Source organism: Bos grunniens, chromosome 16 (assembly GCF_055505025.1).
Source record: "Bos grunniens cultivar Pamir isolate PY7600 chromosome 16, Bosgru_T2T1.0, whole genome shotgun sequence".
Taxonomy (NCBI): domain Eukaryota; kingdom Metazoa; phylum Chordata; class Mammalia; order Artiodactyla; family Bovidae; genus Bos; species Bos grunniens.
Window position 1 is genome coordinate 1,522,940 of NC_141180.1, and position 283,376 is coordinate 1,806,315.

Here is a 283,376-nt window from a genome sequence, read left to right on the forward strand (position 1 = left end):
TGTTTTGTACGCTGGCCAATGACTGTACATAGTGTATGAAAGTTATTTAAGCTCATGCTGTACATTTCTGTTCCCAGACAGGATGTGAGTGTTCGAAGAAGCTGTCGTGAATAAAACTCGAATGGTCGTTGTCCGTGGTGTGACGCTGAGGGCCACGGACATTGAGCGGGTGGTCATTCCCCAGGTTGGGGCGGGGGCCTGGCCTCTGGGCCGGGCCCAGCATGAGGGTTGCCGCACGTGTGGTGGGCTGGGGGCCCACCGAGGGAGCTACCACCCCCCCAAGCCTCCCTGGACCCCCTCCTGGGACAGGCATGGAGCTGGAGCGGGGCCGTGTGCTTCAGAACGGTGCCCGCTCCATTCCCGACACTGTTCCCGGCGTTGTCCATCGGACGGTCATGACCTGTGTGACGGGCACTGTTGGCGCTTTCTGAAGTGAGAAGAGTCTCAGAGAGGAGGTGGCTTGCCGGCGTCTGGCTCTGAGGAGCAGGCAGGGCTGGCCCTCATCCTGTGCCTGGGGTGGAAGGTGACCCCACACCCAGATGGAATGAGGATGAGACAGAGACAAACGATCAGGTTCGAGAACGGCTCCCTGGGGCCTGATGTTGGCCTCCAGATCAGGGCTTCTCAGTCTCATCTTCCCTTTTCTCCCCCCAACTACCTTAAAGCTCCTCTGTGCTCTGCCTCTGTGTAGCTGCACTTATGCTCGGCCGTGTCTGACTCTGCAACCCCATGGACTGCAGCCCGCCAGGCTCCTCTGTCCATGGGGATTGTCCAGGCAAGAACACTGGAATGGGTTGCCATTTCCTTCTCCAGGGAATCTTCTGACCCATTGATCGAATCCAAGTATCTTGCCTCTCCCGCATTGGCAAGCAGATTCTTAACCACCAAGACACCGGGTTCTGCCTCTAAGTCCCATTCAGTTAGTTCAGTCGCTCAGTCATGTCTGACTCTGCGACCCCATGGACTGCAGCATGCCAGGCCTTCCTGTCCATCACCAACTCCCAGAGTTTACTCAGACTCATGCCCATTGAGTCGGTGATGCCATCCAACCATCTCATCCTCTGTCCCTTTCTCCTGCCTTCAGTCTTTCCCAGCATCAAGGTCTTTTCAAATGAGTCAGTTCTTTGCATCAGATGGCCAAAGTACTGGAGTTGCAGCTTCAGCATCAGTCCTTCCAATGAATATTCAGGACTGATTTCCTTTAGGATGGACTGGTTGGATCTCCATGAGGTCCAAGGGACTCTCAAGAGTCTTCTCTAACACCACAGTTCGAAAGCATCAATTCTTCAGCACTCAGCTTTCTTTAGAGTCCAACTCTCACATCCATACATGAACACTGGAAAAACCATAGCTTTGACTAGACAACCTTTGTTGGCAAAGTGATGTCTCTGCTTTTTAATATGCTGTCTAGGTTGGTCATAGCTTTTCTTCCAAGGAGCAAACATCTTTTAAAAATAGGAAGTCAAGAGTTACCAAGCCCCATTATTTTGAACTGAAAGCCCTATTTTTAACGTAAAAACGTCTATGAGATGCCCAACAACCCTGTAACATGCTCGTCACCCTGGAAGGCATAGTTGTTCCTGTAAAACGGAGGTGCCCCCGAGCCTGGAGCTCACCAGGTCCTGTCTGTCACCAGGGTTCCCCAGGCATCAGTGATGCTCGTGTAGCCCAGGACGCTGTGTACTCCCGAGTCCATGCCCGCCCCTCACCCCCCACCGCTGCCCTGCCCCCGCTCTGGGTACGGTTCTCTACTTTGTCAGGCTCAGCTCTAATGAAAACATTTCAATAATAGTTTTATTGAGATGTAATTCCCAGACCACAAAATTTACCCTCTTTGGGGGGAAGGGTACTGACTTCAGTTGGTTTCTGTCTGTATTCCCTCTTGGTGGCTTGCAGCCACAGATGCTGAGCAAACATTTAAAGAGTGAGCATGGGAACAAATGAAGAAAGAAAGAAATAATAGCCATCTTGGAGGGTGGCATGATGAGATGGAACAAACCATCTAAACCTACCTTTCCCTTTTGAAAACCACACATCACCACACCAACCCCCACCACCCCAGGCACGCGGGCAGGGAGGCTGGGGCCCGTCTGCAGCTTCTGCACTCCCGCGCTATCTCAAAGCTTTCCTTTCTGATGTTTGTATTAAGACAAGGGTGTCTCTTTGCTTTGTTTTGCAAATACAAATCCAAGCTGTGCTGTCAGCCTGCACAGGCCCTGCCGCTGATCCAGACCCACAGCTGGTGATGGGCTGGTGGCGGGGCCGTGTGTCTGCAGGAGGCAAAGATGCTGTGGTCAGAAAGAGGTCACCCCTGGGAGGCTTCTGGTCCTCAGGCAGAAGGGGCCTGGCAAGCGGGGGGGAACCCTGAGCCACTGATAGAGACGTATGCCCCCAGCCCTGGGGTGAGGGCGGGTGGGGAGCCTCCCCACCCTGGGGGGTAGCGCTGGCTCCTAGCTGGTTGATGGAGTCGCACCCAGGCCACCTCCCACCCAGTCTCACCCCATTCTTGGTCCCCACAGACCGTCTTTCACATAGGATCTGTCCTTGGGGACAGAGCCACTGACACGCAGGAGGCGGTGACTAGGTGTCGCCAGCTTCGGGCCAGCCAAGCAGGGTGTGGGCGAAACCAGAAGAGGTGGCCCCGGCGCTGCTGAACTTGTCAGAGGCCTGGAGCCAATTGCAGCCAGACGCTGGCCACAAAAGATGGTTTTTCCAAACTCAAGTCTTCAAGATGCCAAGGCACTTAGGGGTGGGAGGCAGGAACAGCCAACCAAGTGACGGCCCTTTTTATTCCTTTCATGTGGGATTCTTCTCTCCAGATTGTAAGAGTAATAACTGCTTGTTATAGAAAACTTGGGAAATAAGCGAGTCTCAAGAAGAGAAATTCTGTGTGGGATGTAAGTTACCAGGTGGCTTTCCCAAACAAGCGTCACCTCTCAAAATCTGATACAAGCCCAGGTAAAAAGAACCCATCTGTCAATGCAGGAGACGCGAGTTCAATCCCTGGGTCGAGAAGATCCCCTGGAGGAGGAAATGGCAACCCACTCCATAGTATTCTTACCTGGAGAATCCCATAGGCAGAATCTGCAGCCTATGGCTCACGGGGTCACAAAGAGTTAGACATGACTTAGCAACTAAGCACGAACACATTCATTGCCAGGGCTAAGTGGCATCTTAAAAATCATTTTTTCCAACCCTCTCAATTTACAAATGAAGGGAAGTGAGGCCCAGAAGCCAACAGACTTGGTCTAGACCATCCCGGGACAAGAGGGCCTTAGAGTCTGTTTCCTGCCCCGCTGGTCTCTGCCCACAGGGCCCCTTCACTTGGCGTGCCCAAGGCTAGGGGACTGGTGGTCCCTGAAGCAGGTCCTATACCAGTGCGCGCGACCTGCTGGTGGGTTTGAATAAGATCCACCCTCCGACTCTGCTTGTCGCAAAGCAGTGACCTCAGAGGCGCTTTGGGACGGCGCATGCTCCCCGAGTCTTGTGGGGTTCCCCTCACACCTCCACCTGCAAGGAGTGCGACCGGTGAGGCCCCCAGTGCCAGCTGGTGACAAAGGCCGTGGGCAGAAGAGGCTTCTGGCCGGTGCCACAGTTAGTGCGGGCTTTAGCTCTGCCTCTGAGGTCATCATGTCAGAGACTCCAGCCGCTGCCCAGGCTCAGACAAGGTGGGGGAGCACTGTCACCGCTGAGAGGGAAGTGTGGGTGCTCCGTGTGTCCCTGGGGGTTCAGGTACAGGTCACAGAGGCCATGGGGCGCTTAGAGCTCTGTCCAGGGCCAGCTGATTGAGCTTGGGGGTAACAGGAGCACCTCTGCTTCCTTGGCAAGAGCAGGCAGAGATGGTGGGAACAGCCAGGGACCCCGTGTGGACACAGAGCTGTTCTAGGGACAGTGGGATGGTCCCTGTCAGGGCCGGTTCCAGCAGGAGCAGCGGGAGACGGCGGGTGCTCACCCGGCTGACCTCTCGGGTGGCAGGAGGAACAGGCTTTCAGGATCCAGACCTGAGTGCTGTCACCAGGCTGGTCTGGCTGGGTCAAGGACAGCAGGGTGGCATTCTGTGGAGTCGCCCTGGGTCCGGAGCACAGTGTCCAGCTCTCTGGCCTCCCGGGATGTTTCAGGAGCTGACTCACACCCTCCCATAAGCTGTCCTCCTGCTTAAATCAACCAGGGAGGCTGCCGTTGCCTATAGCCAGGAGCCCTGCCCACACCCCCTGAATCCCATCATCGCTTTCCTCCAGCTTTCCCATCAGTAGTTCAAGCTGATGCTCACAGAGCCCCCTCGCCCTGGCAGCCAGGCCCTGGGCGCTGCGGGCAGGGCGGGGAGAGCCGCCTAGACCCGCAGGACGGGGAGTGGGTGGGAGTGGGCTCCAGAGAAGACAAAGCAACGCCCCAGCTGGAAGTCTCCGCTTTCTCCTTTTATTACAGAAGCTCTGCAGGGACACCCCTCGTCTAGAGCAGGGCTCAGAAGCCAGGCCATGGTCTCCACTGCCGCAGTCTCGTCTGATGAGCCGCAGGCTCAGAAGTAGGCCTTCCGCAGCCTCCTGGGGCAGAAGCAGGAGGTGGAGCTGGTGACCCACGTCTTTTCCTTGGCCTCCAGGATGTAGGAGGTCTGCGTGGCGAGGCAGCTGACCGTGGGGTCCAGGTCTGCCCGCATGTGCCTCAGGGCTGTGACAGACACACGGGCTGAGCAAGAGGGCCTGGGGGTGCGGGGCTCATGGGGGCGGGTGGGCGCTGTGCAGGAAGGGGAGGGCGGTGGGCCGGGGGCCAGCAGCTTGTGGAGGGGGAGCCAGCGTATTTCCGGGCCTGGGACCGCGCACTGCGGGGCTCCGAGAGGCGTGGCTGGGGCTCGTCCAGTCCAGGACCAGCCCAGGGGGGTCCTACCCACTTCCCCCGGCTTGGCTCCGCCCTCCTCTCCCCAGGGCGCCGGGGGAGCCTAGGCCTCCGGCTGCGGCTGCAGCGGGGACTCGCTGGCACCATGGAAGCCCGCCAGGCAGGGTTGCAGGCTTGGGAGAGGGAAGGGGAGGTGGAGGGGTGGGGGATACGGGGCAGCCGCCCAGGCAGAAAGAAGGCGCCAGGAGTCCCCGTGTGCCCCCAAATGACAAGCCTCCCCGTCAACGCCCCCCGATGGTGACTGCTGTGAGCCCACTTGCCCTAATTTCTGAGCCCCCGCAACCACGTCTGAGGGACAGGCAGCAGGCGCAGGCTTGCACTGACCTGCGTGGACCTCGTCCATCTCCCTGGCCTCCTCAGCGCCCAGGGTCTGGATGATCTGGCCTGCAGGGGGCACGGAGCGCCTCACTGGCCCACAGAGGACCAGGGGACCCCGCTGCACCTGCTCTGAGCCTCTTCCCCAAACAGTCCCCATGCCCGCTCTCTGTCTGTCCCTCCCACACCCGACCTCGGGTCCTGACTTTCTCCTTGAAACCAGGATGACTTCCCCGCTTCTCTGAAGGGTCTCGAACAAACGGGGCGTCGCCTGTGCTGGGCGGTGCTTTCCTTGGGGACGTTGATGGAGCCGGCCACTCCAGTCTCTGAGCTGCCCTCCCAGGACGCGGCTTGTTTCGCGGGATAAGGCCGCCCAGCTCAGACAGGGGCTCCCAGCGGGGTGGGGTAGGGGGCAGGTGCGGACAGCGCTCCGCCCTGCTCGGTCACTACCCCAGGCTGTCTGCCCGCTGTCCTGGCTCCCTGGGCTGTGTTAAGGTCCCCAGCACGGGGACACGGCGCCCCGGGCAGAGGGGAGGCCCGCCGTACCTGCGAACCACACGGCAGCCCGACGGATGGGGACCTGCGGGCTCCTGAAGAGTTGTACGCTCTGCTTCAGGAACCAGAGGGCTCGGCCCACCTCCTGCTGCAGCTGCGGGAGAGGCGCCGCTGCTCCTGCAGCCCCAAACCCGCCCGGCCTGGCCCACCCCGCCCCGCCCCACCCACGCCCCGCTGACTCCCCTGCCCGGCTCCGCCTACGCCACGCCATGCCCCCGGCCCGGCCCCGCCCCTCCATGCCCCTGTCCCGCTACGCCACGCCCCCGACCCGGCCCCGCCACGCCCCACGGACCTGCCCAGCCCCGCCCACGCCTTGGCCCCGCCCATGGCCTGCCCCGGCACCACCACCCGGTCCACGCCCAACTCGACCCACGCCACGCCCCTGCCCCGCCTCACACCCCACCTGGCTCCGCCCGGCCCCGCCCTCGGCCCACGCCCCGCCCCGGCCCGCAAAGTCAGCCCCCAGGGAAGTCCCCACATCCGCACCCCGCCCGCAGCTCCTGTTCCACAAAGGCCCCCCAGACTGCCCGGGCTCTGGGGCCCACTTTCCCTGGGCTCGCTATTGTACCGCTGTGGCCGCGGGGAGAGGAACCCGACATCTGGGTGCCCCAGCCACCCCCACAAAAGCAGGCGGCGAGCCGCGACCCACCAGGGCACTGAGGATGGTCCATATGTCTTTCTCAGCGAAAGTCGCCCTGAGCTTTGACCAGCCCAGCAAGGTGGCCAGGTGGCAGAGTGTGGGCCTGGCGATCTGGAGAGACAGGGAAGCCCAGCCGGAGGAGTCAGGGTGCAGGCCGGGCCAAGACCCCGAGGGCATGCGGGCGGAGACAGGTGACAGTGAGATCAGCCCTACGGGGACAGGACTCAGTGAACCCAGGGGACCCCCCGACAGGAGGAAGGCCAGACCGTTCTTTGGCTGTTCCTGTACCCTTCCTCCCACTGATGGGAAGCTGAAAAATCATGATGGTGATTTTTCCAGTTGCTATGTTACCGCAGCGAGATCTACCTCCTCACCTACCCCACCAGCCCACAGCCCCCAAGCCCCCAAAACAGCCTCTCAGAGATTTCCCGGAGGTCTGGATCCTCCGGCTGGGGGTCACTCCTCTCATCAAGGTTGGCTCCTCCAGAAAGGTGGCCGCCCAGCTGACTGGGACAGACCCACCCACAAAGGGGACGTCCCAGCTCCCCAGCTGGTCCTGGGTGTCCTGATCTGTGCCCGTGAGAGCCTCACTGGGCGAAGGAGCCTGGTGTGAGCAGGCCGGCCACCGCGCTTCTCAGCAGCTAGGCTCAGAGCCCAGCCTGCCCACTCCAGAACCTGGGCCAGCCGTCTCTGTCCCCAGTGGGTGCCTCCCCGTCCCAGGACCCCGTTTCCGGTCAGCCCCTTCAGCCCCTCGCCAAGTGCTCACTGACATCCTGCTAGCGCCGCCCACCCCTCCGCCCCGTGGGCTCTCACCTGAGCTATTCTGCCGTTCGCATCCTCCAGGTGGAGTACGAGCAGGATGAGCAGGTTGAGGACCTGGTGCCTCAAGGGGAAGACAAAGACCCTCCTGCTAACCTTGGCCAGGAGAGCCCCGTAGATCTCAAAGGCTGTCAGGCGCAGATGCTCGGACTCCTGGGGGAGAACACACACGTGCACCCACGTGAGGGGCAGGCAGTGGAGCCCCGCCTTCCAGACGGTGGCCCTGAGCCCCCCACCGTCCGCAGGGCCCCCGTCATCACGACCCCACTGCGACTGCCCTCTGCCCTCTGGACCATCCCCAGGCCGGGGGCCATGGCTGTCAGCCCCTTCGCAGGCCTCGCCGTCTAGCCGGAGGGCCTCGGAGACAGTTCTGGCCACCCCGTTACTGGACAGACGATGCCCCAGTAGGGAGACAGACCTTGGGGGACGCACCTCCTCCAGGAAGGGTGCGAGGGTGAACGCAAGCTGGATGAGGAAGGCGGCCGAGTGCTGCCAGGGCAGCTGGTCCACCAGGTCCCTGAGCACCTGGAAGGTCTCCGCTACGATGCTGCCGTCCACAGAGTAGCAGCAGCTGAGCACGTAGGGCTGCAGGGCACGGAGCTGCTTCCCCTGTGGATGGGCGCCGGGACAGTCCCACCCGCTAGGGAGCTGCCCCCACCCCCACCACACACAGGCTGGGGGGGCACACCCCTCATGTCCCTGGACCCGGGTGCCAGCAGGGGCTGTGCCGGCAGAGAGGGGGTGCTGGCAAAGAGGGGTTCAGGAAAAGAGAGGTGCTGGCAAACGGGGGGTGGTGGCAGGGGTGCCAGCAAAGGGCGTGCCGGTGGGGATGTGCCGGCAGAGGGGAAGCCTCCCCGGGGGGTGTTGCACACGGGGAGGGAGGAGACACCACTCACTGCCCAACCCACAGCACCCTCCCCTCCGCCTCCTCATCCCTGGTGAGGATGCCTGGCTCCAGGAGACCCAGCAGGTTGGCGACCCGGGGCCCTTGTGGGAAACCTCCCCTTCTTTCCCAGGACGGTGAGAGCAGCAGGGGCTCTTTCCCTAGCCCTGTCCTCAGTGGGCTGGCTTCGTGGGGACTCCCTCGGTCCAACCCTGCGAGGGGCGTCCACCCCATCCGCCCCTGGGCCCTCTAGGCCTGCAGATCCGGGAGCCCGGGTGCGGCCAGCTCACCGTGCTCTCGTGCCTCGAGAGGATCCCCACTGCCCGCAGCAGCAGCTTCACGACTGCCGGCTCCTCTCGCTGGAACCAGTTGGCCAGGGTCCTGACCATCTCGTCGTCGGCAGCAGCCGCCACGTCTGGGCACTGCAGCAGCTGCGTGAGGACACGGAGAGAGTTGGAGGAGGCGGGCCCAAAGGAGGCGTCCTCGACGACCCAGAGTCCAGGCTCCTGTTCGAGAATGAGGAAACGCTCTTCAGGATTTGGAAGAACTGCTACAGGGGCCAACGGTCAGCTGGAGTGTCACATTCACAGGCTGTCATTCCGGAATTTGTCCCTCCAGCCTGCAAGTCTCCCTGGGGGGCCTTTGACAAGGGGAACCCCAGGGGATCAAGGTAAGAGACACTGGCGAGTACACACAGAAGGAGGTGTGTTTGGCTGCTCGCATATGAGAAGCATGGGTGCAGGGCTGTGAGGTTGGAGGGAGATGGGGAAATGGGAAAGAAAAAAAGGCGACAGTTAAAATAGCACATGATCTAGAAGAGAGAATATAATTAAAAGAAACAAATTTAGAATTCGGAAAATAGAATACAATTAAATTTAGAAAATAGATTCTAGTTTCAATAGAATGTACATTCAATTTAGAAAACAAGATACAATGAAAAGAAAATAGCAAACATGATTTTATTTGTATATGTAAATTATACGTGTATTTATATCCTTTAAAATAAAAGCGAACGAGACAAAAGCTAATCCGATGCATTTAACCAACAGGAGCTCGTTTTGTGTGCGTGCACGTGTGATGTATGCGCGTCTGTCTCCCCACGTGTGGTCCTGATGCTGGGGGTGTTCTTGTGGACAGCTACTGTCTCTGACCAGCAGGCAGGTAGACCCACCCCTTGGACTCTCTAGCTGAGCAATTTTCTTAGATTCTTTGAACCTCAGTTTTATCCTCTGCAAAACAGAGGTAATAACACTTTTTTTTCACAGAGTTACAGCAAGAGTTAAAATTACTGAGCTCCCTGAGAATCCTGGACAAAAGCTGACGGCCCTGATGGTTTTGCATGTTTCTACTATGATCCTGCCCAGGAAACAGATGAGGATAACCAAACAAAAGTCAAGGCGCTCAGTCGTGTCCGACTCTTTGGGACCCCATGGGCTGTAGCCTCCTAGGCTCCTCTGTCCATGGGATTTTCCAGGCAAGAGTACTGGAGTGGGTTGCCATTTCCTTCTCCAGGGGATCTTCCCAACCCAGGGATCAAACCCAGGTCTCCCACACTGCAGACAGATGCTTTACTGTCTGAGCCACCAGGGAAGCCAAACAATAAACAGGGCGGGTGAAAAACACGTGGATTATTCGGAGTTTTCATAGCTGTTCTCTCCGCTTAACAGACCTCGATCCACTTCTTCAGCTGGTACCTAAAGCCCCACTGGTTTCCACCTTAAAACTGACTGGACCACCCTTCAATGGCCAGTGGTGAAGTTCACCCAGCCCCCACCCTGTGGGGGTCCAGCCTTGTCCCCAGCTGCTGACTCCTCCCTCCCCGCTTCCCAGCCCAGAAGTCCAAGAAGGGTGGGAGATACGAAGGCCCATCTCCACTGTTTTCAGCAGACATTATGCATTTGGGGTAACTTCTAGAGAGGTTCTCTGTCCTAGCTGTATTTCTAGAAGACAGCTCTAAGCTTCGGGTCTTCTCAAGTAAACGCCCACCGGGACCCCACCCCAGACCACCGGCAGAGAGGACGCATAGGCAGGATGGCGGAGGGGTGGCATAGTGGTCAGCCCTTGTTGTGTTTAGAAGCTGCCCGGAGGGTTCCCAGGCACAGCCTGAGTCCAGGACCCCTCCATGCGAGGGCCCCCCTGCCACCCTGGCATGTGCCTTCTGCTGCTTCCCGAAGCCGGGTCCCAGGACCACCCGGAGAACAATCACCACTGAAGTAGATCCAGAAAATGAAGCCCTCCCCCGGGCCCTCGGAGTCCAGGCCTCTGCCGACGGGGCCCAGCAGTCTGGCGTGGGCAAGCTCCCGAGAGATCAGGGGCACTCACGCTGGCCAGTCACTTTGCACAGATTCCGTTTCTGGTCAGGGGCCCGGGTGTGCCTGTGCACACCTGCTGTCCTCAGCAGGGGTTCTGACAACCCGACAGGTGTCCCTGTCTGCCTGGTCAGCGCCCCACCCCCGTGCACAAATCAACACAGGTTCACGGGTGTGGGGAGGGGGCTCCACAGACAAGACACTGATGCCCGCAACCTGCACAAAAGCCAGCAGGACCCAGCAGGTCCTACCCGTCCAGGTTCTAGGACTAGCGCTTGTCATCTTCTCCCTCTGTTATTTCAGAAGAAATCCACTCCTACTGCAAAACTCAGTGACTTCAAATTACAAAAGGAGCGTATTTAAAGCTGTGGTGAGTCAGAACTCCTGAACCCCCTTTAAACACCGCTGGTGGGAGTATAAATCGGTACAACTTTACTGGGGGACATTAGTCTAGACAAATCAGACTAACTTGGCATCAGTCTCAAGAATCATAGAAGACATTCAAAAAAAAAAAGAATCATAGAAGACATTCATATTTTTTGAACCAAGTCTTCCACTTATTATGTTTCGTAGTTAAGCAAATAATCTGGAATATGGACAAAGCTTTCACAAAGAGATGTTCACTATAGTGTTATTATAATAGTGTAAAATTAGAAACTGAATGTCAGATCAATCATAATATATCTGTGATGAAATATTACATCCCCATTACAATTTATGTATGCTGCTGCTGCTAAGTCGCCTCAGTCGTGTCCGACTCTGTGCGACCCCATAGACGGCAGCCCACCAGGCTCCCCCGTCCCTGGGATTCTCCAGGCAAGAACACTGGAGTGGGTTGCCATTTCCTTCTCCAGTGCATGAAAGTGAAAAGTGAAAGTGAAGTCGCTCAGTCGTGTCCGACTCTTAGCGACCCCATGGACTGCAGCCTACTAAGCTCCTCCGTCCATGAGATTTTCCAGGCAAGAGTACTGGAGTGGGGTGCCATCACCTTCTCCGAAAATTTATGTATAGCCCCCCCCCCAAAAAAACCACATAATGATGCAGAATATGCTCTAAGACAGCAGAATACAGAACATGAACGGACAGGGATCTCAAAAATGACCAACACACCCATGGTGGTGGCTCAGACGCTCAGTCGTGTCCGACTCTGTGCGACTCTATGGACTGCAGCCTGCCAGGCTCCTCTGTCCCTGGGAATCTCCGGGAAAGCGTACTGGAGTGGGTTGCCATTTCCTCCCCCAGGAAAACACCCCCCCACACACATTCAGACCAAAATCTAGAAGTGGTTTCTTCTGAGCATCACCATTATTCATGATGTTGTTGCTTTTAAGACTCTTTTCCATAACTGCCAAATCTCTATACCTTTCTTCTGCCAGGGGACCAGAGTACATTGAGCCAACCAGAGAGCTGAGCAGAGTGATACCTTTCTTCTGCCAGGTGACCAGAGTACATTGAGCCAACCAGAGAGCTGAGCAGAGTTATACCTTTCTTCTGCCAGGTGACCAGAATACATTGAGCCAACCAGAGAGCTGAGCAGAGTGACTCTAAGGCAGGGTGGCTGCGGGGGCGCCGTGTTCTTCTATGAAATCAGAGCCGAGATTCAGTCGCACCAGGTAAACTCAAGGCCTGAGACTCCAGGTGACCAACCAGGTGTCCTGAGCAATGTCTCCCAGCCTGATGTGAGTCAGGCCACAGCCCCCTGGAGTAACTGCTCCAGGAAGGGCAGGCCCCCACCCGCCCCCCAGTCCTGGCCACTCGCCTCGGTGAAGAACACAAGAGCCGTCATGTGGTTCTCGAGGTCCGGGTCCTGGAGGACGCGGACGGTGAGGCGGAACACAGGGCGGGTGTGCCAGCAGCTGCGGACGACCATGGCCCTGTGGACGGCGGGGCGGGCGCCCAGGGTCAGGCCTGTGTGCAGGGGACCCTGGGGCGGGGCGGGGGCAGGGCGGCCGGCTCCCCAGCAGGTGCGGCCCAGGCTCACCTGCCCAGCAGGGCCACCCCCTCATGGTGTCTCTCCAGACTGGTGAGCAGCTCCCAGCCCTGCAGCTTCTGAATGTAGGACACGTGGTCGCTGTACCCTGCGCTCCTCATCAAGGTCTTCAGCGCCTCCACGGAGCAGCTGGGGGGGCGCGGGGGTGGGGGGCAGACAGCAGAGGAAAGGTCGTCCTCTCCTCACCTGGGAACCTCCTGTCCACCCAGCCTCCCGCACGGCCGCCACCTGCTGGGGGTGGGACAGCCCTCAGGGACCCTGGCAACGTTCCACGAAGGAGGCACCTGAAGCCAAGACAGCTGGGGCACCGGGGTGGGGGCGGGGGTCTGCAGACTCAGATGCGTGGTGTCACAGAGGGACAGCATCCCTGCATCCGCCCAGAAAGCCAGACACACAGAGAGTCTTTCTAAGAAGCCCTGCAAGGGACTCCCCTGGCGGTCCAGTGGTTAAGACTCCGAGCTCCCAGGGCAGGAGGCCCAGGTTCCATCCCTGGTTGGGGAACTAAGATTCCGCATACCGCATGACGTGGCCAAAAATAAGTAAGAAAAAAATCATCAATAAAAAGCCTAGGCAAGAGCTGTTGGAGGGCACGTGGGGAGCCCAGGCCCGGTGGAGGTGAAAAACGGCAGGCGAGGCCCTTGAGCGACAGCCGGAGAGGGGGTACCTGACGGGGTCCATCCCCTGGCTCACAGGGGGCTGGGCGGCCCCCACCCCCAGGAGGGAGGAGATGCGGAACAGCAGGGCCAGGAACAGGTGCGGGAAGAAGGCCTGCACCTCCATCCTCCGGCTGGGCTCCAGCAGCAGCTCGTGGAGGGCCCTGGTGGCCTGCGGGGCAGGGGGATTGTCAGCCGCAGCCCTGGGCTGACACGACCCACAGCCAGCCCCCGGGTCCCCCGCTGCCGAGCCCGGGAAGAGCAGGGCGGTGTCTGGGCTGCTGTCCGTTTAAAGCCCTCTGGGGGCTCTGCTGGGGGCTCGCTACTCTCACCATCCTTGAGGGGTCAGGGGACTGGGGTGCTGGTCTCACTCTGTCCCGCCCAGGCGAACGAGGAGCCGGTTCTCAGGCACGGCAGACTCCCCGGGGCCCCACACGAGAGGAGGCCATGAGGGTGTTCAACCTCCTCTGTCCACAGCAGCCGCTTGAGAGCTCCGGACAGCCTGGACGGACCCCGGGGCACCCTACCCGCTGCGGGCCCGCGTACGATCAATGGAGAGATCTGCGCTCTGCAGCCGGGCTCCTGGGGCCGAGACCTCTGCTGGGGGGTCAGCCTCTGCAGGAGGTGCTCCATGATCACTTCGTAGCCTTTGGGGAAGGACGCCAGGATCTCCCAGGGCTTGCGAGCCCCCCTGCAGGGAGAAAGCCCATCTGTAAGGTCAGCCTCCCGGGAGGGGCTCTGCTGCTCTGCTCAGGGCCCAGCTCCTTCTTCCTACCCTTCCCTCTCCCTTCTCCCCTCTCCTTTCCTCCAACTCCTTCCATCTTTCCATCACCTCCACGCCTCCTGTTCTCTGCCACCTCACATGCAGGTGACTCTGAAAGTGCTCACACGGCCTGTGAACCTGACGGGAGGAAACAGCTGAGTCCCATGGGTCAGAAACCTCCCCTGTGGCTGTGTCCCGGCCGGTGCTCCAGCCGTTGGCCCGGACCCAGCAGGCCACCCTCCAGGCCCCGGCGGTCACCTCTCCGCGCAGGCCCTTCCAGCCTTGCCTGAATGCATTTCACTTATGTTTTTCCTTTGCCTGGGATACCTTCCCTGCTCCTCCCAACCTGCAAATTCACACTCAGAGGAAGAGGAGAGATCTGAAAATTATTTCTCCAAATAACAGGGTACAATTTCAGGAAAGTCTGCTCGCTGTACCCAAGAAGCCACGACCTTTGCGAGACAGGAGAGGGTCGTGAAAAATCAAGGAGAGACTGAAGACGAGGATGAAGACAGTCTCCCTACTGGTGGTGTGGCATCACGGGGCTCTCGGGACAAAGACGAAGGAAGACTCCAAGCAGAAAACATGCGCGCTTGAGCAGTGCTTCGAGGGTTAATCAGTGGAAGAGACAGGCCAGCAGAGCCCTGGCCAGGGAACTGCGTAATTTCTCAATTGAGAAATTAAGATTGCTTATTAATTTCTGATAAATGTTCTTCATCATGGTAGGGAAGTTTTTTCCCATAATAGGGGAATTTTTTTTTTCAGTTAGTAATAGACTTTGAATTCTTTTGCCAAATGCTTTATAGCTTCCCATGATAAGTTTAAAAATATGTATGACTATTAAAGCAAAAATTAAACCTTTTTTTGGTGGTGTTTCTTCATGTGTATAGATATAATACGTATGGCAACCATACCATAAGTAAGGAAGTAAGTTCCTTACTTACTTCCATAAGTAGGGAAGCCAAGGAAGCTACATGTTGAAAGCTTTCATGTTTTCTTGAGGCTGTAAAATATTAATTCTAAATGGACTATGAACGTTTAGGGATGTCAGTACACTATGGCAATTGAGGTTTGGAAATGCCTAAGACTCCACTAAAAATTGATGGAGTCAAAATACAATGGATAAATTAAGAAGGAATACCTTTAAAAAAAAGCACAAACTATCCAAAATAATTCAGGAAAGTGGAAACGTAGGAGCAAAAACTGGAGGAGGCAAACAGAAAACAATCGTGAAATGATAGACTGGGGACCTCGCCTGGTGGCCCAGAGGTTAAGCGTCCTTCTGCCCGGACGCGGGACGCGGGCTCCATCCCCGGGTGAGGCACTAGGTCCGGCATGCCACAGCCAAGACCCGGCACAGCCAAATAAATGAAAACAAAGGACATAAATATTAAACAATACTTTAAAATAGTGAAAAATGCTTATAAAAAAGGGAAGAAACGGGTAGAAGATTTGGACATTTGGCCAAAGCAGGTATGTGGAGGTAAATGAACACAAGAAATCATGGTCAACATCAGTTGCAATTAAGAGTCAAACACAAATAGAAACAAGATGCCCCTGCGCACTTATTGGAATGACTAGGTCTTTCTTAATGACGATACCAAGTGTGGACAAGGGTGGAAGCAACCCGAAAGCCCTTTGGTAAGCCGCTGGCGGAAAGGCAAACGCCACAACCACGGCTGGAAAAGTTTGGCGGCTTCTTTAAAGCTGTTAAACGGACAGCTCCCGTATTACCCAGAAATGCAACCCCTAGGAACTTAGCCAAGAGAGATGGAAGCTAATATTTACACAAAAGCCTACGCGCACATATTTACAGCGGCACACTTGTAATGGCCCAGAACTGAGAAAACCAGGTGACTGCTGAGCACAGCGCGGCCTGCGCACACAGTGGGGTGCTGCTCAGCAAGGAACGGGGTGAATTTCTGACACACACGATGCCCTGGGTGAATCCCAAACACGCACGTAAGCGAGAGAAGCCAGGACCAGACGCACGAGTCTGCTCTGTGCGGTGTGACCGTCCTGCGTGGTCCTACTTCTAGGACGGCCTGGGGAAGGCCCAACGACAGGGCTGGAGAACAGATGGGGGCAAGGCTCGTGGGGCTGCTCCCAGCGGCACGGGATCTGGAGGGCAGTGGAAGGCCCTGCGTCTTAATGTGGTGGTGATGGCTGTGACTATACGTTTGAGAAAACTTGTGGAACTGTGTGGTCAAAGGGCGAATTTTACTACATGGAGAAATTTTAATGTCTTATAGCTTAGTACACCCATACTATATAATATCAGATGGCTTTTAAAATCGTTTACAAAGGAGTTTTAATTTTGAGAGAATGCTATGAAAAAAATGTGGAGATCGGTATATATGAGGGACTGTACTTTCTGTGTGTGTGTGTGTGTGTTTTGTGTGTTTTTTTGTGTGTGTACGTTCCTTAAAACCCTTTTTGTGTGTGTTCGTTTGTTGTGTTTGTAAAAATGGAACAAAATCATTCTTAAGAGGTAGACACACTATAAATTATACCTAAGTAACAGCAGGGGTTGCCTTGGGGTGAGATTTAATTTCTTTTTTCTTTTTCAAAAATGTACACGCTTTCAAAATTTTCTGCAATAAGCTAATGTTAACGGTACAATCACTTTGCCCCAAGTAAGGAGCTTCCTTGTCTAAAAGTTGGACATATTTTAAGAATAAGCAGATCGGCACAGCCTGGGGCTTGTCTGCCGCCCCGGGGACCCCACCCACCTCTGGGACTGCTCGTCCATCTCGAAGAGCGTCAGGACCACCTCATCCGTGTAGGTCTGGGCCAGCACGTGGAGCACCTTCCGGATGGTCTCCTGGGCCGTGGCGTCCGTGGCGCTGGGCATGTGGTGGTAAACGTGCTTGATGATTTCAGGCACCTGCAGGGGGTGGGGGGGTGCGGAATGCCTGCTTCCTGGGTGCTCGACACCCGCTCGGCAAGAGCCTCGGACCCAGGCGCCCACGCGGGGCTGGGGGCTGTCCCCCTGCCATGGCTGAAAAGGCACAGAGTAGACAGCAGCAGGGAAGAGGCTGTGGAGTCGGGTCCGGAAACCAGGTCACAAATATCAGAGGAGGGAACTGGGACACAGAGACTGTTGCGGGGGGAGGGCAGGCCCATCGCTGGCTGTGTGGACGGGAGGCTGTACAGGCCTGGAGTCACTCTGCCTGGATTCGAACCTGCCTCCCCGCTGACCAGCTGTGTGACCTTGGCACAGGATCAGCCCTCTCCGTGCTCTACTTCTTCATCGGACAACGAGAACCAGTTCAGCCTCCTCGTGGGCCTGAGTTAACACGTCTAGTGCATGTTACACGTGTGCTCAATAAAGTCCAGTTATCCGGGCCATACCCCCCGTGAGCTTCTCCCCAACTCCAGTTACTTCCCTGCAGACTTGTTGTAAGAAATAACACAGCACGTGACTGCGGCCAGCCCAGGGCAAGGTGCCCGGCGTTGGTAAACCTGAACAGTAACTGAAGTCAGCCTAACGTGGGAAGCTGACCTTGGCCTGGGAGCCACGGGGGTGCAAGCTCCAGTTCACCACAGGGAGAAGGTTCCAATGACGAAAGTGGTGCCGGAGGAGACCTGAGCTCTGCGTGGGGTGGGGAGCAGAGTCCGGCTGCCCAGGAGCTGGGCAGGGACTCCACATGGGCGCTGGGGGGCTGCCCTCCAGGGTGCCCTTCGGCTCAGGAGCGTTCAGATGGCACCCCGGGCCAGAGAGAAGAGGAGAGCCCAGGAACAGCTCATGGAGCTGGCACTGGCATCAGGGGGAGGTGGGGGCACGGGAGGCCATTGAAAGCAGAGCGACTGTCTGTCCACAGGAGCTTTGAAGATGGTCTAAGAAAAAGGACTGATAAAGAGACCCTGTGCTGGCTTAATTTCTCTGTGAACAAGTCCCACCTCCGACAAAGGGCCGTGCTCCAGCTCTAGCTCGTGTCAGTGCGCCTTAGGTTTACACGTAGATACAAATATACAGATACACGGGTGTAGATGTAGGTGTAGAGGACACGGATATACACGTAGATACAGATATACAGATACACGGGTGTAGATACAGGTGTAGAGGACACGGATATACACGTAGATACAGATATACAGATACACGGGTGTAGATACAGGTGTAGAGGACACGGATATACATGTAGATACAGATACATGGGTAGAGGATAGACAGACACAACGATATGGAGACAGGCATCTCCTAATCTTGCTGGGAATTCTCCCGCCAGCCTGACAAAGTGCTCAGAGGCCTCATCCCCTGTCTGCATGCGGGAGGGAGGTCTGAGGTGTCTCCTGGCCCCGGGAGCCCACACGGGGCTCCTGCTGTCGCTCTGATGCTAGCCTTCCCTTCCCAGTGGAGACGGAGGCCAGGTGGTCACCCCTCCCCATGGAAGGGCCTTCCACACAACTGCAAACCACGCTACGCCTCGTTTAACTTTTTATCCTCTGGATTCAAGGATCACGACTGTTTAACCCCAACCAGTAGGAAGTGAAACAGCAAGATCCGACACGGAATGGAAAGGAAGAAGGCCCAAAGCGCCCTCGGGCCCTGGAGTCCCTGGAGCGGCTACCTTCCCGATGTCAGGGACGGAGGACTTCAGGATTGTCCGCAGCACCCTGGAGGCCGCCCGGGCGTCGTGCCTGCTGGGCTTGGTCAGGGCCTCCAACGACACCAGCATCACGTCTGCTCGCTCCTCGGGAGTCAGGTACTTCCTGAAGAACTGGGAAGAGGGAGCCGGGCTGAGCCCCTCTGAGTCCGCCCGTGGCCTCCGCGCCCTGGAGAGGCCGGCCGGCCTGGGTCCAGTGCAGGCGGCCCCGGCCAGCACCCGGCTCCCTGCGGGGTGAGGCCGAGGCGGGGTGTGGCCAACGGTCCCCACAGCAGCGCACGGAGAAGTGAAAGTGAGTGAAGTGAGAGTCACTCAGTCGCGTCCGACTCTCTGTGACCCCACGGACCTCCAGGCCAGAATACTGGAGTGGGGAGCCGTTCCCTTCTCCAGGGGATCTTCCCAACCCAGGGACCGAAACCAGTTCTCCCACATTGTAGACAGACTCTTTACCAGCTGAGCCACCAGGGAAGCCCAAGAATACTGGAGTGGGTAGCCTATCCCTTCTCCAGCCGATCTTCCCAGAGGGACATGCTAAAGGCGTCTGGGTTTGCATTTGGAACACAAGCAGGGGACTGCATCTGGGGTGAGCTCTGATGTCTAGCGGGGTGACCGCACCGCAAAGCAGGCATCGGCTTCCAGGTCTGCTTCCAGGCCTTGGAGGGGCCACCTGCAAAAGGGGAAGGAGCCGGGGGCAGCCACAGTGAGAGGCAGGAGGTGGGTGACAGCCATGGCAGGACCAGAGCAGAGCAGGTGGACGAGCAAGGGATTCAGGAGGCAGAGTGGATGGGCGTGGGGTTGAGCTGGGCGTGGAGAGGAAGGGAGAGTGAAGGGTGGTATCTGGGTTTCTGGAGGGAGTGGCGGGAGCTGGCGGAGCCTGGGGCACAGTGCCCAGGGCCAGAAGTCCGCCTCTGCTGAGAGACCAGAAGGGAAGCCAGGCCTAAGACAGGTGCGTGGGGAGGAGAGCGGACCACACCTCACTGCACAGTCCCGCTCAGTGACTTAAACTTCAGTCCACCCCAGGGCAGCTAGGGGAACCGGCCTTCCCCTCCAGCACGCTGTCCACGAGACCTGGGATTTCAGGGACCCTTCCTCGTAGTGGGGATCACCCCTTGGGCCTGGCCCTCTTCCTGCCCAAGCTTCCCATCCAGGCATCCCGCGTTGGGTGGGGTGTGCGCGCTACCATCGTGAGGTCCTGTATGCTGGCCAGCCACTCCCCCCGGAAGTGCTTCTGCAGCTCCTTCAAGATGTTCTCTGTCTTCTGTTTCACACCTGTGATCCAAAACCATCGGCAGGGGAGAAAGGAACACGCCCTGTGCTCTTCCCCAGCAAACCTCAGAGTGGACCAAGAGGGTTCAAGGGTGAAGTGTTGCTGGCCCATCACAGCGTGCGAGGGTTCTCGGGCCCTGGTGCCAGGCCGGCAGGTGGACGTCAGTGAGGCCGCTGCTCCCACACACCGCTCACCCGGCCCCCGCTAAGTAACTGGGAAACGGACCCAGTTTAATCACAAAAGCCAAGTCTCTGAAGCTCCCTTTGGGGGAGATGTGCAAATTCCTCTGGCACCTCTGTGTGTGTGTACATCCAAATCTCTGACTTTCTTGGGGCAGGGGAAGCCCAGATCAGGAGTCCCCAGGTTGTCCCGTGAGGAGGGAGCCTCATTTCCCAGCCTGGGTCCTCGAAGCAGTGGTGGGACAGCTGGGAACACTGAGGGGCCAAGTGGACCTCACAGGTGGCTGCAAGCCCGGCTCCCCGTCCTCCCGAGAGTCCCCAGGAATGTCTCCTAAGAGGGCGTGGTGTCAGCACTGGGCTGGGGCTCATTCTGGTAAGGCGTATTTAGGGCCTTGCCCTGAGGAGGGAGGCCAGCCCTCCGGCGCCCCCGACACCACGCAGGGCTCCCAGTAGGGCCTGTCACTCTGCGAGCCAGCACCCCCACCTCCCGCAGCCCCTAGTCCATTAGGCCGGGATGCTCACTTCTCTGCAGCGCGAGGACTTTGAACAGGTAGTGCAGCGCTTCCGAGGCCGCCATGCCGACCTCCAGGTTGGGGCTCATGCAGAGGAGGCCCAGCGTGCCCATCAGCTTCCCAGTCATGGAGAACTCCGCCGTGTGCTGCGGGAGGGGGCCCGGCTGCACCCCGAGGGCCACATGGGCGCTGCCCCAGCCCCGCCTGCCAGGGGGCCCCCATTCCCTTCGACTTCCCCTCCCCTCCACACAGCTTGGTATCTGCTGTGGGTGGCCCCACCTCACCAGCTCCACACAGTGCTGGCAAAGGGACCTTCCAAGTCAGCACCCAGGGGACTGGGGCGGCCAGACCCCCAGGCACACTGGCCAGTGGGAGCTATGGGCTCCCACCCCTGGCTCCCCGGGCCAGGCCCTCCACCCGGGCTGGGATATATCTGCCTGCTCAGAGCTCACAGGAGCAGCGGGACCAAGGTGCTGTGGCCGCCCAGGGACCCCTGCAGAGCCTCGCGTGTCCCAGGCACTCACCGCCAGCTCGGGGAAATTGCAGATAAACCTCAGGATCCGGGAAATGGCGCCCAAGATCCGGGTCTGCTCGTGCACTTTATCCGACTGCACCAAGCAAGGCAGGACGACCTGCAGAGGGAGCAGGGACACCCTGCCACACCTTCCGTGGGGTCCCACCCTCCCTGCTCAGTCCATCCCCGACATGGCCTCGGAGACAAGCGGACACCCCTGACACACGCAGCATCCCGGCCACAAAGACAATAGGAGGGTGGCTGCGGCTGGCCCGAGTTTATCTAGTTTTTATAGTTATCTAGTTTTCTGTGATGAACATGCGTTGCTTGTAAAATTACCAAGAAAACAATGAATATCATTAAAAATGAAAAAAAAAAAAAAGAAATGATACATCCCTCAAAATAATGTCCTAACACGAATGCATTTCCTCTCTACATACAGCCCTTATCGTCGGTGTTGTTCGGTCACTAAGTCGTGTCCAACCCTTTGCGACTCCCTGGACTGCAGCACGCCAGGCTTCCCTGTCCTTCATTGTCTTCCAGAGCTTGCTCAAACTCATGTCCTTGAGTCAGTGATGCCATCCAACCATCTCATCCTCTGTCACCCCCTTCTCCTCTTGCCCTCAATCCTTCCAGCAACAGGGTCTTTTCCAGTGAGTTAGCTCTTCGCATCAGGTAACTAAAGTACTGAAGCTTCAGTGAAAGCTTAAAATAAGATAGCTGGGCAATCTTGTCTCCTTATCTTTAGTCACATCTAGTATTTTATCCAAAATTAAATCAACTTTGTTAATTACCATCTTGTCATGAAAGTTCATTTCAAGTGACTCCTGGCTATTTCTCGAATTCAAACTCACCCCTCAGGGTGACAATGTATTGTGACCGAGAACGTCTGGGGACTCCGTGAAGAGGGGAGAGATGCAGGACTCTGTCTCCAGGGAACAGACATGCCTGCTGAGGTCTGAGGACCGAAGGATGGCCTTCAGCCGCAGCCGAGCCCCAGGCATCTTAGTTTCCTTTCCTCCCCCCACACCCAGGGCTTCAATCTCCCTTCCTCACCTCCAGGAAGCTCTGCAGGAAGACCATGCTCGGCTCCAGATCCTCCATCATGAGAGCCTGTAACATGTCGTCCAAGGCCTGGATTGTCTGGCAGGCGGGGGGCGCGGGGTGTCAGATGACAGACCGCTCCCCGGGGCGCCCCCACTCCCATGGGCCAGCTCTGCCGCCGCCCTCCCATCTTCGAGCGCCAGCCCCGCTTGACCTCACTGAGCCCTGGACCAGCTCCAACTGTAGGCCAGACAGTACGAGTGGGCACCCGGCTGCTCTCTCCAAAAAATGCAGCCCCCGAGGGCCCCTCGCCACCAGAGGCTCATTCTCTGACATCTTCGATAAAGGAAACCTCTATCTTTCAAGCTGAAAATTCCCGGGAAGGTTTGACCAAGTCTATTGGCCAGTAATTCCCTAGAACCTGTGGGCTTATCCTCAGACTGTCTCCTCCTGAAACTGAGGCTCTCGTGAAACTAGAGAAACAGAGCGCTTGGGAGAGAAGGATGTGGGTGGTGTGGGAGCAGGAGCCAGCCCGAGGAGGCACGAGGGGACCGCGGATGGGCAGTGTGGGAGCAGGAGCCAGCCCCGAGGAGGCGCGAGGGGCCTGCGGATGGGCAGTGGCAGCACCTGGAGGTAGAGGCTGGCGCTTTCCTTGCGGTCCAGGCTGGGCATGATGAGCGGCAGAGGGATGATGCTGGAGATGCCGGCGGTGGCCAGGTCCAGCTTCTGGGACAGGTGGAGCGGCGGGTTCACCTGGCTGTGGGGGAGGGGGGGAGGGGCCACGGGGGGCTCTGGAGTACAGGTTAGTGTCCAGGGCCAGCGGGGGGGCACTCTGCTCTGCCCTCTTGCTGGGCCTTCACACACTTCCCTGCAGGGAAGGAGGTCCTGGCGTCTCTGGGAGCCTTCCCCACACTGATGCCCCAACAGCTTTCTAACAGTGAGAGTTGGGGGTACCCTACCACAGGAGGCTGGGAGGCGGGGTGGCTGTCATGGGCCCTGCCCCCGCAGCCCAGAACTCACGTCCCCAAGCCTTGCCATGCTCCCCAACCCCAACACCCCGGCCTTGGGGACCCAGGCACCTCAGGGCCACGACGCAGAGCATGGCTTGCTGCCGCACAGTGCTGACCAGGGCCTCTGTGGACTCTTCGAGAATTAATTTCTAGAAGGGAGGAAGAAAGGAGAATTCCCCTCAGAGAGGGACCCCCACCCCGCGGCTGGGTTTGTCATTCTTGTCCCTGGAGGACAGATGCCCAGAAAGAGAGGGCCTTGCTCACCGTGATTTTCTCGGCCAAGACAGTTTTCGGAAAGAAATCGTCCATGTTGCCATTTGCCTGGGCGTGGACAGCACCACTCAAGGTGTCCACTGCACTCAGGAACTTCAGCTTGTCCATCTCGAGCTAGGACGGAGGGACACACAAGCCCTGCCCACAGCACGGCCTCTGCCTGCAGCCCACCCACCTCCCTCTGCAGAGCCCCCGCGTCCCCTGCCCAGACCCTGCCCCTCGCAGGGCCCAGAACTCTGACCACAGAAGCATTTCCTACACATGCCCCGCGCCCAGCACTGGCCACCAGTGTCCTGACGCCTCTGTAGCTCTCCAGGGACCAAGCTGGCGGGGGGTGGGGCTTGGGGGCCCCAAAGGCGGGGTTTTTTTCACTTCTGTGGCTGGCCTGGCCACCTAACAGGCCAGGTCAGGCAGCTTCTAAGCCAGGGCTGGCATTCAGACTGAAAGAAGCCTGCATGTGTGTGCTCAGTCATGTCTGACTCTTTACGACCCTGTGGACTGTATGCAGCCTGCCAGGCGCCTCTGTCCATGGGGATTCCCCAGGCAAGAATACTGGAGCGGGTAGCCATTTCCTTCTCCGGGGGATCTTCCCAACCCAAGGAATTGACCCCGGGCTCCTGGGTCTCCTGCATTGGCAGGTGGGTTCTTTACCACTGGTGCCACCTGGGAAGCCCGAGCCCTCGTTTTTACCTACTTTTCTCCTCAGTTCTCAGAAAGCTCCAGGGAACTGCCTTACCAGCTGCCCTTGTTCTAGAAATTCCTGGATGCACTCATAGGCTTCTCTTTCTGACTGGCGCAGTCCTGCAGGGGATGTAATTGGGAGGAATCTGGCTGATTCTCTGTGTGGAACAGGAAAGCAGAACCCCCCACCCTCCACCCTCTTTCAAGAGGGCTCAGAAGCTGTAGGGGTCCCAGGTGACTGCCCCAGCTCCAAGAAGCAGCTTCTCCAGGCCTGGGGCCAAAGGTAGGCCACAGAAGCCTCTGTGGAAAGGGAACTGTGTGGGGGACTGTCAAGAGACTTTCTGCATCAAGCACGGCCAGGAGAGGCAGGAGATGGAGAGTCCTCTAAGTCACCCCGGGAGCCCCAGGTGCTGGCGCTGTTCTGGGTAGGCTCTGAGACCCTTGAATGGGAGTGAACTTGAAACCCCAAATGGGCCTATGCATCTCCCTGGACCACTGAGCTGGTGCAGCCCTGTGGAGCTGGCACCCAGGTGTAGACAGAGGCTGGGGGTGAGGCTAAGAATAGCGCCTGTCCACCCAGGGTGTCGGGAGCAGGTGAAGCAAGAGGATGAAGGGGTGGCATCCCTGGTCACCAGGCCTGAGGTCTGGCCCTTCCTCACTGCCCTACGTGGATTGCCCTGGGGGCGGGGCGGGGTCAGAGCTGGAGCACTGCAGCTGAAGTTCAAATGCCCGAGTTCCAGGCCAGCTCTTCCGCTTAGTGAGCCCCACGACCTTTCCAAGTTAAAGTCTCTCAGCTCTGGTTTCCTTGTCTATACAATAGGGAGGATGACTGTCCCTATTATTATTGTGAGAATTAAATGAATGAATGCATGATAATGATAAATAACAAATGATGATAGTAATAAATAATTAATGCTTGATAATAATGCAAGAAGAAGACTCTTGAGAGTCCTTTGGACAGCAAGGAGAGCAAACCAGTCCATCCTAAAGGAAATCAACACTGAGTGTTCATTGGAAGGACTGATACTGAAGTGAGAACTCCAATACTTTGGCCACCTGATGCAAAGAGCTGATCCACTGGAAAAGACCCTGATGCTGAGAAAAACTGAAGGCAAGAGGAGAAGGGGACGACGGAGGATGAGCTGGTTGGATGGCATCACCGACTCAATGGACATGAGTTTGAACAAGTTCTGGGAGATGGTGAGGGACAGGGAGGCCTGGCGTGCTGCAGTCCATGGGGCCGCAAAGAGGTGGATAGGACTGAGCGGCTGAACAACAACAACGATACATGAAGGCATATCTTGAGCAAATTAAATTCTCCTTCAACATGGGACCGGTAATCACAGGGTCTATCACCGTTATGAGGTTTAAATTAATTCATTCATGTAAAAAATGTGGAATGACCCCTGGCCCAGGGCAGGAAATTAGTAAGTCCCTTCTTCTGCCCACGTATACTGAGCACTTTCTATGGGAAAGGTGCATTATAGGCAGAGCTGACAGACAGAGCACACAAACAAACAGGTCTCTGCACGGGACACTGCCACGTGTAGCTCTAATGGAATCATCTCTGTGTCTGCTTGTACAGATGTGTGTATGTATATACATATATATATACACACACACACACACGTGTATATATACATTCTCAGGAGGTCAGAGAAAGCCTGAGTGGCCTTCACGACCATGGGGAACTAGCCCGACAGATACCTGGGGAAAGACCTTTCTAGGCCAAAAGAGCAGTGGATGCAAAGGCGCTGGGGCAGGACCACGCCTGGCGTGCAGCTGGGACCGCCCAGGGGCCCAGAGCCTGGACTGGGACTGCAGGGGGAGTGGCTAGTAGGAAGGCAGAGCGGTCAGGAGCCAGGTCAGGAGGGCCTTCTGAAGCTGCTGAAAGGACAGTTGTGTGGATTCTGGCTTTTGTTCTGCGTAGGACAGCCCTAGGTAGGTTTCAGTTAAGATAGAATTACTCTGGTTGTTGGGTTGAGACTAGAGAGATGCAGGGTGGTGGTAGGGGCGGGTAGAGGTGGCCAGGTCACATGGTAATAATCCAGGGTAGAGGAGACGGGGGCTGGACCCGGGATGGTAGGAGTGAGTGGTCAGATTCTGTATCTGTGTTGAAGGCAGGCCCCGGAGGGAGAGTGGTACTCTGGGTGTGAGTGAGACAAAGGCAAGTGCAGACAGACTTGGGGCCTGAGGACCTGTGCAAGCGAGGTGGGGCAGGTCTGGGGCTGGCAGCGCAGCTGGGATGTGCTGGATCTGAGATGCGTGTGTGTGTGTGTGTGTTAGTTGCTCAATTGTGTCCGACTCTTTGTGACCCCATGGACTGTAGCTCACCAGGCTCCTCCATCCACGGGATTCTCCGGGCAGGAATAGTGAACTGGGTTGCCATTCCATTCTCAAGAGGATCTTCCCAACCCAGGGATCAAACTCCAGTCTCCTGCATTGCAGGCAGATTCTTTACTGTCTGAGCCACCAGGGAGACCCTTGAGATGCTGACTAGGCACCAAACAGGGGATGTTGCTGTGGCTGGATTGAAGAGTCTGGAGGTCAGGGCTGGGGTCGGGGACTTGCTGACACACAGGTGGTCTAGAGGTCTGCCTTGGCTCTCCCGAACAGTGGAAAGCCCCAGGCGACATCCTGGTCCCCATCCAGCTCTAGGCCCCTCGGGGAGGTAGGTCTGAAAAGGGACCGGCGTGCAGAGACCAGAGCTCTGACCGACCAGGCAGCCAGGAGTGGGCAGACTCAAGTCCATCCATGAGTGCCCAGCGAGGGCTGGGCCATCCAGTACCATCCCATCTGAGGCATCAGGAGCCAAGACTCGGCCGGGTCCCAGAGTAACTCACCCGCCAAGTGAGGGCTCCCAGAGACGCGGTCAGGCAGTCCCGAAAAAGTGATTTTGTTTAATTTTTGACGATGGTCGGGATGACGGTCAGGAGGGGAGTCCATTGGCACGCCTAGGCAGCAGCCAAGTCAGGCTTCCAGAAAGGACAGGCAACTGGCTGAGCGGTGCCAGCTTGGGTCCACCGCGGCCTCCTTCACCCGGCCCTGGGAAGATGGGGACCGTCTGAAGGGCCCTGCCTCCCATCCCCTGCCCCAGAGCTGCTTACAAGTCTTCATTCAGGACTCTCCCTGAGTGGGGACATTTCATTTGGAGGCGGCCTCCGGGCCCTCTGCCTCCGGGAGGCCGCACTGCTGAAATCCCCGAAGCCCCCGACCCCTGGCCCGATTCACAGTCCGTGTCTGCCCTGAGGCTGGGGGGCTGAGTGCCCCCAGAGGTCTGTCCAGGTCTTGCCCGTGGATCAGGAGGAAACCGCCGCCTGCCCTAGAGGCTCGGTCCCCCAGCCGGGGCGCCCCCTGCCTCCGTCCCAGGGGAGACCCGGAGGCCCATGTCCTCCCGCGTCCTGTCCTACCCGCTGTACTCTGGCGCTCCCTCTGCCGGGGCGCACCGACCTCGGCCCGCATGCTGGGGTTCCGGACACCGGTCACGGTTTCCCCGGGCCTCCCTCTTCACAGCACCCACAGCGTGTGACTCAGCCCGGCGGAAGGGGGCCAGGTCTGAGGTCGGGGGTCCAGAGAGCCGGCCGCGTCCCCTCGGAGCCTGCCCCTGCGTGGGGCGCCTCAGGCCCTGAAGCCCAGCCCCTCGGGCCCGGGGCACCTGCCTGGCCTGCCCCGGGGGTGCTGTGAGGGCGGCGGAGGGAGCCCTCACCTAACGCAGCGCCTCAGCTCTGGGCCCACCCGGTCCTGGGACTGTGCCTCCAGAGGGCGCCGCGCCGGCTCCAGAGCGGCCACTGCAGGGCGGGTGTGGACCTGGCTCCCTTCGCCCCGCGGGTCTCGGACCCGGGACCGCCCACTTCCGGCTTTGGAGACGAGGCGCTGGGGCTGTTACGCACAAGAGCCTCAACTCGGGGCGGTGGAGGAGCCCATCGCTGAGCCACGCCCACTGCGGGGCCCCGCCCACCAGCGAGCACCGCCCATCGCCGAGCCACGCCCACTACTGAGCACCACCCACCATCGAACCACCCCATCGCCGAGCCACGCCTATCGCTGAGCACCGCCCATCACTGAATCCCACCCATTACCAAGCCACGCCTACCACTGAGCACCGCCCACCACCGAGCCACGCCCATCGTTGAGCACAGCCACCACTGAGCAGCGCCCATCACTGAACCACGCCCACGGCCGGACCACGCCCATCACCGCCTTGGGACTCCCAGGGGCTGCTGCGGCCCCATCCTTCCCATGAAGCACCCTCAGAGCCCAGTTCCTTGGGCCCTGGTGGGGCGGCGGGGTGGGGGACGACCCAGGAGCTTTGACTCCTCCTCCCATCCTGCCCAGGACACTTCCCACCAACCTGCTCCCTAGGGCCCTGGCCAGACCACCCTGGGCAGACCATCAGCTGGAAACTCGGTGCATAAGAACCTTCCTCACCAGCTCGGCCTCACAAACCACAGAGTTTATTGGAGTATTTGGCACAGAAACCCCACATCTCCAGCCACACAGCCGAGAACACAGCCGCTTCTCAGGTGCACCGGGCGTCACACAGGAGCAATAAGTTAACATGCGGGGCGCACACGTATGTGGGGTGCTAACCCAAGGAGCGCTGTGCTCCACGAGGACCGGGGGATGGGTGGCTGTGCCCAGGTGGCCCCAGACTGGGAAGCTGCAGGCCAGGAAGGGCAGGGATGCGGGCTTCCCCACAGGCCCCCTAACTCCTCCTGACCCCTCAGCCAGGTGGCCCAGGCAGTGGGAGAAGTGGGTCTCATCCGGGTCAGGATGTTCCCGGGTCCTCAAGCAGTCTCCCCAGCTTCCACCCTGCAGACGGAGAACGCCACGTGGGCAAAGTCAGCCTAGTGTGCCCTGCCCCTCCCAGCCTTGACTCAGCGTCTCTCTCCTGCGAGCAGGGTGCTCCATTTGGGGGTCTGACCAGGCAGAAGAGGCCCTACTAGGACAAGAGCCCGGGACCACAGATCAGCTTGGCACGGCCAGCCCTCAAGTCTCAGTGCTAGGACAATTCAGTAACACCTGCAGGGCGAGTGTCCCATGTCTGTAAAGCAAGGACTTGCCCTCCTTCAAGGAGATCTGGTCTCAGGACAGAGGTACACGGGTGGGGAGAAGCAGTGACACTCCCACCCCCCGGGTAACGCCACAAGGGGCATTTTTCTAAAACCACGTGTGCATTGTTGGTTCTTGGGACAACGACAAAAAGATGTCAGCAGGTGGGGGCCTGCCACTCCTCATGGGGCCCAGAGGTGGTCAGCCCCTACCTGGGCCTCCTGACGCTCCGAACCAGAGAGGCCTCCTCGGACCCGAGGCTCCTGGGCCTGGTTCGGTGCTGGGGGCTGCAGGACGCAGGTGTACAGTGACCAGGGCCCCGCAGGGTCAGGAAAAGAGCAGGGCCCACGAAGACAAGACTCCACCGGGACACACTGACCTTTAACCCAGCCCTTGGTGTGTGCATCACAGAGCACAATAGGGAGGGCAGGACGCGCCCAGCCTGGCACCATTACGAGGATGCGCCCAGCCCGGTACGATTATGCCCGGGCGCTGGGAATGGGGACAGGGAGACCACCCCCAGCGGTAGTGGGGGAGGAGGCCCCAGGGTCGTTCTCCAGAGCGCTGGGGGAACTTGCCGTGGCCCTCTCTGCTCCAGGCATCCCCTGCCACCCATCTGGCACATGGAGAGATGCCACCAGTCAGAGGCAAGGCCTCGCATCCAGTAGGCCAGTCTCTGGGAAATAAAGCATCCTATCACAGGGATCGTGCGGACAAACCACAAACATAAATCCTTAGGCCAGGGCTTTTGAACAAAAACTGATTAAAAAAAAAGTCTCAGCTCCAGGTCATCGACCTGCGATGGGGGAAGGGAGCTGAAGAGGGCGTTGAGAGGGGGCGGCTGCAGCCCCAGCCCTGCTGGGAACCAGTTCCTTCCAGCAGCCGGCCGGGGTGTCTGCAGCCCGGGGTTACACCTGGCTCATGATCTCGCCATTCTCAGGTACAAAAACTTGCACGGGGGCCCCCTCAGGCGATCTCTGGAGCACGCACACCGTGGGCACCTGCCAGGCCAGGAGGAAAGGAAAGGCGTGTGAGCTAACCAGGTAGAGGTGTCGGGACAGCACACCCAGCCACCCCACCCTTGTCCCTGAAGGCTGCTGACCGGCGGCAGCACCGGCCCAGCCACCCAGCCCCTGCCTCCCCAGAGGCTCTCTGGGCCCAGAGATGGCCCTATGCATTTCCGCCCCAGTTCTTTTCGGGGTGTGACGGGCACCTCGACCTTTGCTCTGCCCGCCTCTCCTGGGCTCAGTTCTCATCACCCTCCCATCTGGCACATCGGGCTGGGCTGGGCCTGAGCCAAGGACAGGTCCCAGCTCGCGGGAAGGGGAAGGCGCTTCGGTGGAGGGTGCGGCTGGGACGGGAGCCAGGGTGCTGCCAGGCCCGGGAGGCCAGCTGCAGCCCAGAGAGCTGGGGGCGGGGAGGGAGGAGCGGTGGGGCCTGCCAGAGCCTCGGGTCTCAGGAAGCGGCCTGTTGGGACTTCAGGAGCATGGCCGTTGCAGAGCCCTGGGTACCGGGGCAAGAGCAAAGGCAGGCTCCTGCCTGGTGCCCTTGTTCTGTAGGAAGAAATTGGGCACAGAAACCAGGGCGGCCACCCTGTCTCATGTTGGGGTGCTCTACCTACAAGCTGCCCACCAACCCGGTCCCTGGTCCCGGCTGACAGGAACCCCTCTCAGCCCGGGCTTACCATACAGGGCTCTGTCATTTCACGCGCAGCACTGCCCCTAGCGGACGGGTCCTTTACTGCTCCCGCTTTACAGAAGGGGTGACATGATGGGAGTGCGACTCACCAGCCCCAACCCGACTGCTAAGGGGCGAGGCTGACCTGTACCAGGGCCTGGGCACTTAACCGCAGGTCAGCCTGCTTCTCAGCTGGGTGATGGAAGGGGAGTGGGGGTGGGGAGGAGCTGACCGGTGGCCACAGGTTCGCCTCCTGCAAACCCTTTCCAGACTCTTTGTCCTGGGACCTCAAGTCAGGAAATCTGAGGGCGACGGGATTGGATTTCGGATTACGAATAGAGGCCTGTCTGGGAGATCCTCGGTGGAGCCATTAGGGGGAGATGTTTTAGGTGTCCGGGGGGGTAACCTCCACCGGCGTACGTGGGCACGCGCTCTTGAGCAGGCAAACTTTGGAGGCCCCCATGGGAGCCTTCCCAAGGGCTTCCCAGAGCCGTAAGGAAACGTCCGGGGGCTGTTCTTCCTAGCCGAGGGCTGCCAGGCCCCCGGACTGCCGGCTCTGGGCTTTGCGCTGGGCCAGCAGGGACCCAGGACGCGGAGAGCCGGGCCAGGGCGCGTACCTGTCCGCGCGGGGCGGGCGCCCGCACAAAGCTGTCGGCGCCCGGCGGCAGGCTGCGCACGCGGAACGCCCCCTGGCGGTCCAGCGAGTGGGGGCGCGCGCTCCGGAGCCGGGCCCGCTCGTGCCACGACTTGAGCTCCTCGGACACGGCAGCCTTGCTGAGCCCGCGGCCCGCGGGGTGGTCGCGCAGCGAGGGCGTCCGGGCCACGCGGCCGTGGGCGGGCGGCGGGCGCTGCCAGCGCGCGGGGGCCGCGTCCTCGCCGCGGCCCGGGCCCCACTCGGCCCACTGGGCAGGCGGCGGGGGGCCCTCGGCCAGCACCACGTAGCGCGTGGCCCGCAGGCAGGCGGGGGGCGGCCGGGGCCGGGGCGCGGCGGGGCCGCGGGGCGGGCGGGACGGCGCGGGCGGGGAGAGGGGCCGCAGGAAGGAGATGTCGGGGCTGCTGCTGCCGGGCGGCGTGGGGTGCGACAGGCTGGACGCTTCGGAGCCGCTGTCCTCGGAGCATGAGCGGCAGGCGCGCGGCGCGGGTGCGGGGCGGGCACAGCAGGGCTCCGGCGCCGTCACCGTGTAGTAAGTGGGGCGGCGCCGCGGGAGGGCGCTGCGACCCCGGCCGTCGGGGCCCGCGCGGAAGGGGTCGCTCCTGCGGGGAGAAAGAGGGGCACTGAGCCAGCCGTGCCTCAGGGGATCTAGGGACCGAGGCATCGCCCGGCCCACCTAGCGTCCTACACGCCCCTCCTGCACCCTACCCGCTCCTGCTACATTGCAGGGCCAGCCCGGGTTGGGGGCGAGGTAGGCCACAGCTGCCTCCTGGTCTCTGCCATCAGGGGCAAGCGGTCCGGTGGCATTTCGTCCACACAATCTGTCTGGGTGGACACTGGCAAACATCCGAGATGAAGGCCTGAAACTGGCCTGTGGCACTGAGGGACAAGCTCGTCAAGGGCAGAGAGCCCAGGGCTGAGGCCAAGGGAGAAACCACTGCGGGACACCTGGGGCCTGGACTTCAGCCCCCAGACTGGGAGACAGTGGCTTCTGTCCCGGCGAAGGGCTCTGTATGGCGGCCCCAGACAGCTGGGACAGCCGCCCTCTCCAGGACACTAGCCCAGGAGAGCCAGCCGGTCAGGAATCCACTCTCCCCCTGCCAGCCTCTCAGGAGTGAGCAGGCCTGCCCATCCAGAGGGGATGCCTTTCACCGATCTGCACACAGGCCGTGTGTTAAAGGCCCGGGTATGTACACTGGACCATGCACTGCTGGACTTCAGTGCCGCCCATGGGCAGCTAACCTGACACGAGAACCCAGCCAGGTCCCGAGGCTGCCCTGGACCCCTGGGAGGGCGTGGCCAACACTGCCCATCATCCCTGGCTCACTGATCAAGCGGTGGTCACTGAAACCAGCCCCAGAGGGCAGAGGACTCAGAAAGGAAGGCGCAGTGGGTGCTCATCGTTCATGGGCTCTGTATCTGTGAATTCACCTGATGCTCGAATGGATTTCCAACTTCCAAATCAACACTCCCAGACTCTCTGGTCACGTGTGGACACACACAGGGTGGTGAAGATTCTGAGCTGCCCAACAGGCTCTCCAGGCTGAGACCTCAGCTCTTACCCTGCACACAAAGGCCCTTTCCACAGTCTATTTAGTGTCATGCTTTCGTGTTTTTATGCCTCTGTAGGTGATTTCACTGCTTAAGACGGCCCTGAAGCTGGTGCTGCAGGGCTGCCTGGTGTCCGGAGCACAAGGAAGCCAGGGCGTGATTTACGGAGAAAATACGGGTTAGATGAGCTCCGTGCAGGTGTGCATTCTCGGGCTGCTGGCCCTGAGAGTTCAGTGAGTCAGTGGTATATATTAGATAAGGTGTCTTTCAACAGAAACTCCATAAAACAAGTTTACGTGTCGATCCGTTGACAGGCCAGCAGCTGTGACCCTGTGTGTCCCAGGGAGCAGTGGTTTGTGGTGACATCACAGGACATAACTACCCAAGTAGTGAGAGTCAACGGACATCAACTGAAAACGTGAACTGTCCGTTGCCAGGGACAATCCCAAAACAATCGCAGCCCACCGCAGGAGTCCCTACCAAGACACTATCCTCCCCCAACAAGACAGTCTTCTGGATGGGGAGAAAGGTCATGCAAAGAGAGAACACCGGAGCCTCTGGAAGAAAACAAGTTGCTTCATAAGTGACTCGCCCTTAGCTTTGCCTGCTGGGGCGCAGCCTCTGCTGAGAGGTGCTTGAGAAAGAGTCTCCAGGAGAAGCCACTGCACAAGCCCCGTGTCGCCCACAGGTGTCCCACAGCCCTGGGAGCCGCCGCCCTCTAGATTCTCCCTGGATATCTGGGGGGCCTGGCTCTTACCTCAGGGGCTGCGAATGGCCCCTCCTGCCCTGCATGTCAGGGGTGGCCGGGGCACTGGTACGGCCCTGCCGCTGCCCAGGAACACTGCGGATGGGGACCACGCAGTAGGAGGTGGGCTCCAGCAGCCATAGGCTGGAGGTGCTCGGCCCATCCTGTGGGGTGCTGGCCGGGCTGCTGGAGGTGGAGGGATGGGAGACGGGTCAGCAGCGGGAATGCCTCCACCCAGGAGTGCCAGCCCGCAGCATCACACGGTGGGAAGCCCCCTACACCAGGGCCCAGCCAGGCCCCCTCCCCCAGTTCCCACCCGCCTCCAGCCCTCCTTTCCTCTCGCCTGACCTGGACTCGCTTCCAGCCTCGGAAGACTTCCTGGGCTTCTCATAGGGGTGGTCCAGACTCGTCTCCTTCCAGGGGCTGTTCTGGATGGGGGCCCGCTCCAGGCCCCCCATCTCGGGGCCTGCTGGCTGCAGCCCCTCGAGGCTCTGGGGCGGGAGAGGCCTGGCGGGTGGGTCTGGGGCCTCCAGGGGCGGTTTTGGCACTTGCGGTGCCTCTGCAGGTAAAAGAAACCGGTGAGAGGAGCGGCGGGGGAACCGGCCTGACTAGAACCTCCACAGCCTGCTCCCCGCTCTCCCTCCCGTGGCTGTTTGTCCAGCTATGCCAGGCCAGGGCTCTGGGCCCAGATGCTCCAAAACACTTTCTTCTCCTTTGGGACTCACTCCCTGACGGCTCCACGTTACACCTGCCTCCTCCAGGAAGCCCCCCCCAGATTGACTCTCCTGGCCCGCAGGACTCCACCTCCTATCCTTTGCTCCTGGTGTCATGTCTGCAGCTGACCTCCCGTTTCCCTGTTTTTATTGCCACATTGAGCCCATGTGTGTGTCTTCTTGACTGGCCTGGGCCCTCCCCTGGGCAGGACCGTACCACCCTCTTGGTCCACCCGGACCCCCTCCCCCAGCATCATTAGGGTTTGTAGGCAGGGTGCTCAGCGTATGAACTTGTGGTTATTCCCTCGGTTCTGCCCTGTTTTCACAAAGGGCAGCAGCTGTGGCGGACAGCTGAGGCTGCGAATGGCACGCATTGAAGTAAAGGTTGAGTCTCAGGCCACAGCAGGGGCCCGGCGCCCAAGGCTCTGCGGGACTTACCTTCCTGCCGGGGTGACTGAGCGCCTGCACCAGTGATGAGCCGGCTGTCCTCGAGGCCAGCAGGTGCACGTGGGATTCAGCGACCCCATGGAGCAGACTCTGGGCCCGCCCTGCGCCCCTCACCCCTCAGCTCACTAAGGGAACTCTCCAGTAAACTCACACAGGAGCCCAGCTGACAAGAGTCCTGAAGCCCCTCTCACCTTCCTCCCGGGGCAGCCCGTCCGACAGGGAGCTGTCATCCGAGGCGCTGAGCTCTGGGGAAGCCAAAGGGGAGAGGAGCGGGTGAGGAACGCCCCCTGCACTGCTGGCGACCCGCCTGCCCCTCCTCTCCTGAAAGCACTCCTTATCAGGAAGCACCGACCGGCGCTCAGCACCAGGCTGGGTGCGACTTTATTACTGGGAAGGAGAAAAAAGTCAGAAGATTGGCGTGAGGAAACAGGAAATCTGCTTTTAATGCAGGCCCTGTCACTAGCTGTGCAGCCTCAAAGAATCCTGTCAACGCTCTGGGCCTCCACTTCCCCAGGCCCCGTGCTGGCAGGCTTTCCAGGCTGGGGAGGGCGGAGGCAGAGAGGGTCATTCTAGACTCTGCTGTAGACTTCACTAATTGGCTATAGACTTCTGCTACCACAAATACAATGCAACTCAAGGACCCCAAACCTGAGACCCACAGACGAGCAGTGTGAGTGGGAATTGGGCCTGCGGGGTCCTGGGACAATTCAAGGGCGGTCTGGCTGGCTGAATTGGGGAGGTCCGTCACTGATGACAGGGCAGCCTCCAGAACTCACAGGGGGAGCACTTCAGTATGGGCACAGCCCGGGGACCCGGGAGTCAGAGGACGTGAATTTGCCGCTGCCCCTGGACAAACTTCCCTGGTGGCTCGGATGGTAAGAACCCACCTGCCAAACAGGAAACTTGGGTTCAACCCCTGACGGGAAGATCCCCTGGAGAAGGGCATGGCAACCCACTCCAGGATTCTTGCCTGGAGAATCCCATGGACAGAGGAGCCTCGTGGGCTACAGCGCATGGGACCGCAAAGAGGCAGACACGACTGAGAGACTAACACTTTCAGTCTGAGCAAACTGAAACTTCAGACACTGGGTCTGTACCTAACACGACCCAGACGTAGCTCACAAAGCATTTTCAACCACGTTCGAGAACAAGGATGAGGGCAAATTCGCAACGGCTAATATTTCTCTTGGGCTCTACTTAGTGCTTAGTACCCTGTGAGGTTACATCTCCATCTCCGTGTAACAGCTGAGGCCACAGAGGCATGGATGAGCTGATAAAATAGCTCAGGTCAGTCTGGCATTAGGTGGCTGAGTCAGATTCACACCCAGACAGTCTGACCAGTCTGGCTCATCACCACTTACGGGCTCTGCTGTTAGCTAGCTTCTCGTGCAGAGGTCCTTACTCAGAAAACTTCAGGATTTAGTTTCCAGCCATCTGAAAATTCTAACAAGGATTGGCTGATGGCAGGCCTGTGGGACAAACTCAGGTAATTGGCTATTTTTATAAAGTTTCATTGAAACTCAGCTACGAGTTTCTTTACGTAACGTCTGGCTGCTTTCATGATACGAGGGCAGAGTTGAGTAGTGGTGACCGAGACAGTACAGCCCACGAGCCTAAAAGATCTACTCTTTGGACCGCTACAGAAGTTTGTCAGTCTTTGCTCCTCAGTTTAAATGAAGTAGGGGGACTGGTGGTCCAGTGGTTAAGAATCCACTTTCCAATGCAGGGACACAGGTTTGAGCCCTGTTCAGGAAAGTAAGATTCCAGGCTGTGACTAGGGACAAGTTCATGTGCTGCAATGAAGACCCAAGGCAGCCAAATATATAGTGTTTTTTTTTAAAAAAGAAAAACGGTTACGGACATTATTCCACTAATATTCATTTAAAAAATGGACTGTAGCCCACCAGGCCCCTCTGTCCATGGGATTCTCCAGGCAAGAATACTGGAGTGGGTAGCCGTTCCCTTCTGCAGTGGATCTTCCCGACCCCCAGGGATGGAACCCAGGTCTCCGGCATTGCAGCTGGATTCTTTACCGTCTGAACCCCAAGGGAAGCCCAAATAAATAATAACTATTTTTTTTTTAAAGAAAAAACTGTTGTGGACATTATGTCATCAATATATCATTATTTTAAAAAATGCTTAAAAAGAAATGAATGAGAACCTTCACACAAAGCAGTCTGTAAACCGTGCTGCTGGGCCAGCTCAGCTGACACCATTCTGTGCTTTAGGGTTCACCTGGGGAGACATCCTCTTCCTGAATCCTGCTTCCCAGCCTCTGATATTTTACAGAAACCCGAGGAGTCGAGTCACTTCTGTTTCACCAGTGTCAGCTGAGGACACTGTGGGACTGCTCCTGTCACAGGGGTGAGAGTCGTGTGTTTTGGGTTTGACTACGTGGTCTGGGAAGAAAGCCATCCCCCCGCCGTCAGCCCAAATCCTTGTCATCAGAACCCCATGGACTGAGAGGAGCAGTGCACGGGTGGGGACCCCGAGGCCCCTACCCGCCGCCTGATTACACAGGTGGGGACCCGGAGGCCCCTGCCCGCCGCCGGATCACACGGGTGGGGACACCTGCCCGCTGCTGGATTACACGGGTGGGAACCCGGCGGCCCCTGCCCACCACCGGATTACACGGGTGGGAACCTGGAGGCCCCTGCCCACCGCCTGATTACACGGGTGGGAACCCGGAGGCCCCTGCCCACCACCGGATTACACGGGTGGGAACCTGGAGGCCCCTGCCCGCCGCCTGATTACACGGGTGGGGACCCGGAGGCCTCTGCCCACCACCGGATTACACGGGTGGGGACCCGGAGGCCCTGCTCAAGAAGGCTGGTCGCTGCCGTGGCCACACTGAGCCCCGGGCCCTGCAGCAGCAGCAGGACACCCCGGGAGGAGGGCACTCACCCCACTGAGCACCCTCCAAGCACCACCATCCAACCCACAGCCAACAGCTGCACGTGGCTATTTTAAATAAAGCGGAAATTTAGTCCCTCAGCCACACAGGCACAATCCAAGCGCCCTACAGCCCCACATGGGTCTGGAACGTTTCCGTCATCCGAGAAATTCTACTAGTGTTGCTAAAAGCGGGTGCTGTCCATCCAGAGGCGTCCCGAGCACCTGCTGCGTTAGATCAGCGCTGGGGGCATTTCTCCCAGGCTCCCTGTGGGCAATGAGTCCCTCACGGGACCACTCCCCACCACCTGTGCAGGGCCAGCCAGTTCCTCTCACCTGGAACAGGTACAGTTGCAACTTGAATAATCAAGAGGGTGGGTGGATTTCTGTTAGTTTTTTGGTTAGTCTGTTTGCTTTTTTTTTTTCTCTTTAACTCAAAACACCTTTCAGCTACTAATTATCAACTCCTCTCTACTTCCTTGTTTCAGGGCGAGCCTGGCTGGGCAGAGGAGCCACAGGGCAGGAACTACTTGTCTCCAACCACCCACTCCTGGGCTCCCAAGAGAGGACGCTGGAACCCAGGACCTCGGCCTTGTCGGGACAGGACTGCGTGCAGAGAGCAGGCCTGTTTCTCTGATCAGGAGGGTGAATGCGCTGCTGCACTGGTCCCGTCCCCGTGGCTCTGTCTGCCCTGGACTGCATGCCTGCCTCCGTCTCCCAGGGGCCGGCTGGCCAAAGCCCCAGGCGTGTCCTGGCCTGCTCTGCACTCCCGACAAGAAGCGTCACTGTCACAAAGGTGGCAGCGGAGCAACACCCCCCACCGCCCTCGCCCACACCGCAGGCCTGTGGTCAGGGCCCCGGCATGGAGCAAGCCCGGAAGGCATACAGGAGGTGCGAGACACGGGCTGGGCGCGGCCACTCCCCACCAGCCCAGTGGGCCCTTGGGGCTCAGGTGCCGGTCAGCTGCTGCCTTCCAAGAAGGGGCCGGGGGCCTCTCCCCTCAGCGCCGGTCTGCCGGCTCCCTGTCTCCTGGCTCTACCGGGTCAGCCGGCTCATGGAGGCCCCCCTCCTCGCTTGCCCCTATTCCTGGCTGTTGGGGGACCGGCGAGGTGTCTGGCCCACCCTTTCCCCCCTGAATTAGAGGCGATGTGCGGTGGCAGGGACTCCTGAGACAGTGTGGAGACGACTGTCTGCCTGCCGCACCACCGTGCGGCCGCACAGGGACCAAGACTTCCGCCTCCAAGGGCGCCCCGGCGGGAAGCCCACCCTGAGGGGCGGGGGTGGGGGCTGGGGAGCCCGGTGAGGCCTGGAGTCCAGTTCCATGCAGAGCCACCGGCTCTCAGCAGGCCCGGGGCCCAGGAGAGGCCTGAGGGAGTGGCGCAGGGGATGGAACGGGAGGGAGGCCTCCAAGAACCAACCCGACGAGTGGGGCTCGGGTCAGGAGAAACAGAGAGCCGGGCTGAGGGCCCAGAACCTTCCGCCAGGAGAGGCGCTGGGCTGGACCAGTTGCCGTCCAGGGACCGGCCTGAGGCTCAGTAACTAGAGAGCAGGGGGCCGCTCCCGACCCGGCGGGTCTAGATTCTGCAGGGCTTTGGGGATGGCGGGTGCGCGGGTGGAGCTGGACATCCAGGAGAGCCGCGGGCCCTGAAGCGGTCCCCTGGGCAGACATGCTCAGAACGGGACCTCAGGAGCGCCCACAGAGGACAGCAGAGCCTCACGCCACCCACCCTGTGGGCTGGGGGCAGCAGGGCTGAACACGCCCTGGAGATAAGCGGACAGCCTGCGAGGTCCCTGTCCAGGCGGTGTATTTCAAGCAGGAAGCAGAAGGGAGGAGCCTGCTGTTTTCTAAGTGGGGCGGGGTCTCGGGGAGGGGGGTGGTCCTGGGGAAGGGGGTGGGGCCGGCTGAGGTCCATGGGGGCGGCGGAGGGGCGTGGTGGCCCCCGGGAGGGCGGTACCCCCCGGGGACTGGGGCTCACCTGGGCCCGGCGCCGGGCCGGGTGGGGGGCGCCCCTGCCGCTCCCCCAGGCAGCGCTGCAGCTGCCGCAGCTTCTCCTCCTCCAGGCGCACCGCGTGCTGGCGCTGCCGGCGCACCTGGCGGCCCAGGTTCCCCTCGCGGCACAGGCGCCGCGCTGCCTCAGCGATCTGCAGCTGCAGGGCCAGTTGGCGCTCCAGGCCGCTCAGTGGGTCCTGGGGGAGCACGCGATCAGCGACCCCGGGCAGCCCCCAACACCCGCCCTGGGACCCAACTGGCAGCCTCGGGCTGAGCCCCGCGGGGTGGGGGCCGGGGTGGACACGTTCCCATCCAACCGAAGGGCAGACGAGCCCAGAGGCTCTGCAACCCCTCACAGCACAGGGCGGGGCCGAGGGCCCGATCCACCCCCACGGCCCTCCACCCGAGCTGAGAAAGAGGAAGACAGGCCGAGAGCCGAGCAACCCACCCGTCCAGGCGGCTGCCCTTCGGCCCTTGAGGGGACTGGCCCAGCGTCCTCCCTTGAGGCCCCGGCCCTTCCAGTTTCTGCCCAGGCAGGGCTTCCCCGAGGCCTCTGTGGGTGACGCGTGGGCGGGGCCCCTCCTCCACCGAGAGCCAAGCGCCCCAAGCGGTGGAGTGGTGGCCTGGGGACAGAGCCGTCCGCCTCGGGGACCCAGGACGGCGCCCGGCAGACTCACCTCCCTGTGCAGGGCCCACTCGTCCAGCTTATAAGCGGCTCCGATCCTGCGGCGGACCTTGGGGACCTTCTCCCCGGGTTTGAGGGGGAACTCCGCAGGCAGGATGCCCGTCAGCTCCTGCAGGGGGGAACGAGGTTGCGCCGGGCGGCTCTCACAGGCCGGGCCCTGGGCGGAGCACTGTCCAGCAGGCCTTCGGGCCCATGTCCGCCTGGCCCCAGCGACCCGTGCCACCTCCGCCCACCCCGCGTCCAGGGCTGTCCCTCCTGCTCCCCGGGGCCGGGCCTCCCCCCGGGCGCCTCCGTCCACATGGCCCCCCCAGGGAGAGCTGCGGGGGGGGGGGGGGGGGGGGGGGGCATCCGTCCCCTGGCTCTTAGCCCCACCGAGCAGCCCTGCGGCCCTCACCGCCTCCCGCAGGCAGAGCCTCCTCAGCTCCTCCAGGCAGGCTTCCAGCCGCTCCTCCAGGGCCCGCTGCTGCTTCCGCACGGCGTGGGTCAGCTCCTTCGCGGGGGACACCGGGCTGTCGGGGCCTGCTGGGGACAGGGCCGTGTGCTCAGAACGGCCGGTCCTGGCTGCCTCCCCGCCAGCCCCAGCCCGGCCGGTGATGCACAGGCGGGCTCACAGTCTCACACCTGTCCAGACTGCGGGCCGGCTACCACGGTGCCCTGTTACAGCCGCAAACCGGCTTGTCTCCCACCGCCCGACGGCCCAGGACCGCTCGGAGGACGGGCCGCCCTACCAGCCTTGTGCGGGCAGCGGTGGTCAGGGTTCACCCCTTCCCATCCCACCCTCCACCCACGGCCGCTGACTGCTTTCTCTGCTTCTTCTCCTCTCTCTCTCACACGCACGCACACACACCACCCACACCTCTTCTCTCTGGTCCTCTGTCCAAACCAGTCCCCACTGGGCCTACCAGCTTGCACGGACCAGAGCCTCAGCCCCTCACCCCAACCAGATAAGATTTTCCAGCTTCTGAGGGATGGTGGCGCCAAGGGAGAGCGCTGTAGATACTTGCCCAGACAGGACCCACGCTCCCGGCCAGACCCCCAGCAAGGAAAGCCCTCCAGCCCTCCCGGTGTCTGCCCTGCAACCCTCAGGGCCCAGAGCCCAGGACTCATGGATTCAGGGGATGGAGGAGTCGAGGGCTCAGGGACTTGGGGACTGGGGGGCCTGAACCACTCACCTGACTGCAGGATGATGCCGCTGTCTGTGTCGCTGACCTCATCCTTGCTGTCCATGGTGGGCTTCTGGGAGGAGGGGGCGAGGAGGAGGAGGGGCCGACAACCTTCCCAGCCCAGGCCAGGACACAGAGGTGGCCTGGAGTTTCCCCGGCTTTTAAAAGAACAACAAAAAATGACAGAGGTAAAGCTCCGAGCTTCCAGACAGAGCGGATTAGTCCAATGCATGAGGGCGGGGCTGCGGAGTGGCGACCTGGCCTCTGGGGGAGGGAGTCTGCGGGTGGGGCGGCCTCAGTGCTGGGTCACCCGGCCCTGGGTGGACACTCAGCCCAGCCTAGACAGCCACCGCTGCCCCCCAGAGAAGCCTCGAAGCCCGGGGGGCAACAGAAGGGCTGACCCCGGGGGACCGCGACACCAGGGAGGAAGACCTTAGGAAAGCAAAGGGAGAGGATGAAACGGGGAGGGCAAATCTGGGAGGGGAGTGTCTGTGCCAGGAGGTGCCCCATGCCCACTGCCCCGTGGGGAGGATGCTGGCATGCGGCCAGGCCCGTGTGTGCGCCCACAGCCCAGGGCCCCTGCTCTGTCTGCACCAGGCAGCCCATCCGAAGGCAGGTGCCCAAAGCCTCCCACCAGCCCCGGGCTACCCACGACGCCTGGGAGACCCCTCGGAGGGGAGGAGACCAGGGCATCACGCCCCCAGCCAGGAGAGACATGCTGCGTGCACGTGTGTGTCTGTGTATCTCTGTGTGTGTGTGTCTGTGTATGGGTGTGTGTTCTGTGTGTGTGTGTGTGTGTGTGTGTGTATGTGGATGTCTGTGTGTGTCTATGTGTCTGGGTATGTGAGTGTGTGTGTATATGTGTGTGTGTGTGTGTGTGTGAGCAGAGGGTGACCAGAGCAGAAGCTGCCGAAGCGCAGGCACAGGAAGGTGGTGGCCACCCTGCCTCCCTGGCCCGGGAGCGCACGTGCAGCTCAGGAGTGCTCCCAGGTGAGCGTCCGCCGGCACCAGCGACCACGCCACCCCTGCGGGCGGCCGCTGTCCCCACCACTGTCCCCGCAGAGCCCTAGGCTGCTGGCTGGAGAGGGGGTGGGGAGGCCGGGCGGGGCCCCGGCGGGCGGCCTGGAAGGAGAGCCAGCCACCTCCTCACTGAGTCAGCCATTGAGCAATAGTCCAAAAGTCCTTCCGAGTTTCTGTCTGGAGCTTATCCTGCCTCTCCTCAGGGCACGCCGCCGCGCGTGGGAGGTGGGCTGGTCAGCTGCAGGGAGGAGGTGGCCTCGGAGGCTGCGCCCAAGCAGGGCAGGTGTGGGGAGGGACCCTGCCTGGCAGACCGGGGAGCACACCGCTGCCCGCGCACAGCCGTGCAGACCCACATCAGAGCACGGCCGGCAGAGTACCTTGGGCATCAGCTAAGCCTAGCCCTAAAACAATTTGTGCCTGCAGGTCGGAGTTCCGGTCCTCTAGGGAGGCCTAGAGAATGCACAGCGGGATCATGTGGGCCCTCTGCAGAGATGCCGCGGAGAGGAACCGAGACCAGGGCACGCAGGGTGAGCTACCTCTGCCCGACCCGTCCTTCCCAGATGCTCCTTCCTCCTGGAGCTGGAGCCGGACAGAGGGCAGGCAGCTCCCCTGACCCCCTATCCCCCATGTCCAGCCTGAGCCTCCCCAGAGGCTGGGCTCGGCCCAGCCTGAGCGATGAAGCGAGGCCATCGGGGTGAGCACGCCTGCCTGGTCAGAGGAGGGAAGCCATCAATTAGTCACACTTATTAATTAATTACTAACCACTCAGGAGTCACCCTGGGAAGCAGTGACAACTCGGCCGGCTTCTCAGGCCCCTGTGCTGTTGCGGGGAGCGAGCGGGGATGCTGGGGACCGAGGGCCTGGGCTGGCCGGATACTCCCCTCAGGGCCCCGTCTCTCCGTCCAAGGCCAGGGGCAGGCACTCTGGGGCACCTCGGAGCCCAGGATTCAAGCCTGGGTCCTGCCGCTGCCGCTGGGATCTAGGGAGCTCTCCTCACCTCACCCGCCGGGGCCCCCGTCCTCACCAGTGAACACTGGACAGCACCCCAGCTGCTGGTCACTCCCTGCCCTGAATGTGAACCTCTGGGCCAGCACCAGGCTGAGACGGAAGCCTCAGCCGTGCAGCAGCCCCTCCGGAGGGGCCCCCCGGCTGCAGGGACCCTGCGTCGGGGCCTCATCTCAGCCCATGAGCACCCCTGCCCCCTGCGCCCCAGACACGAGCAGGGTCCACGGCCGGGCTCCTGGGCCGGCTGGCTCCTTGCCCCAAAGACCCATGCCAGCTACCTCGCCTCACCTGCGTCCAGGTTTCTGTCCAGGCGTCAGGGAAACGCCCCCTGGTCCTGGTCAGGGGGCTGAGGGGCCCAGCGTGTGGCCTCAGGGTGTGCCAGGCTGCCCCGCGCTCTGATCGGGGTGGCTCCGAGCACTGACGGCCGACTGCGGGCCCTCCCTGGGGCCCGCCTGCGTCCCTCCCAGGCTGCCGGGCCAGGGGAGCCAGGTTACTTGTTCCGACTTGAGTCAGAGGGAGGAGCAGTGAGCAAGCCCTTCCCTGCACAAATCCTGCCGCCCAGGCAGCTCGGGCCTCTGCACTTCCGGGGGCAGCGGGGGATGGGACCTAGGACTCCCCGTAGGAACCCCAGGAGAAGGCAGCGGGCTCAGGCCTTCAGGGCCCTGCCCGCCCCCCAGGTTCCGAACGCGCGCCGCGGCCACACGTGGGGAGCACCAGCGAGAAGCCTGCACGCTGACAAGACAGGTCCCTACTCCCCCCACTGAAGTGGGGCCCAGGCCAAGCCAGGTTAGAAACCCCAGGTCGGTCCAAGCGGGGAGGCTCCGGGGTCCCAAAGGAGGCTAGGCTGTTCCCTCCTCTGACCCCAGACATCTCCCGCCAGGATCATCAAGGCCACACCCGCCCTCTTGTCACTGGCGTCCAGCCGCACAGGGCCTGCCCTGACCCACCGTCCTGCCCCTAATCCACAGGAGGGCCACTGGGATCCTGGGCCCTAAGCCCACTCCCCAAACTCCGGGGGCCAGAGCCCAAAGTAGAACTTCATGAGCCCCCGGGTCCCCACCCCACGGACCCTCAGCAAACCCAGCACTGCTGGAATTCAGCCTGGTTCATCAGGGAAGCAGGGCCAAGGCAGCCAGTGGTCCATCCCCAGCAGGAAGAACGCCTTCCCTGGTGGCTCAGCTGGTAAAGAATCCGCCTGCAAGGCAGGAGACCCTGGTTCCATTCCTAGGTCGGGAAGGTCCCCTGGAGAGATGAATGGCTGCCCACTCCAGTGTTCTGGCCTGGAGAATCCCATGGACTCAAACAGCCTAGCAGCTTACAGTCCACAGGGTCTCAAAGAGCCAGAACGACCGAGTGGCTAAGCACACAAGCACAGCACAGGAGGAAGAAACCAGACAAGTGCTGCCCACGCAAAGACCCCCCAAGGCTGCCCCCACCACCTCCCTCCCTGCCATGGCCCTCGCCCCGGGTTGCCAGCACTACACACATTTCCAGATGGCTCCCCAACACCCAGCCCCCAGCCTACCTCCCCCACCCCAGCCCCAAGACCACCTCCCCAGCCCCCAAACCCAAAGGCCACCTCCCTCCCCCAGCCCCCTGGGAAGGGACAACAGAGACGTCACCCCAAGCATCTCCCACGGAGCCGTGTCACGGACACAGGCATCCCCTACCGCCCTACACACCCCCAACGCCCCTCACGTTCCTGCACACACCCTCTTTCCAAAGTGTGAGCTAGCACCCTCCAGGCTGATCACCCCTGTCTTTCCCAGGCTGAGGCTGAGGGGCTCCAGCAGGGGGCAGCCCCCTGTGCTGGGGGGCCCACCCTGGGTCCCCAAAAGTGCTGGCAGCCCCCCAGCCCTGTCCCTCCCCATCCCCTCCAGCTTTGTCAGTCTTCCCACAACAGAGGAGACCCTGAGGCACACTCAGCCTCCACCTTGCCCATCCCCCAGCAAGGGGAGGTGATGGAAGCTTCTAGAATCAGCTTGTAGCATATTTTTTAATACATTAAGATGAAGAGAATCACTAAGAGAATCAATTATAATGAAATGCAGTTCTAAAAACGAGACAATATAGTAAACTATATATGTTTCTCTGTTAATATTAAACAGGATCCCATAGTCTGGCAATTCCGTACGACCGACAGCACCCCAGGTTCCTAGACAGCTATCACAACGGCTCTGTGACCTGACGCCCTCTGGCATCTTTTAATGGCAAATCACAGCTACTGACAATGGCATCTTGTCTTCATAACTGAAGGCAATGTCAACTTTCAGTAAAGGCTGATGAAAAATAAACCTTTTCCCATCTGAGTACAAGACCCTCAGAATTCATTCTATCCACCGATGCTCCAGTGCCCATTTGTCGCTGTTCAGTGGGTCAGTCGTGTCTGACTCTTTGCGACCCCATGGACTGCAGCACACCAGGCCTCCCTGTCCTTCACCATCTCCCAGAGCTTGCTCAAACTCATGTCCATTGAGTCGGTGATGCTATCCAACCCTCTCATCCTCTGTCGTCCCCTTCTCCTCCTGCCCTCAATCTTTCCAACATCAGGGTCTTTTCCATGCCCGTGGACCCAGTTAAGAAGCCTGTTCTTGGTTAATGCCCCATCTGAGTTCAGGAAGAGAAGGACGAGGATCAGTCCGTGTGCTGACCCTCAGGAAGCCTCAAAGATCCTGTGCTCCCTCAAACTCACCTGCAGCATTTCCCAGCCCAGCAGGCTGTGAGGCTCGGAGTGGGATTGGCAACCCAGCTCTCCCAAGAACCCTGAGATGTGGATCTCCCTGGACTCCATGCCCTTAGATTCACGGTACCCAGGGGGAGGTGGGCATTCCAGAGGCCTGCTGGATGGCAGCGCTCTGCTTCCAGCCAGCACCCTGAGACCTACATGCCTGAGCATCATCACCAGGACCACCAGTCGGTGAGGAAGTGGGGTTTCCTAAAATACTTGGAATCTGATCTTTGAAAGGAGAAGCTGCATCTCTGTTGGCTTTTCCTAAGGAGAAGTCCTCAATCAGAGGACTCTCCCACCTCCTGCATCCATCCACTCTCCATTATGTTTTTAAAGTTCCTCCTGTAAGTTCCGTGTGACACACTAAGTTGGAAGTTAAAGCAAGGGGGTGTGACCACCTCCCATCCCCACCAGCACCCAGCAAACACCAGTCTCAGGGACTCTGAAAATTTCAACAGTCACCGAACTGGTGGTCAGCGGCTGTCTTCCCTTTCCAGCAGTGAAAAGAGAAAGGAGGGAGTCATCCCGGGACCCTCCAGGCCCAGGGGGTGGGAGACGGTTCCTCGAACTGTTTCCTTTCTCCTGTGCTCCCCTCCCGCTGGGAAAGGTGCTTGCCTGCAGCGAGCGACGGGGGAGTGGGGCAGGGACGGCGGACTCCACGACGGCCTGGAATGCGCCCTGGAATCAGACCTCTAGGCTCGCCTCCAAAAGCCCCTTTGTCCGGTCCACCCCGCTCCCCTCCCCCACCGCGCCCTCCGCGTCCCGGCGGCCCGAGGCTCGGCTCCTTTTGTCTGGCTTCCCGGAACCTGCCAGGGGGTCCGCAGGCGTGGGGAAGGTCGGAGGAGAAAGGTCGAGGAGACGGAAACGCGCCTTCACGGTAGGGATTCGGAATTCCCATCCCCCGGCGAATTCGCCCACTGCCCGCCGGGGCCCCCTCCGCCTCCGCGGAGGACCGGGGGGTGGGGGCTCGGCCGCCCCGGCCCCCGCGCCGCGCCCCGGCGCTGCCCTTACCTGTCCCATGGAGGTCCCGCGCCGCCCGCCTGCCCCCGCGCCCCCCGCGCGCGCCTCGCCGCCTGGGGACCTGCTCGTCCAGGCCGGCTCTCCTCCCCCCGCGACTCCTCCCGGCCTCCCCGCCCCGGAGGTATTTCATTTAACTTCGGCATTCGCAGCATCCCAAATGTTAAAGATCCCAAGACATCTGTCCCCTGGGGCGTACCAAGGCCCAGAGGAAGGAGGGGGAAGACGCGCGCCGAGACCCGAGATTTCGCTCCGGGAGCCGGGGCGGGGCCGCGCGGCGGGGCGGGGAGGCGCCCGCGGTGGGGGGGCGTCCCGCGGGGACCCCGGCTCGGGGGGGCCGGCCGCCCCCCCCCGCCTCCGGACGCGCGCGCCGCGCGAGCCCCCCGCGCCGCCAGTTCCCGCGGCCCGGCGGGGGAGGCTCCTCCCGGGCCCGGGGCCGCCTTCCCTCCGCGCGCTCCGGCCGGCCCGGCGGCTTCCGCGCCTGGAGAGTCAGGCTGAGCGAAGGGGGGCGCCGCGCCCACCCCCCGGGCCCTCTCCGCCCTGCCCTCTCCCCCTCGTCGGGCCCCCGCCCCCCGCCCCCGGCGGCCGCGGCCCGGCCCCTCCCGCCGGTGGCGGACCGGCCGGGAGCGGGGGGCGCGCTCGGGGGCTGCGGGGCCTCCTGCGGCTGACGGAGCCGGCGCCCCGCCCGTCATTCATTCGCTCACCCGCCGGTTCGGGCCACGCTGACGGAGCTCCTACTAGTGCCCCGCCGGGCGGGTCAAAGTTCAAGCGCCCCCCCACCCCGCACCACCCCCCGGCATCCCCGAGCTAGAGGCGCGGTCACTCGGCAGCAGGGTCAGAGAAGGAAGGCCCACAGCAGCCAGCGGTGGGACTGGGCGCTGACCCCAGCCGAGGACCGCACTGCCTGCCCGAGGGGGCCGTGCCGGGAACCGAGGGTCGGGGCAGGAGAGGAGCCCAGGGCAGCAGCGACGGGACGCACAGAAGCCCAATGGCAAAGGACCCCGGGAGGGTCTGGGAGTTGAGGGAGCTTGGGGTGTGGGGTGAGGAGGAGGCGAGGGTCTAGGAGACTGGAGCCGCCGGCAGGGGGCCCGGGACGCAGGGCCGCTCCTTACCGTTGTCCAGGTTGTGCTGTGCATCAAACTAGGAGGAAAAGCGCACCCAGGCTCCATCCGCCAAGCCCTGGGCCTCGGCCAGAGCCACGTCTGCCTAGAGGCGGTGGCTTTTTCCAATTTGTACAGAGGCACTAGGTGAGCTGGGCTTCCCTAGTAGCTCAGACAGTAAAGGAGCTGTCTACAATGCCGGAGTGATCCCTGGGTCTGGAAGATTCCCTGGAGAAGGAAATGGCAACCCACTCCAGTATTCTTGCCTGGAGGATCCATGGACAGTGGAGCCTGATGGGCTACAGTCCATGAGGTCACAAAGAGTCGCACATGACTGGGCAACTACCACACACTCGGTGAGCTAAGCTGGCTGTAAAGCCATGTGGGCTAAGGATTTAAGATTTTTATCCTGCATTGAAGAAAAGCTCCAGGGAAACAGAATTAATAGGATTTTCCCGCCCCCCATCTGCGTGTGTGTGTACAGACATACAGAGAGAGAATGTGGTCCATGATACTCCAGAGGCTGACAGGGCCCCAGCCTGCAGGACGGACTGGCAGACTGCAGGCCCAGGACGGGGTCACAGTCCGGCTCCAGAGGCTGGCTGCTTGCAGAACCCCCTATTTATTAGAAGTCAATCTTTTTGCTATTCTGGCCTTCACATGATTGGATGTGGCCCACCACACCATGGCAGGTCATTTGCTTGACCTGCCAGCATCTATTGTTTATTTCAATGTTAATCTCATCTAAAAAATACCTTTACAGAAACACCTGGAATAACATTTGACCAAATGTCTGGGTACCATGGCCTAGCCAAGTTGACACATAAAATTAACCATCACACTAATGAAGACTGCTCTTCCTAGGACAAGCTGGGCAGACTGCTATGCGTGATTGGCATGGGGAGGGTTGCAAAACAAGGGAAGCACAGGAGACAGTATCCAGACAAGGGGTGACGGAACCTGAGTTCACCCTGTGGCTTTGGGTGGGGAGGGGACGGGGGAGTCCAGAGCTATCTGGGAGTGAGACCTGGCCTGACTCGTGAGTGACTTACTAAAGACGTGGCAGGAGGAAGGGGAGGAGCTGGGGTTTCCCTGGTTTCTGGCTTGAGCTCAGGGTCAGGTGTGTTCATTTCAGGCCATGCATGGTGATCAGCAGTCTGGCTGCAGGAAGGGCTTGGGAGCCATGGCATGGCTGCAGCTGCTGTGCCGGGTGAGACCGCCCGGGAAGGGTGTGCAGGATGAGGAAGGACCAGCGGGTAAACTCCAGGAACGCTTAAGGGGTGAACAGGTTGTAAAGTACCTCCAGTGGTAAAAATTATTGTTATTATTTTTTGTGTTACCAGTCTGGGCCCATCATTTTTATTTTTATAATTGTATTATTTTTGCTTCTTTAAACTTTTTACTTTGTACTGGAGTATAACGAGTTAACAATGTTGAGATAGCTTCAGGTGCACAGCGGAGGGAGTCAGCCTGACATTTACGTGTATCCCTTCTCCCCCAAACTCCCCTCCCATCCAGGCTGCCACATAACACTGAGCAGAGTTCCCTGTGCTGTATAGTAGGGCCTTGTTAGCTATCCATTCTAAATAGAGCAGTGTGTACATGTCCACTCCAGACTCCCCAGCTACCCCTCCCCCCAGCCACCTAAGTTTGTTCTCTAAGCCTGTGAGTCTGTTTTGTAAATAAGTTCATTTGCGTCATGTCTTTTCAGATCCCATGTAAGGGATGTCGTACAGTATTTCTCCTTCTCTATCTGACTTGCTTCACTCAGTATGACGATCTTTAGGCCCATCCATATTGCTGCAAATGGCAGAATTTAATTCTTTTTAATGGCTGAGTAATCTTCATGATATATCTGTGCCTCATCTTTATCTATTCCTCTATCAATGCATGTTTAGATTGGTAAGCATTATTATTACTCACGCAACAGAATGGTTTGTTGAGATGTTGCTTTGTAGCCCCACCCCCACCCAGTCACCTTTGTCGTTTCTCTGGGTGGGACGCAGTGGCCTCCTGCAGGCTTCAGCTCTGAGCCCACTGGGACAACACCAGGGGTCCTGAGGAGCAAGGGCAAGGATGTGGCTTTGAGGGGAGATGGACTGTGAGCAGGAGAGAAGATGCCCTGTGCAGCAGGCACCCCGCGCCTCCCCGCGTGGTCCCTGGGAGAGGACGAGGCCCCGCAGGGATGGGGTTGGGCGGTGGGCCCCAGGTTGCTGGCCTCAAAAGATTCTTGCACCGCACCTGTCCAGGGTGCCGGAGCCCCAGTTACCAGAGACGCCTGCGGGCCAGAGCAACTGTGCATTATATGGCAGCCCTCCCCTGCTTCCTGGGCTTCCCTAAGCCTTCAAGGACACTGTATGAGAAAACAGAATTTTGTGCCATCTCTGCAGGCCCAGGACAGAATCAGACTGGTTTAATCAGAATAGGGGAAAAGTGAAAGCAGGGACAGACTTGATTTTCTTGGGCTCCAGAATCACTGCAGATGGTGACTGCAGTCATGAAATTGAAAGACACTTGCTCCTTGGAAGAAAACCTATGACCAACCTAGACAGTGTATTAAAAAGCAGAGACATTACTTTGCTGAAAAAGGTCAAAGGTCCATTTAGTCAAAGCTATGGTTTTTCCAGTAGTCATGTATGGATGTGAGAGTTGGACCATAAAGAAGGTTGAGCGCCAAAGATTTTATGCTTCTGAATTACAGTGCTGGAGAAGACTCTAGAGAGTGCCTTGGACTGCAAGGAGATCAAACCAGTCAATCCTAAAGAAAATCAACCCTGAATATTCATTGGAAGGACTGATGCTGAAGCTGAAGCTCCAATACTTTGGCCACCTGATATGAAAAGCTGACTCACTGGAAAAGATTCTGATGCTGGGAAGATTGAAGGCGGGAGGAGAAGGGGACAACAGAGGATGAGATGGTTGGATGGCATCATCGATTCAAGGGACATGAGTTTGAGCAAACTCAGGGAGACAGTGGAGGACAGGGAAGCCTGGTGTGGTGCAGTTCAAGCGTCGGACACGACTGAGTGACTGATCAACAATAACAAAAGAAATAAAGGGGAGGTCCCTGGGGTTCCGGCGGCGAAGCCTTCACCTTCCAGTGCAGGGGGTGCACATTCAGTCCCGGATCAGGGAGCTAAGACTCCACATGCCTCAGGACCAAGAAACCAAAGCTTGGCAGCAACATCGTAACAGATTCAATAAAGACTTAATTGCACAAAAGAAATAAAGTAATATGTGTGTCTTGAGAACCCAAATTTGTAGGTTGAATTTGTAGCAATACTGTCATCTTCCTTTACAGATAAGGAAACTGAGGCCCAGGAAAGCTGAATAGTTGAGTTAAAGGCACACGCCAGCCAGGGATTGATGTGGGATTGGAAGGTGGACCTTTCTGATGCCAGAGCCCTAACCTGTGGCTGTAAAACTCCAGACGTGTAAGGGACCCGAGACGGAAGGCAGGACGCAGGTCAGGAACAAGAGTTGTGGTCTCCAGCTCACCCACTTGGTGTGCGAGGCAGCGGAGGGGCAGGGCAGAAGCGCCGGTGGAGACTGACAAAGCCCAAAACTCAGGCTCTGTCCCAAGGGGTCCGGCACTGCAAACGTGGTCACAAGAAAAAGACAAAGCTGGAAACGCACATTTCCCATGTGAGATCAAATGGTAGACCTTCGGTTATCTTATTAAAGATCCAGAGGAGGCCTGGACCTGGGGGTAGGAGGTGTTGCTCCCCCCGCCGCCCTAGGAGCCCCGAGCACCCGGAGACGCTGGGCTTGGGAGCAGAAAACGGGTCTCACCCGGGCCTGGCCCGCTCAGCCCGTGGGGGGAGGGGCTGCCGCTTGGGAGAGACCACCGAGCTGACCGTCGGCCTTCGTCCCCGCCCGCTTGGGTGAAGAGGCAGGGCGGGCCTCCATCAGATCAGGGGGCGTCTGGTGGCTGCGCGGGGCCTGTCTGTACCCCGACCCCTCCCAGCGCGCCCAGTGGAGCGGCCGGCCCGGCCCCTGCCCGGCCCCGCTGACTCGGCCCTGCGACCGCAGGCCCTGCGGAGGACGAGGACGGGGCTCGCCTTCCGCCCGCCACGGCGGCCCAGACGGTGCCCTGCGGGCGCCCTCGGCTAATCCGTTTGGAGACGCCAGGATGACTCGGAGCCCAGGCCCCGCGTCGCCCCCCGACCGCGTCCCGCGGCTCACGGCGGGGCAGGTGCGGGGGCACTGCCAGAAGCCGGAACCCTCGCTGGTGAGTGACTCCGCACAGAAACCTCTTGGGGGTCAAGCCCGGGGGCTTCATTCCTCTTATTCTCTAGGGACGGGAACCGACCCGGGGCCGGACGCGAGGCAGAGCCGCTGGGAGTGCGGAGCCGACGGGGCGGGGCCGGGAGGGAGCCCACCGCCCGGGGCACGGCACCCCCGCGCCGGGTCCGGGCGCCGCCCGCCCGCCGGCCCCTCTCCCGGCTCATCTTCCGCGCCGCCTCCCGTCCCCCTTTCCCCTTCCTCTCCCGGCCCTGCGTCCGCACCGCGGGGTCTGAGCACCGCCTCGGCCGCTCTCCGCTCGCCGCGACCACCAGGGGCGAAGGTTCCCGGCCTCCGTGCGCCGCGGGCGGAGCGGGATGGGGCGCCTGCCGGCCCCGGCGCCCTGACCCGGCGCGGGCTCAGCCTCCCTCCCCGCCCCCGGGACCCCGGCCCCCGCCGCCCCTGCACCCGCCCTGGGACCACGTGTTCAGCCTGCCCCGCCGCCCTGGCCGCCCCCTCTCTCCTTTCTGGAGACCCGAGAGAATTGGGAACTCGAAGGAAAGAGTGCGTTGTGTTAAAAGTAAGACAACCGCAGACATGAAGCTAAGTAGCAGCGCAGGGGAGGCAGGCGTCGTGGGGGTCTTTGCACTGGAGACCAGCCTCCAGCCCCGAGGACGCCGGGCCCTGGGGCGGGCCAAGAGGGCGCTCTGCGCAGAGCTCCCACGTGCCTCTCGGTCTGCACCGGAGCGCTGTCTGCCTGTCAGCCGGCAGCTGGTGGACCCTGTCTCTCCCGATTCCTCCCGGATGGGGGTGGGGGGCGTGGGGACCAGGCCCTGGGGGCAGACCCTGGCCACAGGGCCTCCGGGTGCTGCCCCAGGAAAAGGCTGAGGACTGGGCAGCTGGGCGGGGGCAGGGGTTGGGGGAGCCGCTGCTCTCCCCAGGGCTGGATGTCGCCAGCACTCCAGAAACCCATGCCCTTCTCAAAGGTTTGGGCTGGAGGTGCCTCTAAAATAGAATGGACGCCTCCCCCCACCCCCCACCCCGCCCCCCGCCCCCCGCCCCCAGGGCCTGTTCATCACTCGACCGCCTACTGAGCGGCTCAGGTTCGCAATTTAGGAGAGATGTTGAAATACATGTGTTTTGGAGTCAAACAGCCTCAGTTTCTTGCTCTGTAAAACGGGGGTGATGGGATCACTCATGTGGTGGTGATGAGGGTGAAGAAATCATGTGGATAAAACGTGCTCTGCTCACAGTAAGCTCTCAATAGAAGGTGGTGATTTGTTAAAAGATGTTTTCTCAACATTCTTATCTTTAAAAAAAAGTTTTTCTTCTTTCTCACACTCGAGTCTCAGGAAAAAACTAATACTATTTCTGCACGATAATTGCATTTTCATGTTCCAAACCTGTTTACCAGTGGCCAGGTTTCACTTCCTCTGGTTTAGCAGCTCCAGGCTTCAAAAGGCAAACCCCCTCCAATGACCAGGCCACCGGTTTGTGGCCGTGGCACCAGCTAGCTGAAAACAGGCTGGTGCGTCACCCCTTCGGCGTCTCTCAAACTACCCAACGATGAGGAAGGAGGGGAAGGAGGGTTTTTTGAATTGAGGTTAGATGCCATGGAAATTGTCCCTGAAGGTGGCTACATGTGACCTTTGCCCTCCCGCCCCAGAGCTGTGGTCCCAGCGCTCCTGCCCCCACCCTCTATGACTCGGGGAGCAGGTCAACGCATCTCCATCAATTTGTTCATATACACGCTCACCAAAGTGTTCTGGGTGCTCTGATCGCTCTGTGGGGGGCTTGTGGGTTCTGAAGAGTGGCGGAGAGGCCCCAGACAGGCTGCTGGGTGCTGGTGAGATGACATGTGATGAACAGAAGCCCCCAGGCTGAAACCAGAGGGGGAGGTCACCCAGTATGTTCAAGAAACCTCAAATACTTCACTCTCGCCTTGGATGCTGGGAAGTGGGTGATTGCCACATTCTTACCCGCTGTGAGGAGCTGGCTGAGAAGCAGTGCCTGTGGGCAGCAGGGTGGGGTGAGGGGACACAGCGCCTGAGCATTCCCAGGTCCGTGTGAGCTTGGGTTGAGGGCAGCAGAGTGGGGTGAGGGGACACAGCACCTGAGCTCTCCCAGGTCCGCGTGAGCTTGGGTTTTGCGAAAATGTCCTCCTGTGTATGTGCAGTTTCCGAGTAATTAAAATAGTTCAAAACTTAATGTGAAGATTTCCCAATGTTAGTAAAGCAGAGTCAATTAATAATATAATGAACTCCCATTTATCCATCACCTAGACTTAGTGATTATTGACATTAACCTCTGGTTCCACAGTTTATTTTTTCTTTAGTGAAATATTTTAAACAAAATCCCAGGCTTAGTAACTTATCACTTCTAAATGTTTCAGTGTGCATCTCAGAAGAAAAAGCACAAACCTGGCCCGTCTTCTTCTATGGCCGTGTGCCTGTTAGCACCCTAGGCCCTCAGTGCCGCCCAACCACGTGTTTGGAGTCCTCCAGCTGCCCCAACACTGTTCTTTAAAGTCAATCCGCTTGTGTCCAGATCCAGTGAGGCCTGCGCATTGCATTCTGCTCTTTTAAGCTTGTGCGGGTCCCCTCCCCACCCTGAGTTTTTGCTTAATCGTGTCAGTGGCCTTTTGAAACAGGCCCCACATCTGGTGCTTCGACTGCTGCTTCCTTGTGTTGCATTTAACTTGCTCCTGACCCCGCGTTTCCTGCAACGCACAAGTTTAGCCTTGACTAGGATGCTGGCTTCTGTTTTGGGTGAGAACACCTTGGCAGGTGAGCTACAGCCCCGCGGTGCAGCTGACCAGGGAGTTCCGGGTCCTCCACCGTCCCCTGTGTTTCCCCCTCGTCACTGGGAGATAATCTCACTGTGAGGCAGCCTCGGGGCACCCAGCCACCCAACAGCTCCTGTCAGCTTCCACCGCGAGGCTTCAGTATCTGTCCATCTAACAAACACCCACCACTGTGGTCTGAGTCATTTCATTAGCGCCTGCAAAAGGAGATTTTCTATGTCTATTTAAAATAATTTTTTTCTCTTAAAAAGTGATAAACTTCATATGATGTGAGCAATTGCCTTCTTAGTGACCCATTCCCCGTGCAGACTGTGACACAGGAAAACCCCCAGAGGACGTCCACACTGGTTTGTTATGTTTCACAATAACCTCCCTGTTTGCACCACACAGTGGGGCGCCCTTGGCAGGCTCTGCTGACGTGTCTTTCCTGGCACAAGTCTGAGAACATGGGGTGCATGTGATCTCCCGGTGTGGGACCCAGAGAAGCAGCTTCTTGAATGTCAGCATTTGTGAAGCAGCTGAGGCATGAACTTTCCTTGCAGACCCCGCGTAAGTTGTTTGTCTTTCTTTGGGCTCCTGTAAGTGGGCTTGTTCGTAGCAGTGGCTGGTATGGTTGAGTTTGTGTGTATCTGGATAGTTTTGCCTTGACATTAATTTTTAATGGATGGATACATGGTTCTACCCTTTGCTGGGTGCATTTTATAAAAGTTTATATGTTAAAATATTTATAAGTAAATATATATCATACATATAATAAATATATATTTAAATATTTATTTTTTAAGAGCAAAAACTAGGTAAATCTCTGAAGAACATGCTGGGCTCCCATCATGGGATTGTGGGCTCTGTGGGCTGACAGGGAGCAGAGGGGTCCCCTCACCCAACCCCCCCCAGGCCGGGGTCCTGCCCACAGCTGCCCGGCTGTCCAGCAGTGGACGCAGCGCCTCGGCAGAGCGGTGGCCACAGGGAGGCCCTCTGTCTGTCTGTCGCACCACAGGGGCCGCTCTGGCCTCCGCAGGACACTCCAGGTCCCAGGGACCACATGTCCTGGGTCTGCTCACAGGCTTGCCCCGGAGGGTCCCTGTGACTGACTGAGAAATCAGTGATGTACAAAAGTGACTCAATCTGCCTCGTATGATTTTCAGTTTCAAGAAAAAAGAAAAACAGAGCTTTTGCCAAGTTACAGGTCCGCGGGGCTCACGTCCCTCTGTGATGCCGTGAGTTTACAGCTCTGATCTTTCTGTGTGTGGGGTGGAGACTCCAGGGATCAGTTTGTCCTGAGGAGGGGTGGCAGTCTTTAATTTCTGTGGTCCCGTGGTCTTGCACACAGGTCGGCACATGGTAAAAGCGAAATAAAAACGCGTTGAATCAGTGATTTTGAGAAGAGAAATCCCAAACCGTGGTATGACTCAGTTCTATCTAATGAATGTCTTTCTTGGTTTTTTCGCTCCCAATAATTACAGCAAGCGTACAGTGCTTACGTTGGGTCATACTGCCCTTCGCAGATGAACACGTCTAGCTCTCACACTCCCTTGTGATAAAAAGCACTGGAGGTGAAAAGAGATGGATGACAAAGGCGATGAGGAGGAGACTGAGTCTGGAACCCACGGAGCAGCTGGTGTGTTTCACAGTCAGCACCTTGGGTCTCAAATAATAATCATTCAGATTCACAGTCTATTTGATTTTCTGACAATCTACCACCTACATGCCTTAAGAAAAGGAAATTGATTTTCTTGTGCAATAAATGAGACAGGGCAGATTCATCAGCTTCTATGCTCCTACCCTTAATGGATGACTTATTTCTACTCCTGTGATAGTAGAGAGGAGGAGGACCTGCCAGTTAACAGCGTTTTTATGTTTTTTTTTTTTTTTCCTGGCTACAACAGATAAGTTTCCTAAAACAACAAACTGTTTGAAAATAGGAAGTGAAGCAGATGAAGGCATATTAAGTCTCAACTATCTTTTCTTGAACTTTCCTTGGTTAGCAGCTATCTAGCTGTAGTTGTATAAAACTTCTTTTTCAAATTCACGTCCTAGAACACAAAATTATACTTAATTTTGCTCATCATTTTATATGAATAAAATTTGAAATGAGTTTAAATTTTGGAAAACAAATAATAAAACACTGATGACAACTCTGACGGGCGCTTGGTTATGTGGCTGTTGTCCTTTTCAAAGCGCTTTGCTGTTGAAACTGCTGCTGCCGGAGGAGGTGGGGGGGTTTCCCATTAGAAGGAGCAGGAGGGTGAGATGGGTCACCCGTGGCCCGAGGGCGGGAAGCCCCGAGGAGGGCCAGCTGGGGTGGCTTCGGGACCCCCACCCAAACCAGCCCTGAAGTGGGAGGAGGGGATGCCCGCGGGCAGCACACACCGCAGAGCGGGCACGGCCGCGGCCATCTGACTGCGGAGCCTGCTCGTTACACAGGGCAGCCTGGTCCAAACGCCGCGGGGATGTCCACGTGGCAGCTAAGAACAGGGCTCATGACACCTCCTGGAGAAGGGAAGGCAGAGCCCCTCCCAATGGCAGCAGCGTGGCCCGGGACCATAAGGGAGGAGAGCCGGGGTTCAGTGAGACCGTGAACGCAGCGCAATCAGGCTACAGGGACCTGGGATGGCTTTCACCCTGCATGGGCCCTTGTCTCTCTTTAGGGGATCACAGGCCTGGGAAGGTTTGAGGCAACAGCTCCTGTAAAAACCGAAACTTTGAAAACAATTGAGCCTGCCCTCCAGCTGTGACAATCCCGGCCCTGTGAGCCTGTGGGCACAGCACGGGACGTGGGGACAGCCTGGGCGCAAGCAACTTGCTTTAGGGTGTCTGGGCACTGGGAGATCAGAGGAGAGACAGCAGTGTGTACACCCAAAGACAGTCATTCTCAGAGCAGGGTGGCTAGATTAATCACCCCCCCCCACCCCCCACTGTCTGGCACCTCTTCCTGGGGCAAACCACAGCCTCGCAGATTTGCAGCTGCTCTGCAGGCAAAGCCGAGCACCGCCCCAACCTCCCCCCCAGAGCCCAGCAGGAGAGACCCGGGCAGCCAGGGGCGGGGTGGGGGGCTGGGGGGGTGGGCTTTGGCACCTGCCTCTCCCAGGCCTGACCCTGCCCTCAGCACACCTGGGACGAGGCCCACTCCCCCTCAGTCAGCTGCCCAAGCAGTATCTCCTGGCGGGGGGCAGGGAGCAGGTTGTATTGGTTTGCGTTGCTCAGAGAAACAGGATATACACACAGAACGCTTATTATAAGAAACTGGCCACGCGGTCACGGAGGCCGGGAGGCCCTGGGGTCTGCACGAGGCGGCTGGAGGCCGCCTCCCCCATCTGGCTGGAGGCTGCCTCTCCCATCCGGCTGGAAGCAGGAGAGGCCTGGTGTCCCAGCTCTGCCGCCGGTCGAGAGCCCACCTGGTGGAGGGTCGTCCGCGCTCCTCGGTTTTCGATTCAACTCTCACCCGAAACACCCCAACAGCCTGTGACCAGGCGCCTGGTGGCCCAGTCAAGCTGAGGTGGGAAGTTAACCGTCCCACTGACCTTCTGAGAACAGCAGCAGATCCAGCGGGGTGGCCTTCCCCCCGGGGCACCCTCTGCTTCAGCGCTAACGGGTGAGCAGCAGGCAGGCCAAGCTAGCAAGTCAGAGGAGGTGGACGTGGGCGCTGGCTGTGGCCCAGGACGTGGGGCTTTGAAGTCCCACCCTGTGCGTTGCTTTGGCGAGTCAGCAAACCTTGGCCTCTGAGTTCCCATCTGTAAAATGGGAGTAATGATACAAGTCCACAAGGCAAGTTCCCCGAGCTTTCCGAGCCTGTTTTTTCATCTGGTGAACAGGGAGAATGCTACTGCACCCGCCATAAAGTTGCTGGGAGGGTGATTAGGAGACCTAAAGCCCTCAGCACCTCTCCTGTGGTGTGTTCTCAGGAAACAGCCATTATTTTAATACCTACTTCAGAGCAATATTGTAATGATACATTGTATAACAAAGGTCTTTGAAACAATATAATAAGATCGTCATATTGTATATTTTTTTAAACTTGGGAAGACACCAAATTGACAAATACTTTTTTTAGGATAATAATGCCTGTTGTTTGTTAAGGGTGTGGTGAGCAGGCACCCACAAGCCTCCAGAGAGAATGTAATTTTTTTCACAATTTGGCACAATGCACCAAAGTCTCAAATTGTTCATAATATCTGATGAATAATTTCACTTCTAGGAGTTTGTCCTGAAGAAAGAATCAGAAATGAAAATAAAGATTTTTGTACAAGAATGTTCATCACAGAATTACTTAACAGAGTGAAAAATTGAAAAAAACTTTAAGGGCTTGTTGAATAAAGGTGGTTTACATTTCATATAATGATGTAATGTAATGTTAAAAAAGATGTTTAGAATAATATTCAATGAGCTGATAAAATATGGCATGTTGCCGACTGCCGGGCACAAAGTAATATATATACAACATACATTCAACAAGACTTCCCTGGCGGCTAAGACCCAGCGCTCCCAATGCAGGAGGTCCAGGTCAGGGAGCTGAATCCCACAGGCAGCAACTAAGGCCATATAAATAAATAAACATAAATATTTAAAGAAGATGCATTCAACAAAGCATTACTGAATGCCCATTTTGTGCCCATCACTCTTGGGCACACAGTAGACCCAGTGTGGGGTCCCACATAGGTTGATCACAATTTAGCCTGGAAAAAACTTACATGTGTTTTATTGTAATGTAATGTAAGGTGCTCAGTCGTGTCTGACTCTGTGGCCCAGTGGGCTGTAGCCTGCCAGGCTCCTTTGTCTGTGTGTATTATTAAAATACATACAAAAAGAAGGTACATTTTCACGGTGGAATAATGACTGTTTTCTATATTTTTCCTTTATATTTTCTTATGATTTCTTTTTTCAAAAAACAAAGAACCTGCATTACTTCAAAAATCAGGGGGAAGCTTACACTTTTTAAGGGAAAGGCCGGGCCTAGGTGACCAGCGGTGTGAGCTGGGTGTCGCACGGGAGGGGTGGCAGGGCCGGGCAAGCCGGGAGGAGAGAGAGCACACAGGCTTGAGTTGCCCTCTGCTTCTCTGTGACGCTGACCGAGCCGCTTCAAAGCCGGTCCCAACGAGGGTAAAATGAACTGATCACTCCTGCCTGCCCCCAGGTCAGGAGGACCAAGGAAGCCCCCTCTGTGCGCCTTTGACAAACATCTGCTGTGCTGCAGGATGCGGGGTCGCCTTCCTGGGCCTGGGTCTCCCCGTCCCCCTCTCGGAAGGAGCAAGATGGACCTCCTGCCCTGCTGGGCCGTGATGGACGCACACAGGGGTCTCACGCAGCGCCCACTCTTCTCCTGAGATGCGGGGGCGCCTTCAGTGAGCCCTCCGGTGACGGCAGGAGGAAGAGGGTCTCACCTCCTCACCTCCTCCTCGTCCCGCCCACCAGCGCCTCTGCTCTTGGCTCCCGGGGGTCTTTCCATCCTTTGCCCCGTTGGATGGACCTGGGGGTCTTGGTGGGGGCGGTGGGTGGTCAGTAACTTCTTTCAGGTACCCCAGCCGAGGCAGGGCTGGATCTAGACCCTGCGGCTCTGACAAGCGGGATGTCCCCACAAGGTCCAAAGTGGTGCGGGGCTGAGTCATATCACCGAGCGGGGCTTCGCCTGCCCTGCCATTCCCGTGAACTCCCCAGATCACTCACCCTGGGGCCCGGCGACCACACGGTGCCCTGAGAAAGGGCCCAAGAAAGCCCAGAATTAGTCACCAGCTCAAATCAGAATCACACAGGCCAACGTGCCCGGCCTTTGCCCAGAGGTTGACCTTAAAAAAACCCAGAGATGCTCCACCCCATCTCCGCTGCAGGCCACAGCCGGTGGGCAAAGGGCGGGGCAGTGGGCCGGGACCAGCTCACCCCGAGGGCAGGGCGCCTGTGGTCTAACACCGCAGCTTACAAAGCATGTTCAAGGACTCGGCTTCGCCTGACCCGTGAGGAGCCTGAGCAGAGCAGACAGAAGCGTCGTCCTCCATGTGAAGAAGGGGGGTTGGGGGCGTCTGGCCGGAGTGCCCCAGGCAGGCCCTGCTGGGATCATGCCAGCTCAGGCCTGGGTCCGCCTTTAGCCTCAGCCTTGGGGCCCCATGACTGCTTTGTTCACTGCCCTTAAAGAAGGTTCCCAGGGGGCTTCTCCAGGGGTCCAGTGGCTGAGAGTGTGCCTGCTGCTGCAGGGGACATGGATTTGACCCCTGGTCCGGAAGCCCCATGTGCCTCGGGGCAGCGGGGCCCGTGTGTCCTGACGACTGAGCCGGGGGGAATGAGCTCCACCACAGAAGCCCACACCGCACCTGCAGAACGGCCCCTGCCCTCCGCAACTAGAGATAGCCCGCGCAGCAACAAAGACCCAGCTTAGCCAATAAATAATCAATAAAACTGTTTAAAAAGCTTATAGAAAATTTCCAGACAGAGAAGTGGCGGGGCCTTCCTTTGCTGTTGCCCTTTGACAGATCATACAGACAGTGCAACACCCCCCACCCCCGGCCTTCCCCTTCCCACTGTTTCTTACGATTTCACGTTATGATGGGATCGCGACGGTCACTCCCCCCACAGGTGCGTCACGCGTGTCCCCTTCCCCACCAGGCACAGGGGCCACAGCAGGGGACCAGACACCCCGCCTGACTTATGGAGCTCAGGTTCTGATGGGAGAGACAGACAGAAAGCAGACAGAAAGCAGACGGCTTCCCGTTAGCTGAGAAGAGAGACACCATGGCGCCTAACTCGTGCCAGAGAAAGAAAAGAACAAAAGGTGGGTTTTACCCAGAGGACTCTGCGGTTCCTAGTGTTCTGCGCCAACAACACCAATGCTAACATTGATTTTATATCATCCAGGCTTGAAGTGTGTGGGTGTGTATTTAACACGAGCAGTTGTTACCCCCTTTTCTGTTTCGCTTACCAGCATTTTCCAGTGTCCCAGCAGTGGGAGGGAAATGCTGAGTTTTGATAACTTCTGGTGAGGTAGGGGTTTGGAGTTGGAGAAGCTTCCTTTCTGCCTGTCTTTGGGGAGGTTGGTGTACCAGCAAATCGGGAGAAGCAAGTGGCAGGCCTTAAGATGGGGGCTTCGTTGGAACAGGCCAGGAGAGCTCCTCTGCTGTGAGCTGGGACCTCGGCATGTGACTCGGTCATTTCTTGTCTCAGAGAGCTACGGGGAGGGTCCGAAGGGCCATGGTGCACTGACCTCTCCAAGACTGAAGCGTCTGGAATCAGTCCTGCCAGCCCGGTGACGCCACGGGCTGCAAGGCCCGCCTCCCTTGGGGTGTGGTGGGACAGGCCTGGGTGTGTTTCTTCCCAGTGTGACCTCCTCGGGCAGCAGATGAACGGTGTGTCTGCTCTAACCCAACAGCCCCAAAGGCTGCACTCCATGCCTGGAGCGGGCCTGGTGAGACCGGCTCTCCAGGAGAATTTCTGAGTTCTTTCCTGCACTGACTGATGTTTCTTTAGGCCAAATCTGCTTAAAAATATAAAGACTGAATTCCCAGCCCCTCCAGAAACCTCCAAGGCTGTCACAGACTCAGAACACAGATGCCCTTCAGCATTTGTCCTGGATGGACCCAAAGGGAGTGAGGATAAGGTTCCGCCAGCCACAATGCCACACTTCCACTCGGAAGTGACGCCTGGCTGGCAGCTGCGCTTAAATCTTTTTCCCCTCCTCTTTCTCTGAAACCTCCAAAATGGGAAACGTCCTTTAAAATAGGAAGACGAGAAGACAGGCTGCCCTCCCGGGGGCCCACGGCAGGGCTGCTGCTCTTGGCCCGACTTGACACCAAATCTCGAGCGCTTTGAGGTCAGCCTCAACTATTGGATTGAGTTTTGTCTGACCCAGGGATCGAGTCGCCCCCTCACACTCATTTCAGTCCCTTCCACTCAAGTAAAGGCAGACACAGCTGTCGGGTGAGGGCAGCAAGACTGTTTATTGAGAAAGGGGAACTCGCCGCGGGGCCCAGTGTCCCAGCCGGTCAGAGCATCTGAGTGCCGGGGGACAGATGCTGGAACCCTCTGTCTGCAGGGAGGAGCCCGCCCAAGTCCAGGGTGAGTCCTGTGGCTTCTTGGGAGTTGGGGGAAATAAAGGATGGGCCTCCTGGGGTCGCTGGCAGCAGGAAGGGGTTAGCGCGACAGCACCGCGCTTCCCACGCTTTGGTGAGTGTTGAACATGAAGATGCTGACGCGTGATTCAGCACAGCCACCAAGACGGCAGAGCGTAAAGGTCCAGGATTCTTTGGAGAGGGGCCAGAGAGTTTGGCTTGGAGAAGGTATTTCTCAGCAGGCAACGCGATTGTAGGAGCCAAAGGTAACAGAGCCGCCCGAGACAAGAGTGGCCTCTAGGGGGTCTCTCCCAGGGGGCAGAGCAGGGAGGCCACTTCCCTTTCCGAGCCCGGGTCGGTGTCGCAGGTCCATCTCGCCCGGTCCATCTCGCAGGACGTTTACTGCGCTGGAGACAAAGCGCCCAGGTGTCCAATGGGCGGAGCGGGAGGAGAGCGGGTCTCAGGAGCCGGGCTGGGGTTGGGGGAGACGCTGGAAAAGCTGAGATTTTGGGAAAGCTCGTGAGGGAGACCCCGCGGACCCGGCGGAGCAGCCCGCTGCGCTCGGGGAAGTCGGGGAGACGGGTGGCGGTGGGGGACGGCCCGCTTCGCTTCCCTCCGCCGCCCGCAGCCCGCGGGTCGAGCAGCTACGGGCCAGCAGCCGAGGGGGCGCTCGCCGTCTGGGCTCGGCCGCCCGCGCGGGCCGGGCTCCGGAACGGGGAGCCGTCTTCGCCGGAGAGTGATGACGCAGAGCTGCTCCCGCGCGCCGGGCGCTCGGCGCGCCCGCAGGCCCCGCGCTGCCGCAGCTGCGCGCGGAACGAGCGGTCGAGTAGCAGGTAGATGAGTGGGTTGGCGCAGCTGTTGACGAAGGCCAGGCAGGTGGCGACGGTGAGGCCCCAGCGCAGCGCCAGCAGCAAGCGGCAGGGCAGCGGCAGCGCGCCCAGGCTCGCCAGGTGGAAGACGGCGCGCAGGGCGCAGAAGGGCAGCCAGGAGCCCACGAAGGCGCCCTCGACGGCCAAGATGATGCGCAGCGAGCGGCTCCGGGCGCGGCCCAGGTGCGGCGGCCCGCGCAGGCGGCGCGACACGCGGCAGTAGCAGACGACGGTGACGGCCAGGGGCAGCACCAGGGTCAGAAGCAGCAGCAGCAGGCTCAGGCCCTGGAAGGCGTCCGACGGCTCCTCCCCGCACTGGCTGCCGCGGTCCTGGCCGGGCATTGGCCGCAGGCGGCGGAAGGCCAGCGACGGCAGGCCGGCGGCCAGCGCTGCGGCCCACACGCCCGCGCAGGCCGCCAGCGCGCAGCGCCGGGAGCGCGGGGAGCGCGCGGCCAGCGGGCGGCCCACGGCCAGGTAGCGGTCCACGCTGAGGCCGGCCAGCAGCAGGGCGCCCGCGCAGCGCGTGCCGGCCAGCGCGAAGCTGCTGAGCTTGCACAGGCCCTCGCCGAAGGGCCAGCGGCCGCCCCGCGCCGCCGCCGCGGCCCACAGCGGCAGCGTGAGCACGAAGCCCAGGTCGGCGGCCGCCAGGTGCTGCACGAAGGTGTCCACGAGCCGCCGCCGGCCGCGCGCCCCGGACAGCAGCCACAGCACGAAGGCGTTGCCCGGCAGGCCCACGGCGAAGGCCGCCAGGTAGAGCGCGGGGATGTAGGCGTGGCTGTAGGGCAGGTCCCGTGCCGCGCACAGCTCCTCCGGCTCCAGCTCGTCCGGCGCGCCCGACCCCGAGTAGTAGTCCCAGGGCGCCGTCCCCGCGCTGGGGCTCCAGGGCTCCGTGGGGCGCATGGCCGGAGACGCCCGGTGGCGGACGCGGGGCCAAGAGGGAGGGTGGCTCTTCACGGCCCGTGCCCAGCCCAGCACCTCCCTTCCTGCCCACCCAGTCGCCTCGGCCCCGGGCGGCAGGAAGGGGTGGGGGCGGGGGAGGGGCAGGCGCCTGGGCCGAGAAGGGGGCGAGATTCGGGGTGGGGCGGAGGGCGGGGGACGTGGCTTCCTAGCTGGGTCTTTGGAAGAAAAGTGCCCGGGCTGGATCTCCGCCCTGCCTGCCGTGGGAGCCTGGCCTGTCCCTCATCAGTCACTGGTTTGACTGAACTAAGAGCGTCAAAGGTCTCAGGGCCCAGAGGGCCGGTAGAACAGGCGCTCAGAGCCTCAGTCCCTCTCACCCCCTCTTGGCTCCCGGCTACTGTCTGTCTCTCTCTCAGGATTTTCCCCAGGGAGGTGCCAGCTGCCAAGATTCCCCTGGCCTCTTTGCAGAGCCGGCGGGTGGAGGGAGCCTGCCCTTGGGGGCCTCCCTACAATCAGGGACTGAACACCAGACACTCGGATGGTGTTAGCTCCCTGAGCTGCCCGGTCCGGTGTCTTAGCCCAGGGTGGCGTTTCTGACCAGCTCAGGTTCTCAGGGAGCCATGGGGAGGGTTTGAACCTGGAGAGGGAGGGTCAGCCTGTCCAGATGAGGCAGCAGAGCCCGGAATCCAGACCCCAGCCCTTCCCCACCTTCCTTCCTGGGCAGAACCTACCTATGGAGCCTACGGGTGTTAGGCTCGGAGCGCAAGATGGAGTGGGACTCAGTGGCAGAGGCGCTGTCCTCAACCAGGAGTCGGGAGTTTCAGAGGAGGACGGGATCCCTTGTGGACTGAGAGGCAGGAAGGATTCAGAGAGAAGGGTGGGCATGTAGCCTGGCCTTGGAGGAGGCGGTGGGCCAGGGAGAGGATGGGGGCAGGGTTCCCGAGGATGCTGGGCATCCAGTCAGGCCCCAGCTTCTTTTAGCACGTCCTCCCGTGAGCTGCTGCGGTGAGCTGTGACAGTGAGTCCTCCACAGAGCCACGCCTCGTTGTCACCAGGAGTGGATGAGCCGTTGGGTCATCTGGCATTAAAAACTCAAGGCGGGTTATTCTTCCATTTCACTCCGTTTAGCCCTGTTACAGCAAGCGCCTCTGTGTGGCAGGCCCCGTTGCGGGTGTCACAGGAGATGCCGCTTTTGACCTTGGAGGGTCACTAGTCAGGCCCCAGAGACAGGTCCACGCGTCCCGCATGCAGGGGCCGGCGTGCCAGAGGTCACACGTCCCGGTGTGCAGGTTCACGCAGTCCCCCTGGAGCTTGGAGGAGGGGGCGGCCCCTCTGATTGAAGAGTATGTCCCGAGTCTTGCCCGGCACCCGAGGTGGGGACTGAGAGGCCCCTGGACACGCGGAGGGGGCAGAGCCCACCTGGGCCCCCAGGGCAGGGCAGTGCCGACCCGTGGACGGACACGCAGAGGCCGCAGGGAGCCCTGTGGTAGGCTGCTGTCGCGTGTGCAGGGGACGGGGAGTGTCAGGGGACCGGCAGTGGGGACTGAGGGGAGCAGACCCATCCAAGAGGCCAGGGGCGCGGGGCTCTCGTAGCCGAGCAGGCGGGTGGGCCTGGGCAGCTGGCGGGAAACGACTCAGGTGCTGTCCGCCCATCGGTCCACTGAGGCCGGGGCTGTGGAGAGGCGTGTGTGTTCTGTTCTGTGTTGATTGGAGTGGGGTGACGGAATAATTCGCAATCCACCCACACCAGGCCCTTCTGAGGGCAAAAGCAGTGTTATGACCGTTGACCTGGGCCGTCAGGCTGGCCTGTGCCGAGCCAACGGGGACATCAGGTCTCCCTAGCTATGGCCCCTCTGTCTGCGGAGACACCCGGGGGAAGAAAATGCCAAGGGGCAGGTGGGGTGTGTGCACACTGTCCCCAGCAAGGGTTACTGCACAATCGGAAAGGCAGGCGAGGGCCGAGGCCGGGGGCGGGTGGCCTTTGGCCCGCCCTCCCCACCCCTGCCCCCAGGCCTGGGTCTCCCCCGAAGACCCCCACCCACAGTGTGGAGACCGGGTGGGCTGCCTTCTCAGGTTTGGTCAGGCTGCTGGCGAAGGACACTCTCGTCCTGGGAGGCCCTGCAGCCTCCGCTCCGGAAGGCCAGCCCAGGCTGCGCTGCCTCGCGTGAGCAGGGACACGTGGGGGCCGATAGGGGCAGCTGGGGACAGGCCCCATGCCTTCTGGGCGCACGGCAGCCCAGGCCCGGGGCGTGTGTGGTTCTGAAAGCTCGAGATGAACGCCCAGCTGCCGCAGGTGGACGAGAAGAGTAGGCCAGGCACCAAGAGGGCCGTGGAAGCAGGGCTGGAGGGGGGCAGACCTGGGCTGTTTATTAGAAACATCGGGCCTTGCGCTTCCGGGGCCGTGGCCTTGTGGTCCTGAATGCGTGGCGTATTCTCTCTGCTGGGGCCTGGGTGGCAGGAAGCCACAGGGGTCTGGCCTGCCACGTGCCCAGCCTGGCTTCAGTGATCAAGGCCAAATCCATGATGCCAGCCTCTCCTCCCCCTCAGGGCTGGAACCAGTCCCCTCATGGCATCTCTTCCTAGTGAGCTGAGAGTCCAGGCCCCTGCAGACGGGCATGGAGCCTGCAGGGAGAAGGCCTGCCTCTCTCCATTCGCACCCCAGGGCCCTCTCAGGCCCCCAGGGCTCCAGCCTTCCAGAGGGAGAGTGGCTGGGGGAGCCGGGTCAGCCATACACCGACCACAGGCTTGTCAGCTCCTGGGGTGAACAGGGTCCCCGTCACCGTGCTTGGCACAGGCCTGTGTAAGATCAGGGGAGTATAAATACAGAAATATCCAGGGCTTTGAACTGGATGGCCTCTAGGAGGAGGGTTTTTTTTTTTTTTTTTCCAGTCCCTTTATGAGCTGTATATTTAAGCTCTTAACCACTGTCCCCCTTAATTTTTCTGTCCGATCATCTTTAACTCTTTGGGGAAAATTCTGAAAGTTCTCTTGCCTTTTTCATCGTGAAAGCCTTGGTCACATCGCAGAGTGTGGAGTAAGAAAAGGCGTTCTGGCCCCTCTGGCAGCATGACACACCAGTGAACTTTCCGGCCAGCGAAGGGCATTTTCAAAAAGGAATTCGACTGTGAGCCCGTAGCTCTCGGGTTTTCCGTCTTGTCAACACTGCATTTCAGATGTTCCCCACGTACGTATTTCTCACACGCCTGTTTCAGAGACGTGTTTGTAGCCAGAAGGTGCACAGTTTCAGTCTGCTTTTCTCGAGTAATGCAAATCCACATTTTCCTGTGTTGCTGAATCTTCTGACCCCTTTGCTTTGGTCATTTAGGTTGTCTGTAGTGTTTTCTGCAGTATTTGTATTTATACAAATTTGGAATAAATAACAGCACTTACCACTTTTTTCTCCTTTCACACTGTCCTCTGAGTATAAACGCCTTTGTGAAGACAAAGGCTATGAGATTCTTTGTGGCTTGACACACCTGCCTGCAGTGACCACTAATGGGCATCGTAGGCGAGCACAGCTTCAACAATCTTTTAGAGACACTCATTGGTAAAATGTATCTTTCCACTTTAACAGGTAATCAGGTAAAGTGGTAACTCACTTCAATTTACATTTCTTTGAAAAAGTAAGATTGAAAATGTTTCCAGATGTAATTCCTCTCATGTGAACTAACTGTGTCCTTCACACATTTATCTATTACAATCTTTTGTGTGTCTGATAATTTGTATCAACTATTTATTTAGAATAAATCATTATTCCACTTGGTTCAAGTGCCTTTCCAGGCTTTTTTTCTTAGTTATTTACAATTTTTGTTTTACATTTTCATAGTGGAATTCGTTGCTCTAAGCAATTTCAGAGTTTAGAATGTTACTTTCTCTTTGATGATCTAAAAACGTTCACTTTTACTTTTTAAATGTATTCATTGGGCGGCACTGGGTCTTAAGACATGGCACGTGGGACCTAGTTCCCTGACCAGGGGTGGAGCCTGAGTGCCCTGCGTTGCGAGTGCAGAGTCAGCCACTGAACCACCAGGGAGGCCCCTTCAATCTTCTTGTTAAAATTTTGTATCATCTTTTTAAATCCACATAAATTTCTTTTTAGATTTCTAACTTTCCCAACGCCATTACATTAAAACTATTTGTAAGAACCCCGCTGTACTGCAATGTCGAACTGTGTCCACACCCACCACGCTGTCCGTGTCTGCATGTCTAGTGAACAAACAGGTGGGGCTGTTGGTGGGAGAGGCTGGCGTCCACGTCCGCTTTATAACTTGACCGCCGTGTGCAGCTGGGCTCCAGTTCCCGTCTCAGAGCAGGTGGGAGAGGGCCTGTGTGACGGGGCAGGATCCCATGGACAGCGGGGGGGACACCCCCACAGCAGCTCTGCAGTCCAGCCCAGCCCTCCTGGGGAGCTTCGGGCTCGGCCGCCCTGCCCCCTCCCACCCCGGATGTCTGTGCACACAGCGGGTGGAGGGTCACGGTCTGAGATTGCCCTGGACACCTCCTGTGAGGTCATCCCCACCTGGGGGCTTTCAGGCCGGGCCAGCGCAGGTCCCTGGGGCACAGGTGAGGTGGCTTCTGCTGCAGAGCTGAGCGGGCCGAGGCATGGACTGGGGGCAGCGTCGGTCTGCGGCCCGTGGTGGGCAGGGCAGGCGTGTCCCCAGCCTCTGGATGGCGAGGGTGCTAGAAACGGGGGCCCTGCCTTCACTCAGTCCTCCACCGGCTGCGGGGTGCCTCCTCACACACCACGCTCCCGAGCCCTCCGTGTGTATATGCATGCACGTGTGTGTGTGCGGCTGTGCCGGCGTGTGGAGCGGGGAGGGGTGTCAGGGGAAGGCCGGCAGTGGTCCCCCCTACCCCTGCCACCGCGGGCTCCCCAGCCCAGGGCCGGCCCCACCCTGGGCGCCAGGGGTGGAGCGGGGTTTCAGAAACTCTCAGGGACGAGACCAGGCGGCTGGGAAGGGGCAGGAACATCTCAGCGTCCCTGGGGGAAGTGCTTTGGTGACTCAGAGTGAAAGTGTCTCAGGGCCGCAACCTCACTGCTGGCCTGGGGGCGGTGGGTCAGGGGTGAGAGGAAGAGGGCGGCTTTCAAGGAAAGCGAGATTCCATCTCCTGCTTCAGGGCTGCAGACTGAGGTAGCAGGAACCCGAGAGGAGGAGAGCGGCAGGGAAGTCCCCTGGCAGGACAGGGCCCCAAGGGTTTGGAGAGGAAGTTGCAGGTCTGGGTGGTGATTACTCAGCCCACAAGGGTTGCTCGCCAGCACTTCCCAGTGATCTCAGCCCGTCTCTGGTCACCGAAGCAGGACTGGTGGCTGGGAGGGGGCGAGGGGCGCGGGTCAGCCCTTTCGCTGCCGTGAGCCTGCCCTTCCCGCCTGGGCCCTCTGCCCGACCCTGCCCTTCCCACGCCATGCTGCCCGTCCTAACAGGGTGGACGCCCCACCTGTCAGCGAACAAAAGACAAGAAGACAACGACAGGGTGCTCCCTCTCCAGCCGCCCCTGCCGTACTGGGGAGCAAGTTTTAGCGCAGAATGGCCGGGAGGCGGGCAGACCCGGCACCCTGTCTCCAGTGTGGCCAGGTTGGCCTTGAGGCTGTGTCTGGGCACCGCGGTGAACGGGTGACGTCTGGAGTCACCCTCCTAACTTGGCACAAACGTGAGGAGCCAAGGAGCCTGAGAAGGTCCTGACGGTTGGATCTTTCTCACAGTGACTTTGTGACTTATCTCGACATGCCACACTTGCCTGAGTTTCACAGTGTCTACTGGGGATTTCCCTGCCGGCTGCTGTGACCGGGCCAGGCAGGCCCAGGAGGACTTCAGTGACGGCTGGGCTGGTGCAGGGGTGTGGGGGCATCGGGATCCCGGTCCCCCCTGCAGAAGAGACAGCCTGGCGGCGTGGGCAGGGAGCTGGGGTGATGGAGGCTGGGGGGTGCAGTGTGTGCGGACTCCTGGCCCGGGCGCCTCCATGGTGGACTGGAGAAGAGGAAGGGAGGCCCTCAAAGGCTCGGCCTCGGTGGCTGGCAGCTGCTGGGGTCGCGGACCTACCCAGAAGGCCGAGGACTGGTTTCTGAGCTGGGTGAGCTGCGGAAGGCCATGAACTTCTGGGTGAGGGGTGAGACGCACGGGGGTGGCGGGGAGGCCAGGTTGTATGGAGGCGGAGGCTGCAGGCCTGGCAGAAAGCGCAGGGGTGGGCAGGGCCTGGGGCGGAGCCCTGAGACTGCGTGCAGGAGAGCTGGGGACAGACAGGAGGGGAGCAGCCCACCCTCAGACGACAGCAGTTTGCAATTTCAAGCTGCCCCCAGGCCCCAGGGACAGTGTAGGTCAACCGGAGGGTGTCGGACCAGGAAAGCCACTGCAGGGCTCTTATTTTGAGGGCAAAACTATCTTTAGTTGGAAAATAGGGGTGGGCTTCCCTGGTGGCTCAGGTGGTAAAAAATCTGAGATGTGGGTTTTCAATCCATGGAAGACCCCCTGGAGAAGGGAATGGTTCCCCTCTCCAGTATTTTTCCCTGGAGAATCCCATGGACAGAGGAGCCTGGTGGGCTACAGTCCAGAGGTCACAGGGTTGGACACAACTGAGCAGCTAACGCTTTCCCTTCATGCGGTTTTTAGGTTTTTCTTTAACTGCCCTGGTCTGAATGAGGAGAATCCGCAAAATCAAAGTGAAGCTTATGGAATAACTGTCCAGACCTGGCTCCCACTGCTGCCGGAGCTGGGTGAGCTCAGCAGACATTCACTTGTAGAGGCGCAGAGGGTTAATTCTGGCATTTTTAATGATCAATTCACCAAAAAAAAAAAAAAAAGGAAGAAATCAGGCAAAATTAATGCAAGATGAGCACAAACATTCCTGCATCACTGTGTAGACCGTCTGAGCCGCACAGACAGCGACAGGCTTTCAACAGCACCTAAGTCAGGCTTCAAACGCCTTCCAGTACAGTCACCTCTCATGGATACCTTTAAACTGAGGTTAAGAGACAGGAAAACCATGTGATGTGTTTGCCCAGGTTCAAATATTAGCCCCTAGACCCCGTATTTTAATCGAGAAACAGAAAGGGACATTTGGTGCCATGCTTTTATTCAAATGAAAGGGGAAAAACTACACTGTACCAGGAAGTAGCAAATAGGACAGTATTTTACAGCACAGCATCGTAAAAAAAACCTGTAAGCGACGCTCCCGAGTGGACAGGCAGCACACCAGACGCTGTACATCGCCCCAAGTGTCCATGGAACCACAATTAAAAAGCTGGATTTGGCTTTAAAAACAGCCAACTGAACTGTAACAGTCATAACACAACTGAGCAGCTGAGGGGAATGAAAAGCTTTCCAGTGCCTGTCGCACGGCAGAACCTGACAGGCCGCGCGGGGGACCGCGACAAGGGTCTGGCAAACTCAACCAAGTAATTATCCAACAACGTGACCTCCGATGATGAGAAGCACCAATGTGTTTCAATAAGTTGATGACTATCTCCAGACTTTATGAAATAGCATAATTCTCATTTGTATAATTTTAAAAACATAATTTAAAAAAATCCACAGACTTAAATATATCCATATTCCTTCTGCATGAATAAAGTAAACCGTCATACTGAGAGCAAGGAACTTTTGTGGCAATATTCACATTCTACCTTCAGACCTCACAGACACCACTGGGCACAGGCAGGCCTGCCTGAGAACAAAGGGTGGGCCTGTCTGGTCTCACATAGTCACTTCCTCCACTGTCTTGCATTCAGTTTAAAAAAATTTAATGGCCAAGTAGTATCACCAAAAAGATTGCTTTGATAAGGGAAATTTCATTGATTAAAAAGAACAAATTTAGTAATGTTGAAGGCTTGTTAACTCTCCTTTTGACTATTACCACATTTTGATTAGGTTCACTATTTTTTTAAACTAGTCAATCTATTTGACAATCATTTCCTTCTAATTGTGACCGAAATGGTTGTCTGAAAGGTAAAATGTGCAATCCATCAGTTTTAATCTTCATATATTATATACACAATATGTATACACTTAAAATATAAGAGTTACATATATCCTGGTCTTTTACATGCAAACAGCAGATCACAAATAGTTCTGAGCTACACACATATCTTGCACAGGTATTGGAAAAAAATCTGTGAAATTTTCTTTTTTACAGTTTAAACAAATATACATAAATATAAGAACATAAATTACAGTAAAATATTGACAGCATTTGAGAAGATGCTGATAGCCCAGACGCACTGACGCCGAAGGCCTTATAATAAGAGAGAAGCACAGTCCAGGGACACCTCACTCCTACTCTCTTTAAAAAATAAGTGAATACATCATCATATGAGATATTAGTTATTTCTCTGAACAACTCAATTAGAGAAATGTATATATTTTTGTCTCTACTTCCCATGAAAGAAAACAGACTATGCATCTCACATATGCCACAATACTGTCTTCCCTCTAAGGCTACATGTTGTCACAACACTGAAACATAACAGGATCACAGAATCGTTCAAGTCTTTTCCTGAGAATGAAGTTTTTCCCCAACTAACCCTCTGGTATGCACTGTTAAAGGAACAAAGATCACGTAGGGAAGAGTTCAAGTGTGTATTTAATCTAAGGTGTCCCACTTGAGAAGGATGAAAAAGAAAAACTCAGAATCAGTGAAAGAATGTGAAGCTATTTTAAAATTAAAACGTAGCCCTTTGTACATGTTTAAAAACTCTAAATATACCTTTTGTATCAGCTATAAATACAACGGAAAGACCTCTCAAGAGCCTGTGGCAGGAAGTCTTCCATCTTCAGACTACTCTCAAAGTGCCGTTCATTTCTGCCAGCTTATAAAGTGACGTGCTTCAAAAGAGACAGAAAGCCTTTTTGTTAAAAGAACAATCTAAATTATTCTGAGACGGCCAGAAGTGGTGTAAAAACAGCACTGATTTAATCAGCAACTTCTTATAACATTTCTCGGTTAAGCTCACGTGGTTTTAAGTGAACTATAGCAGCTCTTTACAACTCCTCCTCTTGTTTCATAGGAAAATGTTAATACTTGAGTGAGTAATAAACACAGAAGTGTAAATACTTCGCAGGGTAGTTCGGCCAGCGCTCTGACGCCACTAAAGCACAAGGGTTACTGGGGAGCTGACACTAGTTTTCTCTCTGCGTCCTAAGAACCGCGCGAGCTATCTCCGCAGGCCTATTTCCCACTCTCGTGATCTCCACATGAACCCAAATACAAACGTTATCCTGGAACAAACTCCAGGGGAGGAAAATAGCAAAATAAACCATCTGAAGACACTCATATACGTTAAAAAGTTAAAAAAAAAAAAAAAGCAACAAACAAAACACACAGCTGATGATCCTAGCCTTACGTCAACTAGCGTCCGCAAGAACTCAGTGCTTCGCTGTATCGAAAGCCCAGCAGGCACACCTCCCCCAGCGAGCCAGACACCGCCATCACCTGGCCCGGCACCTCGGTGCGTCTCCAGCACTGTGGTCTACATTCCAGTTGTCATGACAACAGGGCTGAACGTCCAGTTTCAATGAATAAAAGTCTGTTGGCAATTAGAAAGGATTTCTATAGGCAGGAGGGATGAAGTGCAAACTTACCATGAACGTTCAGAAGCAGGGATCTCCCAGTTCCTATGCTTTAGTGGGTAACAGTTTTTTGGGCGTCACTGGCCTCTTGGCCTGCCACAAATGGCTGTGAATGGTAATGGCATCAACACTGGCAGATAAAGTTTTAGCAGGGATGTGGCTGAACTGTTTCCTGTCAGAATTGTATTTGTAAAGGCCCTCGATCATCTTTTTAGTGACAGACTTAGGGCCTATCCCAGTCAGCTTACTGATCTCTTCAGTCTCTGGGCAGTAGGCGTACAGAGACCGGAACTGGCAGCCTGAGTCCCGAAATAAGATCAGGAAGTTGTTGGCATCTGACTTCTCCATTTCCTTCAGGATTACAAACAAAAACAAAACAACAATAAAAACCCTTAAACGTTTTGCTGAACACAATTCATATGTTACATTTCTTGACACGTAATTTAAAACAGAAACTCTCCAGCAGCTAAAATGCAGTGCGTGTAATGCATGCCCAGCACGCTGGGCTGAACTGTGTGCAGGCCCCTTACGGCCGAGGCCTGCTGGCTGTGCCCAAATCGAGACCCCGGAGGAACTTCAAGGTCTGCAGGATCTGCTAGATCTCTACCACTGACAACCAGCACTGGCCGCCTCCTTTGCGACACAGCTCCATTTAAAAAAGGCAAAGCACGCAATCTACGCTTATGAAATGTGACCAAGCGACTCTGGGGAAGAAAACATTTTATGATTTTGTATTTTCATCTTAAGTCTATGCCTAGTCTTGAATGAAATGTGCAGTCTTCCAGAATCCCATCTGAGAGTTAAGTCCGTCTAATAATGAAAACATAGTTACAGACCCTTCATATGTGGCTGAAATTCTAGGAGTCCCTAAGGAGTGTTTTTTCTTGAATTGAAAGAGAAGATTCCTACAATTTTAAGACATTGCCCGACCTAACTTTCATGCAAACATGCTTACCTCCAGTATTTTTTTCTTCTGACCTTCATTTACTTTTCCAGCCAAACAGCAATGAGCTAAAGCATTTTGTATTATGTGCTTATTGGATTTTGCACTGGGTTCTTTGAAGAGCTTTGGTCCTATGATAAGAATTTAATAACAATAACAGTAAAATAACTTTCCTAAGTCAGAAATACTACTTATGTTTAAATGACACAATTGTTCCTACACTGATTTAACTCTAACATGAAGGCCCCTGACTGCCCTGTTCCAGTCAGGACCCAGTTTTATCCACAGGGCTACACTCGCGGGTCCCCTATGGCCTCCCGAGGTGGCCTGGAGGGCAGTACTTTCTGCCACTTTCCTGGAACTCCTCCAGGAGGCCTTCAGTTAAGTATGCAGAGAAACCAGTTCTTTGGAAGAGAAAAAAATTAGCCCTGATTTGTCATGTTTATCTATATCTGGAATAAATTACTCCCAGCATGGCTGACTCAGAGCTACCAGTGGTTCTGTAGCCATGTAATTCCTGGAAGGTTCACTGTGTGTCTGACAGCCCTGCAGGTCTGGGCTCCCCCGGGGCCGGCAGACACAGCTGCTGCACTGACCTTACAGGCTGCTGGGCCAGCTGGAGCCACAGGGTAGGGAGGAAACAACTCTGGGGGAGTCAGCAAGCTCTGCCCCCTGGGCCTTCGGGGACCACTTGGGGGTCAGCGGATGCCAGCGGGACACGGGTGGTCCCCGTCACTCTCCCACCTACTCTCCACGGCTGCTCCCACTTTCTCTCCTGCTTCATTGCTTTAGTTCTCACCCACACGTTATTCTGCGTGCTTCTCCTTCAACAACGTCTCCCCCAACAGAGCCAGACCAGGTGCCCTCCTGGCCCTAAGGCCTTCCTTTATCTTTCAGAGCCTCTCGACACTTGCTCTAGGCCCAGACCTTGAAGGCCCAGCATGAGGGAAGGACCTGGCGGAGCTGAGCGGTTCCCCTCACTCCTGACTGATGTAGGGCGGAGGGGCCTCTGGAGACCAAACTGAGACAGCCTCAGACCCAGACTACAACACAGAGACAAGCAGGGTTTTTAAGGGAGAAGCCGGGGGCTGAGGGCTGAGGGATATTGCTATTTTTCTGAAGCTGAATTCATCTGGGACAAGCTGCCACCACTCTGACTGGAACCAAATCACAGACACTGACTTACCTGAAAGTGACCGCCGCCTCAGCCACTGTTTCCAATCTGTCTTCTGCATGCAGCGCACCCTGCATCGCGTCTCAGCCCCTGGCCAAATGCTTCCCAAGGATGGGCAGGCACTCACCTGTGTACTCCGTCCCTGAGGCCACGGACGACGTGGTGGATGCGTTCTCCCAGTCCTTCTCACCGTTCCGGCTGCCACACCGGCTTGGAGATAAGAAGCCTTCTACAGACTCTGACCTGAGTAATACAAGACGTGCACTGTAACGTCCCATACAGAGGAAAAGCATTTGGGGCTCAGGAGGGTGAAGGTGAGTGCCAACCAAACTCAACTCAGAGGTTTAAAAAGAAGAAGACGGTGGTCATTCTGTCTCATTCAGAGCTGCAGAACCGAGACCTCAGTGGGCACCCCCCTGAATACCTGTGGAGGACAGATGGACGTTCCCACAGGACAACTGACAGTACCTTACGACCTTCACTAGGAATCTTCTCTTATATGGGTGCTATGTTATAACATGCTTCGCAAGACCAGGAAATACTGATTTTTAGCTTCTAATACATATACTGGGTTGGTCAAAAAGTTCATTCTGTTTTTTCCCATAAGGTGGTTTGAAACCTCTAACTTTTTGGCCAACCCAACACATCCTTGAGAAAGAGGGAGCGTACAAAGGAGCTTTCCTAAGTCACAAGAGGGGGAGACTAGAGCGGCTGGCGCGCTGCACACAAGGATGTTCCGCTTCAAGCTCGACTGTACCAACAGTCAGCAGTGGCTGGCCAACAGATACAGGCACTATCCTACTGATGTCATTAATCTAAAATCCAAAGGAAAAAACTGAAAGATTTTATATGTGTATTTTTTATAGACACCCAAACTGTCCAAGTCAGCAAAACTTACGACCATCCACGATTATGGTGCATTTACTGAGAACGTTGTTCTCAGGAGACGTCTGCGCTGTGACTCACCTCGGGGTCCTCTTCCCTGACTGCAAGCTTTCGTTATCGCCCGTGTTCAGTGATGCCAGAGAAAGGCTCGAGACTGAAAAGACACGACAGATTTGTGATCCTGAACAAAAATTAGAAATTTAAAAGGGGCAACTAGAGAAGAGTGTTCATTAGGTAATACCAGTGTATGAAAATTTAGCTGGTACAGTTTCTTTTCCGTTTTAGATACATAATATGCTTGCACGCATATACGCACAACTTACTTAAAATGGGCAAGGAGCCTACTTTTGAGAACTAATGCAATAAGTGAGGGAGACTGAGAGGTACACACCTCCAGTTATGAGATGATGAGTCAGGCAGTTGGCGTGTCTGGCGTGGGGAGTGCAGTCAGTCACTAGATAAACTCTTCGTGCGGTGACAGATTAACTAGATCAAGCCTGGTGACCACTGTGAATCACTCTGTTGTATAACAGGAACTAACGCAGTGTTGTAGGTCAACTGTACTTCAACAACACACAAACTCATGCCAGAGTCGGGGGGAGGGCGCCTGGGTGAAGGGGCAACGTCCTCCGGCGCGCAGGCCGCGGGACAGCAGATGCTCGTCTATAACTTCCCTGACACCGCTGTGTGACACTCCACACGAAAGCTGCCGGGAGACGGGCCCTAGGAGTTCTCAGCACAAGGAGAAAACGTGTCTTTCTTTTTCTGAGATGTTTTATCTATTCAAGATGACAGATGCTCAGCAGATTTACTGTGGGCACCACTTCATGATACATGTAGATCAAATCACTAGACTATGCACCTTAAACTCACAAAGTGCTAAACGCCAATCACATCTCAACAAAATCGAGAGAAGAAAAAGGATAAAATTAATTACTCCTAAACAGTGGAGTGGTAATAAGTGAGTGCCTATAAGAAAAAAAACTCAAAAAAAGAAAAAGTAACAAAGAAACTAACAATAATAGTAAAATATATTTTAGGAATATCTAATTCCCAGGTAATGCTGGATTGGATGAAGCACAAGCTGGAATCAAGATTGCCAGGAGAAATATCAATAACCTCAGATATGCAGATGACACAACCCCATGGCAGAAAGTGAAAAAGAACTAAAGAGCCTCTTGATGAAAGTCAAAGAAGACAGTGAAAAAGTTGGCTTAAAACTCAACATTCAGAAAACTAAGATCATGGCATCACTTCATGGCAAATAGGTGGGGAAACAATGGGAACAGTGACAGACTTTATTTTTTTGGGCTTCAAAATCACTGCAAATGGTGACTGCAGCCATGAAAATTATAAGATGCTTGCTCCCTGGAAGAAAAGTTATGACCAACCTAGACAGCATATTAAAAAGCAGAGACATTACTTTGCTGACAAAGGTCCGTCTAGTCAAAGCTATAGTTTTTCCAGTAGTCATGTGTGGATGTGAGAGTTGGACTATAAAGAAAACTGATACTTTTGAACTGTGGTATTGGAGAAGACTCCTGAGAGTCTCTTGGACATCAAGGAGATCCAACCAGTCCATCCTAAAGGAAATCACTCCTAAATATTCACTGGAAGGACTGATGCTGAAAGTCCAATACTTTGGCCACCTGATGCGAAGAACTGACTCACTGGAAAAGACCCTGATGCTGGAAAAGACTGAAGGAGGGAGAAGGGGATGACAGAGGATGAGATGGTTGGATGGCATCACCGGCTCAATGGACATGAGTTTGAGCAAGCTACAGGAGTTGGTAATGGCCAGGGAAGTCCACGGGGTCACAAAGAGTCGGACACAACTGAGCAAGTGAACTGAATTCCCAGGTAGCAAATCAATTTGTTAATTTTGGCCAATACTAGGTATCAAAAATTTTCACTGACTACAAAAGGTGGAGTTCTCTTTACTTTTTAAATTGAAGTATAGTTAATTTACAATGCTGTGTTAGCTTCTGGTATAAGGAAAGTGATTCAGTTACACACACACACACACACCTCTTTTCCATATTCTTTCCCATTATAGTTCCCTGTGTTGTACACTAAGTTCTTGTTATCTGACTCATATATAGTCATGTATATATGTTAACCCCAACATCCTAACACTTACCCCATTACCCTCTGGCATCTGTTTTCTATGTCTATTTTATTTTTTTTAACAGTTCTCTTTAAATAGTCAGTGTTACATTATTTTCCTTCAGTTTCAGAATAACTATAGTGACAACCCAGGGAGATGGTATGTGAGGGCGAGCGCGCACTGGGCTCGTGTTCAGGCTGGATGTGAGCACTCGAGAGTGCTGTTGGCCATATGCACGCACGCGTAACAGGCTCCACTCGAAGGAAGCTTTCCTGCCCAGTTCAGAGCCCCCCGCGCCTCTGTGCCACTGCCGAGCTGGGGTCTGTTCTAAGCCACCTCACCATGCGCCCGTTACCTGGGGGACCTTTCACGGGCGTCTTGGGGGACTCGAGGTGGTCCCTGTGGATGGACTTGGGCCGCTGCTTCTTCTGCCGGGCCACCTGAGGCCGGGGCTTGAGGACGCTGTCCATGTCCTCCATGAGCTTCAGCTGCTTGCGCCGCAGGTACTCCTGCCGGATGAACTCACGGCGCGCCCGCTCGTCCTCCTTCTTCTGCCGCTCCTCCTCCGTCCTGCGCCTGGAGAGGAGCGGGCGGGCCGCTTACTGTGCACGTACGGGGGCGGCCAGGGGCGGCGAGTGCGTGTGAGGTGGGGTGAGCATGCGTGAAGAGAGGTGAGGGGCAGTGAGCGTGCATGGCGGGGGGGGGTGAGAGTGCATGACAGGTGGGGGGGGACAGTGAGCGTGCGCGGGGGGGGGGCAGTGAGCGTGCGTGAGGAGTGGGGAGCGTGCGTGAGGAGTGGGGAGCGTGCGTGAGGAGAGGTGAGGGGCGGTAAGCGTGCATGGGGGGGCTGAGCATGCGTGACAGGTGGTGAGGGGCAGTGAGCGTGGTTGGTGGGGGGTGGTGAGCGTGCGTGGGGGGCGCGAGCGAGTCAACACCTGGAAAACGCTCCATTTAAAGTGTACCTGGGGCAACCGCGGTCATTAACTATATCATTAATAAATAACTACTTTAAAAAATGTGTGTGTGTGAGAAAAACCCAGGAAAATTATTTTAAATTAATGTTTCAAGCTTGGGATAAAAACATGCAACCAATACTTAAATAAATAAACTCCTAAGAAGCACCCAAATCAGCACTGACTCCGCGAAGGCTTCCCGATGCCCACTAAGGAGCCAGCAGGACCCCTCCCGCTCGGCGGCCGCACCTGGTCTCCTCTTTCTTGTGCTCCATCTCGGCTTCCAGCTGCTGCTTCCGAAGCTGTGTCTCCTTCTCCCTTCTTAATCTTTTCTCCAACAAAGCTGCTCGTTTCATGGCCATATCATTTTCTGCCTTTTGATCATCCTAGGGAATGAGTTTCATTGAGGAGGAGGAAACATTTAAGGCACCAATATCTGCATTTTCAATGGCTGAGGCCACAGGTAGTGGTTACTCTTGGAACTGAGAATCCAAATCACCCACTGAATCCTATTCCAACCCCACCACAGATGGACATGTTCCAAAATGATGAAGGAAGAAATGAATTAAAGAGGCAATACTTTTATCAAATAACAAAAGACACAAACTTCTTTGATTACATGTTTTCAAAACTTAGGAAGTTAGCAAAGAACAACATAAAATGGGGGGAAAAAAAAGAAAAAGTTTTCTGGGCCCTAATAAATAATTTACAGAGTGGAGAGTTTCTCCACACATTTTAAAATTCCATTTAAGTTGTATTTAGAATACACGCTTAATGTAGAAAAGTCAAGGAAAAGCACCAAAAAAATAGCTACCCAAAGTTGTATCACATAAACGAAATTCCTGCTGCACAATTTTTTTAAGTGGAGGCTCTGACAGTTTGCTCGCTGGGTTCTGCACTGCACTGCGGGCTCTCCCACGGAAGAGGAGACGGGTGTAATTACACTCCTGACCCCAGGGCTAGCTAGAAGGTGGGCCCTTGGCCTTCTGGGCCTGCCTGGCTCCTAAGCAGACTCTCAGGGCCCAAGTTCTCAGAAGTCAGGAGGAACCAGCTGGAGAAGTGGTTCTGACACACTCCCAGCGCGGTGCTAACCCTAACCCAAAAGACACGAAGAGTGAAAAAGATGGGGCTCCTTAGGCGAAGGAGCTTCTAGACCCCTACCAGCCGGGGGGAGGAAGGGGCACAGCAAGGCACTGGCACAGCAACTCAGCCACAGCTGCGCTCAGAACGGAGAGAATCAGAAGACAGCCAGGTTGAACATACACACGTCCGCGCCACACACGCTGCACACACTCTGCGGATGAGAGGACACAGTGCCTGCAGGACTTCACGGTCTAAGAGAAACTGTGACGGAAGCAAGCCACGAGGTGGCTGGGAAGCCCAGGTCAGCAGCGTCACTATGAGAGCGCTGAGGGCGCAAGAGATGCGAGGAGAAGACACTCCGTCCACCCCCAGAACCACACAAGGCTGCGGCACACAGAGGCGGCCCGAGGCGAGCCCGACAGGACATCCCGATGGGAGCTACGGGGAGAGGGTGGACCCGCGAATCAGCGGATTTGTTTGCAAAAGGCCCCGATCACACACTGAGGGGCTGCACTTTATCCAACAGGCATCTCTAAGAGACCCCGTGGACTTCCGCTCCTGAGAGGCAGTGTGAAGAAGGGACCAGGCAGACGCGGGGAGCCCGTGATGAGCTGCGACCACGGTCTGAGGGCCGAGTACCGGGTGATGAAGACAGAAGTGAGGAAAGGAGCGCACGGGTGGACACCCGAGGACCCCTCTGCTCTCCTCTTGGAGGGAGCAGAAGTAGCAAGGTCTCTACACACCAGTTACAGTCTACAGCAGCAGTCCATTCAACACATTGACAGCAGTCTCACACAGCAGCAGGCCATTCAACACATTGACAGCAGTCTCACACAGTTGGGAAGCAAAAAACACAACTCACATTTAAGTCTCTAAATGTTAAAAAGGGCCGAGAGGGCCATCTGTCTCTGACCAACTTCAAAGTAAGTTACCCATTCCCAATATTTAATGATCCAAAGCAAGTGATTGTAATCACTTCCGAATTCTCCAGAAAATCTGCAAGTACAGACTTTTGCCACTGAAGGCTGTCTCTATTCTAAGCTGCAGAGGATTAGAAACGATATACCTTGGTCTCTTAACTTTTTAAAAACAGAAACAGGAGTAGCACACACGCACGTTTCTGATGATAAAAAACCATTCTTCCCTCTAAGAGTCTGGAAAACACAGAAAAATATAAAGATGAAGAAAAGGATGACAGGAGAAAAACTTTAATACTAGGCCTTCCTTGGTCTAGTACCTATGGTAAGTGTCCAGATGTTACCATCACAAGGTGAAACTGTGCAGGACTTGGGTTAGCTGGCTGCAGTAGCCTATAAACATAGGTTACATCAAACACCAAACTGGAGATTGGGGTCATAAGCTACACTCTCATCAGTGCTTCCAGAGGAGCTAGTCCAATGACAACTGCTCCAACTATATATATATTTTTCAAACTATATTTTTAATGTTTCATCTTGAAGGATTCCGTCTGGTCAGTTTTTAAAATATATATATAAAAAAAGTGTATGGGAAGATGGTCAATACTAAGAACAGAAACAGATTTGCCTGCAATGCCAAGTTATAACCTTTTTTTAACCAACTGGCAACAGAGTATCTTTTCCAAGAGTGAATCACTTGGTTCTCAAAAGGCTTTGCTGAAAGAGAGAGAGAGAGACAAGCAGGGTAGGGGGGGTGGGAGGTGGGGTGGGGGGGGGGGTGAACAGGTCTCCCCAAGTTCAACGACGTGATGAAAGACTGCTTCAGAAACCAGAGTGCCTGCCGAAACCGCAGTCCACAAGAGTCAGGCCAGAACATAGCCCAGGATTAAGGGCAGACACTAACAGAGGTCCTGCTGTTCAGAGCATGCGCGCGCAAGCATCGAGAGGAGAGGCCTACGGCCGAGCTGGCACTTTTACCTTAAAAAAGAATCCACAGCATACTTTCTGGTCCTCATCAACTTGTTCTTTATCACTTTCTCCATCATACTTTTCAACAGATACATCAGCCTTTTCAGGGGGTTTCAAATCTGAGAGGGAGACTTCAATCAGATTAACGCTCTTAGGCGCAGCAGGCGGGACACTGGGTTTGGAAGGCAGCTGTGCGGGCTGACTCGGGGGGTCTTCACTGGGTGCGGGGTGCGCAACCTCGGAGGCCGGGGCGGCCGGGCCCTCGGGGGCCGCAGAGGGTGGGGGCCGGGCCTCCCCATGCTCCGGAGGCCCCGCCGACCCCTCCTCCTCTTCCTTCACTCCGTCCTTGCGCCCAGACTCCTGGGCCCGAGGCTCTCCGTCGTCGCCCAGACACACGAAGGACCGCGTCTGGATGGGAACCTGACTCGGGGAGAACCTCCGGAGCCGCGGGAGGCTGTCCACAGACCGCGGGGGCGTCAGCGTGCGGTGCAGGGGCGTGATCTTGAGTTCGCTGGGCCTGGGAGTCCTTTGATTTTTGACAGAGAAGGACGCGCTCTTCCTGGGCGCGGCCTGCGGGGACGGGTGGGCCGGGCGGGGCGGGTCGCGCGCAGGCCGGTGCGGGGAGGGCGGCGGTGGGGAGATGACCCAGGCCTGCTGCTCGCGCATGTGCATCAGTGCTTCCTGCTGCAGCGCCAGGCGCCGCATCTCCCGCTGCAGCGCGTGCAGGGACGCGTTGAGCCTCTCGATGGAGCGCGTGTGCTCCAGCAGCTCGCCGTCCTGCGGCGGCTCCTCCGCGGGCCCAGCCGGGCTCCACCGCCCCTCGGGGTCCCCGGGCGCGCTAGGGGCCGGCGGCCACCTGCCCGCAGGGCTCTCCGCGCCCTCCTTGGGGTCCGCCGGAGACTTGCTCCTCGGCCCGTTCGCGTTCTGCGGCTCCTTCTCGCGCGGCCGCTCCATGTACACCTTCTCGTCCTCCGCGCCCGCCGCCTCCTCCCGCAGCGGGGAGACCCCGTCGCCTTTCTTCTTCACCACGGTGAGGAAGGCCGTCCTCCCCATCTTCTGCCTCTGCCTGGTGAACGCGGCCTCCATCTTCTTCTTCTGGGCCTCGATGGCCCGCCGCTTCTCCTCCAGCTTCATCCTCAGGTGCACCACCTCGGAGGCCAGCAGCTGCGTGGTGTCCCGGCCGTGCGGGAGGCCCGCGTCCTCAGGGGCCGGGGCCCAGGCCACCACGTGGGGAATGTTGAGCTCCGAGCCCTCGGGCGTGGTCTTCTGAGAGCTGCTGCCGCTGCTCTTTCCGTCCGTGTGGTTCAGCTTCCTGAACTTCTGCTCGGCAAAGCTGGTCATCTTCACCCCGGAGCTGGAGGAGGCGCTGCTCCCGGGCTGGGACTTGGTGCTGACCGTGCTGGGACAGGGGCTCAAGGCCTCTCTGGTGCTGCCGGGCCGCACGTCATAGTCCTGCAGGAATTTGGACGCGTCATCCATGTCGGAGTCCAAGCTCACGGTGTAGTCTCTCAGGGACGAGTCCTCGTCCATGGTTTCCGGAATGTCTTCTGAGGGCACGTGGATGCCCGTGTCCACCTCCGTGGTGTCTGTGACAGGACTCAAGGCCCCTCGCGTGTCCCCCACATTCTCGGGACTGGACTGGCTGCGCGGGACGCCGGCGTTCAGGAAGCTCAGCTCCTGGCTGTGGAGGAAGAAGCCGTTGGCAAGCTGGCCCGGCCTCGGGGTGTGGGCGGGCTTCTCCGTGTCGTGGATTATCTGCAAGGCCTCTTCGATGCTCGGGGTCCCCACCTGGTTGCCGAGCTCGTCGAGAAGCACGCTGTTGTGCAGCGCTCCATTGGGGAACCTGTAGTGCGTGCCCTCGTTGGAGTTCAGCTCGCCTGTGCTCCGGGGCGCGTAGGTGGTCAGGTCACCGTGAGAGCCCACCGTGCGCTCCTCCGTGATGCCCGCCGCGTGCTCCTCCCCGTCCACCGGCTTGAAGGCCAGGTTCTTCCGGCTGTTCCTGGCTGCGCGGTGGTTGCTCAGGGCGAGCCCGTCATTGCTAAGGGAGCGAGTGATTCCTCGGTTGGAGGTGGATCTCTGCACAGCGTTTTCTTTATCAAAAGAAATATCAAATGAGACTCCATGCACTGACGATCTGAAAAAAAAGAGAAGGCTCTTAAATAACCCCAGAAAAGACAGGATCTGGTATCACTGAGAGATGTGATTTCTTCTCTCCCTCATTTCTCACAATCACATCCTCCTGGGGGTGGAGGCGGGGTAAGGCTGTCAGGACACCTGTCACCAAGGTCACTCCATCCTCTGGCTAGCAACAGGGGTGGTGGGGTGGGGAAGGAGTGCCTCTCACTAAGGCGAGTGCCGGAGAGTGAGCCTCCTGTTTACCTTTTCTCCTTGGGCCATGTCCCTATGAAGCCATCGACATAGGACATAGACGAAGACCTTCTTATTCCTCCTTCAAATGCACGAGAAGAAAAGTCACTGGCACTGTGTAAAACAATTTTAACTTACAGCATTTTACAGACTTCACACAAGGTAAGGAGATGCACACGGAGAAATGAAGACCGTCTTACTGAGAAAAGCGAGCACAGAGAAACAGAAAGAGTCTTCGGTGTGTATATGGAACACTTTTTATTTGCGTTTATTCTCAATCGCTTTCCTGTTAACCACTCACACGGCACTCTCGGGCTTTCTGACACATTACCTGAGGCTGAAGGATGAGGCTGGGGCTGTAAGTGCCTGGAAGGCAAATGGGGACGAGAGTGTGTGAACGCAGCTCCTTCCCCACTGCAACAGAAAAGACACGCAAAATGTCACAGCCTAGCTCTTTCAGACGAATCTAACATACGCAGCTGAAGTCACAGACACCATCGCCACCTCTGACTCTCCATCCTAAGTGGAAAAAAATTAAGGAAACACACCGTTTAAACCAAAGAATGGCTGTGATTATATGAACCTTTATGCATTTTATATTTTTTAGCCCAGGAGCTTGAAATACTACTTTCAAGTACAACTCAATGTCCTTGTGAGATAAGATATGGCACATTATTTTCATTTTATAAGTAGAAAAACTAAGAAAGAAGCTAAATGAAAATCATCAGCTTGAAGTACTTTGGTCGAATCTAAATTTCTAAAAGTGCAAGTATGATCACTTCTTATAAAAGAGCCTGACACCTGCTTGCATGCAGACCTGTGTGTATGTCTCTAACATATTTACATTTCTCCTTATTTAATTCCACTCTATTCCAGTCAATGCAGGGGATTAGACAGTCTATTTCTCAGTTTATGATGACATTTGGCCAAAATTTAATCTTTTTCTTCCTATGTTTTCAGTCCGCCATGGCTTACCTTAGTAGGTGAAACTCAGCACGCCCTGAGAAGGGCTGAGAACGAGCCGGGGGCAGGGCACAGTGACCTAGCTCTCTGTGACCACGCTGCCTTTCAGCTAAGGCAAACCGAGAAGATGAGCAAGCACCGAAGGATTCAGAGGCAAACCTCAATGTGCATCCTACTGCTCAGCGAGCGCCTGCTGCACAGAGCTTTCCAGAAGCCTGCAGCAGGCGCACGCCTCTGCTGTCTCATCAGCTCCCTCGCACCCCGCCCCCACCGTGCACATCACGTGTCCCCTCACCCGTGTCCTCGCTCGTGGGGAAGCCGAGGGACACAACCACGCTGCTCCCCATCACGGGTGTGTCTCGTCCCCTCCAGTGGCCTTCCCAAGCCTCTGCTCTTCTTACACTGACTACCAAGTGTGTCCTCAACAGAGGCACGTTCAGTTATTAAATATGTTCACTCTTTTCTTCTTCCCCAAGTGCTGGCTAAACTGTTGTACGTTCCTGTAACTCCCTCACTTCACGTCTGCATGGAGGGTTTTGGTGTGGGGTAACTCCTGGACACGCTAGTGGCCATGTGTGTGCAGTAGCTGCTACAAATGTCTTGCTTGCCGTCTTCGACTCTTTCCTTGTGAGATCACTCTTCAGGCGCGAGAACACTTGTACATGCGGCTGCATCATTCCCAGGAAGAACAGCATTCCTGAATCCCTCCTCAAAAGTTCTACAGTGGGAGAACTCACACGGGCCACACAGAAACTCAGAGACACGAGACGGCTACACAGTGACCCACTGAGGAAAAGAAGTCAGACAGCCAGCTGGTTATAGGAAGCTCTGCTGGGAAAGAGGAGAAAGGTGGCCACTCAGACACCTGAGAGACAGACAGATGAGCCCTCCCGAGGGTAAGACATTTACCAGTGTCGGAAATGTAGAGGACTGTCTGTCCAAGTTTCTAGACATAGTAACTGTGGAATAACCTAGTGTTTAAGTGGAAAGTTTAGAAGGTTTTAAAGATTTAACAGGACAAGAGATATGACCTAGGATATTGAGTGTTTTCTAAATTTCAAGGCAGGGAATGTTACTACATAACCAACCCAGGAAAGCACTGAGGAAGTAGCGTGTAGAAAACAATCTCCCATGGGACGCCATAGAGCAGCTCCTGAACCAGTCGTATTCCAGCTTCACCTCTTCCTTCATGGTAAACCTCAGTGACGAGGTTTACCTGAGTGACGAGGGTACGAAACAGGGAACTTAACGGAAGTAAGAAAATCCATGGGGGTAAATCCGAGGGCAGGGGGAGGAAAGTGCTTTCCTAATTCACAGGGCTCTGAAGCTCACAGTGATGAGAAGCCCTCTGAGCAGTGAGAGGGTGGTGAGGGTTCTGTCCACACTGGTCAGGACACAGTGGAGAGAAACTGCTCAGGTGTGAGGAGTGACAGCTTCGGTACGTGTTCACACTTTCAGGTTAAACCAAGAGTTCATGCAGAAACTATTTTTAATTTCTTACTTATAATTTTAAAAATGTATTTTAAATATATTGGCTTGAATGTCTAAAAAAAAAAAAATCACAAAGTACTTCGGTTTTAAATTAAAAAAATCATATATTAATAAATTAGGGAGTCCAAAGTCAATACACATTTTAGTTTCTAAAAAATATGCATTAAAAGTGCTTACAGGATATGCTAAAAAACACTTTGAAACAAATTAATGTCTCTATCACATACTTGGGTCAGAAGTCAGGATTATCCTGATAGTAAATGTTTACCTGGCTTTGAATTCAATTCCTGATATTAAGAACTAAAGCATTAACTATTCAACGGTACAATCAATATTCCATCGTGACCTCTCCATAGCTGCAGGAACTAGCAAACCAAACAGGGAAAACTGTCTCATAGATTTAAAAATCTCCCCTGAGGCCTAAGAATTACCTATCATTTGAGCCTCATATGATCTCAATTATAAACAAGGTGTGCAGCAAGAGTTTAGTTTTAGGCTGATTATTTGGACCTTAGGATAATATTCTCCCGCTTTTCAGTGTGACTCATAAAAGCCTATTTATGAAACATTCAGTTCATGTAAATTTCAATGACACTGACAGAAAAACAGGCTTTAACAGGGTAAGTTAATTGTAACTTATTCAGTTCAAAGTTCAACTGAAACTGTAAAAACGCTCATGTAATGTAGTAATCAATAATCTTGATCTCCTAAGTGACTGGCATGGCCGTCCGGACTCACCCTGGCGTGAGGTCAGAGCTGTCCAGGGCATCTCGGGGGGCAGCATTCGAGACAGGAAGTGACGGCAGATCCTCCACAGGCTCAGCTACAGGAAAGACGAAAACCTCAGAATTAACATCAGCACGTTTCTGCCACCACTTCAAGGATCCTGAACTGCAAGTAAGTGTTTACTCTCAGCTTTCCTTACTCCTTATAGAGAATCATAGTGCATTTAGTTTTCTCCTTAAATTTTTCAAAAGGACAAATCTTCTTTAAACACTTCTTGGAAGTGTTCTGACCTATAAAATTCACTTGATTAAGGCTAAATAGGGGGGGAAAAGGCTTAATATAAAATAAATACAGATAATTAAAAATAAACGAGTATTCAACTTTGCAAAAGCTTTCACAGAGCTTGTTACACATGGTCACTTTTACGTCTACGATATAGTTGGTGTTTTGGTAATCAATTAAAGAGACAGAATTTTGTTGGTTAATAACTAAAACACAGCTAGCTACAGTTTACGTTTTTGCGAATAACTCTCATTTAGCTTTTTGCTTTTGAGACCTAATATAACAGCTGTCGAAGATTTTGAATAGTGGGCTTCACAGACGAGATCACACAAAGCACCGCACGTGAAAACTGTGCTAACAGGAAGAGGTGTAGCACTCTGGTTGTGATCACCGCAGAAGAGCCTGGCTTTCCCGACCGGCCTTCGCAGGGGCTCGGCGCGTCCACAGGCCTGCCCCGTTACGTGCCGCCTCCGCCCTGGGCAGCTTCGCAGCCGTCCCTGCGTGTGCCACAGCACGCGGCCTGGGCGCAGAGGTCGCGCTGAGGACGCCGCTTCTCCTCACTGGAGTGAGTGCCGAGTTCGCCCCCTACCCCTGCCCGAGTACAGACTTCTTCCTTCTTCTCTTTCCTTTTTCCTTTGATTTTTTTAGGGGGGAAGCGGGTGGGGATGCGGAGAAATAAGGGAAAATACAAAACTGTGGCGGCAAGGGGAGCAGGCCGGTAGCGGGAGGCAGAGCAGTCACGCTGCGCGCGGGGCGGAGCGCCGGCAGCAGAGGGCGCCCCGCCACGCTGAGCGAAGTCCTCCCGGGGTCAGGCTGAAGGTGGACTTGTTCTTTCCCCACAGAAAGAAACCTCTGGTTTTATCATGGAAGCCAGGGGAAAATCTGGTTTGCTTTACAGAAAGTAATAAGTTTTTCCTTTTTTTCTGTTATTTCCAGAGATCTTTATGGTAACTTAGCCCTTTATTTCTTGTTCGCGTCCTTATCATGAGCAATCAATAGACTGTGATACTGTAACAATCACAGAACTTACTTGGTTTAAATATATATAATATACCCAAGCCTTCTCATGGCTTAATGGCAAATTCGGATTACAGATGAGAACCAAGCCATAATTTGAATGGCTTCTGGCCAACAACATTAAAAAACAGGGAACAAAAGCTAAGGATGGGAGTAAAAGATGCAAAGGGAAGAAAGAGGGAAAACAGTTAAAGCTAAAAGTTCCACAACATAAGCCTCCGAATTCAGGGCTATTCTCGCTACCTCCTTTTCCTCCCCTAAGGTATGGCTCACTCAACAGAGAACTGAATGGCTTTAAATATTAAAATATTCAGAATTTATCCAGGCTAACAGCTAGAACATGAAACAGTCACAGGCCTTCCTGTACAAGAACATCAGGTGAGGTTGTTTTAACTCTCCATTCTGTCTGTTAACAGGAACACTGATCACCTCCTTGTGGGTGAGCGACACGGGGCTGGACGAAGGAGGGCTTCACGACCTCGAACCACCAGAAGAGCTCGGCCATGAACACCAGGTAGTTACTCTGAAAAGAGGCAAGAAAGTCAGGAGGAAAATCAGGTAAAGCTTGACCAACAAGCAATGATAAGGAGAATTTTATTCTGTGTTACCTATTGAAATACACCTTTAAATATCAGTCACTCATCGAAATTTGTGATTAAAAAAAGAAAGCAATGAGAACGCTTATAATCTCTATTGGCTGTGTTGTGCGTTACCTTCTCAGCAGCTTTCATCCTCAACTGTATTTCTTTCTCCCATACATTCATTCTCCCCCTAGGCTGAACCCGTCCTGCTGCTGCTGCTGCTGCTGCTAAGTCGCTTCAATCGTGTCCGACCTACTTGGCTTTTAAACAAGCTCAGGGACTTCCCTGCTGGTCCAGTGGTTATGACTCTGTGCTTTCAATGCAGGGGGCTTGGGTTTGATCCCTGGTTGGGGAACTAAAATCCTGCATGCCACGCAGCATGGCCAAAAAACTAAAAACATTTAAAAAATAAGTAAGCCCGCTCGAGTCTCTCCTACTGAGCACAAGGCACAAGCTTCATCCGACTCCCCTCCTCCGGCTGCCCCTCGGCCCGCCCCCGGCCGCACCCTCACCCTCGGCCCCGCCCCCACCCCGCCCCGCCCTCACCTCCGCACAGGCTTCTGTCAGGCGGCCTCCCCCACCCACCCACCCGGTCCCAGCCCTCCACTCCCAGTCCACTCCCGCACTGCACGCAGCCACGGAACTGCATCTGCTCAAGTCACCAACGACTATGTACTAAATCAAACAGATTCTGTAGTCTCCCTTGAACCTGACCTCTCAGTGGCACCAATACTCTCGATCTGTCTCCTCTGTGAAGACTGCCACCCGCCCCTATCAGGTGACTCCGGAACGTGTGACTGTCCTGAGACATGCAGTGGCCTTCGAGCATTTCCTCGTGTGTTTCTCTACCTGCACCAATCATCCTCCCCACAACCCTGATCCAGTTCCAGCCTTATCTCCCTGAATGACAACTGCCATCACAGGGAACAAACCAGAAACCTAGGAGTCGCCCCATGCCCCCTTCTTTCTCCCTTCCCACACCAAGTCATCCTCAGGGCTGCAGAGTCTGCACGCTAAACATCTCAGAGCCCACCCACTTCTCCCCATCTTCACCATAATTACTCTGATGCAAATGTTTTCACCACTTGGTTAGAATACAATCCCCTTTTCTGTGACTTATTAAGTCAAACTTCTCAAAATGCAGCACTCTTTCCCCCACCTTCCCCAGCCTTAGGGAAAGACTGACTACAGGTTACAAGTGGTACCTGATCAGGGCCCTCCGCAATTTCCCCAGCTTCATCAAATACCATATTCTCCAGGCTTCCTCCTCTTACCCAGCCAGCTCTATGGTAAAAGGACAAAGCCATGCTCAGCACTCTGTCTTCAGTGTTCAAGGCAGTGCCTGGTACGTGACAGATGCCCAATAAATATTTACTGAATGAATGTATAAATGAATAAGTAAACACATAATAAAAAAGGCCAGTCATAGGCAAAACATTGATAGGGAGTACCTCTGGGCAGTGAGATGACTGTGATTCACATTTACTCTTCACACTTACCTCACAGTACACTTTCTGAAGCCAAGGTGTAAAATCACATTTTAAGTACTAGTGCTAGATTCCGCTCTGCTAGTGCGATGGACTGAAAGCTGTGTGTATGTTTTGAAAAAACACTTGTTAAGTGCTCCGTAACTGTTATAGGAAATTAATCAATATTTAAGGACCTTGGTGCTCAACAAAACTACTCATCATCAGGAAAATGCAAATCAAAACCACAATGAGATACCACCTGGCACCTGTCAGAATCGCCATCCTCAAAAAGGTAAGCAGTAGCGAGTGCTGATGAGGGTGTGGAGAAAAGGGAAGCCTTGAGCATTACTGGCGGGGATGCAAAATGGTGCAGGCTCTATGGAAGGCAGTATGGGGCAGTACGGAGGCTCCTCAAAAATTAAAACAGAGCTGCCACAGAATCCAGCAGGCCTATCTGGGTACACACCCAAAGGAAACGAAAACAGGATCCTGGACAGAGATCTGCACGTCCATGCTCACTGCAGCTAAGACAAGGAAGCAAGCTGAGTGTCCACGGCGGGTGGGTGGATAAAGATGTGGTATATATACACAATGGAACACTACTTAGCCCTCAGGAGAGAAGGCGATCCTGCCATTTGCAAAAACACAGATGGCTCCTGAGGGCACTGTAGTGAGTGACATAAGTCAGAGACACACAGTGTGTGGTATGCTGCACGTGGAGTCTAAGGAGCCAGCAGAGAGCAGAGTGGGGGATACAGGGACTGGGGTGGGGCACGTGCTGCTCCGCTGTGCCAGCCCCCGCCTATAAAGTGAATAGGTCCTGGGGTCTAATGAGTGTGGCTAATGACACTGCATCACAGATTTGAAAGCTGCTGAAAGTAGATCCTAAATGCTCACATCAGAGAAATGGTGATGACGTGATGTGATGAGGGTGTAGCAATCACTCTGCAGTATGTGCGTATCAGATCCACACACTGAGCACCTTAGACTTCTACAGTCACGCCTTCCCTGGGGGCTCAGTGGTGACGAATCCGCCTGCTGATGCAGGGGACACGGATTTGATCCCTGGGTTGGAAAGATCCGCTCGAGAAGGAAATAGCAATCCACTCCAGTATTTTTGCCTAGGAAATCCCATAGACGCTGTCCATGAGGTCACAAGAGTTGGACGTGACTGAGCGAGTGAACAACAACAACGCGTCAATTACACCTCAGAGAAGCTGGGAGATTTGCTCTAGGCTCCCTGGTCAGACAACCGTCCTAGTAACAGAACTGTACTGTGCTTGGCCACAAGGTGTCAGCACAGGAAGAAATGATTTCCCCAGTAACTGAAGTTTATGAAGAGAATTCCTTTCTGGATCTGCGAAGATTAAACAGCAACAAATCTGTCACCATATTCTAGGAATGATACCAAATTAATTTCATTTAAAAGCTCTTCTTTTAGTTAAGAAGGTCATGCAGCTATAAATTAACATTCTTGAACAATGTAAACAATATCAAAGAATACAAATAAACAGAATAACAAGTGCACAAACTCCTCTTGTCCACATCCTAACACCACAGTCAGAAGAAACCCCTGCTAACAGTTTTGTGTCTCTCTCTGCAGACCTTTTCCTGTGCGTCTATATATATGTGCAGATGTGCATACAGATGGAAACAGCGTTTTAAAAAGAGAGATAAATCACATCACGTTATATATAATGTGTGCGACCGGGTGCTTCTCTTGGTAACTCTTGTGAGCTTTCTGCCTCCTCCTCTTACACAGCTCAACCACGTTCCAGGACACCCCCATCGCGCCCCTTCTAAGACGAGCTGCTCCCCCCTGTCACCCCAGGGACAACACTAGCACAGCCTCCTGTGCACTTTCAATCCGGTCAGATGCCACCAAGTTCAGTTCAGGCGCTCAGTCGTGTCCGACTCTTTGCGACCCCATGAACCGCAGCACGCCAGGCCTCCCTGTCCATCACCAACTCCTGGAGTTCACTCAAACTCACATCCATCGAGTCAGTGATGCCATCCAGCCATCTCATCCTCTGTCGTCCCCTTCTCCTCCTGCCCCCAATCCCTCCCAGCATCAGGGTCTTTTCCAATGAGTCAACTCTTCGCGTGAGGTGGCCAAAGTACTGGAGTTTCAGCTTTAGCATCATTCCTTCCAAAGAAATCCCAGGGCTGATCTCCTTCAGAATGGACTGCCGCCAAAGTGCCCTCTAAAAAGGGCACACCAGTGTATACACCCAGCGTGGGGGAAAGAGGGCTCATCCCCACGCCCCCACAAATACTTGTTGCTCACGTCAACACACGATGGGATGCCCAGCACCATGGACCAAGCAACTTCTCGAGGATGCAGAATCTTAAGATACTCATTTGAAGACAAAATGTGGTTCTAATAATTTAGCAGAGAACCAAAATAGATAAAGTGACAGTGTTCTCTGCAGACAATTATCTATTTTTTGAACGCCTCATTTAAGAAAATATCTTTATATCTGGATTATGCCCAGAGTAAGTTCATCTAAACATCAAGGTTACATTTTATTTATGGGAAGTCCAAAGTATATGACTTAAGCAAATGTACTCTTACAGTTTAATGTACTTAATGAGACGATTTTTTTCCCTGAGATTATAGTAGTGGCATTTAGAATTTTTAACAGGCAATAATCAGAAAAAGCATTAACAAGATAAATATGAAAATATCTCCCATTTTGGTAAAAATGGTGTAACCATTCAAAATCAATCAAGGTCTTTCTTCCGACGTGTCGGACAGTGGGGAGTGGGTGCTGTTCTGATCAGTGGGCAGTGGTTTGTTCTGGGAGCAGCTGCATGGCTGGTCATGGCTGGGCAGTGGGCAGTGGTTGCTCTGGGAGCAGCTGCGTGGCTGGTCATGGCTGGGCAGTGGGCAGTGGTTGCTCTGGGAGCAGCTGCATGGCTGGTCATGGCTGGGCAGTGGGCAGTGGTTGCTCTGGGAGCAGCTGCATGGCTGGCTGGCTGTGTCCCCCGCCTTGTGTGTAAAGAAGGAAGGGGCTCAGGGTAAAGAGGGCAGAGAGCAAGGAGCGCAAGCACACGAGCGGCAGCATGGCTCCAGGAGGCCCATGGCAGCCTTCAGGGAGGTGGGCACCGTGAATACGGCCAGGCGTCAAGCCTGACACAAGGCTGTTCCTCTCTAACGTTACACAGAAGTGGCGAACTTCAGGCAAGGGCACAGGGGGCGGGAAGGAATTCCGCAGCTGCCAGGAACAGAAAGGCATCACTCCTACCACGGAGCTCTGGAACCTGCAGCTCAGAAGCCATCACGCTTGAGACACGTGTCTGTCTTCACTACAAAGTAAGCTCTGAAAGGACATGGATCTCTGATTGTCTGCTGATTCACCCAAAAAGCCCGAAACAGTGCAAGGTGCTCAATAAACAGCTCTTGGAAGAAGCGCACTGAGCAACTGAGCGAAGCTAGGAGGCCCTGTGACATCGTCCTGAAGCAAGGGACTCACGCACGGCTGATAAAAGCAAGTACTTTTATTTACCTACTAAAAATTATATATATATATACTGGCTGCACTGTGCGGCATGCAGGACCCTAGCTCCCTGACCAGGGGTTGAACCCACACCCCCTGCAGTGGGAGTGCAGAATCCTAACCACTGGGCCACCAGGATATTGCCAGGAGTTACTTCTTAAAAGGTTCATTTCTAGACAACCTTGGTATTTCCTTCCCCCTTTCTTTCCCGAGGTTGTGTCTCAAGTTCTGGCACAGAAGGACCCTTTCTTCCTGGAGCCCACTGCCCTGCTGAGGGCCCAGAAGCACTTGCCGGCTCCTTCTCCACTGCACTAACAACTGCAGGACCACAGACTCACTCTTTGTGTCGCAAAAGCCACCTGTAGCTGACAGTGTGCGTTACAACAGAACACAATCAGCAGAAAAATCTAACCAACTATTTTGACTGAAATTACAGTTAACTTTGTACGCTTAACACAGCTAGACTGTCTCTGCACCTGGCTGTGTGCTTTCCCCACAACCTTCAAGCGCAGGGACCAGGGAGTACCTTTATGGAGGAAGCTGCGTAGAGCATGTCTTCCAGGGTGAAATGGCAACACTGGTTCAAATATTCTTGGCAAAATTCTTGGATCAGCTGCAGGTTATAGAGGCTATCAGCCAGAGACATGGTTTCTTTCAAGCAAATGTCTTCAAATAAGAAAAGAACAAGGATTAATTTTGATAATACACACTTTGGACTCACTTTATAATTAGTAACTTAATACCAGCACACAACTACGTAGAATCTGGTCATCTCTCTCTCTCTCACACACACACACACACACACATCTATACACGTAGCAGTCACTACACAGACTTAGAAACCAAGCACTCCTTCACTCAACTAACTGCCCTCCTAGAATGACATATAAATGTTTTTCTTAAAAAAAAAAGCCTTCATTACTTATTAGATATTACCATCTTAAATATCTGTTACATCTATCCACAGTTGAGAAATATTTCAATGGAACACTTACCCTCTAACCTGACAACACCAGGACAGTAAAAATGAATGAGGGCAGCTAACGCACAGCCATCTGAGCCGTCTTTCAACAGATTTTCTACCAACGGAATGCAAGGCAGTTGCTTGAGCAAGGTCTGCTCCTTCCTATAACGAGCCTACAATATAAAAAAGAGATCAAAGTAAGTACTTCAACGTACAGGAAAGACACAGCACCGTAGGCCCCGTGTCAGTAATAACGTGTAAGTCAGCAGAGACAACAGCCACGCAGCCACATCCTTCTCTCCTGAACAGCACTACTAGACCTGTCTTTGCCAACAGCACTACAGTTCTGAAGCTAAGTGCTTAACAGAACGCCACAGGGCTCATTTATGTGAATTCACTTAGCCCAAGAATTTAAATATAAAAGCATCACAGAATGGATTTTCGACATTTGAAATGTCCAAATTATCAGTTCTGTGGCTCTGAAGATGATAAAATTTGCTTTAACATTAGACTTAACTTAGACAGCACGCTCTTGTGTAAAAAGATTAAGACCGGAGCTTAAAGACTGAGGAGTCATCAGCGTCAAGGGACGGCCAGAGGATGTAAAACTGCTCCTAAAGGAGGCCTTGCAATAAGAACTATCACTCTAAGGAGCTGGAATCAGACCACAAAGAAATCCTGGCTTCTCATCTGAATGCTGAGACAATGCAAATAAAGTGTAACCACTATGAAACTGAGAAAACCCTCCTGGATGAGGTTTCTACCCTAACCCAAAGCAGAGCAAGTATAAGGGTTTCCGCTCCCTCTCAGAAAAGAAGAAGCTCTTGTTTTTTAAAGACTGGCTGGTGCGAGTGATACAAATTTGTAAGACAGTTCCCTAAAAATGAGACCTGCTGTAAAACTGAGAGTTTACGAGAAGGAGCTTCTTAAGTCAGACTAAATACCTGGGCTCAGATCCTGCTCCTGCCACTTCTCAGCTCTGGGATCTTGGACGAGTTACCTGAACGCTCATCTCTCGGTTCCTTATCTGTGAACCGGGGCAGTCACAGTGCCTGCTTCACAGGACACGGAGGACTAAGAAAGATGATGACGTCATGCGCGACATACACACGGGCACACAGCGAGTGTCACCAGAGGTCAGCTGTCTTTAGCTACTAGCTCTCCTCAAGCCAAGAAAAATCATGCTGAAGACTTAATGAAAATTGCACACTGAACTATTAGCAAAATTTATAATTACAGCGGTCACTGATATTTAAATACAAGGTGTTTTTTTTTTAAGAAATCAAAATTAATTTTTCTTATATCTAAACTGATCATCTCTATTTCATAATTAAAGTATAATTATGAAATATAATACTCTGGTGAGAATAAAAACAAAAAATTACTTACTGAAAGAGATTTACTATTTGGTGGTGAAGTCAGATTTCCTTTAAATGACTTTCCCCAGAAAAGCACACACATTCAAGGGGAAATATTTATTCCTATATACCCCTCACTGGCTACTCAAGAACAAGATTCATGGAACATTTTCCCTTGTGAAGAATTTCAGAGGAGATTGTTCTTATGAATCAGTAGGGACTATAATCTGTATTTAATGGTAGAGCGCACCTATATTCAGGAAAAATCGCATCAGTGCACTAGAGAAATTCTTCAGTTGATTTTGTGTTTTTACGTAATCGTTAGTAAGCATCCTCAGTGAGCTGCTGGCGGACAGTTTAAAACTCAAGCATGAAAATCAGGACTGAGGGGGAGTGGCAGCCGGGGCCTCGCCAGCCTTCCAATGCCCCTGTGGCTTCCAGTCCCCTCCAGCCCCACTTCCTTGGGCCGGTAAGAAACAGAATACTATCTCTGGAAATGCTCTACAGTGGCTGGCTCCATGCCAGACTTCTAGGACCTCCAGGGCCCACGGCCGGAAGTGGACTGAGCCGAGCGCCCAGGGTCACGGAACAAAGGACTGAGCTGTGTGCTGTGCTCTGCAGCGTTCCACCGAGGGGCATGGCAACACGCGCACACACGCACACAGCTCCCCGAGGCTGCGGCCACGAGGCCTGCGGTCTGGACCAGACAATCCACAGTTTGCAAGTGGCCGGCCGCAACATCTTCCTGAAGATTACATCCTAGAAGGCCTACCAGGGAAACCAACTTTCAATCTTGAAGTCCTGTGGGTCTCCCAGAACTTCTGGAGTGTGCTCGGCGCTTTACAAACACACTGCTCTTTCTACAAACGGAGACATCTGGCATTTAAGAGGGATGTGTTTTCGATCTTTCAACATTGTGGTGGACTTCTAAGTTACATGTCTGTTTCTGAGGGTGAAAAACATTTAAGTGGTTGAACCCCCAGAGTTCACACTGAAAGATCAACCTTGTAGTCAAACCAGAACTGAATCTGTTAATAGTTTAGATTCAGTAATGAGAGGGACACAGAACCTGTCACTTTTTTAAATTACACAAACAGTATCCTCTATAGGTCAGGCCAAAAGGAAATGATTCTTTCAAAAAGATGACTTGATAATACAAATAATTTACATGTGCAATTCATACTCACTTTTACTGACATTATTAAAACCAGTACAAATCTATACCCACACTTTCTTCTTACTAGTTACTTATGGTCTGCCAAGTAATGACAGACTAGTTTACACTTTTAATTATCTTTAAAGCGTCTAATCCAAATTTTGGCTAGATTTTTTTTAGGTCTTTCTATTCTGCACTATGATCAAAGACCTTACAATCCAATCTCCACTCGTGACTAATGGAGTTATATGAAATGACCGTATCAGCACGACATCAACAATACAATGACACTCTGCAATGATGTCTGGAGGGTGAGCTGAAGGAGCTGGGTAAACTTACAGGAACCAGTTTCCAAAACCATTTGGAAGGAGACTTCAGAGGAGGCAGCAGGAGAAAAGGGAAAGTGAAAGGGAAAGTGCATCAGCATTTTTTAAAATTAACAAGTTATAGTAAAGTTTCTGTTAGTGCAGCTCCAAGTTTACAGTTCTCAAAACACTTTTAAACTGTTAATGCTTGAAAAGTTAGCTTAAAATATAGAGTTTCCTCATGATAAAGACCACCACCTTCTCCCCGCAACTCCTCTCCCAACATGGATATGTGTTTTTAGGATACCCTGGACCTGCTGCATACTTTGGCAGCAAAGAATTTTATTTCGCGGCTCTGGAACCACACATCATATTAAAAAATAAAATACATAACATGAGAGGGAATAGAAAGATTCCAGGGCTGGACTTGCAACCACTGAAATTCTTAAGACATTAGGAAGCCAAGTCTTTGTCCCAAAAGGAAAAGAAGGCTGTTCCATAAGTATATGAGTAAGAGCACACAGTAATGCAGAATTGAACATGATGGTAATGTCCCTTAATGATACAGAGAATTTCTTTCAATTAATAGGAAAGAAGAACAGTTGGCAATTCCTATCAATTAATATTTTTATAGAGTCTCTAAAGCAAGTAGCCACTAACACAAAGAGAATATACATGTTATTATTTTTACTATCCAGGGGTGTCTCAAAGAATGTAATTTTATGTCTTCAAGAAGATTAATAAGCTCACAGTCTCAGATCCTGAACCATTCACGATTGTTCATATTTCCTAGCACCGTTGTTTGTTTTCGGGGGCGGGGGGGGGCGGGCAGCCCTAAATAAATGTTTGTTAAAGTGAACCAAACTAAATGGGGTCTGAGTTAAAATTTGTACTAAACTTTTATGTAGAAAGTTTTTCTTACAGAAATTAACAGTAAAAATAAGACTATTTGGAAAAATAACATAAATAACATACATTCAAGAACTTAAAAAACCTGAAAAAGTCATCTCAAGAATCAGAAAACTCAAGAATCAGAAAAATACCAGCTTCCCACAGAGATAACATTTCCAATAAAGTTTTCTTGCCGCATCAGGAAGAGGAACCTTAACAGTTCTGTCACATGTACTGTAACTGCTCATTTAACCAAAGCCTCTGCAGCTGCCTCTGCGGGAGTCCTGAAAGGCACAAGCAGGGCAGGAGGCCCGGGAATGTGTCTGGGTTCCCAGAGACGAACGCAGTGTCAAAACGGGAGTCTTCCTGTTTTTGATACTAGAAGAATCCATTACATAGAAATTACTAGGGATTATTCAAAACAGGTGATGAGCAAAGGAGTTAGTCTGTATTGTAAAATATTCAGTACTTGAATTTTTTACCAACTCAGAAAACTCTGACACAGCTCCCAATGACTGGAGCTGGGAAATCTGAACAAGTTAACACCACAGACTGGTTGTAACCCCAGTGTACACACACACACACACACACACACACACAAACACACACGAGTCCAGACTGCTACAAATAACTGACTGAAGGATGTAAGGAAGTGGACAGGACACAGTCTCCCTTAGAGGAAAATTCCAAATGATACAGGGGCTCGACCCTTCAGGGAGGGAGCTAACTTCTCTCTTGCAGCGTGGGCTGGACTGAGTGACCCACTTACAAAGAAAACAGTGCTGATGGTGGAAATGGAAACTTGACAAGGAGGGACGTGACTTTAATGAACCAAGTGATCACGTGGACACCATCAGTGACGAGCCGTGTTCATGTCCCGCGCTCCCTGATGTGAAGTGATGAGGCGTGAAACCACCTCTGTGACGTTCTTCTCTGAAAGCCCACATACCAAATCTCATCACGAGACACAGGAGACAAACCCCAATTCAGGGATGCTGGATAGAACACCTGGGCAGAACACAAACTGGGAGACTGTAAAGAAAGCCTGTGGTTTAGTCAATATTAATAATCCACCAACGTCACTTTCCTGTTGTTGACAAAAGGGCCATAATTATGACAATAAGATGTTAACACTGGGGGAAACTGGACAAAGTTGTGCTATCTTTGGGATTGCTCTGTAAACTAAGATTATTCCACAATACAGTTTATTTCAAAAATGAATACACACAAAATTAGATGAGGGTACAAACTTCCAGTTAGTCATAAGATAATAAGTAGTAGAGATGAAACATACAACATGGTAATTAACACGGCTGCATGGTACATATGAAAGCTGTCAAGGTAAATCCTAAGAGTTCTCATCGCAAGGGAAAATGCTTCTTCTACTCCCTCAACGCCGCATCTCTATGAGGTGACGGAGGCTCGCTAGGCCTACTGCGATCCTTCCGTGCCGTGTGTAAGCCGGACTGTGATGTTGCGCACCCTAACCTTACTCCATGCTTTGTGTCAGTTAGAGCTCAGTAAAACTGGGAATGAGCAAATGAATAGGTGAATAACTGTGGACAGAAATACATGCATTTAAAATAAGAATCTATCAATTCGTACAGATAATACAGATGACAGACTGATAAACAGATGAGCTCAGATTTGCTTACAGTACCTTAACTAACAAACGTGGAAGAAATTGATGGAGCTAGAGAATTACCATTTTGTAGCCACCATAGTAATAGTAACTAAAGTAGGTGTCATCCATAAATGCTAAATCTAGGATGCAGGGAAACGCTGAAGAGGAACAGGGTATTTACAGTCTCAAAGTGTCTCCTCTCAAATTACTACAAAAGGAAAAATAATAACCACGCAGTCAAAAAAATCAAACAATATCTTAACCAACTGATCAAAATTATTTTCATCTAATAGGGGCAAATGGCTATCATGTGCCTCTGGATACAGTCTTGTAAGAAGTATACACCTTACGTCGTATTTCAGTCTTAAAAAGCATAGCTTAACCTATCTGCAAGGAAATGCCAGTAAAAATATCAAATTGAAGGATATTCTATGAAAATGCCCTGTGTTCTTCAAAAATGTTAAGGTCACAAAAAAGAAAAGCCGAGGGACTGTTCCAGATTCAAAACGAAAAAGATACACAATTAAATCTATTATATGATCTCAGACTAGATCCCAGTTCAGGAAACAGCATAAAGTATCGATACAATTGGGGTGACTGACAAAACTGAACACAGATCCAAGTCCGATCAAGCACAGTGCTGACATTAAGTCGCCTGTCCTGTGTCAGTGGGTAGCTTTGTTCTTAGGAAACGTACACAGCAATATTCAGGGGTGAAGGGCCATGATGTGTGCAGCCTTGTTTCAAATGTTTCAGAAAAATGTATACACATATGTATTTGTGTGTGCAACATGTAACACAAGGGCACACATGCAAGCACATGAAATGTTATAAAATGTTACCACAAGGGCCCAGGGTTCCTGCAGACAATCCTTGCAACTGTTTCTAAGTCTGAAATATTTCAAAATAAATGTCCTTAACTTAGCAAGTTATATTAAGTCCACACCAATCCAAATCTTTGTAGGGTCTTGTGTCCAAATGCACAAGACTGATTTACAAAGCTGTTAAATCTGATTTTTACAGTCCTCTTAGACAAAGATTAAAATCACGGTATTAGGTTATCTAACTCATATATAAGTTACTTCAGACCAAATCATCTTTATAAAATATTCCTTGGAGAAAAAAAATTCATGGTACCATCTCTGAATTTTTAAAATGTTTAAATATACACGTACATGTGGAAGTTTATGAGCGCCAACTACTTACTATTTTCACCAACCTTTCAAGTCCCTTACATTTACTACATGCAAACTGAGCATCGCTTTCGTAACAGAATTTAGGAGCCACTCACCCAAACTTTCAGTTTTGCAGACACAGGAGAGAAGGCCCAGGATAGTGGAGGGCCCGGGAAGGGCAGTGGCAGGACTCTCCTGACCAAGACCAGGCCCACTTCCCACAGCACTCGGGACAAGCTCCTTAAGAGAATGAACACTGGACTTCACGTCGCTGGTCCTAACCCTTAGAGATTGTTGAAATAGGGCTGCCAGATTTTGCAAAGAAAAATACAAGCTGCTCATGCAACTTACACCAAAAATTGCTTATCTAATTCACACTTTAGAATCAAAAGGAGTAGCAGAAGCCAAAAGAGAAACTTGAAAGAAAATAAAGAAAATAACATCAGCAACCTGTTTAATCAAAATATTTTCCTAGGACACTATTTAAAACGCCTCCCTCTTAAAGCACCACCCAGTCCAACCATCAGAAATAGATGGTCAGATGATGGTCTAATAATCTACTGAAATGGCTGTGGAATTAAAATTCTGGTCCAACACTAATAATATACAGTACAAGTATCCCTCAACAGAGCATGTATTTTACCCAGAAGATAGCTATAGAAAGAAGCTTCATAAAATTAACGCTACTGAACATCTGAGCAGAGAATCGCTGGACAGGACAGGAGATCAGACAGTCCCCATCCAGCAGCCCAGGCTCCGTCCATGGGGGGAAGCGACAGATCCCAGGGTTGGGCACCTGGGCTTCTGCCTTGCGAGCACGAGCTGAGGGGGCAAAGGGCACAGCGGCCTCTTACCAACGGTACAGCAAGGAGAAAGAGCAAACCACTCGACCTCTCTTCCCTAAAAGGAGAAAAGGGTGAAGATTTTGCTTTGCAAGAATGAAAATCAAGAATAAAGTGATTCTCTTTCTAGCCATACAGTTCAAATGCTGAAACTCCCACTGCTAGGTTAAGAGAGCAAGACTCCCTAACCATGTCTGTGCTTGGCCATGTGTTTCTTCATGACACCTGTGCAGTAAGACGCGTGAAATGAACAGCTTCCCACACATCTTAACAATGAGAACAAGGGTAAAACTCATTTGAAAATGAAGGTGTTGAACCTAACACACGGCACAAATCAATCTACGAAGCAGAAACAGACTCTCAGACACAGAGAACTGACCTGAGGCTGCCAAGGGGACGGGGGGCGGAGGGGTGGACTAGGGGCCTGGGGTTAGCAGATGCGGACTATCACACGCAGGACGGGGAGGAACGAGGTCCTCCTGCACAGCACAGGGGGCTGAAGATGCAAGACCCTGTGATAAACCATAACAGAAAATAATAGAAAAAGCATGTACATGTGTATGACTGAGTCACTTTGCTGTACAGCAAAATTTAACACAACACTATAAATCAACTATACTTCAGTAAAAAATTAAACATACAAAATAAAAGGGAAGAAAAGGAAATGAAGGCACAAACGCTCTGTTCGTGCTGAATGAAAATGAGCAGTAAGCCAGACGCTTAAGTGAACCGCACTGGTTCATTCGTTCACTTGCTCAACAAATCTGGTTGTGAAGTGTGTATGTGCAATTCCATGGGAAGTCAGAGTGGTGGATCAGCTGTGTATGGATTCCATACAGTTTGCCTTTCTTAAAGGTTAGTGAAGGGCAGGAAAGCTCGGCGTGCTGCAGTTCATGGGGTCACAGAGTCAGACAGGACTTAGCGACCGAACAACTCCATCTACAGCTGACTGGAACACAGACAGCATTTTTTTCCATTGAAACAACGTTTACTGCATCCTCTGTGATCATATAAACCCATGTAGCTCATAACGTGTGTGCAACACTACAGCACCGAGCCATTGTATGTGATAAACAGGTCTCCACGAAGCTCTGTGACTCAGGATGGTGCTGAACCTGATTTCTGATCACAGCCAGAAGCAAAACAGCAGACAGGAGGAGATCTGTCTCCAAGGCAAGGGTTTCTACTCCTGAGGGAAGAAGACATCGAGGAGGGCGGTAAGGGAAAGGGCTGGGGACCCGGTGGGGGCCGGGCTGGGGAAGGCAGCGAGTGGGTCCACCTCCACGGGGGAAAGGTCAGCCACGGGAGCAAGAGCGCGAGAGCGGGCCAGCGTGATCCCAACACCAAATTCAGGCAAAGCTGCTGGTCTTTGGCAGAACCTTCCTAGCAAGGCTGGTTACACACAAACCAGCTCTCCCTTCCCCTCCTGTTACAGAGCATCAGTGGCCAGCAGCCTTTGTCCAAAATGAAGACAAGTGCAGCATAATAATGAAGAGACTCAAAACAACCCACATGGAAAATAAAGTCTCTGAATAACAGAACTTCTTATACCTCAACTGAAATGCTGGACAGTAAGTTTCAAGGGCTCTCCCTGTAACACATTTTAGGAAGTGTAAGATATACTATATTGCAGGAAATACACTTTAGGTTTCAGTACACAACAAACACACAAGTCTTCAGAGAAGAAACCTCTAAGAGCCTGTTTAAGAATTTTTAAAGAATAAATCCACATCAGTGTTTCTTTTTCCTTCACAGAATAACCATGTTACAGCTTACAATTCCCGGAATAATTTTAGAGGCTGGTCTTATTACAAGTCATTATAAGGCTGATACATTGGAAACTGTTTTCTTATTTCATAACTCTACCAAACAAAGGCAGAACCATTATTTTTGCCAAAAGAACCTCAGAAATTGAGCTCTAATCATTAACAATCTTTCCTAAACACCATCATCTGGTTAACCTCCATTCTGCACTTCTACTTACCTGGCATTTACGGCAAGGCTTCCTAGGGTACAGTTAAGATCACCACAAATAGTCTGATGAACATACCTACGAACATTTCCCCAAACAGCACACACCTGTGAACACAGGCTCTCATAAAGGCACTTTTTTCCCCTTAGGAACATGTACGTACCTTTTGACCTCCTAGCGTTTCCACTGCGTGATGGTCTTTCAATTTCTGTTCTTGTTCCATTATATCCTTCAAATGTTCATTTACCTTAAAATATAAAAACATTAATTTTAATTTATAGTCAAATATAATAAAAAAAATAACACGTACCTTAAAATGCCTGTGTTCAGGTCTCTGATGTCAAATACCAGTGCCACTCAAATGAACAGAACCTCATTTTCCCAACCAGAAAAAAGTATTTTACAGTATTCACAGGTGTTTTGTTTGAAATCCTAAAATTCATTCATTACTTTACCAAATACTTGTTGAGCACCTGCTACACGTCAGGGGCCAGCTGGAGTGCTCGGGAAGAAAGGTGCTTGACGACCCCAGTTTTGACGCCGTTGTTTGGTCGCTCGGTCGTGCCTGACTCTCCGAGACCCCACGGAATGCAGCGCACCAGCCTTCCCTGTCCTTCACTAGCTCCTGGGGTTTGCTCAGACTCATGTCCACTGAATTGATGATGCCATCCAACCATCTCATCCTCTGCTGCCCTCTTCTTCTTTTGCTTAGGAAACAAGACAGCTATTTTTCTGTAAAAATGTTCACAGTCTCTCTTAGGACTAATAAGTGAAAACTATTTTCCTTAAAATTAATGTTTTCATTATCAGTAGAAAACACTTTGTTTGGATTGAATTCTTAACCTGTGATTTCCTAGGCATGTCCCTGGATCATGAGTGGGGTTTAGTGTGGTCACAGGTCACAGTTAAAATACATGAAAAGCTTTGTATACAGGAACTTCTCAGGGAGAAGGTCTAACTTATCAGATTGTTCAAACAGCCTATAATTCAAGATGACTAAGAAACAATCTGTTGAGTGCATAAAGTATTTCTTGAGAATAGATAATTTTGGATTTTGAGTTACTCATGTTACGGTCATTCCAACAACAATAAATAAATGCTCAAATTAACTAATAATGGCAATCTAGAAAATATGAATGCCGTTATCAACCATTGTAAACTAAATCAATAATTTTTAAAATTCTATTGCTTGAAAATTCAGTTCTGTGCTTAAAAAAAAGGACTGAATCATTTTAATTTATGGTAACTTGGTCCCATCACTTCATGGGAAATAGAAGGGGAAACAGTGGAAACAGTGTCAGACTTTATTTTTTGGGGCTCCAAAATCACTGCAGATGGTGACTGCAGCCATGAAATTAAAAGACGCTTACTCCTTGGAAGGAAAGTCATGAACAACCTAGATAGTATAATGAAAAGCAGAGATATTACTTTGTCAACAAAGGTCTATCTAGTCAAGGCTATGGTTTTTCCAGTGGTCATGTACGGATGTGAGAGTTGGACTGTGAAGAAAGCTGAGCGCCGAAGAATTGATGCTTTTGAACTGTGGTGTTGGAGAACACTCTTGAGAGTCCCTTGGACTGCAAGGAGATCCAACCAGTCCATCCTAAAGGAGATCAATCCTGGGTGTTCATTGGTAGGACTGATTCTGAAGCTGAAACTCTAGTACTTTGGCCACCTCATGCAAAGAGCTAACTCGTTGGAAAAGACCCTGATGCTGGGACGGATTGGGGGCAGGAGGAGAAGGGGACGACAGGATGAGATGGCTGGATGGCATCACTGACTCAATGGACATGAGTCTGAGTGAACTCTGGGAGTTGGTGATGGACAGGGAGGCCTGGCGTGCTGTGATTCACGGGGTCACAAAGAGTTGGACATGATTGAGCGACTGAACTGAACTGAAACTTAGTTAACAGTTACTAACAGTCTTTTCTACCCGTGACTCTACCCGAGGCATTACAAGGAATTAACAACACACAGACTTGTTTTGGTGTGTGAGGCTGCTGCATGCCAGATCTCAGAGCATCGACTCACTCAGCTGTGTACAATACTCTTCCTGAGAGACAGCAGAAGCAGAAATGAGCTGGCTCTGACTCAGAATCCCCCATTCACAAGCTAGGACCTTAGTAATTTGTTGGTATCTGTGAGTCTTGGTTGCCAGTTTGATGGAAACCTACTCCATGCGTGGTCTGGGGGATGACGGCTCTGAGACGGTCCCCAGCGATCCTGGTGAGTGTGGGCAGGGCTGAAAATTTGCTTCAGACCCACCATGGGCGACGTGCTCGCTTCCACCAAGGGCATGAGCTCACTGTTGTCTGCACAGAGGTCAGGGTCCCAGCTTCCCAGGACCGGCAGAGCCACGGCCTCATCCAACTGCCTCGAGCCCCGGAAGCCAACGAGAGGCCAGCGAGGCCTGCAGGCCGACTCGGGTCTGCAACCTCACAGCTTCCTTTTCCTTCTCTAAGGCTCAGCTTTGTGGCACAAGCCTTTCTAACTACATTATTTATTTATGGTCTTACACATGTCACTCCAGCAAACCTAAAAATCATCTAATTGGCAATATGAAAAACTTATTTCATTCCTGGATGCAAAAAATGTTTACGGAGCACCCACAGAGTATATTCCCTACTCAGGAGTGCTGTGAATTTTGTACTAATCTGATATCAACTAGGTTTATCATAAAATGTAGTGACAGATGTTGCAGAATACATAAAATCGCTTTCCACCATTTTAAACCGTTTTTTTTTTTTTTTAAGTCTAAAGGGAATGGGAACTATTAAGTAAGACTGCATGACTTTAATTTTCACTTTGACTTAAAACAAAAGAATAATGGAGTCTGTCTTAGTCTGATCAGTCTGCTACAACAAGAACACCAGAGGCAGGTGGCCTGTGAGCAACAGAAATGTATTTCTCGGGTTCTGGAGGCTGGGAAGTCCAAAGCGCCAGCAGACTGGGCCTGGCAAGTCTGGCCCCGCTTCCTCAGAAGGGGTGAGGGGCGCTCTTGGGTCTCTCATGAAGAGAGCAACCCTGTTCCCACATGAGGGCCAGCCTTCAGGACCTCCGAACACCAGCACACTGCGGGTCACGATGTCAGCGGACAGCTCTGTGGGAGCACAGACTTTCAGCACAAAGCGGGGAGGCACAGCGTCCACGGTTCTAAGACCGCTGCCACCCAGGGGAGCACCCACCTTGTTGATCCAGTACATGACGGCGTCCTCGATGTCGTAGGGCAGGTCTGTGGCCTGGAAGAAGGCCGAGTACTGCTGCGCGCAGGCGGCCACCTTCTCCACGCTGACCATCTCCACGGTGTAAGCCATCATGAGGGTGTCGATCATGGCCAGGTGAGCACTCTGGAGACAGACCGAGAACGACCTTTAGAATCACACTGAGGGACGGCTGCTTTTACACTGTTAAATGTTACTAACATTGCCCAACAGACAGGAGCGGAACTAAAGGTTAGGAACAATAAGCCTTGCTAAGAGCATAAATGGTGCACACGGGCCAGGGGTGAACTCAGGCAACCCAGCCCCTTTATCACTCAGACGCTCGCTGAGGGTCTCCACTCAAGGTGCTCATCTTCTCCCACTCAGAGGAGGCTCCTTGTCCCGCTTTTCCTGGTTTTGAGAAGGTCACGATCAGTTACTCAACAGAACGACTGCCGACTTCAGCGTCATCTCTGAGCAAGCTCTCTCCTCTCATCCACAGGGAGCCGTGTACAGACTCCACTCCTGAACTGTCCCTCGAGTCTAGCCTCCTTGTCTGCTCACCTCCATTCCAGCTCAGACACCACCACTTCTCACCCCTGAACAAGGCCAATAACCCTCTGCTTTTCCTGGCTGCCGCTTCTTCCCCACCCTCTGCATCCACCATAGGACTGCTAGTCTTTCCTTTACTGCTGTTTCCCATGAGAGGTAGTTTCATACAGAAATGTTACACCATGGCGGGGAGCGCGGTGGGGGTGGGGGTCGGTTCTTAAAATTTCCCAACATTAGGAAGTTCCTAAAGTTGAAAGCACCCTGTTGCCCTCCTGTTCCCCAAGCAGTGTCCATGGTTTGGAACGTATTCTCACCAAACACTGTACTCCCCCCAGCTCCGGGGTAGACACTCGCGCTGCCTTCTGCCCTGTGGCGCTGTAAACACACCACCACCCTGCATTTCTCCAGGGATGACGGTCACTGCGGGGCTGCTGGGCCCAAGGGCAACCGTGTGTGTGATCTGAGAAACAACCACGGATCTGCTTGCTGGAAGGGTGGGGCAGCTTCCTCCCCTCCCCAGAGTGTTGCCAAGGGTGCCTGTTTCCCCACATTTTTGGTCAATATTAGACATCATGCACTTTTTATCATCTGTTATCCAGTCTGGAAGTTAAAAACCTTCCCTTGTTCAGACTGCACATTTCTCTGATTAATGAGGATGGGCATATTTTCATACGTTTAGCAAATATTTGTATTTTTCCCTCAGAAAACTGCCCGCTCATATCTCTGGCTTACATTTCTCTGTGAGATGGTCACCTTTCCTTCTTTATTTCTTGATTCATAAGAGCTCATTATTTATTAGGTGTCATTTCATCATCAAATACCTTTTTCCAGCTTATCTTTGGACTTTCTACTTTATTTGGAATGTAATATTATATTAGGAACCAGAGATCAAATTGCCAACATCCGTTGCATCACAGAAAAAGCAAGAGAATTCCAGAAAAACATCTACTTCTGCTACACTGAGTACGCTAAAGCCTTTGACTGTGTGGATCACAACAAACTGTGGAAAATTCTTCAAGGGATGAGAATACCAGACCACCTTATCTGCTTCCTGAGAAATCTGTATGCACATCCAGAAGCAACAGTTAGAACCAGACATGGAACAACAGACTGGTTTCAAACTGGGAAGAGTTATGTCAAAGATGAGTATTATCACTCTGCTTATTTAACTTCTATGCAGAGTACATCATGAGAAACGCTTGACTGGATGAAGCATAGCTGGAATCAAGATTGCTGGGAGAAATATCAAGAATCTCAGATATTCAGATGACACCACCTTTATGGCAGAGAGCAAAGAGGAACTAAAGGGCCTCTTGAAGAAAGTGAAAGAGGAGAGTGAAGAAGCTGGGTTAAGACTCAACATTCAGAAAACTAAGACCATGGCATCTGGTCCCATCACTTCACGGCAAACAGATGGGGAAACATGGAAGCAGTGCTGGACTTTACTTCCTTGGGCTCAGAATCACCGCAGGTGGCGACTGCAGCCATGAAATTAAAAGGCAATCGCTCCTTGGAAGGAATGCCATGACCAGCCTACACAGCATATTAAAAAGCAGAGACATGACTGTGCTGACAAAGGTCTAGTCTAAGCTATGGTTTTTCCAGTAGTCATGTATGGGTGTGAGAGCTGGACCATAAAGAAAGCAGAGCACCAAAGAATTGATGCTTTTTGAACTGTGGTGTTGGAGAAGACTCTTGAGAGTCTCTTGGACTGCAGGGAAATCAAACCAGTCAATCCTAAAGGAAATCAATCCTGAATATTCATTGGAAAGACTGATCCTGAAGCTCCAATACTTTGACCATCTGATGTGAAGAAGTGACTCACTGGAAAAGACTCTGATGCTGGGAAAGATTGAAGGCAGGAGGAGAAGGGGACGACAGAGGATGAGATGGTTGGATGGCATCACTGACTCAATGGACATGAGTTTGAGCAAGCTCCGGGAGTTGGTAAAGGACAGGGAAGCCTGGCATGCTGCCGTCCATGGAGTCGCAAAGAACTGGACATGACTGAGCAACTAAACTGACTGAATTAAATATTATATTGCAGAGAAGGTCTAAATATTGAATATTTACTTGGTAAAACCTGTTTATCTTAATGTTCTCCTCGATGACTGCAATTTCTCCCATGTTTACAAAAGGCTCCACACCCCCCAAGAATATAAGAATACTATACTTTTTTTAACATTACCTTAAATCCGTGTGGAATGACTTCTGAAGATGTTATAAACTGGGGACTAGTTATGTTTCCAAATCAGAGATGCCATCTCATGCTCCCATAAAGTCGACCTCATCTTCTGCACCGTAAAGTTTAAACTCCTTAAAAAGGGGAGCACGGTTTATTAGCTGGCCCCACCTATCAGTCCAGCTTCATAACCTGCATTTCCTTCCCCCGTCTGCACTCCCTTCAGAGCAGCCGTGGCAGAGGTCCGCTGTCCCCACGCCTGTTGCCCGGCTTCCCGCCCCCCACCACGTGCAGGCACGTCCTGCTCCTGGTCTGAGCGCCACCCTCTCTGACTCCCTTTCCAGCTGGTTCTTCCTACAGAGGGAGGATACCTCCCCGTAGAGTGCCGCTCACACTTGCATGAAATCCTGCTTCTCTTTCAGTTTGACTGAGATGTTACCGACACAGCGCATTGCGTGAGTTTAAGACTGGACACACGACCCTGTGAAACGATGAGCACAACAGATTCAGTGACACGTGCACTGTATCCTGACCTAATACCCGAAGTGGCCACAGGCCACGGCATCTTTACACAGCTCCTTGGACGAGGCTAGTGAGCAGCTGCCTGAGGACCACAGACTGGCTGGCTGCAGGATGGGCACTGGCTCCCTGGTGAGACAGTGAGACCCCGAGGGCAATGGCATCTTCGGAGGTACCTTCGCATCCCCTGCACCAGACACAGCGCCTGGCAACAAACAGGGGCTGAAGGAAGGAAAGGAGCTCGTCTACCGCTCACGTAAAGAGGGAAGCGTGAGCTCGACTCTGGACGTTAGGACGTAGCTTTGACTCAGAGGTGGGGACCAGGGCACTGAAAACTCAGCAGTGTTGACAGGAGGGCAGAGGCCTGTCCAAAGCTGCATGCTTGATAACGGCCATCAGAAAACCAGTGGTGACTCAGAGGCTGTGCTGAGTGCTTTACTAACATATCAGTTCTTCCACTTCAAATCTGTTCTGAAATAAGACTGGAGATAACATACACCTTTTATAAACCTTAAAGCTCAGAAGGAAGCATCACTCATGCTCTTAACGTGAGGAAGCTGAAGCTCCGAAAAGTAAATGGTCTGTCCCAATCCGTGCGCTCCTTCTACTGTGTCACGCAGTTGGCAGAAACTAAGTCAGCTAGTTAGGCAAGAAAAATGTTCTGGAAATGATAAACAGACATCAAATGCAAGAAAGAAACGCAAGCATAACTGTTTGAACTTCAAGTCCTATTTTCACACACTCTGCCTCCCTTTCAGGCTGCTACTGTCCAGGGACCCTGGGTCTTCCCTTAGACTCAGGGGGACTCGGTGTCCACCCCGTGAGCCCTTCATGCAGGGATTTGCGTGTCCTCTCCACTCACCTGAGCCCCAGGGAGCAGGGCCTGTCTTCCCCACCTCTGCTCCCAGCACAAGGGTCAAGAGGAAAGCCTGAGTAGGAGGGTTAACAGCATTCTAAAGCGTAACTCTCCTGACCAAAATCTGGAAAACATCTTGAGAGCTGTAAAACCATTCACGTCCTCTTCACTAAGACTGTTTCTCTTGGCAATTTATTCCACAGATAAGAGTTTAAGAGAGAAAAAAAGAGCTGCATGAATGAAACTGACTGTTAATCAATTATAGGAACAAGAAAGGAAGCAATGGTACAGCCACAATGTAGAATGCACGCTCTCCTAAGCTATTTAACAACAAGAGAAAATGTGCTCAACACAATACTGAGTGGAAGAGCAACACCATACTGTAATGATGTCCACAGGACATGCACGCACACGGGCAGACACACGTGTGTGCATACACATCTTGAATACGCCCGTAATATACATGAGACAGGAAGAGAAAGGAAAAGAATAAAAGTAAAACTTCTTAGAAATGACCTTGTAATAATATGCAGATCATTACATAGAAGGATAATCAGTAATGTATTTTCAGAACAAACTTCATCTCACTGATTACTTCAAACTACTCCTAAATTCAAGAACAAATTAAAAAAATATTCCACTACTTTGTTTACAGATATTTCCATAAGAGGTTCACCCACTTTTAAACTAAGAATCTTCAAATTTGAGCATGATTTTTTTTACCCCTTAACTTTATAATATGTGGAGAATTTAAAAATTATGTGTAACAGAAACTGTATACACGATCAATCTAGAAAAGATCAACAGTGAAAAATAAACGGTAGGCTACAATCAATCAATCCATCTGGACTGATTTATGTCTCTAAATTAAATACACAAATTCCATTTTTTACCCCAAGAATTAAGGTCAAATAGCAACAGCAGCAGCCAGCACTGAGTGGCACTCCAGACAGCGTTTCCTGCGGCGCTGTGAGACGCACTGTCCCCGAACCGGCACAGGTCAGAGTAGGGAACCGCCGGTGCGCGGTGAGAGCGCCAGGGGGCGCCCTGCAGTCTGGCTCAGCGCCCAGGCGCCTGCCCGCAGCCTGCGGACCTCTGGGCGCGGCTGGAGGAGGGGGCCACCAGGTGGCAGCACAGAGCCCGCCCAGGAGCAGCGGCAGAAAGGCTGGTTACGGAAGGAAAAGCAGGCGCTTCCTGCATCTTAGTGAAAGGCGAGGGAGGACAGGAGGCCCGGAGCTCACGGAGCCGCTACCAGCTTCCAGAGCTGGGTTACAGGGTCATGTTACCTCCGACCAGTGGAGTCTGGACAAAAATCACTCACATGCATATATCAGAAATGAAGGTTAAGGCTGCTAAATCAAGAGCACAGAAGTGCTGCTGCTGAGATGGTTATTAATGAGCCTCAAGATTATTGAGACCCAAGTTCTACTACTTCATGGCTTTTGATATTCTTTTATCAGGTACAGATACAGGACTAAGAAGATATTTCCTGAACTGAACTCCCGCCCTGTGGCGCAGTAGCCAGGGCCTGGTGTCCACGTACCCTGCAGGGACAAGGGGGAGGGGGCAGACTTAACAGACTCACAGGCACACGGAGACCTGGAACGATGCCGCTCTCGAGATGGCACACAGCAGCATCCACACACTACACCAGGGTGTCAAAGTTAACTCCCATTCAGAAAATGAAATTTTACACATTTATTTATATAAACAACTTTACCATAATTTTCATTTATCCTTAACTTACAGAGACACAAGGAAAACAGTACTTAAAACCCTACTGAGATACCACTTCCCACCAGGAAGGCTGTAATTAAAAAGTCAGATAATAGCAGCCGCCGGCAAGGACGTGGGGCTGCCAGGACGCCACACGCGCAGCCGCCCTGAGAGTGGCGGGCCAGGAGAGGGCAGCACAGGGCTCTCGCGGGCCCGGCAACCCCGCCCTTAGCAGAACGCCGAAAGGAATGAAGACGCGTCCACGCAAAAGCTCTACACAAAGATCCACATTAGCACTGTTTGTTGGAGAAGGAAATGGCGACCCACTCCAGTGTTCTTGCCTTGAGAATCCCAGGGACGGGGAAGCCTGGTTGGGCTGCTGTCTATGCGGTCGCACAGAGTCGTACACGACTGATGCGACACAGCAGCAGCAGCAGCAGCATTGTTTGTAGTAGCCAATGGCCATCAAGGGATGACTGGGTAAGCAAAAATGATACACCCATGATCTTCTGAATGGAGTGTGCCTTGGTAAAGACCAACAAACATGGGAGCCTGGTAAACAATGCTGAGTGAAATGTGCCAGGTACACGCAGCACGCGTGCACACACACACACATTCTCTTACTCCATTTATATACAATGTCCAGAACGAACCACTACAGAGAGACACAGAGCAGGTCAGGGGTTGCTCAGTGCTGGGGGTGGGGAGACAGTGTTTCTTTCTGATGAACTGTTCTAACAGGGACTGTGGTCATGCCTCCACCACTGAGTACACCAAGCCAGTGCACGTACGCCTGGAACGCATGCACTGCACACACTGCGTTAATCTCAGCTGCTACCCCCTAATCAAATTAACTTCTGATGCTTCCCTGCCTCCTTTCCAATGTAAACACCTCATAAATCACCTCAGCTCTGAGGCAGGCCGTTAGCCACATCCATGTGTTTGCAAACTGTCCTTAAAAGGACTTCAAGGTGAAGTGACACATTTTTCTAGACAGCCTCATATTTTAGACATTGTTAAAAATGGAATTAAACATTTATTACCATGAGTTTGCTTTCTGTATAACTTTAAGTAGGAAATATTTATGTATGAACTGATGATAAAAATAAATATGCTAAATTAATTCTAGTTTCCTCCCACAGACATTTACGTTCACTTTCTTAAGGCACTAGCTAATTGGATAAAAGGTATACACAGTTTACTTGAAAAGATTATCATTTATGATTTTTCTTAGATAACCTTAATTATTTTAATAGCTAGAATGAGAGATAGGTTGCTATAGTTGGTATGAGAATAGAAATTTTCCAGAAAAAATTTATTTCCAATCATAGTGTCTGTCCTCTTGTATGACAAGATCCTAGCACACCAAAAGTTCAGCCTGTCGTGGGAATCCCCAAGCAGCCAGCAGGTAGGGCTCGGCACTGTCACTTCTACGGCCCTGGTTCAATTCCTGGTCGGGGAACTAAGATCTCACAGGTTTAAAATGAAACAAAAAACAACTGGCCTATCCAAACTAGGCTAGTCCTAGGGGCAAAGAGCACTGGCCTTCAAACAATGGCAGGGCACCGCTGGGTGGCCCTCAGACAGAGGGAAAGGTCACCGCCGGGCGGCCCCCGGAGGGAGGGAGAGGACCACCGAGCGGCAAAGGGCTGAGCTCTAACTGCAGCAGGATCCGGGCTGTCCCAGAACAGTGATGCTGCCTCCAACCTCCAACCTGTACAAGACTCGGACGGGGCGGTCGCTCTGCTACACCTCGGGGAACACAGGCTACACCTGGGGCCCTGGCGAGGGAGGCGCCGTCCGAGAGAGCCAAACCCTTCATGGGACATTTGCTTGTGACCACACTGAACTGACACTGCTATTTCACCCAGACCCACCTGGTCAGACATGTGAAGAGTGAGCGAAAGGTACACAGCAGGGTCACCAGCTGGTAACTCAGCACAATGACACCGCTTAGCGGCCATGTCATTCTGCCTCAACTGAACAAACACCCATGACACCCAAGCAGCCGGGGGCTCTCCTGAACCCATGTCTGAAAGGGCACGTGAGCTCCCAGTTCCACTCAGTCATGCCCATGTGGTGACTCTGATCATCACCCAGGGGAGAACTGTTTCCAAGACAATGTTGAACCAAACTGAGATGAAGCTTTACTGCAAAGGGAGGTATGCAAGACGCAGCCCAGCCCAGCTGTCTTCCAAAACCAAGTCCCGGGCCAACGAGAGACACAGTGTTTCCGGAGCGGCTCCAGCACTTCCTCTGGGCCACACTTAACCTCAAGCGGGACCTCCCCGGCAGCCCAGTGGCTCATTCCTTCATCCAATGCAGGGGGAGAGTCTGATCCCTGGTTGAGGAGCAAAGACCCCACATCCTTCATGTGGGAAAACAGAAGCAGTACTGTAACAAGTTCAATGGAGACTTTAAAATGGTCCACATCAAAAAAAAAAAAAAAATCTTAAAAAAACAACATCATTCAAAACAACCAACCAACCTCACACGGCAAGTTACAGATGTTAACTAGGGCTCTCTCAGGTGGACACGGACAGGAACTGCACGCCAGCAGCAAACAAACACGGTAAACAAAGGAAGCAGTCTACAGCTGAGGTTCTCAGTGTGGCCGGTCATTGAAAATCACGCATCTCCTGGTCCCGAACTTCAGAGAGCCCAGGCCAGCCTCCTAGCAGGAATCTCGCCTCCACAGCCCTTCATCACAGCAGACTGACCGTGCCATCACCCCACAAGCAAGGCCAGCGTGGGCTTCCCAGAGCCCACCCCCTTCCTGGGCCTGCACCTCCTCCGGTCCAGCACCGCCAGTGACGGCAATTAGAGCTCCGGAGTTCAACTGCGACTCCACACCACGACGGCATCCCGGACAGGGCCCGCGGCGTCCTTGTGTACAAGTGGCTGAGGGCAACAACGCGAGACGGAGAAACAGTTCTCCCCTGGGTGATGATCAGGAGGCGGGCCCGGGAGCAGCCGCAGTGCGCAGATGGTGGCGGCTCGGGCTTCAGCCCCAGCGCGCAGACTCAGGGTCTGGCCGCCGCCCGGCGCTGAGGGGACACGGAGGCGTGCGAACATGGGCCCGCGGAGGGGGCACTGGGGGTGGTGCGACTGCCCCCCTCGCCGAGAGCTGCGTGCGGCTGGCACTGCCCTCGGACGGGGCCCTGGGCAGGCGCTCGTCGGAAGAATGAAGCCGCGTGTCAGTTCCAGGTGACTGAGGACTCCTGCTTATACGTGGATGTTCTTCCAGCCCTCGGTTCCTCGGTCGTGTCCGACTCTGTGTGAGCCCATGGACTGTAGCCCTCCGAGCTCCTCTGTCCAGTGGATTCTCCAGATGACAGTGGGTTGCCATCTCCTACTCTAGGGCATCTTCCCGACCCAGGGATCAAACCCAGGGCTTGGCAGGCAGAATCCTCACCGCTGAGCCACCTGGGAAGCCCTGTCTCTACAGCAGTGTGTTCGGAGGAGATAGGGTGCGTCCAGGGTGGTACGGCTGTGGACAGCCAGTGTGTTCATACATGATCGGGGTTCAGCAGCCCCCTTGGGATCTTGAAGAAAGGGCCTAGAAGCAAGAACATGATAAATGCACCTGTACCCAGATTCTGGTTTCTAAATAACATCTCCTCATTAAAATAAACCCAAGCCTCTTTAGAAAACGGCTGATTCCAAGTCAGAGACAAGAAAAGCACAAAAGAAGCTTGGAGTATCTAGTTGTGTCAGAAAGAAAAAAGGATTTAAAAACTGTCAAATGGATATAGGAATCGGCCTAAAGGGGGCACCCACTGGCCAAACACATGCTGCTGCTGCTAAGTCGCTTCAGTCGTGTCCGACTCTGCTCGACCCCATGGACAGCAGCCCACCAGGCTCTGCCGTCCCTGGGATTCTCCAGGCAAGAGTACTGGAGTGGGATGCCATTGCCTTCTCCAAACACATGCCTATATGAGTATAAAAAAGATTAATGATAAGAATGAATTACAACACAACACAATCCATTTGTCCAATCACAAATGGACAAGGAATGAGAGAATTCTTAAATCACAATATCACAACCACCAACACAGTCACTGATTCAGGCAGAGACCACCCCAGAGATGCTGGAACCACTAGGGGAGCATCACTGGGGAGCACAACATGTCAGTAAATGTCAAAGCATCAGCCCACATGATGCCTCCGTGCTTCAGAGGAAAAGTGGTCACCCTCACAGTCTCCATAATGGGACACGATGAGACTGATTCAACACTACCCCTGTGTATAACACACACCACCTACCCATGTCATGGAATTCATGTCATATAACACATCACCTATTCATGTCATGGCTTTCATGTATAACACACACACACACACACACACACACACACACACACACACACCCCTATTCACGTTATAGCGTTCATGTCATATAACACACACACACCTATTCATGTCATAGCACTCATGTATATAACACACACACACACACCTATTCATGTCATAGAATTCACGTATATAACACACACACCTATTCATGTATATAACACACATACCTATTCATGTCATGGCATTCACGTATATAACACAGATCACCTACTCATGTCATAGCACTCATGTATGTAACACACACCTACTCATGTCATAGCACTCATGTATGTAATACACACCTACTCATGTCATAGCACTCATGTATGTAACACACACCTACTCATGTCATAGCACTCATGTATGTAACACACACCTACTCATGTCATAGCACTCATGTATGTAACACACACCTACTCATGTCATAGCACTCATGTATGTAATACACACCTACTCATGTCATAGCACTCATGTATGTAATACACACCACCTATTCATGTATGTAACTCACACACCTATTCATGTCATGGCATTCATGTGTCAAGACTGCAATCTGAACCTCATCATGAGGAAACAAATCAGATAAATCAGGATTAGGGTATATTCTAGAAGCCAACTTGCTTGCATTCCTCAAAAATGTTAATGTCATGATTTAATAATAAAATAAGGGGTGGGAGAGGCAACTGTTCTAAACGGAGAAGAGCAAAAATGGCAGGACAACAATAGAAGCATATGATCTCTGACTGGCTTCTGATCTGAAAAGGGTTAGAGAAAAGCTATAAAGAACATTTTGGGCACATAATTGGAGAAATAAGACTACAGATTGTTGAGGTCCTTTAATGGACCGGAACCTGGTGGTCCGGACTCGATGATAAGAAAGTAAAGGAGAGAAAGAGGCTGGTATTCCTCGGTTTATGCAGAAAGCCAATAAAGCCCCTGGCACGGGGCTTGCTCTGTTCACGGAGGCCTCAGGTGCCCTCTCGATGGGGTGAAGGCGTAGAGCACCTTCTCGAGAGGGTCTTAGAAGCCTGGGCAGGAAAGTGAACTCAGAGGGCCTCTGAGCTCCAGGGGATCAGCCTGAAAGAGAGAGAGAGAAAGACACAGGGACCAGAGCTCTGATGGAGCAAAGGTGTTTTAATCAACATAGTGTGGGCATATATACTGTCTTACAAAGTAGTTATTCTCAGTAAAGATAAAGATTAAAATTCCAGACTTACAAAACATAGGCAATCCATATTAAAGAGTGAGATTTGTAAACAATCACTTTTACCATATGGTTCACAAGAAGGAAAAGGGTACTTATCACCATATAGAAACGCTAATGAAGGAAATGCCTGGATTCCTCAGTCCCAGGAGAGGCTTGCCTCTCCTCCTAATTCCTGAATATTCAGGAATTAATAAGGAGCAGAGAATTCCTGACAGATCCAAAACAGCACACAGGAAGCCTCCTGTTAAATGCTTCCTGACAATAGATCACGTATTAAATAATAGTGTAGCAACATTTAAATTCTCAGTGTGACCATGGTATTTTGGTTATGCAGGAAAATGTCCTTCTTTTCATAAGATACTGAAAGGAGTGTGTGTGTGTCTGTTTCTGGGTCTGTGTGGTCTGTGTGTGTGTGTAGACAGAAAGATAGGAAAGGAAGAGGGAGGAGAGAAGCAAATATGGGAAAATCTGAGTGTCAATTATTCTTTAAGTCCAGAAGAATGGAAAGTTGAAGAAAAGGCAGTTTAAAAGCAAACAAAACCATATTCCTTTTCCACAGACCTGAGGAAGTACACTTACACACGCAGCTTTGTACCGGCTACACCTAACTCAACTGAGGTCTAAAGATAAACATACAGATCTTATATTGATATCTTTATCTCACGAAATACTATGTGCAGAGTAAACTTTACGTGATACTCAGCCTAAACTGGAACTGCTTATACACACACAAAATAAGCTGTTCCCGTTTACCTTTTTAACACCTAAGTAATTGTTGTGGCTTTTTTCTCAAACCATACCTCATAAAGAAAGCATTCCAAATATTTGTCTGTCCATTAAGCAAGTCATCAGATGGGAATAGGGGCGTGCACGGCCTTCATGGAGCTCTAATTAAGCAGTGCTTACCAGTCCTATTGCTGCAATTAGATACAGAAATGGAGGTTTCAATAAGCCAAAAAGAAAAAAATAAAATCAAGTGAAAGTGAAAGTCGCTCTGTTGTGTCCGACTCTTTTCGACCTGTAGAGTCCATGGAATCCTCCAGGCCAGAATACTGGAGTGGGTAGCTGTTCTCTTCTCCAGGGGATCGTCCCAACCCAGGGACGGAACCCAGGTCTCCCACATTACAGGAGAATTTTTTATCAGCTAGCTGAGCCACCAGGGAAGCCCATGAATACTGGAGTGGGTAGCCTATCCCTTCTCCAGCGGATCTTCCCAACCCAGGAACTCTTGCATTGGGGTCTCTTGCATTGCAAGCAGATTCTTTACCAGCAGAGCTACCAGGGAAGCCCCCAAAAATCAACATCAAAATCTTAAAGAATGAAATGCCTTCAGCTGAGGTTTCAGAGCAAACACAGCAGCCCTGTAACGATCCACGGGTACACGGAGCACAGGGGCATAAGTGCTCTCCAGTCAGGACGCCGTCCAGAGCAGGCAGGCCTCTCTGCAGCACCCCTCGAAGAAGCAAGTCATGCCGCAGAAATGTTACGATCTGAAGTGACAATAAATTTTATTTTTGTAGTCATTATTCTGCTTTACCACACATTCAATAAACAATTTTAGAACAATACATACTTGAATATATTATTTTGAATTAACTCATACACTAATATTTAGTTTAGGAAAGACTCAGGAAGAGAAACGGGACAACAGAAACTGATCACACTTGCTAAAGTTCACTGACCCCTCACCACAGGTCAGGTGCTGCATGAGATGCTCCCCGGCCGAATCCAGAGAGTCCTCACGGTGTGCAGGGCGGACGGCAGGGTCCTTCCTGACACAGCTGAGAGACTGGAGCCAGAGTCTCAGAAGAAGCCCCAAGTCAGACAGCGGTGTGCTGCCGGCCGAGCCTGTCCTGCTCTGCAGACGCAGGGCTCCACCGCCACGAGGCTGCCTCACAGAGCTTCTCTGCACCTTTCAATCTTAAATACCCATTCATCACAAGCTTTTGTAAATTAAGCTTTTTATTAAGTAATAATTACAAGTTCACATGCAATTCTAAGGAGTAACAGAGATGCCACGACGTCCTCTCCCAACCGTAAAGTCACCCCAAGAGATCGACACTGATGCAGTCAAATCATCACAAGAGCCTCTCACAGCGATGTCTACTTCCCTCCAGCCCCTCTGTCTCCTCAGACCCTGATCTGGTCTCTGTTTTTATAATTTTGTGCTTTCAAGAATGTTACACAGATGTCACTGATAGCTTACGGTGAATGATGTTGGATTCGTGATCTTCGAAGAAGAAAATTTATCTCCGGGACCAGGCTTCATCACTCAGAGCTTTTGTGTGGGGAAAACTGTATTATAGTGAACAAGGACAAAGAAAGCTTCTGACATAGACAGAAGGGGGACGGAGAGTGCCCCCTCGCTAGCCTTATCAAGGCCATATATACTTTTACCAGACCCACTCCCACAACATACATCTTCAACTAACGAGATGAGAACTAACAATATATATAGAAAGGTCTTATCAGACCCACACTCATCTCGCATGCTAGCAAAGTGATGCTCAAAATTATCCTCCAAGCCAGGCTTCAGCAGTACATGAACCATGAACTTCCAGATGTTCAAGGTGGATTTAGAAAAGGCAGAGGAAACAGAGATCAAATTGCCAGCCTCTGCTGGATCACAGAAAAAGCAAGAGAATACCAGAAAAACATCTACTTCTGCTTTATTGACTAGGCCAAAGTCTTTGACTGTGTGGATCACAACAGTGGACAATTCTTCAAGAGATGGGAATACCAGACCACCTTACCTGCCTCCTGAGAAATCTGCATGCACGTCAAGAAGCAACAGTTAGAACCAGACATGGAACAACAGACTGGTTCCAAACTGGGAAAGGAGTACGTCAAGGCTGTATACTGTCTTCCTGCTGATTTATCTTATATGCAGAGTATATCATGAGAAATGCCAGGCTGGATGAAGCCCAAGCTGGAATCAAGATTGTCGGGAGAAATATCAATAACCTCAGATATGCAGATGACACCACCCTTATGGCAGAAAGCAAAGAGGAACTAAAGAGCCTTTGATGAAAGTGAAAGAGAGTGAAAAAGTTGGCTTAAAACTCAACATTCAAAAAACTAAGATCATGGCATCTGGTCCCATCACTCCATGGCAAATAGATGTGGAAACAGTGGAAACAGCGACAGACTTTATTTCCTTGGGCTCCAAAGTCACTGCAGATGGTAACTGCAGCCATGAAATTAAAAGACGATTGCTTTTTGGAAGAAAAGCTATGACCAACCTAGATAGCATATTCAAAAGCAGAGACATTACTTTGCCAACAAAGGTCCGTTTAGTCAAAGCTATGGTTTTCCAGTAGTGATGTATGGAATTGAGAGTTGGAGCATAAAGAAAGCAGAGCACCAAAGAATTGATGCTTTTGAACTGTGGTGTTGGAGAAGACTCTTGAGAGTCCCTTGGACAGCAAGGAGATCAAACCAGTCCATCCTAAAGGAGATCAGTCCTGAGTGTTCATTGGAAGGACTGATACTGAAGCTGAAGCTCCAAAACTTTCACCACCTGATGCAAAGAACTGACTCACTGGAAAAGATCCTGATGCTGGGAAAGATTGAAGATGGGAGGAGAAGGGGATGAGAGAGGATGAGATGGTTGGATGGCATCACCTATTCCAATGGACATAAGTGTGAGCAACCTCCGGGAGTTGGTGATGGACAGGGAGGCCTGGAGTGCCGCAGTCCACGGGGTCACAAAGAGTCGGACATGACTGAGCTGAACTGAACTGAACCAGACCCACTCCCACAACATACCTCTTAAAATAACAAGAGCAGTCGGAAAAGTTCTTGTTAAGAAGGAGAAGCATGTCCTTGAGAAAGATACATTGTTGTTTTATAATCATTCAGTTCAGATATGTTATAGAATCATTAGCATAGAGCTTAAGGAAAAACATACCCTTGAGAAAGATGAGTTGTTTTGTTGTATAATCATTAGCTCTGGGCTTAAAGAAAGCTAGTCTTAAAGACTGTCATAACAACTCAGAGTTTAAGAAAAAACGTCTTATGTGACCAAGACAAAGCAGTGTAGAAAAAATAGTTTGTCCCTTTCTCCTCTGCAAGTCCCTGGACCCCTTCCCTTCCGTGAGAGTTCCGGACTCCTTATCAACCAACCTAAGAATTAACTCTCTCATGATCATACACTACAAAGCTTTGGGGGATTAGCATTTTTTAGTCAGCATCTTCTGTGGAGATTCATCCAAGGGGCTATATTTATCAGTTATTCCTTTTTATTGCTGAGTAGTGTTCCAATAAAGCTCTTAAGATACTGATTACTTGGTATTATGATAATCAATTTTTTAATTTAATTATTTGGCTGCTCCAGGTGTTAGTTGCAGCATGGGGGATCTAGTTCCTTGACCAGGGATCGAATTTGGGCCCTCTGCACTGGGAGTGAGAGTCTTAGCCAGTGGACAACCAGACAAGTCCCATAACTGATACTTTTGTACTGTAAACACCACCTCGCTTAGTCTCCACTATTAGTTTCTCCCTATCCTCTCAAGCCCTGTATCTGAACGCCTTGAACACTCGGTTCCGCTTCTCAATTACTGCCCACGTGCATCTCCTGAAATCGCGTCTCTCTGACTGGCTTCCATGAGGCTCCCCCCGCCCCCTGCCAGTGAGCTCCTGGAACTCCAGCCCTAGGTGGACCCTCCCGGGCTCCACAGCACAGAGGCACCGCGAGCCCTGGTTCAGGAGGAGGCCCTGGGTCAGACTGCCTGGGCACTAAGGCTCCACAGCGATGTGCTGTCACTCACGATAGGGCACTCCAAGCCTCTTCGGCTCAGTTTCCTCATGTATAAAATCAGGGATGAAACACTACAGACCTCAGATGAAGTGCTGAGGACAACACGCGTCAATAACTTCGAGGGCGCAGAGCAGCGCTGGCGCCTGGTGTCCAGACGGGGCCTGCTGGCGGCAAGAGGCGGCTCTCGGCCACGAAGGGCAACTGGCTCAAGACTCGCTCCCTGCCAGAAACAACTGCAAAACTGGAAAAACACACAAAACTACTTTCAGACACTGGCCTACAGATGACATAGGGGTGTGATCCTGAAAGCAGAACAAACACAAGCCCCACAGTCCCTTCACAGCACACACAAAGGCACTTCTGGAACACCAGAGCAGGAGATGGAACCCACCCTGTGTGTGCTCGGCTTGCTGAGCTGAAGACACAAAGACTGGAGTCTGGGAACAGAAAGGCTGAGGCAGCAGACACCTGTGGACCAGAGGACCAAGGAGGGGGAAGCTACTCAGAGCAATCTGCACGGGGCTCCTTTTGGCAGACTACTAACCTGCACGCGAACAAGCTGAGACTTGAAGAGGCTGGACAAAAACCCGCTGCCAGGGAAAGGACAGCTACGAAGGCCCTGTAGGTGGAGTTAATTCCCTCGGTTCACTTAAGCTTGCAAACACTCAACTTCCAGACAGCAAGATGGAGAGACCACACTGAGTGTCCAGGTCACTCCAGACCGGCCCTAACAAAGGCCAAATACAAGCTCACAAGGACCAAGACGATCTGCGAGTAACTTAACTGCCTACCAAAAAAATTCAAAACTTAAAAATTATTTTAAAATAATTACGGGTTCACAAGAAGCTTACCAAAATTCAAAACTTTTTAAAGGTGGGAAAGATTCAGACACTGAAAAATATGACAGTTACAATGTCCAGCATTAAATTAAAAATTACAAGACATAGCAGCAGGAATATGTCTCATAATTAGGAGAAGAACCAGACAGATTTAACAGAGATGATGGAATTATCACACAGACTCTAAAACAAACAATATAAAACATGAACATATTGAGGAAAGAAATATGTTGTTTATTTTTTTTAAAGGAATTTGTAGAGCTTAAAAATGCAGTATTGGATCTGAAAGATTCACTGGATGAGCTTAACAGCAGATGAAGCAGAAAGTGAACCTGAAGACACAGCAAGAGAAAGTAAAGCACAAGAGACGAGCAGCACCGCCACCAACAGCAAACAGCAGACGGAGCCCGTGGCCTGTGGGAAACAGCAGGCAGTTCTGTGAGCGGAGCCCAGACACGGGGTGGCGGGGGGAGGAACAGGAAAAGAAATATGGCCTGAAGAACTTCCTTTATTACTCTGAAAGAAAAAGCTGTCAACCTAGAGTTCTATAACCAACAAAATGTTCTTCAAAAAAACTGGAGATGAAATAAAAATATCTTTAGACAAACAAATATTGAGAGAAGTTGTCACACAAAAAAATGTTGAAAGAAGTTCTTCAGGCTGAAGGAAGGTACTGTCACATGTAAACTCAAGTTGGATCAAAGGAATGAAGGGCACCTAGAAGCATACACATGCGTGACTATGAGGGACTTCGTCTTTTCATTTCTTTTAACTTAAAAAACTGACTTTTAAAACAAAAAAAATTCTCTTAAAATTTGAAACCAATACTAAACAACAAAAAGACAAACCACTCAATTTAAAAATGGGCAAAGAATTCAACAGACATTTTTCTGAAGGAGCCACACAAGTGGCCAACAACCACATGAAAAGATGCACGAGGTCATTAGTGAAATGGAAAACAAAATTACAACGAGATTGCCACTTCACCACCACTTAGGATGGCTACAGTTTTTTTTTTTTTTTGGGCTACAGTTTTTAAAATGAGAAATAACAAGTGTTGGTGAGGATGTGGAGAGTTTCCAGCCCTCAGACACTGCTGGTGCAGTGTAAAACGGTGCAATTCCTATAGAAAACTGTTTGCAGGCTCCTCAGTGAGTTAGACATAGAATCACCACTCTGACCTAGTACTTCTCCAGCTAGGTACATACCCTAAAGAAGTGAAAACAGATACTCGAGTAAAAGCTTGTAGATGAATATTTGTAGCAGCCATTATTCACAGTAAGCAGAAAGTGGAAATGTCTGCCAACTGACAAGTGGATATGTAAAATGTGTCCTAGCCCTGCAACAGAAGGCTTGCTGGCGATAAACAGGAGCACAGTGTGGCCACAGGCCGCAACACAGAAGAACCTTAAAAGTACTATGCAGAGTAAAGGAGCCACAGAGAAACTCTACATTTTAACTGGAGTAGTATTTACATTAGTATCAGTCAGTTCAGTTCCTCAGTCAGGTCTGACAAGACAACTATGTACTTTAAATAGGTACATTTTATTTAAATAATACCTTAACAAAGTTACTTGAAAAGACAAAAACAAAAAACCAAACTCTGACCCGAAAGTCACTCAGACTTCATTGAACGTCCTTTTCTTCATCTATTAAATCTGGATAATACTTACCTTCTCACCCCACAAGACATCAAATGAGATCAGTCAGTCAGTCAGTTCAGTCGCTCAGTTGTGTCCGATTCTTTAGGACCCCATGAATCGCAGCACGCCAGGCCTCCCTGTCCATCACCAACTCCTGGAGTTTATCCAAACTCAGGTCCACTGAGTCGGTGATGCCATCCAACTGTCTCATCCTCTGTCCTCCCCTTCCCCTCCTGCCTTCAATCTTTCCCAGCATCAGGGTCTTTTCAAATGAGTCACTTCTTTGCATCAGGTGGCCAAAGTATTGGAGTTTCAGCTTCAGCATCAGTCCTTCCAATGAATATTCAGGACTGATGTCCTTTAGGATGGACTAGTTGGATCTTCTTGCAGTTCAAGGGACTCTCAAGAGTCTTCTCCAACACTATAGTTCAAAAGTATCAATTCTTTGCCACTCAGCTTTCTTTATAGTCCAACTCTCACATCCACACGTGACTACTGGAAAAATTACAGTTTTGACTAGACGGACCTTGGAGAAGGCAATGGCACCCCACTCCAGTACTTTTGCCTGGAAAATCCTATGGATGAAGAAGCCTGGTAGGCTGCAGTCCATGGGGTCGATAAGAGTCGGATACGACTGAGAGACTTGACTTTCACTTTTCACTTTCATGCATTGGAGAAGGAAATGGCAACCCACTCCAGTGTTCTTGCCTGGAGAATCCCAGGGACGGGGGAGCCTGGTGGGCTGCCGTCTATGGGGTCGCACAGAGTTGGACACGACTGAAGTGACTTAGCAGTAGCAGCAGACGGACCTTTGTTGGCAAAGTAATGTCTCTGCTTTTGAATATGCTGTCTAGGTTGGTCATAACTTTTCTTCCAAGGAGTAAGCGTCTTTTAATTTCATGGCTGCAGTCACCATCTGCAGTGATTTTGGAGCCCCCAAAAATAAAGTCTGACACTGTTTCCACTGTTTCCCCATCTATTTCCCATGAAGTGATGGGACCAGATGCCATGATCTTAGTTTCCTGAATGTTGAGTTTTAAGCCAACTTTTTCACTCTCTTCTTTCACTTTCATCAGGAGGCTCTTTAATTTTTCACTTTCTGCCATAAGGGTGGTGTCATCTGCATATCTGAGGTTATTGATATTTCTCCCGGCAATCTTGATTCCAGCTTGGGCTTCATCCAGCCTGGCGTTTCTCATGATGTACTCTGCACAGAAGTTAAATAAGCAGGGTGACAATATACAGCCTTGACATACTCCTTTCCCAGTTTGGAACCAGTCTGTTGTTCCATGTCTGGTTCTAACTGTTGCTTCCTCACCTGCCTACAGATTTCTCAAGATGCAGGTCAGATGGTCTGGTATTCCCATCTCTCAGAATTTTCCACAGTTTATTGTGATCCACACAGTCAGAGACTTTGGCATAGTCATTATAGCAGAAAAAGATGTTTTTCTTGAACTCTTTTGCTTTTTTGATGATCCAACAGATGTTGGCAATTTGATGTCCGGTTCCTCTGCCTTTTCTAAAACCAGCTTGAACATCTGGAGGTTCATGATTCATGTATTGCTGAAGCCTGGCTTGGAGGATTTTGAGCATTACTTTACTAACGTGTGAGATGAGTACAATTGTGCAGTAGTTTAAGCATTCTTTGGCATTGCCTTTCTTTGGGATTGGAATGAAAACTGACCTTTTCCAGTCCCGTGGCCACTGCTGAGTTTTCCAAATTTGCTGGCATATCGAGCGCAGCACTTTCACAGCATCATCTTTCAGGATTTGAAATAGCTCAACTGGAATTCCATCACCTCCACTAGCTTTGTTCATAGTGATGCTTTCTAAGGCCCACTTGAGTTCACATTCCAGGATGTCTAGCTCTAGGTGAGTGATCACACCATCGTGGTTATCTGCGTCATAAAGATCTTTTTTGTACAGTTCTGTGTATTCTTGCCATGTCTTCTTAATATCTTCTGCTTCTGTTAGGTCCATACCATTTCTGTCCTTTATCGAGCCCATCTTTGCATGAAATATTCCCTTGGTATCTCTAATTTTCTTGAAGAGATCTCTAATCTTTCCCATTCTATTGTTTTCCTCCATTTCTTTGCACTGATCACTGAAGAGGGCTTTGTTATCTCTCCCTGCTATTCTTTGGAACTCTGCATTCAAATGGGTGTATCTTTCCTTTTCTCCTTTGCTTTTCCCTTCTCTTCTTTTCACAGATATTTGTAAGGCCTCCTCAGACAGCCATTTTGCTTTTTTGCATTTCTTTCTCTTGGGAATGTCTTGATCCCTGTCTCCTGTACAGTGTCATGAACCTCCATCCATAGTTCTTCAGGCACTCTGTCTATCAGATCTCATCCCTTGAATCTATTTCTTACTTCCACTGTGTAATTGTATGGGATTTGATTTAGGTCATACCTGAATGGTCAAATGAGATGGAAGTACATCAAAGTGCCCTAAATGTTAAGTGACATAGTGAGTTACAGTGGTTTGTTACTTCAGGCATCAGTCAGCGTATGACTCTGGGATTAGCCTGCAGAGCAGTCTATCATCTGAAGATAATCTTCGAATTTCACTGTAATCACTTATTTTTATGTTTCCCCAAACAAATGCTACATCAATCAACAGTTTAAGGCATTAAATCAGGAGTGTGCCTGGCTGACTAACAGTGGACCTGCAAGGAGCAAGCAGAGACTGTAAGCAGGCAAGACGGCCACCACCACCGGGACCACGAAGCCTGGGCTACTTCATGGAAATTCCCGGAAGCAGGTGATAATATCCAGCTAATCAAGATTTAAGTACGGAACATCTGTGGCTTTCAAATGTCCTAACCGTGGTGACCTGGGCAAGTTTTATTTATAAGACAGTTTATATATGGCAGCTCAGGCTCATCACCAGCACTCAACATAATTGCTGCCACCTCATGCCAGAGACCTAAAAGGACAGCTATGCTCTTTCATTTGCTAACCAGTATGACATTCCTCATATAGTTGAACCAGTCACATATGGTGTACTTCAAAGTGTGTTTGTGTTTCATAGCTTTCCAGATTCTAAAGTCTTCCAGGCATATGGATGCTGAGCCAAAAACTGTGCTTCAAATCTCAAAATCTAAAACGAGTTGCACAAAACACACTGAAATACGCTTTATCATGTAAAAATAACCGTCAGGAAAAGCTCCAGTTAACACTCGAAAAACTGCCTGAAAGGAAGTTTGTCAGCAAATTTCTTCAGCTGGGTATGTATGAAAAATGCGCCTGACAGTACTAGCTTTACCAGAAAAAAAAGGAAAGAAATGGAACCACACAAGGTTATGGCATAATCATAGCTGTTCCAACGCAGTCAGAGTTCGTCTGCCAAGCACTGTCTGTGGGAAAGAGAGAGAGGAAGGTTGCAAGGTCTCCTTGGTGACATGGGAGGTCACCACCCAGGTTTCTGGAAACTACAAAGACGAGTTAAATCTGTATAACAACAGGCAAAATTTCACAAGGTTTGAACACAGCTATGGCAGAAACTCCATCAGCAAAGTTTCTCCCACCTGCCAAGCACCCAGAGGTCATGTTCCTTCCTGGCTGAAGGCCTGTGGGCAAGCAGTGCCAGAAGGAACATGGCACAGTGGCAGAACTCAGAATCCGAAGTTGCTGAGGCCAGTATCAAGGCCTCTTCACACAGATGCCGGCCAGAGGTGAAGAGCTGTAGATCTGCAAGGCAGCTCACCAGCTAACTGGCTGGAAAACGAATACTCACGAGGAAGGAGTCTGAGCTTGTACAGGGGTCCGTGCACGCAGCACGGGCGCTGTCAGCCCCCCAACCCCCCACACAGCCTGGTGACACAGCCCGCAAGAGACGCTCCTACCAACAGTGACACACACATCTCCTCTCTGTCCATTCTAACCAAGCTGAACAAATGTGTGAAGGGATCAAAAGACTATCAAGTTTTTTTTATTAACCTTCTGAGCTGGTAATACCTTAAGGAACACTGATTTTTCAAACAGTTGAGAAGTAATGTCCACATAAAACGCTCCCACTATAATTTTGGTAGACCATAACATATGTAACTCCTTTAAAACACTGATTTTTAATGAATCATTAAATACTGACATTATTCAAATCCAAATTCTAATTTAGATCATGAAAAATACTAAGAAATAATAATTTATCAATAACAATGCTGTATAACAACAAAAAAAAGTTTTTTAAAAACATCAGTTTCCCTTGCATTTTCAGGCCGTCTTCGGTGACACTCTCATTGCCACACGGGAACCAGGAGTGCGGCACAAGCTCTGCAGGAGCGGGAAGGCTGAGTATGAACAGTGGTGCCGCGCAGAGCACTGTGGTCAGTCAGATGCCAAAGTAGCCAAAGCACTTCAGAACCCACGTGCCTTACCATTATTTTAAATGAAACTTTACGAGAAAAAAGAACAAAACTGGAGGTGTCGTGACCTTTGACTTGAGACTTTACTACAAAGCCACAGTCATCAAAACAGCATGGTGCTGGCAAAAAAACACACTCGAAGATCAACTGAACAGAACAGAGCCCAGAAATAACCCCACACACCTACGGCCAATCAACCTACAGCGCAGGAGGCGAGGAGACCAACGGAGGGGAGTCTCTCTGAAGTGGCACTAGGAGCACTAAACGGCCAGACATGAAGAATTAGAGCACGTTCTTAGCCCACGCACAAAAATGACCCTAAAATCGGTCAAAGGCCTAAATGTAAGACCTGAAACCACAAAGCTCCCAGAAGAAAATATAGGCACTGGCTCAGATGGTAGAGAATTGGCCTGTAATGCAGGAGATCTGGGTTCGATCCCTGGGTCAGGAAGACCCCCTGGAGAAGGGAATGGCAACCTATTCCAGTATTTTTGCTGGAGAATTCCATGCACAGAGGAGCCTAGTAGGGGCTACTGTACATGAGGTCGCAAAGAGTCAGACACAACTGAATGATGGCTTCCCTGGTGGCTCAAACGGTAAAAAAAAATCTACCTGCAGTGTGGGAGACCCAAGTTCAATCCCTGGGTTGGGAAGATCCCCTGGAGAAGAGAATGTTCAATCCACTCCAGTATTGTGGCCTAGAGAATCCCATGGACAGAGGAGCCTCGTGGGCTACAGTCCATGGGGTCGCAAAGGGTTGGACACGACTGAGTTACTAACATACAAGGGGCTAATATCCATAAACAAAGAACCCATAGAACTCAAATCAAAAACAAAACAAACTCAACCCCCCAAAAATATATATATATTAAAAAATGGGCAGAGGACCTGAATAGATATTTTTTCCAAAGAAGACACATGGATGGCTAACAGGCAGCAAGGAAAGATGCTGAACATCACTAACCACCTTGCTCACGGCCAATCTGGTGGCTCTTTCCAGTTCCTGAGACACACCTGCAGGCACTATGCCTGCTGTCTCTGCTGCCTGGAATGTTCTTTCCCAGGAGTCCTTCCAGTATTCAGGCCTCAGTTCAGGTGTCAGTCCTCGGGACCAGCCTTCCCTGACGCCACGGGGGAAGACAGCACACTTCACGCCCTCTGCCTCTTTCTTCTTGATGTCTTTTCTTCAGAGAGTTCACGACTATCGAAAACTGTTACAGTCTGTTTAGCTTTCTACTGCTCATCTTTGCTACAGTGTTAGCTGTGTGAAAGCAAGGCTCCCTGTCTTCCCATCACTGTCCTGTCACCAAGGCCCCAGTGGTTCTCAACAAGCACTTACTGAATCAAGTGGCTCACATCTCACAAAGCACAAAGTAACAAATGTAGCCGGAAACCTCAAATTCCAGAACATGTTCCCTCCAGGAAACTCTTGCTGGGAACTGATCATCCAGACGTGAGGCTGACTTACTTGGTGGCCTGTCTCATTCGCTGTCGGGGATGCTGGCCACCCCATCTCGGCCTAAGTGGCCCCTGGTGGAGAGCTCTGCTCACGGCCACCCTCCTGGGCAAGGCTGCCCCAACCCTTCCACCCACGAGGGATGCACACGGTCCCCTCACCTTGCTCCGTCACATCCTCCCGCTTTCATTTTCCTCACTTTCACTCTCTCTCTAAAGTTGCCCTTTTAATGTTTACTGCTGCTGCTGCTGCTAAGTCACTTCAGTCGTGTTCGACTCTGTGCGACCCCACAGACGGCAGCCCACCTGGCTCCCCCGTCCCTGGGATTCTCCAGGCAAGAACACTGGAGTGGGGTGCCATTTCCTCCTCCAATGCATGAAAGTGAAAAGTGCAAGTGAAGTCGCTCAGTCGTGTCCGACTCTTAGGACCCCATGGACTGCAGCACCAGGCTCCCCCATCCATGGGATTCTCCAGGCAAGAACACTGGAGTGGGTTGCCATTTCCTTCTCCAGTGCATGAAAGTGAAAAGTGCAAGTGAAGTCGCTCAGTCGTGTCCGACTCTTAGGACCCCAGGGACTGCAGCCCCCCAGGCTCCTCCGTCCTGGGATTCTCCAGGCACGAGGACTGGAGTGGGTGCCATAGGTGGACTATTTACCGCAAACTAAAGATTTGAGCTTCAGGAAAACTCAGAATCAGCTCAAAACTCATGATCAGCATTCTCAGATCCCTGCAAGCAGAGCAAGAGGACTTCCTGAAAGACAGGCCCCTGGGACAGCTTTGCAGCAGTCACTTCGTGCCACAGCTCATTATAACCCTCTTTTCAACACAGAACAGGGCAAGCTCAGAAGGAGTCTGAGTATTACAAAGATCTTCTTTTCTATCACAGAAGCTCATTGATCCAGGTGTCTAAACACAGGCAAGCATCCAAATGGAACGGTTTGTAGTTTTTAAGTAATCATCTATTCTCCTTAACTCTCATCACTGACATTAATTAAAAACAATTTGCTAAACTATTACAGTCTGCCAAGCTGTAATAAAAACAGCTCGGTATCATGTGGACGGGATGCGGGGTCAGTTTGTTCAACACAGACTGGGGTGTGGATGGCTGCAGACCACCGCGGGCCTGTGCACTGCTCAACAGTGCTGGCCAGAGCTGTGCAGACGGGAAAACCTGATCTCTGCACCAAACCTGCAAAAGCAGCTCAAACTCAGTGCTCCTTTTCATATATGTTTATATACAGTTATGTAAACTAATGCTTGCGAGGAAATGACTCATTGGAAAAGACCCTGATGCTGGGAAAGACTGAAGGCGGGAGGAGAAGGGGACGACAGAGGATGAGACGGTCGGATGGCATCACCGACTTGATGCACATGGGTTTGGGTGAACTCTGGGAGTTGGTGATGGACAGGGAGGCCTGGTGTCGCAGAGTTGGACGCGACTGAGTGACTGAACTGATGCTAATGCTGTATATTATTTAAAGAAAAAGTATCTTCAACAGTACTATGTCTTTAAATTTAGTAATCTACAACGAATACTTACTTTTTTCTCTTTTTAAAAGATGAAAAGTCTTGGTTAATACACATTTACTGCACCTTCAAAAATCATCAAAAATTACTGCTGGCAGGTCTATACTATCAGACAACTCTCTAAATATTTAGCTTTTGCTACTTTGAATATGTTACGAAGGTGAGATTACCAACAGACAATAAAACTTTCACTATTTACAAGTGAAATTTATTTTACAAAGTATGAAGTAACTCATTATATCGTACTTTAGAAGCTAGCTCTGAAAAGTCAAATTTTTTATAAAAGAATATGCATATGAATCTGCAATATATACTAAATTTCAAATCAAATCAAATGACTAACATTTTTTAATTGGAAAGTAAGACAGGTATCAAAGTATTATTTTAGGAAAATTAATCTGCTAGAAGTATGACATTGAAATTAGAGAAAATAAACCTTTTTATTTTTTGGCCATGCTGTGCAACTTGTGGGATCTTAGTTCCCAGACCAGGGATTGAATCTAGACCCACAGCACAGAAAGCGCCAAGTCCTAATCACTGGAAAACCAGGAAAGGCCCTAGATAAATAACCCTTAAGGTGGCAAGCCCACACACAGACTCTAGTCCCACAGTTTCCTTTTTTTTTTTCATTAAAACAGATACAAGTTGGTAACTTATAGACTAAAATACATTTTTAAGAAAAATATAAGTATGGCATTTAGTTTTCAGTACCAACGCTGTCACCTTACCACTCTTCCCTATAAAAACAACTAAACGAGTGACTTTAAATGTGTGTTTATAACCCATTTGTGGGTCAAGCATGAAGTAGGTTCCATCAACCACAGTCGTCATTTTTTGCAAACAGAACAGGAAAAAAGTCAGGTCACAAGGGTAACTGTCACGTGTGTGCAGCAGCTAGAGCAGCTGCGGGTCCTGCAGCACAACGCATCCATGTCAGCCTCGGTCAAGAGGATTCCAGAACTCCAGACCAGACGGCGGCGAAGGCCTCTCTCCACTCCAGACTTCACTGCTACGCTTAAAGCTGTCCGCGGAGTTAACTGGGACGCAGGTAAACTGGGCACAAGGGGGCTGGTCGGCTCGTTCTTCACACAGTGTTTCACTGCGTTTCTTTTAACAGCAGGCAGAGGTCTGTTGAATGAGTTGTGCTAATTTAAACACCTGGGACTTACTGAGGGGACACTGAGGCAGGGCACAGACCCTGGAAGATGGGCCAACTCAGGACAGACAGACGCGCAGCGCCTCCAGGCCTGGCAGGGCGCTCGCGAGCTCAGCCTCCACCTCCATCCCCGTGCTGCCTGCACAAGGCAAGCAGCCTCTGCCAGCAGGCGGCCAAACCCCCAGGTAAACCAGCAGCGGCAGGGCACGGAGCACAGACGTGGCCTCTAGGGATAAGCGCTCCACCGTCCCAATCAATCGGAAACATCTGATTTCTATGGCCAGAAGTCAACATTTCACTTTGTAAGCACTATGTACTGGGCATAATACTTGGTTCAATATGATAAATATACACAATACATGTGCATATTAAAACATTAAATTGTACTGCTTAAATATATGCAGTTTTTATCAGTAAAACTGGGGGAAAATGAGATATATAAAATATGTTTTCAACAGCTAAAGGAGACGGCATTAAGAGCAAGTCTTTTAAAATAATGAACATTACACTGAGCACTGCACTAAACATGACATTTTTCACTTCACATAATGTATTCTTGAAAACGTAGGTTATTAAAAGTCGTTCTTTTCTAAATCAGTGTTGTGAAAATGAATCCTGGTATAAAACACTTTTAAAATTTAAAAATTATTTTGCAAAGTCAAACACTCTGTTTTTAAAAAATCTGTATCTTTTTAAATCAGTTGTCACTAAATGAGACGTCCCTATGCAAGAAGAGTACCTGCTGAGATCTGAATGTTTCAGTTCAGTTCAGTCGCTCAGTTGTGTCCAACTCTTTGCGACCCCATGAACCACAGCACACCAGGCCTCCCTGTCCATCACCAACTCCTGGAGTCCACCCAAACCCATGTCCATCGAGTCGGTGATGCCCTCCAGCCAGCCCTTCCTCTGTTGTTCCCTTCTCCTCCTGCCCTCAGTCTTTCTCAGCATCAGGGTCTTTTCCAATGAGTCAGCTCTTTACATCAGGTGGCCAAAGTATTGGAGTTTCAGCTTCAAAATCAGTCCTACCAATGAACACCCAGGACTGATCTCCTTTAGGATGGACTGGCTGGATCTCCTTGCAGTCCAAGGGACTCTCAAGAGTCTTCTCCAATACCACAGTTCAAAAGCATCAATTCTTTGGCGCTCAGCTTTCTTCACAGTCCAACTCTCACATCCATACATGACCACTGGAAAAACCATAGCCCTAGACAGACATTTGTTAACAAAGTAATGTCTTTGCTTTTTAATACGCTGTCTAGGTTGGTCATAACTTTCCTTCCAAGGAGTAAGCATCTTTTAATTTCATGGCTGAATGTTTGTGTCCTCCTCTACACATGGACATCACCAGATGGTCAACACCAAAATCAGACTGATTATATTCTATGCAGCCAAAGATGGAGAAGCTCTATACAGTCAACAAAAACAAGACCGGGAGCTGACTGTGGCTCAGATCATGAACTCCTTATTGCCAAATTCAGACTGAAATTGAAGAAAGTAGGGAAAACCACTAGACCATTCAGGTATGACCTAAATCAAATCCCTTATGATTATACAGTGGAAGTGAGAAATAGATTTAAGGGCCTAGATCTGATAGATAGAGTGCCTGATGAACCATGGACTGAGGTTCGTGACATTGTACAGGAGACAGGGATCAAGACCATCCCCATGGAAAAGAAATGCAAAAAAGCAAAATGGCTGTCTGGGGAGGCCTTACAAATAGCTGTGAAAAGAAGACAAGAGAAAAGCAAAGGAGAAAAGGAAAGATATCAGCATCTGAATGCAGAGTTCCAAAGAATAGCATGAAGAGATAAGAAAGCCTTCCTCAGCGATCAATGCAAAGAAATAGAGGAAAACAACAGAATGGGAAAGACTAGAGATCTCTTCAAGAAAATTAGAGATACCAAGGGAACATTTCATACAAAGATGGGCTAGATAAAGGACAGAAACGGTATGGACCGAACAGAAGCAGAAGATATTAAGAAGACGTGGCAAGAATACACAGAAGAACTGTACAAAAAAGATCTTCACGACCAAGATAATCATGATGGTGTGATCACTGACCTAGAGCCAGACACCCTGGAATGTGAAGTCAAGCAGGCCTTAGAAAGCATCACTACAAACAAAGCTAGTGGAGGTGATGGAATTCCAGTTGAGCTATTTCAAATCCTGAAAGATGATGCTGTGAAAGTGCTGCACTCGATATGCCAGCAAATTTGGAAAACTCAGCAGTGGCCACGGGACTGGAAAATGTCAGTTTTCATTCCAATCCCAAAGAAAGGCAATGACAAAGAATGTTCATGCTACTGCTACTGCTTCTAAGTCACTTCAGTCGTGTCTGACTCTGTGCAACCCCATAGACGGCAGCCCACCAGGCTCCCCCGTCCCTGGGATTCTCCAGGCAAGAACACTGGAGTGGGTTGCCATTTCCTTCTCCAAAGCACAAAAGTGAAAAGTGAAAGTGAAGTCACTCAGTCGTGTCCGACCCTCAGCGACCCCATGGACTGCAGCCTTCCAGGCTCCTCCATCCATGGGATTTTCCAGGCAGGAGTATTGGAATGGGGTGCCACTGCCTTCTCCAAAGAATGCTCATACTACCGCACAATTGCACTCATCTCACACACTAGTAAAGTAATGCTCAAAATTCTCCAAGCTAGGCTTCAGTAATACGTGAACCGTGAACTTCCAGATGTTCAAGCTGGTTTTAGAAAAGGCAGAGGAACCAGAGATCAAATTGCCAACATCTACTGGATCATCAAAAAAACAAGAGAGTTCCAGAAAAACATCTATTTCTGCTTTATTGACTATGCCAAAGCCTTTGACTGTGTGGATCACAATAAACCGTGGAAAATTCTGAAAGAGATGGGAATACCAGACCACCTGACCTGCCTCTTGAGAAACCTGTATGCAGTTCAGGAAGCAACAGTTAGAACTGGACATGGAACAACAGACTGGTTCCAAATAGGAAAAGGAGCACGTCAAGGCTGTATATTGTCACCCTGCTTATTTAACTTATATGCAGAGTACATCATGAGAAACGCTGGGCTGGAAGAAGCACAAGCTGGAATCAAGATTGCCGGGAGAAATATCAATAACCTCAGATATGCAGATGACACCACTCTTATGGCAGAAAGTGAAGAGGAACTAAAAAGCCTCTTGATAAAAGTGAAAGTGGAGAGTGAAAAAGTTGGCTTAAATCTCAACATTCAGAAAACTAAGATCATGGCATCTGGTCCTATCACTTCATGGGAAAAGATGGAGAAACAGTGGAAACAGTGTCAGACTTTATTTTGGGGGGCTCCAAAATCACTACAGATGGTGACTGCAGCCATGAAATTAAAAGACGCTTACTCCTTGGAAGGAAAGTTATGACCAACCTAGATAGCATATTCAAAAGCAGAGACATTACCTTGCCAACAAAGGTTCGTCTAGTCAAGGCTATGGTTTTTCCTGTGGTCATGTATGGATGGGAGAGTTGGACTGTGAAGAAGGCTGAGCACTGAAGAATTGATGCTTTTGAACTGTGGTGTTGGAGAAGACTCTTGAGAGTCCCTTGGACTGCAAGGAGATCCAACCAGTCCATTCTGAAGGACATCAGCCCTGGGATTTCTTTGGAAGGACTGATGCTAAAGCTGAAACTCCAGTACTTTGGCCACCTCATGCTAAGAGTTGACTCACTGGAAAAGACTCTGATGCTGGGAGGGATTGGGGGAAGGAGGAGAAGGGGATGACAGAGGATGAGATGGCTGGATGGCATCACCGACTCGATGGGCGTGAGTTTGAGTGAACTCCAGGAGTTCGTGATGGACAAGGAGGCCTGGCGTGCTGCAACTCATGGGGTCGAAAAGAGTCAGACACGACTGAGCAACTGAACTGAACTGAGCTGAAAGCTCAAATGTGGCAACTAGAAAGCACCAGTTGATGGTGTGAGGGGGGGCCCCTGGGAGGGGATAGGTAGGGGCCCCAGGAGGCTCCATCCCTTCCCCCAGGAGGTCACAGCAGGAGACTGGCAGCCTACAACCCAGAAGCAGCCTCAGCAACACCCGGCCATGACGACTCCCTGGCCTTGGCCCCCTAGCCTCCAAATCAGGGCCGGGGGATAAGCTCTGGTTGTTTATAAGCAGAGCCTGTGGGACTCTGCTGCAGCCCAGATACCTGGCCCCGTGCAGCCAGCCTCCCCGGCGCTCAGTTTGCCACGTGCTCCTCTCACCACGTTCCTCTTGGCGGCCACACACCCTTCTCATGGAGGGGCACCCTGCTTCATGCTGACAGTTTCTGCCAGGCTCCCCAGAATTGATGCAGAGCAAAATCCACAAGGACGAGAATAGGGGTGGCAGCACAGTGTGTGCAGGAAGAACACGCACCAGGTCAGGGGTCGGGGAGGGTCAGGGCGGCCGCTGCACCGCAAGGAGCTAGTCTCCAGTCTATACCAGCTCACGATGCAGCTCAATCCCGAAGGAACAAGCACCCAGGCAAAAGCGGGCAGACGGCCTACACAGACATTTCTCCAAGGAAGACACACAGATGGCCAAGAGGCAGATGAAAAGATGCTTAACCGCACTAATTATTAGAGAAATGCAAATCAAAACTACAATGAGGTATTACCCCACATGGGTCAGAATGGCCATTATCAAAAAATACACAAACAACAAAGGCTGGAGAGAAGGGAACCCTCCCACCTTGCTGGTGGGAATGTAAACCAGTGCAGCTGCTATGGACGGCACCGTGGAGGCTCCTCCAAAAGCTAAACACAGAACCACCACGTGACCCGGCAGTTCCACTCCCGGGCATAGAAATACCCGGGGAAAAACTTGGCTCGAAAGGATCCATGCACCCCAACATTCACAGGAGCGCTACACACAACCGTTAAGACACAGAAGCAACCTACAGGTCCTCTGACAGACAAATGGATAATGAAGATGTGGGGCGCACGACGACGGAACGTTAGCCACTGAAGAGAACGACGTGATGCCACCGGCCGCAATGTGCATGAACCCGGGGATCATCGTGCCAAGGGGAGTCAGACAGAGAAAGACAAGTATCATCTGACATCACTTGTACGTAGAACCTAAAAAACTGATCCAGATGGACTCACTGACAGAACAGAAACAGACTTAAAGAATGAGTTTACGGTCACCAAGGCGGGAGGGTGCAGGGAGACACACACACAGAGTCGCCTCGACTCCACCTCAGCAACGCTCCTCCGGCACGCCCAGAGCCTCCATGCTCGCTCCCCAGCGCAAGCCCGATGCTGCCCTGCCTGGTGCAGAGCCATCACCTCCAGGATGAAGGACACGCAGAGTCATCGTGCCCATCCTCATCCAGTGCTCCGGCCTCAGTGCTCGTCGTCTCTGGACACGTTCCCGTGCTGAAGCTGCACTCCAACAGCGCGCTCCCACACACCAGCTGCACCTCTGTGCCTGCCCGGAAGCCCCTTCACAGCTGTCAAGACTCAGCCCAAGAGCAGAAGTGAGTCTGGAGCCCCTACACTCCTGAAACACACGTATTGTAAGCTGCTTGTTTCTCTAACCTCCAGGAGAATGCGAGCCCCTGGAGGACAGAAGCTCCTCCCAGTCACAGCATGTGATACAGAGTATGTGGCAGAAGTGCTGCCAGTAAACTGAAAAAAATTAACAGATGGCCTGACTTCAGGGTTATTATAAACAGAGGTTTGTGAGGTCATCTGGTACAATGAACACACATTCAACAAGTTATTTCTAGGAGAGAGGAATCTGGAGTTCTAAACAAAATAAACGCTAAGTCAAATGTAAAAAAATGGTTATATCCAAAGATAACGTGACTTTGAGCCTTGAAATACGAATGGAATCCAAACCAGGTCCACGATCCACGCAGCAGAAATACCAAGCGCTACACGTGAAGAAAATCCTGTTCAACAAATGCCAGGAGAATTTAGCATAATTTTTCACAGATAAGCTCTGCTCATAGTTTGCAAGACATTATTCTACACGGGTGACTAGAAATAAGTCCTTCCTCAACCACTACTGTAATAAATCTTACATTTATATAATCCTCTTTCTCTAAAGGGCAATTTTTAAACTTCTTACATGGGGAAAGGTTTTCCAAACTTCTACATGGGTAAGTGACTGAGTTCCAGCGACGGTGGCGCCATGGGGACCCCAGAACAGCAGTGGGGGGCCAGTGTGCTGGAGGGGGACAGCAGTGAGGAGGATGGGCGGGCGGGGTTTTTGCTCTTTTGTTTGTTTGACGCAGGCAGGATAAAAACAAGTCCATGCACCACTACTGGCACAGCAAACCCCCAGGAAAATAGCACGAAAACTTCTTCCATGATCCTGTAATGCACAAGAGTTAAAAATCCCAACTAGGGCTCATAGCCTCTGCAACTGGCCGATTATCCAGACTCGTCTCACACGCGTCCCCCGTGCAGGGGCGACGTCACTCGTGACGCACAGCATGCCTGCACAGCCCAAACTGCGCTGGGAACTTCTTCAGCCTGTCGCCCCTCACCGATCCCTTCCCACCCACGGAAACCCCGTGAATCACTCAGCCCCGACGCCTTTCCTCACCCGCCGGCAGCAATCACCACACCCGCCTGTATGATCCCAATGCTACGGCTTACACTCCCATGGGGAGCACCCATTTCATGCTAACAAGCATTTTTCCAGTCTTCTTTCTCTCTGGATTCTAAGGTCCACATCATCCAAGTGCAGGCATCCGTGGTCAGGAGAATGTGGATGACAAAACACGATAAAGTAACACTCCTTTACTTGCAGGAATAGCCTTCCTGAGGGTAAACAGATGTTTCCATCATCCCTCTGTTTTAAACACAGCTTCACTGGTCTTACACCACAACAAGGCAGAGTAATGGACAGTGTGAGTGTGTGTGTGTGAGTCGCTCAGTCGTGTTCAACTGTTTGTGACCCCATGGCTGTAGCCCGCCAGGCTCCTCTGTCCATGCGATTCTCCAGACAAGAGTACTGGAGTGGGTTGCCATGCCCTCCTCCAGGGGACCTTCCTGACCCAGGGAACGAACCCTGGTCTACACTGCAGGTGGATGCTTTATCACCTGAGCCACCAGGGAAGCCCTAATGGATAGTACCAGAGATGCACTATAATTTTTTAGCTTATATTGTGTGAATACCCCAAACATCCATTGAAACAATGCTGACAGTTTACCGAGAGAACATTCCGTGCCTTCCTTACCAAATGATCGATCAGCACACTTTAGTTCCCATTAGGCAGACAGAGTACTAAAGCTCTTTCTGGTACTCATTAAAACAAAGCACTTCAAAATAAAATTTTTCTTTATATGACTGCTTCAAAACAAGATCTGATTAATAAAGGTTATTTTATAAATCAAACATGAAAATCAATCTCATTATTTCACATCACACATACTATATACATTTACTTTAATAGAGCTTTATGAATATCAACTCTTTTTCCTATATATGCAAACATGACTGGAAAGCTGATTTATAACCAAGAGTTTGATTCATAACCAGTCTACAGTTTACATAGCATGAAACCAAATATTTAAGTGCTCAAATTTGCTTTGGATTACAGCATTATAAATTAGAAAGTCAAGAGTTTTAGCTCATTCAGATTCTAATTCTAGTCTTGCTACTAAATAACAGCGCTACCCTAGCCAAACTGCTTAACCTCTAAATTCTAAGTATTACATATTTGAAATGACTGGAGTAGATCAAATTTCAAATTTCTCAGATCACATTCTTGATCACAGAAGTCACTCTGAACACTTGTTAAAAATACACGTCCCAGGGACTTCCCAGGTGGTTCAGAGGTTAAGACTCCATGCTCCCACTACAGGGACATGAGTTTGATCCCTGCTTGGGGACCCTGCATGCCTCAAGGTGCCTCCACCCCTCTTCTAAGGCCCCATGCTAGCAGCTCTACATGGAGGGCCAGGAAGTCTGTGTTCAAAGTTGCCCTGGACTGTGTTCCCCAGGCTGGTCGTGACTGGCAAGTTTTCTACTACACACAGGTCAGCTCTGATCTCTAAGGCTCTTTACAGCTATGAAATTCATAGAATTTAAGATTTTATGACACAGATCAAATCCATCAGCCCAATCTGATGATATCAAACACAGTACACATGCAACTTCATTTTGTTGCAGAGGAAAGTTCAAAAGCTACAAGTCCCATCTGGCTCCACTTGCTACAAGTCCCTCAACTTCCAAGTCCTCCTACGTACTAGTACTTGTGCGGACAGATAACCTGAGAGATGACCTGACTCGGGTTAGGACGTGCTGTGGTTCCAGGGCACACAAGTCGCCGACTGGAGCACTGACATCAGGTCTCGGAGCCTGTGCCTCCCGCCCAGCGACTGTGCACGCACTGCATCTGGGCTCTGCTCACGGATGTGGGCCAGGCACGCGCACGCCACGGTTCAGTCCTTCCGCCAACCTTACAGACTACAACGATGCTCGGAATAATGGCTGATACACATCCTAACTACTGAAAAACACACTTCCTGACAATGCTTTCCTCTGACGTAAATATAGAAGAGCGTGTTTACAGGCTGCACTCTCACTGTCTGTCTTTAAGTCCACTCAGATGGAGAGAGATACTCCCCAACCGGTGCTCTCACTTTTGCTTTAAAAAAAAGGCATTTCCTTCAACCCCACCCAGCCCAAGCTGACCACCTCTGTTCAGCAAGCCCGCCTCACACGCACAGTGGCGTTTGTGCCGCCACCACATATTCCCCAAGAGGCTGTGAGGTGGCACGCAGAAATAAGGCTCCGACCAAGACAGTGTAGAGGTGGGAGGCGTGGTGGGGGCCAGTGTAGCAGTGCAATTAAACATACTAGTTTTCACTACACTTCTCAAAATGCAGGACCAGGAAGGATATTGATTCTTATTACTCTAAAACCAAAAAGAATGGTTTCTTAAGAAACGAAGTTTTTACTAGTACTCTTAGGAAAGTTTCTCACACAGGTCTTAGAAAAATAGTAATAGCACAATATCATCAATCAAAACTTCATAGCAACTGGAAAACCTTAAATCAAGTTGTAAGAAAAACTGAAAGTATACAATGAAAACACAGATCAGTCGGTGCAGCACAGCAAGGGGAAGACGATGTGGTCCAGCACGAGCGTCTGAGGCCCCCAAACAGAAGCCAGACCCGGAGAAGCAGCGGCCTTACCCTTTACATCACGCTCCTGAAACCTCAGCTCCTGGAAAGTGAAAGTGAAGCGAAAGTCGCTCAGTCCTGTCCGACTCTTTTTGACCCCATGGACTATACAGTCCATGGCACTCTCCAGGCCAGCATACTGGACTGGGTAGCCTTTCCCTTCTCCAGAGATCGAACCCAGGTCTTCCACATTGCAGGTGGATTCTTTACCAGCTGAGCCACAAGGGAATCCCAAGAATACTGGAGTGGGTAGCCTATCCCTCTCCAGCGGATCTTCCCGACCCAGGAACCAAACTGGGGTCTCCTGCAGTGCAGGCGGATTCTTTACCAACTGAGCTATCAGGGAAGCCCTCAATTCCTGGAGTCAGATTTAACAGCAAGATCAATGCAGAGTGAAAGTAACCTGATGGGAATGCAAGAGCAGTCTACCAAACCTGCACCGCCACACACTCAAGCTGCACTAGGAAAAGTAATGAAGGAAGCGTGGAGAGTCTGCTCCACTCTTATTAGAGAGGACCTAGAACAGACAACCTCCTCTGAGGAGGAGCAGGTCCTGTGACGTGCACCGCCGGCACCTCAGAGAACTGGCACTGGGCAGACCCTGATGCAGACTCGGCACAGGGACACGCTCGTAACCACCCCCTTGGCCTGAGCAGGAAGCAAAAGCAGTCAGAGTAGGAGTGTCCACCCAGTGCAGTGACTCCAGAGAGCGGCCAGTGAGCTACTGCAGGGCCCCCTGAGCAGAGTTCTGCTCAGCCCTGGGGCCTGCAAGCTGCTCACGGGCACCATGCAGGTGTGCAAACCTCGGACGGAACCGTGAGGTGAACCTGCAGCCGTCAACAGAAGGCCACAACCTCCCATCTGACAAGAAACATTCTTAGTTTTCCTCAATGATTCTGCAGTTTAATAAATCTATTACTAAATTCATTAACTAAAGTTTTCTCGAGACATTATTCTCCATTTCTTGAAAGTAATAAAAAGAGGTTGTTTTAAAGAAGGAAAACAGGCAGAAAGCAAAGGTAGGTCAATCAGCTCTTCTAGTGCTATACTTGGTAAACTAACTTTCCCTCATCTTTCTTCAGTCTCATAATTTCATATAGTCTTCTACATATACCTCTCTTCTCTCCTCCAAGGAAGACAACCAGCCTCATACGAGAGCCTGATCTAATCCAACATGCGAATGAGTCACTGTTCCATACCATTCTCGACGCCCAGGATTTTGTAAACGCGAGTTCAAGCAGTACCACAGACTGACGCAGGACACACCGAACTCCAGCACTTGCGTGTCTCCGGAGCTGCGGGGAGGAAGGGCACGCCTGCTCGACCCAGGCCAGCACACAGCCCTGCACTGTGTGTTCTCCACAAGAATGCGTTCTTGGTTGCTAAATAAACTCAAATACTGAGCACACAGAAACCTACCAAGAGGTCATTCACGCATATAAACCAGCACTCACCACTCCCACCTCTTTCCCAAGAAGACAAGGATGCCCTTTACATCTCTTAAAGTCTCTGGGATGGAAAAAAGTAAGCTTTTAAACTGGGGGAAAAAAAAATCACTTTAGTTGGAAATTATGTGATTGTTTCTCCCGAGTATTAGAATGGGACCAAACATTCCAAAATAGTTCATTACACTCTTCCTTCGTCGGATCTCTCTGCTATACTCCTGAAACACAGCACTGTAAATCGACCACACTTCAGTTCTTAAAAAGACAAATCTTCAGTTTGAAAATGAGGTTTATGAGGAAAAAGATAACTATTAGACTCCAGGCAGAGACAGCAGTGCAACTGTAAAGCCTAGGTCCCTCTGCTGTGTGACACACGTCACGCTCAGAAGCACACACGTCAAACACCATCGGCGTGGCCGCGAAGACTCACCATCTGGATGGGCTTCTTGTGCAAGTCTCGCTCTGTCACCAGCTTCTCTTGGTCGGTGACATAGAGGCCCTTCTGAGCTAAGGCCTGGATGACGGCGTCATGGCCCAACAGGGGCTTCGCAGCATCGCTCCTGAGGATGAGGCTCCCGGCGCGGCAGTACAGCTCGGCGGAGAGCAGCAGGCCGACCACGGGCGGCTTGATGTGCTCCTGGTCATACTGGTCCGTGTAGAACGGCTCTCGGAGCTCCTCTGGCACATTCTCTACAAAGATTAAGGGGGAAACGTTCTTACAAGATTTGTATAAAAGAAACACAGTTTATTTAATAGCATCACTTATGTCGTAAAAGATTTCTGCTAGAAACAACAATAACCCTTTAACTGAACAGATGATTTATTTGACCATGGCAGACAGTCTGGAATGAGAAAGAGACAGAACCTTCCTTTACTGAAGATACTGTCCGAGTACATCACGAAAGCCACCGCCAAGCATCAAGGAGAAACGCCTCCTGAGCCCAGCAACTCAGGAGAAAGCGCTCCCACATGTGCACTCGGACACGCAGGACGAGGGCAAGATTCCCAAAAGCCTGTGCCAGTGAATCCCCTCCCATCCAAGCAGCCAACCAGGAAAGGCAGCTAACAGCCGTTTCAGGGACCCCAGGCCTCGACACCCGAGAGTGTAACATCGTCTGCCCACCGTCTGCTGTCCCCTTGCCTCCCACCGCTGGCCTCTCCCGCCCTGCTTGGCCTGTCAGGGGCAGTTAGAGCTGAGGTTCAAGGACAACCACCCTCAAATGTCCCGAACGCCAGAAAACCCTGTTACTACACTACCCCCATGACCACCTCCGTCCGACCCCACTGAAGCCCTCCTGGGTGCCTGACCGATCTGCCCCAGGGAGACAGACGGGCAGCTGAGCAACGGGACCAGTCTCTGAGTGTCTCTCTGGAGGCCAGGCCACTCCCCAGGAAGAAGGCCCGGCGAGAACGAGCGTCGACCCCCGCCCCGAGGAAAGGCGGGCATCTGAGCAGCAGGCTCACGTGCAGCCGCAGTCACAGGACACAGGCAGCCACCAGCCAGGCCTCGTCCGCCTTCTCTGGAGAGTCAGGGTTCACTGCCACCCACTGCCGACTTCAGGAGCTTCCTGAAGAGGCAGCTTTAGTGTAAGCTCAGGAATGTCACAGCATGAACAGAAGTCCAAAGAGCGTATTCACAAGTATTAATATACTCCGTAGCAATTTTACCTTAAAGCTTTTGAAAAGTCCAATCATTTAGAAAACTATTTTCATCAAATAACAGTATTATAATTACTGCACATTTATTTTACATACCAGTATGGGTTCTGGGGAATTCAAGGATTTAGAAATAATCTCTACACCCAAGGACATAATAATCTACAAATAGTCTAGACAGATCAAGTTTGTCAATTCCGAAACTGGAGACAACAGTAAGCAACAAACGACCCAGCACAAAATGAGAGAGACCAAGTGTGCGCTTCAAGTTCAAAGCAGTAAGCACCACGGCAGGCTGAGCCACCTGCATCCAGAAAAACAGGAGGGGAAGAGCAAGCAGAAACTGCAATCACAGGGTAAAGAGGGTCTCTAAACAGGAGGGGGAAGAGGAAGACAGAAGACCGAACAACTCGGCAGAGAAAGGGTTCCAGTAGGAGGACAGAAATGGTACAGACCTAACAGAAGCAGAGGATATTAAGAAGAGGTGGCAAGAATACACAGAAGAACTGTACAAAGAAGATCTTCATGACCAAGATATTCACGATGATGTGATCACTCAACTAGAGCCAGACATCCTGGAATGTGAAGTCAAGTAGGCCTTAGAAAGCATCACTATGAACAAAGCTAGTGGAGGTGATGGAATTCCAGTTGAGCTATTTCAAATCCTGAAAGATGATGCTGTGAAAGTGCTGCACTCAATATGCCAGCAAATTTGGAAAACTCAGCAGTGGCCACAGGACTGGAAAAGGTCAGTTTTCATTCCAATCCCAAAGAAAGGCAATGCTAAAGAACTCAACTACCGCACAATTGCACTCATCTCACACGCTAGTAAAGTAATGCTCAAAATGCTCCAAGCCAGGCTTCAACAGTTATGTGAACCGTGAACTTCCAGATGTTCAAGCTGGTTTTAGAAAAGGCAGAGTAACCAGAGATCAAATTGCCAACATCTACTGGATCATCGAAAAAGCAAGAGGAGTTTCAGAAAAAACATCTTTTTCTGCTTTAATGACTATTGCAAAGCCTCTGTGTGGATCATAACAAACTGAGGAGAATTCTGAAAGAGATGGGAATACCAGACCACCTGACCTGCCTCCTGAGAAATCTGTATGCAGGTCAGGAAGCACCACTTAGAACTGGACATAGAACAACAGACTGGTTCCAAATAGGAAAAGGAGTACGTCAAGGCTGTATATTGTCACCCTGCTTATTTAACTTCTATGCAGAGTACATCATGAGAAACGCTGGGCTGGAAGAAGCACAAGCTGGAATCAAGATTGCCGGAAGAAATATCAATAACCTCAGATATGCAGATGACATCACCCTTATGGCAGAAAGTGAAGAGGAACTAAAAACCCTCTTGATGAAAGTGAAAGAGGAGAGTGAAAAAGTTGGCTTAAAACTCAACATTCAGAAAACTAAGATCGTGGCATCCAGTCCCATCATTTCATGGCAAATAGATGGAGAAACAGTGGAAACAGTGACAGACTTTATTTTTGGGGGCTCCAAAATCAGTACAGATGGTGATTGCAGCCATGAAATTAAAAGATGCTTGCTCCTTAGAAGAAAAGTTATGATCAACCTAGCTGCTGCTGCTGCTAAGTCACTTCAGTCGTGTCCAACCCTGTGAGACCCCATAGACGGCAGCCCACCAGGCTCCCCCATCCCTGGGATTCTCCAGGCAAGAACACTGGAGTGGGTTGCTATTTCCTTCTCCAATGCATATTAAAAAGCACAGACATTACTTTGCCAACACAGGTCCGTCTAGTCAAAGCTATGGTTTTTCCAGTAGTCATATATGGATGTGAGAGTTGGACTATAAAGAAAGCTGAGTGCCAAAGAATTGATGCTTTTGAACTGTGGTGTTGGAGAAGACTCTTGAGAGTCCCTTGGACTGCAAGGAGATCCAACCAGTCCATCCTGAAGGACATTAGCCTTGAATATTCATTGGAAGGACTGATGCTGAAGCTGAAACTCCAATATTTTGGCCACCTGATGTGAAGAGCTGACTCACTGGAAAAGACCCTGATGCTGGGAAAAACTGAAGGCGGGAGGAGAAGGGGACGAGAGAGGATGAGATGGCTGGATGGCATCATTGACTCAATGAACATGAGTTTGGGTAAACTCCGGGAGTTGGTGATGGACAGGGAGGCCTGGTGTGCTGCAGTCTATGGGGTCGCAAAGAGTCAGACACGACTGAGCTACTGAACTGAACAAGGAACTGCAAACAGTTTTATAGAGGAAAGTGACCCATTATGACTGATGTCTGGGGACAGTTAATCTAGTATTCAATACTGATGGTGATAAAAATCAGAGACAGAAGTCTGCAGACACTAGGAAATGACACGGGAAGGAGGCAGGGCAGCAACGCCAACAGGAAGGGAAGGACAGGGACAAAGCCTGAGGGCCCAGGCACAGAGCAGAGAGAAGGGGCCAGACGGCACCCAGAGGTGATCAAGGCAAGAGGCACATCACTAACAGAGGAAGGGAAACCAGAGGTAGCATCTGCTCCAGAAGCAGGACCGTGACCTTAGCTCCAGACATGCTGAGTTTGGAACAACAGCAAAAATACCCAAGTGGAAATATGGGAAAGGCAACTGGGGATACTGGACTGTGGAAAGAGGTCAAGAGTAGCTGGACCAATTTGGGATTTTGGAGACATCTAAAAATATCATCCTCATTTAATAATTGAAAACTCTTCCCTTCCTTCAGAGCCGCATTAACCAGCTGTGAGCCAGCCTTAAACCTGACAGACTCTGCAGGGCGATGGTAAGCTCTGTCATAAACTACAGGATGCAGGGTCAGTGTTCATTTCAATTCCTGTATCCCAGGAACTAAACGGAAGCTACTAGTAGAACAAATTTAAAAGTGAAATCATTTAAGATTATTATAAAATGTATACATGATAGATTTTTTTTCTACAACAATGAAAACTGACCATTACAGGTGACTTGCTACCTAAACACCAGTTGTGCAAACTGACTGCTTGCCATCAGTTTACAAACTTCACCACACTGTACATCCAATTACATTTACATACTGCATTCACATCCTTCCCCACCCATGAGCTTTATTACAACCTGGTGAAACTGTCAAACCAGACAATATACAGATAAATATTAGGACCGTGTTAACAACAAAAGAATGGGAAAGATTAGAGATCTCGTCAAGAAAATTAGAGATACCAAAGGAACATTTCATGCAAAAATGGGCTCGATAAAGGACAGAAATGGTAGGGACCTAACAGAAGCAGAAGATATTAAGAAGAGGTGGCAAGAATACACAGAAGAACTGTACAAAAAAGATCTTCATGACCAAGATATTCACGATGATGTGATCACTCAACTAGAGCCAGACATCCTGGAATGTGAAGTCAAGTGGGCCTTAGAAAGCATCACTATGAACAAAGCTAGTGGAGGTGATGGAATTCCAGTTGAGCTATTTCAAATCCTGAAAGATGATGCTGTGAAAGTGCTGCACTCAATATGCCAGCAAATTTGGAAAACTCAGCAGTGGCCACAGGACTGGAAAAGGTCAGTTTTCATTCCAATCCCAAAGAAAGGCAATGCTAAAGAATGCTCAAACTACCGCACAATTGCACTCATCTCACACGCTAGTAAAGTAATGCTCAAAATTCTCCAAGCCAGGCTTCAGCAGTACGTGAACCGTGAACTTCCTGATGTTCAAGCTGGTTTTAGAAAAGGCAGAGGAACCAGAGATCAAATTGCCAACATCCGCTGGATCATCAAAAAAGCAAGAGAGTTCCAGAGAAACATCTATTTCTGCTTTATTGACTATGCCAAAGCCTTTGACTGTGTGGATCACAATAAACCGTGGAAAATTCTGAAAGAGATGGGAATACCAGACCACCTGACCTGCCTCTTGAGAAACCTATATGCAGGTCAGGAAGCACCAGTTAGAACTGGACATGGAACAACAGACTGGTTCCAAATAGGAAAAGGAGTACGTCAAGGCTGTATATTGTCACCCTGCTTATTTAACTTCTATGCAGAGTACATCATGAGAAACGCTGGGCTGGAAGAAACACAAGCTGGAATCAAGATTGCCGGGAGAAATATCAATAACCTCAGATATGCAGATGACACCACCCTTATGGCAGAAAGTGAAGAGGAACTAAAAAGCCTCTTGATGAAAGTGAAAGAGGAGAGTGAAAAAGTTGGCTTAAATCTCAACATTCAGGAAACTAAGATCATGGCATCTGGTCCCATGACTTCATGGGAAACAGATGGGGAAACAGTGGAAACAGTGTCAGACTTTATTTTGGGGGGCTCCAAAATCACTGCAGATGGTTACTGCAGCCATGAAATTAAAAGACGCTTACTCCTTGAAAGGAAAGTTATGACCAACCTAGATAGCATATTCAAAAGCAGAGACATTACTTTGCCAACAAAGGTCCATGTGGTCAAGGCTATGGTTTTTCCGGTGGTCATGTATGGATGTGAGAGGTGGACTGTGAAGAAAGCTGAGCACCGAAGAATTGATGCTTTTGAACTGTGGTTTTGGAGAAGACTCTTTAGAGTCCCTTGGACTGCAAGGAGATCCAACCAGTCCATTCTGATGGAGATCAGTCCTGGGTGTTCTTTGGAAGGAATGATGCTAAACCTGAAACTCTAGTACTTTGGCCACCTCATGCGAAGAGTTGACTCGCTGGGAGGGAATGGAGGCAGGAGGAGAAGGGGATGACAGAGGATGAGATGGCTGGATGGCATCACTGACTGGATGGACGTGAGTTTGAGTGAACTCTAGGAGTTCGTGATGGACAAGGAGGCCTGGCGTGCTGCAACTCATGGGGTCGAAAAGAGTCAGACACAACTGAGTGACTGAACTGTACTGAACTGAATACTCAATAAGGGCTTTTATATGCAAGCCCTGTCATAAACATGCATTCTGTCTTTCAATACGAACAATCCTCGTCCCTATTTTACACATAAGTAACTCAAGAAAGGCACTGTGCCACAGGCACACAGCTGATAAATGCAGTCTTAACTCTAAACTATGTAGCTACACAGATTCAAAAATAACGACGTCTGCCAGGATCACCAAACTGGAAGGTAGAAGAGGACAGCTTAGGGGTTATTTTCATTGTGCTATGATGTACCCACAAATCTAAGTTATGAAAGTGCAAGTTTCAAAAAACTTCAATGCAAGGAAAAGGGAAAGGAGCAATAGCAAGCCTCAGACTGTTTTAAGAACATGACAAAACCGATCGTTCCATCCCTAAAGGACGTAGAACTGCACACCGAGTACTGTAAAGTAGGTCACTTTCAAGAACAAGACTTCAAGAACTGCATATGCTGAAAAGACAACGTCGAAAATGTCTATCATTTTGCAAACAGTACAAAACTGTCGTTCCTTAAAACAACAGTTTGGAGTTGTATCACATTTTAAAACAAATGAACTGAAACTGCGTATTAGAAAATAAATAGGCAAAATCAAAGATAAGAAGTTTCACCCTCCCCCTCATCTCCAGAGTCCAAGAAGATAAGAAATTAATACTTGAGAAAACTGAAACTCCACTCCCAGAATTGCAAAGGGGAAGAGACAAGTTTTTCTTGAGTACCAGGACTTAAGCGAAAACCTACCACGCTCATGTTACTATAAATAAATTCTGGCTAGAGCAGGGCTTTGAAACTCACCACCACCTGAGAGGCCTGGGCACCGGCAGAGAGCACAGCAAGGGTCTTGCTCAGGGCCCTTCCCCACAGAGCTGAGTCAGCACTAGTAACCGCTGCACCCACACACCAGCAAGCGACTCAGATCTCCTTAAACAGTGGCTGCTTGGGTGGTATGCTGCTGCTGCTGCTGCCGAGTCGCTTCAGTCGTGTCCGACTCTGTGCGACTCTCAGCCCACCAGGCCCCGCCATCCCTGGGATTCTCCAGGCAAGAGGACTGGAGTAGGGTGCCATTGCCTTCTCCCTAGGGGAGTGCATTTCAGAAATGTCACTACTTAGCCAGGGGAATGCTGCCTTAATTTCCAAATCTAAAAACTGTGTCTAAGACAATTACTAAGACAGAATTTGTGAGTATCAAAAACTCCAAGTGAAAGTAAACCCTAGACCCTGAACTCTAAATTAACCAAAAGACAAAAAAATGATCAGTAATATTAAAAAAAAAAATCCCTAGTATCAGTAATCAAAGATTAAGTTACAAAGAGTCCGCCTATCAAAATGACGAATCGTTGCTAAACCCACTATTGCCAAGGAGGGACTCACCCAGGCCCAGGTCTCTTACTCCCACAACTCACACCGCAGCAGCTCAGTGCCGGATGCACCTGGAGCATGCAATGGACGTCTGATGGTTCAAAACGTTACTTTGTAAAATTTTAGTCATTGGCCTTGTTCTAAAGATACGCGCAGATTTCAAATTTCCCCTCAAGCCCCAGATTCTGCACTAGCAATCCCAATTTACTCCTTGCCTCTGCTTTGAAAGCCCTGAGAATTCCCTCTAGGCCACCTGACTTCTGCAGCGGCATTCCCTCTTAAAACCTGAGTCGTTTTCAGTTATCCTAATTCACCAGCAGCAGGAGGCAGAATGGCAGAGTGGGGAAGGCTGGCGCTCTGGAGCCCTGTCTTACTTGACGGGGGCCCCTGAGTGCGGTCATCCCCTCCCCGAGTTGAGGCCGCCTCCCGCTGCCCACATGTGTCAGGTGTCTGCCTCCCCGGCTCTGGACCTCAACCTCTGCCCCTCCGGGCCGGCTGGCGGGCCACAGACACTGAGTCTTTGGGCTTCACGCCACCCAGTTGGCCCTCATCCTCCCACGGGAGCTGTGAGCCATCATCCCCAGACCCCCCTTCCCATCGGTCAACCTGTTCTCATGACTGCTGTCCCATGATATCGGGTCTGCTATTCCCTCCACACCGCAGCCTCTAGGAGAGCAGGCCCTTCCCCATCCTTGGCATCAGCACCCAGAAGGGTGCTTGGAGCACAGCACGGGCAGGGGGCACCCCGTCTCTCCACGCAGCACCCCAGGTGTGAAGTCCCCACCCACCCCTCCCACTGCCCTGAGAGACACAAGGGCCTCTTCCAAGCTGCAGATCCTCACCAGCCTCCAGGACGCAGGGAACCTCAACCCCAAGACCAGAGCCAGGTTCCTGGGCAACAGGGGAAGTAACGCACATGGCGAGGGGAATGTGAGGGCAAGCTCCGTGGAGCTGGCCTCAGATGGGAAGTGTCAGCATGAGCACATGCATGACACGCACCTGTGACGGCGACAGAGCGCCCGAGCCTCAGGTCACGTCTGCCGAACCCCAGAAGCAGCAAGAGCGCGCCTTCATCCTGGTCTCTAAGACCCTCCCACGAAAGCAACCAGGACTCCTCAAGAAATGGCTGCTTCCTCCCGAGCTGGAACAGCAAAGTACACGCTCAGCTAAGAATGCATGCACGCGCATGCCAAGAAGTATCAGAGCCAACAAATGAGGGGACTGTGTCAGCTCGCAGGACTCCGCTGGAAGGAGATTCCAATCAGCCAAACCTAAGACAATCTGAACATCAAATAAATAATGACAACAGACGACTATAACCCACTTGAATAAACAAGAATGTCCATCCTGTTGTAAGCAAATAAATGAGTAAGTGTGTGAAAGAAAAAGAAGGGAAAACTCTTCCTTGTAGCAGAATACCAACTAAAAATGGGATACAGTAAATAGGGTAATAACTGACTCAAGCAAGAATCACTGTGGGTGCTAAGTCAGTGGGCCAAAGTTTGATGAACAGGATGTTTCAAATTATCTCCCCGCAAATTGCTTCTTAATTAAAAATGGAAAACAATAATTTCACAGTGGAGAAAAGTAGCAGATACCACCTGAAGCAAGAGATCAAAGTCTGGAGTTGCCTGGTGGCACAGTGGATAAGAACCCACTTGCCAATGCAGGGGACACGGGTTCGATCCCTGGTCTGGGAAGATTCCACACACTGAGGAGGAATCACTAAGCCCTGCACCACAACTCCTGAAGCCTGCACGCTCCAGGGCCCTCGAGACACAACCACTGAGCCCACGTACTACAGCTACTGAAGCTCGTGCAGCGAGAGCCCGTGCTCCACAACGAGAGAAGCACTGTGACTAGAGTGCCCACATGCTGCAACAAAGACCCAGCGTGATCAAAAAGAAACAATTTTTTTAAAAGAAAGAGATTAAAGTCCACCTCACCAACCGAATGCACACCGTGTGCCTATGACACGACCACTGGAGACACAGCACCCTCCTGTGGGCATCCTGCCCGACCTGCTTAACTTGACTCTATCACGAAGACACGCTGACAGATCCAAATCGAGGGACCTTCTGTAAAATAAGTGGCCTACAGTTTTTCTAAGATAAAAACACATTTTAATAAAGGAAACAAATGGGCACTGCAGGCTCAGACAGTCCGGGGGTGCTGAGAGCTGGGACTTCCCACGTCTACCCCGCCCCCAGCCGTCTTATCCTGGGAGCACAGAGGGTGGGGGACCAGAGTGCGGGGCTGCCCAGCGGTTTCCCTCAGGTGCCTCCTGGGTGTCTTGGCCCAGGACCCCAGGAAGGTAGGGCAGGTGCCAGGCAGGGGGCACCAAAGTGCACCTGCCACCGGAGAGACAGGGAATAGAGAAGGGGCGGTGGAGGGGGTGCAGGGAAGGAGGGAGGGGAAAGAGAGGAGACATCAGAGGACAAGAGGGAAGAAAGCCAAAGACAACGGGCTGGCAGCAGGTGCCGGGAGGGGTGCAGGGAAGCGTCTCAGCTCCCGGGTTTCCATCGCCTCTTGTCCGGGGCAAGGTTCTGTGCACTGGTCCTTCTTACTGCCTGGGGCTCCTGCTGGGACACTGCCAGCGGCCAGACCCCGTCATGGGCGGCAGAGGACCAGGGGGCAGGGGGTGGCCCTGCAGGGACCAGCCTCCTCGTGCAAAGATACAGCACCTGAGGCAGGGACCTGGCGCCCAGCCCCGCACGCAGCAGGGTGTGCAGGCTTCACCACGCCAGCACCGTGAAGACGAGGACAGACAACAAGCCACCCAGGTTACAGAGCTGACGGAGACAAGCCAGTTAAACTCGGCGCATGATCCCGGGCGGCTCTGCGAAGAGAAGAGAGTGGCAACAAAGGACACGAAGACAATGGTAAAGTTGAACTCCGGATTAGATGATGTAACGGCAAGCTAAATTTCCCGATTCTTAAGATTTTCAGATTATCTGAGACTTACTGTTCATCTTAGGAGACAGCCTGAAGCATTTAGGGGTAGAGGATACAGTGTCTCTAATTCATTAGATGCTTACTCCTTGGAAGGAAAGTTATGACCAACCTAGATAGCATATTCAAAAGCAGAGACATTACCTTGCCAACAAAGGTCCGTCTAGTCAAGGCTATGGTTTTTCCCTTGGTCATGTATGGATGTGAGAGTTGGACTGTGAAGAAGGCTGAGTGCCAAAGAATTGATGCTTTTGAACTGTGGTGTTGGAGAAGACTCTTGAGAGTCCCATGGACTGCAAGGAGATCCAACAAGTCCATTCTGAAGGAGATCAGCCCTGGGATTTCTTTGGAAGGAATGATGCAAAAGCTGAAACTCCAGTACTTTGGCCACCTCATGCGAAGAGTTGACTCACTGGAAAAGACTCAGATGCTGGGAGGGATTGGGGGAAGGAGGAGAAGGGGACGACAGAGGATGAGATGGCTGGATGGCATCACTGACTCGATGGACGTGAGTCTCAGTGAACTCCGGGAGTTGGTGATGGACAGGGAGGCCTGGTGTGCTGCGATTCATGGGGTCGAAAAGAGTCGGACATGACTGAGCGACTGATCTGATCTGATGTATATATACATACATACACGTGTACTTGTGTCAGGGAAAGGGAAAGAATCATAGAACAAACGGGACAGAAGGTCAACAACTGATAACTCTGGGTGACGGGTATTGGGGAACTCCTACTATTTTTAGACATTTGACATTATGCTGAGAAAAGTCATGAAACCTCCAAACGCCCCAATCAGTCTTCTCCCAGTGTCCTCACATCACAGACCCACAGCACCTTCCAAGTGCACAAGCCTGGGGCCTGGGCGTCATCACTGCCGCCTCCCAGTCCCTCAAGCCCCAGATCAGACCCATCACCACGCCCAACCCAAAGCCCTCCCTTCTCACAGTCTCAACGCACACCTCCCAGTCCCGCTCTCAGGACTCTGCATCTGAACTACAACACAGTTGTAGTCACAGTTCGAAAGCGTCAATTTTTTGGTACTCAGCATCAGTTCTCTCCGACATTTGTCTCTGCAATGTTCACTCTTGCCCTGCTCCAAGCCATTCTCTACTGTAGCCAGAGTCTGCTTCTTTCCCGTGGGCAAACTTGATCAGGTGACACACCACACCAAGCCTCAGGGCTTTCGATGATGTCCAATTTCTTCAAGGACTCAGTGCCTTCCTCTGACCCCCAGGAAAGTGGCCTAGGCTTGCCTGCATCCCTGGATCACACAGTGCCTCTGCTGGCCACGCAGCCTCGGGACCACGCTCCTGTCCCCTGCACAGCCTCTGACACCCTGGTCACCACAGCTCAAAGTGCTCTTTCTCCCTACTCTTCACTCCCTTCCAGATTCTCAGGGGCCACTGACCCATCACTTTGGTCCAATTTCCCCTCAGTAAGCGGCAAAAACAGAGCAGTTTTCCTGTCTCTCCTTTACCTTAGAAAATGCACTTTTACTTTAAAGACTATTCGGTTCTACTAAAAAAAATGCATAGGTTTGTAAGATAGATGCGAAAACTTTAAAGATATTTGAAGTATAGGTAACTACTAGGAAATAAAAAGTCTGTTAGCCATAGACAGAACTCAAGGAATGTATCGCGTAAAGGCAAGTGGTGAGCAGCATATGCACACAGAAAGGCAATGCTGTTGTTCAGTCGCTCAGTCGTGTCCGATGCTTTCCGACCCTGTGGACTACAGCACACTAGGCTTCCCTGTCCTTCACTGCCTCCCTGAGTTTGCTCAAACTCATGCCCATCGAGTCAGTGATGCCATCCAACCATCTCATCCCTCTGCCGCCCTCTTCTGCCTTCACTTTTTCTCAGCATGAGGGTCTTTTCCAATGAGTCAGGTCTTTGCATCAGGTGGCCAGAGTATTTCATCTTAAGCTTTAGCATCAGTCCTTCCAATGAATATACAGGACTGATTTGCTTTAGGATTGACTGGTTTGATCTCCTTACTGTCGAAGGGACTGTCAAGAGTCTTCTCCAACACCACAGTTCAAAAGCATCAATTGTTCAGTGCTGAGCCTTCTTTATGGTCCAACTCTCACATCCGTACATGACTACTGCAAAAATTATAGCTTTGAAGTATATGTATTTTGGTCAGCAAAGTGATGTCTCTGCTTTTTAATACGCTGTCTAGGTTTGTCATAGCTTCCCTTCCAAGCAGCAAGTGTCTTTTTTAATTTCATAGCTGCAGTCACCATCCACAGTGATTCTGAAGTCCAAGAAAATAAAGTCTGTCACTGTTTCCACTTTTTCCTCTTCTATTTGCCATGAAGTGATGGGACCATATGCCATGATCTTAGTTTTTTAAATGTTGAGTTTTAAGCCAGCTTTCTCACTTTCCTCTTTCACCCTCATCAAGAGGGTATTTAGTTCCTCTTCACTTTTTGCCATTAAGGTAGTATCATCTGTGTATCTGACGTTTTTGATATTTCTCCCAGAAATCTTGATTTCAGCTCATGATTCACCCAGCCTGGCATTTTGCATGATGTATTCTGCATATAAGTTAAATAAGCAGGGTGACAATATACAGCCTTGACGTACTCCTTTCCCAATTTGGAACCAGTCAGTTGTTCCATGTCTGGTTCTATCTGTTGCTTCTTGAGCCACATACAGGTTTCTCAGGAGGCAGGTAAGGTGGTCTGGTATTCCCAACTTTTTAAGAATTTTCAATGAAGCAGATGTTTTTCTGGAACTCCCTTGCTTTCTCTGTGATCCAACGGATGTTGCCAATTTGATTTCTGGTTCCTCTGTCTCTTCTAAACCCAGCTTGTCCATTTCGAAGTTCTTGGCTCAGGCACTGCTGAAGCCTAGTGTGAGGGATTCTGAGTGCTCTAGCATGTGAAATGTGTGCAACCGTACCATCGTGTGAACGCTCTTTGGCCTCGCCCTTCTTCGGGCCTAAAATGAAAAGTGACCTTCTCCAGTCCTGTGGCCACTGATGAGTTTTCCAAATTTGCTGGCATACTCAGTGCAGTACTTTAACAGCATCATCTTTTAGGATTTTAAATAGCTCAGCTGGAATTCCATAAATATTTATGATAATTAAATATGCATGAGACTAAACAAACAACAGGCAGTGAACACTACATATACACGAACACTTCATAGTCTGAATGCTTAAGTGAGCCACCCATTGGTGATACTCACTCTGGCCTATGCATCCTCTGCCCTAGAGGCATGAGACCCACTCCGATTCAGCAGGCTTCCCGACATGCCTGACGCGTGGGGAAGCTGTGGCAGGCATGCTGTCCCTTGCCTCCCTGACGGAGCGAGCGTGTGGCCTGCGTCACTGTGGGCCTCCGTGTTCCAACCTCGGCTCCGACTGGTGTGAGCACACCATCTGTAGGTGAGGCTGCTATAGCAGAAAGTGGTGGACGAAGCTCAGGACGAAGCACAGGGGGTTCACTTTGTCCTACACGTGTCAACCCACCCCACCTCTCCCCTCACTTCTGTCGACTGATTTAACAAACCATGTGACATAAGCACTCTGACCTGGTTTGTGAGCTTTTCTGCTCCATGACCTTTGGGGTGGGTGCCTGGCAGTGCACTTGGAGGCTAGGGTTCATCGAGGACATTTCCCCCAGGGTACCCAGACACTTAATTCAGGGAAGAATATTCCAAGTAACAAATGAAGAAGTCATGGCAGAAAGAGAAATAACGAGACATTAAGTGCCTCCTGGTGGAAGTACAAAATCTATGAAGCATGCCAAAAAAAAAAAAAAAATCAAACATGAATCCATTTAATTCTCTAAATTTAGCTGTCAGTATATAAGAAATACAGGGGGCCAAAAAAAAAAAGGGAAGAGAGAGAGAGACAAAATTGTAAAGATGGCCCTAATTCGATACTGACTGGAGCAAATGAACTGGAAGACAAAGAGTGAAAACATGAGGGCGAGGTAGAGCGGTGTGATGATGGCGGGACTTCAGTCACACTTAAAAAGGGAGCCCCTCGATAACGGGGGACTCGCGCACCCCAATGCTCATGGCTGCACTACTCACAACGGCCAAGACGTGGAAGCAGCCTAGGTGTCCGCTGACAGAGGAACGGATTAAGAAGATGTGGCAAATATATCCCAGGGAGTATGACTCATCCATAGAAAGGAATGAAATTGTGTCTTTGCAGAGACATGGATGGACCTAGAGACCATCACACAGAGTGAAGTAAGTCAGAAAGAGAAAAATATTGTACTGTAACGCACATATATGGAATCCAGAAAAACGGTACAGGTGAACCTATTTGCAAAGAGAAACAGACACACAGACACAGAGACAAAACAAGGGCACTGACGGGAGGGGAGGGGTGGACGAACGGGGAGACTGGGGTGGACACACACACACTGTGGGTACCACGCATGAAACAGGTAACCACTGAGGCCTGCTGTGAGCACGGGGAGCTCTGCTCAGTGCTCTGTGCATAGCAGGAACCAACGCAGCACTGCCAAGCAACTCAACGCCAATAAAAAAAGAAAGGGAGCCCTGACTTCTGGAGACACTCGTACATTTATTGATGAAATGACTGGATGGCAGGGATTTGCTTCAAAAGACGGGCAAGGGGACAGATAAATCAAGGTTGGCCATGAGCTGTTGACTGTGGAGGTTGGGTAAAGAGTACATGGAAGTTTCCTGCTGATGTATATACCTGAGATCTCCTCTCATTGAGCAGCTTTGTCTGTTTAAAGAGAAAGAAGGGTGTAAGAGAAGAGCAGAGCACTTTCTGTGATGCTGGGAAGAGCCCCGGCCTGTGTAGGACATGAGAGGACCCTGGAGTAGGGGCCATTCCTAAGTAAAAAAAAAAGAAAAATCTCTCTTAACACTCCCCACAATATCATCTTTCCTTCCCTGTGTCCAGCTGACTTCCCACTAAATCTGCCTTCTGTACCTCTGGACTCGTGAATCTATGCCTGTCTCACCTCTTCAAAAAATATGAGGTATCAAAAGTAAAATTTCAAGGACTTACAGTCAAGCCCTCTAAAACCCATAAAAGAAAGTGGAGATAGCTTTAAAAAAAAAAAAAAAAAAAAAAGGACAGTTCTGCTATTCAGAACCTGTTAAAATACAAAATTCTACAAAATGCACCAATCAGGGAAAAATGTACAAGTCAGCAATCTCGTAATTTGAATGTCATTTAAAAAAAAAAATGAGAGAGAATGGAAAACAAGAAGTTGAGAGAGAATCTTGAAAGAAGTGGTAAAATGCCAGCAGAAAAAAAGTGAAATCGTCTACTTTGAAGCTTTCCTTTGCTGAGGACAAATGCCATTTCAGATATATTTTATTTCAAGAGCCTAAAGTACTTAAAAATTGTTCGTACTCCCCATTTTAGAGCTAGAAAGTAGTTTGAAGGAGTGAGCTGGGAGTGGGTCTGCTGAACTCCTATGAGGCACAGGCTGCTGCCCACAACAAGGAAGGATCCATCCAGCTGTGCTGCAGCAGGGACCCCTGCCTCACAGTTGTAAATGAAGAAACACAGTATCTACTTAATAGGGTCGTTCTCAGAATTAAAAAAATAATGCGTATAAAATGCTCAGAACTATACCTGACACAAAGTATGTGTTCAATAAACTATAGTGGCTTTCTTAAAAAATCTAACATGCCTAGGATAATTTACTTATCTACTAAATAAATACCAAAGTCCTTAATGTGGCCTCTCGAGCAATCCCACCTTACCTTTCAAGCTGGATCTCCTGCACTCAGCACAGAAGCCCCCTGCAAGCTCAGGTCTCTGTTGCTGCACTGACACCCCCGGCTCTGGGCTCCCTGCCTGCACATGCACGGTGGGCTCCGCCTGCCACGCCTACTCTCCACTTGGCCGGCCCCCCTCCCTGGTCCCCACCATCTCCACTGCCCCGGCTTTCTTCACAGACCGCTGGGAATGCCAGTGCCCTCCACAGCGCCCCCAGCTCCTTCCGTTCTCCAGGGCACTGGCCAGTTACGCAGCTCCAGGATTTCGCCTGAACTCTGCTACGGTTACACACTGACCATACCTCTGTACTAGAGCACAAGCTCTCAGAAGACAGGCCCAGTTTATACACCTGCAGCCTCTGACCCAGCTAAGAAGACCACCACTGGAAAATTTCCCCTTCCAGGGCCTCAGTGTTTTCACACTTTCTTAATTCTCCCCCTAACTTGGATTGCTCTAATTCCGACTTCTCTTCCTCAGCCTCCTCCCCAAACTATTCTCAGTGTTCACTACCCTAGATTCTGTCTCAAATCTTCCCTCCCTCTATGTTTCATCTCCTTCCCAGTTCAATGACACTTCATACACAGAAGATTCCCAAATTGCTATTTTGTAGCCTCGCCTGGTCAACCCTCCTCCATACCCACATTTACAGCTGCCTACCTTATTGGATTTCTCAGATAACATGTTGGCCAACACATTCAGTTCAAGGTTCCCCAGAACAAAGCTGACTTCCCCTTCCCACTGGCCGCTCCCCGCTCAGCCAATGGCACCTGACTCACCCTCTCAGTCTCCGACAGCAAAGCTCAAGTAACCCGGTTCTCCTTACAACCTCAAGTGACCTCGCCCCCTTCCCAGGCATTCCAAATTCAGCCCTTTAGAAACACCAGGGACTAGGTCTCAGCAGTGTTTTTGCTACCTTTGCCTCTTTTCCATTAATCCGACTCCTACCCATACAGGACAGTGGTAGAGAGGGCAGCTGAAAACAGGCACAGAACACACGGTCGTATGCGGGGTGGTGTGGGGCGAGGCCCTGAACCCCTGGGCCTCATTTCCTCATCAGCGACCCTGCACAGCTCCACCTCTCAAGGCTGTTATGAGGACCAAAATGAGATGGAACACAGAAAGAGACTGACACACAGGAAGAACTCAATAAACATTACCGGCGTTTCCATGCTGCCACCTCAGCTCTCACGACCTCATGCCCAGACTCCTGTGAGAACTTCCCAAACCGGCCTCTCTGCTCCAGGCTCCCTTCACCACAGTGCTGGCCACTGAGAGCACAACTTCACACGTGCATGAGAGTCGGGTCTCATGCAGGATTTTGACAAAATGTATTGGGATATACAAAGAAGCATAATAAGGAGTATTTATAGTATCAGATAAAAAAAGCATATTAAATAAAAATAGCAGATAAATAGCATATTAAAAAGCAGAGACATTACTTTGCCAACAAAGGTCCATCTAGTCAATGGACCATCTATGATTTTTCCAGTAGTAACGTATGGATGTGAGATTTGGACCATAAAGAAAGCTGAGCGCAAAAGAATTGATGTGTTTGAACTGTGATGTTGGAGAAGACTCTTGAGAGTCCCTTCGACTGCAAGGAGATCCAACCAGTCAATCCTAAAGGAAATCAGCCCTGAATTTTCACTGGAAGGACTGATGCTGAATCTACAATACTTTGGCCACCTGATGCAAAGAACTGACTCATTAGAAAAGACCCTGATGCTGGGAAAGATTGAAGGCAGGAGGAGAAGGGGACGACAGGATGAGATGGTTGGATGGCATCACCAACTCAATGGACATGAGTTTGGGCAAGCTCCAGGAGTTGGTGAGGCCTGGCGTTGCTGCAGTCCATGGGGTCACAAAGAGTTGGACGTGAATAAGCAACTGAACTAAACTGATAATAGCAGAGGGGCTTCCCAGGTGGCATTAGTGGTAAAGAACCTGGCTGTCAATGAAAGAGACCTAAGAGATGCAGGTTCGACCCCTGGGTCAGGAAGAGGGCATGGCAACCCATTCCGGTATTCTTGCCTGGAGAATCCCATAGACAGAGGAGCCTGGTGGGCTACAGTCCATGGGGTCACAAAGAGTTGGACATGACTGAAGTGACTTAGCACACACACATAAGAGCAGATGATTTTATACTCTGCTATATATATATTCTGTAGTTCATACCACACACTACATGGTACGAAAGGGAGGAAGACAGTTGATGAGGTTGAAACGATAAAGCAACACCAGGAAGTGGGTCTCAAGTGCTAAGTGAAGAACAAATGCTGGCAATTCCCGGGTGGTCCAGTGGTTAGGACTCTAGTGTTAGGGTAAAGAAGAGGCATTTTCACTGCCATTGCCCAGGTTACACGATCAAGAAAAAAGAACTCCAAATGTGAGAACTTTGCGAACTTAAAGCAAAATTATACCATTGCATAAATGGGTGAAGCTATTCAAATACACCAGACACAGCACAGTTCAACTTTCCCTTCTGCAATTTGCTTAAAGTAATTAGAGCATCTTACCTGTTTACTAAAATTCACCTAAACAAACTTGTTCTTCATTTGATCGAAGTTGTATCTGCCTCCTCCCACAAAATAAACTATTAAGATTTGGGTTATTTGGAACATTTTCAGTGTAAAGAAAAAGAGTATGATTTCAATCTCAAATTAAGTAAATACTCCATCTGCTTTCTAGGTATTACAATGCCAGTGCTTTATTTATTTTTAAAGTTCAATAACTTCATTCTATGCCCACAATTGATTTCCAGCTATCATCTTAAATGAGTTTTCTGATATATAGCTCTAAAATTTAATATGTCAAAAGTTAGAAAGTTTCTCACAGAAAAAGACTAAATCAGGACCTGAGAATCCTACATGCTATCATTAAAGAAGGAATGTTCATAAGTCATAACTTAAAAGGGACCTAGTGTTTTGAATGATTCACTGAATACCACTAGGCAATACCTCTGAAATATGCTGTCTACTAACACCTGTCATAAAAGTGTCTGCAGCAAATGCAGAAAATTATATCCAAAGAAATGAAACCTTACCTTTTTTCTACTCACCCCATATAAATTTATACTTTGAAAGACTGTTGAATAAGAATAAACAAAACGTACATACATAACCCTCATAATAATACACTGATTTCTCCTCACTAAGGGACTTTCTCATGGTGTTTTTAAGCTTGTTTTTCATTCCATTTTGAATATGACTTTTATCCATGCCAATCGCTGCCAAGACAAATATAAGTGCCAACGTCATTCATCTAAACCATCTGAGAGTAATATCTGCCGTTATTTAAAGAAAACAAATAAGTAAATAAGACTTTCAACGTGTACTATATGGACATTTTGCACACCTGGCAGATAAGAGGCTTACTCTGCAAAGTGGCGGAAGGAGGAAAGGCTTGCAGGACCTGCCAGATGTTTAATCTTGAGCGAACGGGTCTGAGCTCGTTCCCTCATCTGTGAAACGAGAACACTATCCTTCTAGAGGGATGCTGTGGGACTTACAGAGCAGTGTGTTTGAAGCATCAGACACAGAAGAGGTGTGCCTGCTCGACCCACACCCAACCCTTTAGAGTCAGACACTCAAGTCAAAGCTTATGCCTGCCCTTACTCAAAGTGTGACCATGGGGAAGCTGTTTAACCTCTCTCTCCACTGGGGACCTTGCATTTTTAGATGAGGAGCAGGCTACCTACATCACAGAGCTGCTGTGGGCCCTGAGTGTACAACAGAACGCACAGCATCTCACACACCTCCTGCACACAACACATTCCACGGGTGCTCTGCTTCTTCCTCTTCTCTTCTCCTCCAAGCAGGTTCAACGCCTGCTCCTCAAGAGGTCCAGGATCTAGTAAACCTGCCTGACATGCACCCAGAGAGCAGGCCTTTTTCTGGTCAGGAATCCTCATGAATCCAGGGCAACATGGACAGCTGTTCTACAAGATTCTTCCCAGTTTCAGGAGGAAAGAAAATATTTTTGCTATCCCCTCTGCATTCCATTTTGTACACACCGCTTTTCCACAGCGGTGGAAATATAAATTTCTCTTTCTCCATCTTTTCTAAACACTTAGATAGCTTCCATTTCTCCTCTAAATGGGTATTAGCTTCAGGAAACAAAAATACTCTAACACTTTGTGTTTCCTCCCAGGTGTTACTCTACACATTCAGTTTCAACAAAATCTCTAAGATCTAAATTATTTCAAAGTAAATTTTTTATTATATTTACTCCTGATGCCAGTTTTAAAACCTTTAAAGTCTTTCTACTTCAATACAAAGCATTAGAATTCAAATAAAACAAAAGCTGTCATAAACATCAAATCCCGGTAAGATGAAGTTTCCCTCAAAAGTAATTTAAATAATTTTCTAAACGCTGAGATTCATTCGCTAGTTAACTAAATATGCAGTCCTGCTAGTCGCCTGTGTATGTATTCAGCTGTGTATGTTTGAACAGTTAAGAATGAATTAAACCATTTACCCACATATTTTCATGATCCTAAAACTGGAAATAAGCCATCCTCTTCCCCTCAAAAAAAACAAAAAAACAAAAACCTGTATTTAACATCTGGAGAAAAGTCTGTATATTAAGAAACTTTTCAAAAGATATTTTACATATCCAAAATTTATTAACTAGGGCACAGAAATCTTACAGAATGACTCAAAGCTATCAGACGACACCACCTTCATGGAAAAATCTCCGAGTGAAAAGCTATATCTTTCAGAGCTCCACAACAGGGGCTCCTAAAGCACCAGCCAAGGAATTACACAGGAGGCCCTTTTCCTGTTATTTTGCAAAGACTGGGTTAAGGCGGGAGTGTCTGACTTCCACTGCGCTATACAGTTTGTGTCAACAGCACATGCCCTCAAAAAACTCTATTAAAAAAAAATTCTTTTTAAATCCCACAGTAGGGAGTTGTTGTTTCTTTTAATTTATGAAACCAAAATGTTTGGGAAAAGGAATGTGTCTGAACACGAAATGAAAACAGTACGTGACAGTCAGCAAGCTAAATACTGGGTTTAAATAACTGGTCTAACAGAGCCTGGACCGTGTACGGAGGACACAGGCTTAAAGAAGGACCACAAAAACTAAAAACCTGCACTCGGCCGGGCCCGCCGTACAGCCCACGGAGCCTGACTCGCAGCCATGGTTACAAATGTCAGAATCAATGTAGTCTGTGCGCCAAGCCACCTCCTTCCAATAATAACGAAACCAACTCAGATTTCTCGGCGCTGTAATCACAGCTATGACTGCGGGGGAAATGAATGCAGCACAATGAGGAAAATACCACAAATTAAAACCACCTCGTGTAAAAACGTGACAAAATTGGTCACTGGCGGGGGGGGGGGGGGGCACAACAAACACCCACTTCTGCTATCCAATAAAAGAAATCTGGCGCATCCCACCTGCCCAAACCGGAGGCTCTTGACTGAAGAGCAAGCCCGCGCTACCCCCCCTTTCTCCTCCTCGCATCGCCCATCGCGTCCCCGAGCCTGTGCGCCGAGCCAGGCGGGGAGGGGGGGACCAGAGGACGGAAACAAAACCTGGATGCGCGCAGCTGCGGGGGAGGGAGGCATGGGGCGGCCACCGCCTACCTGTCCCGAAGGCCTTGGCCACCAGCCAGGCCAGATTGCAGGCGATTTTGGCTCTGGAGAAGTCGTAGTGGTCGAAGGGCTTGATGGCCGGAACAATGAACGTCCTCCTCCCGTCCCGGGGGTCCGCGGCATCCCCCATCCTCACGCGCTCCGGGCGCCGGCCCACCCTTCACATGGCGCGGCCGGCCGCGGGGCCGGGGGGTCGGGGTCCCGGCCGAAGTCCCCGGGCCCCTCAGAGCATCGGGCAGGCCCCGCGCCCGGCCCGGGGCGAGGCGACGCCGCGTCCGGCCGCCCCGCGAGCCTCCCGCGAACGCGCGTGCGGGCGCCTCCCCTTTGTCTCGGCGCGGCGGGGCCCGGGCGCGGCGGGGGCGTCCTCAGCGGTCACGTCGCGGGGGCCGTCCAGCCATCGCGCCGCCCTCCGCGCACGGCCCGCCGAGGGGCGCCCCGCCGGTCGGAGCCCCGGGGCCTCGCCGGAGCGACGCGATCGGGGGAGTCGGGCGGCCGCCGCCCGGCGCTGACGGAGCCGAGAACGTCAAAGTCCCTGCGGCGCCGGCAGTCGCCCCTCGTCGCGCTCGCCCTCCGCCGCCGCGCGGACGCCGTCAGCCCGCCGCTCGGGCCCCGCCCGGCCAGCCCCGGCCCGCGCTCCGCCTGCGGCCGCCCGCGCGCTCGCCGCCTCAGCCGCCGCCGCTGCGGTTTTTTCCGGCTGCCGCACTGAGACCGCGCGGCGGCGCCGTCTGCGCATGCGCCCTCGCTCGGCCCGCCCCGCCCGCCGCCCGGCCGGGTCCCGGCGACCCGCGGAGCATGCGCGGTGGGCGCGGCCGCGCGGCGGGCTTCGCCAGTGCGCGTCCAGGCGTCCGGGCCCGGCGCGCGGCGGCCGCTGGCCCTGCTGGCGCGGGAGGGGGGAAGCGGGGATGCGGGCCTGGCTGGGGCTTTCGGGCTTTCGCGAGCCGGTGCTGAGGCACAGAGAGCTGATGTTTATTGAAGTACTTGTTCGGGGACGCACACTTTGCGTCCCGTCTCGTCCTCGAGGTGACCCTGGGGGTGGGTGTCATCGCTGGCGGGCCGCAAAGGTACAGAGCTCAAGTGGGGTGACTGGGCGCTTGACCCGGGTCGAGGCCTCGGGTCTCTCCGCTTCAGCGGCCTCCCTCGGAGGGGCGCAGCCTCGGCGCGTCAGGACCCGGCGTGTCAGTTCCTGCGAGCGCGAGGCTGGCGTCCGCAAACCCTCGTGGCTCCATCTTGTCAGAGAAGAACGGGCTCCTGTCAGAGGTCTGCCTCCCGGCTCTCTGCTCCTTCCGGCGCCTCGGCTCACACCCACACGACCCGCCCGTCTCTCACGGGAATCACCTCCTGCTGGAAGCCCTCCCGGACGGGGCCGTCAGGCGGGCGCTCCCCTGGCTCCCCCGACACACACCCAGCGCCGTGTTCTTGTCGTCTCCGCACCGGCCCCTACACACAGTCGTCTCTTTCCCGCCGGTGACAGCGTCTGTCTCTCCACGCGCGTGGGGCCCAGCCCATAGGAGTTGCTCAAGTAATGTTCACGCTTGTTGGTCTGCTTTAATTCTTCATTTCTCGCAATATCTCCTTTCAGAACGTTATTTAATTTTCAGTTCAATTCAGTTGCTCAGTGGTGGCTGACTCTTTGCGACCCCATGGGCTGCCACACCCCAGGCCTCCCTGTCCATCACCAACTCCCAGAGTTTACTCAAACTCATGTCCATTGAGTCGGTGATGCCATCCTACCATCTCATCCTCTGTCGTCCCCTTCTTCTCCCGCCTTCAATCTTTCCCAGCATCAGGGTCTTCTCTAATGAGTCGGTTCTTTGTCTCAGGCCAAAGTATTGGAGCTTCAGCTTCAGCATCAGTCCGTCCAATGAATACTCAGGACAGATTTCCTTAAGGATGGACTGGTTTGATCTTGCAGTCCAGGGGACTCTCTCAAGAGTCTTCTCCAGCACCACACAGTTCAAAAACATCAATTCTTCCGAGCTTCCGGGCTCAAATTTCTTTATGGTCCGACCCTCACATCCATACATGACTACTGGAAAGACCATAGCTTTGACTAGATAGATCTTTAACAGCAAAGTCAACTCTCTGCTTTTTAATATGCTGTCTAGGTTGGTCATAGCTTTTCTTCCAAGGAGCAAGTGTCTTTTAATTTCATGGCTACAGTCACCATCTGCAGTGATTTTGGAGCCCAAGAAAATAAAGTCTGTCCCTGTTTCCATTGTTTCCCCCTCTATCAGCCATGAAGTGATGGGACTGGATGCCATGGTCTTTGTTTTTTGAATGTTGAGTTTTAAGACGGCTTTTTCACTCTCCTCTTTCACCTTCATCAAGAGGCTCTTTAGTTCCTCTTCACTTTCTGCCATAAGGGTGGTGTCATCTGCATATCAAGATTATTGATACTTCTCCCAGCAATCTTGATTCCAGCTTGGACTTCATCCAGTCCAGCACTTCACATTATATACTCTGTATATGTTAAATAAGCAGGGTGACAATATACAGCCTTGACGTACTCCTTTCCCAATTTTGACCCAGTCCATTGGTCCATGTCCGGTTCTAACTGTTGCTTTTTGACGTGCATACAGATTTCTCAGGAGGCAGGTAAGGTGGTCTGGTATTCCCATCTCTTGAAGAATTTTCCACAATTTGTGGTGATCCACACAGTCAAAGGCTTTAGCGTAGTCAATAAAGCATGCTGCTGCTAAGTCGCTTCAGTCGTGTTCAACTCTGTTCGACCCCATAGACAGCAGCCCACCAGGCTTCCCCGTCCCTGGGATTCTCCAAGCAAGAATACTGGAGTGGGTTGCCATTTCCTTCTCCAATGCATTAAAGAGAAAAGTGAAAGTGAAGTTGCTCAGTCGTGTCTGACTCTTAGCGACCCCGTGGACTCCAGCCTATTAGGCTCCTCCGTCCATGGGATTTTCCAGGCAAAAGTACTGGAGTGGGGTGCCATTGCCTTCTCCGCAATAAAGCATAAGTAGATGTTTTTCTGGAATTCTCTTGCTTTTCCTATGATGTGACAGATGTTGGCAATTTGATCTCTGGTTCCTCTGCCTTTTCTAAATCCAGCTTGAACATCTGGAAATTCTTGGTTCACATACTGTTGAAGCCTAGCTTGGAGAATTTTCAGCATTACTTTGCTAATGTGTGAGATGAGTGCAATTGTGCAGTAGTTTGAACATTCTTTGGCATTGCCTTTGTTTGGGACAGGAATGCTGGCATAATCTAATTTTAGTCATTGTCCAATCCTTGTTATCTTTGTTTCACACACACACAAAATGGAAAGCCAAGAAAAACTTGAAAATTACCCCACGTCACACAACAAGTAAAGATTTGATCCCAGGACTGTCTTACTCCAGGTCCTTTTTTTTTCTTGGCCTTGTGGCATGTAGGATCTTACTTTCCCCATCAAGGCTGGAACCCACACCCCCTGCAGTGGAAGCATGGAGTCTTAACCACTGGACCTCCAGGAAAGTCCTTACAGACAACGTTTTAACTAGCAGGGCTTCTCTGGTACTTTCTGCCCTTTAAGACAGAAGCAGGACATATGAAGTAGGGGGTAGGGAAGAGTGCTTTGGCCCCGACTATCCAAAAGGATAGCTTCACTGGCAAGCAGGCCCCTTTGATCCTGTTTGATTCCTACAAATACTCTCCCCAAACATAGACGGTGTTACAGATAGGCCTAGCTAAGGATGTGGGCTGCAAAAGGAATGTGAACGACAAGAACAATACATCACAGGGTGCTTGGTGTCATTTTTCAATAATTTAATGAATATTAATAAGGTATTTCTCATAGGCAAGGCCTTTTGCTAGATCACTTGGGGGGGATAATAAAATCAGCACATGGGTAATAGTTAACAAAGCACATTCATATAATAAATGCCTTCATTCTCACATCCATGCTGTGACATAGGCATTATTATTATCTTTCAACTCTAGATAGGGACTGAGGGTCAGAGAGATTAACTTGCATGGGCAAGATTTTCCTGGTTGATTCACACCTGAGTCTGGCTTCAAAAACAAGCACAAGCTTTCTGGCTCCACTCCCTGGGCCCCTTTCCTCCCTCCCCAGATTATGGAGGCTGACATGTTCATAAATAAATATAACATGACGTGATAAAAGAGGTAAGTGCGCATAAAGTACAGAAGGAACATGCAGGTAGGGGAATCGGTTTCATAGAGACTTCTGTTTGATTGAATATGCTCAAGTTCACCTTTAGCCAAATCATAAAGTGACAAGTCAAATTAAGAGAAACTTACAGCCCGGAAATCCCATGGACAGAGGGGCTTGGTGGGCTACAATCAGTGCACGGGGTCACAAGAGTTGGACACAACTGAGCGACTAACCTACTACCACCATAGCCTGCAAATGTTGAAGGAATGCCAAAGCGCTTCACCAATCTCCAAAACCATCTGCAAGCCCATGCAAGAGGCTTCAGGCCGGAAACCACGCCCAACCAGCTCGACGCTGCCTGTGTGACTGAGCACGAGGGGGCTCTGTGCAAATGCTCACTGAATTTTATTGATAGTGATGTCAACCTAAATAAACACGACGAGGAAGAGAAGGCAGCACAGACAGTTGCGCTGACTTGTCCTTTGACTCAGTGGTGATGCATTTAGTAGCGGTGGCCCAACTCTGAGCCCAGCTGGGGAGGAGTGTGCATAGGAAAGGGAATAAAATGCCTGCACGAAGAGCAGCTTTTACTTCCAGGGGCTGTGAAACCTGGGGTCATCGGAGGAGGCTGTCATTAACAGAGAAACACTCTGAGTACAAAGAAGAAGGATTCGCTTTCAGGGAGACAGACACGTGATAGGTGCTCTTTGTGATAGCTGTAGAATAACCCCTTTTAACGACTAGAAATTTCTGCAGAGTATCCCGGTCAAAAAGAAATGCTCTCCGCTGCCTTCTTGAGGTATCTGACTTCATTAAAAACAGAAACAAAACCCAGAGATTCTTTGGGCCAGCTTGTCCCGCTGCACAGCTAGCCCTCTATGTCTTCTCTCCAGGCTTGGGATCTATCCATCGAGCAGCAGTGCCACTCTTCCTACGTGTCTCTTCCTCCTCCTCTCTCTTTTAAAAGCTGACCTGCTACCTTGAGGAAACCACGATTCAAAAGAACACACATACCCCAGTGTTCACTGCAGCACCATTTGCAATAGCCAGGAGGACATGGAGACAGCCTAATTGTCCAGAGACAGCTGAATGGATGAGGAAGACGTGGCACATATTTACAACGGGTGTTACTCAACCACTAAACAGAACGAAATAGTCATTTGCAGAGCCGCGGATGAACATGGAGTGAAATAAGTCAGAAAGAGAAAAACAAATATTGTATATTAGCGCATATATGTGGAATCTAAAAAAATGATACAGATAAACCTAGTGCATATATGTGGAATCTAGAAAATTGATACAGATAAACCTATTTGCAGGGCAGGAATAGAGTCGCAGACATAGAGAAGGGACCTGTGGACACGGGGCCTGGGGGAGACCTGGGAGACTGGGATTGACGTGTGTACACTGCCATGTGTAAGATAGATGGTGGAAACTGCTGTAGAGCACAGGGAGCTCCATGCTCCGTGATGACGGGTGTGACTGGTGGGCATGGAGGTGGGAGGGAGGTCCACGGGGGAGGGGATAAATGTATCCTTATAGCTGATTCGCTTCCTTGTACAGCAGAAATCCATACCACATTGTAAAGCAATTACACTTGATCTCCTTTTTCCTGGAAAATCTACAGTGACAGCCAGACTTCCTTCCTTGGCGCCATCCTCCGTTTCTCTGTCTTTGACTAGATGCATAAATGTTTTCATTCATTCATAAGCCAGTATTGACTGAGTACGTGGGTGCTGAGGCTGTAACGTCGAACAGGACAGCCCAGAAAGCAAATTTCGAATGGGAAACTGAGAGATCTCGGAGCCTGGACGGACCAGTTCTCTTCCTGTGGTCGTGACTGTAGCTCTGTAGGCTTGAAGCCTTGTTACTTCATCCCGGAAATCATCAGCGTGTCCCTCGGAAACAAACACGAAACTGTAGAGCACTATGGTAAGAACGCAAGTTATTTCATTAACTGAGCGCCTGTATTCACATACTATCATCCACCTTCAATCAGTTACACTAATATTACTAATGCTTATTGAGTATTTTCTGTGTATCAGACCCTGTTCTGCCTATATTAACTTACTTAATCCTCACCATAGTCCTATTTCCTTCATTCGGCAAACGGAGTAACCAAGGTACAAAGACCTTAAGTGGTAAAGATCTTATTTTGAAACACGAGAGACTAGACTAAGTCCTTTGAATCAACCGAGTTAAGGATGACCAGGGGGTGGTAAGACAGAATGCTTAGCTAACTGATGACAGTAATTGCTGAACTGGCTGAAGCACAGCAGCATCTGATAAACCAAGTTGGGCGGAGGAGTGTGGCTGAGTGGCTGGCACTCCGTCATTTCTAGACACAGTTGTGGCTTTCTTCTGCATAGCTAACAGAGTTTTATAAGGATTACATCAACCTTCACAACGACTCCAGCAAGGCCTGTGTGGTCTGATGCCAAGTGTGGAGCTGGAGCAGCTGAGACTCAGGGAGGCCACAGAACCTCCCAGCGTGTTGCTGTGCGTCAGAGCCTAAACCCAACTGTGAAGCCTGGCCCTTGGCATCTCAGGGATGGCACTCCTGTTTCCCAGATCCCTAAGACATGTGTCCTGTGTTTCCTAGTCAAACCTGAGTCTCCTGAACAGGCAGGGCCTCCATTACTTTTAGAATCACTGAAGGCAGGTAAGGATGCTGGAGGAAACAGAAAGAACATGGTCTGGGAGCCGGGACCCCGGGGTCCAGGACCGTTGGAGGAATACGGGTCACGTCTCTACTCTTGGATTTCCACTTCTGTGAAACAGAGGAGGTGGGGGTAGGCAACCTCTAAGGTACTTCCAGTGCCATCTGTCACAGTGGGAGGGCGACATCTCTGTACTTTACCAGATTGTAACTGAAGGCTTAATCAGTCTGAGCTAGCATTCGGGACTGTAATCTTTAAAGCAGAAGTCACTGTTTTATTTCCAGAAAGCACTCCGATGGGGTTGTGCAGAAAAGCTAGGGGAGGCTGCAGAGCAGGAAATGGGGTCCCAGAATCTGGCCGGAGGCGGATGGACGCAGTTGTTTGTGGTTAAATCCAGTAGTTCTGCCTCTTGAGTCATCAAAGTCGAGAGTTTTAGAACTTTACCAAGTCACTCATGAAGTTTTTGTTCTTTGTATCAGGTTCTTGATAGAAACAACCCACACGTCTACCAGTAGAGGAGAAGGCTGATCAAAAAAATTATGACGTACCTCGGGATCGTATAGAGAGACCTATAAGACATCAGGTGTGTGCTTAGTCAGTCGTGTTCAACTCTCTGTGACCCCATGGACTGTAGCCCACCAGGCTTCTCTATCCATGGGATTCTCCAGGCAAGAATACTGGAGTGGGTTGCCATATCCTTCTCAAAAGGACCTTCCTGACCCAAGGATTGAACCCATGTCTCCCGCATTGCAAGCGGACTCTTTATCACTGAGCCACCTGGGGAGCCACCAGGACATCATATGGCCAAGTAAAAAGAGAGGTGTAGAGATTTCCCTGATGGTCCAGTGGCTAAGACCTCGCCTTCCAGTGCAGGGAATGGGTGTTTGATCCCTGGTGGGGAGCTAAGATCCCACATGCCTCAGGGCCAAAAAACCAAAAGATAAAACAGAGGCAATACTGTAGCAAATGCAATAAAGACTTAAAAAATGGTCCACATCAAAAAATCATTTTTTTAAAAAAGGTACAGAGTAGTAGGTGTCAGGTGGTGTTTAAAAAACATGAAAGTGAAAGTGTTAGCCGCTCAGTCGTGTCCAACTCTTTGTGACCCCGTGGACTATAGCCTGCCAGGCTCCTCTGTCCATGGAATCCTCCAGACAAGAATACTGGACTGGGTTGCCAACATACCTGATGTATTACTATAAATTTATGTTATGAATAATCAAGTATCTATTAAAATGTGTGAAACTATCATAAAGTAATAATAAAACTCTCAGTCTAAAACAAACAAACAAACAAAATACATATTCATTGACTCTGCCTGGATATTCCTGAAAGTTTGACCAAGAGATTGGAGGAGTACGTGAGAGAGCTAGGTTTCTCTTTGTACGCTTTGGTAGCTTCTGATTCATATGCATATTTACTATTCCGAATATAACTTAATCCATTTTCAATATAATTTAAATATAAATGCATTTGTAAATTAATAGTTTAAATATAATGTGATCTATTCTAACCTCACCTCTTCACTTTTTCCTGCAAGGCAGCTTCGGCCCCCCACCCACCCGGAACCACTGGCACTGCGCTCACGAAGTCCTTCGAGCTCCTGCCGAGACCGCCTTGCTCCTGTTTCTCTGGTACCCATGGCACGTGGCACTTGCGACTGCCCCTGTTCCTAAGACAGTCTCGTCTCTCAGGTTCCAGCGGCTCCGGGCTCTGTTTTCCCTGCTGTCCTTCCAAGCCTAGCAGAGGAGATGGTCAAACTCATCCTCGGGCCCCTGCTTGCTCTACACTCCTGCCCTCGGCAACACAAGGATCTCTTTATGGCTTTACCTCTCATCCCTGGACCGGATGGTTCCCAGTCTGGATCTCAGCTTCTGACTCCCAGGTTCTGCTAACCGGTGTCATCGTTCTCAAGCCCCGCATCTGAACAACCCAAATGCCCCTCACTACGGACCCCTCTCATCTACTCCCGTTATTTCTCACTCTGAGCCTGAAGGTGAATGTGAGAATCTACCTAACCTGAATTTTGATGAGTCAGTAGATATCCACAACCAGTGAACTTTCATGATTTCAGACTGTGTGTCAGACTGTCCTAGGCCTTTCACAGATGGCATCTTACTGAATTTAATAGTAGGATAGATGTCATCGAGATATTAATCACATTTTACAGTTGGAAAATGGAGACCCATAAGAGAACTGCTCGAGGTTTTGTGGGGAGAACGGAGCTGACACTCAGAGGTCCGAGCTCCTGGTTTCAAGGTCAGGAATCTGTCCGTCCCCACGCCCGCTTGCTGCCTTTGCCTGGCTTCCTGGATGTGGTCTCAACATTCACCTTGACCCTGAGGATCCCCTGCAATGGCCTTCATGGTTTTGTATTTCTCCACTTCTCTACAGTCCATATCAAGTCAAATTACTTTCAAGACACTGAGCTTATTTAATCCTTTCGCAGGTTTATTGGTCTGGATAATTTTTTTTAACCTCCCACCATAGCACCCTCTACCAGACCAACAGGAGCTATCAAATCCTCTCATCTTTTCATATCTGACTCAAACGCCACCTCCTCCATGAACCCTTCCCTGCCCCACCCTTGGCTTCCCTGATCCATCTGTGTCCTTTTATGGAATGTTTTTTCTTGAATTAAAATTCTTTCTGTATACTGCTTCATAACCACCATCACTGCCTAATATGTAATAGACAACAGGAGGTATTTGTTGTATAGAAGACAGAATCCGTGAATTAACAGTTAACAAAAAAATCCACCTTAACACACACTCCAGGGCCATGAAACACACCCATGTAACTTAACTAGCTTATATGGGAATTAAAAATGGAAAGTTGATCTCTTTAGTACTATACTAAGTCATTTCCACTGGTTCCTAAATACTAACTTATCATGTTTTATTAGGATTTATACTGATAAAATGTAGTGGGGTTTTTTTGGTAAACAAATTTTCTTCCTCTGAAGGACTATTTTTATTGTGAGGTTATTCCCTTCCTGATTTTTTCCTGTTAAAATGTCCTTTCTCTTATTAAATAGTCATGATTACTGGTGGTGGGTGAGCTTTTTGAATCTTCGTTTAGAGAAATGAGAAGTTGATAACCCAGCATCTGCTCCTCTCCAGTTTATTTACTTGTTCATTCATTTGGGAACCATCCCTGCCCTGTGACATCCCAGTGGGAGACCACCGCTCTAATCAACTAAGTGAATTAGTCCTGACTCGCTCCTTAAACGAAACTGGCTCCAAATAGCATTCAGAAAAGCAAAGCATGAATGTGTTATTTTTGTGTATCATATTTGCTATGGGAACAGCTATTACTCTCATTTCAAATATGTTGGTATTTGAACAAGTTTTGGCATATGGGCTAAATTTTCCTTTTTTTTTTTCGGTCACTAAAAATATAAATCAAACCTTCGGTTAAAGTGCTAGTTAGGAGCTATGCTTGGACTTTTGCGGACTTCTCTTAAATGGATGTTGAACTACCGATGAGTGCAGGCAATGGTCATTCTTGATGGCACCCTGCAGACAATCAGACAGTTAGACATTCTTGATGGTGCCCTGCAGACAATCAGACAGTTAGAAAAATGTACTGCACCTCTCTCTGGTGTTTGGTCTTCGGGGTCAGCCTACCGGGAGCCTGCTGAAGATATGATTCTGATTAACTAGAACAAAATATGGTGGCTTCCTTCTCCAGATTTAATTTTCTCATCTGCTCCCCATCTTCCTCCTCACTTTCTAGATCAGAGAAACACAGCTTCCTGTTTACTTTCTTCTGTTTTGATTTAAAGATTCTGGATAAAACTGGAAGAAGGCAATTACAGCTTGAGCATTTGAAAAGGCAAACGCTCGTGACATCCAAAATGATGTTCTTTATGAAACTTGGATAACTCAACATTATTTATCCCACATGAGAAACGCTTTATGATTAGGGTCTTCAAAATGAAACCTGGAGTTGAAAAGGAAGGAAAAGTGAAAAACGGCCCAGGGTGTTAAAAAGGTGCAGAACTTGTCCTCCACGATTCCCACACGAAGGAGGTGTCCTGGAAACAGGAGACTTGGTGCTTTAGCTGCTGCTGCTGCTAAGTCTCGTCAGTCGTATCCAACTCTGTGAGACCCCATAGACCGCAGCCCACCAGGCTCCCCCGTCCCTGGGATTCTCCAGGCAAGAACACTGGAGTGGGTTGCCATTTCCTTCTCCAATGCATGCAAGTGAAAAATGAAAGTGAAGTTGCTCAGTCAAGTCCAACTCTTAGTGATCCCATGGACTGTAGCCCGCTAGGCTCCTCCGTCCATGGGATTTTCCAGGCAAGAGTACTGGAGTGGGTGCCATCACCTTCTCCGGGTGCTTTAGCTAATCCATCCCAATTCTACTTAAACCTAGTTCTTGTTGCATTTTAAAATGTTTTTGTTATGATAGTGAACACAATTCTGAATAATAACAACTGTTTGTAAAGGAAATCAGGAGATTTTTATTTGAAGGTAAATAAGGCTGGAAATGCTCAGAACCACCTGGACTCAAGCAGATGGTAAACCATTTTTTTTGCCACGGATCCTGTGGATCCATGTTAATATTCACATATCGGGGCTTGTTCAAGCAGGTCTGACACCTGTACCTCATTTAAGTTTTTATTTCATTTGAAATGAATGTGGTTTACCTTTCATGGGCCACTTAGCTAGTTTGGTTAACTGTTTGGACTGAGGGTGGGGGTAGGAGCAGGGATATGGGAGTGGGGTCAGGACTAGATGGTGGGAGGTTCAGCCTGTTCCCAGATCTTGGCAGCACTTTGGAAAGTATGTTATTTTTTTCATTAGGAAAAGGGAAAACAGTACAGATAGCTCAAGGAACCCTAGGCTAATACTAGAAACAAATTAGAATACATCCTCATTGCAACTGAGTATACTTTTGGTACTTAAAACTCAATATTTTTTTCATATGGTAAGAGCAATCCATGTTTATTTGTTTAATTTAGAAAATACAGAAAAACAAATGGAGCAATAGACACCTGGAATTTCACCACCCGGAGGTATCCTTTGTCTATCCTTCCACTTATTTTGTGCTGAAGTGAGATTCTACTGTATGTTCCATTTTAACTTGTTTCTTTCACTTGAGTATTATTAATATATATTGATATAAATAAATATTCATCCAAAACATCAATTTAATGCATAGTAGAATTTCGTTGTTTGGATGTATCATTTTTGTTTGTTTTTAACCAAACTCCTGTTATAGGATGTTTTTGTTATTTCGATAATTTTGGCTCTTATGATAATGCTTTAAGCAGTGAGCTTGAACACAAATCTTTGCTTACTTCCCTGATTATTTTTAAATATGGATAAGTTCTTGAATGTGCATTGTCAGTTTAATTTTAAGTCTTTTGATACATATGCTATACTGCTCTTCTGAGAAGTACAAATTTTCGTATATACCAGCAATATGTAGAGTGTACTGATGCTGGGAAAGATTGAGGGCAAGAGGAGAAGGGGCGACAGAGGATGAGATGGCTGGATGGCATCACTGACTCAATGGACATGAGTCTGGGTAAACTCCGGGAGATGGTGAAGGACAGGGAAGCCTGGCGTGCGGCAGTTAATGGGGTCACCAAGAGTCGGACACGAACAACAACACTCATGTTATACATTTCTCCTTAATTTTGTTTGCCTTTTTTTCCTCTTATAAGACTAGTTTCCCATTTATCTATTACGATGTTCATCTTCTTGTATTGCTTTCTGAGAGACATATATTAAATATATTGGCTCTTTGTCTGTCAAACATGGTCATTTTTCCAAGTTTCCCTTTTCCCTTTAACATGAGAGTATTTTTTGATGTATTGTGTTTCTGTAGTCAGCTCTGTCAATCTTTTCCAGTTTCTGCCTTAAATGTTAAACTTTAAAAGGCCCTTCCTCCTCTGCCTCCCCACTGAAGGTTAAATGAATACACACCCATGAATGAACACGTGGATCGTTGCCGGTATGTTGTCTGCAGAGATGCTGAGACTGTACTTCCTGTTTTGATCATTTTTATTAAGAACATTTTTATTCTATGTAGAAACACAAGCATTTTGGTCTGAATTATACCAACAATGTTGATCATGAAGGTACTTTCACAGTGAGTGCCATTAAGCTAATCTACATCTTTGACCAATTTTCCCCACTTTGCAGTTAAACCATTCTCATCTTTTTTCACTTTCATTTTGATCTCACTGAGGTTATTTTTATTGAGATTAGTTCTTTTCCATGTAAATTTACAACCAAGCTTTTGTGTTTTGGTAAGACATTTTTGGCCAAATCAAATTCTAACAGCAGCCTGCAATTTTAAGTTTTCTTTCATGGCCTACATTTTTAACAAGTTCAACTTACCTGAATCATGTTTTAATACTTCTAATTTTGTTTAAAAATGGGATTCTCCAAACAGCTGTTTATTGCAATTTTTACTGTATGTAGTCTGGCTTGTTGTCTTTGAAGCTTTGTGTAGCTTAGTTCTTTTCATGAGTTTCATCATGAGCTGGGTGAAGGGCTGATGGGGGACAACGGGTTTACTTGCAGTGCTTCACCCTATGGCGCACGAGAGAATGCAGTGGGTCCCCTTGGCCAGCCCAGGGGCGGTGAGTGAGGTGGTGGCTTAAAATACGCCCACGACTTCTTCTCCAGGTGATACTCCCTTCAGAACATGCAGCATGACGCCCTTTCCACAGAGCGCGGGCTGGAGCAAGGGACTCAGCTGCAAAGACCAGGAGGAAGCATGGGGGCAGCGCCCGTGGGCCAGCCCGTGGAGACGGCCTGAGAGGCAGGCGGCCTCTGCCCGCTTTCATCTCCCGCTCCTGGGAGCCCTGCTGTCCGGTGGTGGGGACACCCCCGAGGTTTCTGGGGGGCCCGCTCGGTGACAGCCCTGTGGGGGCACCACCTGGGGAGCGGATCCTCGGGTCCCGGGTCCCCTCCTCGGGGGCTGAGCCACAGAGACTCAGCCAAACTGCGCCTGAGTCTTGACCCCCTGAGACTGTGAGATCGCTTTGGGTCGGTTTGTTCTGGAGACGGTGAGCCCAGGGGAGGTGGCCCCGGGGTCCTCGGCTTGCTCTCCCTCAGGGATTCTCTGCTAACTACCCCTCCTCCCCTCGGCGCGCCTCTCTTTCAGCCTCACCACCTACCTTCCGGTCCTGACCTCCCTTCCCCTCCCCTGTCACTGCCCCCCACCCTTTTTTCTTCCCAATTGCACAGCAATGGGAAGGCTTCTGGATGTTCGGGAGGGAGAATGCAGCTTTGGTGATTATGCACTACCCTGCTGAAGGTGTTCACTTCCATGGCACAGGTGCCTGTGGGATGCAGAGGTGCCCTCCATCCTTCCAAGATGGGCAGCACTTTGTGCCCACTGTGGGCAGGCAGCACAGGATTTCAAAGAAACCCTTGGGAAATAGGTGTTTTATTTAAAGTCCAGGGGATGTTTAAAAGTAACCATAATACAAAAGTCGTGACTGGGACTTCCTGGTGGTCCTGTGGTAAAGCTTCTGCACTCTCATTGCAGGGGGCACGGGTTCTATCCCTGGGCAGAGAACTAAGATTCTGTGTGCCATGGGCCAAAAGACAAATCAGTAAATAAGATAAAATACAGTGGTCGCTAGAGATTATGTTAAAAACAAATTAGGGGTCTTAGTCAGTTTAGATACCTGGTTTTTATTGATGAACAGAAGGAAGAGAGTATAGCCAGAAGCCCTAAAATGCCTTTTGCCAAGAAGAAAATTTGCTGATGGAGATGGGGTGAACAGCTGAAACCTCAGAAGTGAAGCCTGTTTGTACCGCCTTTCAGATTGCCTTGGGCCTGGTGAGATGGCTCATGGAACCGTCCGTTCTCTTGGGGCTCGCTCGGCCTGGACCCTTCGCGTGGGGGCTGCCTGTGTGTCCTCCCCTCGAGGCAGCGGGAGTCGCTGGAGCACGTGATCCGAGACAGCGCCGGATGCGTGACAGTCAAAGTGCCAGCGTTTGCTCTCGTCACTCACACGAGTAAACCATTCAATTGCCTCTTCCCCTTGTGGGGGGCTTCCCTGGTGCCTCAGCTGGTGAAGAACCCACCTGCAAGGCGGGAGACCTGGGTGCAGTCCCTGGGTTGGGAAGATCCCCTGGAGAAGGGAATGGCTACCCACTCCCGTATTCTGGCCTGGAGAATTCCATGAGCTGTGTAGTCCATGGGGTCGCAGAGAGTTGGACACAACTGAGCGACTTTCACTTTCACACTTTCCCCTTTTTTAAATAGGTCTCTTGACAAATACTTCCTGGGGTCCATCAGCTACAACATGTGTTGTGTCTTGAGGTAATTTGTTTCTTTCAATCACTTCCAACTAAACATCCACAACGACAGTCGTTTTGAAGAATGATTGTACGTGACGAGGCGATAGAAACTCGAAGTAGCGGTGGGTTTTAGCAGGACCTTGTTGTGGCGTGACGTCACGCACAGCTGTCAGAGACGTAACGGCCAAGTGCAGTGAATGTGTGGGCTGTGCCGGTCTGTAAGTTGCGTACCAGCCCAGCCCCCGCACTTAGAATTTCAACATCAGAGAAACAGGGTCACTGCTTTCATTTTAAAGCCAACAAAGATTCAGTTAGAAAAATCACTCAGCACGGCTTCCGTTGATGAAATGCTGGAATAACGACGGTAATTCCAAGGGTCGTGTTGTGTTGCTCTGGACAGGCCAAGGGGCCCTAGTGAAAGTGCTGAATAAAACGACCCTGGACTTCGGCGACACTTCACGGGCTGCTCAGACACCTTTTAAAAAACTAAAAAAAAAAAAAGCCCAACTTAAAAAAATGAAACCTAAAATTGTTTTATTGTGCTCTCTAAAAAATTCTTGGAAGATGGGTGGCTGTCGGGTTTTGGGTCAGGCCTCGGGTGGCTGGCAGCGGGGTCTGGGGATCCGTGCAACGTCCACAGCCGCAGGCTTTGGCACCAAGGCCCGGCAAAAAAAATAAATAAATAAATAAAAATAAAAATAAAAGATTCTTAATTAAATAATTAAAGTATAAATTAATTATTGTAATTTAGAACAACATTACATGGACTTTATTACAAGGTGTTTTTTACCTGATTCAGTAGAGTCCCAGGTACTTTTTTGCAGAGGAAATTCTCTAAAAGAAAATAAATTAGCACAGTTTTTCCAGACAAATATCCTAGTTCTTTCTAAATTCCAAATGGAACTAAAACGACATTATGTAACAGATGCTTGCCAAGACTGCCATTGGTTTTTGATCAAAGGCCTTATTGAAACACACACTTTCCTAACAGCATCCTTTTCCAAAACATCTTAAAATGAAAAGCAAGAACACAGCTCGTGAAGGGAGAGTCCGGCTGCGCATAACATGTTTGATTTGTTCTCCTGGGTGTGTGTGTTTTCGGAACTTGTTAAAAAAACAAGCAAAAAAAAGCACCATAACAACAATCCTTTGGAGAAAAGTTGAGTGATGAATAAAGTGTTCCAGCCAAGTCATAAATCTCAGCAGAGAGAGGTTTGACTGGCAAGTGCTGGGCAGGACGGACCCTGAGCGCAGCGCCGCCGGAGACCAAACGGGCCTTGAGGAGGCTCCGGGCCGGCCCGCCCGCCCCAGCCGGTCGACCGCTGGACAGGAGGCCGCTGGGGCTCTCAGGGGAGTTTGCCCAGGAAACTCAAGGGCATGGGAAGAAGTTCACTGGGCTTCTGAGAGGCCAAATATTATTTAGGCACACGCCTTTCATTAGCTGATAACGAGCGTTTGCCGTTCAGCAGAGCTAAGACACTTCAAGCTCAGCATATTATGCTCCCAACGTGGTTTTTGTTTGCATTTCCCCTTTAACTTCGCGTTCTGTACAGAAACACTTCCTAACCATCAAAATCAAACAGTCACCAAAAATCATGGTTTACTGTTTAAATTTAATATAATTCACTTTAAAGATAAAAAGGGCCGTCACCGCGCTCACCTTGGAGCTGTGCGGAGACCAGCGTCTCCCTGCAATCTGCGGTCTTCTCTCAGGGCCTAGTTAGACACGATTCCTCGTTGACACTTCACTGGATTTCAGGGAATGAGTTACAGAGCATGTTCTCCTGGGAAGGCAGAAATAAAAATAGCGTTAAGAATGGACTAATGTAACAGTTCTCAACATCTTTTATCCTCAATTGCCCGTTTTTAATTCCCTATATCAGTTGTCATTTAAATAGTACCCAATACAGAAGAAGCATGCCTAATTAGCTTATTAAAAAAAAAGGCTTAATAATACAAGACGAAGACCACACGGGTATAAAGTCTTACTCTGCGCCACTCTGCTGTCATTTGCGGGTCTTTCTCAGCCTGGGTGTACCCCTCGTGCTGCCCTGCCCTGGCAACCCTTGGTGGTGGGTGCGGACCGGGGTGTGTGAGACAGTGCAGAGGCAGAATCACCACATCCAGGGGCCCTGGGCTTCGAGTCCTTCCAGCTCTGCACTTACCTGCAGGGCGACTCACCTCTCTGGGACTCGGTTTCCCCATTTTGAAGTAGGGTGTTGAAGAAGGCGTTAGGAATGGCCTACACTAAATTAAATCACATTTGGCACCTAAGTCTGCCTTCTAACACGGTCTCTATAATTCCATAAAGATTTCCCCAGTCTATATAGACAATGGAATACTACCCAGCTACAAAAAGAGTGAAATAATGCCATTTGCAGCAACATGCATGCAACTAGCGGTTACCATATTAGGTAAACAAATCAGAGAGAGAGACAAATACATGCTGTCACATGTATGTGGAATTTAGAATGAGCCTATTCTGTAAAACAGATCCCTGGACATAGAGAGCAGACTTGTGGGTGCCAAGGGGGAGGCATTGGAAGACAGGTGGGATGGAGATTTGGGGTTAGCAGGCCCAGGATATTACATGTAGAATTAGAACAAGGTCCCGCTGTACAGCCCAGGGAACTGTATTCCATAGCCTGTGATAAAGCAAAATGGAAAAGGATATTTTTAAAAAGAACATGTACAGACACACAACTGAACCACTCAGCTGCCCAGCAGAAATTAACACGACATTGTAAATCAACCATACTTCAATGGCTCACTTTTTTGCTTCATCGTTCCCCCAGTTTTATGAAATACTACTGTGTCTTCAGTCTTTCAACCTAGTGAAGTAATTTCAGAAAACACTGCTTGCTTTTAAATGATTTATTCATGGGCCGTGTTGTTAGCAGAAAATGCTGGTACTAAATCAATGTATCATAAGACACTCCTGCTCAAGTTCAAAATGTTAGAATAACAGGACTTGTCTTCAGCAACCACTGCAAATATTTGCGGGTGTAAATCAGGCAGGACTGGTTTTACTTTGGTTTAAAATATTGCTTGTCTGGTGGCTCAGCACTAAAGAATCTACCTGCAATGCGGGAGATGCTGGTTTGATACCTGGGTCCAAAATATCCCCTGGAGAAGGATAGAGCAACCCACTCCAGTATTCTTGCCTGGAGAATCCCATGGACAGAGGAGCCTGGTGGGCTACAGTCCATGGGGTCACAGAAAGTCAGACATGACTGAGTGACTAAACCACCTAGGAAACTTAGAATATTTCAATAACTTTACAGAACATTACAGAAAATAACATAAGGTACAGACCTCTGATCTTTGTCAAATCTGAATATTTGGCTGTATTTGCTTCAAGTTTTTTAAAATAAAATGTTACAGGTGCAGTTAAAGCCTTCTATCTACTTTCCCCATCTTGTTCCTCACCTCTGCCTCCCACGTATGAATTATTATGCAACGAATGTTTTCTCCTTTGCATATTTTTGTAATTGTAATACATGTGAATATATAACAAATAAAGAACATTACTGACACATACTTGTAAACTTTATGTAGATGATACCAGACCATCTTTCAGTGTTGACCTTTACCCGTGGTAGCCCACTTACGTTCATGCATTCTGATTGTTGTGCAGCATTCTTTTATGTGCGTGTACTTCAGTTTATGTACCTAATGGCAGAAAGTGAAGAGAAACTAAAGAGCCTCTTGATAGAGATGAGAGAGGAGAGTGGAAAAGCTGACTTAAAACTCAACATTGAAAAACTTAAGATCGTGGCATCCAGTCTCATCACCTCATGGCAAATAGATGGGAAAAAAATGGAAACAGTGACAGACTTTATTTTCTTGGACTCCAAAATTACTGTAGATGGTGACTGCAGCCATGAAATTAAAAGATGCTTGTTCCTTGGAAGGAAAGCTAGAACAAACCTAGATCAAACCAGTCCACCCTAAAGGAAATCAACCCTGAATATTCATTGGAAGGACTGATGCTGAAGCTGAAGTTCTAATACTTTGGCCACCTGATGTGAAGAGCCGACTCACTGGAAAAGCCCCTGATCCTGGAAAAGATTAAGGGCAGGAGGAGAAGGGGACGATAGAGGGTGAGATGGTTGGATGGCATCACTGATTCAATGGACATGAGTTTGACCAAACTCCTGGATATAGTGAAAGACAGGGAAGCCTGGGGTGCTGCAATCCATGGGATGGAAAAGAGTCGGACACGACTGAGCTACTGAACAAAAACAATCTCAGTTTATGAATCCATTTTACTATTAGTGGATATTTAAATGGTTTCTAATTGCTTGCCGTTGCAAACAGTGTTATTAACACAATGTTCTCATGCTTATTTACTCGGGCACCTGTGTGAGAGTTGCTGAGATGAAGATGCACCTTTTCAACCTAAATACGTATTTCTCAATGTTCTCCAAAGTGTGGGTTTCTCTGCTTCCCATCCTTACCAGCACTTGACATCATCTGATGTTCACATTTTTTCTGATCCAACTATGTAAATGCTACTTCATTTTCATTATAATTTGTGTTTCTCTGATTGCAAGTGAGTTGGAGTGCTTTTGTTTCATGTTAATTGAATTTCTTCTGTGACCTATTTGTATCCTCTGCCCATTTGGCTTTTGAGTTGTCTTTGCTTAGATTTTTCCTTTGTGCCTTGCATGAGGTAGGTATGTAATTTTTTCCCCACATGATTAATCAGACTTTACACCATCATTTATTGAAGCATTTGTCCCTTCCACCTCCCCACCAAATTTGTAATGTCATATACAGTTTCCATGTAGGAATGGTTTCATTTTGTAAACCTTTGTTTGCTGTTACTGGTCTATTTTCCTATTACTGAACCAATATTGATTGTAATAGCCGCACTTAATTATCATAGCTTATAACAAGCTTTCTTACATGGCAGAGGAAATTCCTTTACCTTGTTCTTTATTCTTTGAAAGCATTTTTTCATGTAAATTTTAGACTTAATTTGCAAAAACTCTGTAGAGATTTTGGTTGGAAATATAGTGAGTTCAGATATTAATTGGGAGAGAATGAGATGTTTTTACAATATTGAATCCTCCAATAAATAAGATATAGCTCTACTTTTATGACTTTTTTATTTATTTTAACTAGTTTCAGATTGTTTTAAAAGGTCCCCAACATGTTTTGTTAGATTTACGACTAAGAATCTTATGGGTTTGGGTACTAGGCCTTCTCAAGTGGCTCAGTGGTAAAGAATCCCCCTGCCAATGCAGGAGATGCAGGAGCCATGGGTTCAGTCCCTGGGTCGGAAAGATCCCCTGGAGAAGGAAATGGCAACTCACTTCAGCAGTCTTGCCTGGGAAATCGAATGGATAGAGGAGCCTGGTGGGCTACAGTCCATGGGGTTGCAAAGAGTCAGATGTGACTGAACATGTTTCATGAAAGAAGAAATAAATTCAGTTTTTAAAAACTCTCTCATTAGCTCCATATTTGTTGATTCTCTGGACTTTCTGTGATGACTGTGGGGAGTTATGCAGTTTGTTTCTTTTTGTTTTTCCATCTTTTCACTTTTCTTTTTTCATCTCTGACTGCTGAGGCTTAAATTTCTAATGCAATAGGATATGAGCAGTGGATGGTCATGGCCTCTGTCGTTCTTGGCCCCTACGTTTCCTCAGTAACAGCATTCATTCTCCATCGTGTGTAGCACGGAGTAGTCTGCTCTGGCTGCCAGAGCAAACACCGTAGACTGGCTGGCTTAAACAACAGAATTGTATTTTCTCCTAGCTCTGGAGGATAAACGTCCATGATCGAGGCTCCAGATGACTTGGTTTCTGGTGAGCATTTACATAGTTACCTGGCCTGCAGACAGATGTTTTCTTGCTGTATCTTCACATGTGCTCTCCCTTGGTGCCCAAACACGTGCATGCACACACATACACACACACACAACACACACGCACAACACACACAACACGCACACAACACACACGCACACACACATAGACAACACACATACACAACACACACACAACACACACGCACACACACACAACACACACGCACACACACAACACACACACAACACACACAACACAAACAACACACAGAACACACGCACACACACAACACACACACAACACACACGCACACACACAACACACACGCACACACAGACAACACACAGAACACATGCATACACACAACACACACGCACACACAGACAACACACAGAACACATACACAACACAAACAACACACAGAACACATACAAAACATGCACACACACACACACACACACACACACAAGCCCCCTGATGTCTCTTCTTAAAAAGAAACTAATTCTATCAGGTCAGGGCCCCACCCTTATGACCTCATTTAACCTTAACTTTTCCCTAAAGACCCCATCTTCAAATAAGCCATAAAAAAGGCTGGAGGAAAAACTGCAATATAAGCAGTGAGAGGTAAGGTAAATGATGCAAGGTTATTAATAAATTTAGAGAATTTATCAGAAACATTTAGTCAAACATCTCCTAATAAATTTGGTATGAAGATCTGATAGTGAGCCAAGACAACCGCTACACACAGCACTGCGAGGGCATGTGTGCCCAGGCGTGTCTGACTGTGCGACCTCAGGGGCTGCGGCCTGCCAGGCTCCCCTGTCCATGGGCTTCTCCGGGCAAGAACACTGGAGTGGGTGGCCACGCCCTCCTCCAGGGGAGCTTCCGCCCCAGGGACTGAACTCGGTTCTCCTGCACTGCAGGCAGATTCTTGACTGTCTGAGCCACCAGGGAAGCCCACACAAAGCCGTATCATTCTGTTATTGCTCTAATGTCAGGCAAGAAGGTTTCCATCTTGTATAACATCTGTAGTATAAAGCAGATGAGGAAATCATCTTAATGCATTCTGTAACTCATTCTTAAAAATTGAATATCAATTATAATTGTTTTGCTAAATTCTAAGTATCTCTTAAAGGAAATGTGAAATTAGAACTCATTCAATATTCAGAGAGGAAAATTTTGATAGACAAATCAATAACATAGTGCTTTAAATATTTTATAAAAAGTGTTTTAAATAAGATAAATGAAATGAGAATCATTCTGTTAATAACCAATTTCCAATACTTGCATTTAGGTGTAACTTTACCTACAAAACATTTACACTAGCAATAAAAACTGTCATAAGTCCTTTAGTGATGCTTGGGTGAAATCAACTTCTAAATGTTCAGCTGCAATGACATGGCAGAATTTCTTAATCAGATGTTTTGGTTTTGAGCAATAGAAATCTACTCAAGCTATCTTGAAAATATGCTGTATAAAGGGTTTATTATATGTAATTAGGTTTATCACAAGGAACCTCAAGAATGCAGCAACATGAAGAATTAGACAACTAAACAAGAAAACTGAAAAATAAGTGTCTACATTCGTACTCGGGGACTCTGCAGCTTCCTGTGTTCATCACATCTCTCTATCCCCAGACCTCTTTCCTTGTGTTCATGGTCAAACATTTGCTGCCAATCCTGCCTTCAGACCGGCAGGTGCATGCAATGCGCCTCATTGCATGCATCTCACAGAGGTTGACCAGCAGCTTAACTTCAAATCTCTAAGGGGGAGACTCTCATTGGCTGTGAAGGTCAGGGCAGTCCCCACAAGTGGACACGCTGACTTCCAGGAATAAAAGGGGGCTTTGGGGTTGGTATCATTTGGAAAAGGCACACTCGCTCAGATTTTGTGTGTAGATCACGCAGTGCTGTTGGGAGTTTCAGAAATGAGACTTGAATGTAGGAAGTCCTCAGTCTGTGGGGCCTAAACAGCTGCCCGTCTCCCTCCAGTGGTTACGTTTCTACATCTCCAGCTTAATTTCAGCGTAAACCTGAACATGCATGTAAGGAAACTCTTTAATTTTGTATTCACATCTAAAAACTAGGCCCAAGGCTCTAGATTAGGTGATTTTTTTTCCAACAATTATCTGAAAAGCTTAGAATCATTTTCACTCACCAAGCTCTTAGGAGAGAAACTATTAATTTTTGAGTTGATTTATTGCTGGAGCTTCATGAGATTAAATGCAAGTCTGAGGGATATGATGGGTTCTTTTTCCAAACCACCATATCTGGAAATATAAGACAGGCTCCAATTTTACAAAGAAATCTTTCACTGGGAAAATTAAATACTTGTCATCATACATGCATTGACCCTGCCTGGCTGTCCATCCCTTCTCCCCAGGACCCCTCATTGGTCCCCAGCCTCTGGCCCCAACTGCTCTTCACCTACATCCCAGGCAGCTATGCCTGCTCGGCACGCCTGGTCCCTCCCGTGTTCCTCGCTGAGGTCAGAACCTGGGCTTTTCACCACTGGAAACAAGGGTCACATGTTGGACCTAAAGTAGCCAGAGAATTAGCATGGCAATCAAAACCCACCAGGATTAAGACCCGCTAGATAATCTCAACACCTTTCATTTGGCAGTTTCTAGAGACAAAGTATGGCTATTTGCTTCTTTGGGGAAGAATGTTGATCTTGTACTTAACCTGCCTGGGCTGGCATAGGGCACAGAAGACTCCTGGTACTACCAGAGAGAGAATTGGAAAACGGAAGTTAGTATACAAGTCTCAGCCTTTAAAGGAAGCGGAGCCTTTGGGTTAAGGTTTCTCTACGTTTATTTAAATCTTTGAAATGAGTCATTACTGATTCATGGCCCAGCTATTTGATTTCTAAAGGACTGACTTCTTGATTTTTTTTATAGGTTTCTTTATTATAAAACTTATCAGGACTATATATATATTTTTTTTTGGTCATACCCAGAGGTATGTGGGATCCTTGTTCCCCAATCAGGGGTTGAACTCGAGCTCCCTGAATTGGAACTGCAGAGTCTTAACCACTGGACTGCTGGGAAAGTTCCCGACATCTTGATTTTTAAATTGACAGCAGTGAAAAGTCAAAGTTTTTCTTTGAAAAACTGATGTTCTTTTAAGTCATTTCTGTCTCTCTCCAGAAATGATGTTTTAAAAAGCTAATGACATTAAGTTACAGAGCAAAGCAGTTCACATTATCCCATTTGGTTCTACTAATAAGCTTAGTGATTATGCGGACAAAAATATGTTATTGTTCCCATTTCAAAAATAGAGAAAGTGGCACAAAGCCCTTTAGAATCCTTGCCCACAGATCGCTGGCCAAACAGGAAGTGAGCCAGTGGCGCTCTGCCCTGCCTCCCATGGTTTGAAGCTCTGCCCTCTTTCCTATTTCCTGGCTCTTCTGTGTTGAAACGCTTCGCGCCTTCAGCCAGGAAATTCCTCCACTGGAAACACAGTTAGCTAGTCTGGCCTTTTGGAAGCAGTTGTGAAATGACCGGTCCTCGTGGTTCGGTTTGTGTTGGTATATCTCAGAGCTGGGCGGTCCAGATGATAACTTCGGGGCAATGAGCACCTTCCCGCTCCTAGGAGGTGGGAAAGCCCTGAATAGCAACATCACCACCACCAACAAACAGTCCCAAGAATCTTCTACAGTCTGGAGACACAAGACCAAAACAAATGAGCAAATGATCACCACATAAACCAGGAGCTTCTGATGAGATGCAGGGCGTGAAATGAAAGAAACTGACAAAGTAAAGCAACAAGACAGCGTGTATGGGAAACACATTTGTCAAATGAAATGCGGGTCGTGTGAACTAAGGGAGTGGAATTTCTTATTCTATTGCTGATCAGCAGCACGGAGCTCAGAGAAAGGAGGGATTCTGAAGCATCTGGGCTGGTTGGTCAGACCTGGTGGAGGAGGTGTGGCTTGGGGGAAGCCTTCAAAGAACACTGGTGTGTAGACAAGCAGGAAGGATGCAAGGAAGGTGTGACGGCAGAACAGGAGATGGCACGGGTGTGGGGCATCCTTGTGATGTACGTTGGAATAGAGGGAATCAGTTATTAAAAAAATCAACTTAAAGAGCATGCAAGGGCCAGGTGGTAGAGGTCCTTGAATGCCAGCTGAGGACAGACGACTTCATGGGCACCAAATGGGCTGAACTTGGGTGGATGCAATTAGGAAGTGATTTTACTCACCAGCACCTCCTGAAAACACAATCCAAATAGGATTTCCCTTCTTCACCCCTTGAGTGACTTTTTGAGCAGCTTTCTGGGCAAACTTAGGGCTTTGACTAAACCTAAATAAACATGCCAGTCCCTCATGAAGTCAGAGCTCGTCTCTTGCCCTCAGCTCGGGCAGACCCGAGGTTTGGGAGCCAGCACTGGGTGGGGGGCTAGTCTGCTCTTGCTCCGGCCCCTCCCCACCGCGGCTTTGGGTTGCTTTAGGGTTGGAGACGAGGGCAGAGACAGGCTTAGAGGGGAGGAGGCATCCACCGCCAGGATGTTTGTAGTTCTCATTTGGCCACCTAACACGTGGCTGGCATCCAAAGGCTGGCATCCAAAGGCTGGCTCCTCCCCACGGCATGGCACGGCAGCCAACGTCCCGCTGGCTGTCCTGACACAGCACTGTTCCTGGCTGGCCGCCCACTGCCTCCCTCTGTTAGGATCCAGGCCGGCAGCTCTCTCGGATGGGATCCTCCAAGGCCGTCCTTCCCAGCTACTCCCCGAGGTACCCAGTGATCCACAGGGAACACTGCACGTCTTTGTTCCAGAAAATGGATGGCTGCTCCCCAGAACAGCAAGCTGCCTTTTTTCCCTGCCCCGACTCCACGGGCACTTAGCTCACCTGCTCACCTTCATCCTGTCTGATCCAGTTTGCGGGGACATTTTCCCCCCAGAGCTATGTTCCGTTGTTGCAGCAAAACCTCCAGCTGGAGTGTGAGATGCAAAGTGCCCCCCTGCAGACAGCGCCAGTCCCTGCAAATAGGTGGACTGACATACCTTTGGTTTGGAGGTGGGCGGGGAAGGAACGCGGCGAGACTTTCTACTCACAGGAGTTCCCCGACTACCAAGAATCTCACTAATGAGCCTCTGTAAAGGCTGGACACAGGGGATGGTATTGATTATTGATGGATCCATTTGGTCACCTCCTAGTTAGTCCTAAAATGATGGATCTAGTCTCTTTCTTAAACGTGAGTGCGTTTATCATCCGTTGTCCCTGCCTTGAGGCTTTGGCTGAAAACTCTCCTTTCACATCCTGTGACACGGGCACTGGGAGTCCGAGGAAGAGGAAGACTTGAGGAATGGGGAACAGACAAGTGTTCTGCACTGCACTTTGCCTGGGAGCCTAGTGGTCTGTCTGTGAGCCTCTGCCCGCTGTCCTAAGTGGCTTGCTGTCCTTTGGCTTGCTGGCTTGTTGGGCTGCGGCTGCCTGAACTCAAGCGGGCACTCACAGGCCCTGAGGACTGCAGTTCCGTCTCCTTGCGTCGTGGGTACCGCGTTTCTGTGTCGGTTGGACTCCATCTCCCTCGCTCCGACTTCGCCCTGGGGATTGTTCTGATGCTTTATCTTCTGGCGGTCGCTGTCTAATATTCTTCCAAGATGAGCTTAAATAAATATTTATCACCTAAAGTTGGGTATTGATTTCTCTCCTAATTTGTGGTCCTCAAAGTAAATCCGTTTTCAGCCACGAGTGCTTGCATCCCATCTCCAAGATGAGTATTTGATGTGTGTTGATGTGTGTTCTCTGTCAAGTTCATGGCAGACATTTGAGGTGTCATGTGGGAAAACTTGGGCTTTGTGTTTTTAATTTTTTTCTAAATGTTTTGAGCATTAGAGCAGTAGCCCATGCTTCTAGCAGATAAAATAATGTGGAGCAAACAAAGCTAGTTATCTCCTCTTTTCCACCTCTGCCCCAGTGCTGTCCATTCACTGATCCTCCCCTGAGATAACTGGTGTCAGTGTTTTGTTAATACACAGTCAAATATATACTCGAGGGGCTATCTCTTATCATACTTCCTGCAGCTCCAGATGTTCACAGGACTAGATGCCACTTGAAGACTCCCAGCCCTTGCGTCCCGACCTACTTTTTTAAAAAACATTTTTGATGTGGATCATTTTTAATGGCTTAGTCAGTAAAAGAATCCACCTGCCAATGTAGGAGGCATGGATTTGATCCCTGGGTTGGGAAGATCCCCTGGAGAAGGAAACGGCAACCCACTCCAGCATTCTTGCCTGGGAAATCCTGTGGACAGAGGAGCCTGGCGGGCTACAGTTCATGGGGTCATAAGAGTCGGACACGACTTAGTGACCGTCACCACCACCACACTGAATTTGTTACAACACTGCTTCTGTTTAATGTTTTTTGATTTTTTGGCCGTGATGCATACGGGATCTTAGCTCCCCAACCAGGTATCGAACGCACACCTCCTGCACTGGCAGATGGAGTCTTAACCATGGGACCGCCAGGGACGTCCCCCAACTTACTTTTTTCATTAGACAGTTTATCATAGATTTTTCTGCAAGTTAGTAGATCTATAATAATGTTAATTTCTTCATACATAATTATTTCTCATATGCATTATTTTACATAGAAGAGAAAAAGTTATACCAGAGTATGTTCCATATAGTCTAGAATATGTTCAGTTTGCTCAGTCTTTCCATCTTATTTATTTACATCCTCTCCTCTTCTCCTCTCCTCTTCCCTGATCCTTCTGCCCACCCGTTTCTCCTCCAGGGAATTTGTGCAAATAAGATGATACATATTTTTCTGGGTTTTTCTCCAGATTCATATAACCATACTAAGATAGGTAGATTGAAAATCATTATTTGCTTTACAAAAATGAGATTGTTGTATACTCTGCTCTCACATCTTAGTTTTCTCATGCAATAATGTCTCATCCAAATTCCTTTATGCTGACTAGCAGAATGTGAATTCATTTTTCTTCATGGCTGCATAATATTCCACAGTGTAGATGAATGTAATATATGTAGCCATCACTCTCTCAGTTGACATGCACTTTGTTTCAAATCTTTTTCACTGTAAATGATGCTGCAATGAACATCATTGTACATATACCCTGGAGACTTTTAAAAACTGAAGTACAGTTGACTTACAATGTTGTGTTAGTTTCCAATGTACAGCACAGAGTGTGTAAATATATATATATATATATATATATATTCTTTTTCAGATTTATGTTGGGGACTTTTGCTTTTAGGAAATAGATTCCCAGAAGGATTGCAGGGTTGAAGATGTGTGTAGTTTCCATTTTAAGAGATATTACCAGATACCTTTCCAAAAGACTTTACATTTCCACCAGAAATAGTTTTCCCCAGTCCCAACCAGAAATAGGTGTTATTATACCTTTTAACATTTGACAGTCTAATGACTAGAACGTGTTAGTTCTTTTAATCAGTATTTCCCTGACCACTAGAAAGCCTGAGTGTCTTTGCACGCGTTTTTGGCTTCTTGTATTTGCTCTTTGACGAGGGAACATAACCTGCCCGCTGAGGGGTTGTGTGTGTGGTGTGGGGTTTCCTCCACAGTTTGTTATAGCTCTTTGCATATTACGGACATTGGCCCTTTCCCTGTCAGAAGCACAGTGAGTGTGTTCTCTGCTCCATTGTTTATTTGTAGATTTGTATGTGGCACAGCCTGCCATTCAAATGTTTCCAATCTTTGTACTGCTGGAAATGTCTTTTTGAAAACCAACATCTGGATTTCCTATCTTAGCTGAGAAGGCCTCTCACTCTAAGTCCACATATTGTAACCTAACTATTCTCATGGAATTTTTGTTGTTTTACAACTTTACACGCCATGGCGTAGAGTATGATGGTATTCTTTCCAGATGGAGAACCAGTCCCGCCGGCATCATATGGCAACAAACACTTCTTTCCCTCCAAGTGGAAATGCCACCTCTGCTCATGTCAAGTGCACCCGTGCCTCGGGCACTGTTCCTGGGCTCAGATGTGTTCTGCTGGCCTGACTGGTCCCAGACCAGAGCCGCAGCAACCGGACTGCAGTGGTCTTCTGGCTGCGTTCTGACGCTGGGGGAGGCAAGCTCTCCATCACTAGCTCTCATCTTTACACGCTTTCCACGTTCTGGAGCTGTATTCTTCCCTGTGAGCTCTAAGATATTTTGATCCTACATCCACCCCCGCTTAAAACAACAACCACAAATCTTGGCGAGAATTCTAACTGGAATTGCACTGAATTTCTGTCTTAATTTTGAGAGATTTGTCGTTTTTAACATGTCTTCCCACTCAAGGGCGTGATAAATTGTTCCGTTTTGTTCAGATGGTGAGCCAAGCCCTTCAATAAGGTTTTACTCTTCTTCATATAGGTCCTTTGCCTTTAAAAATATAGCTCCATGTCGCCAATAACAAATGGCATCTATTTCTCTCATTTTTAGTGGCCTTTGAAATACTGAAAAATATTAGAAGTGATTCTTTTTTATTGAAAATTTAATTGAGATAATGATAGCTTAGCACGAAATCTTAAAGCGATAATACACAGAGATCCCATAGACTTTTACTCAGTTTCCTCAATGGCTGCTGCTGCTGCTGCTGCTAAGTCGCTTCAGTCATGTCCGACTCTGTGCGACCCCATAGATGGCAGCCCACCAGGCTCCCCTGTCCCTGGGATTTTCCAGGCAAGAACACTGGATTACGGAAAACTGTAGCACAGGATCAAAAGCAGGGCATTGACATTGTACGACATAGACGTCCCCAGTTGTCCTTGTATTTGTGTGTTTAGTTCTATACAATGTTATTACATGAGTAAATCCATGTATCCACCATCATGGTCAAGACTGTGGGGGGAGATACTGAATAATTCATCACCACAAGGAACGTTCGTTTTGTTCTTTTGCAACCTTCCCCACCCATCTCTCTCATTCTTAAGCCCTGGCAAGAGCAGAACTACAATTTTGTCATTTCAAAGTGATATATAAATGGAATTATATAGTTTGTAATATTTGGGGATTGATTTTTTTGCCCTCAGCATAATTCCCTGGAGATCAATCCAAGTTGCTTCGCACGTATCAACAGCTGATTCATTTTCGTGGCTGAGTGGTATTCCACAGCACGCACACACCAGTTTGTTCAGTCACTCACCTGTTGAAGGGCATCTGGGCTACTTACAGGTTTTGGCTGTCTGGGATAAGGTTGCTATGGACATTCATACTTAGACTTTTGTGTTTTTGTTTTGCTGGGATCGATGCTCCAGAATGCAATTGCTGGGTTGTATGGTAATTGCATGTTTAATTTTCTAAGACACTGCCAGCCTGTTTTCCAAAGTGGGTGTACCTCTTACATTCCCACCAGCAGTGCAGGAGTGGCCCAGCTTCTCTGCATCCCCATCAGCATCTGCTGTCGTCACCGATACTTACTTTCACAGAGACGTTGGGTGTGCAGTGAAATGTCATCACAGCTTTAATCTGCATTTCCCTGAGGACTAATGACATTGAACACCTTTTCACGAGCTTGTTTGATACAAATATGTCCTCTTTAGTAAAATGCTTGTTCATGTCTGCTCATTTTCTAATTGGTTTGTTTCATTTTTTTTCTAACTGTTGAGTTCAAGAGGATCTTTATACACTCTAGCTGCTAGTCCTTTGTTAGATATGTGGTTTTAAAATAGTTTCCCCTGGCGGATAGTTTATCTTTTCATCCTCTTCACATGGGCTTTGGAGAGTAAAAGTCGTTAAATTTTGTTGCATCCGGTTATTCAGTTTTCCTTTTATGATTTATACCACACTTTAGTTGCAATGGGCTTTGGAGAGTAAAAGTCTTTAAATTTTGTTGCAATCTGGTTATTCAGTTTTCCTTTTATGATTTTACCACATTTTAGTTGTCATACATCCTGCCTAGCCCTAAGTCGCAAGGATTTTTTTTTCTGTTTTCTTCCAAAATGTGTCATAATTTTACACTTTACGTTTATGCCTGATGCCCGCTTGTAGTAATTTTTGTGTAAGATGTGAATTTAGGTCCCATTATTTTTTTTATACTTGTCCACTTGTCCTAGCAGCATTCACTGAAAAGACTATTCTTCCTCCGTGGACCTGCCTTTGCATTTTTGTCAAGCCTACGTGGGCATATGTGTATGGGCCTGTTTCTGGGCTCTCCATTCTAACTCACCCAGCTACGTATATTTCCCTCTACAAGTCCCACAGTCTCTTGGTCACTGTAGCTAGATTACAGGCCTTCCCATCAGGCAGGGTAATTCCTCCCCTTTTATTCTTCTTTGTCAATATTGTTTAGCTATCCTAGAACCTGTTCCATATAAATTTTAGAATAAGCTTGTCTATGTCTACCTGACCTGCCTCTTGAGAAATCTGTATGCAGGTCAGGAAGCAACAGTTAGAACTGGACATGGAACAACAGACTGGTTCCAAATAGGAAAAGGAGTACGTCAAGGCTGTATATTGTCACCCTGCTTATTTAACTTATATGCAGAATACATCATGAGAAACGCTGGGCTGGAAGAAACACAAGCTGGAATCAAGATTGCCGGGAGAAAGATCAATAACCTCAGATATGCAGATGACACCACCCTTATGGCAGAAAGTGAAGAGGAACTAAAAAGCCTCTTGATGAAAGTGAAAGAGGAGAGTGAAAAAGTTGGCTTAAAGCTCAACATTCAGAAAACTAAGATCATGGCAACCAGTCCCATCACTTCATGGGAAATAGATGGGGAGACAGTGGAAACAGTGTCAGACTTTATTTTGGGGGCTCCAAAATCACTGCAGATATGACTGCAGCCATGAAATTAAAAGACGCTTACTCCTTGGAAGGAAAGTTATGCCCAACCTGATAGCATATTCAAAAGCAGAGACATTACTTTGTCAACAAAGGTCTGGCTAGTCAAGGCTATGGTTTTTCCTGTGGTCATGTATGGATGTGAGAGTTGGACTGTGAAGAAGGCTGAGTGCCGAAGAACTGATGCTTTTGAACTGTGGTGTTGGAGAAGACTCTTGAGAGTCCCTTGGACTGCAAGGAGATCTAACCAGTCCATTCTGAAGGAGATCAGCCCTGGGATTTCTTTGGAAGAAATGATGCTAAAGCTGACACTCTAGTACTTTGGCCACCTCATGTGAAGAGTTGACTCATTGGAAAAGACTCTGATGCTGGGAGGGATTGGGGGCAAGAGGAGAAGGGGATGACAGAGGATGAGATGGCTGGATGGCATCATTGACTCAATGGGCGTGAGTCTCAGTGAACTCTGGGAGTTGGTGATGGACAGGGAGGCCTGACGTGCTGCGATTCATGAGGTCTCGAAGAGTCGGACACGACTGAGCGACTGAACTGAACTGAACTGAACTGATGTCTGACAAAATTGCTGGATTTTAACAGGAACTGCATTGAAGCTATAGATGAATTGGGGAGAATTGATGTCTTTACTGTTGGATCCTCCAGCCCATGAACACAGGATGTCACACATTTGTTTAGGTCTTTGATTTATTTCATCAACATTTTATAATTTTCAGTGTAGAGATCATGAACACATTTTGTTAAATATATTCCTAGGTATTCCATTTTCCTTGCGGTGATTGTAAATGGTATTTCACTTTGAATTTCTTTTCCACGTGTTCATTGTTAGTATATAAAGATACCCAGGGTTCCATGTGTTGGTCTTGCTTCTTATGACTCTGCTGAAATTAGTTCTAGGGTTTGTTTGTTGTAGTGTCCTTGGGATTTTCTATGTAGACAATCACATTGTTGCAAGTGGTGTGTGTACTCACTCACGTCTGACTCTTTGCGACCCCATGGACTGTAGCCCACCAGGCTCCCTGTCCTTGGGATTCTCCAGGCAAGAATACTGGAGTGGGTGCCATTTTCTCCTCCAGGGGATCTTCCTGATCCAGGGATCAAATCTGAGGCTCCTGCACTGGCAGGCAGATTCCTCACCACTGAGTCACTGGGGAAGCCCTATCCGCAAACAGGGATAATTTTATTTCTTATTTTCTAGATGGTATGCTTTGATTTTATTCTTGCCATAGAGCAGCGATTAGACTTTCCAGCACTACGTTAAATAATGATATAATAATAAGTGGACATCCTTGTCTGGTTCCCAGTCTTGAGGAAAAAGCATTTGGTCTTTGACCATCGGTATCATTGCAGCGGTAGGCGTTTGCAGAGTCTTTGTGAAGTTGAGGTCATTCCTATCTTGATGAGATTTTTTTTTTTTTTGTCTTTTTGTTTGTTTCTTTGTTTTTTAATCATGAATGGGTGTTGGATGTTGTCAAATGCCTCTTATTTGTTAATTGATAATTATGATTATATGATTTTTCTTCTTTAGTCTGTTGCTGTGCTGATTACATTGTGGATTTTCAAATGCTGAACCAGTCTTGCAGACCCAGAGTAAATCCCACTTGGTCATGGTGGATCATTTTTTAAAATACTATGCTGCAAGCAATTTGCGGATATTTTGTTGGGATTTTTGTATCCAAGTTCATGAGAGATATTTGCGGTTTTCGCTTGTTTTACTGTCTTTGTCTGACTTCATATTAAAGTAATACTGGCTTCATAACACATGAGTTAGGAAGTATTCCTTCTGCTTCTATCTTCTGGAAAAGACCGTGGTATTAATTCCTTTTAAATGTTTGATGAAACTCCCAGAGAAGCTATCTGAGACTGATGATTTCTTTTAGGGGACTTTTAAATCAGAAATTCATTTTTTAACGGCTATAGAATGATTTAGGGGCTTGCAGGTGGCTCTAGTGGTAAAGAGCCGCCTGCCGGTGCAGGAGGCGTGAAAGAAGTAGGTTCAGTCCCTGGGTCAGGAAGATCCCCTGGAGAAGGAAACGACAGCCGACTCCAGTATTCTTGCCTGGAGAATCCCGTGGACAGAGGAGCCCGGTGGGCTACCGTCTATGGGGTCGCACAGAGTTGAACACAACTGAAGCGACTCAGCACATGCACACGTAGAATGACTTAGGTGGTCTGCTTCATCTTGATTGAATTTTGGTAACTGGAGATTTTAAAGAAATGGATCCATTTCTCTTAAGCTGTCAGCCTTATGACCATAAAGCCGCTTCCCGGCCCGGCCCTGCCCCCAGTGAAGAAGGGCTCACGGAGGCCTTCGGTCCCACCCCTCCTGCCGACTGAGGGGCCCTGGCAGGCGGAGTCAGAATTCATCTGGAGCTGGAAGTGGAGGGAATGTGACAGACACTAAGCTGCCACCTTCCCCTTGCATAAATGTGAAACTGATGGTTTTTTTCACATTCATCCAGATATTCTTTCATGCCAGATGGATAGTGTGCAAATAAGGTCTCCATGAGTCATCCACATATAAAAACATACTTGGAACTCAAACCCCAAGGAACGTGCTATCGACTTCGTAGAGAGGCCCAGCCAACCGGACAACTTGTGTTCAGGCTCCCCGAGGCCGAGGTTTCTACGCAGACAGCGATCATGAGAAACGTCGGACCTGGCACAGAATCGGCACAAGCGGCAGAATGTATGGTTTTTAGAACAGAATGGTTATTTGATCTCTGTGCAAACCTCAGCATATTTCTCTCTCTCTCTCTCTCTCTTTTTTTATCCTCTAGAAAGCTATAATTTGACTTTAAGAGCAGTAGTTAGGAGCAAAATGCTAATCAAGTCAGAAACTGGTGCATTACAGCCTCTCACGAGTGAAGCATTGTGTGGAGGGAAAACGGCTCCGTCTTGAAGACTCGAAGCACTCTGTCCATCCCAGGCCTCCTCTTGCTGGCCCGGGGGTCTCCCCAGGTGGCTCCCCTTCTTGGCCATGACCAGTCTGCCTCTTCTTCCAGAAATCTTTTTTTTCCGAGATTACCCTCAAAGGGCCTTACTCCTGCCATTTTTGAAGGCAGACACAAGTCTTTTCATTTTAAAGGTTTCAGTGGTCTGTGTTATTGAGAAACAGGGAACCAAAAGTAAACAAATGTTGGAAAAGTTACAAAACTTTAAGAACTTGCCCAAATTTATCTTAAACACGTGTCCCTAGGCTGCAGTGAAATGCAGCTGAGGCTGGGTGGCCTCTCACAGCGCCTTTCTCTGGCTGTCATGTAGAACGTCATCAGCACTAGCCTTGGGGGCTCCCCCTCCTGCTTCTGTCACCCTAGTCCCCCGGCTACAGCTCCGGGAGACTTCCTTTCCTGCCCCCACCCCAAGCCTCTCCTCTTTGCTATCAGGCTCTGATATCCTGATGATCTTATTGGAGCAGAATTTGGGCCCCCCTAGTAATTCACCCAAATGCCCACATGCATTTGAAGCGGGTCATTTATATCCCCAGAGAAGTTCTGTGTCTGTAACCTTCATGCAGGACCCGTCACTTTAGCTTATTCCCTAACAAGTATCACAGACGGAGGGAATTAGGAAGTGTCCTTAGTTTTCAGTAACAATCAGGCTCACGTGTGAAGTCACAGCTCCAAATCCAACTGGGGCAGTGTCAGTTGGAGAAGAGGCGCAAAGCAAATTCAGAGGATTACTAAAGGTCTGGAAAATAAGAGTATAATAAGAGAGGCAGCAGAGTTCCTCAACATGGGCATTGGTGACCGTGGGGGTGATTCATTGTAGGGGGCTGTGCATGTGCGTGTGCGTGCGCGCACCATCTGTGCGCTGCAACAGCACCCCGGGCCTCTACCCCCTGGATGCTGTTGCATTTGCCCTCCAGCTGTGACAACCAAAAAAAATCTGCAGACTTTGCCAAATGTCCCATCACCCGGTTGAGAATGACTAGATGAGAGGGGTTAAGATAGTCCCCTCGGGGGAAGAGACCAATTAGTCTCTCTGGGATTAACATGTGCATACAGGAGAGATAAACAAGGACCTGGTATATAGCACAAGGAACTATATTCAATACCCTGTGATAATCAATAATGGAGAAGAATCTGAAAAAGATTCGATATATGTGTATATATACAATTGTATATATTGAGTCACTGTGCTGCACACTTGAAGCCAACACAAGCTGTAAATTAACTATATGCTGTGCTCAGTCACTCAGTCGTGCCCAACTCTTTGCGATCTCATGGACTGTAGCCCGCCAGGCTCCTCTGTCCATGGGATTTTCCAGGCAAGACTACTGGAGTAGGTTGCCATGCCCTCCTCCAGAGGATCTTCCCAACCCAGGTCTCCTGCATTGCAGGCCGATCCTTTACCATCTGAGTCACATACTTCCATTTAAAAAATGGATTTAGGGCCTTCCCTGGAGGTCCAGTGGTTAAGACATCGCCTTCCAATTAAGGGGCTGCGGGTCTGATCCCTGGTGGGGGAGCTGAGATCCCCTATGCCTTGTGGCCAAAAAAAAACAAAACATTAAACAGAAGCGATATTGTAACAAATTCAATAAAGACTTTAAAAATAGCTCACATCAAAATATATACAAAAAAAATTTTTTTTAATCATTAAAAAGAGATATTTAGCCCAAAGCAGAGCATTTAATTGTAGGGTCCAAATACATGAAGGACCCTCACACTGATGACTGTCAATAGCTTTCCCTTTCCACTGAGGACAGTGGAATTTCAACCCGAAGGATTTGGATAAAATGTGGTTGATTAATTTCTTGTGAGGTGGGTTATGTACCTCCATGGGTTACTAACGAGGAATAGAGTTCCGCCCCGTCTGTGAGAGGAGGCAAGCCCCGTGTTTCTACAGTAACTCTGTCGTGGTCGTGCATGAGCAGAGAAGCTGGGACAGAGAACTTTCAGCTCCCCTCCGCTGTCGTCCTGACACCCAGCTCAAGTCAGGCGCCAATCAGGGCTCGTGTGCACCCACCAGTACCACCCCGTCGATCAAACGGGACTTTGCCAGGCAGACACTGTGAAGACTGTTCTGTGTTATTTTGATATCACTTAGAAACAACACAGGAATCCAAAAAATTGCCCTTCAGTGTTCTCTTTTGAAGATCTGTCTTCAAGGACTTGGGAGAGGTTTATCAGTTTGAAGTTCCACTGGGTATTATCTTACTCTGAATTATTTATTCACTCTAAGTGGTAAGAAGAACTATTGTTGGTGCTTTTTAAGAACCACAGGATGAGGACAAGGAGTCTGTGTAAAAGGACTCTGACTTCTTAGAAAAGAAGCTGTTAGAAAGAGGAAGGGATGGCGTGATGCCTTTTAAAACTTATTTATATTCCCACCTCATTCCAGAAAGATTTAAGGCTGAATTCTTGATAATGACCTAATTTTTAAGCTCTCAAATCTGCAGTAATACAGATCGTCACACAGCAATGTGTGACAAAGAATTCTTCCAGCCTGTGATCAGACCGGGGCTTCAAATTCTGGCAGTACGGTAGAGAACAATGGTGCCTTGTCTGTTCTGCTATATGATAGTAGCTCATTCATTTAATTATATGAACTAGTCAGATATTTTACTTGGCTTTTAATTATCTTATTTAATTATTTAACTGTTTATTGTGTAATTTTCCATTCAGGAGACTCAGGAATAATTTCAAATGTATTGGTTAGGATTTTTTTCTATTGCACATTACAGAAAACCCACTACGAGCCGGTATAAGGAGAAGAACAAGACAGGGATGGGAAAGAGGATTTGCCAGGTTTCTTGGCTAAGAAGCCCCAGTGTACGGCAGACACCAAATGTGGCTGGATCCTGGGCTAAAGAAATAAATTCTTTTATTGTCATGCTCCACGTGCCAAGATGGCAGGACAATGAAAGGAACCTGCTTTCCCAGCACCCGGGATGAGTCAGGCACCAGTCCTGATCCAGGGCCTGCTGTCCAGGGACGACGGGGCTCTGAGAGGCTCCACGGGTCACGAGTCACCCCTGGAGACCGGAGCCGCCCCGGTCCCCAGCCACACAGAGAGGAAGACTAGATTCAAAAACAAACAAACAGAACTGACTGCAGGTGCCTCGAAGGGCGTCAGGCCGCAGGAACACGCGTCCTCCACACCCGGGGCGTGCATTTGAGTGTTTCAGCGAAACTTGGGGTTGAGGCAGGTTGCGCTGGGGTGTGCACTCTGGTTCCTACACACCTGGTGTGCAGCTCCTCGGATTCAAGCTTTGTTCAGCCGTCAGCATGGAGTCACAGTGACCACCGATGTCAACCACCAGGCTAGTTGTTCTGAAAAGTCCAGTCACGCCTGTGAGGGCCTCTGTGTGCTGAACTAAGAGTATCCCTTCACAGGAGGACTTTGGTTTTTGTTTTGTTTTCATTTTGATTTTTAAATTTTTATTTATTCTTAAAATTTTTATTTTATATTGGATCATATGACATTACAGTGTAAGACAAATATCATATGATATTGCTGATACGTGTGGAATCTAAAAAAAGTGATGCAGAAAAACTGATCTACAAAACAGACTCACAGACTTAAAGAACGAGCTTCAGGACTTGGTTTTGTAACATCACGGAAACCTTCACCGGCACAGAGGAGCTGATGGAGACGTGAGGTCTCGGGGCAGCCCCAGCCCCGCCCCGGGCAGACGCCCGAGTCGGACACCGAGGGCTCACGGCTGGAGGACCCGTGCCCCCGTTGCTGAGTGGTCCAGATGCGGCCTGAGGCCCTGTCTGAGCTCACAAATGTCCTGAGACCATCACCTACCAGGGACCCGGCCGGGGCTGAGATGCCTCCTTCTTGGCACAGACGGGGCCCCTTCTGTTCTCGCTGCTCTGACTGAACTGTGCTGGGCGCTCACCATGGGCACTGAACCCTGGAGTCAGGACTGGCTCCGTCCCGTGTGTCTCCAACCCTGTGCCCTTCCTGGGCCGGGCCGCTGGGCCTGGGGACAATACCAGGACACACTGTCGCTGTGCTATGGGGTCACACAGCTTCCGTTCAGAGCTGTCGCAGCAGAGATGCCCAGGCCCACCCTGCCGCCCCTCATTCCAGAGCAGGGCAGGTTTGACCCCCTGGGTCCCCGGACACTATCTCTCCCAGCCCCCTGCTGGCAGGGGCGGCCACGTGGCAATGTTCCAGCCCATGAAATGTGAGTAGAAGTGATGTGTATAGTTTCACCATATGTGAGCGTGGGTTAGATACTCTTCACTAATAATATACATATATTTTTAAACATCTATACTTATTATTTATTATATTTATATAGATAAGCATGTATTATCATTATTTCCTTTACCCTGAGGAAGACAAAACTTAAGAGAGTGATTTTATTTTTTTTTAAAGCCCTTTTTATTTTGTATTGGGTCATAGCTGATTAACAATGTTGCAATAGCTTCAGCTGAACAGTGAAGGCATTCAGCTGTACGTATACAAGTACCCATTCTCCCCCAGACTCCCCTCCCATCCAGGCTGCCACATAACACTGAGTTCCCTGTGCTGTACACTAGGTCCTTATTGGTTATCCACTTTAAATATGGCAGTGTGTACATGCTCATCCCAAACTCCCTAACTATCCCTTCCCCCCAGCAAGCTTAAGTTCATCCTTAAGAGAGTGGTTTCAGAACCATTTTTAAATATATTAGCATATGCTCTCACTCTCTAACCACTGAAATCACATTTTTGCTCAACAAGGCACCACGGCATCTCGGGAAAAGCCCCAACTACTCGCCTTGCCTGCCCCCAGCTGCTGATATGGTCTGACCGGAGGGCTGTCCCCTCAGCCCCCCCGGACCCCAGGTAGGAGTCAGGTCCTCTGGAGGCTGAGAACACTGTCCTGGGAGACGCCACAGGGAAACTTCATACCCACGTGCCGAGTGTGGGATGCGTCAGAGATTTCCAGCTACTGGACGAGCTCCCACAGAGAGGGAGCGGATGGTCACCTACCGGGGATGCTGGCGAAGGGCCTTTCTCCTTCCTTCCCTCTCCACTTAGACTTCAACTTTCACCTTAATTTGAGAAGTGACCCCAGGGCACAAGGCGCTGGCCACCAGGAGGCTGCCTTCAAACGGCTTCGCTGTTTGGTTTGAAATGTTTGGTCTTTTGAATTTGTGTTCATTCCTATTGAGACAAACAGAAAAAAAAAAAAAAAAATTCTAAGGACAAAACCAAAACCCAGAACCTCAGCATCTTCACCAGGCCGGCTCCATCCCCCTCCCCTATCGAGTCTTCTGCTATCTGCTCTGAAGAGCCTAGAGGGAGAAGACCAGGGAGCTCAGGACACTCCTGAGATCAGTGATACTTGATTTCCGAGTTTTCTCTCTCCTTTTGTTTTGGTATTATTGCCCCCTTTCCAGGGACTTTTAAAAAATCATCTTCAAGCTTTAAATGCCTCACTGATACCCGCCCTTGGGAAACAAGCTCATAATCCCAGCCATCTGAAAATCAGTGATTGATGAGGTTTCAAGGGTGTTAACTCTGGGCAAGAAGGTTTAACTAAAAGGTGCAGCTCTTTAATTACATGATTTATGCAAAAAAAAAAGTCAGAGAGTGGGTGGGGCTTGTGAGCCTGTTTTTGCCTGTAGAAGAGAGTCTTCTTGGCAGTTCTTGAATTTTTTTTTAAGACCAGTTTGTTTAAGTCAAGAGTCAAGAAAGGGTCACACTTTACATTTAACTTATTCGCCTCTTCTAGAGCATGGCTTCCTCCTCTGTTTCTGTCGATCTCACTTTCTTTCCCCCGAAATGTATTTGTCATTTTTTCCCTGTAAGTTTTTCCACAGTCTGAATTTTGGTAATTGTACACCACCGGCTGGGGCTGTTTAAAAGCCTCCTCCTCTGTCTCTTATATCTTCTGGAAATGATACATCCAGAGGCTCAGTCCTTTAGGCTCCTTTATCCGGCACGGACACCGTGTCAGTCAGTGGTCTCCTGTACTTCCGCTGGGAAGCACGGGACAGACGACTCTGCGACCCTGGGATTGTTCAGAGGCTTCAGGCCCTGCCAGGCTGACTCATGTGTGAGGAAGTGCTGTCCGTGTCTTCACCTGATGCCTTTTGCAGCGATTGATGATCTTCGCTCACACCCACGACTTCACTGGAGGCTGCAGCCCTGTGATGCTCTGAGGCTGCAGGGCCCCTTCACTCTCAGCTGGGCTGTCTCTGCAAAGAGAAACCAGCCCTTCAACGAGTGGTTCCCCTCAGGGACAGTTTGTACAGGAAATACAAAGAGTGTTCAATTCTTTCTTTTTATTTATCATTGACAGAATGATGAGTTGGTTCCTAAAAGGAAAGTATGCCTATTTCTCTCTGCTCACAATACTTCTGAGGCCAGATGTATGGGATTTTCTGTCTTATTATGCAATTCTGACCGTAACCGCCCAGAGTTAGTGCAGACTGGTTAGGGGCTCAGTCCCAGAAGACGGTGCCCAATCTGAGATGCTAGCTGCAAATCCCAGCTGCCTGTACATCTGAGGAGCCAGCTATAAATCGGGGACCCTACAACCCTTTCCTCAGCTTGATCATTTGCTCTCAGAACTCGGGACCACTTACTATCACCCCTTTATTATGAGGGGCTTCCCAGGCAGTGCAGTGCTAAAGACTTCACCTAACAATGCAGGAGACTCAGGTTTGATCCCTGGATCAGGACAATCCCCTGGAGAAGGAAATGGCAACCCACTGCAATATTCTTGCCTGGAGAATCCTGTGGACAGAGGAGCTTGGAGAGCTACAGTGAATAGGGTCACAGTTGGACACGACTGAGCGCGCGAGTTGTTTGTCATAAAGGACACAACTTGGGAAAAGCCGACAGGAAGAAGGCGCCCAGGCCAGGCGTGGGGGCGGGGCGGGGCATCCATGCCACCGCACAGAGAGCTCAGACACCCTCAGAAACCTGCTGTGGGGGGCTTTACGGAGGCTTCCTTCCTTGGGCACAACTGATTAAATCACCGCCTGTTGGTGATGAAGTCCAGCTCCAGCCCCTCGCCCCTCCCCTTAAGTCAGTGGCTGGGGCTGAGAGCTCTGACCCTCTCATTCCATCCAAGGCTGGTTTCCCTGACAACCAGCCCATTCAGTCCCACCCTTAGGGTCTTTTCTAAGTCATTGCATTGACATAAACTCAGATGTGGCTGAAAGAGGCTAGTTATAAACAAGCAGAGATACCTTGTTTTACCCTAACACTCCAGAAATTCCAAGTGTTTTAGGAGCTCTGTGCCCAGATGCCGGGGCAGGGACCAAATACCCATTTCTAACTATGTCATAGCATCCTCCGTGGTTGACCCACGAGTCTTTCTTCTTTTCTTTTTTGTCATCATGAGACCTATCTACATAAAAGATAAACACAAGAGAGGCTAAGTAAGATTAGTTATCATACTCAGTTTTCATTTTTTTACATCATAAAAGGGGATCGAGTCTACATCCTAGGCAGGACACATTTCAGCTACTACTGCATCTTAGCCATCTCTGGGTGCTCTAACAAAATCCACAGACTGTTGTTCTGCAAACAGAAATTCAGATCTCATGGTTCTGGAGGCCGGCAAGCCTAAGACCGTCACAGGGCTGCAATCCGGTGTCTGGGGAGGTCGCGTTCCTGGATCACAGATGGTGCCTCCTCACCGTGTCCTCACAGGCTGGAAGGGGTGAGGCAGCTCTGTGGGCTCTCTTCGACGAGGGCTCTAATCCCACCCACGAGGGCCCCCCTCATGACCCCAGCGCCTCCCCAGAGTCTTACCTCCTAGTATTGTCATGTTGAGTGTTAAGACTTCAACAGATGAATTTGGGGAGGACACAAACATTCAGATGCCAGCATATGGTAACTTTTTAAAAGTAATAGAAAGATAAACTAAATACTGATTTTTCACTAACAAGACGAAAACTGTAATTAAAGAGATTATAGACATACAAACTGATACTTGCCTATTTATAAAAAGCAAGTGAGCTAAGATGCATCGGCCATATTCATACTAAAATTTTATTTGACTTAGGAAATGTATTAGTAGCATCTTCACAGTTCTCAAAATTCAATCCTAATCCACAAATATCTGTAATGCTTTTTTGGGGAATAATCCCATAAATCCACATTGATCTAAATCTAGTGCCTTCCAGAGAAACAGGTTGCCCAGACTTGTGCCATCTTTTGTAAGACCCACTCTCGCAAAAAGCACAGACACTGGAGAAGGGAAAGGCAACCTACTCCAGTATTCCTACCTGGGAAATTCCATGGACAGAGGATCCTGGCAGGCTGCAGGCCACCGGGTCGCAAAGAGTCGGACACGACTGAGGGACTGAACAACAGCAACTCTCAGCACAGGGACAAGAGCGTGAAGGCGGAGAATATCAGGGGCCAGGAGCCCCACTTGGTGGTTTTCTTCCCCAGAGAGGATCTGCAAATGGCTCCTGTGAGCAGCTCTCTCTACTGAGGCCCAACGACCACCTGCAACTGGAAAACAGATTCCTATGCTTTAGGCAGTACCTTGGTAGATGATTAAACCCTTGCAAATCATTCAAATGTTTTTGGACTGCAAAGGTACTGGTGACATGAAGGGAAAACTCCAGGGTCTTTGCCCTCAAGGAATCTGAGCAGAACAGGTGAGGCAGACGGGACACAGGCGGGCAATCTTAGCAAAGGGCTCTGATAAAGCCTGTGTCATTTTCTCCTCCGATGTAACTATTACCTAGCAGTCCTGAGTGGAAACGTGTGACATGTGTTGGCTCTGATGGCATCTCCCCCACGCCCTGTCCTCTGGTCCTGGCTTAAGCCAAGTCTCCAGGGCCCACACACGGCCTCAGTCTGGGCTCTCCACACGTGTCTGGGCTGTCCTGTCTCGAACACTTCTGACCCCGGGTTCGAGCCCAGCCGTGGTCTGCCTGCATCGCCATATAAACTGAAGTGAAAGCGAAAGTGAAGTCGCTCAGTCGTGTCCGACTCTTTGCGACCCCGTGGACTGTAGCCCACCAGGCTCCTCCGTCCATGGGATTCTCCAGGCAAGAGTACTGGAGTGGGTTGTCATTTCCTTCGCCATATAAGGGCCTTCCCTTCTCCACCTCAGAATTCAGGGCGGGGGTCGCCACTGACCAATTAATACTGCAAAGATGTAGACGTTTACATAAGTGGCCACTGAAAACCAGCACTGGTTTCTAAGTTTTTTTCCCACTTTTTTTTTAAACTCCTGACCCGGGACTGAAATGAAATTACCCCTTGGTAGAAAATTGAAGGCTGCCACCCACATTCCCCATTTCCAGGAGCCTCTGCAGAACTCCTGCTGTTTTTCACAACATTGACTTCAAGGATACAAATTCAAACATGAGCAAAAACCTCAGACTTGAAGTTTTTTGCAAAATTTCATGCAAATATATCTTTGTGCTTCACATAATAATACCATTTTATAATGCTTTAGTAATTATATTTTATAATGCTTTCAGCTTTTGGAATTACCTTTCAATGAACTGTATCAGATTTTGTGATGTGTGTCCCCCCGCCACCAGTATTAATGTAGTCATTTCTAATTTCATGGTTTCTAAGAAGAAAATCTGATATTATTACTTCTTCATGGATTTTTCTGTTTAAGCAATGTTACCTTTCGACTAAGTATATCTCTTTTAAGCAAGTATGACTCCACAGTTATTTTCCTTAAGCCCAGTGATACTGACTGATTCACCCACCTGCCAAAAAGAATTAATCAACATATTAACTTATGCTACAATAAAGAGAAAATCTCCAATTCTTCAAAATACTTTTATATAATCTTTCAGACTATTTATAATCTATTTTAACACAGTCATTTTAATTCCCACAGTATATTATTATACTGTCAAATTTAAACTTAAGATTTTTTTTTTTTTGGCAAAACACATTCACTGTTGCTTGTATTTATCACTGTGAAGGGACTACCCCAAAGGCTAGCTGGTCATGGAGTGAGGGAAGGATTCACCCCAAAGGCTAGCTGGTCATGGAGTGAGGGAAGGATTCACCCCAAATGCTAACTGGTCATGGAGTGAGGGAAGGATTCACCCCAAATGCTAGCTGGTCATGGAGTGAGGGAAGGATTCACCCCAAAGGCTAGCTGGTCATGGAGTGAGGGAAGGATTCACCCCAAAGGCTAGCTGGTCATAGAGTGAGGGAAGGATTCACCCCAAAGGCTAGCTGGTCATAGAGTGAGGGAAGGATTCACCCCAAAGGCTAGCTGGTCATGGAGTGAGGGAAGGATTCACCCCAAATGCTAACTGGTCATGGAGTGAGGGAAGGATTCACCCCAAATGCTAGCTGGTCATGGAGTGAGGGAAGGATTCACCCCAAAGGCTAGCTGGTCATGGAGTGAGGGAAGGATTCACCCCAAAGGCTAGCTGGTCATAGAGTGAGGGAAGGATTCACCCCAAAGGCTAGCTGGTCATAGAGTAAGGGAAGGATTCACCCCAAAGGCTAGCTGGTCATGGAGTGAGGGAAGGATTCACCCCAAAGGCTAGCTGGTCATGGAGTGAGGGGAGGATGTGCTGAAGTGGATTAAAGTCTTAAACCCAATTTGTGAAAGCACACTGAATGCATTACCATCCACACTAAGATCTTAAAGCTCGAGGTTCTCGGAGCAGCAAACAATGAAAAGTCAAAAATGGAAAGGCGTTCAGCCGGAATGAATCACCACACAACATGAAAAAAGTAAGAACACCCACCAGGTTTCATTATTTGATGGATAAAAAGAAAAACCATCCTCTCCAGTAGAGGACAATGAGATGCGGGAAATGGTCTGGGAGAAAGGAGCAGTTTCCTCTGCAGTTACTGGTCTTAAACCCATGAATTTCTCTCCTTAATTCTAAGAAGTTACCTCGCAGTGACAAGCCATTTAAACAAATAACTTCCCTTTTTCTGACAACTAGAAACACTTGCTCACTGTAGAAGACACAGATGAGCAAAAAGATAAAAAGCAAAAAAGCTCAGCATCCAGGGAGAGCCGCTAGCTCACTTTAAAAACCCTTCTGGAGATTCACATACCGTACGACGCACCCATTTTAAGTGTATAATTTAGTATTTTAAGATATATGCACTCGGCTGTACATCACCATCGCCACAGTCTAATGTTAGAACATTCCATTACCCCAGAAAGAAACCACTAGCAGTCACTTCCCATTTCTTCCCACCACACATCCCCCGCTCCTCGGTCCTGGGCAACCACAGACCGGCTTCCTGTCTCTGAGCATTTGCTTAGTCCAGACCTCTCAGATAAGCGGAGTCATAATCTGGGGACTTCTCTGATTGACGTCTTTCACTTAGCTCAGTGTTTCCCAGGCTCTTCCAAATTGTAGCCCGTATCAGTACTTAGTTTTTTTATTGCTGAATAATATTCCACTGTAAGGATAGGCCACATTTTATTTGTCCATTTATAACGGACACTGGTCTCCGTGTTCTGTTGGAAATACTGCTCCTCTGAATATTTCGGTGCAAGTTTTTGTTTGAACACCTGTTGTGGAGTCTCTTGGTATCCAGGAGTGGGGATTCTGGGTTACACGGTAACTCTGTGCTTAACATTTTGAGGAACCGCCAGATTATTTTCCAGAATGGCGTGCACCACTTTACATTCCCACCGGCAATCTGTGAAGGTTCCAGTTTCTCTATAGTGAAAGTGAAGTCGCTCAGTCGTGTCCGACTCTTTGCGACCCCATGGACTGTAGCCTACCAGGCTCCTCCATCCATGGGATTTTCCAGGCAAGAGTACTGGAGTGGGTTGCCATTTCCTTCGCCAGGGGATCTTCCTGACCCAGGGATCGAACCCGGGTCTCCGCTTTACCGTCTGAGCCACCAGGGAAGCCCAATAAATACTGGAGTGGGTAGCCTTTCCCCTCTCCAGGGGAATCTTCCCAACCCAGGGATCGAACCCAGGTCTCCTGCATCGCAAGCAGATTCTTTACCACCTGAGCAACAAGAACACTTACTATTTTTTAAATACACTTTTGGCCGAATTGTGTGGCACGTGGGATCTTAGGTCCTCCACCAGGGGTCAAACCTGCGATCCCTGCATTGGGAGTGCGGAGCTTTAGCCACAGGCCCCAGGGTCACGTCGATTTAATTCTCAGACCACCCAGAGGACTTAGAAGGGCAGAGAAAAATTTTCTTTATCCGTGACAACAGCTCAGTATCAGTCTGATTCTTCTAACCATCTAGTGGCATCTTCATAAGTTCAAGTTTTAGGATGAAATTTTAGATTTGCAATACAGACCTAGTTTTAAGTAGACACCTCCTCATTTGGTGTCCCAGAAACTTCCCTGCCAAGAATTATGTAGTTCTGTGACTATACTTGTGCCAGGAGTTTGGGCAGAAGAAATAATATAGATCAATGAGACCATCAACTCTATGACGTGTTCAAGATTGGTAGGAAAATGGTTCTAAAATTATTAACAATAAAATATTTATCATGCTGTTGTGCATATTAAATTAATCTCTATAGAAGCTTTAATCTTTCTGCCCTTTTCTGTGGTTAGAATAAAGCAACTTGGGTGTCGACCATGGCTCCTTTCTTCCACCCTCCAAGTCTCATCAACCAAAAAGAGCTAGCAACTCTACTTTCTATGCATTTCTATTTTTTTTGGCCATGCCCTGCAGCATGCAGAATCTTAGTTCCCCAGCCAGGAATTGGCCCCTGTGTTGGGAGCTTGGAGTCTTAACCACTGGGCCACCAGGGCAGCCCCTCTATGCACCGTGATCCCATCCACGGTTCTGTGCCCCCGTGGCCACTGCCTGAGTTCAGGCCACCATCTTCTCCAGTCTGAATTACTGCCTTGCTTCCTCCCTCAGTTTCATCCCTCCCAATCTTCTCTCCACATTACAGCAGGAGTGGGAAATAAACTACTGCTGTATGGTTGTCAAGTGCCACGGAGACTTGGGGTCACTTGTTACTGCAGCATAACTTGGCCTAAGTAGATGACACATAACTTCTTTCAGCTCCTTGGATGTGCCATACTCTGACTTTGGGCCTCTCCCTTCCTTCCCCTGTTTGAGCTGACCCAACTTCTCCTGGCCTTCAGGTCTCAGTTTAGATGTCATTTTCTCTGCAAGGCCTTCTCTTTCTCCCAACTGGTTTGTGTGTCCATCTTACACACTCCTCGGACAGTCTGTACTTCCCCCATCACAGCACAGAATCATCCCCCTCGTCTACTGCGAGACAGACACTACAACTTCCTTGTTCACCATCAGATGCCCAGGCTGGCTATGTGGTAGATGCCATAAATCCGTGTGAGTGAATCAATCTTTAGAACTTGAAAACTTTGTCACACTACATCTCAGGGGAAGTCACTGAAGGCAGAAAGTAGTTCAGTCCAAGCTGTGGTCTGACTCATCACGATGACACAAGCAAAGAAAAATATCCATGGCTGCCAAATGCTTCCCTGTCTTCACCTTGATGTAAGTTCTACGGGTTTTCCAAGCCTCCCACATTAAGAGAGTGAGGAGTAGTTATAAACAATAGGAGTGAGACTGAAGCTCCTTGGCAGGAGAGAATGATAGGCACTCTTACTCTGGTACGTGTCTCGACAGTGCACAAGAATGCCATACGGGTCAGCTCAGAGTCTTGAAGCATTTCCGGTTCTCAGACAAGCTCTGGGCATGGCTGTGCAGGGTGTGCGCATTCCACAACTCCGGTCTAACCGAGTCACCCTGGATATTTTCCTGCCCCTCCCTGCCATAAAGCATAATGCGTAACAGCCCTGCGTGCGTCATGCCCTCTGATTCCCTCGTGAACTACCACAGGTAAGGCTTTCCACAGCCCCACAATGAAAAGACCACCCCAGAGCCATGCTGGTGCCGACTCAGAAAGAGGAGTCTCAGTTTAGGTTGATTAGATTGTGCTCTGGTGACACCAGAGATGAAATCTGAATCTGAGCTCTATCGAAGAGTGTGCGGTGGGGGAGAGCCACATGTGAGACCTGAGTGGTCCTGAGGTTGACTTTTTAACCCTGAGATGAAGAACTTCATGTTGAAATACTGCGCTTCCTCTACCATGCCGACTCACATGCAGAAATGGTTTAACTCACCAGGCTGCACATTAAGAATGAAGCATGTAAAGATTGACTTGTTTTTAGAAAAGAAAAAACAAGACTGACTACTTTTCCAAAAGTCATGGTAAGGACAGGCATGTCTATGGCAAGGGTCCAAGCTTCTGTGAGGAAACTGATGAGAGTTGGGCAGAGCTACGTAACACATATTAGCTTCAACTACTTCTGAGGTTTCCAAGGGACTACAGTGCTGAGAATGCTTGAAATGATGGTTAGAGCCAGGTCCCATGGTTGGAAGTGAAAGGGGCATGGTTTTAGACTCAACATAAAGATCAGGTAGTGCAAATGGTAAAGTACCTGCCTGCCAGTGCAAGAGATGCGGGTTCGATTCCTGGGTCGGGAAGATCCCCTGGAGGAGGGCATGACAACCCACTCCAGTGTTCTTACCTGGAGAATCCCATGGACTGAGGAGCCTGGTGGGCTGTAGTCCACGGGGTCGCAAAGAGTCAGACACAACTGAGAGACAAAACAACAGCTGAGAATTAAACATGATAATGTTTGTAAAGCACTTTGCATAAGGCTGGCTTTAGAGTCTAACCAAATGGCAAGTATAATCAAGCGGAGATTGCCAATGAAGAACTGGACTTTCTTGTGAGGGAAGGAGTTCACTGCCTCTGAAAGTCCTTTAGAGTCAACTGGCCGTGTGCTGTGGAAGAGTTCCTCCTGCCTGGGCATGGGGAGTGGCAGGGGCCAAGACTGGCCTCTGGCGAATGCATCCAGATCTAAGGCTCTAGGACACAGCAATGCTGCAATTGCTTTGCACATACTGATTCTAAAGTAAAATGGCTCCCAAATACACAAAACTAAAACTGCTGGAACTATAGGGAGAAATGGACAAATTCATCATTGACGAGTGACTGATCTACTTTATTATGTGTTAGTGGATGAGAGGCATACTGATAAGGTAAATCTCAACATGAGGTTAGTAAAAATCTAGAACATCTGAACTACCAAGCTTGATTTGCTTGATATACATCAGTGCACCTATCTACCTATTGGTGAGATCAGGACTCTTCTTTGGCTTAGAATAGTTCTAGAAACTGACCATGGACTACCTAATAGAGCACGTCTCAAGGTTCCTTGACTCCATCCATAGTGTAACAAATATATGCATAAAACACATAACTACCTTTTCAATTAAAAAGTCTTTAAATAACTGACAGTTTAAAGAAGAAATAATATTGCATACTAACAAATACCAGAACTGAGTAAAAACACTGTGTATCAAAACTTGTGGGATGCAGAAAAAGTAGTAATTTGAGGAAAACTTATAACCTTAGATGCTTATATTAGAAAAACAGAAAGATTAAAGATGAATATACTAAACTCATTTAACTGAAAAACAGAATAATCTGAAGACAGTAGTAAGAGAGAGAAATTACATATATCAATGAAACAGAAAACAAATTTGCAACATGTATTAACAAGGTCAAAAGTTGATTCTTGAAAAGCATATAATGAAACAAACTTTCTAGTGAGATCTAGTAGGAAAAAAAATGAAAGATATAGTATCAATAAAAAAGAGACATAATATTATATATAAAACATTTTAAAAAGATAAAATGAAAAACTTTTTAAAAGTAAAAATTAAACAGTTGAAAAGAACATTAAAAAAAAAAATATTTTTCTGGAGTTGAGCTGTAGGAGTTGCTTGTACATTTTTGAGATTAGTTGTTTGTCAGTTGCTTCATTTGCTATTATTTTCTCCCATTCTGAAGGCTGCCTTTTCACCTTGCTAATAGTTACCCAATCAAAAAATGGGCCAAAGAACTAAATAGACATTTCTCCAAAGAAGACATACAGATGGCTAACAAACACATGAAAAGATGCTCAACACCACTCATTATCAGAGAAATGCAAATCAAAACCACTATGAGGTACCATTTCACGCCAGTCAGAATGGCTGCGATCCAAAAGTCTACAAGCAATAAATGCTGGAGAGGGTGTGGAGAAAAGGGAACTCTCTTACACTGTTGGTGCGAATACAAACTAGTACAGCCACTATGGAGAACAGTGTGGAGATTCCTTAAAAAACTGGAAATAGAACTGCCTTATGATCCAGCAATCCCACTGCTGGGCATACACACTGAGGAAACCAGAAGGGAAAGAGACACGTGTACCCCAATGTTCATCGCAGCACTGTTTATAATAGCCAGGACATGGAAGCAACCTAGATGCCCATCAGCAGATGAATGGATAAGAAAGCTGTGGTACATATACACAATGGAGTATTACTCAGCCATTAAAAAGAATACATTTGAATCCGTTCTAATGAGATGGATGAAACTGGAACCTATTATAAGAGTCAAGTAAGCCAGAAAGAAAAACACCAATACAGTATACTAACGCATATATATGGAATTTAGAAAGATGGTAACAATAACCCTGTGTACGAGACAGCAAAAGAGACACTGATGTATAGAACAGTCTTATGGACTCTATGGGAGAGGGAGAGGGTGGGGAGATTTGGGAGAATGGCATTGAAACATGTATAATATCATGTATGAAACAAGTCGCCAGTCCAGGTTCGATGCACGATACTGGATGCCTGGGGCTGGTGCACTGGGACGACCCAGAGGGAGGGTATGGGGAGGGAGGAGGGAGGAGGGTTCAGGATGGGGAACACAGGTATACCTGTGGCGGATTCATTTCGATATTTGGCAAAACTAATACAATATTGTAAAGTTTAAAAATAAAATAAAATTTAAAAAAATATATAACAGAAAAACTGACTCAAGAATTCCTAAGAAATGTTGAAAACATCTGTGACTATTAAAAACAATAAACTAAAGGTAAAAATCTTTTACTCATACAAAGAAACTCCACACCAGACAGTTTTATAGGGAGTTTTGCCAAACTTTGCGGAGACAGGTTATCTCAGAACTGTATACATTATTCCAGAGAAAAAAGAAGGGAAAAAAGGAAATATTCCCCAACTTATTCTTTGGTGCCTGTAAAACCAGGGATAGTGTAAGAAAGAAAAATTATAAATCAATCTCACTCATAAACATAAACATCCTAAATAAGATATCAGCTAAAAGATACTATGTGTATTATGGCCAAATTAGGTTTATTACAAAAACCCAAAGGTATTTAACATTGGAAAAACCTATATTCTTAATACTGACAGATAAGGGGGGGCAGTGTTTTTGCTGACTTCAACAGATTAAGAGAGAAAACAAAGCATGTGATAAAATCTAATACTCACTCATGAGTACATTTTTAGCAAATTCAGAATGAAAGAGAACTTTCTTAACTTGGTAAAGGGTATTTGAAAAAGCCTGAAAAATACATGATTCCTAACAGGGCAACATGTAAACTAAGGTATTTTTAAATCAGGAACTGGACAAGAATGTCTGCTATCATCACAAACATTCAACTCTGTACTGGAGACTGTAGCCACCGTGATAAGGTAAGAGAAAGAAAAGCAGATGAAATACAAAGCCGTCGTCACTTAACATGGGACCCTCTACCTCCTGCACAGCACAGGGAGCTCTGCTCAGTGTCACGGGCAGCCTGGACGGGGCGGGGCTTGAGGAGAATGGGTATATGCACACACACACGGCTGCGTCCCTGCGCCTCTGCCTGAAACCGTCAGTGTTGACGTTGTATTGGGCTATACTCCAATACAAAATAAAAGCTTAAAAAACGTGACCCTCTAAACAGAAAACTCTGTTTAACTTATATGCAGAGTACATCATGTGAAATGCAGGGATGAATCACAAGCTGGAATCAAGATTGCCAGAAGAAACACCAACAACCTCAGATACACAGGTAATACCACTTTAATGGTAGAAAGTGAAGAGGAACTAAAGAGCCTCTTGATGAAGGTGAAAGAGGAGAGTGAAAAAGCTGGCTTAAAACTCAACATTCAGAAAAATAAGATCATGGCATCCGGTCCCATCACTTCATGGCAAATAGACGGGGAAAATGCGGAAAACAGTGTCAGACTGCATTTCCTTGGGCTCCAAAATCAATGTGGATGGTGGCTGCAGTCACAAAATTTAAAGACACTTGCTTCTTGGAAGAATAGCTATGACAAACCTAGACAGTATAGTAAAAAGCAGAGACATCAGTTTGCCAACCAAGATCCATCTAGTCAAAGCTATGGTTTTTCCAGTAGTCATGTATGGATGTGAGAATTGGACCATAAGGAAAGCTGAGCACCAAAGAATTGATGCTTTTGAACCGTGGTGTTGGAGAAGACTCTTGAGAGCCCCTTGGACAGTAAGGAGATCAAACCATCTCAGTCCTAAAGGAAATCAACCATGAATGTTCACTGGAAGGACTAATGCTGATGCTGAAGCTGATGCGAAGGGCCAACTCTTTGGGAAAGACCCTGATGCTGGGAAAGACTGAGGGCAGGAGAAGGGGGTGACAGAGGATAAGGTGGTTGGATGGCATCACCAACTCCATGGACATGAGTTTGAGCAAACTCTGGGAGATAGTGAAGGGCAGGAAAGCCTAGCATGCTATACAGTCCATGGGGTCACAAAGAGTCAGACTTAGCTACTGAACAACATGACCATGGGAACACATTACCAATGCTTCCCTTAGGACTATGGAAGAGACCCATGGGAGTGAGGGGCCCTTACACGCAAATTTCATTAGCTTCATGGTCAGTCTGCCTCCAGTAACAAAATAGTGAAGACAAGCGAAGTGTCCACAGAAAAATGCATAAACAGGACATAAACTACTTCACAGGGTCAACATTACAGCAGCGAAAATAAATGATCTGCTTCCTTACACTTAACAACTTGCAAGAATCAGAGAAACGTTCCATGATAAAAGCAAATCCCACAAGGCTACGTGTTATCTTTATTAAGCTCAAAAAGAGAAAAATGAAAACAGAGCGTTTGGGAACGCCTCCAACCATGATAAACCGACTAAGAATGGCGGAGACCAAGTTCAGGGCAGTGGTGGTCGAGCGAAGAAGCAGGGGTAGGATTCGGGAGGTACAGGCTTAAGTACTTAGTACGGATAACCTCACGGAGTAACGGACTTCTGTTTCGTTGGTGTGCTTTCAGACTTAGTGTGATTTCACTGCATCGGGTATCAGCTCGCAAGAGCTCAAATCCTGGAGTTCTGCGCCCTCCTCCCTGACCCCTACCTTTGCCCTTAATTTAATGCCAGCGTCTCGGGGACCAGCTGCAGAGAAGTGCGACCCCCGGGGACCAACCCAGCACCGGACAGCGCGCCTGTCCTCGGCGTCGGGGGCGGAGGCGTGTGTGGAAAGGCCCAGCGTATCCACACGCAGACTAAAGCTGCTCCGTTAATTCCCGTTATTCGCCGGCTGGAATCAGATCGAAGCTCTGGGCCCGCCGGGCGCCGCCCTCCCCGGCACCCTCCCACCCCGCCTCCCAGAGTGCGGGCTCCCCGTCCCCGCCCCACTCCTGGCGCCCGGACTCTTTCCCTCCCGCTCCGCCCACCTGATGACGCTAATTCTTCCACGATGCCCGTGCCTGCCCTTCTCCTCGGAACCTGCCCGTTCCAGAGAGGCTCAGGGACTTACCGCCGGCCGGCAAACTGCCGGCCCCGCCCCTCCCCTGCCGCTCCCAGCCGGGCCCCGCCCCTCCCAGCCGGGCCCCGCCCCCCCGCGTTGGCCCCGCCCCCCGCGCGCCGCGGCGCCTCCCAAAACCCGGAGACGTAGATCCCGCCCTCCACGCCGTCCCCACGCAGCAGGGTGGCCGCACGCTGCGGGCTCGTCGGCCGGAAGCCCGGCCCAGTGCCTCAAGGGGAACCTCCCCGAGCCGGAGCTGACACGGCCGCAGTCCATGCGGGTGAGCGTGGCCCCGGCCCCGCGGCTTCGGCCTGCCTCCCGTCCTACTCCTTTCGTGCGGACCGCGGGCGCCGGGCCGCGGCGGCGGGCTGGGCCTTGCGCGGTCCCTTTCCCCTGCGCCGCCGTCCCTACCCCAACCCCGCGTGCGGCCGGCGCCGTGACGTCACGCGCCTTTGCGTGCGTGGCCGCTGGGGGCCGACGTCGGAGGAGGAGAGCGGCGACGTCGGTGGGGGGAGGAGAGGGGCGCGGACCTGGGCCGCGGTTTAGCGGCCGCGCACGCGCCGCATCGGTTCCGCCTGCAGGACGGCAGTTCCGAGCTCTCCCCGCTCGCGTGAAGCCGCGCCTTCCTCACCCGCCCCCTCGACCTTTTCGGAGACTTGAGGTTGTAACTAGACCGTCACTTGCTTTTCTGTTGGAATTTTTCCGGAAAAATGGAACCTGGCAATGTATCCTAAGAATTTTTTTTTCTCTTGAAAATTGTTTCTCAGCATATTTAACAGCCCCCAAATTAAGTTAAATGCCTGTTCCCAATTTCTGTCATTTTGTAAAACCCAGTTTCTGTTGTAAATAGGAAAAGCTGTGGTTGGGAGCTTGCACGCACCGAGAAGGTGTGCGCTCCGAGTCCCTCGGCCCCCAAGTGCTGAGTCCCCGCTGAGACCTGAGCTTGTAGCACAGGTCACAACAGAAGGACGTGCGTGTGCCCTTGGGGCGACCCTGGGACCTAGTGACCTCTGGGCACGTGTTACTGTTGATGCTTGCACTTTGGTTGTAAAGATTCCAGTTGCGAAGTAGCCCTCTTCTTGTATTTTCTGTGTGGGCGTGTAACAGAAAGGTCTACCCCAGAATTTCTGTGATGTCTGGTTATGTCAGAGTGCAAGGCAGTCCACAGACAGGTCAGTGGTGCGAATCCGTGTGCAGCGTGGAGCCAGGACTGTCTTCACCAGGGGGACTTGGAGGGTGGGAGGGAAGCCTGAGGTCAGCACTGTCTTTTCTGTTCTTTGGAGGCATAGCCCAGGGACGTGATGACTTTAGGGTACTTTATCCGTGACTTTAATGAGGGTAAAATAAATCAGGGTATAATTTCCTCCGCAGAGTATTGAAGGATGTTCGTTCCAAGATCCCTGAAAATCAAGCGGAACGCTAATGATGACAGTGGAAATTGTGTAGCCAAGAAAGTCAAAGCCGAGGCAGAAGACCGGGGGCTGGATGCAGGTGGGGACGGTCTTGCCAATGCCTCGGGTACCGAAGGGGCTGCCGCAGCGGCCCACCAAGGGGCCCAGCCGCACCCTCTCCCCCGGCCTACTGGCCCGGTGTCTGAAGGGACTCTGCCTGACTCCGAGCCAGGGACACAGGCTGGCGATCTCGCCGAAGAGCCGGTGAAGTCCTTCTCCAAAACCCAGCGGCAGGCCGAGCCCGGGGAGCCCATATGCGTGGTGTGCGGGCGGTACGGCGAGTACGTGTGCGACGACACGGATGAAGACGTGTGCAGCCTGGAGTGTAAAGCCAAGCACCTGCTGCAGGTGAGGGGCGTGGAGGCAGCGTCCGAGCCGAGCCGCCCCCAGAAAGCGGGCTCCGAGCCGGCAGCGCCGGGCCCTGCCCCCTACGTCTACACCGAGCATGCTTTCATCTCGCACCTTCGGGAGGACCAGATTGACAACCTCAGGCGGCAGCTGGGGATCACGGTCCGAGGCCGAGGCGTCCCCAGGCCCATCGTTGACTTTGAGCACTGCGGCTTCCCCGAGGCCCTAAACCGCAACCTCAAGGCCTCCGGTTACGAGGTGCCCACCCCCATCCAGATGCAGATGATTCCGGTGGGCCTTCTGGGCAGAGACGTGCTGGCCAGCGCGGACACCGGCTCTGGAAAAACGGCCGCCTTCCTGCTTCCGGTCATCCTGCGAGCTCTGTCTCAGGTGAGTTAGAGCTCACCTGTGTGAGCTCAAACAGGCGAAGGGTTTATCCAGCATCAGCCTCAAGCTTGTTAAAAAACTGGAACTGGAACTGAATACCTAGGTCGTTAGTAACTGGGACTCAACTGTATTATGTTGAACCAATGTCTTCACTGAAGGTCTGAAAAAAAAAATCACTTCCAAAATGGTTTCCTCTTAATGAATTTTCTATTTAAGGAGCTTTCATGCTTTGGCTTTGGGGGGAAAGTCCTGCTGACCAGATGGGCTGTGATTTTGGTGTCAGTCTAGAGTCCTTTGAGTTTGTGTCTTGAAATACCTAATACTAAAGTCACAAGTCTATTGTGGAGTTTCAGCATGTATCCTTAAGGGTGATCTCTGTTTCATCTTAAAAATGATAGCATTTTGCCTTTCTTGCTCATTTATAAGCATTCCCTCACATAATGAGACTAAAAGACATTCTGAGTGATTATTCACCAAGTACTGGTGAGTTTGTGAGGTTTGAAGTATGGCAAGAGGGAAAGGAGTGAGAAATAACAGGTGAAGGAAGAAGAGAGAAAGGGAATTTCAGAAAACTAAACTGTAGTAGAAGATAATGTGAGAAAAAAATAAAAGGAAGGACTAGATGGTCAAGATATAGATGAAAATCAACCCAGAACTTTGGGTTGGCCAAAAAGTTTGAGTTTTTCTGTAATCTTATGGAAAAACACAGATGAATTTTTTGGCCAACCTGATAGAATATTTGTACACTATGAGGTTTTTGGACAGAGACAGAAGTGAATCTACAAGGCACTAAGGGGAAACCGGCGGGCGATGCCGGGCCTGACCTGGCTCTTCATGGAGACCAGCGGGCCTCTTCCTTGGAGGAGGATGGCCCGAGATCACACAGTCCTGCTGACGGGAGCCAAGCGTCCAGGTTGCCGCCTCGGTTTTCGCGGGCGCCTCCCGCTGGTCCCCGTTTTGATGTTTCTTTGTGCACCCGTGTTCGTGGGAGATGGGTGTAGTTTCTGAGGGTTTTGGAGGAGCACTCTGCAGGGAGCAGGAGGCAGTTGGGCTGGTGGGATCTGTTTCCGAGGGGAGGTGCTCCTGGGATTGCCTCGCAGACTGGAGTCCGCAGCAGCGGCAGCTCATCGCGGGTGTGTTTCCATCTTTGCAGAGCAAATCGCCGTCGGGGCTGGTCCTCACGCCCACGAGGGAGCTGGCCATCCAGATCGAGCGGCAGGCCAAGGAGCTGATGAGTGGCCTGCCCTGCCTGAGGACCGCGCTCCTGGTGGGAGGCCTGCCCGCGCCCCCCCAGCGGCACCGCCTGCGCCAGCGCATTCAGGTGGGCCTGCTGGACAGGGCGCCTTTGCAGAGGACCGAAACAGTGCAGGAACCAAGGCTTTTCTCCCCAGGAGGAGCTTTAGAGTGTGGCTTTAGGTAGCCTTGAAACTCCTGTTCCGTGAGCCTTAATTTTCAGGTTGGGCTGTGTGTGACAAAGGACAGGAGCACAGTTGACCGCTGTCCGATGGTCTCACATCCATTTATGTCCTTCAGTCCCTGAACTTGCTCTTGGATGTGGGTGGGCGTATCCCCTCTCTCCCAGTTGCGAAGATGCGTCTCTGAAAGGTGGGCTTCGTCTCACGATCGTGGCTGGTACATATCAGAGAGTGAATCCTACGAACAAGGACATCATGCTTCATAATCACAGTCCGGTGACAGACTCGGGAGATCCCCGCCTCCTGGCTGGAATGCATCGGGCGTGAATGTTGCTGTCAGTGCCTGAACCCCCCCCCCCCGCCCCCCCGCCCCAGGTCTCGGTGGCCGTCCCACCGGCTTCTTTTCATCAGGTTCAGCCGTTTGTTGCCCGTAGCTGTCGTGCCTCTCTCAGCATCTTCAGTTTGGAAACTACCATTCTTTTTTTCTTCTGATCTTGACATTTTTAAGGATTACAAGGCTTTTGAAGAACAGCCCTCAACTGCTGAGATTGGTGTTTTGTGTCTTTGATGGGAACATCACGGGAGAGGTGCTGTGTTCTTCTCATTACATCCTTTTACGTGGCACACAGCTTCAGTTTGTCCTTTTCACCGATGCTTTCGTCTGTCAAGTCACAGTAAAGTGTGTACCTTTCATATTGAGTAAGTGCTTTAGGAGGAGTACTTTCAGTTGGTAAATTTTTTAAGCTTCACCAGACTCCCCGCTTATTTATTTTTTTACGTGGACTGATGGTTCCTTTTTATTTATAGGATTATTACTGGGGTGGCTCATGGAGGCACCTTCAGGTCGGTTTCTGTGTCCTTTGATCATATCCCTGTCGTTGTTTGAGTCCTTTCTTTCTTTTCTGTCTGAAAAGCGTGGTGTGCACTGAGCTCATCCTTTCTTTGCCTCTGCCCCGAACTCCTCATGGAGCCCTGGCTCCTTTGTGTAGAGAGCAGTGTTCGGAAACTGAGACCTGGGCTCCCCTTGGGCTCCTTGCTCTTGAGCCGTCACTGCTCGGGAACCTCGAGACCATGAGTTCCTGTTAATAGTTAGAGTTCTCGTTCGTCACCAGGTTCCTTTTATGCTCTGTGTTTCCATGTTCATCGCTCTGACCATGAGAAACCTGCTGCCCCTATCCATTACGTGTTATCCCTCTGCCTGGCCCCCCTTTATGTCCCCAGCGCCCCCCCTCCCCCGAGCAGGGCCTTCCTCCCTGGGCGCTGCACAGCCTCTCCACTGCCTCCATCCTGCCTCCTCCTCCCGCCCACAGCGTGTCAGGCCTCGTGGACACGCACCCTCTGGAAGGAAAACTGACAACTGTCTGTCTGCTCAGCAAAGCTCTTTCAAGAGGAAGGACGAGGCGAAGACCTACTCAGATAAACAAAACTGGGAGGGTATTGCCAGGGGACCGTCTGCAGGAACTTGCAGAGGAAGCCATCCTGCAGATAAAGAAGATTCCAGAGAGGAAGGTGGGGGCAGAAGGAAGCTGGTGTAGAGGCGGCAGTGGGCGTGTGGGCAAAGTAAATGGACAGGCTGATGATCAGTGACCAGGAGCAAGTGCGGTGTCTGGAAACCAGGGTGGACACTGTCCAGCAGCAGGTGTAGTGCAGGTGAGATGGGGTCGCGGTCAAAGCATCACCCTCCACGCCTCGAGAACAAGCTGAAAGTGTCCATTAACTTTATGTTAAGACGCTTACTCCTTGGAAGAAAAGTTATGACCAACCTAGATAGCATATTCAAAAGCAGAGACATTACTTTGCCAACAAAGGTTCGTCCAGTCAAGGCTATGGTTTTTCCAGTAGTCATGTATGGATGTGAGTGTTGGACTGTGAAGAAGGCTGAGCACTGAAGAATTGATGCTTTTGAACTGTGGTGTTGGAGAAGACTCTTGAGAGTCCCTTGGACTGCAAGGAGATCCAACCAATCCATTCTGAAGGAGATCAGTCCTGGGATTTCTTTGGAAGGAATGATGCTGAAGCTGAAACTCCAGTACTTTGGCCACCTCATGCGAAGAGTTGACTCATTGGAAAAGACTCTGATGCTGGGAGGGATTGGGGACAGGAGGAGAAGGGGACGACAGAGGATGAGATGGCTGGATGGTATTACCAAGTCAATGGACAAGAGTTTGAGTGAACTCCAGGAGTTGGTGATGGACAGGGAGGCCTGGCGTGCTGCGATTCATGGGTGTCGCAAAGAGTCGGACACGACTAAGCGACTGAACTGAAATAAACTGAACTGATAGATGTAGTGGCATTCCAGGGGCAGCACTCAAAAGAGTGAAAAAAAGTTCATAACTTCCAAATCATCAGAGGGGAAGATGGAAGAAAAGGAGTGAAGTCACGTCAGCATAATTAAAACCAGCTTGATGTTTGTGGGTGTGTGAAGGACACACAAGCCAAGCTAAGCCCTGTGCGCTAGGGTTCCAGGCCTTTTATCACGCACAGCAGGGTTAGCACTGGGCGGTGTGGACCGGAAAAGTAGGTGCAGCTGAGTGTGTGGGCTTATTTGCAAGTCCACCAGGGTCACCAGCCCTCCTCGTTTAATCCTTACTGTGGCTGTTCGTGTTTGCGCCTTAGGATGGATGGGAGGACAGACTCAGGCCGTGATTGTGTGCCTGAGCCACCATGCCTGCCCAAGTTTGGCTGAGGAGCCCCTGCTTCCTTTATGTTTATGTGTAGCCTTTGTTTGCGTATTTGGCTGTGCTGGGCATTAGTTGTGACACGTGGCTCTTGAGTCGCAGCACGTGGACCCTTAGTTCACCATGTGGGGTCTGGCTTCCTGACGACAGATTGAACTTGGGTTCCCTGCACTTGGGAGCATGGAGTCTTAGCCACCAGACCATCAGGGAATTCCAGAAAGCCCCTACGTGGACCACAACTTCAGCTAATATAATACTAAACTGCTAAGAGCCTTGATGGAGAAGGCAATGGCACCCCACTCCAGTACTCTTGCCTGGAAAATCCCATGGACGGAGGAGCCCGGCAGGCTGCAGTCCATCGCTAAGAGTTGGACACGACTGAGCGACTTCCCTTTCACTTTTCACTTTCAGGCATTGGAGAAGGAAATGGCAACCCACTCCAGTGTTCTTGCCTGGAGAATCCCAGGGACGGGGGAGCCTGGTGGGCTTCCGTCTGTGGGGTTGCACAGACTGGGACACGACTGAAGCGACTTAGCAGCAGCAGCAGCAAGAGCGTTGAGCGACCTTGAATTCACTATCCACAGCCTGGTAACTTGGAAGTGAAGTGGCAGGCCCAGAGAGGGCAAGGAGGGTGCCCTTGTTCATGGAGCCAGATCAGGGTCAGCGTGTCTGAGGTCGCCCCCAGTCTGGCCCCTGCCACACCTTGGCCTCAGCCACGTGTTCTCCCCTCTGCCGTCACCTCCCTGCCCCCCAGCCTCACCACCACGACGCCCTCCCCTCTCCCTGGTCGTCCCGGCGTGCTCATGCCCGCTACGCCCGTGGGCGTCAGCTTAATGTCTGAGCTGGGGCCGGTACGTCCCTCCGCGTGCAGCCTGTCCTGATCACGTGAGCATGTGTGTGTGCTGTCTCTCCCTTTGTGTTGCGGCTCTGATGAGAGCAGGGGCGAAGTCTGATTCACTCATCGTTGAGTTCTGAGTACTTGCACAGGGTCTGGCATGCCTCAGCCACTCTTAAGTGTAGAATGAAGGAGTAAATGAATGAACGGATGTCAGCCGACTCTCTAATTTGCCTTTTTTCTTTTATTCAGGTTATCATAGCAACTCCTGGGCGACTTCTGGATATAATAAAGCAGAGATCTGTAGAACTCGGCAGTATAAACATTGTAGTAGTGGATGAAGTAAGTGGTGGTGTTTAAAAACATAATTTTATAGAAGTTATGAAAAGCACATTATAGTTATGTAATTGTATTGTGTATTCAACCAATTTCTCCCCCAAAGGAAAACAATTCAGGGATTTTTTTTGTTTTTTTTTTAAATTGGCGGTAGTGGTTCTTAAGCTAGTTCTCGTGTCGGTTCGGTTCAGTCACTCGGTCGTGTCTGACTCTCTTTGACCCCATGGACTGCAGCACGCCAGGCTTCCGTGTCTACCACCAACTCCCGGAGTTCTTGCATAGACTGCAGCTAAGCTGAAATTAAACCACAGCTGTCTTTTCTTAATTGGGCTTGCTCATAAACTGATGAGGTCTACTGTATTCTCAGTGATAAGTTTTTAAAACATGCTGTCTGTCATTTATCTGCAAAAAAAGAATTGGTGCAAGTCACGATTAGCAGGAATTTTGGAAGTAGTTAATGATGTTTAGTAGGAGGAGCTTTTTAAATTTTTTCTACGTGATCAGAAAATGTGGGGTGCTGGGTGCTGACCCGTGACAGCAGCCTGCCTGCCTCCGTGGCCCCAGTAATTAGACCAGCAGACGTGGGTTTGGAGCCCGTGTCCCCGGTCAGCCCCCAGCTCCTCAGCACTGTGGGGCCCTGCGTCACCCGCCTCGGGTTTTACATCTATAAAACAGGGCCTGCCAGTGCCCGTCTCCCTAGAGTGTCCCCTGAGACACGCCTGGCGTCTAGGGAATGCCCAGCACACAGGGACAGTCGGTCACCCTTGGCGACGAATTAAGGCTCACTGAGTGGGTGGGTGAGCGTTTCGCCCGGGCACTCTCAGGAGTGAAGTCAGATTGTCTGGGAGTGAGGGCGTCCATGCGGGTGACGCCAAGGACGGCTCCCAGAAGATGAGGCCAGGTTTGGTCTTGATTCAGGGACGCCGCGTCCACCTCTTCCTCGATCTGCGCCCCCCACTTATCCGGACCCGAGTTCTGTCTCCCCCAGGGAGTGATTGATGACCCAGAGGAGCTGGTGAGGGGGAGGGAAGTGAGCGCTGGACTGGATAGCGGTGGGAGGGGAGGAGGCAAGGAAAGGTGACGGGGCTGGGCAGCCCCTCCAGGGAGCTTAGGGAGGTGAGCGCTGGACTGGACAGCGGTGGGAGGGGAGGAGGCAGAGGAAAGGTGACGGGGCTGGGCAACCCCTCCAGGGAGCTCAGGCCAGAAGAGAAATGGAAGGGGTCTGTTTCTTGTGCTCGTAATTTTTTCTGCACCAGGAGAAGCAAGGCAGATGCTGAGATGCGTGGGGCTCTGCGGGGTCGCTGAGGAGCGGGGGGATGTTTACACACGCCCTGCGGGTGCGTTTTCTCCTCTCACAGTTAATAGAACCGAGAAGGACCATGCTGGTGCTTTACACGGGCTTCCCAGGAGGCGCAGGTAAAGAGTCTGCCTGCCAGTGCAGGAGACGCAAGAGACCTGAGTTCGATCCGTGGGTCGGGAAGATCCCCTGCAGTAGGAAATGGCAGCCCACTCCATATTCTTGCCTGGGAGATCCCATGGACAGAGGAGTCTGCCGGGCTGCAGTCCGTAGGGTCACAAAAGAGTCGGACATGACTGAGTGCACACACACACGCTATATACTTTAACTCATTGATTCTCATCACATTTCTTGGAGGTCGTTACTGCTATAATTTCACCTGTAAGAGGAAAAACTGAAGCTTAAAGCTGTTAATTAACTTGCTTGAGGTCATGCAGAGCCAGGATCAAACCCAGACCATCATGATTACTTAAGATTTTTTAAATGTTACAGAGTGAGAGATATTAAAACAGGTCATCAAACTTCAGTCTAACTGACAGCACATTAGTGGACACCAAAATGATTAAATATCTTATTTTCCAAAGTTACAGACACCAAGGTTATATTTGAAAATCAAGGTAGCTTTAATCTTTTGTTATTTTAAAATTAAAAACCTAAACATTTTTTTCTATTTTTTCAGCAGTACATTCATTGTTATTGAAAAACCAGCAGCAAAAAAAAAAGAAAAACCAGCAATGCAAAGGTTTATACAGAAGTGAAAACCTCCAAATTACATGTTTTAATTTATTTAAAATCATGCTTTATTATAAATACATGTTCGTGGTAAAAAAAAAAAAAAGTCAAACTTTGCAAAAAAAAAAAAAAAAAAAGCCATAAAATGAATTAAATTGTATCCCTAACCCCTGCTTAGGCTTCCCTGATAGCTCAGTTGGTAAAGAATCTACCTGCAATGCAGGAGACCCTGGTTTGATTCTTGGGTCAGGAAGATCCGCTGGAGAAGGGATAGGCTACCCACTCCAGTATTCTTGGGCTTTCCTTGTGGCTCAGCTGGTAAAGAATTTGCCTGCAATGTGGGAGACCTGGGTTCAATCTCCAAGTTGGGAAGATGCCCTGGAGAAGGGAAAGGCCACCCACTGCAGTATTCAAGCCTGGAGAATTCCATAGACTGTATTCCATGGGGTCACAAAGAGTCGGACACGACTGAGTGACTTTCACTTTCACACCCCAACTCATAAATCTTCTCCCCAGAGTTAGCAGTTAAGTTTCCCGAGTATATATACAAATGGGCTCATGGTATACAGTGTTCTGTCTGTATTTTCCTTCTTTCCTTCTAGCAGTGACTCATTATCATTTAATAAAGAGCTCCTGGTCATTTTTCATGGTAGCATAGCATTGTATTGTGTGGATTTACCATAATTTATTTAACAAATCCTCTACCGATGTACATCTGAAGTCTGTGCCTTTTTTGGCCACTGTTAACGACACCGTGATAAAATCTCGCTGGGATTTCTCTGGGAGTCGAGTGGCTGGGAGTCTGCCTCCCACTGTGGGGTCGCAGCTCCCATCCCAGGTCAGGGAGATAAGATCCCACCCGCTGAGGGAGCTGAGCCCTCGTGTCTCAACTAGAGAACCCAAGGGTCACAATTAAAACCTGATGCAGCCAAAAATAAGCAAATTTTGGAAATCTTTGTATATCACTGTAAACAGTTATACAAGCTTGAAATAAACGTGTGTTTTCCCCAGTTAATCCCGTGTCTTTTGACGTCGTGGTGTATTTTTCCGTGTAGAGAGCATTTAACGTTTTAGGTTCTTAACTGTGTCCGTTTACCTCCAGGGTGCTCTGGGTTCCGTGTAAGACTGACTTGCAGTGGTCTCATTCCAGGCTGACACCATGTTGAAGATGGGCTTTCAGCAGCAAGTGCTTGACGTTCTGGAGCAGCTGCCTCACGACTGTCAGACCGTCCTGGCGTCGGCCACGATCCCGGCCAGTGTAGAGCAGCTCGCCTGCCAGCTCCTGCGAGACCCCGTGGCGATCACCGCCGGAGAGAGGAACCTGCCCTGCCCCAGCGTGCGCCAGATCGTCCTGTGGGTGGAAGAGCCAGCCAAAAAGAAAAAACTGTTTGAAATCTTGAACGTGAGTGGGAGAGCGGTCAGCCCCGCGTTGTGCGCGGTGTTGGCACCCTCCACGGCTCTGGAGACGGTGCTCTTTGGACGTGGCTCTGGGGGAACCTGCTCTGGGAATCTCATCATAAACTGCTTTGCTTCCTTCAGAATTCTGTGGGGTTCAGATACATTTTTGTGAAAACATGCAGTGTAGACACAAGGTTGGTTTTCTTTTCTGTTTTATAGAACAGTATTTAAAGATCAAGGTCATTGCAGTGCTTCCCTGGCAGTCCAGGGCTTAGGACTCGTCACTCCTAATGCGGGGGACCTGAGTTCAGGCCCTGCCTGGGGACGTAGGATCCACGTGCCACACTGAGTGGCTAAAAAAAAACAAAGACAAGTGCTTTTTTGGCTGTTCTTGTTCTGTCTTTGAGAAATAGAAATTTTTGACAGTAACTAGCTTAAGGGAGAAGGAAATGGCAGCCCGCTCCAGTGTTCTTGCCTGGAGAATCCCAGGGACAGGGGAACCTGGTGGGCTGCCGTCTGTGGGGTCGCACAGAGTCGGACACAACTGAAGCGACTTAGCAGCAGCACCAGCAGCTTAAGGGAGTGGTGTGTACTAGCCTAGTTACCTAAAGATACAGTGTTAAATATGGTTTGTACTGACTTCTGAACAGTATTGGAAACTTTAAATTGCACTTTAAGTCGTAAAACTATTTTCGTAGTATTAACGCGGTGATGGAGAAATCTGAAGGACATACACTGTTCGGCTTCTGTTTGTGCATATTTTAAAGAAAGCAGTCATTTGAACAGAATGTCCTTTTCCCTCCTTGACAGTGTTGATAAACCAGTGGATAACCAGCTCACACGAGTGCTTTCAGAAAAGCATCCCGTTGTAAATTATAGGAATAACCTTCAATATGTGCTGTTACTATTTTAGGATAAGAAACTCTTTAAGCCTCCAGTGTTAGTTTTTGTGGACTGCAAGCTGGGAGCAGATCTGTTGAGCGAGGCCGTGCAGAAAATCACGGGTCTGAAGAGCACCTCTGTACACTCGGATAAGACTCAGATGGAAAGGAAGAACATACTGAAGGTGACACCCAGCATTCTGCTTTGTTCTCTTGCCCCTAAATCTGCTTTGCCTCATTTTCAAGAGGTACCATAGTATCAGCTGTTTTTTTATTTTTATTTACTTACTAAAATTTTTTTCCAGCTGTTTTTAAAGCTGATCCTTTTTTTTAATGACTCTGAGAATTTCAGGCAAGCAGTGGTGTGATGGTAGTTGTCCCTCTTGCTAAGGCTTCTGTGTTTTGGGAGCAGTAAACCTGTTCGCTTGGAATTGTCCCCTAAACAGATTAATCATTCAGAATCGGCCGTCTGTGAAATCAGGTCACTTTGGACTGGGGCAGAGAGTGGTTCACTTTTGGAAAAGGTTTGCCTGAATCAATTAATAGAAAAGGTTTGGGGTGGGGTCGGAAGGGATGGAGGCTGCCTGTATCACCTTGTGTTCCAAGAGCTTTACACCCTGCACAGGTGGTGCAGCCACAGTACTGAAGAAGGTGTTGCGGAGAGAAAGGGCCTGAATGACAGAAAACCACTCACGATAAGCTCTGCATGACGAGTTTTCCTGCTGTTTTGGAAAGGGGCTGCTCGAAGGAGACTATGATGTTGTGGTGAGCACAGGGGTCCTGGGAAGAGGCCTGGACTTGGTCGGCGTCAAGCTGGTCGTCAATTTCGACATGCCCTCCAGCATGGACGAGTACGTGCATCAGGTAAAAGGTTTACTCAGCACCACCGTTTTGCTCATGAATTTTGTTTTTTAAAAAAGATGTTTATTTTCGGCTGTGCTGGGTCTTCGTTGCTGTTCGGGCTTCTTGCATATTGTGGGGAGCGGGGACCTCTCCCTAGCTGTGGTGAGTTGGGGCTCCTCTCTAGTCGTGGGGAGCGGGGGCTCCTCTCTAGTCGTGGGGAGTGGGGACTGCTCCCTAGTTGCAGCGTGCAGCCTCCTCGTCGCAGTGGCTTGTCTCGTTGCGGAGCCCAGGCTCAGAGCACAGGCTCAGTAGTTGGGGTGCAGGGGCTTAGCTGCTCCGTGGTGCATAGAAGCTTCTCGGAGCAGGGATCGAACCCGTGTCTCCTGCAGTGGCAGCAGATTCTTTACCACCAAATCACCAGGGAAGACCCTACTCATGCATTTTCTTATGCAAGGTATTGTCGATATAGTCGTGAGTTTTTTTTTAAGCAGAACATAAAACTGCATATATTTTTGCTTTTAAAATATATGTATTTAAGGACTTCCCTGGTGGTCTAGTAGTTAAGACTCCATGGTTCCACTGCAGGGGACTCCGGTCTGATCCCTGCCTGGTGTGCGGAACCGAGATCCCACCTGCTTTACCGTGCGGCCAAAGGGTAAAACGATAAATGTGTATAAACTAAGTATGTTTTTTCAGAAGAACTATGTGGATGCCTGGAATGCATTAAAATTTAGTTGGGGGCTCCCCTGGTGGCTCAGTGGTTAAGAATCTGCCTGCCAATGCAGGAGACATGGGCTTGGTCCCTGGTGTGGGGAGGTCCCACCCACCTCGGAGCAACCAAGCCCATGCACCACAGCTATTGAGCCTGTGCTCTGGAGCCCGGGAGCTGCAGCTGCTGAGCCCTGGTGCCCTAGAGGGGCACCAACAGGAGAAACCATTGCAGCTAGAGTAGCCCCTGCTCGCCACAACTAGAGAAAAGCTGGTGCAGCAGTGAAATAAATAAATAAAATTAAAAAAAAAATTAGCTGGAAAAAACAGCCCGCGATGTTTGTTAGAAAAATTTAAGTGGTTAGCTTTTGGTTTAGTTTTTTCTTTGTGTTTTTTGTTTTCTTCAGTGAGCGTATTAAATGGCCTTTATAAGGAGAAAAAGAGGGCTTTATTTAAAAGGTTGTTTTAAGTTGCTCCATCTGGCCAAAACAAAGTTGGTCTGTTGGAGTGTCTGTGTTTCAGGAATCGTGTCTTCTGTCGCCTCTGCATGTCCCTGTTTGCTCTAGACCTTCCCCTCTCGGGGTCTGTCCCCTCCCTTTGCTCTAGAGATAAGCGCCTCTCCTCTTTCCGGCAGGAACAGAGCCTCTCTCAGCGCTGTGTTATCTCCGTGTCCGCTGCCTCCTTCCTTCCTGGCGTCACTTGCAGCCTCTTGGAGTGAAGTCTTTCGCTGCTGTTCTTAGAACCACCTCTGAGTGTCGCGTTTGCGGGGCTCACCCACTGAAACGCCCGTAGCGCCTTTACTGCGCCGCTGCTTTATTCCCCCAAGACTTGATCATCTGGCCGTCTGCCCGCCCTCCCTCCCTGTTTTGTCCACACTGCCTCATTTCCCTGTGCCTCAGAGACTTGGTTATTCCACAGGGCTGACTGTTCAAGTGCCTGAAGCTCATGTTCTTCCAGACTTTCAGTTTGATAATTTTGTGGATAGAAATCTGTCTGGAATGTTAAAATACTCAAGAAGCTTCTTAAACAAGTGTGCTGGTTGTAACTACGTACTCATCTCTCCCTCGTCCAGGTCAGCCCTGTGGCTGGCAGTTACTGTGGGCACCGCTGTGATGCTGTGTGTGTGTGTGTGTGTGTGCGTGCGTGCGTGCGCGCGCATTTTCAGGCTCTTCTCCCTCGTAGGTTATCACACGATGTTGAGTAGCGGTCCCTGTGCTGTGCAGTGCGTCCTTGTTTTCCTGTTTTATGGGCATTAGTGTGTATCTGTTAATCCCAATCTGCTAATTTATCCCTCATCCCACTCCCCTTCCCCTTTAGTAACCACACGCTCATTTTCTGTTAGTCTCTTTCTGTTTTGGACTTAAATTCATTTGTATCTTTTTTTTAGGTTCCACACATGAGTGACATCACACGGTGTTTGTCTTCCTCTGACTCTCCTCACTTAGTGTGATCATTTCTAGTTCGGTCCATGTTGTTACAGATGGCATTGTTTGATTCTCTTTCGTGGCTGAGGAGTATTCCATGGGGCTTCCCCGGTGGCTCAGTGGTAAAGAATCCAGCTGCCAATGCAAGAGATGTGGGTTCAATCCCTGGATCGGGAAGATCCCCTGGAGGAGGGCATGGGAACCCACTCCAGTATTCTTGCCTGGAGAATCCCGTGGACAGAGGTGCCTGGCAGGCTGCAGTCCACGGGGCTGCAAAGAGTCAGACACGACTTGAGCGGCTGAACAGCAGCATGTGCGTGTGCCACGTCTGCGCCAGGCCTCCTCCCTTTGTTAGTGAATGAATCTCTGACGTCTTGCCTTCTCACGGCTCACCCAAGGTGCCTTCACTAAGTGTTAGTATGCACTGAGTGCTTAGCCGAGGGCAGGCACTGTTCTGAACGCTTTAAAGGCTTTTCTTGTTGAATCTGGCTCGTTCTGTTTTTGTGGTTGCGTGGGAGTGTATTACATGGATGTCCTGTCATTTGTTTAACAAATCCCTCGCTGCTGGATGACCAGATGTTTCCAGTGTGGTGGTGGTAAACACCCAGGCACTCAGCTGCCGGGGCCTCTCCTGCAAATACATCTGTAAGAGAAATTCCTAGTGGGAGGAACAATCGATTCATTTAAATAATCTGAATATACTTCATTTTCAATTAAGGAGCAGAAATTGACCAGGATTGTGTCTTTCTCTCCCTTTTGAAGAGTTTCTCAGTATATTTGGAGACATGTCAGTTTTCTTCCTTATCATAGGTCTCCACAAATTTGTGTGTGTTTAGTTCTGTCAGAAAGAGAAATAACTTCATGCAAAAGCAGATTTGCTTCAACCTCAGACCTCAAGGCATCTAAGTGCCCTGAAGAAGGTAGTCCTTTCACCCCTAATTGTAGTAGCTTTCGAAAAGTTTTTACCATAACTCATTCGCAGTAAGAAGCATCTTTGTGTCGTTACTCCTGCATGTACATACAAACACACACACACACACACACGCGTGACCGAAACACAAGTTTCACAGACAGTACTCTTACTGGTTTTGTTTTCTATTTGGACTGTGCTAATGGCAGCCCCCTAAATTGATGTCACAGGTATATTGGGAGGACCAACTCAGCAGATGCCATCTGGACAAATACTCATCGTAGTGAAGCCTCTTTAAATACTACTGTTCAATTTCTTTCAAGAGACGTGAGGATTTCGTGTGAGCATTTTGAAAATGTCCTTTGCTTTTCATTTCAGATTGGAAGAGTGGGGCGATTAGGTCAACATGGAACAGCGATCACTTTCATCAATAACAACTCGAAAAGACTCTTCTGGGACATTGCAAAACGTGTGAAACCCACAGGGTCCCTTCTCCCCCCACAGCTGTTAAATTCCCCTTACCTTCACGACCAGAAGAGAAAGGAACAGCAAAAAGACAGACAGACACAGGACAATCTGGTTACGGGGGCCAATCTTATGGACATTATTAGAAAGCACGATAGAAGTAATGCTCAGAAGTGACTTGTTATGCCACCTTGAATCATTTTTATTGTGTATCGTCAGTGAAACTTCTGTACACTGTTACTGTGTGGGTTGATAAATGTGACATGGACATGAAACAAAAAATTAACACGATGTAAAAAGTTTTAATAATTAAGTTTATACAGCCATATTGTATTTATTTACCTTTTTAATTTTCCTAAATTAAAAACATCAGAAAGTGAATTGCTAAATAAAATTTTTTTCTCTCTGGGAAAAGTCCTTTTTTTTTTTTCCAATCAATATTGCTCCTAGCTATCGTCAGAAGCAGAAACCTGCACGGCCTGACTCAGATGGTGACTCTTCTGTTTCGTATCCCTTGTGTGCATGCGTGTTGGCACCTGGATTATTGTTGAATCAATGAATGTTAGGGAAAAGTAGATGCCAAAACAATGGGAAAACTGGTCCGCACTCCTTAAAAGAAACGTAAGATATCTGTTTTCTCTCTCCGTTTTCCTTTCGGCTGGGTAAACAAACTCTCCTTTAACGTGGGCTGCTTAGCAAATGGGCTTCCTGGGTGGCGCTAGTGGTAAAGAACCCACCTGCCGGTGCAGGAGACAGAGGACACGTGGGTTTGATCCCTGGGTTGGAAAGATCCCCTGGAGGAGGAAACGGCAACCCACTCCAGTATTCTTGGCTGGAGAATCCGTGGATAGAGGTCTGCAGTCCATGGCGTCACAAGTAGGACACGACGGAAGGGACTTGGAAGGCTGATTGAAATAATGAGTTACGTGAATGCTGCTTTGCAACGTTTAGTTTCATGTTGATGCTGTTTTCCTAGTTTAGTTGGCTTATTTAAAAAATTTAAGAATGTATCCGTGTACTCCACACACACTCCCTGAGCTCACACTCTGTTCTGGATGCGTGTTCAGTGCTCAGGACACAGTGGCATTGTCCCTGCCCTCCGTGTGCAGGCTGCATCATAAACCAGCCTTAGAGTCTGGGTAACTGAGGGAAGCCGGGGCGTGGCAGCCCTCCTCCGGGGCTGAGCACTTCCACCTCTTGGTGGCACCCTCTTAAACACGAGGCCTCCAGGGGTGGCCCGTCTAGGGCCAGGCGTTCAAATCCCTCAGCTGATGATTTTAAACTCCAGGAGGAAGGATGGAGTTTTGCTCTGATCCATCAGCACTTCGTTGCTTTGAGAACCGCTATATCTGCATAGTTGGGTCAGTTACACGGTGTGTTACGAAAAGGCTGGTGTTTAGGCTTTGTATCCTCTGCATCCTCTTGGGCGTGAGAGTGATGAGTAGAAAGCCTAGTGTCTGTCGTCTCCACCCAAGGCGAGCAGTGGGGTCACAGTCTCCCCAGAGTGTGCCAGCCCTCAGGATGCCCCCTCGCCCCGGCCCTCTGTGTCTGCCCACCTAAGGGAGCAGGTATGGCCCGTCTCCAGGCTCCGTGCAGAGGGGCAGTGAGCACGAGTGCACTCCTAGGAGGCCACGTCCGCGCTTCAATGATGATCGCAAAAGGAAGGGCAGCTTTTCACGAGGCTCAGACTTGTTGGCAGATGGAAGCAGTGTGGTCAGAAAAGCAAGGCAGCTTTGCAAACCTTGTCTGCAGGAGGCCCGCTGGGCCACACCACCACCTCACTTGGCAGCCTAGCGTGTGGGCGCGTGGCTTCTGCCCCCGCCGCGGGTCCCCCGACCTTGTGTCTCTGTCAACGCCTCCGTTAAGCTTCGTGCATCCACTAGCCCTGTCCACTCTCTCAGGTTCAGCTTCCATATCGCGTGGGGCACGTGGAACTCCTTTTTTGAAGGCAGCAGGTGGAGGATACAGCGGAGAGGAGGAGCCCTGACTCACAGGCTGGCCTATGCAGAGCTGGGGGTAGGGGGCTGAGGAGGGGGCGGAGGGAGGCCCCGGCCGCCTCCCGCCCCCCCCCGCACCACCTCTGATCCTCCTTCAGTTCCTCCCGATTCCCTGAATCTCAGCCTCTCACTCCTTGAGATACCACCTTACCCCCTCCTCGCAGCTTCCTCCCTCCTGTTGGGGGCAGGCGGCTGCGAGGCAGTCCTTCCAGACCATTGTTTTCAACGGTCCCAGGGGTGCTTGTAATTTTTCCTAACTTAAGATGTTATTTTTCTTAAAAGGCTACCATCTCTCATTTCATGGAAGAAAGAAGATGAACTATAGAAGAAGGAAGGGCATACACTCTGAATGAGAGCCAGCGCCCCCAAGAAGGGGCGGATGGCAACCTTACACCGCAGAGCCGTGTGATCAAACTTTAAGTCATAGATGTTTGTGACAAATTATTGTACAGCTTGAAATGTTAATGAGCTGGGATAACTGGTCATATGTGGTCTCAGGTGTTTGTTTTGCCCTTCCGCTAATGGTGATCTGTGACCGGGATACCAAATTCACTTCTCAATTGCTTTGTTGCCATATGGGAAGCAAACACCTCTTGTGTTTAGACACCCTAATGAAGTCTAAGTGTCTTTTAGACTCTGCAGTATGCGGTGCTGTTTTTCATAAGATACTTTCAATGCCATTCTATTCATATTTCTAATACCAAGAATATTTTTAAATCAAAACTTTTTTCTAGTAATAGACCACATTTTTAAAATCAGAATTTCTTTCCCCCAAAACCCAAGCTTGTATGTGTGTGTGTGGTTTTCATAACATCTTTATGAAGAACATCACCACATACTTGAACTATGACTCACACTGATGAGTTTAATAAATCTAACGGCTCCATGAACTGTCGTATTTTCCAATCAGTACAGTTCTCTGTCGGCAGGCTGCATGTTACCCAGGCTGTGCCCTTCTGTGTAGTTAATATCAACAGTCCTTATTGCCTTACTGTATTTTCTGCTCCCCACGAACAGCACAAAAGTGGCTCCATAATCTGGGTAGGTGTGAAACCGGAGGCAGCTGGACATTCGAGGTGACTGCTGGCGGCTGCAGGTAAGCTGACTCCGCAGAGACGGGCCTCTTCTCTTCTCTCCCAGAGTGACCCCAGAGGCTCTGGGGGCCCCGCCAGCGACAGTTACGGAAGCACACTCTCTTGTTCTGCTGTGGGTGTGGGGACCTATTTTATAACAGCACGTGTGCTGTTTGTTATTGGACAGAATTACTAATAAAGTCAGGATCAGGCGGATGTTTACTTCTTGAGTGTTGACAGTCGTTTATAAAATGTTTGCAAACAATGATTTTAAGCGGAATGTAGCTTTCTGAAAAATTTGCATATCCTTTTTCATACTTCGTCTTAGAAAGATGAAAACTTGGCAAAGCCTTTTGCAAATATTTTTTCCATTAGAGAAAATGAATTACTGACTCTGATCTTGAGCTTTACTCAGCTGTGAGATGAGAAGTTTTACTTTAAATTTCCTTGAGGTCTTACCAAACCTATGTGTTCTGTGTTTCCTGCTTTTATATCGCCCCTTGCCTGGAATATACTTCAGAATCCTATAGGGCGGGGGAGTCTGGAGGAAACTCGGTTGGCCAGGAGTTGATCATTACTGAAGCCTGGTGCTGGGGACATGAAGTCCACTGTGGTTTGGTCTGTATTTCATGAGTTTGAAATACTGTATTCTATAGTAAAACTATGTGAATGCATAAACCCTCCGGTCCTGCCCTTGGATTTCTGCGGTAGCTGCCTTTGTTGTTCAGTCGCCCAGTTGTGTCCGACTCTTGGGGAGAGACGTGTGTCGTAGTTATAGATCTGTGGTTCTCCACTGAGTCTTGGCTCAAATTTGACTTGTCTAGAGCCAAACTGGGGCTTCCCAGGTGGTGCTCATGGTAAAGAACCCACCTGCCAACGCAAAGATTCGGGTTTGATCCCTGGGTCGGGAAGATCCCCTGGAGGAGGAAGTAGCAGTGCACTCCGCATGTTTGCCTAGAGAATCCCATGGACAGAGGAGCCTATGGGCTACAGGCCGTGGGGTCACACAGAGTCAGACACAACTGAAGCGACTTAGCACACACAGGGCCAAACTGACAACCTTTCTTATGAAATCCTCTTTCCAATTTGCCTGTCGCCTGTGGTGTGGCTGCTTCCTGTGCTCCAGGTCCAGGGAGAGTCATCCAGACAGAACAGACCTGTGGCTGCCTAGGGGAGTTTGGGATTAGCTGCTGCAAACTAACCTATATATAGAGAGAGTGGATAAACAAGGTCCTCCTGCACAGCACAGGGAACTATATTCAACGCCCAGTGATAAAGCATAATGGAAAAAAGTGCATACGTGTGTATTGTGTACATGTGCAAAAGACTGTACACGTGCATAATTGAGGCACTTTGCAGCACAGCAGTAATTAATACGGCATTGTAAATCAACTATACTTCAATTTTAAAAAAGTCAGGGAGTCGCCATCAGCTCCTTTCTCTCTCTAGTCTCTGAATCAGCTCGGTCACCAAGTCCTTCTATTTTTTCATTCGAAATGTCTACACTCACATGCTGCCTGGAAGCCAGGGGAAGCCATCACCTCAAGTCTAATTCTCCTAGCTGCTTCTGAACCGGATGAGCTCATTCTAGGAACCCTGTCTCTCTGGAGCTGTGCAGTCGGGAGCAGGAGGAGGTTTTCAGAGGATAACTGCATGACTTCCCTGACACTTCCTTGTACAGGAACTCACAGCTCTCTGCTGACGGCAGACCTGAGGCTTGTCTGGCATCCCTTCTCCAACTGAGTCCATGGGACAGCGGTCACCGCACTGCTCCCAGCCCCGACCAGGACCGCACTGCCCACCGCTGCTATGAGAGGAGACGTGCCTTGTTGCATCCAGGGACACGGCTCAGCCCCCCAAACGGCAGCCAGCCGTCAGGAACGCGTGTGTCGTGGGTGGTGCTCTCACCGCCCGGCACAGCTAGAGGAGAGCCAAGAATCTGCTAACGGAAGGACAGTTTGACATTTTGTTTGTTTTCTGTTTTAATGCCTGGTGATATTTACTTTGGGATCATAGAGGATGGTAAATGGTTGGAATTGGGAAATAATGACAAAGTGATTCTGAAACCAGGCAGCATCTTAGAGTTGACAAAGCTGCTGCCACGTGAGTTAGGCAACGGGGTACATTTAATTAAATGTGGTGCTTTGGGAAGGAAATTACGACGTCAGGGTTTTTAAGACGTTTCCCACAGAGTAGTTTATGACTTTTACAAATGCAAAAATATAAAAGATGCAGAAAATTCCTAACTGAAAATAACGTTTTACATATACGCATGACAGAGGATGAGATGGCTGGATGGCAAAACCGACTCAGACATGAGTTTGGGTAAACTCCGTGAGCTGGTGATGGAAAGGGAGGCCTGGCGTGCTGCGATTCATGGGGTCGCAAAGAGTCGGACAGGACTGAGCGACTGAACTGAACTGAACTGATGTGTAAAAAAAGAGGAAGTATGTTTGGAAGAATAGTAATAAGGCAAACATGCAGCCTATAAGGAGAGAGCTGCAAGATTTCCACTGCACGCCCTTTTAAAACAATGCACAACACGGGAGCGGAATCCGACAAGCGCATGTACACGTGTAACTGATGGGCTTTGCTGCGTGGCGAAAAGTAACAGCACTGTGATCAACTACACTCCCCAAATAAAACATTTGAAAAAGAAAAACAAACTACTAGATACAAAATAAAAAATTTGTTAATACAAGGAAGTAATGTTATAGCATATGGAATATAGCCAATATTTTATAATAGCTTTACATAGAGCATAATCTGTAAAATACTGAATCGCTATGTTGTACACTTGAAACTAACATAATGCTGTAGATTATATCGAATTAAAAAAATAGTGTTCAAAAAATAATACAGACTTCATATTTATTTATGGATAAATGATGACTAAATTTCCTTGTAATTCTGTTAGATTTGGGGGTGGAGGGGGAGTGTGGAGTAAGTGTGTTTGTAAGGTTGGGGGGCGCCAGGAGCCGGTAAGGCGGAGCCCAGGACACAGGCATCAGCCCAGGGCCCCAGACCCGCAGGGATCAAAGCTGCACTGACGGATGGCCGGTGGTGGGGGTGAGGGAGGCCCCTGCGGAGAGCAGGGGTGGGGAGCAGAGAAAGGGAAGCCCCCTCACTGCCTGTCTTATTTCTCAGGGAAGACCTCTCCCCTCCTAGAAGGGGAAGCAGAAAGGAGACTTTCGCAGGGCAGAGGGCTACAGCAGGAATGGAAGCCTGGCGTTGAGAGAACGCTGGTCTGTCCGTGTGGACTCCACCTCCCCTCCCTGCACCTCCAGGGAGCAGGGTGGGGGGCAGGCAGGAGCACCGCCCTCAGCCGCTCCCACCACCCTGCGGGCGGACCCTTGCCATCCTGACGACCCCACCCTGGCACACAGACAGTGCTCTGAGCCCATTGTGCCCTCGGGGAGGAAGGTGAGGAAGGAATATCAGGTGCCATGTTCCAGGAGAGGGCCAGATTACTAAAGACACCGCCAGCTCAGGGAAATGACAGAAACCAGGCTAATGAAATTCAGTCTCAATGCTGGAAGGTCAGGTGTTGGGGCAGAATCCTTAATACGTTTAAATGGAGCTTTAACAGGGAGACCGCTGAGCTTGGTGAGGAAGGAACCCGGGGGCAAGATCATAACGTCATCCAGAGTCTAGCTGCCCACAGGGCTTCCCTCCAGGCCAGAGGGGTCCTGGGTCCTCTAGTACAGTCGCCTCTCACGTCTCATTGAGAATCCGGGGTACAATGCTGGGCTTGCAGCTACTCAGAAACAGAGTCATGTCACAGAGCAACAGAAGAGATAAGCGGGGCGGTTGTGCCGCAGCTCTGAACCTGGTGTAGTGTTTCTCAAAGGCATTCCACCCTCTTCCCCAGCTGGGCACAGAGAGAATCTGTCCCCTTTGGCTCATGTGTCGCGAGTTTCGAAGACGGGTCCCCGCGATTGCTCCCACTGGTTCCCTCCCTCTTTTGCTGACTCGGTTCTTCTTTTGCAACAGAGTTCCTATATTAATTGCAGGGAGAAAGCCAGGGATTTGAACCGAGAAAAAGCATATGGAATGAATTTTGAAATTAGTATTGACTGAGCAGAGTCAGGTACATATGAGCTGCGAGCAGGCTACAACTTCGTGAAATCAGAAACAGCCTCAAACTACAGACCTGTCATCAGCAGGACCAATTAAAGCCCAGACACACGAGACGAGAGGCCACGGAGTGTGTGGCCAGAGATCGGAGCTGCAGGACTGTGCCCCCTTCGTCCAGCTAGAATGCCGTTATCCCACGACTGATTCTGAACCCACGTCATAAGGTCCTGCTCTCTTATCTCTACGTGCAGTGAGGGAGAGGGTGCCTCTATCCCCTGCCCTGTCCAATACGGTGGCTCTCGGGCACTGAGGATGCGGCCGGCCCTGTAAGTGCAGGATACACACCGGGATGTCTGAGAACCCAGAATCTCTCACTAATCGTTTTGATATTGTCTGTCAGTGGATCAATGGGTAAAGAAGCCCACCGCGTATATATGCACATACACAATGGAATACTACTCAGCCAGGAGAAGAACCAAGTTCCGCCACGTGCAGCACAGACGGACTTGTAAGGCGCTGAGTTAGGAAAAGACAAATGCCGCGCGGGGTCACGTGCACGGAGAGTCTGAACAGTACAACCGACTAGCGAATGTAACAAAAAGAAACAGACCCACAGATACAGGGAACAAGCCAATGGTTAGCCGTAGAGGGGGGGAGGGGGCGGGACATAATAGGGGCCCTAGAGGGAGGGAGGGGGCGGGACATAATAGGGGCCGTAGAGGGGGGGAGGGGGGAGGGGGGAGGGGGGAGGGGGCGGGACATAGTAGGGGCCGTAGAGGGAGGGAGGGGGCGGGACATAATGGGGGCCCTAGAGGGAGGGAGGGGGCGGGACATAATAGGGGCCGTAGAGGGAGGGAGGGGGCGGGACATAATAGGGGTGGGGGGTAAGAGGTCAGACTACTCTGCATAAAATAAATAAGCTCCGAGGATGTGTTACACACAGGGGGTGTAACCAACGTTTTATAGGAGTTATAAATGGAGTGTGGTCTTTCAAAAGTGTGATCACTGTGGCACACTGTATGTGCAATTACGTTGTTCACAATTATATAACATTGTAACTTGGCGATACCTCAATTAAAAATTTTAGGTTAATTATGTATTGAAATGGCATTTCTGATATGTTGGGTTAAATAAAATATATTATTAAAAAGAATTACCCTTTTCTTTTCCTTTTCTTCCTATGGCTGCTCTGAGATTTAAATTTCTTTGGGCCATGCCCTGTCGCGTGGGGAGTCTTAGTGCCCCCACCAGGGGTCGAAGGCAGGACCTCTGTATTAGCAGCAGAGAGTCTTAGCCTCTGGACAGCAGGCCCGTCTCTGCTTTACGGTTCGCAGTTCTCATTATACTGCACAGGCTGCTTTCAGCATTCACACAGGGGGACAGATTTCTAGGCCCGCAGACTTCATTCCCCTTGTTAAACTCAGGAGACGGAGCAAACCGATCAGTCAGAAGTCTGTTTTCGCTTTCTTTTCTCAGGAAGATAAAGTCAGACTGCTCAGGCCTGATATTGTTGTCCTCTGGAGTGGACATTTGGGGCCAGTGAATGGTGGTGATTTAATTAATAATATTGGAGACACGCAGCTGGGAGAAATAAAGGACAGTGGAGAAGACTAGTTCTTTGGGCATTGTTTCATATCATTTCATATGAATTAAACCCATAAAGTGCACACAAACCCATCACGGCGTGGGCAAACACTGTCACCACAGAGAACAGAGAACTCCACCCTTATTCATCCCCGCGTTGCCAGAACTGAGAAACATTAATCCAAATGGAACACTACACTCTCTGTTGCATCCAGACCGTTGGATCTGAAAAAGAAACGCACAACTCTTTCTGATGCCGGATTTCTTTTTTTCCTGCCCTGAGTGAGTCAGAGAACAGACTGTGGTCTAAGAGAAAAAAAAAAATTAAGCCTTCTGCAAACAAGCAAAGGCCTCTGGACGGGTGTGGAATCATTCATGAAGCTGCACGGCTGGTGAGCACGCTCTTCTCCCACTGCAAGGCTGTGATGGATAATTCTTGCTGTCCAGGTGGCCTCTTATTTGGCAGCTGACCTCTGAAAGCCACAAGTAAGGCAAGCAGTCACTTGGCACAATCTTTTTTATGCTGTTTTTTAAGTGAGAAGACTGATTAATGTGAACAGACTAACTTTATATCAGTTTAGACAGTTCTGTATCCTCAATTTACCAGTGAATGCTGGTAAATTACAATTTACCAGTAAATGCTATGTAAATATAAACTACTTGGGGCTTAAGATGGAGAGCTGAATATTTATGCAATTCAACATTCTTACCGAGACCATATTTTTAAACTTGTTGAAAGTTAAGTGACACCCAACTCATTCCCCACTTTAGAAAAACAGCTCCACTTCTACTTGGAAGCGTCAGCAGCGTTTTTAACAAGATGTCAGAAATGACCTTGGGCCATGTTGGCAAACCACCGTGGGGAGAAGACACCTGATTGAAGGTCAAGCTCAGTCTTTTTTTAAAAAAACAGAAGCGTTCTTCGTGAGTCCGTCCCAGAGCTCCCTTTATGTAGAAATAGGTTACCCGGTAGGCTTTGGGTTGCCGAGGGATCTAAATCTTACTAATCTTCTCTGGAATGAAACCAGCAAACCATTCAAAGAGAAAAGAGTGTCTGGAACATTGACTAATCCCTGAGTCCTTTTCTTTTTCTATTAAAAAAAGGATTACTTGCTTAATGTAGTTGTTTCTTTTTAAAATTCCTGGCAGTGTTGCTAAACGTATTTCGCTGATGTCGCTGAGTTATAATAAAGATTTCATCAGCCACATACAAACACAAGCCTGTGATGTGCCTGCTTCTAAGACTCTCGGTCTAACGTGTATCAGAATTTAGAGAGAAAATACAAAATACTACAGATTTAAAACCACCCTTGAAAGTGAAATCGTTTAGTTGTGTGCGACTCTTCGCAACCCTGTGGACTGTAACCTGCCAGGCTCCTCCATCCATGGGATTCAAACCACCCTTACGTTTAACTCCTGTGCTTATCACAGTGTCACAGAAATGTGAGACCCAGAAAGAATCTTTGTAAAAACAGCAGTTCAGGGCAGCCCTGCAGGGCACCGGGGAGGAAGCCCCATTCTCTGAGTTCTGAACTTGGCTCTGTGACTTAAACAGGCCAATACTACCAGGCAGATGATCTGACTGCCTGGAAACTCAGTCTTCTCATGTGCAAAACAGCAGTAATATGATCATCACACCACCCGTATAAGGTTGTGGAGATTAAATGAGATAACGGGCACACCTTAAATAAAGAAGGGATTTAAGAATTGCTGGCTTATTGGATAATTTAGAGACTTCCCTGGTGGCTCAGATGGTAAAGAATCTCTCTGCAACACAGGAGACCTAGGTTCAATCCCTGGGTTGGGAAGGTTCCCTGGAGAAGGGGACGGCTACCCACTCCAGTACTCTTGCCTGGAGAATTCCATGGACAGAGGAACCTGGAGGGCCACAGTCCATGGGGTCGCAGAGAGTCTGACATGACTGAGCAACTTTCAGTCTCACTGGATAATTTGATCCAGAAATTGGTTTCAGAGGTGAGGGAACTAGACAGGGAGACCTGCCTCGGGTCCCTCCACGGGGCGGTGATGGAGCTCAGCCCTGATCACTTTTCCTCCACGGCTATTCTGGGCTTTAAAACTAATTCCCATAGTCCTGTTGCACTTTTTCCTTATTTTTTTTTTATCACGGAGACTAAAATGCAACCAAATACAAACATCTGTAGATGTTGTTTTTTTCTCTTTTTTGTACAGCCAGATAACATACCCTTATTTTAATAATTTAAAAATCATGAATTTGGATAAATTGCAATAGATTTGTGTGCTATGACCGTAAGAGGAGAGTGAAAAAGTTAATCAGTTTTCTTTATCTTAACATGATAGAAGTCTTTGAATGTGCTCGCTTTACTTCTGAACACTTTCTACATGTTTTCTTTTGGTTTGTCTCCCTCTGGTGGATTAAAGAAGTTCAGTTCAGTCTCTCAGCCACGTCCGACTGCGACCCCATGGACTGCAGCACGCCAGGCCTCCCTGTCCATCACCAACTCCAGGAGTTCACTCAGACTCACATCCATCGAGTCAGTGATGCCATCCAACCATCTCATTCTCTGTCGTCCCCTTCTCCTCCTGCCCCCAATCCCTGTCAGCATCAGGGTCTTTTCCAATGAGTCAGTTCTTCACATCTGGCCAAAGTACTGGAGTTTCAGCTTCAGCATCAGTCCTTCCAATGAATATTCAGGACTAATCTCCTTTAGGATGGATTAGTTGGATTTTCTTGCAGTCCAGGGGACTCTCAAGAGTCTTCTCCAACACCACAGTTCAAAAGCATCAATTCTTTGGCGCTCAGCTTTCTTTATAGTCCTTCTCTCACATCCACACATGACTACTGGAAAAACCATAGCTTTAACTATGACCTTTGTTGGCAAAGTAATGTCTCTGATTTTTAATATGCTATCTAGGTTGGTTGTAGCTTTTCTTCCAAGTAGTAAGCGTCTTTTAATTTCATGGCTGCAGTCACAATCTGCAGTGATTTTGGAGCCCAGAAAAATAAAGTCAGCCACTCTTTCCACTGTTTCCCCATCTATTTGGCATGAAGTGATGGGACCAGATGCTATGATCTTAGTTTTCTGAATGTCAAGTTTTAAGCCAACTTTTTCACTCTCCTCTTTCACTTTCATCAAGAGACTCTTTAGTTCTTCGCTTTCTGCCATAAGGGTGGTGTCATGTACATATCTGAGGTTATTGATATTTCTCCCAGCAATCTTGATTCCAGCTTGTGCTTCTTCCAGCCCAGCGTTTCTCATAATGTTCTCTGCATGTAAGTTAAATAAGTAGGGTGACAATATACAGCCTTGACGTACTCCTTTCCTATTTGGAACCAGTTTGTTGTTACATGTCCAGTTCTAACTGTTGCTTCTTGACCTGCATACAGATTTCTCAGGAGGCAGATCAGATCATCTGGTACTGCCATCTTTTTAAGAATTTTTTAAGAATTTTCCAGTCTGTTGTGATCCACGCTGTCAAAGGCTTTGGCGTCGTCAATAAAGCAAAATGCATCAATTAAGATTTACAGTCATGTGCCGTCTGTTTCTAATAATTTCTCTTACATTGTCTGGTTTGGGTTTTCCAGTTATTATTGACATCTCTTCCTTTTACAGGCTAAGAAGCCAAGGGATAGAGAGGTAAAGTGATTCGAGTGGCAAGCAGATTGTATGACTTTAGATTCCTGGAGGAGCTATTATTTTAATGAGTCAAATCTGAAGACAGGTTTGAACTACAGGGCGTTTTAACCAGCAGCTGTGTCATAGTGAGGAAATATTCCGTCTGCCTGAACCGGTGGGAGGGGCAGTGCTCTGAGACCACATGTATGGATGTTGGAGGAGATGACGTGTCCCCAGAGTCTAGGCTAGAGGCCCCAGGGCTTGAGATGAAGTGCAGTGCCTGCGGGCTGCTCACCCTTGAACCCGTTGTGGTCACATCTGCATTTTCTAGACTCCTTTTTATTTTTAGTTCAATATTATTTTTTTTAAATGAAGTATAGTTGATTTACAATACCATGTTAGTTTCAGGCGTATAGAGTCCTTTTTCTTGTCTTCCATCAAAAAGCATAGAAGATCTGAAGTTCTAAAAAATGTTAATCATATCAGAGCAGAATGGAGATTAGTTCTGCTTCCCCTTGAAGATGGTTTTTCATTGCTCTCTCCTGATTTTTAATAGGGTCCAGCGAGTCCAGCACAAAAGAATGAGCTATTTCATCTTGCGGTTATTTCTAGGGATTAAGTCATAATCCTTAACCTTCGTAAAGTAAAATGTGTCATCATTGTAGCAGACGGCCTGTGCATGCATGATTGCAGCTCGTCAGCACTGGCCAGGGCTTTGCAGCATTTTGGAGAATGTTTTTAGGTGATGCAATTTAGTAGCTTACATTTGTAGAGCATAATCCTGTACCCAGCTCCGCACTAAGCACTTTGCATGCATAATCTAATTTAATCCTCACATGACTCTCTAAGGTAGGTGGCATTTGCATCTGCAATTCCCAGATGCAGAAGCGGAGGTCCCCCAAAGTGACTTTCCCTGCTGGTGAGCTGTGGGCAGGATCTGAAGAGAGGAGCACCTTCTCAGTGTAATAAATAAAAGACCGAAATCCCTCTTGCGTAACCTGGAGCCGGCTCACAGGGGGCCCTTGAGTCTTTTGAGGATTGTTCCCATAGTTGGAATTAAATCAGGAGCTTCATGCAGAGCAAGAAGGAGAAGAGGGAAGTGTGTCCAGGAAGCGTGTCCTGTGAAGGGGCTCTGTGCCAGGCACGGGGGCCCAGGGCGACACAGACAAAGCCCTGCTCCGTCCTGTGCTCACAGCCTGGGGCGGAAGCAGGTCCTTAGGCCATGCACTGTCTGCTAGTAATTTGTAATTGTAATTGTAATGACTTTAATTGTTGTAATAGAATTTATTATCTTTCTGCCTTATTTTTAACCATTTGATGCATGCTCTCATGGTAACCCATGGAGAGTTTTTCTGTTTGGGGCCCACAAACTATTTGGTTTCTACTGAAACATTTTCTAAGAATAAATTTTTGTAGTTCAGTAACTAGGGAAAAGAATATGAATCTCTTTATGTTCCTTCTATAAATGATCATATTGCTTTCTAGAGGGGTCTGGTATTTACTCAGCAAGTATTTATTAAGCTTCTTTTACATGTCAGACCTTACACTAAGCAGTAGGGATAGGAGTGAGTGGGTGTACACACAAAGATGATTCAGATAAAAATAAACTGTAAAACCCAGCCATTAAATGCAACTGTAAAAAAAAAAGTTTAGGTATAAGTGTAAAAAAAAAGTTTTAAAATTTCAATACCAGTGGTTTTTGCATCAGAATTAAAAGTGCACATTTCTAGCAACAGAAATTGGTGAGCTGCTTGAGAGGAGGGTCCACAGCCACCCACGTCTACCCGTACTGCTTAGTCTAAGGTCTGACTGTAAAAGCAGCTTAATAAATACTCGTTGAGTAAATAGTGAAAGAGGAGAGTGAAAAAGTTGGCTTAAAGCTCAACATTCAGAAAACTAAGATCATGGGATCCGATCTGGTCACTTCATGGCAAATAGATGGGGAAACAGTGGCTGACTTTATTTTTCGGGGCTCCAAAATCACTGCAGCTGGCGATTGCAGCCATGAAATTAAAAGACGCTTACTCCTTGGAAGGAAAGTTGTGACCAACCTAGACAGCATATTCAAAAGCAGAGACATTACATAGTCAACAAAGGTCCATCTAGTCAAGGCTATGGTTTTTCCAGTGGTCATGTATGGATGTGAGAGTTGGACTGTGAAGAAAGCTGAGTGCCGAAGAATTGATGCTTTTGAACTGTGGTGTTGGAGAAGACTCTTGAGAGTCCCTTGGACTGCAAGGAGATCCAACCAGTCCATCCTAAAGGAAATCAGTCCTGGGTGTTCATTGGAAGGACTGATGCTGAAGCTGAAACTCCAATACTTTGGCCACCTGATGTGAAGAGCTGACTCACTGGAAAAGACCCTGATGCTGGGAAAGTTTGAGGGCAGGAGGAGAAGGGGATGACAGAGGATGAGATGGTTGGATGGCATCACCAACTCAATGGACATGAGTTTGAGAAAGCTCCAGGAGTTGGAGATGGACAGGGAGGCCTGGCATGTTGTGGTTCATGGGTCACAAAGAGTCGGACATGACTGAGCGACTGAACTGAACTATTTCTACTTATAAACTTCTCTTACTTGTAATATTGAAAGGTATCTTTATATCTTGTCATATTTAATGTGTTTTTCTAGCTTACTACATTTTATTTTCATTGTTTTGAACTATATATGAGTTTAGAATTTTTATGTATGTGTTTGTCAGTCTTCTCCTTTGCTGTATCTTCCTTTGCTCTCTAAACTTGATTACTTTCCCATTGACCTGATAAATACTACATTCTTTTTTTCTGATGGTTGCTCTATAACTTAATGTCAATAAATTTTAGAATGATTTTTAGAGAGAGTTTTAGAATGAGCATTTTATTATACATTCAATTTTTCTATACATTCAGAGTCCATTCTAATTTCTCTTTCTATCCCACTGAATCTAATTTCTTTATCTGCACTTTTCGTTATTTAAAAAAGTTACTTAAAAATATCTTTTCGACTAGAGTTCGTCTCGTTCACCTGGTTAGTTTTCAGCAAGTATACTTATTTTTTCGTGCTTCAAAACCTTATTAGGATATTTCTAGAAACTGAGTTATATCTCACGAGGTGGGCTTGTAATTCTAGTTGCACCGCCAGCTAGTTGTCTGATTTTTCACAAGTTTAACTGTAAACCTCAGCCCATCCTTGGTAAACTGGGGGATCATGTTAATATTCACCTGGTAAGGGATTCAGGATTAAATGAAAAACTTCCATCTAAGACATTCAGCGCACTTCCCATCACTAGGCTTTGCACAGGAAATCCTAGAAAACCGTGAGTGGCTCTGGCTACCGTGGGGGCAAGCAGTTATTTCTGCACAGAGAAGTCCTGGGGAGACGCGGACGGACGGTGCTCATTTTGCTCCGGGGCTGGACAAGCGCGTCAACGTCCGGGTCCTCCGCCAAGCCCCCCGTGCGCACCTCCGCTCCCTCTCGAGCGCGCCCCCGCCGCCCGCGTCCCTGCTCCAGGACGGCAGCGCCCCGCGCGGCGCGCGCAGCCCGGGGGGGGCGGGGCCGTTGCCTAGGAGATGCGCGCGCGTTTCCTGGAAGACGTGCGTGCGCGGCGCCCGGCAGCCAATCGGAGGGCGGGGCGCGCATTCAAACGCGGAGCGGCTGCGAAGGCGTGAGCCGCGCGAAGAGGCCGGGAGCCTGCGAGGTGGGGGCTGCGGTCTGGGGGCGGCGCGTCGGTGCGGGCGAGGGTGGGGTGGGTGGACAGCTCGGGAGTCCGGGAGGGCCGAGGGTCCCCGGGGACGGGTGCGAGGGTCCCCAAGTGGGGCGGGCCGGGGTTCTCCCGGGAGGGCCGGGGGCGGGATCGGGCCGCGCCCTCCCCGCCGCAGACTCCTCGGAGGGCGTCTTCGGGGCGCGTGGCCGCCGGGCGGCGGGGTGGCCTCTCGGAACCCACTCCGGGGTCTGGGCACCCCTTCCCTCCAGTGTCCCGGGGCACACCCCCGCCCCTCCTCAGACCCAGAGCTGTCCTGCTCCTTGTAAATACCAGCCGGTTTTCAGCTGCGGGTCAAGTCCTCAGTCTCTTCTTGCTTCTGTATTTACTTCCGCATCAGGAAATCATTAACTAAAAGATTGCCTGCTTTTAGTTAGAAGGTGATGGGAGATGCTTCGATCCTGGCATGATTGTTAATGATTTAGAACTTGCACAGGTTACTTAAAAATGAACCTCTGTTGTTTTGTACCTCCAGAGTCATGATCTCTGGGGTTGAATTTAAAAATACGACGCTTAGTTGCTGTATTAGCAGGAAGAGTCTATGTGGGACCAGCAGAGAGCTGCAGCTCCGGGCGAGCTTCAGGTGGGGACCAGCCCAGGAGAGGGGCAGCTGGTCCCGCCTCCCAGATTGTGTGGGCTCAGGGAGACCACGCAGCCAGTCTCCTGAATGTTTTGTTTCATTGAAGAGTTATACCTGTGCTATATTGTAGCCCGTTATGTGTGCAATAGTATTATGTCTAAAGAACAATGTATATACCTTCATTTAGAATACTTGGTTGGTAAAAATGGTAACCATCATCAGAACCTTCAGGGAGTCCTCCTACTAACATCAAAGACCTCTGGCCACAGATCACCTTGACCAGTAGCATCTAATGGAAACGTTTAAAGTGTTGTGAGAATTTCCAGAGTGCGACACAGACCTGAAGTGAGCAGATGCTCGCTTGGGAAAATGGCACTGACTTGTTGACACACGGTTGCTACAGACATCCACTTTGTAAAAAAAAATGCAGAAGGGGCAACAAAGTGAAGCCCCTAAGCCAGATGAGTCCTGCCTGTGGAGAGGAGAGAATTCAATGACAGTCCGTCGGAGGAGAGGGACAGCCTGGGTGGTGATGACCTCCTAGTGGCTGAACTGCTAGTTTTTCATTGACTGGGCCGTTGCTAGGTGAGGACGAAACCTTTCTTCCTCTTTGCCCTGGGATGTGAAGTAGCTTCTTCCTGTAGAGTCTGTGAATATAGCAAGGGATAAAACATGAGAGCTCCTGTTCAGATACCCTCCACCCCTGCCCCTCGCTCTGTTTTAAATGAGGGTTCCTTTATTTGCCTTCACAATGGAATAGTTTCATCAGATGTCATTTTGCAAGTTAGAATCAGACATGCAAATTTAAAGACTTATTTACATCAGTATAACCAGTTGGTTGCAGCGTTGACGGGAAGCCAGACCTTTTCGCTGTCTCTGTTGTTCTCTATTCTTCTCAACATGACTGTTGCTGCTGCTGCTGCTAAGTCGCTTCAGTCGTGTCCGACTCTTGTGCGACCCCGTAGACGGCAGCCCACCAGGCTCCGCTGTCCCTGGGATTCTCCAGGCAAGAACACTGGAGTGGGTTGCCATTTCCTTCTCCAATGGATGTAAGTGAAAAATGAAAGTGAAGTTGCTCAGTTGTGTCCGACTCTTAGAGACCCCATGGACTGCAGCCCACCAGGCTTCTCCGTCCATGGGATTTTCCAGGCAAGAGTACTGGAGTGGGGTTGCCATTGCCTTCTCCTTAACTACTGGATAGATATTGTTGACATATATTTGCTTACATACCTGTCAACTGTGTTGTCTAACTGCTAGAGGGCAGGCTGAATACTTAACTGATCTTGCACAAGTTTTCTCAGCACAAGCAATTACTTGACAGTGCTTGTGTTTCTTGGCTCTGGTACTTACTTGGGTATGCTCTGCCTTGTGACACTCTCAGACTCATTGCCCTGAGGCATTCTTGCACGTCATGTGCGCTCAGCACGTGCAGAAACGCTTCACTCCAGTCTTTAACTTTGGTGCTGGGGTGTCTCTTAGTCCCCCTCGCTGCTCCCCAAACTGGGGGGCACTTAAAAAAAATCCCTGCTGACATGTTCTCTTTTCTAGCATTTATCATTTTAACCATTTTAAATGTACATCCTTAAATATATGGTCATCACTGCCATCCACCCCATAACTCTTGTTATCTGGTTTATCTGAAATTCTACATCTATTAAATAATAACTCTCCATTCTCCCTTCCCTAGCCACCACCATTATACTTTCTGCTGATGATTTTAAGTACTATAAGTACTTGATATAAGTGGTATCATATATTATTTGTCTTTTTGGGACTGGCTTATTTCACTTAATATAATGTCCTCAAGGTTCACCAATATTGTAGCATATTACAGAATTTGTTTCCTTTTTAAGGCTGAATAATTTTCCATTGTATGAATATACCACGTTTTGGTAAGCCATTCATTTGTCAGTGGATATTCGAGTTGCTTCCCCATTTTCTCTATTATGAATAATGCTGCTGTGAACATGGGTATGCCAGTATCTCTTCATTTGAGGCCCTGCTCTCAGTCCTTTTTGGTGTATACCCAGAAGTGGAATTGCTAGATCATATGCTAATTTGGTGGCACTAGTAAAGAACCTGCCTGCCAGTGCAGGAGACATAAGACAGGTGGGCTCGATCCTTGGGTTGGGAAGATCCCCTGGAAGACGGCGTGGCAACCCAGTCTAGTATTCTTGCCTGGACAATTCCACAGACAGCGGAGTCTGGTGGACTACAGTCCCTGGGGTCGCAAAGAGTCGGACACAACTGAAGTGACTTAGTATATGCTAATTTTAATTTTTTGAGGCCATCCATACTGTTTTTCACAGTAATCCAAGTCTATGCCCCAACCAGTAATGCTGAAGAAGCTTAAGTTGAATGGTTCTATGAAGACCTCCAAGACTTTTTAGAACTAACACCCAAAAAAGATGTCCTTTTCATTATAGGGGAATGGAATGCAAAAGTAGGAAGTCAAGAAACACCTGGAGTAACAGGCAAATTTGGCCTGTGAATACGGAATGAAGCAGGGCAAAGACTAGTAGAGTTTTGCCAAGAAAATGCACTGGTCATAACAAACACCCTCTTCCAACAACACAAGAGAAGACTCTATACATGGACATCACCAGATGGCCAACACCGAAATCAGACTGATTATATTCTTTGCAGCCAAAGATGGAGAAGCTCTATACAGTCAGCAAAAACAAGACCAGGAGCTGACTGTGGCTCAGACCATGAACTCCTTATTGCCAAATTCAGACTGAAATTGAAGAAAGTAGGGAAAACCACTAGACCATTCAGGTATGACCTAAATCAAATCCCTTATGATTATACAGTGGAAGTGAGAAATAGATTTAAGGGACTAGATCTGATAGATAGAGTGCCTGATGAACCATGGACTGAGGTTCGTGACATTGTACAGGAGACAGGGATCAAGACCATCCCCATGGAAAAGAAATGCAAAAAAGCAAAATGGCTGTCTGGGGAGGCCTTACAAATAGCTGTGAAAAGAAGACAAGCGAAAAGCAAAGGAGAAAAGGAAAGATATAAGCATCTGAATGCAGAGTTCCAAAGAATAGCAAGAAGAGATAAGAAAGCCTTCTTCAGCGATCAATGCAAAGAAATAGAGGAAAACAACAGAATGGGAAAGACTAGAGATCTCTTCAAGAAAATTAGAGATACCAAGGGAACATTTCATGCAAAAATGGGCTCGATAAAGGACAGAAATGGTATGGACCTAACAGAAGCAGAAGATATTAAGAAGACGTGGCAAGAATACACAGAAGAACTGTACAAAAAAGATCTTCACGACCCAGATAATCACGATGATGTGATCACCCACCTAGAGCCAGACATCCTGGAATGTGAAGTCAAGCGGGCCTTAGAAAGCATCACTACGAACAAAGCTAGTGGAGGTGATGGAATTCCAGTTGAGCTATTTCAAATCTTGAAAGATGATGCTGTGAAAGTGCTGCACTCAATATGCCAGCAAATTTGGAAAACTCAGCAGTGGCCACAGGACTGGAAAAGGTCAGTTTTCATTCCAATCCCAAAGAAAGGCAATACCAAAGAATGCTCAAACTACCGCACAATTGCACTCATCTCACACGCTAGTAAAGTAATGCTCAAAATCCTCCAAGCCAGGCTTCAGCAGTACATGAACCGTGAACTTCCTGATGTTCAAGCTGGTTTTAGAAAAGGCAGAGGAACCAGAGATCAAATTGCCAACATCCGCTGGATCATAGAAATAGCAAGAGAGTTCCAGAAAAACATCTATTTCTGCTTTATTGACTATACCAAAGCCTTTGTGTGGATCACAATAAACTGTGGAAAATTCTGAAAGAGATGGGAATACCAGACCACCTGATCTGCCTCGTGAGAAATCTGTATGCAGGTCAGGAAGCAACAGTTAGAACTGGACATGAAACAACAGACTGGTTCCAAATAGGAAAAGGAGTACGTCAATGCTGTATATTGTCACCCTGTTTATTTAACTTCTATGCAGAGTACATCATGAGAAATGCTGGGCTGGAAGATGCACAAGCTGGAATCAAGGTTGCTGGGAGAAATATCAATAACCTCAGATATGCAGATGACACCACCCTTATGGCAGAAAGTGAAGAGGAACTAAAAAGCTTCTTGATGAAGGTGAAAGAGGAGAGTGGAAAAGTTGGCTTAAAACTCAGCATTCAGAAAACAAAGATCATGGCATCCGGTCCCATCACTTCATGGGAAATAGATGCGGAAACAGTGGAAACAGTGTCAGACTTTATTTTTCTGGGCTCCAAAATCACTGCAGATGGTGATTGCAGCCATGAAATTAAAAGACGCTTACTCCTTGGAAGAGAAGTTATGACCAACCTAGATAGCATATTCAAAAGCAGAGACATTACTTTGCCAACAAAGGTTCGTCTAGTCAAGGCTATGGTTTTTCCTGTGGTCATGTATGGATGTGAGAGTTGGACTGTGAAGAAAGCTGAGCGCCAAAGAATTGATGCTTTTGAACTGTGGTGTTGGAGAAGACTCTTGAGAGTCCCTTGGACTGCAAGGAGATCCAACCAGTCCATTCTGAAGGAGATCAGCCCAGGGATTTCTTTGGAAGGAATGATGCTAAAGCTGAAACTCCAGTACTTTGGCCACCTCATGGGAAGAGTTGACTCATTGGAAAAGACTGATGCTGGGAGGGATTGGGGGCAGGAGGAGAAGGGGACGACAGAGGATGAGATGGCTGGATGGCATCACTGACTTGATGGACGTGAGTCTGAGTGAACTCCGGGAGTTGGTGATGGACAGGGAGGCCTGGCGTGCTGCGATTCATGGGGTCGCAAAGAGTCGGACACGACTGAGCGACTGAACTGAACTGATACTGTTTTTCATAGCGGTTGTACCATTTTACATTCCCAGCAACAGTTAACAAGCCTACCGATTTCTTCACGTCCTTGTGCATACTTGTTGTCTGCTTTCTTTTTTTTGGATAGTTTCCATCCTAATGGGTATGATGTGGTATCTCATTATAGTTTTGACTTGCTTTTCCCTAATGACCCATGATGTTGAGCATCATCTTATGTGCTTATTAACTACTCTTATATCTTCTTTGACATGTGCTTTTTACATCTTTTTAAGTCACCTCGCACATTTGACCTGATACAGTCTTTATCTGTACATTTCTTTCTAGACGAAGGAAATGAAAATAGAGTTTTGTCTTTGAAATTCATAGTATCCACCAGAGGGCCTGACACCTCATGGGATCTTGGCACGTATTTGTTGAGCAATGACTGTATGATCTTTGAGGTCAGAGATTTGTCTGAAGCTGCTTGAGAACCATATCTCAGTGGAGATCATGACCTAATGTATGCCCCTGAGAAGTCACTTTCCCATGGAAGGTCCTCGTGTTTTTAAAGCCTGTTTGTAATCTGTGCAGTCTAAATTTTATTTATTTATTTTATTTTAGCAGATAATTTTGGAAACTGTTGCATAAGAAATGGCCGGAAGTCAAATGAATGTCTAAAGAAGAGCTTAACATTTCTTCAGCAACATTCTTTTTAAAAATAACTTTCTGCCACCATGTCAGCCTCCACTGCACACAGCAGAAATGACAGCGATCTCCTTGGCGTTCCTTCCTCCACGAAGACGTCATCCCTGAGTGTCATCCCCCAGGGCAGCAAGCTGAAGCTGCATCCGAGGTCGGACTCGTCAGAGTGTGAAAATGACGATCCGTTACTGAGATCTACGAGTAAAGTCAGAGACATCAACAGCACTTACGTTATTTCTGCCTGTAAGAAAACAGGAGACACACCCCTCCTTCCTAACCCTGTGGGCAGGCTGACACTTCAGAGGAGAGCGACCAGGAGCAAGGAACCCTCTTTGCTTGGTCGTGAGTCGGGAGACGCTGGTGCGAGAACGGCAGGAACATGCCTTGCGTTACAGCGTCGGACTAAGACAGGTTGCGTGGAAAAGTGGAAAGGAACGCAGAATGTGGGCGGCAGAACAGAAAATAGTCAGCCTTCCCCAGAAACTGGTATAAATGCACAAACTGTAAACAGTGATAAAAACTTGCCTTCAGTACCTTTAACTCCAGACCCAAAAGACCTTGAAATGAAGGCTGATGGAAAATGCGCAGCGACGCGTTCTGCCCTCAGTGGGGCAGGTGAGAACGTTGCCCTTGAGTCCCTGCGTGAGCGAACGCCCGCCGGTTCCCAGAGTCAGACTGAAGCGGTTCGCGTAGGGTGCGTGGCAGTTAGGCCCACTGAGAGCAGGTTAGAGATCAAAGTGTCAGGAGCAAGGGCCTCGCATCCCAGGGGTGCTGAGAAGGAAGCCGTGAAACTTCCACGTAGATTTGAAAGCTTAGAGAAAAGGACACCCTCCAAGTGTATTTCAGAGCCCAGGTCGACACCCAGGCATGGCGTCCTGCAGCCTCGGAGCCCCGCTGCCTTCGTTCTGAGAAGCAGGAGGCCCACCCTGCAAGTTAAACAGACTCCCCAGAGCTCTCTTCTCGCAAGTCAAAGGGAAAGGTCGTGTGAAAATACATTCCTTCTCAAGGAAGAAACCGCACTTCAGAAAACCTCTGCAGAAACAGAGCCCCTGAAGGTGGAGAGCAGCCAAGTGACCGTGGCGGTCAGGGTCAGGCCTTTCAGCAACCGGTAGGTGACCCCAGTTTTATCCGAGGCCAACCTGCTGAGCTTGTTGGTACGTCTTCATGCCGGCTGGCACTGCCTTTTTATAGACGGAACTTCCCGGTTCAGTGGTAGTATGTGGTTATTTTCGATGATTGGCTATAAAACAAAAAAATCGGAACCACCATATTTTGCAAATGTAAGTTTCTCCAGATATATCTGTGTTTTAAAAGTCTGACTAGCTTCTATCTCTAAGGCAGTCTGCTTTCAAATCTGTCATATGTGGTGGTGTCTTCTACCTTTCCCTTAAAAAGAGCAACAGCTGGTCACTCATTCCCCAAACAGGTCCTTCCAAAACCCTTTCCAGGGTGGTGGCCATTGCCTTATTGTCTGTGACACGTCACGGTTGTACACACACTGATCTGTGAGGTTTGACTTTGATGGCAAAAAAATCTCTCCCCATGAGTGCCTGTGGGAGAGAAAAAGACGGGCTCTCCTGGTGTGACTGTAGCATCTGATTATCTTTAAATGCTTTGAGGACAACTGTGAAGACTTCACAGAGTCGGTAGTTTTTTTTTAACTCTGTTGTGGACCTAAGTGTGTTGGAGGAGGGTGTGCTGACCCTGCGGCTTCCCAGGTGGCTCAGCAGTAAAGAATCCACCTGCCAACGCAGGACACACAGAAGCAGCAGTTTCGACCCTAGATCGGCAAGGGCCCCCTGGAGAGGGGCGAGGCAACCCACTCCAGTATTCTTGCCTGGAGAATCCCATGGATGGAGGGGCCTGGCGGGCTGCAGCGAAGAGTCCAGTGTGACTGAGCCGACGCTTCACACATGCGTGGTGACTGCAGTGTGGGCAGTCAACTGAATGGCCAGCGGTTAAGGCAGGTTCCATAGGGCTGGGAGCCTTTTAGTGAGAATGTGGGGTAGTGATAAGGGACGAGAACTCAGGGAGAGCCTCAGGACTGCTCAGGGCAGAGAAGCAGCAGGACAGCCCGCACGGCTGGCGGCCCTAGAGGGACAGAGCGTGGACCCCAGAGCAGCCTGCAGCAGGGCCACTGGGAGGGCGAGAAGGGTGGATTCGACAGTGAATTCTCATCTAAGCAGCTGCTACTGCTGCTGCTAAGTTGCTTCAGATCAGATCAGATCATTCGCTCAGTCGTGTCCGACTCTTTGCGACCCCATGAATCACAGCATGCCAGGCCTCCCTGTCCTTCACCAACTCTCAGAGTTCACTCAGACTCACATCCATCGAGTCAGTGACGCCATCCAGCCATCTCATCCTCTGTCATCCCCTTCTCCTCCTGCCCCTAATCCCTCCCAGCATCAGAGTCTTTTCCAATGAGTCAGCTCTTCCCATGAGGTGGCCAAAGTACTGGAGTTTCAGCTTTAGCATCAGTCCTTCCAAAGAAATGCCAGGGCTGATCTCCTTCAGAATGGACTGGTTGGATCTCCTTGCAGTCCAAGGGACTCTCAAGAGTCTTCTCCAACACCACAGTTCAAAAGCATCAATTCTTCAGCCCTCAGCCTTCTTCACAGTCCAACTCTCACATCCATACATGACCACTGGAAAAACCATAGGCTTGACTAGATGGACCTTTGTTGGCAAAGTAATGTCTCTGCTTTAGAATATGCTATCTAGGTTGGTCATAACTTTCCTTCCAAGGAGTAAGCATCTTTTAATTTCATGGCTGCAATCACCATCTGCAGTGATTTTGGAGCCCAGAAAAATAAAGTCTGACACTGTTTCCACTGTTTCCCCATCTATTTCCCATGAAGTGGTGGTACCGGATGCCATGATCTTTGTTTTCTGAATGTTGAGCTTTAAGCCAACTTTTTCACTCTCCACTTTCACTTTCATCAAGAGGCTCTTGAGTTCCTCTTCACTTTCTGCCATAAGGGTGGTGTCATCTGCATATCTGAGGTTATTGATATTTCTCCCAGCAATCTTGATTCCAGTTTGTGTTTCTTCCAGCCGAGCGTTTCTCATGATGTACTCTGCATATAAGTTAAATAAACAGGGTGACAATATACAGCATTGACGTACTCCTTTTCCTATTTGGAACCAGTCTATTGTTCCATGTCCAGTTCTAACTGTTGCTTCCTGACCTGCATACAGATTTCTCAAGAGGCAGATCAGGTGGTGTGGTATTCCCATCTCTTTCAGAATTTTCCACAGTTTATTGTGATCCACACTGTCAAAGGCTTTGGTATAGTCAATAAAGCAGAAATAGATGTTTTTCTGGAACTCTCTTGCTATTTCTATGATCCAGCAGATGTTGGCAATTTGATCTCTGGTTCCTCTGCCTTTTCTAAAACCAGCTTGAACATCAGGAAGTTCACGGTTCATGTACTGCTGAAGCCTGGCTTGGAGGATTTTGAGCATTACTTTACTAGCGTGTGAGATGAGTGCAATTGTGTGGTAGTTTGAGCATTCTTTGGTATTGCCTTTCTTTGGGATTGGAATGAAAACTGACCTTTTCCAGTCCTGTGGCCACTGCTGAGTTTTCCAAATTTGCTGGCATATTGAGTGCAGCACTTTCTCAGCATCATCTTTCAGGATTTGGAATAGTTCAACTGGAATTCCATCACCTCCACTAGCTTTGTTCGTAGTGATGCTTTCTAAGGCCCGCTTGACTTCACATTCCAGGATGTCTGGCTCTAGATGAGTGAACACACCATCATGATTATCTGGGTCGTGAAGATCTTTTTTGTACAGTTCTTCTGTGTATTCTTGCCATCTCTTCTTAATATCTTCTGCTTCTGTTAGGTCCATACCATTTCTGTCCTTTATTGAGCCCATCTTTGCATGAAATATTCCCTTGGTATCTCTAATTTTCTTGAAGAGATCTCTAGCCTTTCCCATTCTGTTGTTTTCCTCTATTTCTTTGCATTGATCGCTGAAGAAGGCTTTCTTATCTCTTCTTGCTATTCTTTGGAACTCTGCATTCAGATGCTTATATCTTTCCTTTTCTCCTTTGCTTTTCGCTTGTCTTCTTTTCACAGCTATTTGTAAGGCCTCCCCAGACAGCCATTTTGCTTTTTTGCATTTCTTTTCCATGGGGATGGTTTTGATCCCTGTCTCCTGTGCAATGTCACGAACCTCCGTCCATGGTTCATCAGGCACTCTATCAGATCTAGTCCCTTAAATCTATTTCTCACTTCCACTGTATAATCATAAGGGATTTGATTTAGGTCATACCTGAATGGTCTAGTGGTTTTCCCTACTTTCTTCAATTTCAGTCTGAATTTGGCAATAAGGAGTTCATGGTCTGAGCCACAGTCAGCTCCTGGTCTTGTTTTTGCTGACTGTATAGAGCTTCTCCATCTCTGGCTGCAAAGAATATAATCAGTCTGATTTCAGTTGTGTCCAACTCTGTGCGACTCCATAGACGGCAGCCCACCAGGCTCCCCTGTCCCTGGGATTCTCCAGGCAAGAACACTGGAGTGGGTTGCCATTTCCTTCTCCAGTGCATGAAAGTGAAAAGTGAAAGTGAAGTCGCTCAGTTGTGCCCGGACTCTTCGCGACCCCATGGACTGCAGCCCACCAGGCTCCTCCGTCTGTGGGATTTTCCAGGCAAGAGTACTGGAGTGGGTTGCCATTGCCTTCTCCGCATCTAAGCAGAGTTGGGGGCAAAAAGAATTGTGTGGCCAGACAAGAACTTGTGTTTTTCTGCAGCGGTAGGTCAAAAAAATTTCCTCCTGAGTCTGAGATAGAAGCGGGGTGGATGCGAAGCGTCAGAGTTTTAAGGGAGATGATTTAAAGCAGGAAGGACCTTTGGAGTCACAGAAATGTACCTTGTGCTTCCATTCAGACTTGTATCTGAAGGAGTCTGTGGAAACTGTGCTTTTGTTTCTTGGCAGCTTTGTATAGATTCGTACCTCCAGAAATTCTTTATGATGTTTTCGAATACATTTCCAGTTAGAACTATAGGTACAGGTAGATTTCAGCGCACAGGATGAGAAAAGGGAGAACTTAAGAGGAAAAGGAAGAAGAGGGAAAATCCTATACAAGTAGGGGAATTTTCCAGACAAGAAACCTGGAATTCCGTTTTTCCTTTGAGCAGTGGCATTGGAGCTGCCGAAATAGGTTTTGGAAGCCCGCTATTATGATGTGTGCTCTCTGCACGTTCCACATAAAACTAAAGAGCCGTCTTGCCCTGGAGGAACCTTCTGCTGTAGTCTGAAGTCCTTATTATTCTGTGGAAATAATACTCAGAATGATTGCAAGGGCGATATTTGTCTCTGTGCTTCTTTTGAAAGGGAGAAGAGAGAAGGAGCACATCAGGCGGTCTTCCTGGACGGGGAGGAAATCGCTGTGGAGCACCCCGGCACGCGACAGGTGTACAGCTTTGCCTACGATCTTTCCTTTTGGTCCGTGGACGAGCGCCACCCGCGCTTCGCGAGCCAGATGGCCGTGTACCAGGCGCTGGCGGCCCCGCTGCTGCGCCAGGCCTTCCAAGGCTTCAACACCTGTCTGTTCGCGTACGGTCAGACTGGCTCTGGAAAGTCATACACGTAAGTTGTGTTGTGAATCTGACCATCCTGAAGCATTTATGTCTTTTGTGAGAAGAGCACAGTTTGATAGAATATCTTTTTGAAACTGTACCGCTCTGGGCTCAAGTCTCGTCCATTTTACACTCCAGTTCTGCAAGGCTTTGTCTCTGGGCTTCTGTTTATGCGTGAGATGCTGTTTACCTTGTCAGTATCGTCGGCCCCGTTTTACTGTACATTCTGTCTCTTGTGTAAACTGAAGCTCAGAGAGGTTACTTTGGAAGCCGTGTTGTGAGAATCACAAGCAGGTCGTCTCATCAGTGGTGTGGCTGTACTGCCCGTCCGGGAGGAAATACTTGGGTTTTAATAGTAGCTAACATTTATCAAGTTCCTACTCTCTTCCAGGCCCTGTGCTAGAAGGCTCTGAATTAGATAGTTCTTACTTACCCCACTTTATAGAAGAGGAAATTTAGGTTTACTTTCCCCTCAAAGAATTTTAAAACCTAATTCGTTTTACTCCCCCCAACTCATAAATGTATTTTCTAGGATGATGGGCTTTAGTGAAGAACCAGGAATAATTCCAAGATTTTGTGAAGATCTTTTTGCTGAAATAGCCAAACAACAAACCCAAGAGGTATGTTCTGATGGTCTCTGTAAGCCTTCGTATCTGAGTAGAGAACAGGCAGACCGAGTTAAAGTCGGAGCCGTGGCCACTGAGGCCGACTCCGCAGACGGCGCGCGCTCTGGCCCCTGGGCCCTGGGACGGGGGTGGGGAGCGGGTTCAGACGCGGTGCGGTTCCTCCCGGTGGGCAGAGACGGAGGGGCCCCTCGGGCTTCTCCGCTTCCTTGGCTCTACCACCTGTGCGGGTAGCCCCGCCCGGTCGTGCGTGTCTGCAGTCGGGGGCCACGGCCCTCCCTGAGGACAGCAGGGTCAGTGTTATGCCAGCAGCAGCAGGAGGTTAGGGAGCAGCCTGCACACTCAGCCCAGGGTTGTGGCCCCAGCTGCTCGCGCCCGCCCTGTCCAGGCACCGGGGGCCCACGCCCTCACCCAGTCCCGCCTGCCGTCAGCTGTCTGCAGGCAGCCTGCAGGACCAGTCTTTCCCATGTTTGCTTGATGACAAGAGCCCCCCTGGAATGTGTCAGGAGGTGGTCGTGTGCATGTGTGCACATGTGTGTGTGTTTACTTGCTGAAAAGCTGCTGGAGATCCTGATTCGGTTGGTTGGGAGGGTAGTCTGGGAGTTTGTAATTTTCCTATAGTTCTGGACATTTCCTGTAAATGGAGTATCTGCAGCCTGAGGTTCATGAGGGTACAGCAGGTACTGACTCTTCGTTCCTCCTTGTGGCTCAGTAGTATTCCATTGTATGTATACACCGCGTGCTCTTTATCCATTCATCTGTTGATGGACACTTCATCTGTTGGACACTTAGCTGTTGGACACTTATCTGATGGACACTTAGCTGTCTTTATCTTTTGGTTATTGGGTTGGCCAAAAAGTTGATTTATACCATCTGATGGAAAACCCAAAGGAACTTCTTGGCCAACCCACTATCTAGTGCTGCTATGAATATTGGTGAACAATTTTTCTTGACTAATTTTTATTTGAATTTATTTGTAATTATTTTGGGTAGATGTGAAATTGCTGGGTTATATATAGTAAGTCTATGCTGAACCTTTTGACGAACTGCCAGCTGTTTTCTGCGACACCTGGACCATTTTACATTCCCACCCGCAGCCCCAGAGGTTCCGATTCCAACTCTGAGCAGCTTCACTATTTTCCGTTTCCTTGATCGCAGCCGTCCTCGTGGGTGTGAGTGGTTTTTTGCCGTGGCTCTGACCTGCTTTCCCTGCTGACCTGCAGTGTTGGGCACCTTTTCTTGTGCCTGTTGACTCTGCATCTGCTTTGGAGACATGCCTGTTTTTTAATTGATTGTTTGTCTTCTGTTTTTGAATTGTAAGAGTTCTTTATATGGAGAGGTGTGCGTGTGTGCTGCCTGCTAAGTCGCTCAGTTGTGTCCGACTCTTTGCGACCCCATGGACTGTAGCCTACCAGGTTCCTCTGTCCGAGGGATTCTCCAGGCAAGAATACTGGAGTGGGGTTGCCGTTTCCTCCTCCAGGGGATCTTCCCCACCCAGGGATCAAACCCAGGTCTCTTGTCTCCTGCCTGGGCAGGCGGGTTCTTTACCCTGAGCCACCTGGGAAGGCCTTGTATGGGGATCCTACAGCCTTAAGAGATCTGAGGTGTAAGAAGCGCAAGGACTTTCAGGTAAACTGCTTGCTTTGTTTCCGTCTCTGCTAGGTCAGCTACCACCTTGAGATGAGCTTCTTTGAAGTCTACAATGAGAGGATTCATGACCTTCTTGTTTGTAAAGGTGAAAATGGGCAGAGAAAGCAAACGGTAAGATTTAAAAACTTAAGTGTTTTTAATTTGTTTTTATTGATGCATAGAATGATATTAGTTCTCAAGATGGTACATGGCTTAATTACTGCAGTGCTCTTACATGATAGCAAATGCTTCCACGTGCGGTCTAACTGTGTTGCCACTTACTGAATAAGCCCAACATTATTGTTCAGATCAGATCAGTCGCTCAGTCGTGTCCGTCTCTTTGCGACCCCATGAATCTCAGCATGCCGGGCCTCCCTGTCTAACACCAACTCCCGGAGTTCACTCAGACTCACGTCCATCAAGTCAGGGATGCCATCCAGCCATCTCATCCTCTGTCGTCCCCTTCTCCTCCTGCCCCCAATCCCTCCCACCTCAGAGTCTTTTCCAGTGAGTCAACTCTATGCATGAGGTGGCCAAAGTACTGGAGTTTCAGCTTTAGCATCATTCCTTCCAAAGAAATGCCAGGGCTGATCTCCTTCAGAATGGACTGGTTGGATCTCCTTGCAGTCCAAGGGACTCTCAAGAGTCTTCTCCAACACCACAGTTCAAAAGCATCAGTTCTTCAGCACTCAGCCTTCTTCACAGTCCAACTCTCACATCCATACATGACCACTGGAAAAACCATAGCCTTGACTAGACGGACCTTTGTTGGCAAAGTAATGTCTCTGCTTTTGAATATGCTGTCTAGGTTGGTCATAACTTTCCTTCCAAGGAGTAAACGTCTTTTAATTTCATGGCTGCAGTCACCATCTGTAGTGATTTTGGAGCCCAGAAAAATAAAGTCTGACACTGTTTCCACTGTTTCCCCATCTATTTCCCATGAAGTGATGGGACCGGATGCCATGATCTTAGTTTTCTGAATGTTGAGCTTTAAGCCAACTTTTTCACTCTCCGCTTTCACTTTCATCAAGAGGCTTTTTAGTTCCTCTTCACTTTCTGCCATAAGGGTGGTGTCATCTGCATATCTGAGGTTATTGATATTTCTCCCAGCAATCTTGATTCCAGCTTGTGTTTCTTCCAGTCCAGCGTTTCTCATGATGTACTCTGCATATAAGTTAAATAAACAGGGTGACAATATACAGCCTTGACGTACTCCTTTTCCTATTTGGAACTAGTCTGTTGTTCCATGTCCAGTTCTAACTGTTGCTTCCTGACCTGCATACAGATTTCTCAAGAGGCAGATCAGGTGGTGTGGTATTCCCATCTCTTTCAGGATTTTCCACAGTTTATTGTGATCCACACAGTCAAAGGCTTTGGCATAGTCAATAAAGCAGAAATAGATGTTTTTCTGGAACTCTCTTGCTTTTTCCATGATCCAGCAGATGTTGGCAATTTGATCTCTGGTTCCTCTGCCTTTTCTAAAACCAGCTTGAACATCAGGAAGTTCACAGTTCACATATTGCTGAAGCCTGGCTTGGAGAATTTTGAGCATTACTTTACTAGTGTGTAAGTGTGTAAATACTTTACTACTTTACTGGAAAAGGTCAGTTTTCATTCCCATCCCAAAGAAAGGCAATGCCAAAGAATGCTCAAACTACTGCACAATTGCACTCATCTCACACTCTAGTAAAGTAATGCTCAAAATTCTCCAAGCCAGGCTTCAGCAATATGTGAACCGTGAACTTCCTGATGTTCAAGCTGGTTTTAGAAAAGGCAGAGGAGCCAGAGACCAAATTGCTAACATCCGCTGGATCATGGAAAAAGCAAGAGAGTTCCAGAAAAACATCTATTTCTGCTTTATTGACTATGCCAAAGCCTTTGACTGTGTGGATCACAATAAACTGGAAAATCCTGAAAGAGATGGGAATACCAGACCACCTGATCTGCCCTTGAGAAATCTGTATGCAGGTCAGGAAGCAACTGTTAGAACTGGACATGGAACAACAGACTAGTTCCAAATAGGAAAAGGAGTACGTCAAGGCTGTATATTGTCACCCTGTTTATTTAACTTATATGCAGAGTACATCATGAGAAACGCTGGACTGGAAGAAACACAAGCTGGAATCAAGATTGCCGGGAGAAATATCAATAACCTCAGATATGCAGATGACACCACCCTTATGGCAGAAAGTGAAGAGGAACTCAAGAGCCTCTTGATGAAAGTGAAAGTGGAGAGTGAAAAAGTTGGCTTAAAGCTCAACATTCAGAAAACTAAGATCATGGCATCCGGTCCCATCACTTCATGGGAAATAGATGGGGAAACAGTGGAAACAGTGTCAGACTTTATTTTTCTGGGCTCCAAAATCACTACAGATGGTGACTGCAGCCATGAAATTAAAAGACGCTTACTCCTTGGAAGGAAAGTTATGACCAACCTAGATAGCATATTCTAAAGCAGAGACATTACTTTGCCAACAAAGGTTCGTCTAGTCAAGGCTATGGTTTTTCCTGTGGTCATGTATGGATGTGAGAGTTGGACTGTGAAGAAGGCTGAGTGCCGAAGAACTGATGTTTTTGAACTGTGGTGTTGGAGAGGACTCTTGAGAGTCCCTTGGACTGCAAGGAGATCCAACCAGTCCATTCTGAAGGAGATCAGCCCTGGGATTTCTTTGGAAGGACTGATGCTAAAGGTGAAACTCCAGTACTTTGGCCACCTCATGCGAAGAGTTGACTCATTGGAAAAGACTCTGATGCTGGGAGGGATTGGGGGCAGGAGGAGAAGGGGACGACAGAGGATGAGATGGCTGGATGGCGTCACTGACTCGATGGACGTGAGTCTCAGTGAACTCCGGGAGTTGGTGATCGACAGGGAGGCCTGGCATGCTGTGATTCATGGGGTCGAAAAGAGTAGGACATGACTGAGGGACTGATCTGATCTGATCTTACTAGCGTGTGAGATGAGTGCAATTGTGCGGTAGTTTGAGCATTCTTTGGCATTGCCTTTCTTTGGGATTGGAATGAAAACGGACCTTTTCCAGTCCTGTGGCCACTGCTGAGTTTTCAAATTTGCTGGCATATTGAGTGCAGCACTTTCACAGCATCATCTTTCAGGATTTGGAATAGTTCAACTGGAATTCCATCACCTCCACTAGCTTTGTTCATAGTGATGCTTTCTAAGGCCCACTTGACTTCACATTCCAGGATGTCTGGCTCTAGGTCAGTGATCACACCATCGTGATAATCTGATGAACATTATTCTTAGTGGACATTAAATGAGTTATTAACTGTAACCTCATTTTATTTAAGTATTGTGTCAATATTAAACATCATATATTCCAAGATTTAGTTGGATCACACATGTCAAATATCAAATGCCTAAAAGTCTGTGACGCCAAAAAAGTAGAAGTTTAAGAAAAGTTTTTTTTTGAAGAATATGTATTTCACTGGATTATTTAGCAAGCTGATGTCTTATAGATAATATTTTCTATGCAATAGAAAGTTTCACAAGGCATAAACTTTTTAAAAACCTATTATAATGAAAAAATTTTTAGTTGTGAAAAGAACTGTGGAGATTGAGAAACTATAATCTGAGGAGGTCGCTTGCTCTAAGTCACTCAGTCTGCCTTTGGCAGCATCTAGAGACTTAAGTGGGAGATGGCAATGGCACCCCATCCCAGTACTGTTGCCCAGAAAATCACAGGGATGGAGGAGGCTGGTAGGCTGCAGTTCATGGGGTTGCACAGAGTCGGACACGACTGAAGCGACTTAGCACCAGCATCAACAGCAGCAGAGACTTAAGCAAAACTTGGCATTTCCTTCTAAGACTTCTATGTGTTTTAAAATTTCTGCTCATAAAGTGTAAAATGTATAATGTAAAACTAAAGAAGATGTTAACTGAAATTAATTGTTTTGTTGAAAGCCATTTACAAGCACATGAGCAGTAGCCGTGGCAGGACTTGAGAGTAACAAACCTGTAAGGTATTTGGTGTCATAGTAAATCTACTGTCAGACGCGGCGAATGCGACTGGTTTGTGATCCTGAGGCAGTTTCCTGGTGCCTTGCAGCTTAGCTGTGTTTCTGTGAGAACCTTTTGTTCATTTCTGGGCAAAGTGGAGACAAGTCTTTTTACTGTAGACTCAAAATATAGAAAAAAAGATGATTGGAAGTCCATTTTATATAGAATATTTGTATTGTGCTAACGCAGCTTGTGTTTGCCCACAGCTGCGAGTGCGGGAGCACCCGGCCTCGGGTCCCTACGTCGAGGGCCTGTCCACGTGAGTGCGGCATGCGGGCCGGTGTGGTGGGTGGGCAGGGCCTGTCCAAGTGAGCGCAGGTGGTGGGTAGGCGGGGCCTGTCCACGTGAGCATGGCTGGTGGGTGAGCAGGGCCCGTCCATGTGACCCTGGGCAGTGGGTGGGTGGGGCCTGTCCACGTGAGCCTGGGTGGCTGGTGGGTGGGGCCTGTCCATGAGAGCATGGGTGATGGGTGGGCGGGGCCTGTCCACGTGAGTGCAGGTGGTGGGTGGGCGGGTCCTGTCCACGTGAGCCTGGGTGGTGGGCGGGCGGGCGGGGCCTGTCCACGTGAGCGGGGGCGGTGGGCGGGCGGGGCCTGTGCACGTGTGCACGGGCGGTGGGCGGGCGGGGCCTGTCAACGTGTGTGCGGCTGGTGGGTGGGCGGGGCCTGTCCACGTGAGCACGGGCGGTGGGCGGTGGGCGGTGGGCGGTGGGCGGGTGGGGCCTGTCCACGTGAGTGCCGCTGGTGGGCACGGCCTGTTGTGTTCCTGAGTGTCCCCCCGAGCCGGGAGGCGGTGCCTCAAAGTTGTCTTGTGGCCTCAGTGCTCTCCAGTTAGACATCCTTCCTCTTTCTAAATGGAGAGTTAGCTGCTTCTCGTGTTTCTCTCTCAGGGCGCCTGTGAAGCGCTCTCATAGAGGACTGATCACACCGAGTGGAAGTCTCCTTCTCTGACTTCTCTGTCTCTCCCCCGCTTACCCACTGAGTTCACCCTGCCTCTCAAGCCTCTTGATTTATGTGTCTCTGGAAGCCGCGGAGGGGAGGAGGTGCCGAGTTCAGTGCTTAGAGTTCGAACTATGCTGACAGTCATGTGTTTGGCTTTCAACTCCAAATGCTTTTTTAAGGGAACAGAAAAGTGGTGAGAGAAGATTTAACTCCATTTAGTAAATCTGGAATTGTGCTGAGACCCACGACACCCGCAAACCCACACCCATGCGTGCCTGTACTGGTACATACACCTTTGCCGAACCACACCCTATGTGTGTATACGGGTACCTGTGCCAACATGGGGGTTAAAGTTTATGTTTTCGTCTCATGACTTGGATATTCCAATGTTCAAATGCTAAGGTTCTTCATTATATTAAGAAAAACCATATTTTTAAAAATTTGATAGAATTAAAGCATTACATTTTATTTCCTTATAGAATGGAAAAAATGACTGTCAATATAATATCTATTCCATTGTGATATCCATGGAATAATTATATAATTGAAAGGTGGTTGTTTTATAAGAGCAGGAGTGTGATTGATCATCAGTAAAATGGATTTTGTCTTTTTGCTTTTTTAAAATAGGAATGTTGTCAGTTCTTATTCTGATATCCAGGTAAGGTTGATTGTATTTTGTTTTCTCTCCACTAGATAGAAAGATCAGAGTCATAAATACTTATGAGAATATTTCTCCTTACTTGCTGTTCTCATAAATAAAAGGTTAATCTTGTTAATTTCTAATCAGTTGATTTTGTTTGTGTAAACTTTAATAAAAAGAATTACTTTTCTAAACTAAAAACAAATTGATAATCATGTCAGTTTAGAGTTGTAGAAATAACCTTTTCACGGTATTAACTTCTGATTTAAGTTTCTGAGACAGAGAAAATGAACAGCTAGAAAATGGTAATACAAATGAGTAAATAAATATGTATTGATAATTTTATTTTGCAAAGTGATTATTGGTGTGTGTATATGTGCTTGCTTCACACTTGGCCCTGGTTGGCACCATCTGAGCTCTGGCCCACCTTCCTCGCCAGGTCTGGCTGCAGCTGGGGAACAAGCAGAAGGCCACCGCGGCCACCGGCATGAACGACAAGAGCTCACGCTCTCACTCCGTGCTCACGCTGGTGATGACACAGGCCAAGGTACCATGTCGCTGAGGGCTTTCTTAGGAAAGATGCCTGCTATATTCAAGTTGTATGTTGTCCTTATTTCCTCCTTTAAATCAAAGGTAAAAGCATAGTCACATAAGTATGTAACATAATTGGGTTTTAGCGCATACACACAATGACTCCCGTCATATCAGTGTATGGTAATATATTATCAATAGTACATAATACTTGTATTTGAAAAGACATCTCAGAAAGTAAAGGATTTTAGATAATGTAGGGACTCCCTTGGTGTTCCAATGGATAAGACTCTGCGTTCCCAATGCAGGGGACCAGGTTTGATTCCATATATTGCAGCTAAGACCCAGCACACCAAAACTACTGAGCTGTCTCACTCTAGAGCCTGCATGCTGCAACTTGAGAAGCCCATGAGCCACGGTGAAGACCCAGCAGGGCCAAAATAAATTTAGCCATAGGTTCCACTACTCAGATAAACCCCCTCAACAGTTTGGTATATAATCTTTCAATTGTTTTACAATCACACATCACAAATTTACAAAATCTGTAACAATTTCATGCCTTTAAAATTATTTGCAAAATATTGTTTTTCATAGCTACATAGTATTCCTTTGACTATCAAAAGTCCTCAGGTTTTTCTCTGATGTTGGACATTTATGTTGCTTTTAAACATTTTGCTACTTCAGTGCTGGGATAAACAACACTTTTATAAATTACACTTCTTCTCTATTTATTGTTGTTTCCTTCATGTAACTGAGTAGTTACAGGTTTAGCCCTTTAAAGTCATCTCTCTTATTCTGCTTCATGTAATTGAGTAGTTACAGGTTTAGCCCTTTAAAGTCATCTCTCTTATTCTGCTTCATGTAACTGAGTAGTTACGGGTTTAGCCCTTTAAAGTCGTCTCTCTTATTCTGCTTCATGTAACTGAGTAGTTACAGGTTTAGCCCTTTAAAGTCGTCTCTCTTATTTCCTTCATGTAACTGAGTAGTTACGGGTTTAGCCCTTTAAAGTCGTCTCTCTTATTCTGGCATGGTCTAAGCACTGCTCGGTGTGTTCTGATAAACTGTCATGGAGTCAAGGAAGCAGTGTCTTTATCCCTTGTGTTTGCAATCTTGTGTAACTTTCTGTTTTGCAGACTTATGGTGATGGCAAGTCATGATAGAACTTATGATGTATTATTTTAATGCCCTCTTGCTCCAGACAGAATTTGTGGAGGGGGAGGAGCTGGACCACAGAATTCGCAGCCGCATAAACCTCGTGGACCTGGCTGGCAGCGAGCGGTGCTCAGCGACCGGGACCAGCGGGGAGCGGCTGAAGGTAAAGTGCCGCCTTGTGTTGGGAAGCTCAGTCCTGTGCCTTGTTTTTAGGAGATTACAAGCTCAGCATACTTAACCAAAAAAACCCGTCTCTGAACCTGCACTTCATAGACTGCAGTCTGAGGCTCAAAAAGGAACCCATAGTTCTTGGTTATGATTGCTTTCAGAAACAGTAGACTTTGAATCCAAAGGAAATTGGTAGATTCTGAAAGAAAGTATTTACTCAGTGATTATCAGTTCAGTTCAGTAGCTCAGTCAGGTCCGACTCTTTGTGACCCCATGGACTGCAGCATTCCAGGCTTCCCTGTCTTTCACCAACTCCCGGAGCTTACTGAAACTCATGTCCATCAAGTTGGTGGTGCCATCCAACTATCTCATCCTCTGTCCTCCCCTTCTCCTCCTGCCATCAATCCTTCCCAGCATCAGGGTCTTTTCCAATTAGTCAGCTCTTCACATCAGGTTGGCCAAAGTACTGGAGCTTCAGTTTCAGCATCAGTCTTTCCAATGAATATTCAGGACTGATTTCCTTTAGGATGGATTGGTTGGATCTCCTTGCAGTCCAAGAAGACTCTCAAGAGTCTTCTCCAACACCACAGTTCAAAAGCATCAATTCTTCTGTGCTCAGCTTTCTTTATAGTCCTTCTCTCACATGCATACATGACTACTGGAAAAACCACAGCTTTGACTAGATGGACCTTTGTCGGCAAAGTAATGTCTCTGCTTTTTAATATGATGTCTAGGTGGGTCATAGCTTTTCTTGCAAGGAGCAATTAGGGAAGAAATATATTTTGTGAAACAAATTTATTCTGGAGCAGTTACGTTTGATTAAAATGTTTGATCTTGTCCCCAGGAAGGCGTGAGCATTAACAAGTCGCTGCTGACCCTGGGCAAGGTCATCTCTGCACTGTCCGAGCAGGCTGGCGGGCGGAGCGTGTTCATTCCTTACCGCGAGTCTGTCCTCACATGGCAAGTAGCTCTTGAAGAGTAAAGAATGTACAAGATACAGAGAGTAGTGTGGGGAAGGGGCATAGACCGACTCAGGTAACTCTCGTGTGGATTCAAGAGCCAGGCTACCTGGACTTGACCTTGCTAGTCCCCCGACCTGTCTCCTTGCCTGTAATAACGGGATATCCAGACCTGTCTTTTTGTGTGTGTGTGTGCTCAGTCGCTCAGTCATACCTGACTGCAGTCTGCTGGTGGACTGTAGCCCACCAGGCTCCTCTGTCCATGGGACTCTCAGGCAAGAACACTGGAGTGGGTTGCCATTTCCTCCTCCAGGGTATCTCCCTGACCCGGGGACTGAACCCTAGTCTCCTGCGTTGGCCAGCAGATGCTTCAGCACTGAGCCCCTGGGATGGTGAGGGTCGATGGTGGGTGTAAAGCTCTGGGAGGCTGCCCAGGCAGTGCAGTGGCAAAGAGCCCCCCTGCCCGTCAGGAGACAGGAGACGCACAGGTTCGATCCCTGGACTGAGAAGGTCCCCTAGATAAGGAAATGGCACCCCATTCCAGTATTCTTGCTGGAAAATCCCATGGACTGAGGAACCGGGGCTGCAGTCCCTTCATGGGGTTGCAGAGTCGGGCATGGCTGTGTAACTGAGCTTGCACACACAGAAGCTCTTGATGGGCGGTGTGTGCTGTGTCATGTCGGCCTCTGTTCTGTGTTTGCTGTTATTCGTGCCTGATGTTTGAGCACGTGTGGTGTCACCAGACACACGACTGTGTGTGTAAAGTGAAGCTCAGCACACACTGGCTGGTTCAAAAAGTATTCATGAATGAGTGCGTATGTAACTTCAGATATGTTCCGTTTAGATTACATCTGTGTAGATTTAATATTCAGTGTTGAGAAGGACGTCTCTCTCCTTGACAGCAGCGTATCTTTATATACTTTATTATATTGTAATCGCCACCTCAAAACCTGTCAGAGAACAGTCTGATTTTCTTTAATGCCTCTTGAAAATTAAGAATAACTTTTGAAAGTTGAGACTGATTCATTCTGTATTCGTAAAGATAGGCTTTTTAGTCTCATGCTTGTTTCTCCCGTCTCAAATAAGGGTTTTGCGTATGTTAGTAACAGAGAACAAAATTTGTGTTTATAATGTTCATCCATCATTTTCTGCACTTCCAAGCAGGTGCTTTGAACCCTCATGGTGGCTCCAGAAACCCAAAGACCACCAGCACGGTCCCTCCCTGAAGCAGTTCCCAGTCTAGTGCGGGGAGAGGAATTTCACTAAGGATAGGATAGTTACCCACATTTTAAAATCTCTGCACAGACTGTTGTTTCACAAAACAACATAGAAAGCGTGGGAGGAAATCAAGTGCTCAGAGACCTACGCAGAGCTGCGAGTCCAGAAGCCTTCCCCGCGGCCTTTGCGTGAGGGGGCGCCGGGCCCGCTGTCCCGCGGTGGGCGCTGCGCCTGCCCCGCGCCCGGTGTCGCGAGGTCACCGCGGACGCGAAGTCTGACGGGGGCTGTTCTCCGCGCAGGCTGCTGAAGGAGAGTCTGAGCGGAAACTCGAAAACCGCCATGGTCGCCACGGTCAGCCCGGCGGGCAGCAGCGTGGAGGAGACGCTGAGCACGCTGAGGTACGCGGCGCAGGCCCGCAGCATCGTCACCGCCGCCAGGGTCAACGAGGACCTGAGCGCCGGCCTCATCCGGGGTGAGCGGCTCGGACTTGAAGGGCGCTGGGCGGGAGTTTCGTCTCACTCACTCACCTCAGTCGTGAAAACAAGCGGTTTTAGAGTCGAGGGTTTTCCTCTCACGCTGGCTGCAGCAGCGCCTCGTCACCTTCCCGGAAGGCCGGCGCCGAGCGCGCAGGGAGCAGGCAGGCGGGGCCGGGGATGGGGCGGGCCGGGGGGCTCTGGGAGCAGCGGCCGCCCCGCCCTCAGCGCCCGCAGCCGCGCTTCCCCAGCCCTGCGTCCCTCCCGCCGCGGCTCGATGGTGCATGGCGCCCTCGGGTGCGGGCTGGCTCCCGCTCAGTCTTTCCCCCTTTGCATCTGCTCTCTTCTACCAGTGGGGCCATTTCCATTAAACGTAGGTCTTCTGAATTCCAGCTGGGAAAACCTTTGATCTCTGTCCCCAGTCCTTATGGGTACGGTGTGCCGGGGCAGGGCTGGTTCGCACCTGCCGTCCCAGATGGGTGCCCGGTCCCCCTCAGGTGCCCTGTGTTGGAGAATACATTTCGTGGCCATCCTGCTAAGAGGGAGGGATTCATTAACAGGGGAGCGGTTTTTCAGGTTAAGGCTAGGTAGGGATTTGTAAGTAATTAAAGTAAAATTTCACTTAGTGGTTCTTAAGATTTCAAATGGAAAAGCAGATGTTCATGTCTAGTGGACTGTATATCAAATGTTATTAATCAGGCCCTTTTTTACAAATGTTTAGAACTGAAAGCGGAAATTGAAAAGTTAAAAGCTGCCCAAAGAAGCAGTCAGAACATTGACCCTGAACGGTACAGGCTCTGCCGGCAAGAAATAGCATCCTTGAGAATGAAGCTGCATCAGCAGGAGAGAGACATGGCAAACATGCAGAGGTGGGCTCTGGGCCCCAGGCAGTCAGAGCCTGTGCTGCCCGGGCTCCCTGGGCTGGTGGGGGTGGGTGGGGGGCCGGCGGGGAGGCACCCCTCCCTCCCATACGAGTGGAGCAGCTCATCCCCAGACCATGATGTTTGAATACTCCTGAGTGGTTTTCTAAGTTTTGTTGATTATCTCTTGATTCTTAATCATTTATATATCTAGATATTTTTTAACCCTTTTAAACTTTTGTTTTTCTTTGAAAAGAATGTGGAAAGAAAAACTTGAACAAGCTGAAAAAAGAAAACTTCAAGTAACAAAGGAGTTACAGGTATCATTTCAGCTCTCTAAACTGATTGAAGATTTGCGAAGAGATATGCCAGTAAATATGCAGATGTAACTTCTCAAATGCTCATTGTATACCAACTGTACAGAGCAAAATCTTAGAGGGAATCTTGTGAGGAGCTTTAAGATCAGGATTGTGATGGCTTAGAGCCTGTGAGCTGGTTGGAAAGTTAAAATACAAACAATCTCGTTCTTTTCACGTTGGTTCAGTGGGTTCAACAGATGTCACATGTTGCTGCTGTGCCAGGCCTGGGGAGGCCGAGGTGAACCCAGAGAACGTGTGACCCAGAGGGAGGTTTACTGAAGTGTCGTGTGATTGGAGGGTGAAACCACGCATGTGCCATGTATTAGGTACACAGTGGTGGGCACTGGTGGGCACTCACACTGTGCCGTATGAGTCACCCTAATGCAGTGGCCGAGGAGCAGCAGTAATTCCCCATGATGAGGGCGGTCACTGGGAGGACTTCAAACAGAAGGGACAACTAAGCAAAATCTTGTACAGTGAGCAGGAGCTTGTTGGTTTCCAAAGTCTAAACGTCTAAGCAAAGATGCAGCCTGATGCCCTGAGAGTTCGGAACAGATGCGTGGCTGCTGGGATGGGTCAGACTGGAGAGGGGGGCACAGCTGGGCCACAATGCAGTGAGGACCGGTGGGCGGGCCATGGCGGGTTTTAGGTGGAAGGACAGGGACAATCCTCCTGGGTCTGGACAGGTTCTCCTGGTGAGGGTGTGAGAGAGGGTTCAAGGGAGGGAAGAGGAAGGCCGGGAAAGGGACCCATCTCGGAGCTATGGCTGGGGTTACGGGAGGAGGTGACGAGAGCTTGGGGCAGGTGGTGGGTGGGCTGGCTGGTGGGGGTGCTGGGTGCAGGGGCTGGAAAGGAGGGAAGCTGACAGGCTCAAGAGGGTTTTCCTGAGGTGTGTGTAGACAGGGAAGTGGGGAATGGTGCCTGAAAGGTGCATCCTGCATCGTGCGATCAGGAGGTTATTGTCACGGTACGGGGACCTGGTGGTGGCCGCAGAGACGCGGTCGCAGGACCCGACCCGCTGTGGACGGTTGCGGGTGAGGACAGGTGCATGGAGACACCAGGCTGAGCCCCGAGTGGGCTGAGGGTGGTGAGGGACACAGGGTCAGCGTCACCCTGCGAGGCTTCTAAGAAGTATGCCAGCCACACTTACGGGGCCGTCGGGAGGAGAGGGTCTAAGAGACCGTTAATTACCAAGTCACATGTCCTGTGACTTTCACGTTTAACACAGACCTTTCATTTTAGGTGGGTTTAACAGTTTCATGCTCCTGATCAAGGTTAACTATTTTTCTGACTTCTACTAGAAAGCAGGAATTACCTTTCAAATGGACAACCATTTGCCAAACCTGGTCAACCTCAACGAAGACCCTCAGCTGTCGGAGATCCTGTTATACATGATAAAAGAGGGGACAACCACGGTCGGAAAGTACAGACCAAGCTCCAGCCACGACATTCAGTTGTCGGGCGTGCTGATTGCTGACGACCACTGGTGCGTCCCTCAGATCTGCCCCCTGCAGCTCCCTTCCCACACGTCTCCATTCAAGCTGAGGCGCTGGTGTGTAACTCTGAGAGGGCCTCTGCTGGCCAGGAAAGCTGACGGTGGGGGCGTTCCGTGAGGACGGCAGGTCCGCTGCTCTCCTATGAGGAGTGACATCGGGGTGGTGTTGCTGCGTTTCTGTTTTGTGCGTGTGATGTGGCCACGGGGTCATTTCCTGGAGTTACAGTCTCAGGCATAACACTTCTATCCATTATTAAGGCCGGAGTTTTGGTTGGATGATGAATTTAAACTTCTGCTCCTGTGAGTGGAGCGATGCTGCGTGTGTTGCTGGGGTGACGGTTCGTGTGAACTGTGTTAGCTCCATAGTGTGTTTTCATGACTCGTCTCTGTTGACACACCTGCGTTTTCCCGGCTGCAGAGTGTCACGTGGTGTGCAGTTACCGGTCTATTTTGTCGGTAGACGTTCGGTGGTTTCTCACATTCCACCCCCACAGCACTGCTGTGAGCGCATGGACACGTCTCCTGGTACAAACGGGTAGCGCGTCCCTGGAGTGTCAACATGCGAGACGGCCCTTGGGGCAGCCTGGCGCCTGGGCCCTTCTGTTTGCCCCGCGTGCTGTATGAGCGTGGCGACTTTGCAGTTACCGTGTCACGATAATTCCCAAGTTTGGGAAGCAGCCCTAAGCGTGTGTCTAGGAGGGGAGAGAGCAGCCTGCAGGATATGTGCGTATTCACCTTTATGAGGTGATTTCAGATTGCTTTCCAGAATGATGGTCAGTTCTGCCACAGTTGGCACTCAGACTTCCTGTTACCCTCAGAT

General features: G+C 49.8%; 6 protein-coding genes and 5 long non-coding RNA genes across 81 annotated transcripts in view; 6 read left to right on the forward strand and 5 right to left on the reverse strand.

The window, feature by feature from the left end:
- Positions 1-4,123: 4,123 nt before the first annotated feature.
- Positions 4,124-27,903, reverse strand: LOC147356017 (maestro heat-like repeat-containing protein family member 7). Of its 49 annotated transcripts, none has more exons than XR_015142949.1 (23): positions 27,614-27,903; positions 26,751-26,952; positions 23,963-24,027; positions 23,218-23,340; positions 23,023-23,102; positions 22,571-22,700; positions 21,956-22,042; positions 20,910-21,017; positions 20,396-20,531; positions 19,608-19,696; positions 18,392-18,541; positions 16,550-16,704; positions 13,650-13,745; positions 13,066-13,226; positions 12,393-12,530; positions 12,171-12,285; positions 8,393-8,533; positions 7,638-7,828; positions 7,214-7,372; positions 6,410-6,511; positions 5,752-5,854; positions 5,215-5,274; positions 4,395-4,665 (listed from the first exon to the last, which is right to left on the reverse strand). XR_015142949.1 is itself a non-coding variant. In XM_086343126.1 (23 exons), the coding sequence occupies exons 2-23, from the start codon at positions 26,851-26,853 to the stop codon at positions 4,517-4,519; spliced, it is 2,628 nt and encodes an 875-aa protein (XP_086199252.1). In that variant the 5' UTR covers positions 26,854-26,952; positions 27,614-27,903; the 3' UTR covers positions 4,395-4,516. The 49 variants fall into 49 exon arrangements, 26 of the variants coding, with proteins under 26 accessions (XP_086199239.1, XP_086199242.1, XP_086199238.1 ...); XR_015142945.1 differs by having other exon boundaries at positions 7,652-7,766; positions 13,601-13,745; XR_015142942.1 differs by having other exon boundaries at positions 13,601-13,745.
- A 436-nt stretch (positions 27,904-28,339) lies between these two features.
- INAVA (innate immunity activator) lies at positions 28,340-47,951 on the reverse strand. 5 transcript variants are annotated; one of them, XM_086343142.1, is made up of 10 exons: positions 47,239-47,951; positions 41,484-41,632; positions 40,706-40,830; positions 40,304-40,420; positions 39,613-39,823; positions 34,936-34,989; positions 33,933-34,143; positions 33,597-33,770; positions 31,254-31,890; positions 28,340-29,960 (listed from the first exon to the last, which is right to left on the reverse strand). In XM_086343142.1, exons 1-10 carry the CDS (start codon positions 47,934-47,936, stop codon positions 29,868-29,870), a joined length of 2,469 nt encoding a protein of 822 aa, XP_086199268.1. In that variant the 5' UTR covers positions 47,937-47,951; the 3' UTR covers positions 28,340-29,867. The 5 variants fall into 5 exon arrangements, with proteins under 5 accessions (XP_086199268.1, XP_086199269.1, XP_086199267.1 ...); XM_086343143.1 differs by having other exon boundaries at positions 33,597-33,767; positions 40,706-40,833; positions 47,239-47,414; XM_086343141.1 differs by having other exon boundaries at positions 40,706-40,833; positions 47,239-47,414.
- LOC147356019 (uncharacterized) lies at positions 44,147-45,808 on the forward strand. Its single transcript, XR_015142955.1, has 2 exons — positions 44,147-44,285; positions 45,608-45,808. It is a non-coding gene; the product is annotated as an uncharacterized LOC147356019 (long non-coding RNA).
- Positions 47,952-55,752: 7,801 nt separating the features above from the next.
- LOC147356020 (uncharacterized) lies at positions 55,753-57,512 on the forward strand. Its single transcript, XR_015142956.1, has 2 exons — positions 55,753-55,920; positions 56,835-57,512. It is a non-coding gene; the product is annotated as an uncharacterized LOC147356020 (long non-coding RNA).
- Positions 57,513-63,268: 5,756 nt separating this feature from the next.
- On the reverse strand, positions 63,269-65,303 carry GPR25 (G protein-coupled receptor 25). The gene has a single exon (XM_086343153.1). The coding sequence runs from the start codon at positions 65,168-65,170 to the stop codon at positions 64,046-64,048; it is 1,125 nt and encodes a 374-aa protein (XP_086199279.1). The 5' UTR covers positions 65,171-65,303; the 3' UTR covers positions 63,269-64,045.
- A 6,915-nt stretch (positions 65,304-72,218) lies between these two features.
- CAMSAP2 (calmodulin regulated spectrin associated protein family member 2) lies at positions 72,219-169,810 on the reverse strand. 7 transcript variants are annotated; one of them, XM_086343147.1, is made up of 18 exons: positions 169,473-169,810; positions 147,757-148,016; positions 109,627-109,788; positions 106,605-106,688; positions 99,972-100,004; positions 97,150-97,291; positions 96,681-96,820; positions 91,034-91,127; positions 89,318-89,402; positions 86,457-86,539; positions 86,138-86,207; positions 83,768-85,892; positions 81,039-81,175; positions 80,192-80,412; positions 77,811-77,883; positions 76,972-77,087; positions 75,683-75,801; positions 72,219-75,078 (listed from the first exon to the last, which is right to left on the reverse strand). In XM_086343147.1, the coding sequence occupies exons 1-18, from the start codon at positions 169,609-169,611 to the stop codon at positions 74,773-74,775; spliced, it is 4,389 nt and encodes a 1,462-aa protein (XP_086199273.1). In that variant the 5' UTR covers positions 169,612-169,810; the 3' UTR covers positions 72,219-74,772. The 7 variants fall into 7 exon arrangements, with proteins under 7 accessions (XP_086199273.1, XP_086199272.1, XP_086199275.1 ...); XM_086343146.1 differs by having other exon boundaries at positions 77,811-77,910; XM_086343149.1 differs by lacking the exon at positions 99,972-100,004.
- A 3,030-nt stretch (positions 169,811-172,840) lies between these two features.
- Positions 172,841-179,088, forward strand: LOC147356023 (uncharacterized). Of its 2 annotated transcripts, none has more exons than XR_015142958.1 (3): positions 172,841-175,521; positions 176,729-176,832; positions 177,790-178,919. It is a non-coding gene; the product is annotated as an uncharacterized LOC147356023 (long non-coding RNA). The 2 variants fall into 2 exon arrangements; XR_015142959.1 differs by having other exon boundaries at positions 173,151-175,521; positions 177,794-179,088.
- A 29,351-nt stretch (positions 179,089-208,439) lies between these two features.
- On the reverse strand, positions 208,440-223,690 carry LOC147356024 (uncharacterized). Of its 7 annotated transcripts, none has more exons than XR_015142969.1 (4): positions 213,682-213,831; positions 212,312-212,543; positions 210,154-210,268; positions 208,440-209,231 (listed from the first exon to the last, which is right to left on the reverse strand). It is a non-coding gene; the product is annotated as an uncharacterized LOC147356024 (long non-coding RNA). The 7 variants fall into 7 exon arrangements; XR_015142965.1 differs by lacking the exons at positions 208,440-209,231; positions 210,154-210,268; positions 213,682-213,831 and adding exons at positions 211,461-211,734; positions 211,836-211,920; positions 223,573-223,690; XR_015142964.1 differs by lacking the exons at positions 208,440-209,231; positions 210,154-210,268 and adding exons at positions 211,461-211,734; positions 211,836-211,920 and having other exon boundaries at positions 213,682-213,821.
- A 108-nt stretch (positions 223,691-223,798) lies between these two features.
- DDX59 (DEAD-box helicase 59) lies at positions 223,799-240,165 on the forward strand. Of its 5 annotated transcripts, none has more exons than XR_015142961.1 (8): positions 223,799-223,923; positions 225,015-225,832; positions 226,983-227,150; positions 231,010-231,099; positions 234,273-234,524; positions 235,434-235,586; positions 236,027-236,265; positions 239,665-240,165. XR_015142961.1 is itself a non-coding variant. In XM_086343154.1 (8 exons), the coding sequence occupies exons 2-8, from the start codon at positions 225,026-225,028 to the stop codon at positions 239,926-239,928; spliced, it is 1,863 nt and encodes a 620-aa protein (XP_086199280.1). In that variant the 5' UTR covers positions 223,799-223,923; positions 225,015-225,025; the 3' UTR covers positions 239,929-240,165. The 5 variants fall into 5 exon arrangements, 2 of the variants coding, with proteins under 2 accessions (XP_086199280.1, XP_086199281.1); XR_015142960.1 differs by lacking the exon at positions 239,665-240,165 and adding an exon at positions 236,830-236,899 and having other exon boundaries at positions 236,137-236,698; XM_086343154.1 differs by having other exon boundaries at positions 236,137-236,265.
- A 2,478-nt stretch (positions 240,166-242,643) lies between these two features.
- On the forward strand, positions 242,644-245,678 carry LOC147356026 (uncharacterized). Its single transcript, XR_015142970.1, has 2 exons — positions 242,644-242,844; positions 244,503-245,678. It is a non-coding gene; the product is annotated as an uncharacterized LOC147356026 (long non-coding RNA).
- A 9,940-nt stretch (positions 245,679-255,618) lies between these two features.
- Positions 255,619-283,376, forward strand: part of KIF14 (kinesin family member 14) — a 49,423-nt gene continuing 21,665 nt past the window's right edge. The window contains exons 1-14 of one of the 2 annotated variants that reach the window (XM_086343157.1): positions 255,619-255,755; positions 261,827-263,015; positions 267,250-267,504; positions 268,027-268,114; positions 269,780-269,878; positions 273,968-274,020; positions 275,329-275,359; positions 275,781-275,888; positions 277,071-277,187; positions 278,037-278,152; positions 279,669-279,841; positions 280,564-280,711; positions 280,959-281,022; positions 282,363-282,547. In XM_086343157.1, coding sequence (XP_086199283.1) covers positions 261,940-263,015; positions 267,250-267,504; positions 268,027-268,114; positions 269,780-269,878; positions 273,968-274,020; positions 275,329-275,359; positions 275,781-275,888; positions 277,071-277,187; positions 278,037-278,152; positions 279,669-279,841; positions 280,564-280,711; positions 280,959-281,022; positions 282,363-282,547 — 2,513 coding nt within the window. In that variant the 5' untranslated portion in view covers positions 255,619-255,755; positions 261,827-261,939. The remainder of the gene's footprint in view (positions 255,756-261,826; positions 263,016-267,249; positions 267,505-268,026; positions 268,115-269,779; positions 269,879-273,967; positions 274,021-275,328; positions 275,360-275,780; positions 275,889-277,070; positions 277,188-278,036; positions 278,153-279,668; positions 279,842-280,563; positions 280,712-280,958; positions 281,023-282,362; positions 282,548-283,376) is intronic. The other variant, XM_086343158.1, reaches the window with a different exon arrangement.

Bases quoted from the DNA above. Each gene is read 5' to 3' on its own strand.
- LOC147356017 (XM_086343112.1), bottom strand. From the start codon at position 26,853: ATGGACTCCCCTCCTGACCGTCATCCCGACCATCGTCAAAAATTAAAC. The intron at 13,227-13,600 runs GTACGCGGGCCC...CCTGCCCCGCAG, and splicing joins CGCAGATCTCTCCATTGATC to GCCACCAGGGCCCTCCACGA. The intron at 12,531-13,065 runs GTACCCCCTCTC...GCGCCCCCCCAG, and splicing joins CAGGGGATGGACCCCGTCAG to CTGCTCCGTGGAGGCGCTGA.
- INAVA (XM_086343142.1), bottom strand. From the start codon at position 47,936: ATGACGGGCGGGGCGCCGGCTCCGTCAGCCGCAGGAGGCCCCGCAGCC. The intron at 34,990-39,612 runs GTGAGCCCCAGT...TGGCTTCCCCAG, and splicing joins CGGCCCGGCGCCGGGCCCAG to AGCTCAGCGCCTCGGATGAC. The intron at 31,891-33,596 runs GTAAGAGCCAGG...TTCTCCCCGCAG, and splicing joins GGCCATTCGCAGCCCCTGAG to GAGCGACCCCTTCCGCGCGG.
- GPR25 (XM_086343153.1), bottom strand. From the start codon at position 65,170: ATGCGCCCCACGGAGCCCTGGAGCCCCAGCGCGGGGACGGCGCCCTGG.
- CAMSAP2 (XM_086343146.1), bottom strand. From the start codon at position 169,611: ATGGGGGATGCCGCGGACCCCCGGGACGGGAGGAGGACGTTCATTGTT. The intron at 100,005-106,604 runs GTACGTACATGT...CCTCCTCTGAAG, and splicing joins AAACGCTAGGAGGTCAAAAG to TCTCCTTCCAAATGGTTTTG. The intron at 75,079-75,682 runs GTAAGCATGTTT...GTAATCCTGAAG, and splicing joins AGAAGAAAAAAATACTGGAG to GAAATGGAGAAGTCAGATGC.
- DDX59 (XM_086343154.1), top strand. From the start codon at position 225,026: ATGTTCGTTCCAAGATCCCTGAAAATCAAGCGGAACGCTAATGATGAC. The intron at 225,833-226,982 runs GTGAGTTAGAGC...CCATCTTTGCAG, and splicing joins TCCTGCGAGCTCTGTCTCAG to AGCAAATCGCCGTCGGGGCT. The intron at 227,151-231,009 runs GTGGGCCTGCTG...TCTTTTATTCAG, and splicing joins GCCTGCGCCAGCGCATTCAG to GTTATCATAGCAACTCCTGG.